Source organism: Schistocerca gregaria, chromosome 2 (assembly GCF_023897955.1).
Source record: "Schistocerca gregaria isolate iqSchGreg1 chromosome 2, iqSchGreg1.2, whole genome shotgun sequence".
Classification (NCBI taxonomy): Eukaryota; Metazoa; Arthropoda; class Insecta; order Orthoptera; family Acrididae; genus Schistocerca; species Schistocerca gregaria.
The window spans coordinates 977,023,074-977,311,431 of record NC_064921.1 but is presented as its reverse complement, the minus strand read 5'-3'; the positions used below and the strand labels follow the sequence as shown (position 1 = coordinate 977,311,431).

Sequence of the window (288,358 nt, the reverse complement as noted above, 5' to 3'; positions counted from 1 at the left end):
CAACAAATCATTACTACGTAAGAGTGTCTGGCTAAACCAGAAATAAATAAATTTGCTTAAATACAGTGTTCAACGCAGCTATCTTAACCAGCAATTCTTTAGTGTGACAATTAGCTGTACCGACTCGCGGTCGGAGTACAGCCACTAGAGGCAACTAAATTCCTCTACTATTCCGTAGATAGTACAGCGTCACATACGTGTAACTAGTCTTCTGAAACAAATAAGGTTATGTGAGTGTCTCAGCTCAAGATTATAATCACTGGCATCAATCCGGAAATAGTGAGTAATTTCTTACTAGCATGGCTTGCCCAAAATGTTCATTCAGTTACAACAAATAGTTCAAATGGCTCTGAGCACTATGGGACTTAACTTCTGAGCTCATCAGTCCCCTAGAACTTACAACTACTTAAACATAACTAACCTAAGGACATCACACGCATCCATGCCGGAGACAGGTTTCCAACCTGCGACCGTAGTGGTCGAGTCGTTCCTGACTGTAGCGCCTAGAACCGCTCGGCCACTTCGGCCGGTAATTACACCAACAACTTTGTACTAACACGTAGCAAAATTTCCCTTACAGTTCATGAAGAAAACTGGCCAGTAATCTTTAATTGCAGCTTACTAAGACACTTGTTGTTATTGTTCTTGTGATCTTCAGTCCTGAGACTGGTTGATGCAGCTCTCCATGCTACTCTATCCTGTGCAAGCTTCTTCATCTCCCAGTACCCACTGCAATTTACATGCCTCTGAATCTGCTTAGTGTATCCATCTCTTGGTCTCCCTCTACGATTTTTACCCTCCACGCTGCCCTCCAATACTAAATTTGTGATCTCTTGATGCCTCAGAACATGTCCTACCAACCGATCCCTTCTTCTGGTCAAGTTGTGCCACAAACTACTCTTCTCCCCAATTCTGTTCAATACCTCCTCATTAGTTATGTGATCTACCCATCTAATCTTCAGCATACTTCTGTAGCACCACATTTCGAAAGCTTCTATTCTCTTCTTGTCCAAACTATTTATCGTCCATGTTTCACTTCCATACATGGCTACACTCCATACAAATACTTTCAGAAATGACTCCCTGACATTTAAATCTATACTCGATGTTAACAAATTTCTCTTCTTCAGAAATTCTTTCCTTGCCATTGCCAGTCTACATTTTATATCCTCTCTACTTCGACCATAATCAGTTATTTTGCTCTCCAAATAGCAAAACTCCTTTACTACTTTAAGAGTCTCATTTCCTAATCTAATTCCCTCAGCATCACCCGACTTAATTTGACTACATTCCATTATCCTCGTTTTGCTTTTGTTGATGTTCATCTTATATCCTCCTTTCAAGACACTGTCCTTTCCATTCAACTGCTCTTCCAAGTCCTTTGCTGTCTCTGACAGAATTACAATGTCATCGGCGAACCTCAAAGTTTTTATTTCTTCTCCATGGATTTTAATACCAACTCCAAAATTTTCTTTTGTTTCCTTTACTGCTTGCTCAATATACAGATTGAATAACATCGGGGAGAGGCTGCAACCCTGTTTTACTCCCTTCCCAACCACTGCTTCCCCATCATGTCCCTCGACTCTTATAACTGCCATCTGGTTTCTGTACAAATTGTAAATAGCCTTTCGCTCCCTGTATTTTACCCCTGCCACGACTTAAACCTAACTAACCTAAGGACATCACACACACCCATGCCCATGGCTAGATCATAACACTAAGCGGACCATGACATCCCTATTAGAATCTCCCCGCTGCAGCCAGATCAAACATTAGAATTCCTAAATTGAAGTTAAATGCCGGATGTAATAGGGTCAATAACTGTCAACTAAAGCTGACATTACGTTAACGCACAGGCTATGTTGCAAATCACACTTAACATTGTTTTACAAGTTCCGAGTTTTGACTTGATGGTGTCAGTGGCCCAATTGTCGTAATGAATGAAAGTGTTTTAAATGATCTACAGAACGTAATTAGCAAATTCCCATTATGATCGGAATCCGGTTTAGGGAACTTACTTCAGTTAGTAACAAATGTAAGGCATGGTGCCCCAGATATGTTTAAACATGCCATTATTGGTATTTAAGAATGGACTGGGCAGTCGATTGGACAAAGTTCACGTCTCCATGAACCAAAAGGTAAAAAAAAAGCCAAGGTATTTCATGTCTAAATTATGAGCAGAGGAACTTGCTATTCTAGACCTTTCGTTGTCATTCTGATTCTAATATTAATCTTGTTTTGACCTAAGATTTGGTGCCTACTTTACTAGGCAACAAGCCGGCCGCTGTGGTCTAGCGGTTCTAGGCGCTCAGTCCGGAACCGCGCGACTGCTACGGTCGCAGATTCCAATACTGCCTCGGGCATGGACGTGTGTGATGTCCTTATGTTAGTTAGGTTTAAGTAGTTCTAAGTTCTACGGGATTGATGACCACAGATGTTGAGTCCCATAGTGCTCAGAGCCATTAGAACCATATTTTGAACTGGGCAACCAAATCTTTAAGGGTGATGATGGATTCTGATTGAGTTAAGCATTTGGTGGAGAACTTTGTTTACTGATACTGAAATGAATTGTGTGAACAACTTTCTAAGAGTGCCGGAGGGACTGATGTAGGCATACATGATGCCGCAAGTGTTGGCATCATGGGAAGAGACTTTCACCAGCGTCTACATGTGAAAAAAAGCACGAGACGGCAACCATTCTGACTGAGCAGTTGGGTCAGCATCTGTGCATTTTCCAGAAAACTCTTTGTGGACATTCTAGGCAGAGATTGTACTACCATTTGAATACCGATCAGCACGTTTTCTTTCGCTGAAGTATACGTCTGAGTCTTTTCTCCTGAGTAATGTGTTTATGCAGTTCCTGCGAGAAAAGTGGAAGCTGTAAAATCAGTAACGTTAAAGAGGCAGTTAACTCTGACGAGAAACAGTGCCGACGCTAAAGTAAACAACTGTCGAAAAAAAGCAGAAGTTAACTCATTAACTGAAGCAACGAGAGAAAATATTTCAGAATAAAACATTTACTGCACATAATTGAGCCATCCGTAAAATTTGTTTGTGATGCTAAGTAATTACTATGTTTTCCTACATTAAATGCATTTATTCAAACAGCCATAGGATAAACGAGAGCAAACGATGCAGAGTTTTCCATTTCGAAATTAACGGCGAGCAGTTTCATGTCTCTGTGATTAGTTTGTTTGGTTCTATGATAATTCGATTCTGTGATCGTTTTAAAGCAGATATCAATTTCCAGAAACGTATTTATATCACTGATGTTCGATGTACAGTGTGTAAGGTGCTTAGAAAACCTAAGACTGCGATCTTGAAGTCTTTAACATAATATGTACGAGGTGTGCGAGAAAAGTAATGAGACTTATTTCTTACCTACAAAAGTTTTTTTTTTTTTTTTAAACAACAATATTGTCCCCTTTAAAGTAGTTCCCTTCGGCAGCTATGCACCGGTGGACTCGTTGTTCCCGGTCTTGGTAGCAGCGCTGAAAGGCTTCGACTGGTAAGGCTTTGACTTGTTGGTCAGATTCTTTTGAACGTACTCCAGAGTTCCAAAATGACGTCCTTTTTAAGAGTCATAGGGACTCATATCATGTGAATAGGGGGCTATGGAACAACAGGAATTCATTTCCAGGTAAAAAATTCTATGGTGGAAGTGGCCCTGTGACATGATGCGTTGTTATGATGCAGAATCCAACTGTCTGCAATGTCAGATCTCAATCGATTCATCCTTCTCCTGAACCTTTCAAGGATAATTTTGTCAAACATTTGATTGACAGTTTGTCTTGGAGGAACAGTCTCACAACAGCACCCACACTATCGACTTTTTCGTCTGCTTTTGAAATTGACAGTCTCCCTCAACGAGCACACTATCGGCCTTCCAAAAATTATTTGTATGAGCCAAAGCATTGTGCTCTTGGTATGGAATGTTCCCCATAGTTGTCTCAACTTTTCAAATGTCATACTCTCATATTCCCCAAATTTAACATTAAACTTGATGGTATAACGTTGCTCTAAATTCCACTGTTGCATTTTCGTGACATACGACAATAATACAGCTTTACTGATTGTGCTCTGAGAATTACGTGATTGCTATACTGAGCATCTGGAAGCGATGAACACCCCGGTCTACACAAGGAGAACAACACAGAATTGCCAGATCTCTAGCAGTGTTGTCATTCTCAAACGCCTTGTAAATGATTCTGGACACATTCGTATACGTCGTCATTGACGATATAATATTCCGAATTACGATGCCGTGTCATAATTCTTTTCAAGCGTCTGGTGTCCGACGGAACGGTCCTTCACTTTGATCTGTTTCAAAGATGATTCAAATGGCTCTAAGCACTATGGTACTTAACTGCTGAGGTCATCAGTCCCCTACAACTTAGAACTACTTAAACCTAACTAACCTAATGACATCACACACATCCATGCCCGAGGCAGGATTCGAGCCTACGACCGTAGCGGTCGGGCGGTTCCAGATTGAAACCCCTAAAACCGCTCGGCCACCCCGGCTGGCGATCTGTTTCAGGGTTGCTCTGGTGTCCCTCGTTGGTTAATTGCAGTTGGAAGTGTCGCGTTCACTTATGAAGGCTATTTTCCCGCTCGTTAACGGAAGTGGATTTATTGAGTGAAAGTCTCCGGGATGCTGTTGGTGGACCATCGTCATTGGGCGATTACTGATGCTGGTACTGAATTACACAGGAAATGTGCAATATTTTGCTGTTGTGCCTCCCCAGTTCTTTCTTGGTAGTTCCTCGTTCATCTTGGTTGGGTGTTTACTTTTGTGGTTGCGGGTAGCCACGAAGATGGCAGCGTGTAGACGTGATTTCTATTCAAATGGTATTTACGCAAATGTACTTTGACTGATTCACGTACTTTCATTTTGTAAGTATGAATTTTTGTGGCTATCACGCGTAAGTTTTTAAAATCCATAACCAGGTCACGTTATCGTCGGTAACTCGCTACTGCTGATTTTATTCTTTTCTTAAACGTGTTTGGCGTTCGTGCTCTTCAACTCATTCTTTATTGCCCTTCCAGTTTCGCCGATATATACTTTGCCACAACTAAAATTCACCTCATATACTCCTGCAGTGTGGAAGAGGTCAGGCATGTTTGTTGCACGTCTAAAGTAGTCATTTATCGTGTGTTACCTGAAAAAATGTCGTGCTTACTCCATATTTCCCAAGAATTCTGTCGATTCCTACTGAATGTACAGGAAATTTCTCGTTTCTCTTGTGTGCATTATTATTATTTCCTCTCCGTCTGAAGGCGCTATTTAAGAGAGTGTTAGTAACTCCACTTCTCCGGAAGAGCACCGGAAAATAGCCTTTTGTAAGTGAATGAGACATTGTCTTTCGATAATTTTCAGCCAACGAGAGACACCAGTGGAGTTCTGAAGAACAGCACAGTAAGTGGATCGAAAGGTCGAACACTGAAGACGCTTGGAGAGAAATATGACCCAACATAAAAAGTGAGGACATTTTATCAACAACAGTATGTATTGTAATACTCGTATTTTATGAAATAATTCTAAATGCATTAGACATTTCGGTAGAGAAAGTTCTTTAATGAACACGTGGTGTTTAACAGATGTAGTATAAAAATTAATATATTAAATCTTAGAGTTTTGATGTAGATTGAAAATAACTATGACAGCAAGATCAGGCAATCTGCAGTGAACCGTTTTCATTTATTGTTATTAAGTTGAACGTAATTCTCGTACCAGTTTGTACTGTGATATACTATCGCCAGGTCAGGTACATATTCAGAATGCAATTCTAAATGCATTAGACTTTTCGGTTGAGAAAGTTTTTTAATGAACACGTGGTGTTTAACAGATGTAATATAAAAATTAATATATTAAATCTTAGAGTTTTGATGTAGATTGAAAATTACTATGACAGCAGGATCAGGCAATCTGCAGTGAATCGTTTTCATTTATTGTTATTAAGTTGAACGTAATTCTCATACCAGTTTGTACTGTGATATACTATCGCCAAGTCATGTACATATTCAGAACGTAATAAGGTCAAATTCAGAACATGCTAAATAAACGTAGATGTAATACATTAAGTACATGGACACATATGACATAAGGCAAGAATGAAGAAAAGTCACTAGAGGCGGAAAGCAAGTTATGACGACAGATGTGTAACGAAGGAACGTCGAATCTATTCTGGATGGTTGGATGCAAATTTGAGTCCTGCTTCTCCAGAATGAGGGGCAGAGTATTAACCATGGGTATCCCTCACCAGGTTCACCCAAGATGTGAATGTGAAGCATCATACTGGTTGGCTTAAAACCAGAGATGAACACACTGAATACATACAAAAAATTCGTTCAGTGAATATCGATGACGTCTGTCTGAAAATATCAGAGGAACTGTTGATACATTGTATGACAGTTCATAGGACATGCCTTCAGTTGGACAAGTGTTGACCACATTTATTTTACAGATTTAAATGTATATATGTACGGAGTCCGATGCAGTATGCCAAGCAGATTATTCCACGTTTGAAGGATGAACTGTTCTTTGACATGTTCTTATGAATCAACAACTCATTTTTCCTAAAACAGTCAACAAATATAATTCCACATGGATGATGGGCAGGTAAGGAACGATACTTTGTTGAATGTAGCATCTAGTATGAGTTAGGGTAGAATACATACTAGATACCATTAAATATTGCACACATGATAACTACTCAAGAAAAAGAATGTTATCAGTAGGTGTACAGGATTCAACACAGCTCATTCTTTGTGAAGAGTTTGTGATAATGCTGTTTCATTGTAAATTCATAACACTTATTCCAGGATAGAGAGTTTTGCGGAACATTTAGAGCTATTGACTGGAATTTCAGTTTTTTTTCCAACTGATGTTTTTTATTTCTTTTTATAGGTCCAAAGCCAAGTAAAATTTTCGAAAAAATATTTCCGCCATTTGACTGCATACAACTGAAACTCTAGAGAGTGAAATAAACACCGACGTTCCCCATAAAACAGTGTTAAACACATTTGCCTTTTTTATTTTATTGTCACAATGAAAGACAACCATCGAAATTAGCCGTCTTCGATATTGATAATACGAATTTCTCAGGACAGGGTTAATGTAGGGCGCAATGAATATGAAATTACACCGAGTTGCTACGTTACTTGCTTTGCGAATTTCTGCCTTTGCGAATACAACGCGGGGTTTTCATGGCCCCCATAAAAGAGGCACCTCTCGGCAGCGGCCCGAAATACTTAGCGGCGGCGTGGGGCGGGCGCATCCAGGCATTAAAACGCGACCCAGGCTGGTGTAGTACGGCCTACAGCAGTGATTGCCCGTAAAGTTCTTCGCTGGGACGGCACTGCCAAGATTCGGCGGTAAAGTCGAAACACTCAGTGTCAGGGTGGGTATCGTAAAGCTATGAGATGGGTGCTCGTCAAATAACGTGGGAAAGCAGCATGAATATCACGTCGGTGCTGCAACGTTCTAGTAACTTGGGGGAGAAGCCTTGTTTGATCGACAGGAAGAGAATATCTCTGAAGCGTTCTCTGGTTAATGAATAAACAAGCCTCCTTACTGCAGTCACCATCCACATTACAACAGTACTGTAGTACAGAGACGGCCAAGACTTCGGCTCGGGCGCCGTGCCATGACACCAGTGCCACAATGCAGAGCTCAGCTACACATTTACCACACCGGCCCGCCACGCTATCTGAGTGTGAGGAGGGTGCAGATGGGGAACTGCGAACGCGCCGCATTTAATTACCAGTGCAATCGTACTGCATACGATTTTGTCCGCATTTCTCAACAACACAGATCACAAAACAAATTTTCAATATTATTTATTTCCGGCGTAATGAAACATATTTTTTATCTGACACAAACTATCGGTATACGGGCAGATGCAGATAATTTCACAGATTTTCGCACTCAAGTTGCCACGTAATCGTGACTTATTTATTTTCGTAATGGAAAAAAAGGTCTTTGACACACGTATGTCGATCGAAATATTGTAGTACTTTTGCAACCTCGTTATGGAGACGTAGAAACTCTAGAACAGGGAAGAAAAGTAGGCGTCCTGGACTGTTTTGAAGTAAAATGATTTGTAATTAAAACGGGAATTCCATTTTGGGTCACTCAGCTACATCTGCAAATGTGCAGGAGCGCTTTCAACCGAAATGATAAACAGTCTCTGAAGCAGTTCCGTAACAGCTGTAAGATTGACAGTGCCCTCAAAATGTTTAAAAAATTAACCTTGTAATACTTCCAAGGCCACAATGAATTCTTCACACCTTGAGTTTTCGTTAACGGCAGTGACTGTTTACTTCCAAGTCACTTGAAAGTGGACTGTGTATGTCTGAATTTGTCACTTTTCTTTTCAAACGCGTTCACATCAAATTAGGAAGAATTTCTTCATCACCTTGGAATGTCCTACTGCGGGCAGTCTGCGGTCATATCCACGTAGAATATAAAGTCTGAACCCATTCCTGACGTTCTAACTTTTGCTCCTACACAGCTCTTTACTTCATAAATTCAACAACAGCAAGTTTCAAATCGAAAAATCGTTCTACGCTTGCCCCTTGACTTAACCAACGTAGTTTGCAGTGATACATAAGATATTTATACTCTTCGTTCAATTCCATTGAAAAAAGTGGCAAATGACAGTGCAATAATGCTTGCGACGTCAGAGATTTTACTGTTCATATCGCCAATATCTTCACGCACTGCGCACCTGCAAATTTCTCACAAAGTACTTATTGACGTAATGAACAATAAATTTCGTCTGTCGATCGTTGTAATTCTTTGCTCTCTCACTGTCTACTAAATCTTTAAATTCCTACTGCATGGTATTGTAATATAGTTCCCTAGCAAATCTGCACTACCCATCGCCTATGTGACTGCATAATATCTACTGAGAAGTCTCATCCCCCTCCTCTGTCATTTCCATACATTATTAAAAGTATATGATAATAGATAGCTGCACTGCCTCATTTTGTATAAACATCCTCTGGACCTGCGACTGTCCATACCATGAGCAAGTAGCAACGGTAAACAGCGCTGACAGCACGATTCTTCCGAATTGAAGATACTGATAATAAATAAAATGTCACGCTGTATCAAGTACTTCCGGGACGGAACTAGCAAAGGGGATACAGACGGAGTCTGGGCCCGCCCATGGCCCACAAATTCGGCCCTCGTGAAGTTTGGATCGCCGTGGGCGGCTCTGCTTTAGCAGGATGACATGCTTTATTTGTTAATTAGAAATTTGTGGCTGGTAAGCTACTGTTAGTTTGAATTAACAGTACCAAACTGTCTACTTGGATCTACATTCTGTACGTAAGTAAAGAGTACACATCAGGTTTCTCAATCAGAAATCTTACTTGAATGTTGTTTGTTTGTGAGAACACCATATTATGCAAAATGTAAGTAGCACAAATGTCTAATATCACTCGATAGTAGCAGGATTGTGGCCTATAGTGACCGCAGTTTATCAATCCATGATATTCTTGCTAGCACTGATTAGGAGCCTATGACTAATATAGAAAAACGTAGAATTGATGGATTCAGGAGGGCCAACTCAGTGCCATGCTGTATCTCAGCATCCCCGCACGACTAGCGCAGAAGAGGGTAGACATGTGGATCGTACAGCTAATCATTCCTGTTACTTCAAGAAAACTGTCTGCAAGGCTGGTAATCACACTCGCTGTCACACCGTCTGAAGCTGTTGTCTGCAGCATGGGGAACATAGTTGCAGCTTCTCCTAATATAGCAGCAGCGAGAACTGCGTCGATAGTGATGTCTATGAGATCACTGGTCGTAGTGGTGTAGTAGTTTCCAAACAGATGCCTGCCCTCCATGCAGCATCTCTATGAAAATACACATTTGTAAAAACTTCGGAGAGCATGAACGTTACCAGACTACATTAACCATCTACATACGGACGCAGCTGTTAATCTGGGTAGCAGACGTTAAATTTCAAACATGTTAAGGCCAGTGGCCCTGCCTTATCTTTGTGATATCCATGACGCTATCTTTCAACAAGGTAACTTAAGACGACATGTAACCCATGCTGTCACGACATATATTGATATACACGACGTTAGAATGTTGTCCTAACAAGCACTTCCTCGATAACTCTCACCCGCTAACAACATCTCTTATCACTGTGCAGCCGCTGCGATTGATGGACTCTGGTACAGAGCTCATTTAGCTTGGAATGATCTACCCGTACCTTTGATTAAAGTTCAGATCGACTTGATGCTCTCCTATGTTTCAGCCGCTGTTGGCGTCTGAGGTGCTAAATAGCGCATGCTGTGTACCGAAACATAACCAATTTAATCGTGTTTTCTTCCTACAATAATATAGACACTAACAAACAGAGCCTGTGTTTTTCTCCTTCCTTGATAACCTATGGGGTATAAAAATTGAGTGTCCTTGTCATGGACTATTATGTCTCTGATGAAGGCTAGAGTAGCAGAGTAACCTACTCTTTCTGGCAGTCAAATAATCTCCAACGTCATTCACTTAGAGGTGATACTCTACGTCTCAGAGTCTAACAAATAAGTCGACGTAACCACTACAGAGCTTAATCAAACCTTGCGTGATCTCCATTGTGGCAGATTATTCTGTGATGTTTCCCACAGAAACGACACGTTATTTTCTAAGTGTTTTGTTAAGTTACTGCAATGAGTCATGTCGCCTACAGCGCAAGCAAGCGACTTAGAAAGTAGCACACAAGATGAGCTACAGGTGTCCGTGTCGCAGGCAGCTACAGATGTTCTAGGTGGTAATGTATGTTGAGAGAAGCAATCACTGATCGTAACTTATGCCTTGTATCGTAACTTCAGCCTCCGAATGGTATTTATAAACGTTAGCAATTTAGGAACCCAAAAACTCAGGGAAGTCCCAGTAATCATAAAACGATGCCACAAAGTCATTAAATCCACAGCAAGTACAATTAGGAGGGCGAAATTTTCACTCTGCAGCGGAGTGGGCGCTATTGTGAAACTTCCTGTCAGTTTGAAACTGTTTGCTGGACAGAGACTCGAACTCGAGACCTTTGCCGTTTAGCGGCAAATGTTCTACCGACTGAGCTACCCGAGCACTACTCATGACCCGTCCTTACAGCTCTACTTCCGCACGTACCTCGTCTCCTACCTTCCTAACTTCACAGAAGCCCCCCTGCGAACTTTTCTTCCAAGAGTGCTAGTCTTGCATGGTTCGCAAGAGGGCTTCAGTGAAGTCTGGAAGGGAGGATACGAAGTAATGAAGGAAGTGAAGCTGTAAGGACGGGACGTGCGTCGTTCTCGGGTAGCTGAATTGGCAGTCTGCCTTTGGCAGGGCAGCAGTGCGGACTGCCCTCGGCCGTCCACGCCGCTGCGAGCGCGGAGTGTTTGTTTACTTCCACGTCACCGCGCTTCTCAGCCGAACAAGCTATAATGGCCAACTCTTACAGGAAGAACACTCGTAAGTTCCACCTTTTCAAATGAATACGCACGACCCTAGGTACTGGCAGTCGAACGCTTCCTATGTGAAGATCTACCATGACGATCTCATCGGCAAACACCTTTCGATCATTAGCATGGTCGTTTATGTTGACATCCGACGTTGCCTGTAAGAGATTATTCAACGGACGCGACATGGACTAAAATTTCGACACTCCGACGGGAACTTTGGGCCTGTAGATGTGGACAATTCAGGACTTGGCCTTCGAACGATCCTTTCGAGGTGAATGAAAATGTCGTCATTGCGGCGTCAAGCTTGTACGGAAAAGTCCAGTCACGTAGACATGGGCACAGTTTACGACGTATCCGGTGCTTAATGGTGTGAGACAATTCCGAATAGATCTCAAAGGCAAAGTCCCATTGCACACTTCTACAAGCGGCTGCCGTGGGTTGGTCATTCACTACGAACTATCTCGAACATGTTCCGGTTGTGGCAAAGAAAGTCACGTCCGTAATTAATACCTGCAACGGCGATTCGCACAACTACGGCACGACGATACGACCACTAACAGAAACGCAAACGCCCTTCCAGTCACCTATGCGGCGACACTGCACGCCCAGCCCTCTCAAGATGCAGTTCATGTGCGTCTCCAGGACCGATACACCCGGAGGCGTCACAGCACCTTGTTACCGGCAGTGCCGCCTGCCAACATGACTTACAGCCGGACACACCCACGCAAGAAGTTCACAACGATATCAGCCAGTGTTCTATGGAGACCGAAGTCCGCATCATAGCACCCGCGGCTTTTGTACTGAAACGACGCGAATCTCTTCCTCCCTCAGACACTATACACATTCGTGGAAGCAAACGCTGCCCAAACGACACATAAAAACACTCCCCAAGACATCAGATTTGGCCACTGAGCCACCACTGCAGGACGAGGAGGTGGCGCATGAATCTGACGGCGTACACGGTAACTCTTTTTCCTCTGAAACGGAGACGCGTCATCCAGTGGACGGTGAGCCGTCTAGCACAGACTGTAAGCAAGACCCGCGCCCAGAAGCCATGGGACACAGCACGCTCGTCGTCACCAAAGCAATTGAACCGACTCGGCCATGGCTGCCACCTCTCACCAATCTTGAGACTCACTGACATTTTTCATGGTGGATGACGGGAACTTACCACCTCCACCTGACGCGGAAAGGAGATCTGTTTCTCCATTAAACCAACACTAAAATGGGGGATATTTCTGAGACAACTCCTGCGACTTCTATGGACTTCAACAATCCACCACAGTAACCTTCACCAGCTACGAACTTATCGACAGCACTGTTCCCCCACCAGGCATACCGAATAGCTACCATTAACACCAATAATATCGGCTCGCGCATTAAACTTCAACTGCTCCTCGACGCACTAAGAGCAGCAGATATGGACATCGTCCCTCAACAAGAACTGAGGACAGCAACTTGGTCCGGGTGTTATGGATACGAGACGTACGCCGCCCCGTCGGCTTTGTTACACACAGGCGCAGCCATCCTCCTCCGAGAAGGGAATACAGTTTTTGATGTCGTATACCTCCCAACGGTGCGAGGGGTGGCCATAACAGTTGAGGGAATCAACATCATCAACCTCTACGCCCCATCGGGCACAGGTAAACAGAGGGATCGCTCCCAGTTCGACGCAGAAGGTATCACACCTTTATTCCTTGGCAGATGCGATCACTTCATCATAGGTGGAGATTTAGGCTGTGTTCTTGAGCCTACAGACCAATGCTCCCATTTCACCACAAATCCGGAACTTCGCTTCCTCGTCTTCCGCCTTCGTCTCCTCGATCACTTGGAGAGTGGTACACGGCAACCGCCCGAGGCATACATACCTCACGAGCCATCTTCTCGACACGGAACGCTGGCCGTCTGCCCCTTCGAATCATGAAATGTACATCTGTACCGTCAACCTACGTAGGCAATCTATATGGCGCAGTGCAAGGCCTTGGAAACTCAACGTCACGCTACTGTGGGAACCTGCATGTCGACCACAGATCACCGACATGAGACACGCTTGTGTTCAACGCATCATGTGTTATGGGACCACAAGACAATGGTGATTACTATGCGCCATACCGGCCATCCGACGCACCTTGCTCCACTATGGCAGAGCTAAGAACAGGTGGAGTCACCACACAACAGATTTCTACTATAGCACTCTGTGCGAGCTCACGGACCTTCCCCCGTACCCGGAGCATCTAAAGGACGCAAAGATAGGATTAACGGTGAAAATGTACGCTGATTCCGACGCCGACAGATCTTGATGACAACTTTCGACCTACCTGATGGAGAACGGCTGACTTCACAAGCTTCCATTACCAATGCCTTCAAAACTCACTACAGACTTCTCTAAGTACCTGCAGGTGCAGAGGCCATTGCTGATGTTGCCCAATAGATCCACTGTACACTAAATGCCGCGACTCCAACCCACCTCACTGAAGAAGTGACCAATGACGACGTCCTTGGCGCTGTGGCAAAAGGATCACTGAATCGGCCTCCGGGCCCGGATGGTTTGCCTCTCGAATCTTACAGAAAATTCCAAAACTTGATACTTCCTCGATGGAGAGACATGTACTGGGAACTTTTGTCCGGCCAGGACTTCCGTCACCAACGTTCATTGAAGGTTTACTCGTATGAGTCCCGAAACCTGCAGGAGGAAAGGACGAACACGTTACTCAATTCCGACTTCAAGATTTTCACACGTCTTCTAGCCGTGCGACTCAAAGACGTATAACGCTAAATTGTTTCCCACGAACAAACATCCTTTGGCGGCGATAATAACATACAGACTGCACTCAGTAGTATGGAGATGTGATCGCTCTGGCAACACACTCGCGACTGCCAGGCGCTTCAATCTCCAACGACTTCAATCAAGCGTTTGACCGTCTCAATCATGCATTCCTCAACGGAGTGATGGAACGGATTGCCCCGACGTTCAGGTAGGTGATGATGCCGCTCCCTTGAGTGGCAAGTCCAGACTTCTCGTCAGCGTCAGACTTACAGAACCCATACGGATCGAACTCTCAGTACGACAGCGTTGCCCATTGTCGGCGGTGCTTTACGCCATTGCGATGGAACCACTCATCTGCGGATTACGGCGACGCTTGACAGGTATTCCACTGCGGGGTCATGAGTTCCGGTGCCGTGCCTAAGAGGACGACTTGACACTCGTCGTACGTTCAGCTGCCGACGTACAAAATGCGATGCAATGGGTCACCGGTTACAGTGCAGGGGTAGGGAGCGCTATGAACGTCGCAAAGTCATGCGCCGGGCAGATCGGCCGTGGCCTTCCCACATACAGCATAGCCGCTTTTCAACTGGTGGACACCCTTCGCTGCCCCGGCTTGGTGTACACGCGAGATATTCGCCGCACCTCGGCAATCGGTTTTCGGGCTCTACTACAACGCATCCGGGCAAACAAGCAGAATCATTTACTACGCCCGCTGAATATGTGCCAGAGAGTCACCTTCGTCAATATCCATCTGGCAGCTCTGGTACATCAGATCGCGCAGATTCTACCCATCACTGCGACAGTGGCGGCCAGACTACAGGCGGCTTTCTGGTGTTTCATATGTTCGACACACATCTCAAAGTCAGTATGATGCCCTCGCCTTACCGAAACGGGATGGTGGCCTCGATCTGGTTAACGTGAGAGCACCAATACTATGCTCCGGTTACGGCAAAGCCCAAATGCTAGTTTTACAGGAATTTTGACCACCGAGTTCGCACCTGTTTCGAAACGCCCACCGACGTCTTTGGCACAAATTCCACTTCCGGTGTCACACATTGGCCGTTTCTTTTGGAATACAGCTACAAATTTACCGAGCTCCCCAGAACCAGAAGGCGACCACCTGCGACATCTAGCGCCTTCTACGAACGTATCCACCCCGAAACCCCATCAAAGCACTTCACCCCCTGGTTTCACGGCCTACAGTTTGGAAAACGATCCATCAACCATACTACATCACTGATAACACCGCGACGTAATACCTCACCGTCAACGGCAAAAATACTACAAGACCGAAACTGTATCAGTTCATGCTGCTCGACTCACCCCTGTGTCTCAAGTGCGACGTCGAAGATATAGATTTACACCGTTTTGAGTGTGTTTGCAACAGCAGCTGTCTAGATCCTCGCACAGAAGATTGTGGCTTTCTACATCGGAGTACCCCCGCATCACGTCTTTCCGCCATGCTGATCGTCTAAGTGGCACGCCATCACATGGATCAGTGTCATGGCTATCAGCTATCTCTTCCGGGACGACATCGTAGATCCGGCGGACTTCTGGACACGTCTCTAAGTAAGCCACCACACCCTTCGCCGACATATAAACTATCGGCCCACTTTCGCGAACTTTTTACAGAGTAATTTCGCCAGCCTCGGAACCGGAATCTAGACGAAACGTGCCAGCCAAGGCTAGACGATCCCATGTTCCCCTTCTATTGATCAACGATAGAATGGACGTTGTTTTGATGGCTTAACGAAGTGGAGCGTGGTGCAGCAAGTCTTCCTCATCTCTTTCACTTCTATTTTCTCTCCATCCTCAATTTTTTTCTCCTTACGCATGGTTATTCACGGATGGCTCTGTATCTGCAGCCTATTTGTTTTCTTCCCTAAAAAAAAGTGGTGTTGATGATGTTGAGAAAGTATACTTTTTTGTGTTTTCAAGAAATTATAGAACGTCGCCTTTTATTTTCAAACAATAGAGATTTTTTTTGTTTCCTCATAACCTGCAGCCTTTTGCTCATGCAGTAGGTGTTTATTTTTTGTTCACTACAAGGAAGGGGGAAAATGGTTAAGGAAAAAAGGTGATAGAGCATCAAAATATTTTTAAAAAGTCGGTAGGGGCACTTGACGGCGAAATAAAAGATCCCGACTTTGAATCTCGGTCCCACACAGAGTTTTAATCTACCATTAAGTTGCACAAGTACGAGAGTTTATGAGTAAACATATAGTTCGGTTCAAAGTTGTAACCACATGAGTCTCGTGTCAGTAGGGATGTGCTCTCCAAGTGAGAAAGTGGTCTCCAGAGGTATTTGACATAGGATGCAAGTTGATATTGGTGTGGAATTTACATGTAATGAAAGAGTTAATTAAACTGTTCAACACTTCGGTCTGTAATTCATTGAAAAGTAAAATCATGTGAAAGAAAATGAATTTTGTGATACAATGATGTCGAGTATGGACCATTTTTGAATTCCCATCAATACTGAACTTGTAACGACCGTATAATCCTCCTTCCTATTCTCAAAAATAGTTTTATCTTTGTTTCTGTATTATTGAGAGTCTCGTAGCTTCTGCGAAGTAGCGTGACCTTTCTACAATTTTAGCTGTCTTCAGTAGTGTCTAATTTCTGACTCACGAACTGAAGCAGCAATATTAGCTCTTTGAACGTCATGTAAATTCATCCCATATTTTTTTACTAATAGTTGACCGCGTGAATTTTAATTTGTTATCGAACGTCTTCTGGAGTATTTAGTAGATAGACTAGTGGGCCATTGTTACAAAAACAAGGTATTCATTGCACTTCACAGCTTACCTAGGATTTATCGTTCTGATACTTCACGTTCTCCAGCGCCTGCATTCACCACTACAGCTATACCTGTAGCTAACCTCACGTTGATTTACATCTACGTGGTTATTCTGCAATTCAGACTTAAGTACCTGGCAGAGGGTTCATCGAACCATTTTCATGCTACTTCTCTACCATTCCAGTCACGAATGGCGCTTGGGAAAAAGGAACACATAAATCCATCCGTTCGAGCTTTGATTTCTCTTATTTTATTATGATGATCATTCCTCCCTAAGCAGGTGGGCGTCAACAAAATACTTTCGTTTTCGGAAGGGAAAGTTGGTGACTGAAACTTCGTAAACAGATCTCGCCGCCAAGAAAACCCTCTTTGTTTCAGTGACTACCACCCCAATTCGCGTATCATATCAGTGACACTCTCACCCCTACTGCGCGATAACACGAAATGAGCTGCCCTTCTTTGCACTTTTTCGATGTCCTCCGTCAATCCTACCTGATAAGGATCCCACATCGCGCATCAATACTCCGGCAGAGGACGGACAAGTGTAATGTAGGCTGTCTCTTTAATGGGTTTGTCGCATCTTCTAAGTGTCCTGCCAACAAAGCGCAGTCTTTGTTTCGCCTTCTCCACAATATTATCTATGTGGTCTTTCCAATTTAAGTTGCCCGTGACTGTATTTCCTAGGAATGTAGTCGAATTGACAGCCCTTAGATTTGTGCGATTTATCATATACCCAAAATTTATCAGATTTCTTTTAGCACCCATGTGGATGACCGCACACTTTTCTTTGTTTAGTGCCAATTGCGACTTATTGCACCATACAGAAATTCTCTCTAGATCATTTACTAATTGGAATTGATTGTCTGATGATTTTACTCCCCGGCAAATTACAACGTCATCTGCAAGCAATCTAAGGGGGCTACTCAGATTACCAACTAGATCATTTATGTAAATCAGGAACAGCAGAGGGCATATGATACTACCTTGCGGAACGCCAGGTATCACTTCTGTTCTACTCGATGATTTACCGTCTATTTCTATGAACTGTGTCCTCTCTGAGACGAAATCACGAATCCAGTCACACAGCTGAGACGATACTCCACATGCACAGAACTTGATTAATAGTCGCTTGTGAGGATCGGTATCAAAAGCCTTCTGGAAATCTAGGAGTATGGAATCGATCTGAGATCCCTTGTCGACAGCACGCATTACTCCATGGGAATAAAGAGCTAGCTGTGCTGCACAAGCACAATATTTTCTGAATCCGTAAGTCATTTTCTTCAAGATGATTCATAGTATTGGAGGACAGTATTTGCCCCAAAATCCTACTGCAAATTGAGATCAGTGATATAGGTCTGTAATTCAATGGGTTACTCCTATTTCCTTTCTGGAATATTGGTGTCACCTGTGGTACTTTCCTGTCTTCAGGAACAGACCTTTCTCAAGTGAGCGGTTGTATATGATTGCTAAGAAAGGCGTTATTGTGTCTGCATACTCTGAAAGGAATCTGATTAGTATACTATCTGGACCGCAAGACTTGCCTTTCTTAAGCAATTTGAGTTGTTTCGCAACACCTAAGATATCTACTTTTATGTCACTCATGCTATCAGCTGTTCTGGTTTCGAATTCTGGAAAATTTACTTCGTCAAGAACTTCGTTGAGAACTTTTTCCTGAAATTTAACTTGACTGATCCCTATTTCGGTCGTCACGCTCGGAGGGAACGAATATTTAGAAAGTAAATTTGGTCAAATCAACTGGAAACAGTTATATACATTGTATTTTAATAAAATTAAAATTTTCTTTTTATAGCCAGAATGAAGCTGACAAAATCTTTATCGACTTCCTGTCGTTACTTTAATTTTACATGGAACCGTGGTAGTTAATAGTCATGTTTTAAATGAAGATATTGTACTCTTGAATCTTCCAACGGATGATCTTATGCAAATACATTTAATGTAAACAAATTTTACTGAATTACTGCAAGAAAGCGGCGTACCATGAAAGCATAGTACCATAGCTCATTAAAATGAATTAAAGCATTGCAGTTCTTGTAGGTGCTGTTACCCACAGCAATGGCCACTGTTAATATAGAAATTACGTAAAATGAAACACGTACCTGAAATTAAACAGTAATGAAATTTAGATATAAATGTCTCCACACCAGCGAAAAAATACACTTGCTTACAGTACGTGTTGAATTAAGTCTGGGTCTCCTTCTAGAAGAAAAAAAAAAATAGCCTACCTTATCATACGTAGTGCAGTAGAGGATGTATCAAAAACACTTCCGCAAATTCTACTCCTATATGATTAAACTTATAGGCCAATGGCGTCGTAATGTCTGCCAGTGTTAAAATCAGCCTGAAGCAAAGTAGTGCAATAGTTGTAACACCATAATTTAGCTTGGTAAGTCTTGTAACCACTGCCATTAGTTACCAGACACGACAACTTTACGCAGAAGTATTAACAAATGTGTTTTCCAATAATATATGTATATGTAAGCATAAAATAATAATACATTGCGGAGCACACATTAACAGAACCTCTCATTGATGGTAAAATCTTCTCGGGTTGACAGCCGAGTCAATACGTCTTTCACCTGCTTCTTATTGTAACTGTTGGCTCGCCGTTCTCCACTGATCTGTCTGTCTGTGAGAATTTTTTTCCACATAAAAGGTGTTCCCCACAACGGAACGCGACAGAGCCACTTGTTACTGCTGCCTCAACGCTGTCTACCGTGTCTGCCTATTGCGCCTTTTCTCTTGTAGAAGAGGCGTTCACCAAACGGAACAAATGCCATAGCTTTTCGTGGTCTAATGGCTTCCATCGTTCTTTACCAGAATTTTATACTTCTCGTAGAAATAAATATTAAACTAAGAAGGATCTCAGACCATACAGAAACAACTTGCTTCATGGTCTTAATTATAGAACAGATAAATAATTTCGTATTCCTCAATTTTTACAGAATCATTAAATGAACGAGTCAGATACCAACTACTCACTATGCGCGTGAAAATAATCACTTTTCCGTTACAAACTGCCTTCATTACTCGAAGCAAAGCTGAATTAAAGTGTGATAATAAACGGAAGTGTTAAATACTAAGAATGGTAGAATACCTGCTTATGCAACCAGAGCTATTATACTTTACCTGATGCGACATAGTCGCCTATATGAACAGTGATCCAATACTGTCAAATGTTTTTTTTTCCAGTCTTCGATCACAATATCAGTTCTTTTGGTGATAAGCGGTTTCAGTCAGTAACGACCATCCTCCGATCTACAATATAAAAATGTATACACTTAGTGAGCGGTGTGTCAACACAATATAGCATTACGTGTTATGGTACGTGTTTCTGTATTGTATTGAAAGACACACTGCTCACTGTTGTTGTTGCGGTCTTCAGTCTTGAGACTGGTTTGATGCAGCTCTCCATGCTACGCTAACCTGTGCTTCATATCCCAGTACTTACTGCAACCAATATCTTTTTGAATCTGCTTAGTGTATTCATATCTTGGTCTCCGATTTTTACCCTCCACGCTGCCCTCAAATGCTAAATTTGTGATCCCTTGATGCCTCAGAACATGTCCTGCCAACCGGTCCCTTGTTCTAGTCAGATTGTTCCACCAACCCCTCTTCTCCCCAATTCTATTCAATACCTCCTCATTAGTTATATGATCTACCTATCTAATCTTCGGCATACTTCTGTAGCGCCACATTTCGAAAGCTTCTATTCTCTTCTTGTCCAAACTATTTATCGTCCTTGTTTCACTTCCATACATGGCTACACTACTTTCAGAAACGACTTCCTAACACTTAAATCTATACTCGATGTTAACAAATTTCTCTTCTTCAGAAACGCTCTCCTTACCATTGCCAGCCTACATTTTATATCTTCTCTACTTCGACCATCATCAGTTATTTTGCTCCCCAAATAGCAAAACTCCTTTACTACTTTAAGTGTCTATTTTCTTAATCCAATTCCCTCACCATCACCCGATTTAATTCGACTACATTCCATTATCCTCGTTTTGCTTTTGTTGACGTTCATCTTATATCCTCCTTTCAAGACACTGTCCATTCCGTTCAACTGCTCTTCCAAGTCCTTTGCTGTCTCGGACAGAATTACAATGTCATCAGCGAACCTTAAAGTTTTTATTTCTTCTCCATGGCTTTTAATACTTTCTCCGAATTTTTCTTTTTCTTCCTTTACTGCTTGCTCAATATACAGATTGAATAACATCGGGGAGATGCTATAACCCTCTCTCACTCCCTTCCAAACCATTGCTTTCCTTTCATGCCCCTCGACTGTTATAACTGCGATTTGGTTCCTGTACAAACTGTAAATAGCCTTTCGCTCCCTCTATTTTACCCCTGCCACCTTTAGAATTTGAAAGAGAGCATTCCAGTCAAAAGTGGGAAAAGCTTTCTCTAAGTCTACAAATGCTAGAAACGTAGGTTTCCCTATACTTAATCTGTCTTCTAAGATATGTCGTAGGGCCAGTATTGCCTCACGTGTTCCAATATTTCTAACGAATCCAAACTGATCGTCTCCGAGGTCGGCCTCGACCAGTTTTTCCATTCGTCCTTAAAGAATTCGTGTTAGTATTTTGCAGTCGTGACTTATTAAACTGATAGTTCGTTAATTTTCACATCTGTCAACACCTGATTTCTTTGAGATTGGAATTATTATATTCTTCTTGAGATCTGAGGGTATTTCGCTTGTCTGATACATCTTGCTCACCAGGTGGGAGTTTTGCCACTAGGTGTATATATTTTTACACTCCTGGAAATGGAAAAAAGAACACATTGACACCGGTGTGTCAGACCCACCATACTTCATACTTGCTCCGGACACTGCGAGAGGGCTGTACAAGCAATGATCATACGCACGGCACAGCGGACACACCAGGAACCGCGGTGTTGGCCGTCGAATGGCGCTAGCTGCGCAGCATTTGTGCACCGCCGCCGTCAGTGTCAGCCAGTTTGCAGTGGCATACGGAGCTCCATCGCAGTCTTTAACACTGGTAGCATGCCGCGACAGCGTGGACGTGAACCGTATGTGCAGTTGACGGACTTTGAGCGAGGGCGTATAGTGGGCATGCGGGAGGCCGGGTGGACGTACCGCCGATTTGCTCAACATGTGGGGCGTGAGATCTCCACAGTACATCGATGTTGTCGCCAGTGGTCGGCGGAAGGTGCACGTGCCCGTCGACCTGGGACCGGACCGCAGCGACGCACGGATGCACGCCAAGACCGTAGGATCCTACGCAGTGCCGTAGGGGACCGCACCGCCACTTCCCAGCAAATTAGGGACACTGTTGCTCCTGGGGTATCGGCGAGGACTATTCGCAACCGTCTCCATGAAGCTGGGCTCCTGAAAGAGTGCTAGTTCTGCATGTTTCGCAGGAGAGCTTCTGTAAAGTTTGGAAGGTAGGAGACGAGGTACTGGCAGAAGTAAAGCTGTGAGTACCGAGCGTGAGTCGTGCTTCGGTAGCTCAGTTGGTAGAGCACTTGCCCGCGAAAGGCAAAGGTCCCGAGTTCGAGTCTCGGTCGGGCACACAGTTTTAATCTGCCAGGAAGTTTCATATCAGCGCACACTCCGCTGCAGAGTGAAAATCTCATTCTGGAAACATCCCCCAGGCTGTGGCTAAGCCATGTCTCCGCAATATCCTTTCTTTCAGGAGTGCTAGTTCTGCATGTTTCGCAGGAGAGCTTCTGTAAAGTTTGGAAGGTAGGAGACGAGGTACTGGCAGAAGTAAAGCTGTGAGTACCGGGCGTGAGTCGTGCTTCGGTAGCTCAGTTGGTAGAGCACTTGCCCGCGAAAGGCAAAGGTCCCGAGTTCGAGTCTCGGTCGGGCACACAGTTTTAATCTGCCAGGAAGTTTAATACAGAACGCTTTATTATTCCACATTTCGGTCTCTGGAGAAATAACGAAACATTGTCAGAGAGGGACTGTGCAGTAAGACATGACAGAAGCTGCGTGTAACCTTGCTAGAAACTAGACTCGTAGAGTATGGCATCCAAGAAATAGAGACAAAATTAACTTTTAGTGTTATACTTCGTGCTCACTTTATAGGTCTCACATCTATCCTATCCCATTCTTTTCGTCCGTTAGTGCTTTCGGCGTTCTGTTCTGTTTCAAAATTAAAAGTTATTTCTTAGGCGACGAGAACTGACGTGGTATTTCATACCGGTGGCACTTTTCAACAACTGGGCTGTGGCTTCTCGGATAGCCAGCATTCTTTCTATCGATTTGATTGCGGAACTATGGTGTTAGCTTGTCTGGTAACATTGCTCACAGTGTGTCGCGGGTTAGTCACCTCCTAGGGGTACGCTGCCAGGTGTCGCGTGCCTGTTGCTAACAGTTGCTCGCGACTTGTTCGTTATTCGGCAGAGCACCAGGCGCGCAGCCGCGAAAGGACGAACCGGAGGTCGTCGTCGGAGCAATTACGCTGAGAGCAATAATTACTGTGTTTTGTGCCCTGGAATGGTGATTATTGTGAATGAGCGAGGCGCTGTGCCGCACTGTTATTTATTTCTTGGGGATTTGGGGGGGGGGGGGGCGAGGGGAGAGGCGTCGTGGGTAGGTGGCAGAGCGAGCGAGACAGAGCAGCTAACTCTCTTTCCGGGCTCACAGGTCTAATCGAAAATCATTACCTCACACCACTTCCTAAATTACAATTTGGCTCTCGTTTGCCTTGCCGCCTCTTCTCAAAAACGCTACCGCCGATGACAAGTGAAGGTGATATAATTACATTAGCCGGCAATACCAGGAATCCAATATTCTGTCACGGCGCAGAATGAAATGGAATTAGGAGCCACGTAACCGAGCAGCATACCTGATAAGCTCAGAGTACGCTTTCAGATACTCTGTGTCGTATTCCATTAATTTTATGACATACTTAATGAATACTTTGCTCTTCGAAAGAAATACAAGCAGTTTCGTTTTTATTTCGGCTCGTACGTCGAGCTGAACATTACTCTTGACCACACGTTTCCCTGGAACTGGAAACTGCTATGTTTTACTCGTAGAGAGGATGGCTGATTAAAGTTGGAATTTCTTCCGAAACTGTCAGTATGTCACTAAACTGATGATGTTGTCTGCCTCCTCTAAAGCTGCAATACAATTATATCGAAATATTCCTTCTCTACTGGAATCATCCCTCCACAGTTTCTCCTTCTAATGAAAAATAAATGTGGAATCAGTGTGTTTCTCCTCCGGATAGAAGACTCCATACGCACATTTTATTACCATATTGTAATAATTCTGACTTAGTGTATTTTTCTAACCGCTTAAGGTTCACCATTCTTACGTAGCCCTAATATGGCATTATGGTATTATGTTTCCGTATCTTTTTGATTATTTACGTTTGTGTTTGTTTCAGTTCTACGTATACATACACTTCAAAAACATAACCCCAGAAATTACTTATCAGTGCAGTTCCTGGCATTAATACCATTACATACACAGGGTGAGCCGGCCGCTGTGGTCGAGTGGTTCCAGGCGCTTCAGTCCGGAACCACGCTGCTGCTACGGTCGCAGGTTCGAATTCTGCGTCGGGCATGGATGTGTGTGATGTCCTTAGGTTAGTTAGGTTGAAGTAGTTCTATGTCTAGGGGACTGATGACCTCAGATGTTCCGTCCGATGGTGCTTGGAGCCATTTGAACATAGAGTGAGTGAGTCGTAAGTGATAAAGCGTATTTTGCACATAGTTTCTCACAACGAGCTACAAACACCAAATGGTCTTTCCTAAGCACCTGTGTCGGACTCGGTAATGCAGATGAATTTTACACCATCAAGAACTGCGAAGGAAAGTTTGAACTGTCCCTGCGTGTATGGGTATGCCTGGAGAACATAGTGCCAAAACTGCAAAACTAATAAGAGTTGTAGTAGTCTATGTGGCTGACTGTGAGATGGGATTCAGTCTAAGTACATGCAAACAAAGACAATCCTAACTTATCAGTCTCCTTTTTTCCTTCCATTGACAGTATGAATAGCAGCTAGTTAGCTTAGGGTAAGGGAACTGAAAAAAAACTGTATTAACATGAATGCATTTTGTTAGTATATTTTTTGTCAGAGTTAGTTACCTAGAAACAGTTAAACAATTATAGGACACAATGTGAATATTGAGTTCCTGGGTAAAATACAAGCTATGTAGGAGAAGAGAAAAAATTGGAAATAACGTAAAAACACATGAACGTAAGCTGTATTAACGATTCATAAGTATTGATGGGAGTGGTGGCCTTTGCGTTTAGCAAACGTCGAGTTTTCGGGAAAAGAACAACTGAACACTAATCATCATGATTTAGTGCCTTCATATAGCGGTTGTATTAGGCATCATAGTTTGTTGATGTCAGAAATTAGCCCTTCATAACACTGATATTTCAGATGGCTTCATAAAAGGAAATCTAGCATTCAGTACAATAGGGCTTCCGCGACCAATCCACTTTGAAGGACAAGAATTGATAAAGTTGTTAAAATTCATATTAAAACATTCAGCTGAAGGTTTCACAATGAATTTTAACAACTGCCGACGTGCGTAAGTTGATAAAGTGACGTCGCAATATGGCGCAGCTCATCATACATGAACAACTTTTTTATGGAAGGTGTGACTTTTTCCACCAAATTTAATGAGAAGCCGTTCAGGAAAACCAAACGTCGCTCTCCTGTCTATTTTGCAGATAGGAAAAAGAAACACCGCGCGAACAGGCCTTGAGGGCCCAATAGTAACGACCGACCGTCGTGTCATCCTCAGCCCTAAGGTATCACCAGATGAGGATTCAGAGGGTCATGTGGTCAGCATTCTGCTCTCCTGTTCGTTGTCAGTTTTAGTGCCGGTGCCGCTACTTCTCAGTCCGTAGATTCTTAATTGGCCTCACAAAGGCTGAGTGCACCCCGCTTGCCAACAGCACTTTGCAGACCCGGACGGCGACCCTTCAAAGTGCTAGCCAAGCCCAGCAGGGCTTAACTTCGTAGATCTGACGAGGACAGTATTTTGGAAAAAAGACATTTTGTCTATGCAGTGCGTGGTTGATTCTTTTGTAAAATTTGTTTTGTTTATGACAGAGTCATAACCGGTTTCGGCCATACAGTGACCATCTTCAACTTTAAAGCAATACAAAGGAAAATTTATATTAAAACCTAAAAATAAGTGCAATACTTAACAACGTATATTAGTAATCTAAATGAATTTATGCGAAATACATATAGTTCATACACAATGGCGGCATACACTGAACACAGGTTCATGCGTTGTTAAACTAGCTATAAAATGTGAAACACCGGTCCTATAAAGATTATCAGATCCCGCACACTCCAATCACCCACTACGTCAGAAACATGCATATTTTTATTCAATGTTACACAGAACAGTAAAACTTCCATTATGTCAAATTGAAGTGAAAAAAGAACTTGACATATTATGACAGTTCGCCCTTCCAAATGATTATGACTCAGATATAGTTAACGCCATACATAGCAAAATTAAAAAGAAGGTAAAAAGGAGCGAGTAACGGTAGGTCAAACCGACATCCGAGAAGGATATTTACGCCACCATGAAATATATAGGCAAAACATCAAATGAAATCGAATATATATTGCGAAGAAACGGGGTTAAAATTGCATTTAGTACTTCCAATAATTTAAAAAGACTAGTGCGTCATAACTTGCCACGGAAAAGTAATAAATATAGTAAATCGGGGGTCTACAAAATATTATGTCATGAGTGTGAAAAAACCTATATCGGACAGACAGGCATGTCCTTTGATGTAAGCTTTAAAGAACACACGTATCCCAGTAATAAGACAGAGCTTGGCTTACATATGCAAAAGGAGGGTCATAATATTGGTAACATCGACGAACAGCTTCAAATTCTACATGAAGTTACAAAAAGTAAACGATCAGACATTTTAGAACAACTGGAGATTTATGTTACGAGACGCAGAGAACCTGACAAACTCCTCAATGAAGAGAATGAATTTGCAACAGACGCATCCTTCAACATTTACGACGATCTGTTCGTGTGAGCGAATCGTTTTTGCTACATACGTGCTTCAGATGAGGACGGAGCCTTCCGGCCCGGCGGTCGAGTATTGCACTGTCTAGTGCGGGCCGCAGCAGATGTCAACAGCCTCTAAGGCGCAGGAGCGAGCCATCCAACCGCAGCAGAGCACTACACTTGGCGTCCTACCCGTGTCGCCCCTGTCGTACCAATGGACAACGGCATAAACAGGCAACAGACGGAAATACAGCGCCGTCGGGGGTCAGAAATACACTCTACAAGTGTTACAACTATTTTCATCTACAGCAATATTTTCTCCTTGTTCTGAAACGTTATTTCAGTGATTTAATGGTCTGTTCTGTAATCTTAAATTTTATGTACATTTGACCCAAATATTAATAGTAAATTTGTATATTCTAGGCTTTTGAAAAATTAAGACTGTCTTATAGAGGACGCGAGCATCAAGAGGAAAGAGGGTGAACAAAATCTAACAAAACTTTTATAAGACCTGAGGTTTACATTTTATAGCTAGTTTGACAACGCATAGCCTGTGTTCAGTGTATGCCGCCTATACGTATGAACTACATGTGTTTAGCATAAATACAGTTAGATTGCTAATAAGCATTGTTAAATATTGCACTTATTTTTAGGTTTTCATGTAAATTTTCTTTTGTATTGTTTTAAAATCTGGAGATGGTTATTGTATGGCAGAGACCGGTTATGACTGTGTCATAAACAGGTGATTGCGTCTATAAATAAACAAAAAAAATATTTATAAGAGGACAGTGTTACTACTGCGGGAAGGTCGTTTACATTGCAGGTAGCACATGTGGGTGTATGGGATAGCGATCGATAGTGCCACATATGATATAGGCATCCTACTTTTGTTGGTACGCTCATACTTGTATGTTGTGGGCCATTTCTTCTGTCCACTTGAACATTTCTCCTCGTGAAACTCACTTCAATAGAGGAAAAGATTGCTCTTGAAAATTTATGACTTTGCAAAATCCATTTTTCGTCGGTAATCTTTATATAGCAAAGTTTAAAATGGTTCAAATGGCTCTGAGCACTATGGGACTCAACATCTTAGGTCATAAGTCACCTAGAAGTTAGAACTACTTAAACCTAACTAACCTAAGGACATCACACACACCCATGCCCGAGGCACGATTCGAACCTGCGACCGTAGCAGCCCCGTGGTTCCGGACTGCAGCGCCAGAGCCGCACGGCCACCACGGCCGGCTGCAAAGTTTACTCCTCCTGCATGATAAATGAGTATAAATAATTCATATGCAGTACTTACACACAAAGCCTTTTTGACATTTCTAATGACGTTTTGTGAGGCCTTGCAACAAATTATATTAGAAGGAAATGACACAATTTAAGAGACTTTACTGGTCTCATACAGATACGATATAATGTAGTTATACTGGAGCCGTGGCCAGAAACCGAAACCATGTCTCCTGCCAACTAGGTAGTTTGCGTTAGCCACTAAGCCAAGAGGGAGTAGAGTGGAGCGGCAGTGAGAATTTAGATCGAGAAGGGAGGCGTGCCAGGGTAATCCGAGCAGTTGTGTTAACCGCTGTGTCGAGGTGGTTTTCTGGCTAACACACCTGCCTGGTAAGCAGGAGACCTGGGTTCGATTCCCGGAATTGGGCCGGCCACAGTGGCCGAGTCGTTCTAGGCGCTTCAGCCTGTAGCCACGCGACCGCTACGATCGCCGGTTCGAATCCTGCCTCGGGCGTGGATGTGTGTGATGTCCTTAGGTTAGTTTGGTTTAAGTAGTTCTAAGTTCTAGTGGACTGATGACCTCAGATGTTGAGTCCCATAGTGCTCAGAGCCATTTGAACCATTTTTGTAGCCAGCATTGGTACAAATTATCTTCGTCACAAACTCTGTACTTAGACGAAAGGCGCTAGTTGCCAAATCGTAACGGTCCAACAAATGGATCGTACTCACTCGAGCGTCTAGCACCCAGTAAAATGTTTTTGGCGATGCTAGGCGCCTGTTGAGAATTCTCCTTGTTACAGTTTTCTCACAACTTTTGTATTCCATCTGATACCCAGTAGTGAGGCACATGTCATCGTATTACTGGTATGTGAAAGTGGTCGTGTAAGCATAGCAGTGCAATGTATCTGTTAGCAGATGTTGTTGCGGTGTGTATCGGCTAGAGGGAACAGTGCATTGTATTTGTACACAGGAGATGCACGTCTCATTCTTCCTTTAGTCGTCGGCTGACTTCTCGTCTATATTTATAACATCATCTCGATCAAGACTGCACTACGTCACTGTCTGAAACGTGTTTTCGATACCATCGAATTTGAATTCGTAATTTTTGTACCTATATTTCAGCTCATTATACAGAAATATTTTACAGATTTATTTGACTTATTTAAGTTAATTTTTTACATACACTCCTGGAAATTTAAATAAGAAAACCGTGAATTCATTGTCCCAGGAAGGGGAAACATTATTGACACATTCCTGGGGTCAGATACATCACATGATAACCCTGACAGAACCACAGGCACATAGACACAGGCAACAGAGCATGAACAATGTCGGCACTAGTACAGTGTATATCCACCTTTCGCAGCAATGCAGGCTGCTATTCTCCCATGGAGACGATCGTAGAGATGCTGGATATAGTCCTGTGGAACGGCTTGCCATGCCATTTCCACCTGGCGCCTCAGTTGGACCAGCGTTCGTGCTGGACGTGCAGACCGCGTGAGACGACGCTTCATCCAGTCCCAAACATGCTCAATGGGGGACAGATCCGGAGATCTTTCTGGCCAGGGTAGTTGACTTACACCTTCTAGAGCACGTTGGGTGGCACGGGATACATGCGGACGTGCATTGTCCTGTTGGAACAGCAAGTTCCCTTGCCGGTCTAGGAATGGTAGAACGATGGGTTCGATGACGGTTCGGATGTACCGTGCACTATTCAGTGTCCCCTCGACGATCACCAGAGGTGTACGGCCAGTGTAGGAGATCGCTCCCCACACCATGATGCCGGGTGTTGGCCCTGTGTGCCTCGGTCGTATGCAGTCCTGATTGTGGCGCTCACCTGCACGGCGCCAAACACGCATAGGACCATCATTGGCACCAAGGCAGAAGCGACTCTCATCGCTGAAGACGACACGTCTCCATTCGTCCCTCCATTCACGCCTCTCGCGACACCCACTGGAGGCGGGCTGCACGATGTTGGGGCGTGAGCGGAAGACGGCCTAACGGTGTGCGGGACCGTAGCCCAGCTTCATGGAGACGGTTGCGAATGGTCCTCGCCGATACCCCAGGAGCAACAGTGTCCCTAATTTGCTGGGAAGTGGCGGTGCGGTCCCCTACGGCACTGTGTAGGATCCTACGGTCTTAGCGTGCATCCGTGCGTCGCTGCGGTCCGGTCCCAGGTCGACGGGCACGTGCACCTTCCGCCGACCACTGGCGACAACATCGATGTACTGTGGAGACCTCACGCCCCACGTGTTGAGCAATTCGGCGATACGTCCACCCGGCCTCCCGCATGCCCACTATACGCCCTTGCTCAAAGTCCGTCAACTGCACATACGGTTCACGTCCACGCTGTCGCGGCATGCTACCAGTGTTAAAGGCTGCGATGGAGCTCCGTATGCCACGGCAAACTGGCTGACACTGACGGCGGCGGTGCACAAATGCTGCGCAGCTAGCGCCATTCGACGGCCAACACCGCGGTTCCTGGTGTGTCCGCTGTGCCGTGCGTGTGATCATTGCTTGTACAGCCCTCTCGCAGTGTCCGGAACAAGTATGAAGTATGGTGGGTCTGACACACCGGTGTCAATGTGTTCTTTTTTCCATTTCCAGTAGTGTATTTTATGTTATCCTTGAGTATCATATAGACATCAAAAAGAGATTAGTATCATGCGTAGCTTGCACCTGTCTTGATGTGATACTTCTTCTGATTTTCATGTTGGTTTGAGTGTCTGAATTTCCTTACAGTATCCAATGGTAACATTTATTTTTCCGTTAAGTTAAATTACTTAGGTAATAATGATGTTTCCGATCGCCGGTTCATATAGCATCCAAAATTACTATTCCAACGATGATAATCACAGGCCTCTTGCTTAATTAATTCACAAGCCGATAAAATTCAATCACCAATTTATTCATTATTATGCATTACTCCTAGTCATCGGAAATTACCGATGTGTTGTGTTGTCAAGATAAAAGACCATCGAATGGTGGGAGTGGATTATTTTTCATTTACGTGGATCAGTTAAATACAAAAAAAGATCGCAAGATGTCGATAATCATGAAATTTCGGAGCTGTTAATTTCAAATTTCGGCTGCAGATATGTCGTTGCTCCCTTTCTCGTTGACGTATTGCCACAACGGGTTACCCATCCGGAACGCGATGATGTCGTACCACTCCATGGCCGGAAGACAATACGAACCACCTTCGCTGCCTCCCCGCGGTGGGATTGTTTTTATTCGGAGGAGACCATACTAATGAGCTGCGTCAGAGTCTACGTAACGACGAAGAGACGTTCTACGATCCCCATTCGCTTTCGATCTTAGAAGATACCACTATGGTATTGGTCGCAGTGCGGAATTTTCTGCCTTTTTTATCCAGTCTCCAATCTCCTTTAAAGCAGCGCTGTGTAGACTCACTCCAGTTTCAGTGAAGATGCTTCGCGATAGTATGTTCGTGGCTACTTCTGTGGTTTATATTACGCTATTACGCCGCTCGCATCGCGAGCCTCCAGTACCATGATTATATCAGTGCTAACGTGTAAGCTTTGCTGCAATTGCCTAGTTTCCGCTGTCGTATCCGTAACTTATCATGGCCTTCTCAAACAGCTTATCTCGTTTCTCCACATACCGTTCTCTAGCGGATGGACGATTTACCCTTAGTATTTATTAGTTTTTTTCTCTGTGTGACAAGGCTACCACGCATTTATCTGATTTGATTTTTCCAAAATTACTGTCTGTTACTTTTCTGTATTTCTCCCCCCCCCCCTTCCCCCCTCCCCCTCCCTCCATCCCGTACTTCATTCTTTAAACAATTTGCTCTGGCAATCGAAACACTTGCAGTAAGAGAACAGATCTAAAGCCTCTTTGGTTGGCGGACAGAAGATTTGCAGACGACAATTGTTTTATCAAGTTACAGGATAGACGGTAACAGGCAGGACAGGTAATTCAATCATTCATTTCCTCCTAAAAACTAGTACAACTTGAACATACAGCAGGAGCACGTACCTAAGACCTAATATTCTCTATAACTCCATATACAGGTGACTGTGGGAATCACGATATGCTCACTGTTCTTTCCATGAAGAAACATTCAACGTATTATTGTTTGCTACTGAAGATGGATATCTGGCCGCAGGCCGATCTGGAGTACTTGTTAGTTAATGAAATTATGTGCAGCACTTGTCAATTTCCAATCGACAAGCTTCAGAGAAGCACATATGAAAACATAAAAGTGTGAGTTACGCTTCAGCATCATTTTAAAGAGAGTTTAGAACGTACTGAAAATTTAGAAGAAATGAAACATATCGGATTTGATGTCCCTTAGACACAGTGTTCATTAGAGGCAGACCAATGTTTCGAATAAATAACGATGGGTGCGGAGGGGAACAAACGGGAAACACCTGAAGTGATACAATGAAATATAAGGGATGACGTAACGGTGATTTGATTCTCGCTTCTCCCTAATTCGATTGTGGTTATTTAACAACAGCGCCATATCGCCTGCTAATTGAAAGTTGTCACACACGCTGATATCTACAGGCCTAAGTCGAAGGTTTTTGTCTTGGCACAGTGGTATTACGTGCTTTATTGTGACCAAAGAAATTGAAAGTAATTATATTCGTTGTGGAATAACGAATGAAGGAAAGAGCTTATCTAGGATGCACGTGCTCTATGAAAATGTGTGGCTTCATAAGTAGATACTAAAAATGATACAGATGATTAACGTCACTCAAACATAAGACATCTTGTACATATCCATTCGTGAAAATAAGTATCTCATATTTTTATATCTGACCTGATTATGCTTTTAATATTTTATACATATGCTTTACAGATCCAATGATGGCAATTCATATTCGCCGAAACCGGTCATCGTAAATAAAATTATCTAGTGATCTTGGCTGTTGAAGTTATTACTTCTGTACTTGATAATAACTTGACGTAGAAGTCGGAAGTTGTTTTACGGCTATTAGCGTGAATATGTGGATATGACTGATGTTAGTGTTATTAGTAAAGTATATTTAATTTATGAAATATTGTTCTCGGGATTTTTATCTGTTATCTTGTCCAGACATGGGTTTCGCTGATAAAAAATATAGTTTATGGCCTTCGTCTTCTCCATTACGCTAGTTTGTATTACGCCGCTTGCATCGTGAGCAGCCGGTATCATGATTACACCAATGCTGGCGTGTAAAATTTGCTGCGCTGCCCTAGTTTTCGCTATTGTATCCGTAACTTATCATGGTACTCAAAGAGCTTATCACCATACACATAAATATATTATCGTAATTATTGTTACCAGATATTGTTATCTGGTTTACTTTTAATTATTTTATTTACTTTTTGTTCTACGATTACAAGATAATATTAGAGAGTTCGTAGTGTGTGATACATCAAAATCTTCTTGGAAGATAACATGTTCATTGCATGGAACGTATTTTTTGATTCATCCTTATCGGTCACCAGCAAAACAATAAAATTAAGTTATTAAACACTATGAATGGTTTTTGGTGATTTGTGCCTCGTTATGACCAACTTATTTAAAATGAACTATTTTTATTTTGAAATTACGAATAAAGAAACAAGAAGATGTAGGATTCAAGTTTTCTTTAAAATTAGTCTGGCTGTGGACTCATAATTAAAAAATAAATCATCTTCAAAAAATCATTTTATGACAACTACTGGAAAAAAATATTTCTTGTGGCTAAAGCCTCATCCATCGTTGCCAAGCATAGCTTGCTGCTAGGGTAGACGGATGTTGCTGATCAATTCGGTCACGCGATCGGCGGACATATGATCCCTGCTTGCAGGCAATCACTTACGGGACACTAGCTGCCTAAACATGCCTGGGGAACAACCCTGAGGCGACGAAGGCGGTAGTCGACTTCAGGACGTCAAAGACACCGGGCCAAGGAATACATGTGAGTAGACGTGGGCACCTGGTCCGACCTGCACTCTGAGGTAGCTCTTTTGTGACTGCGGAAGTCTATTTCTATGTATTTTAAGTAGAAAAAGTCCAAGACAACTCCCATTCACATGTGCTCTGTGTTTCTAAGAAATAAATATGTCTGAATGCCAGAAGGTGGTATGAAGGGTGGTACTGTATAGGAAAGAATTAAAAAACTAAAGTACATCCTTAAGTGAAGACATTTTTTCCACCAGCTGTAAATCAAAATGAATGACATAACACAATCACTAGCCCATCTGCCTTTGTAGGCACAATAGTTACAGGACAAATAATGAAACTGCTGTTTTTATTTCATAGTTTTATTCAGTGTTCAGATGGTCGGTCACAGTTAATACATTCAATAAGATTTACGACCTAATATGGCAGTGAATTAGCTACACTGCTCAACATAAGCGAAAAATCATTTTTTCGGCACCCCCATTGTGACGCATAAGTTTGACACTTGGCACAAACTTGCTTACAACCTTCCTCTGTAGTGGTGGGAAAGCGTAGTGCTCTGCAACTCGCGCTTGGGCTCGTCGACGAATGGGAAAATACAGGCCACAGCTCAGAAATTCGAGTGAGCTGCAAGGTAGGTTAATGATGTCACGCTGGCACCGGATTGCACCTAAATTCTGCCCAAAATCACCGTGGCCGTGTCAAAAGATGGCAAGGTTGTCACACCATCTGTCACCCACATTTCACCAACTGTTATGACGCCTCTGCGATTGTTGTTGTTATGATCTTCAGTCCAGAGACTGTTTTGATGCAGCTCTCCATTCTACTCTTCTTCATCTCCCAGTACCTACTGCAACCTACATAGCTCTGAATCTGTTTAGTGTATTCGTCTCTTGGTCTCCCTCTACGATTTTTACCCTCCACAGCTCCCTCCAATACTAAACTGGTGATCCCTTGATTCCTCAGAATATGTCCTACTAACCGATCCCTTCTTCCAGTCAAGTTGTGCCACCAACTACTCTTCTCCCCGATTCTGTTCAGTACCTCCTCATTAGGGTATGTGATCTACCCATCTAATCTTCAGCTTTCTTCTGTAGCACCAAATTTCAAAAGCTTCTATTCTTTTCCTGTCTAAACTATGTATCGTCCAAGTTTCACTTCCATACATGGCTACACTCCATAAAAATGCTTTCAACTTCCTCACACATAAATCTATACTCGATGTTAACAAATTTCTCTTCCTCAGAAACACTTTCATTGCACTGTCAGTCTGCAGTTTATGTCCCCTCTCCTTGACCATCATCAATAATTTTGCTCCCGTAACAGCAAAACTCATTTACTGCTTTAAGCGTCTCATTTTATAATTCCCTCAGCATCACCCGATTTAATTCGACTACATTCCATTATCCTCGTTTTGCTTTTGTTGATGTACATCTTATATCCCCCTTTTGAGACACTGTTAATTCCGTTCAGCTGTTCTTCCAGGTCCTTTGCTGCCTCTGACAGAATTACATAGTCATCGGCGAACTTCAGAGTAATTATTTCTTCTCCATGGATTTTAATTCCTACTCCGAATTTTTCTTTTGTTTCCTTTACTGCTTGCTCAATATACAGACTGAATAACATCGGGGATAGGCTACAACCACGTCTCATTCCCTTCCCAACCACTGCTTTCCTTTCATGCCCTCGACTCTTGTAACTGCCATCTGGTTTCTCTACAAATTGTAAATAGCCTTTCGCTCCCTTTATTTTACCCCTGCTCCCATCAGAATTTGAAAGAGAATATTCCAGTCAACATTGTCAAAAGCTTTCTGTAAGTCTATAAATGCAAGAAACGCAAGTTTGCCTTTCGTTAAACTATTTTCTAAGATACGTCGTAGAGTCTGTATTGCCTCAGGTATCCCAACATTTCTACGGAATCCGATCTTCCCCAGGGTCGGCTTCTACCCGTTTTTCCATCCTTCTGTAAAGAATTCGCGTTAGCATTTTGCAGCTGTGACATATTAAACTGATAGATCGGAAATTTACACATCTGTCAACACCTGCTTTCTTTGGAATTGGAGTTATTATAATATTATTGAAGTGCGAGGGTATTTCGCCTGTCTCATACATCTTGATCACCAGATGGTAGAATTTTGTCTGGGCTGGCTCTCCCAAGTCTATCAGTAGTTCTATGGAATGTTGTCTATTCCCTGGGCCTTGTTTCGACTTAGGTCTTTCAGTGCTCGGTCAAACTCTTCACGCAGTATCATATCTCACGTTTCATCTTCATCTACATCCTCTTCCATTTCCATAATATTGTCCTCAACATCATCGATCTTGTATAGACCCTCTATATATTTCTTCCACCTTTATGCTTTCCCTTCTTTGCTTAGAAATGGGTTTCCATCTGAGCTGTTGATATTCATGCAAGTGTTTTTCTTTTCTACAAAGGTCTCTTTAATTTTCTTGTATGCAGTATCTAACTTACCCCTAGTGATATACGCCTCTACATCCTTACATTTGTACTCTAACCATCCCTACTTAGCGATTTTGCATTTCCTGTCGATCTCATTTTTGAGACGCTTGTATTCGTTTTTGTCTGCTTCATTTACTGTATTTTGGTATTTTCTCCTCTCATCAATTAAATTGAGTATCTCTTATGTTACCCAAGGATTTCTATTCGCCCTCGTCTTTTTACCTACTCCTCTGCTGCCTTCACTATTTCATCTCTCAAAGCTACCCATTCTTCTTCTACTGCATTTCTTTCCCTCATTCTTGTCAGTCGTTCCCTTATGCTCTCCCTGAAACTCTGTACAACCTCTGGTTTAGTCAGTTGATCCAGGTCCCATCTCCTTATATTCACACCTTTATGCAGTTTCTTCAGTTTTACTCTACAATTCATAACCACTAGATTGTGGTCAGTGTCCACACCTGCCCCTGGAACTGTCTTACAATTTAAAATCTGGTTCATAAATCGCTGTATTACCATTATATGATCAATCTGAAAACTTCAAGTATCCGCGGGCTTCTTCCATGTATTCAACCTTCTTTCATGATTCTTGAACCAAACGTTAGCTATGATTAAATTGTGCTCTGCGCGATAGGGGGTCGGAATCGCGACACTCATCGTTGAAGTGATACTTTTTCCTTGTTGGTGCCCGAGAACAACATTTCAGGCACCCCGCCGCTCAGAATCTACACGAAAAGGACTCAAGGTGTGTCGTAACCTGCGTCAATGAAACATCATCTTCCCTTGGGGCGACGATTCCCACAAATTTCACGGTAAAGAACGACAGTTCGCTGTGCGATGGCCAACAGGAAGACGTTCGTGACAACGACCTACACCGCTGCCATCCCCTGAGTATTTCGACGATAAACTGAGGACATCGGGGTGCTGCGACGCCGTTGAACGTAGTCTGATACCTTTGGTGTGCGACCACAATTATTGTTCTGGTACACGGGGTGGAATCATAAGGCGCAGTTCAAAACCATTCCAGGAAATACACACATCAAAAAAAGCTTTCCATCACCCCGTTTCCCAGAACTCCTGAAAACAGATTGTTTACAAATGTCACTAAACCCACCCTAAGATGTACAAAACCATGCATGATCAGCGTCTATTAGTAGGTGGTGGTCCGACAGTCGATCAGTTCCAGTCATTAATCCAGGAAGGAGGTACACGGCTCGGGTCGTCTGTAGTTCAACCTGCCGGCCGCGGTGGCCGAGCGGTTCTAGGCGCTTCTCTCCGGAACCGCTCGACTGCTACGATCGCAGATTCGAATCCTGCCTCGGGCATGGATGTGTGTGCAGTCCTTAGGTTAGTTAGGTTTAAGTATTTCAAAGTTTAATGGGACTGTGCTCAGAGCCATTTGAACCATTTTGTAGTTCAACCATGATTAGACAGTCAATATCGCCGTTCCATCGCGTCAACATTGCTACTTTGTGCCACGAAGGGCTCTCAACAAGGGAAGTGTCCAGGTGTCTGAGGATGAACCAAAGTGATGTTGTCCGGACATGGAGGAGATACAGAGAGACAGAAACCGTCGATGACATGCCTCGCTCAGGCCGCCTAAAGGCTACTACTGCAGTGGATGACCGCTACCTCCGGATTATGGCTCGAAGAAACCCTGACAGCAACGCCACCATATCGAATGATGCTTTTCGTGCAGCCACAGGACGTCATGTTACGACTCAAATTGCTCGCAATAGGCTGTATGATGTGCAACTTCACTCCCGACGTCCATGGCCACGTCCATCTTTTGCAACCACGACACGATGCAGTGCGGTGCAAATGGGCCCAACAACTTGCCGAATGGACCGCTCAGGATTGGCATCACGTTCTCGTTACCGATGAGTGTCTCATATGCCTTCAACCAGATAATCGTTGGAGATTTGTTTGGAGGCACCCCGGTCAGGCTGAAGGCCTTAAACAAACTGTCCAGCGAGTGCAGCAAGTTGAAGATTCCCTGCTGTTTTGTGGTGGCATTATGTGGGGCCGACGTACACCAATGGTGGTCATGGAAAGCGCCGTGAATGCCATCTTCTGACCAATAGTGCAACCATATCGGCAGCATACTGGCGAGAGATTGGTCTTCATGGATGACAATTTGCGTCCCATCTTGTGAATTACTTCCTTCAGGATAACGACATCGCTCGAGTAGAGTAGCCAGCATGTTCTCCAGACATGAACCCTATCGAACATGCCTGAGATAGACTGGAAAGGGCTGTTTATAGACAACGTGACCCATCAATCACTGTAAGGTATTCACGCCGAATCGCCGATCCATTTACGCCCTTTGTGCCATCTCCTGAGGCCTTTTTGTGTCTCATCTGGGCGGCGGTGTGTCCGAAATTTTTTCCTCGGCACCCATAAGAAAATTGCATGATTTCAACAATGGGTGTCCTAGTTCTGACCACCACCGCACGGGCGACGAAATAAGCTGCTAAACTTGGGTAAGAGCTGTGATAAACTTGCATCGTGTGATACATGCAGGACCTTGGGTAGAACTGTGATGCAATTTGGAGTCAATATGACATCATCAATCCACATTACACCTCACATTAATGTTTTCAGAGAGGTTCCAGAAACGTTAAAAGCTGTTACGGATATAATCAGAGTTCGAAGCTACAAGGATTCTTTCGCCAAGGAATAAAAAGTTCAATTGCACACTAATACTTTACGTTTGTCTCTAGGAGCAAGTGAATGTTAAAGGACTCTCTCCTGCCAAAAACTAGTTTACGGGAAACATAGCTTTTGCTTCAGTGGAAAGGGAAGAATGGAAGTAATTGAAGAAACTAATCCCAGCAGGGACCTCAAGATACTTTGATACACCAGGTCAACCCTAAAACAGGTTTCCAGTGCAGGGCTTTCAGTGTTGCTATTCTTGATAGTGAGGATAGTGTCAGCCACTGCTGCACCTCTTTCTGTATGCCCGTATCTTTTCAAAGACACTAACACAAGAAGAAATCTTATGATTTAAATCTTCATAGACAACGGCGCTTATTAAAGATGAAGCACTATCTCGTACTGGACAAAGATAGCTCAGAAAATTGGCTGTTGTTTTGTCCAATGAACGATCCCGATAGTCCTCATACAATGGATATGTAAACATGGGAGCCCTAATTAATGTATGGTCAAAAGAACGTATAAAAAGAGAGCACAACCGATCCTTGTTAGGCTAAATAATGACAATAATACATTGAATTCTCAGTAATGACCACTCCATCAAGCAAATGAAAAAGGCGTATGCGAACTGTGAGTCGAGTAGAAGAAAATACTGGGAACAAGTAACATTTGTAAGTCCAGAAGTAAAGCCGAAAATTTAAGGGAATTCCAAAACTAATAGGTAATACTGACGAGAGAAACTTGGACAAGGGATACTTGAGAACACTAAATAAATATAACTGTGAGTTGAAGTGAAGCTTTCAACTAAATGAGATGGCCGGTGTTAATATTGGAGGCGAAGACCAAAAATATTGCAGTGTCGAGGGAAGAAGGGATAGACGCAAATAAGGCACTGAAAGCAAAGCCAGGTGATACAGACGAACAGTTGTTCACAAGGTACATAAAAGGAAAAGAAAGAAAGCGAAAATATTCATCATTTTTCTCTCGTTAACGTCGACGTCAGTAGAGACGGAGCAGTAGGCGGGAGTTTAACTGCAGAGGAACAGCTCATTTGTTGATTGAGGTCATAGAACTGATTCGCAGAAACATGAAAGACCTGACTCTACCTCCACATCTTTATTTTACGCTGCGCATAACTATAAGTGTAGACAGATAAGACTTTTTTACTATGCGCTGAACTATGGATACACAGATTTCTGAAGTACTGTAATAATTTACATAATTAATTTGATTGTTAAAGTATTTCAAACAGATTGTTCTGAAATCTACAGTGTCGTTTTCCGAGTGTTGGACCGCCATGAATTTTTTGCGTTTTCTTGTACTCTCCCATTTGTGAGAGAAGTCTGCTGAGTCTCCAGCCACGCTTCTTTGTATATGTTCTATTTCCCTTATTAGTCACATCTCATATGAGTTCTGTCACGTGAGTAATATGCGAGTATGGCACGTAAAAGTGTGTTAAAAGCTGTCTATTTGGTAGACAATTCTATTGTTCAATCGAATTTAAGCCACTTAATTTATCTGCAAGTGTCTTTTCAAAGTTATGTGTCTACATATAGTTAAAAGTATTTACACGGGGTTTTAGAGATTTAAATGCTGGTATTTCTAGTGATAAATATGGCCTTTGCACTGAACAACGTTACGACAGTATTTACGTCACTTGCAGACTGATAATAATAGCTGTTACGAGTGGTATCTCGTAATTGTGGTTGGTTAGTAAGCGTGGCAGAAGCAAGCTATTAAAGATCATTTTCTCCTTGGCAGGAGGTTAGGTATTCAAGTGTGGATGCGTGGACGCAAAAGATAGTCTGTCATGACCGGTGTAGTCCAGCTTGCAGCGCAGTTCAGTTTACGGTACGGAAAACATCAAGAAATAAATTAAGTGATGTGTCTGTGGGAGGCTGTGAGACGAACAGAAAAATAAACAACTAAAACGCTGAGGTGGGTACACACTAAGGTACCAATGTCTTGATATCAGTACCTGTACCCCTACCACCCCGTACTACATATCTGAGTCTTTTCATCACCCTTTAAGGTTTTTTATGACGTTTCCGTAAGTCCTCAACTTTACATTTATCTACGTTAAGATCTATTTGCAAGACTTTGCAAATAGATCGAGATGTAATCGAATATTATTACTTTTGTTATTACAATTTCTACAGGATAACTCTTTCTCATAGACAACTCGTTCATCTACATCTACATCTACATGATTACTCTGCAATTCACATGTAAGTGCTTAGCAGAGGGTTCATCGAACCACAATCATAATATCACTCTACCATTCCACCCCCGAACAGCGCGCGGGAAAAACGAACACCTAAACCTTTCTGTTCGAGCTCTAATTTCTCTTATTTTGTTTGGATGATCGTTCCTACATATGTAGGTTGGGCTCAACAAAATATTTTCGCATTCGGAAGAGAACGCTGGTGACTTTAATTTCGTAAATAGATCTCGCCGCGACGAAAAACGTCTTTGCTTTAATGACTTCTGTCCCAACTCGCATACCATATCTGCCACACTCTTTCCCCTATTACGTGTTAATACAAAACGTTCTTAAAACGGTTGTTCACTATACTGATAAAGGTATCAGAGTTATTCCTAAGTGTCAGGTCTCTTCTGTAACCTGCAACCAGATCGGACAGATGATATACAGAGTCGCGATACAGCTCAGCTCCTGTCACAGTCACCATTCTCTCGGGTGCAATAATGCTTACAAGCAGGAAGGTTTCTCGGAGAGTGGTAGTATATGTTTATCGCTGAGCTATAGCTAGTTCATTTGTCGACAGGTCAGTTGTGATATGGGGCAAAGCATCCACCCTCGTTGGTGTGGTTTCAAATCTTCCTCGTAACATCTTGTAACAGAGAAATGTGTTATCATAAATTTAGTGGTTTGTAAAACTTTATGTATAAAGTAGTGCATCTTTATGCTTAAATAAATATTTTCATTACAGGTAAGAAGCAGGAGTTAACAGGCCATAGACAGACTTAGGACTCTTAGGTGCAAAAAATGTGACAAATATGTGCATAAATTTTGCCACATGTGAGAGGAAAAAGATCCTGTAGAGGTGCCAATTCGAAAGTTTATAATGGAATCAACGTATAGCTTATTAAATTACAAATGCAGTCACCTACTTCAGTCGCTGATTCAGATAGCTGTTTAAACAAATAACATTAAATATTTTAGTATTTCCTGAGTAAGAGTTTATCTACTGTTATTCAGTAGATATGGAATGACTGATACGTGAATATAATTTTTATCATCATTTCACGTTTTTTCTTTGTACCTTATTTCATTATTTTTATTTTCGGCTAGCAATAGTGCACTGCAGCAAATGTCAAAGCATTTTTTTACATCTACTGAAAAACCTTTCTTTGTAGGATTTTAAATGAGGTATACGACTAAGAGGGCTATCTGGGGCAGCAAATGTGCTTTTAGGTCTTTAATGGTGAAACAAGCTGAAGATCCCCGGTAGGGATGTGTGATTATTTCACGCTAATAAGCAGGCTTAACTTCAAGGGCATTACTGGAGGCATGGAGCCACGAATATTTTGAGAATTTGATCAAGGTACCGTACTCAAGTATAAAGCAACGCAGATGATGACCGGGCGTTTTGCAGTAATACATTGTACTAAAAAATGAAAATTAGGCGTGAAAGCCTGTTAATGAAATATCTCTTACATTTACAGTTTGTTTGCGGCGATTAAAGATACTTGTTTTCGATCAGGAAACGCCAAAATTCATTATAAGTCTTCCGCATAACTGCTCCTTTGAGGTCCAGTTGTAAATATGTGTCTCTTTAAAAAATTGTATACAGCTAAAACTTTCTTAACTCTCGTCTTCTATGAGAAACCCTTACAGGCCATAACCCAAACATTCAGTAGAGTATCACAAAAACAGGGCAAAGGAAAGTGTCCTGAAGAAGTCCCGTCTGTGAAACAAGAAAAATATTAATGCAAAAATGATGACGCCGAAGAAAGCTGCAACAAATTTACATGTTTGTTTATCGTTTTTTTAAAATGGAAAGTCGTTTAGAACCATTCAAATACGAAAATGGTTTGAGGTACCACATCTGAAATTCCTAAGTGTAGCCAGACGCCTTTACTTTCGTCAGCGATGTCGTCGGCACCCCCGTCCCCATAAAACACTTCAGATATAAGAAAGTCCGATAGACGTCGGTTGTTAAACATCTTACAAAAGCAGGCCTCAATGCTTTTGCTGTGATAATATCGCCATTTAGATACAGTCTGCCCACACTGGTTAGGACAGATCGATGGCGTCGTCAGGTGGCAGCAGGTCCAGATGGGCAAATATGGTTGATCAGAGGATCTATATGGTGCTGTGATGACGTATTTCGAGAAATCCGGCGAGGTCATTGTTGAGCATTGGGACTCATCTACACCTTTACTACGCAAGCAATCTTACAGTTTGTGGCGGAGGCTACATCTTGTAGCAACGTCTGTTCCTGTCCCCCTTCCCATTCCAATTAAAGTTTCTTATATCGGAAAAATGATTCTAGAGGACCGTCTGTAAGAGCTATAATTTTTCAGGTTTCTCGTCGAGTTTCTTTCACGATATGTAAGTGGTTTTTTGTTGTTGGGGTCTTCAGTCCTGAGACTGGTTTGATGCAGCTCTCCATTCTACCCTATCCTGTGCAAGCTTCTTCATCTCCCAGTACTTACTGCAGCCCGCATCCTTCTGAATCTGCTTAGTGTATTCATCTCTTCATCTCCCTCTACGATTTTTATCCTCCACGCTGCCATCTATTGCTAAATTTGTGATCCCTTGATGCCTCAGAACATGTCCTACTAACCGATCCCTTCTTTATGTCAACTTGTGCCACATACTCCTCTTCTCCCCAATTCTATTCATTACTTCATCATAAGTTACGTGATCTACCCATCTATTTTTCAGCATTCTCTTGTAGCATCACATTTCGAAAGCTTCTCTTCTCTTCTTGTACAAACTATTTATCGTCCATGTTTCACTTCCATACATGGCTACACTCCATACAAATACTTTCAGAAACGACTTCCTGACACTTAAATCTATACTCGATGTTAACAAATTTCTCTTCTTCAGAAACACTTTCCTTGCTATTGTCAGTCTACATTTTATATCTTCTCTACTTCGACCATCATCAGTTATTTTGCTCCCCAAATATCAAACTCCTTTACTACTTTAAGTGTCTCATTTCCTAATCTAATTCCCTCAGCATCACCTGACTTAATTCGGCTACATTTCATTATCCTCGTTTGGCTTAGAATTTCAAAGAGAGTATTCCAGTCAACATTGTCAAAAGCTTTCTCTAAGTCTACAAATGCAAGAAACGTAGGTTTGCCTTTCCTTAATCTTTCTTTTAAGATAAGTCGTAAGGTCAGTATTGCCTCACGGGTTCCAATATTTCTACGGAATCCCAACTGATCTTCCCCGAGGTCGGCTTCTACCCGGTTTTCCATTCGTCTCTAAAGAATTCGCGTTAGTATTTTGCAGCCGTGACTTATTAAACTGATAGTTCGGAAATTTACACATCAGTCAACACCTGATTTCTTTGGGATTTGATTTATTATATCCTTCTTGAAGTCTGAAGGTATTTCACCTGTCTCATACATCTTGCTCACCAGGTGGTAGAGTTTTGTCAGGACTGACTCTCCCAAGGCCATCAGTAGTTGTAATGGAATGTTGTCTATTCCCGGGGACCTGTTTCGACTCAGGTCTTTCAGTGCTCTGTCGAACTCTTCACGCAGTATCGTATCTCACATTTCATCTTCATTTACATCCTCTTCCATTTCCATAATATTGTCCTCAAATACATCGCCCTTGTATAGACCCTCTATATACTCCTTCCACCTTTCAGCTTTCCCTTCTTGGCTTAGAACTGGTTTTCATCTGAGCTCTTGATATTCATACAAGTAGATCTCTTTTCTCCAAAGGTCTCTTTAATTTTCCTGTAGGCAATAACTATCTTACCCCTTGTGAGATAAGCCTCTACATCCTTACATTTTTCCTCTAGCCATCCCTGCTTAGCCATTTTGCAATTCCTGTCGATCTCATTTTTGAGACGTTTGTATTCCCTTTTCCTGCTTCAGTTACTGCATTTTTATATTTTCTCCTTTCATCAATTAAATTCAATATTTCTTCTGTTACCCATTGATTCTCTGCTGCCTTCACTACTTCATCCCTCAGAGCTGCCCATTCTTTTTCTACTGTACTTCTTTTCCCCGTTCCTGTCATTTGTTCCCTTACGCTCTCCCTGAAACTCTGTACAACCTCTGGTTTAGTCAGTTTATTCAGGTCCTACTCCTTAAATTCCCACCTTTTTGCAGTTTCTTCAGTTCATAACCAATAGATTGTGGTCAGAGTCCACATCTGCCATGTAAGTGGCAGAAATGAATATATTTCAAGAGTTTAGGAAAAGAGGCACTCTCGAAATTTGAGCAACAAACAACACAGTGTCGTGCAATACCTCTCTTCTAGCGTCTGTCACTGTAGCCTCTTGAGCATCTCTACAACGCTCTGGCGGTGACTAAACGATCCCATGTCGAGCACGCGGCTCTTCGTTGGGTTTTACCTAGTCTTTGTTGTTTTAGTCATCTGGGTTCCATACTAAAGAAGGGTTCCCAGGAACCGGTCCAAGAAGTGTTTTATAAGGCACTTCTGTCGAGAATGAGCTACATTTCTTAATAGATCTCTCGCATGTAGGGGGGGGGGGGGGGTGAAGTGCGTGCGCAGCTTTATGTTTAATAATGTAACTCGTGGAATACCATTATAAGTGGCATTAGGAAGACTCCTTTAGTTATTGAGTTGCGACAGTTCTCAAACCATCCGTCTTCATAGGTGACGAATGCATTCATACAGTATGTATTGCATTTAGTTATGGTTCTCCCAATGAATGTAAGTGTGGCATCTGCTTTTCCCACTATCTGTTTAGGTTTTCCGAAATTTTTTCACCAAAGAACACGAAGCACATATTCCAGAATTCGAATCAAGAGCAACTACTTAAAAGTAGACATCGGTGTCGCGAAACAACTTAAATGACTTGATAAATGAAAGGCCTCAGGTCCAGATTATAAACTAGTCAGATTCCTTTTAGAGTGTGGTGATGCAATCTTTCCATACTTGGCATTCATATACAATACCTCGCTCGTCGAAAGATTCGTATCTAAAGACAGGAAAGTTGCACCAAGAACGGAAATAGGAGTAATCCGCTAAATCACAGACCCACATCACTACTGTGTATTTGCAGAAGGGGGTTGGAACATATACTGTTCTCGAACAGTGTGAATTACCTCGAAGGAAACGGTTTATTGACAGATAATCAACAGGGAGTCGGAGAATAGCGTCCTTCTCAAACACACCTCCCTCTTTATTCTCATGAAGCAATGAGTGCTATCGACAGGGGATGTCGAACTGATTCCATATATTTACATTTACAGAAGGATTGCGTGCCTTTGGAGTGTCGTTTCAGTTGTGCAACTGACATCTTGCTTTTCTGTCAGGAAGTCAGGAAAGTCACAGTTCATAGTAACTGACGTAAAGTCAGTAAAACACATTTAATATCATTCGTTCCCAAAAGAAGCGTTACAGTCAAATTGCTGTTCCTGATCTGCATGAAGAATTTAGGTGACAATCTGATCAACGCTCTTACATTTTTAACACATCATGTTGACTTGTAAGGTTATCAGATAATCGAAATCAAATGCATAATTATTTAGACATCTGTAACGTACAAAACGTGGCAATTGACTCTTGTTAAAGAAAAGCTTGAGTGCTAAAAAGAATCAGTTAAATTTCGGTTACACGATAAATCACACAAATCCAAAGACTGTGAATTCATTTACATACTTACGGATTACAATTACGAATAACTTAATTAAGAGCAATAGCACAGGTAATGTTTTGGGGAAAGGAAATCAAAGACTGCGATACGGTTTATTGGCAAAACACTCAGAAAATGCAACAGACGTACTGGAAAGACAGCTTCACTAAGCTTGTCCGCCTTCCTCTGCAGTACAGCTGCGCGGTACGGGATCTGCATCAGGTGGTAATGACGGTGAATGTCCAAAAAGTTCAAAAAAGTACAGGTCGTTTTGTATCATTGCGAAATAGAGGAGAGAGTGCCACGGGTATGATATGCTACTTGCGGTGGCGATCATTAAAACAAGGGCGTTTATCGTTGCAGTAGGCTCTTCATATGAAATTTGTTACCAACTATATGCTCAGACTGTAAAAATATTTTGTTGGTGCCCATCTACATAGGGAGAAGTGATCATCGGAATAAAATATGAGAAATAAAAGCCCACACATAAAGAATTAAGTATACTTTTCTCCCGCGCGCTGTTCAAGAGTGGAATGGCAGAGAAATAGTTTCAAGGTTATTCGATGCATCCTCTGCTAGGCATTTAATTGTGAATTTCAGAGTCGTCATGTGGATGTAGATGTAATGTAGGTTCCTACAGATGGTTATTTATAGATACTAATCGAATGGTATCGGATATCTTCGCCTATTTTATGCGTAATATATTTCACCTATTTGCATTGAGGCCAACTACCAGTTCCGTTATCACTCTTCACTCTACCGCTCATCGTACATTTCGCTACAATCTTTCAGCATTGCAAACTTCCCACCGAAAACAGCATTAGCCAAGAGTATCCCGTAGAATCTCCAACATTATCCCTTGACCTGCATTTCGACTTCTTCATTATTCTAGACTTCATGGGCTGACGACGTAGTAATTCGAATGTTGGCTGCTACACTGCTGCAGAGCATAATGGGAACATGGTTTAGCGATCGAAACACATCCTTAGAATCAAAACAGACCTCTGACTATCTTACTTTCTTCGAGGTATGTTCACACACTGCCGTAATAATTGTATATAGGTCAGTAAATTGAAAACAGCTGCAAACTGTAATTACAAGTGGGAGAAACATGGTAAATCCAGTATCTTAGCTCTGCAACTTTAAATACAAGTGATTATGGAGTACATGTTCCCTCATATCAGATGCTGCCAGATGAACTGTTATCATTTGCAATCCTCCCAAATGGAACGCAATGGTTACAGCGTAAGTGTGACTAACAAGGGAGAGTACTGTACCTCTACGAGGCCATTTAACAATTTCACTCGGAACTGCATGTATATAGAAACCTATTTCAGCCAGTTTCGATGACTGTATTAGGAGGTTCCCTGGGATACCTTGATTTGCTCTGATTGCCACAACGTTCAGAAATGCTAGTGTCTTTCCCCGCTGTTGCAGGTCTGCCACGTACCTGAGGGCGCAGCTGGAGGCTTTGGCCCAGCAGGAGAAGGCCTGTCACTCAAGAGCTGCCCAGTATGAGGCGGGAGGTAACATGTAGTTCTGCTGCTACAACCACTTCCAACCATATCACGAACTTGTGTATTTGCACCATCCATCTCTGGTCCGTTTCTTCCATAGCTGAATACATTACTAAAAACTGTAAACATTTCCTTACTCTAAGAAGGTTATTAGAGGTGACGATTGTTATGTGACAAGTGAAAATAGTGTGCCAGACTTTCATTGAAGACTTGGCCTTTTCCAAACAAGAGCAGTACGCTACCGATATGCCACAGATGCATCCCCGGACTGATTCACAGCTTCAGTTTCTCAGTTGCACCTCCTCCTTCCTTCGCAAACTCGCAGTGGCTCTTCCATGATATTACGAAGCACTCCCAACAAAACTAATTATTTTCAAATGAATCTATGCAGTTCCAGAGACCTTTTCAAGTCTCAAACATCTATGATATGTTTATGCAGACTGAAGTCACAAATCTAACTTTGTACCAAGGCAGTGATTCGAACTCGGGTCTCCCACTCACGAGGCAGATGTTCTAACCACTACGTCACACTGGCCACAGAGGCTATACACGCCTGCACGGACTACCCTGGCACGTTCCCCTCCTCAATCCAAATTCCCAATCACTCCCCAGCCTATTCGGGCTCGAATCCTGGTCTTGATACAAATTTTTTCACTCTGCATACATACATAATTAATTCTTGTTCTGTAAACAAAATATTTTCTGCGAAAATTGCACGTGTCAAGTTAATGGGATAATCGCTAGCGCATTGCCACTGAAGGCAGAGATCTAGGTTCCAATGAAAGTCTAGCATACAGTTTTCTTTCCACAAATATAATATTTAAATAAATTTGTTTTAAGCCACGGCACGATCATCTATTAAAAGGAATTACCATTACAAAACGCTTGTTTTTACTCGCTAATTTGCAGGCTGCTTCAATGTATTGACGTCACAAAAGGCAGAAGAGGCCGACAGAATTTTAATTATTATCATGAAATATTCTAGCTGCAACCACGAAATAGAATATTAGAAGTCCTTGAAACATTCAGTACATTTTTCCCAGCGACAGACGACTAACCGGAGACACTGGTTGTAAGTCAGTATTTCGGCTGTTCAGGACGCTTTCCATCAATCCGTCGTCATTATGAAAATGTCTTCTGTACAATGTTTTTTTCAGGCGGCGAGAGAAGAAATAGTCACAAGGTCCTTGTCAGAATACAGAACTGTGGTAACATTTTGTACCCTGTGTCCTATGCAGGTTGATCTAGGACTTACTAGTGGACAGCTCCCTGCAAAACTTCCACTTGACAGCCTTTCATAACCACGTCAGGAGATTTCAGTATTCTACTCCTGTGAAGAATTACCTATTACAAACGTAATCATTTAGTAAAATTTGCATCAAACCAAGGTACTTCCATTTAACAAGACGAGTATCGCTTTACTCGTTGAAGGTAGGATCTTCGTCTCTTTCGGCCGTGTAGCACCCACTTTCAGCCTAGATTTCTTCCTATTCTACACGCATATAGAACTTGGAAAGAATGATTGCCTGAGTGATTCTCAGGATGATAAATTTTTGTCCACGGTATCATATCTACCATAAATTAAGGATGAGAATGTAAAATAAGTACCACCGTTTTCAGCAAACCCATAGCTTCTATACTCGGTTTTATTGGTCCCACTTTTATATTCCACTATCAACTAAAACATTCACAGTTATCAGCAAGTCTACTGGCAATTCCTTCATGATAAGTACAACTTAAAAAAGGATGATCATAGTTGTAACCACAAGACCACTTATTACCAGTATTATCACTTTCACCAACTGGAATCAACCAACTATCATAATTTGGCCAATTCTTAGGAACACAACAAAGAAGAGGAGCAAGCATCATTATTTCTGTCACCCTCCATGCAATATTTGTCATACCAGTTCCTTTTGCAACATCAGTTATTTTCGTCGGACTTTTTGCAGATGAATTATGCGATACAACTTCATGAACTACGGATAAATTAAAAAGAGAACCAAGGAATATCTGTAGATCCGGCCAAAGTAATTGCTGTTCTAAATGAAGCTTCAGCTCTGACAGGATTACCATTTAATTCAATGTTTTTCACATAACAACACTTATGAGAACTTTCAGAGTGACCAAGAGATAAAACATGTTCTAAATGATTATAATACCACTGAGCTCCGGATATACTACATCGTTTTGCTCCAACAATACTTTTATTTGTCATTTTATCATCATCTCAACAGTAAAGAGAACCACAAATTTGAAATAAATGAGTTTTATAAAATCTATTTCACAATTTTAATTTGATTGACAGACTTTCACGTAAAAAATTTATCTTGATGGCTTAAAGTACCACCACTAAAAGTACCACTACTAAAATGCATAACACCTCTTCGATCACCAGCTGTTGTATTTTCAGTATCGTTCACTTCCATTTGATCTTCTATTATATTAGCCTCTTTTTGGGATAAGGATTATATCCAGAAGTTCATTCTCCAGGGTGTTGGTATTACCTCGAATATTTATTTATTTTTGTTTCCAATTCTTGCACTGCTTCAGACAAACCTTAAACATAATCATCTTAAAAAATGTGTTATTAAGACAATCATCAAATGTTTTATTTCTGTCTTCTTGCTGTTTACTTTTATTTCCTTCTCTTTTATATTTATTACTTTTACTGCAGGCCACGAAACAGTTTAATCTTCAGCAGCTTGAACTCTACAGCTGATTACTTTAAATATTAATGACAACCATCTCACCTGCATCGATACACATTTAATTTGTCATGATCGGTTTTTTCAAAAGAAAATCATCAGGCTCCACTGTCAACAGTCATTATAAATCTTAATATCATCAGGCTACTCTGTCAACAGTCATTATAAATCCTCATCGAGTCTTTATATTAGCACAATGAGGATTTTTTTTTTTTTTTGAAGCGTTAACTGATGTTCTTTTGGAAGAACCGGTCGTGACATAAGGTGTATCGATACAGCTGTGGTGGTTAAAATTCTTTCATGTCTCCGTGGCGATGCTTAGAGAGTTGTAGTTCATTCCTAGACTGTTCAATACTGTTTCTTGAAACTTTGTAAGTAGATTCTCGCGATTTCGTTGGCGTCTCAAAAAATCTCGCAATTCCGTTTCTTCAGTATATCAGTGACTCACTCTCGATCATCAAACAAACCTGTGACATTTGTGGTGCCCTTCTTGGTCTCCGTTCAACAACTCCTGTTTATATGATTTTGGCATACTTGAGCACTATTCTAGTATGAGTAACATGAATGTTTCGTACGATATCTCCTTTCTACACCAGCTATACTTTCTCGGTATTCTGCCAATGAACCGATATGTACCACCTGTATTACCCACAACTCAGCCCATACGATCATTCCATATCGTAACATCAGAAACTGATACAAACAGCTATTAGTATGAGTTGTGACTTCTTGATATTTTAGTCGCAAGACAGTACATTTCCACGTTTTGAAAAATGAAAAACTTTGCATTTCTGAACATTTAAAGCAAGTTGTTGATTTTTTCTCCACTTTGAAATGTTATACACAGCTGAATGAATACCAGTTCAGCTACTTTCTTTCAGTGTGTCACAATAGTTAACTTGAACAGCTGGTAGAATTCCGACATTGTACTTAATACTGTCTGCGAGGCCCATAATAGATGCACTGACGGAAAAAAATCACGAGAACAAGAAGGTGTTGTGCGACATGATCGAAATTTGGTAGGCATATTTCTAAATCCAAAAGATGATGTCTATTCAAATACCGCACTGTCGTTTAATAGTGGCTCTAGTAGCGCCACTATGAGGATGCAAATCAAGTTTGCCTTAAACACACGCTGTAACGGTCGTGAGCGTTGGGTGCCTTTGAGATTGGTGTTTGTGAGTTGATGTCAGTCAAGAACACCTTTAAGGTGACAAGGACACTGTGAACCAACATCCCAAAGATGTTCGTGCTCACATGCGGTTCCTCTTCGTCGAAATGCCTCAGCTCAAACTCGTCTAGGGGTTGAACCGTACTTGTCGCATTACACGTATTAAATTGGACACTTGTTACCCTTTGGTGAAATTGTCTCGCTGATGGCAAGTTTGTGAAATACAAAATTAATATAACATATAATAACAGTAATGGGAGAAATATTAACGACCCATAAGTGATGTAGGCCACACAGATACGATTTGGCTAGAATAATGCTTATTCAGAAAGAAAACTAATAGCGAAACTGATCGTCTTTAGAGCTACAATCGAGCGCATATCCATTTGACAAAGTTCTATCATTCACAATCTCATCGTGAATTACAAGTCCACCTCGTTATCTATACGAAAAGTTAGAGTTCACACCAGGCGCGCGGCTCCTCACCGCTCAGAGACTGAGTCCTGGCATACCACACAACGCGAAATTTTCTCAGTCGTTTCACTTCCTAGCTATCTAAAAACCGACTGTTCGCTTTCGCGTCTCAATCTGAACGGTCCCCTTTTGGTGTCTCGACCAGCACTGCTCTCTGCCCGTCTCCGACCGCGTTCGCCGCGCGCCGAACGCCTTCGCTCAACTGAATAGCGCAGTTCCCTTTCCTGAAGCCGTCCATCTGATTGGCTACAGCTTATTCTACATTACTTTACATTTTATCATATTTAAATAATCAAAACTTGACCACATTCACGTTCTAAATAAAGTAACAATAATATCCATTGCATAATAAACGTTAAATTCTTTTACATAAAACCAACACAGTTTCCTTCTTAACTTTAAATTTCACGGCCAGTATCCTTGCACCAACTTGGATTCTGATAAATAAATAAAGATCAAAAGTAACTATTATGCACCAAACTTTTACAACAAATATTCTGGTACCTAATGATTCAATAAGGTGACATGCTGTCATCTTTTAAACAAATAAAGTTACAGAGTTGATATTTACAACTTTTGTCATTTTAATGATGCTCTTCTATATGAAAAGTCGATTGTTAAGATCGACCAAAGCGTTCAGATTTTAGCTTTCAGATCTTTGTTACAAGACTTAATAGTTTCACTCTAACAGAAAATCCTAAACTATTATAAATATGATCAATATTCAAGTTTTATTGGGATCACCATGGAAATTTATGGAGGATGGCAGATTAAAAATACAGTAGCTTAATTCCCTGCACTACTACAGAATTAAATAGTTTTCATAAATGTTTCCCTTTATGGCCGATCATAGGTCCTCCACATTTAACACCGCTACGTCACCTTGGCCACAAAAGCCTTCTACTGGGTTTCCCTATGACGTAGGTTCTCGTCTGTCTCACTCGTACGCTACAGTGCTTGTGCCTCAATTGACAATCGACGTCTGTGAGTTTCCCCATCTCGTGGTGAATCTACGCCCTTTGTGGCATCCGGTCCTGGAAACAGAGTTCGTTTCACAATTCCTGAAGCCTCACTCTTTCGGCTATAGACTTAAATGAGAGCACAATGCTCGTTAACTCACAACACCATTACCAGTATGTCACTGGGTTTAAACGAGGTCGTTTAAAGGAACTACCATGCGTTGGACGTACCTTCTGTGATAGCGCAGTGTGCCACTGTAGATGATTTCTAGCAGCAGTTGTCATGGGAATGTACGATCGCAAGGATATCGGGCTCCGGACTGCCAAGTGCCGCTACCGAGTAGAAAGCTCATCGTTTTCGGCGTATGGTTCTGGCGCATCTTACTGCATCTGGAGCAGCAATTTGAGCAGCAGTTGGCACCACAGTGACACAACGAGTTGTTAAAAATCGATTGCATTAATGACACCTCCGAGCCGGGCACCCTGTGGTGTGCAGTTGACTGACCCTAAACCACCACCATCTGCGACTTAAATAATGTCAAGTGAGAATTCATTGGAGGGCAGGGCGGAGGTCTTGAGTCTTCTGTTGAGAGCTGCTTCTGCCTCGCTACCAGTGATGCCCGTGTATTCGTTTCAAGGAGGTCTGCAGCTAACCTGTCTGTGTGCTACACACATTGGACCTACACCTAGAGTTTGAGGTGCGATTTCGTATGACAGCGGCAGCACTCTCCTGATTATCCGAAACACCTTCCCAGCAAATCTGTACGTCAGTCCGGCGATTCGACCTCTTACGCTGCCATTTATTAACAACATTGCAGAGGGTGCTTTCCAACAGGATAAAGCTCGCCCACATACCTCCTGTTGTAGCCTGTCGTGCTCTACAGAATGTCGACGTACTGCCTTAGCTTTCTCGGTCAAAAGATCTGTCTCCAATTGAGCACTTATGGGGAATCTTTGGACAACTCCTGCTTCATCCGCAGCTAACACTAACTGCCCCTTTAATGGCCAGTGCAACAGGCCTGTAACTCGATCCGACAGACTGACATCTAGCACCTGTTCAACACAATGAATTCACATCGGCATTCTTGCATTCAACATTGTAGCGGTTACACCGATTATTATTAAAGTACCAACCTTCCACATTTACAATATGTTATCTTGCGCTTAGGTTAACCTGTGACCTTGGAATGTTAATAAATTAACTATGTGACTTTGAGAAAAGTATTCCAGAAATTTCAAACTATACATTAGCTATTTTTTGGTATTGCAATTTTCTTCCATCGGAGTAACTCTGCGTCCAAGGAGACATACTGAGTCCTCCATATCAGGAAAAGCTCAAATCTTTGAAATTTCGAAACTCGTTTCAAAGCAGTAAAGTCAAAATGGTTGTTGCTGTAAATCTACTACGAAAAGAGGTCTCCCTATTGTATCTCTGCACGTTGTAGTACAGAAGTGAATACTATAGCGTCCTGCTAGAGTGTGTGACATGCTGCGCTTTCCCTATTATAGACCTCTGCCTGCGCAGCCTCTGCTCAGTGTGGCTTAGTAACTTAAAAGTCAAACTAGCGCAATACTCTTAGCAACCATACCTGGGTTCGATGCTTACACGTTCCATCCCACTGAAGGAGACGCGCGTGATAACAGAAGCTGAGAAGAACGCTAGTTACGGATCGAGGGCAGCCGTGAATAAGAAGCTAGCAGCTGTCTGTTTCGTCTGCGACACCGCCAGCCGAGCACCACAGAAAATGTTTCCGGTGAGAGTCAAAAAAAGTAAAAAGAAATCACTTTAGCTTTCCAGTCCACCACGGCACAGTGATATGAATATTCTCATGCATGGTAGTGGCCAAACGAACTTTGGCTAACTTCGCTTAGCTTACCAAGCCTTATTTACTCCTTGAGAGTCGTGCAAGTGCGGTCTGGCTCTGGTTGTGTTCATGCGCGTGGGGCCTAGCGCTGGATGTGTTTTCCGTTTGTAAAAATAGTAGCTCCGCTGTTAGAGTGTTACTGACATTGTCAGTCACTCTGAGGGCTTCAAAAAATGTTTTTATACACTGAAGAGCCAAAGAAAGTGGTACACCTGCCTAAAATCTTGTAGGACTCCAACGAGCAATCAGAAGTGCCACGAGTGGCGTGGATTCGACTAATGTCTGAGATAGTGCTGAAAGGGACTGACACCGTGAATCATGAATCTGCACGGCTGTCCATAAATCCGTAAGAATACAGGTGCGTGGGTGGGGGGTGGGGGGTGGGGGGAGCTCCTCTGAACAGTACGTTGCAAGGCAATCCAGATAAGGTCATGTCTGGGGAGTTTGGTGGCCAGCGGAAGTATTTAAACTCAGAAAAGTGTTCCTGGAGCCACTCTGCAACAATTCTAGGGGGCCTTTTGTCACGTTATCCAGCTGGAATTGCCCAAGTCCGTCGGAAGCTGCGCGGGGTAGCCACGCGGTCTGAGGCGCCTTACCATGGTTCTAGCGACTCTCCCCGCAGGAGGTTGGAGCCATCCCTTGGGCGTGGGTGTGTGTGTTGTCCTTGGTGTAAGTTAGTTTAAAGTAGATTAAGTACTGTGTAAGACTAGAAACCGATGACCTCAGCACTTTTGGTCCATTACGAACCTAGCACAAACTACCTACTGTCGGAAGGCACAGTGGACATTATTGCATGCAGGTGATCAGACAGGATGCCGACGTACGTATCACCTGTCAGAGTAGTATCTAGATGTATCACGCGTCCCGTATCATTCCAAAAGCACACGCCCCACAGCATTGCATAGCCTCCAACAGCTTGAACAGTCCTCTGCTGACATGCAGGGTCCATGGATTAATGTGGTTGTCTCCATACCAGTACACGTCCCTCCGCTCGATACAATTTGAAACGAGACTCGTCCGACCGGGCAACATGTTTCTAGTCATCACCAGTCCAGTGTCGGTGATGGCGGCTCGAGGCGAGGAGTTTAGCATTATGTCGTACGGTCATCAAGGGTACACGAGTGGGCCTTCGGCTCCGATAGCCCATATCGATCACGTTTCGGTAAATGATTTGCACATGGACACTTATTGTAAGCGCAGCACTGAAATCTGCAGCAATTAGCAGAAGGGTTTTACTTCTGTCACTTTGAACAATTCTATTCAGTCGTCGTTGGTCCCGTTCTTGCATTATCTTTTTCCGGTCTCAGCGATGTCGAAGATTTGACGGTTCGCCTGATCCCTGATATTAACGGTACACTTGTCAAACGATCGTACGGGATAGTCTCCACTTCATCGCTACCTCGGAGATGCTGTGTCCCATCGTTCGTACGCCGATTATAAGACAGCGTTCAAACTCACTTAAACCTGGATAACCTGGAGTAGTAACCGATCTAACAACTGCTCCATACACTTGTTGTCTTACATAGGCGTTGCCGACCGCAACGCCGTATTCGACCTGTTTACATTGCTCTTTATTTGAATAAGCATGCCTGTACCAGTTTCTTAGGCGCTCCAGTGGATATGTATGTGTATCCGCGTACATACACAGTCGGTTATGTATTATTGTAGTTCTGTTTTGGTACTGGCATAAACTGTGACTTGTTCTTTTCACACGTTAATTGTTCTTTTATTTAATATCATCAGATTGTCATAAATATTTATTCAGAAGTATGAAAGTTTTTCTAGTTTTTATTTTTACATGCTTTATGTGTAACATACAATTATCTGTTTTCATACGTTTATTATTACGTTTAAGCCATTTTCATGTTTGATGACAGTTTTTAAAATGGCTTAAGACGTACACAAACTCTGTTAATTAATGCTTGCATAAGGGCCAGAGGAGTACGAACGCTTCATTGACTTTGATGAATTAGGAAATTCTTTTTTTGAAGAAACCACATAATTTTTTCTTAAATTTCAGCCATTTCTTTGCCTGTACATGTGCGTCATATGTATCGATTTCCGTGTCGTTCTTATAATTCCTTCGTAGTGCGTATTTTTGTCTTGTAGTGTATGTACCAATTGAAATCACATGTCTGGTGAAGAAATTTCACCTTAGTCTCACGTAAACGTTCGGAAAATTGCTTATTGTTGGTTTTTTTTATTGACACGATTTTATTCAGGTGCTTTCTTGCCTGTTTTTCTGTCCGCTTGAAATTTTGCAGTTAATTTTAAACTGACCCGCCGATGAGATAGAGACTTGAAACATCCGCCGTAGATCAGATATAGGTGACAATGTAGTGCTGACTCTGTTTCTTGTCTGGTGTGTGGCGGGTGTATTTTGTTTGCCTGTTTCTCCGCTCGGTACAAATTATACAATCGATTTTAAACTAACTTATCGATGAGTTAGAGCGCCTAACCTTTCAAATAATTCGAAACCCGATGATATTGCTACATTAATTCGTTTTATTTTGTGTGGCATTTAGCGGAGGGTCTTTGCATGGTACAGCTATTCCCATTTTTCCTGTTACAGTAGCGAATGTTTCGCGGTACTAACAATTGCTGTCAAGCCACCGAGTTAATTCTAACCTCTCTAATTTTACCATCACGGTCTTTTCGCCAGATCTGCGTGGGAGGAAGCAATATAGTGGTTGACTCACATGAAGAGAAACTGAAATAAATGTAAAATTAGTAATTTGTAATACAACGCATTGAAACACTGAACATCTGGACTTGTACATTCTTAACATCAGTGGAACTACCTGTAAGAATTAAAATGAGGGATATGGGGGGGGGGGGGGGGGGGCATGGGAAAGATAATAATACTGAATGCAGAGAGTAGCCGTTTTTGAACAAAATCACATAATAGTTCTTATCATTTGCAATGCAATAATACTGATTAGTTGAAATATTCATTATCAGTTATCTATAGCATGGTCCTCACGTTTTTCGTTTTAAATTTTTCAAGTATTGTCAGAGCTATTGAACACTCACAAGCACGAATTTTCAGGAGTTTCTGTGTAGGGTTAGGAAGTTGTATGGGGCTGGGAGACACTATTTTGTACCTTTTCGTCCGTTTTAAAAACTTGTCATATTAAAAAGCTTTTTTACTTAGATAATTATTGGTATTCGTTCTGCATAACTGACGTAACAGAGTTGCAAATATAGTTCTGTTTTGTCTGTCTCTAATACATAGTGCGGCTAAATAAAAGATAAGGACAAATGGTTCAAATGGCACTGAGCACTATGGGACTTAACATATGAGGTCATCAGTCCCCTAGAACTTAGTACTACTTAAACCTAACTAACCTAAGGACATCACACACATCCATGCCCTAAGCAGGATTCGAACCTGCGACCGTAGCACCCACGCGGTTCCGGACTGAAACGCCTAGAACCGCACGGCGGCCACGTCCGGCCAGGAGATAAGGACAGTTGGTCCCAACGACTCGCAGTCCAGATGCCGCTACAGCCTTACAATATGTTCCAAATTCTCACTTCCCCTACAGCTTTTGCTCTCTGCAGCTCTTAAAACGTGTGCTATTAGCCTGTCCCTTCTTCTAGTCTGTGTTTATCCACACATCACATTGCTCATCGGTTCTCAGAATCTCATTACTTATTGTCAGCACACTTAATTTTCAGAACGCGTCTCTATTATCACTCACCATGGTGACTTAACCAGAATGTGAAGTATCTGATAGTGTGCCTAGACATGTTGCTTAGTTATTGTAAGACTTTAATTGGATTATGTCATTTTCGTGTACAATACATCATTGCCACGGTAATCCGGATAATGTTACTGAGTTGTGGCGTTTCTGTTCAAAAATGGTTCAAGTGGCTCTGAGCACTATGGGAATTAGCTGCTGTGTTCATCAGTCCTATAGAACTTAGAACTACTTAAATCTAACTAACCTAAGGACATCACGCACATCCATGCCCGAAGCAGGATTCGAACCTGCGACCGTAGCGGTCGCGCGGTTCCAGACTGTAGCGCCTAGAACCGCTCGGCCACTCCGGCTGGCCTGTGGCATTTTTCTTGAGACTGGATACATGTTCGGGAGTTGAGAAAGCATAATTCCAACATTTCTGTAAATCACATCAGGAGAATTCAAGCATGGTTAGTTCAGCCAATCCATGGCTGGTATCCTCACACATCCTGGTCTAACTAAGATAGTGCTCCACCGCTGACTGATGTCGATGGGATATAAAACTTTAATACTTCTTTTTCCGAAACGTTAAACCCATGATCATGGTCAGATTGCGTGCTTAACTTCAGTACCGTAAGGCACGTGCACTCACGACACCATTTGTTATCAGCAAAACAAACACCAGCCACGCAACTTAAAGAGCCCTACAAGCGCTTTCTCATAATTAAATTTTCCTTGCGTTACGGAATCCAGCCGCAATGCTTATCGTTTGTCAGTATAAGCATAAAAGAATTATTCTTTTGAACTTGTGACATATTTATTTGTTTATTTCTTGAGCCTGATATGATTATGTCCATCAGGTCGTCTCTTGCATCGGACCAGGATTTCACATATATAGTACCTTTGTTGTATCACTGTTTACTGAGACATAATAATTTTAATATGAGAAATAGTATTAAAATGATTGAGTGTCTGAAGTGGCAATGCGAGTAAATAATACTGAATGCAGATTAGCAAAGTTAATACTGACATATTTGTGCTGGTGCCACTAACATTGATAATAATAATAATAATAATAATAATAATAATAATAATAATAATAATAATAAATACAATAATAATAGCAATAATAACAATAATGATAGTGACACCTTTAGAAGGAATTAATAGGTGTTTTCTGATACAGAGGGTTCTGGGGAGTTTGCACTAACAAAAAATCCTAGAAGAAGAGGATGATCTGTTTGGGCAGGATGGCTTATAAGGGTAACGAGTAAGTGCAGAAACATAGGTAGTTCTTATTGTTGCTATAGTAGATATGCCATTAATAGTCTTCTGAAGCTGGAGAAGTTATTTAGTTCTATAATAGAATGTGAGAGGTTATTAGACCTTGGTATTGACAAGGACTTCCAGAAAGTAGCTGAACTATGGAATTGGACAGAGGGGATTTTTCTCTGACGGGTGTTCCTGCCATTTTATTAGGATAAAATAGTTAAGGTCAGAGAGAGACATGAGCGACAGTGTTAGTTGACAAGAAAGTAGAGAAAACAACGAGTATGGAAACATCTGCACTTGTCTCAACACGTCCAGGATACCTGTGCGTATGATGGTGGCCGGCCGCGGTGGTCTCGCGGTTCTAGGCGCGCAGTCCGGAACCGTGCGACTGCTACGGTCGCAGGTTCGAATCCTGCCTCGGGCATGGATGTGTGTGATGTCCTTAGGTTAGTTAGGTTTAAGTAGTTCTAAGTTCTAGGGGACTGATGACCACAGCAGTTGAGTCCCATAGTGCTCAGAGCCATTTGAACCATTTGAACCATTTTTATGATGGTGAAATATGATCAAAGAATTGTACATCACACTATAACGAACACACTCATAACTGCTTTCAGGTGCGGTAAACTTTTTTTGAGAAAGGCCTTGCAGGAGAAAATCGCTGTAACTAATAACTAGAAGTATAAGTTCTTGTACAATTTCTTTTTCAGGTCAAGCGGAAATAGCTTTTTATGTTTCTGTAGGACATGGAGTGATGATGACGCGTTCCTGCACATCCCATTTAAGAGCTGAGTTCAGTTTATTTTTCATCTGTTATTACTCCTAGGCCCTTTGCTGAACCAGAGAAATCAATATTGGTACCATTTAGGGTTGAGGATGTTAGGGATTGCCGATATTACGGGCTAATGAGGGTAGAATGACCAACCAGTACCACTTTAGTTTTGGATGCGATGAGCTTTAACCCTGTTTCCTGAGCCCATTTTGATAGTGAACTCAAGTCGGTACTGAGGGTCTCGACAACTGTCTCTAGGTTTATTTGTTTTGCAGTTAGGTACAGCTGGAGGGCATCAGCGTACATGTCGTATTTGCAATAGAACAAAACTGCTCACACGTTATTAACGTACAATGAAAAGAGAAAGTACCTAATACCAAATCCTGCGGGACTCCTGATACTACCTGCTCTCCAATGTGACTTTTTCGCACTTGGCGAGATATTTAGACTGTTAAGATTGGCAAGTAAAATGTAGAAGTCATCAGTGTCAAAGGGTTTGCTGAAGTCAGAGAAACTCACCTATCCATGGAAAATTTCATGTCATCTACTACATTTACTAAGGCACAAAACATCCTGTGATGTTTACGGAAATCTGATTTGTATTCGTATAGCAGATTGTTTGTAGTTAGGCGGTTTGTTAGGTGTTAGTGGACTATATGTATATTCTAAGTCCTTGGATAGAGCAAGAAGAATGCAAATAGGTCGTTAATGAGATAATACTGTGGCTTAACAAGTCCCGCTTTCCAGGACCCAGGGAAAACACTTGTGTTTATGATGTGGTTGAAGATTTATAGTGGCCAGTAGTGGGTCAATGATAAGCTTCATCATTTGGACAGTGAGGCAGCCACATCTAGTAGTTGCTGATCTGATACACATAATGACTTTTGACGGTGTTGCAAGTAACGCACATTAGATAAAAAATGTTTTGGCTAGCCATTTACTCCCATGAAGTAATCAGTGAGTCTCTGTTTCGTTTCTACTATGATCAGTTTTACTTTTCGTTGATATTTAAGGTTCTATTTACACTCATTCAACAAAATTACCTCCTTTCAATTGTTATTAATGGTAGCTATCAGTAAGTACATTAGCAGACTGACACGGGCATAGCAGACCAAGACCATTAACACAAAAGGACTAATGTAATGCCTGCGGTGGTAAGAAAAATCTTAAAAGCTGATTAACAAACCTATCAGTTCCTTATAATTGCGTTAATCGGAAATGTTCTTGGAATGGTGTTCCTCTACAGTGGAGAACCTTGATAAAAGAAACAATGTAATTCTGTTTGCCCGGTAGGAGAGTTTCAAGACCAGTTTATAAAATCAGTACCTCGAATTTCCATAACAATTAGATGGACATCAGGAAATAAAATAACTTTCTTTAACATAAAATATGCAGCTACCCAGTAGCATTTTTGTAACGTGGTACTATATTTCCATGTAAAAAATCAAATGAAACTATTCCACCTTTGCTGCTTTTGGATGACCCTCTCTAACAGATCCATGGTTCTGTACGCACCATGCGATACTGTACCCCGAAATTCGAGTATTCACTCTCCACTCTCAGAGTCATTCGAAATTCTTAAACATCCATATTTACTCATGCGGGATGAATTAACGTGATGATTGACTCTTGTTTCAATGTACCTTCTTAGATATTTAAAAGCAGTCCCCTCCATGATGGACAATACCTATCCAGTAGCGTATGCCAGTGGACATTGATGAGCATTTCGTTTATTGGAAGAAACTGTGGTCGCCTTTCTTTGGATCTTCTCTGTTTAATCTGCTAAGCCTATTAGTACTCAATGGTCTTTCGTAGAGCCTGAGGGGAATTCGCTGACGTTCTTGTGCATAAATTTCTATTAATGCACCTTTCAGCCTCTGGTCGCACAGATAAAGTTTCGACTTAATTAGCAAGTCATTAGGTGACTCTCTAAAAAGAAATGGGAAAGGAGTCTGTAATATACTATGAACTAAATTACAAGACCACACTAACATAAATATACAAAAGAAGCATCATAATATGTTGCATAGTAGCTCGTCGAAGTACATTCGAAATGATTGTAACGTATCGTGTCCTCGCTACGCCTGTTTCCCGGTCCGGCAGATATTGCCTGAGCCAGGGTCAGTTTCCAGTTTCCAGGGAAGGAAGGTTCTGTCCTGACAGGTTTCGCCTTAAAACCGTTAGATGGCTGGTGGTCTCAGCCGACTGTGCTGTTTTTAGGGGATAGCAATTCCCCAGGATGGCCTGCGTTTTTTAGCATATGTTATACTTTGAATAGCCGTGGCAGAAAGCAGCTACTTGCTACGTGCTATTAGTGGATAATGGAAACAAGCATGGATATGTTGAATTCTGTTTCCGATGCTGACTGGCCGGAAGGTCTGATTCTTAAAATACAGTATTACTATAAATGATTCATTCGTTTTCAGAGCTCTATATTTTCCAGAGTATTACATGCACAAATATGACAGATGCACGAACACAACAATAAACTCACGTAGGTTGTATTTTACTCTCTACAAATGTTCTATGAATGCCCGTCTGGTCGTAAGACACACGTCCAAGCGGTAATCGAGTCTTTCCACACCTAATGTAGCAAAGTTCTGTTAATTATCTTCGCAATAGCATTGATAAGTTCTTTGAGCTGTTACAGTGTTGTTGACAGTGGGGGGGGGGGGGGGGGGGTACGTACAAGGGTCCTTATGTATTCCTAACGGAAAATTTCACAAGCTTTAAGGGCAGGCGATCAATGGGGCCAAGGGAGGAGCCACATGATTCTCAGCACTACACCCAAGTCGATGCACTAATGAGAGGATGCCCCGTTTTGCTGGAAAATTAAATTCTCGGAATCAGCAGTCAGTTGGAAAACACTAATAAGAGTACAAGCTGCGACATCGTCACGAAAAAACACAGCGACCCGTATATGTAATAAGTTTCCTTTAATTTACGTCTATGATCACAATCCTTTCTGTTTAACAGATTACCGGTTTCGGTCTTTAATGACCATCATCAGATCTGTCTCATAAAATCGAAGTCCTAATGCACTACAGCCATAGTGGCATAGTCAGCTGTTAAATGCGGAATCAGCACCAGTTTTAAACAACATGACTCGTGCGTGTGATGTGATTTATATGTATTTGACGAAGCTGGTGCTGATTCCGCATTTAACAGTTGACTATGCCACTATGGCTGCAGTGCATTAGAACTTTGATTTTATGAGACAGATCTGATGATGGTCACTAAAGACCGAAACCGGTAATCTGTTAAACAGAAAAGATTGTGACCATAGACGTAAATTAATGGAAACTTATTAATAATAAGTGCAATATTTCATGGTAAGAAGTAGGCCTGTCCGTCAGTCTTCTGACAGAAGAAAAAATGACCATACGTCTTCTATGACATTCCACACTACAATGATATTCAGGTACTGGCACCGTAAGGAGATGCGAATAATGTGAATTATTTCGAGGCGTGGGGCTGAAGGATAGTTTCACTAGCAGCAATTCGCAACTCCACAGTCTCTCGTTATGATTGCCCTTGTAACAGTCTAAATTAATTGATATATTAACTCTCCTTTGAACAGAGAGATAGTTTTCTCTTCTGTCTTGAAGAAGAAGTTGTATGTCCAACTCCGTGCTGAAGAATGCTTTGGAATAGAATCATAAATAACGTCGCTGTGTATTCCGAACTTTGCAGATTACAGTGTATTCAGGTATCATTTTTAGGATGAAGCAATTTAGAATTGAAAGAAACTGCCTCCCTTTCGAGAAGATATATTGTAAAAACTTTTCCACAAATACGCAAACTGTTGTCTCAATACACGCCATACGTCCACCCAGAATCACGGACGGGAAGATAGATATAAACTATGTGATCGAAAGTATCGGGACACCCCCAAAAACATACGTTTTTCGTATTAGGTTCATTGTGCTGCCATCTACTGCCAGGTACTCCATATCAGCGATCTCAGTAGTCCTTAGACATCATGAGAGAGCAGAATGGGGCGCTTCGCGAAACTCTCGGACTTCGACCGCGTCAGGTGATTGTGTTTCACTTGCATCATACGTCTATACGGGAGTTTCCCAGACTCCTAAGCATCCCTAGGTCCATCGTTTCCGATGTGGTAGTGAAGTGGAAACGTGAAGGGACACGTCCAGCACAAAAACATACAGGCCGACCTCGTCTATTGTCTAACAGAGACCGACAATGTGTGTTGCAATGCGTAATATGCAGACATCTACCCAGACCATCACACAGGAATTCCAAGTTGCATCAGCATCCATTGAAAGTACTATGACAGTTGGGCGGAAGGTGAGAAAACTTGGATTTCGTGGTCGAACGGCCACTCGTAAGCCACACATCACGCCCGCAAATGCCAAACGACGTCTCGCGACGACCTTTAACATTGGACGTTCGAACAGTGGAAAAATGTTGTGGTGAGTGACGAATCACGGTACACAACGTGGCGAGGCTGTGGCAGGTTGTGGACATGGCGAATACCTAGTCAATATCATCTGCCAGCGTGTGTAGTGGCAACAGTAAAATTCGGAGGCGGTGGTGTTATGATGGGGGCTTGCACCCCTTGTTGTTTTGCGTACCACTATCACAAAAAATGTCTATATTAATGTTTTAAACACGTTCTTGCTTCCCACAGATGAAGAGCAATTCGGGGATGGCGACTGCATCTTTCAACACGATCGAGCACCTATTAGAATGCACGGCCTCTGCCAGAGTGGTTACACGGCAATAATGGACTGGCCTGCACAGAGTCCTGATCTGAATGCCATAGAACACCTTTGGGATGTTTTGGAACGTCGACTTCGTGCCAGGCCCTACCGACCGACATCGATACTTCTCCTCAGTGCAGTACTCCTTGAAGAATGGGCTGCCATTCCCCGAGGAACCTTCCAGCAACTGAACATATATATACTAAGATGGTACCTGTTCTTTCGGACATGTCCGAAAGAACAGATACCATCGGTGACCATGCACCTCGTTAGAATCAAATTACAATGAAATGAACATCCTTAGCTGCTTACAGGCGTTGACATACGTCAATAGGGACAGATGAAAATGTGTGCCCCGACCGAGACTCGAACCCGGGATCTTCTGCTTACATGGCAGATGGGTATCTGGGGTATCTGAGCCACCTAGGACACAGACGATAGCGCGACTGAAGGTATTTATCTCTGGCACGGCTCCCCACATTCTCAACGTATTGTCCCGCACTAAATTCGTAGTGCCCCCGTCCCTTATACTCATTACTCGAGGCGCGTTGCAGATTCCCATAAGAGTTTGGGCCCTGTTTGTGCATTCGGATAGAAGAAGAAGATGGTCAAGTGGCCGGTGAGCCTTAACTATTTATATATACTAAGATGGTATCTGTTCTTTCGGACAGAGGGGGGGGGGGGGGGGGGACACCATACTGAATTCCAGCATTACCGATGAATGCCGCCACGAACTTGTAAGTCATTTTCTGCCAGGTGTCCGAATACTTTCGACCACAAGGTGTAGTTGAACAGAGACAAATTTAATATCGGCTCAAGGAAACATCACAATACAGATATATGTTCATCTCTCTTTTTCGTACATATTTCTTTTTGGCGCGGCCGTGTTTGTACTGCATCTTTCTCCGGCACATTTCTCCGATACTTATTAAATGACATGTACTTCATGGCTTAAGCAAAATAAGATTTACCAGAACATCTTCAGCTAATTTTCATGCACCACAATTTCACAAGGTTTTCCAATGCCCTACACTCTCACATTGTGGCGGCTAACCGCCTAGGACAAATGGAAGGCTGTTTCGTAACTAAAAATTAAATTTTCTGGTTTTAATTTTTGTTTTTTGGACTGCGTACGAAACTTTCCCACAACTTCTCTACGTGTCATTGGTCGATCGGTACTTCCCCGGTTTACAGACACACATAGTATCCCTAAATCTTCGATACCAACGCACAGTGCTGCGTTTGTGTGGACATTCTTTTCGTTTTCTTAATGGATTATTATAAAGATAAGTATCTCATATATTTAAAGACACACAAAATCCCTCATCTAGCAGTGTCGCCTTTTTGTTGAGGCACTGCGCTCGTAACGCTAGCTAGTGGTCACAATGCAAAGTCGGTGAAGTTACGGTTTTTTTCATGCACCAATCATATTTGTTCTAGTAACGTTTTACAAAATATAGAGTTCACTCCATGGAACCACTAATTCCAACTAAACGTGTCTCCTTTGTACCGCATCGCGATACATTTACACAAGGTACCACCAAGTGCCAACAAGAAGACGTTTAGACAAAGAGGTTTAAGTGATTTGCCGTTTCAAAGACACTGTTTCGATTAATTGATATGTAATTTAGCAAACTTTAAAAAAAATTAAATTGACAGATTTTCATTTTAAAGTTGCAGTATTGTCACAGTTACACAATATATAGATGGTTAAGGGTGAAATAATGTATTCTGGAGAATGAAAGTCGACGGGAAAAAAAATATCTCAACACCAAGAAGAAGTTGTGCAGCACAAACGAATGTTGGTAGGCGTGTTTCTACATCTCAAAGATGATATCTATTCAAATTTCGTACCAGTCGCGTAAGAGTAGTGAACGTTAGCTATCTTTGAGATTGGACGTGATGAGTTGACGTCACTTAAGAATGCCTTTAAGGTGACAAAGGCGCTGTCATCAACATATCACTGAGATTGAAAGAGGTTGGGTACTAGGGTTACGATAAGATGGACGTTCTTTCTGCAGTATTGCAGAAAGCCTTTGCAGGAATGTAACAACTGTAGTTAATTGATAGCTGACAGCTCTCACGTGATTTATGATAATATAAAGTATTTTTCTATTTCTTTTTAGATGAATGTCGTTATTAAGTGGTGGGCTTTCTTCAAAATTAATTATTAATTTGGTTATTAGTTTAAGTTTGGTTTTTTCTATGATTTGAATTAAGTTGCGTTTTTGTAAGACGATTTGATCAATGAAAGTTAATCCATAGTAAAATCATTAATCATGTTAATAATTGTAAGACACATTGATCTGTACATTGCAAGACACATTGGTCTCTCCCACATACCGCAGTTGTAACACAACGTTCCCTATACAGTTGTCACGTTGCCTTGGCCTGCTGGATCACTACATCTGACTCCAATGGGACAGGTTTGGCACATCATCGGACGCCAACTCCAGCGTCATCCGCAAGCAGCATTAGAAGTCCCCGTATTGACCCACCAAGTGCAAAAATGGCTTAAATGACTCTGAGCACTATGGGACTTAACATCTGAGGTCATCAGTCCCCTAGAACTTAGAATTATTAAAGCCAATTAACCTAAGGACATCACACACATCCATGCCCGAGGCAGGATTCGAACCTGCGACCGTAGCAGTTCCGCGGTTCCGGATTGAAGCGCCTAGAACCACTCGGCCACAGCGGCCGGCGACCAAGTACAAGTGGCGTAGAAAGCCATCCCACAAGCGGACATCCAACACCTGTACAACACAATGCATGCACGTTTGTATGATACCACTTATGTAATTTTGTGGTAAGTTTCTATGGGACCAAGATGTTGACGTCATCGGTCCCTAGGCTTACATACTACTTAATCTAACGTAAACCAACTTACCCTAAGGACAACACACACACCCATGCCTGAGGGAGGACTCGAACCTCCGACGGGGGGAGCCGCGAGAACTGTGTCAAGGCGCCCCAGACCACGCGCCTACACCGTTCGGCCATGATTGCTTTCTACGTTCTGGTGGTTACGCCGTTTAATATGTATCATCATTTCACATTTGTAATGGCCATCTCGGGCTTACATTAACTTGTCTTATCACAATGTTATCTAGACGTATTCCTGAAATTTCATTACTCTTCACGTATAACTTTTTTGTGTTGCGCTATTTTTTCCTGTCAGTGTACTTTTATACAAACTTTTGTACTAATAAATTAAATTAACGATATCCATTGGTGTCAGTGTTTCCAGAATGTGTATAAAGCTTGATTTCATTACGCTGCGGTGGAAGTTGTGTTGCAGAGTGTTCTTCGGTGGTACGTAAAGTTGTTCCGATTCTGGTGAGAGCTTGAGAAGAATTCACAAACGCTTTCCCGTATGTGGTCGAGAAAATGGCCTTAACCATTGGCCGCTGTTGGTTTTCCAGTCCATTCGTCAAAACTGCAATCTTCTCATAATAGCTGTATCGTCACAGAGTACTTGTCAGTGGTATATGAGATGTGAAAGTTTGAAGCCTGTTTCGCGGTCAACGAGAGCATGGCTACCCTTGGATAGTTGTGAATGAAGTAGTACAAAAATTATTTCGCGTTCCCCAATAAAGTTACCGATCAAATCAGACGAAAGGTACATCGCATAATTTATCTCGCACGCCGCCCAACATAGTTTCTGTGGACACTAGCCTCGATCGCGATTTGGACTTGGGCCGGCGTCGTAGAAGCTCTGAGGCAGGGGCTAGAAGGTACGTTTCAATGCCAGCAGAGGCGTCGACAGTTTAAGCGCATTTGCGCTCTTAGTTGTTGGAACTGGAGGCCATAGGTAAATAATTAGTGTGATACGGTAACTTAAAATAGTGACGATAAAACGTGGTTGTCATAAATAACCTCCTCTGAAAGAAACACTAGAAGTGGGTTAGACCACGTCTACTGACATACACGATCCGCGGTTGGCAAAAGTGTCTCCGGCGTTTGCATGGAAACGCTAATCAAGCAGCGTGAAGCAGTTGTCAAGTCAAGAACCTACTAAACAACTTCTAACTGGAAGCCCAACTAAGAAAAAACACAAAAAAACTGGGAGAAGAGACATAATACATGAGAACGCGTTAATATAGCAGGTGGTTTGAATATTTGTTTTAAATCAGTAAGCACTTCAAGATGTTCAGATGTATCCTTCAGGAATATAATTTCATATGACGAGAAGTTAATCGGTACCTCTTACGATATGTTCACTTTATTTATTTGTTTATGCCGTAAAGATGAGAAGCAATATTCCTATTGCTGCCACCTATAATATCCTCCACACGTGACATCATAAGATTTGTCCGTTTTGCCATTGTAAGATTTGAGACAGGGTCCTTGATTTTGCTTAACACGTAAGACTATATTTATTATGAGCTACTCTTTTCTTATCCTGTTGTATTTTTTGTCATGGTTGGTTACCATCGAGGAAGAGTAGTCTCATTTTATTCATAGGAAAAGAAGGGACAGTTTGTGGAGACGTTTAATAGAGTTCATCAGTTCCTTTCTTTTATTTTTCAGTTACGCATGTATCATCTATACTATCTGTACTGTTCTTAATTTCTGTTGTTGTGCAAGTTAGGTACATCCTTTGTTTCACGACCGTTATTCCTAGCTACTTATTTTAATACTCTTGTACCAAGTTCATGATTGGATAAGTTTGCTAAGGAGTAGAAGGACAGGTAATTTATGCCCGACGTATATAAAAGCAATGGCCTGTACATACACAGAAGATAAGATCCATTTCTCTTCGGTTACACTACATGACATCATCTGAGTGATCCAATGCTGAAAAATACAATTAATAAATTTACTTTACTGAAGTATCTCTCGAATGAATGCATTATAAGCCTCTTCGTTCTTCAATGATCTACATTTGCTTAGGGTTCTTCCAATGAATATCAGCCTAGCATCTTATCCTACAAAAGCTTTTTCATGATCTTTCCTGTCTGTTACTCCCAGCTGTCTGTCATAGTTACTAATCCCAGCGATTCATCGCTAGTAGTGTAACCAAAGGGAAATGGATCTTATCTTCTGTGTATGTACAGGTCCTTGCTTTTATATACGTCGGGCATAAATTACCTGTCCTACTTGATGTCGATCGGCTGCAGATCTGTCTGCACTTCGTTACAGTTTTATGGCGTTTCGACGAGAGGGAGAGGGTGGTGGCACGGTGGTAACTTTCGGGAGGAGTGTAATTCATGGCAGACGAAGGTACATCCCAAAATTCCCTTTTTCTATCGTTTTACTGTGTTACTAATCTCCCGTACAGTAGAGAATTATCCGTGAACGACATCACGGAATAGCTGGTGCCTCAACATCCACACCCAAAACGAATTTTATAAAGGAGATAATCTTTCTCCCGATGACCTGGTGCTGATAACGCACAGAAGCTACTTTTCTTTAAATTTAAAGGGCAAATTATGATGACACCAAGGCCTTCTTAACAACCATGTCCATTATTTTTATGTTTACGGAGTGACGGCCCCTTATAGAAAGACCATCATAAGTTTGTAAGGATTTGAAAATAAATGCTGTGTTAATTTCATCCAAGAAGTGTATTAAAAAGAACATTAATTTGATTCACACATCTTAAACTTTGCTTTTAAACGAAGTGTTTCTGCCTTGTGAATTAGAATATAAGAATACCTCTCGGAGTCTGAAAGAGTTAACTTTTTCAATCCAAGCTAAAACATGTTTTCTCCAAGCACATTTCATGCAACACTTGAACGACACATAATATATTGCAGATAAGACTCTGCTGTACTATCCTTGGGATTAAATACAATTGCGCACATAGGCTATTTTGATCATAGAATACTTCCCAAAAATATATTAGCATATAGTACACAGCTACTGCAAGATCATACTGCAATGAAAGCCAAAGTATAATAGATACCAGTTGACTGGGATGCACGGGTTTGCACAAAAAAGAAACCTCTAACAGCTTATTAGTAGTCTGTGGAAAGTCTTCCTCGAAACGTGAAATGTGGACAAACCGGCGGTGTCGAGAAGAGCATTGTTATGCCCTGGAGAGACGTTACTATGAAAGGATTACTATTGACAGAGCGGACTCTTCGTCAGCCGGCTCTTTGCACTGGGAAAACGCATTCCTTTGCTAAACCTACGTCTTTACGGGAATCATAGTGCAATACCTAAGTTTTCTGCAAATGGACCGCACCCAGACGTCACATGAAGACTCCTCAAGGCGGTGAGCTTGTTTGCGGCAGGATCTGACATCCTGCTTATGAAAACGCTTGCTGAACGTGTGTATTGAAAGCCGTTCCACGATTATAGACCACAAATGAAATATATACATCAAAAAAAGTTTGGCATCACCTCGGTTCCAAGAGTTCCGGAACCTGTACAAAAAATTGGAACAGAGATCAACATAAACATCATTTCCACCCATTATATTGCTCATGAAAACCACGCATTGCATGCTGTAGCACCATACTGCGGGATCTTCAGAGGCGGTGGTCCAGATTGGTGCACACATCGGTACCTCTAATACCGCCTACATTGTTGTATGTCTGTATTCATCGTGGCATACTATCCACAGGTTCATCAAGGCACTGTTGGTACAGATCGTCCCATTCCTCAACGGCGATTCGGGGTAGATCCCTCAGAGTGGTTGGCGGATCAAGTCGTCCATAAACAGCCCTTTTTAATCTATACCAAGCATTTTCGATGCGGTTCAAGCCTGGAGAACATGCTGGCCACTCTAGTCGAGCGATGTCGTTATCCTGATGGAAGTCATTCACAAGATAGACATGATGGGGTCTCAAATTTTCGTCCATGAACAGGATTGCGTTGTCAATATGCTGCCGATATAGTTGCACTATCGGTCGGAGGATGGAATTTACGTATCGTACAGCCATTATGGCAACTTCCATGAGTACCAGCGGCGTACGTTGGCCGCACGTAATGCCACCCCAAACGAGCAGGGAACTTCCACCTTGCTGCACTAGCTGGACAGTGTGTCTAAGGCGTCCGGCCTGACCGTGTTGCGTCTAAACACGTCTCCGACAATTGTATGGTTCAAAGCATGTGTGACACTCATCGGTGAAGAGAACCTGATGCCAATCTTGTGCGGTCCATTCGGTGCCTTGTTGCGCGCATGTGTACTGCGCTGCGTGGCGTCGTGGTTGCAAAGTTGGATCTCGCCATGAATGTCGGCAGTGAAGTTGCGTATCACGTAGCCTATTGCGCAGAGTTTGAGCACTGAAGCATTATTCAACGTGGTCCGAGCCACAATCCGTAGGTATCGGTCATCCACTGCAATAGTAGCCCTTGGGCGGCCTGAGCGAGGCATGTCATCGACATTTCCTGTCTATCTCCTCCATGTCCGAACAACATCGCTTCGATTCACTCCGAGACGCCTGGACACTTCCCTTGTTGAAAGACCTTCCTGCATAATGCGGATGCGACCGAACCTCGGTATTGACCGTCTAGGCATGGTTCAACTACAGACAACACGAGCCGTGTACCTCCTTACTACTGGAATGACTGGAACTGTTCCGCCGTCTAATAGACGCTGCTCATCCATGGTTGTGTATACCTCTGGACAGGTTTAGTGATATTTCTGAACAGTCAAAGGAACTGTGTCTGTGAAAAGATATCCCCAGTCAACATCTTTTTCAGGAGTTATGGGAACCGGGAAGGGGATGCAAATTTTTTGTATGTGTTTATATTAGAAATATGTTCAAGAGCTCAATTGAAAGCTGACGCCCTGGAGCCATGGGTCAAGAACTGCGCTGGAGGAATGGTCAACTGGCTTACACTGATATATCATTAACCAGCAATAGGATGTGTTGAAAAAATGTCAGCGCTTAACAAACGCAAGAGTAGGATCAAAACCAGCAAGCAGCAGTGTGGGGAGACTTTCCAGTAGAATTATGAGATTCAGTGATCACTTTCATCCAGGCATGAGTGGTAGTACAAGAAGATGTTTTTGAGAAACTTCGTGTTATGATTTGGTGCGTACTTGCACTTGGTTCTAATCCAATCCTCTGATGACTTGAGTCTCCTCCTTGTTACGCTGATCCCTCTTCCAGTCTAGAGAATTTATTTCCACACCGATGCGTATTGCAACGCTAATGAAGCTTTTGCAGTCTTATTCCAAACTCTGCTGTCATCGAGCAGACCTCATCATCACCGTCATCTAGTTCAAATCTGGTTACTTGGGCGCTACATCTGTAATTAGGCAGCGTGTGAAACTTCACCCAGGTCAGCAAGATGCCCCTTGTAATGTGACTACCTGAGAAGCAATCGCGCCTGTAGTGCAGTCCTTGGCAGTGGACTGCAACACTGCCAGTTCTCTTGTGGCACAGAAAAGATAAAAACCATCCAACCACTAACTGATGCCAGTCATCTGCCACACACTGTCTGCTCACAGCTGAAGCACAAGACAGTTGTCCAACACACTACCACAGATCTACACTGCCGACAGCCAACTCTGAACTGCTGAGGGCCGATCCGATTCAGGACTTTGGTTGGATGCGACTGACAAGCCAGCTCTTCGTAGTCCATGTGTCGTCAGACACTTTACGCTGTGAATAAAATTCGAGCATTCGGACTTCGATGCGCGATTCCCCACATATTAGCAATATAAAAACGTCTGAAACAAAATTTCGTCCAGCGCATATTTCCGGTAATAAATGGATGTTAAAGTTTCGCAGTCTGAAAACACTGAAATCACATGTACGGTAACTACCTCTGCCAGCAGTTAGCATGAGTGCAGTGAAGTTGGTGCAGGTGGGTAGCATTTTTTGTTTCCATGCAGGAGGCCGAGGGTTCAAATGGCTCTGAGCTCTATGGGACTCAACATCTTAGGTTATAAGTTCCCTAGAACTTAGAACTACTTAAACCTAACTAACCTAAGGACATCACACACACGCATGCCCGAGGCAGGATTCGAATCTGCGACCGTAGCGGTCCCACGGTTCCGGACTGTAGCGCCAGAACCGCACGGCCACCGCGGCCGGCAGGAGGCCGAGGGATAGATTCTGAATGAGGCGTGTTGTTTTTATTTACCAGTTCTATTCTTCCACATAATACCGTAGCATACAATGTTTCTTGAGCCACACGCACCCGAAATGTACCAAGCACAGTGTTTTGTACGTTAAACATAACACAAATTCGGTCAGACAAATGAGAGATAGACAGTTGATGCAAATGACCTGTCATATGACAGAACAACTACAAAATCAATATCAATTTCGTGGTGATAGCTCAGTTTAATAACTAAACATATACTAGTCATTTGTACTACATGCAGTACGTCCATCGCTCAAATGGTTCAAATGGCTCTGAGCACTCCTGAAGCCATCAGTCCCCTGGAGCTTAGAACTACTTAAACCTAACTAACCTAAGGACATCACACACATCCATGCCCGCGGCAGGATTCGAACCAGCCACCCTAGCGGCCGAGCGGTTTTAGGCGCTACTCCGGCCGGCTCCGCCGCTCAGAAGTAACACAGTAGCAACCAGTGACGATAATACACTCCTGGAAATGGAGTGTCAGACCCACCATACTTGCTCCGGACACTGCGAGAGGACTGTACAAGCAATGATCACACGCACGGCACAGCGGACACACCAGGAACCGCGGTGTTGGCCGTCGAATGGCGCTAGCTGCGCAGCATTTGTGCACCGCCGCCGTCAGTGTCAGCCAGTTTGCCGTGGCATACGGAGCTCCATCGCAGTCTTTAACACTGGTAGCATTCCGCGACAGCGTGGACGTGAACTGTATGTGCAGTTGACGGACTTTGAGTGAGGGCGTATAGTGGGCATGCGGGAGGCCGGGTGGACGTACCGCCGAATTGCTCAACACGTGGGGCGTGAGGTCTCCACAGTACATCGATGTTGTCGCCAGTGGTCGGCGGAAGGTGCACGTGCCCGTCGACCTTGGACCGGACCGCAGCGACGCACGGATGCACGCCAAGACCGTAGGATCCTACACAGTGCCATAGGGGTCCGCACCGCCACTTCCCAGCAAATTAGGGACACTGTTGCTCATGGAGTATCGGCGAGGACCATTCGCAACCGTCTCCATGAAGCTGGCCTACGGTCCCGCACACCGTTAGGCCGTCTTCCGCTCACGCCCCAACATCGTGCAGCCCGCCTCCAGTGGTGTCGCGACAGGCATGAATGGAGGGACGAATGGAGACGTGTCGTCTTCAGCGATGAGAGTCGCTTCTGCCTTGGTGCCAATGATGGTCGTATGCGTGTTTGGCGCCGTGCAGGTGAGCGCCACAATCAGAACTGCATACGACCGAGGCACACAGGGCCAACCCCCTGCATCATGGTGTGGGGAGCGATCTCCTACACTGGCCGTACACCTGTGGTGATCGTGGAGGGGACACTGAATAGTGCACGGTACATCCAAACCGTCATCGAACGAATCGTTCTACCATTCCTAGACCGGCAAAGGAACTAGCTGTTGCAACAGGACAATGCACGTCCGCATGTATCCCGTGCTACCCAACGTGCTCTGGAAGGTGTAAGTCAACTACCCTGGCCAGCAAGATCTCCGGATCTGTCCCCCATTGAGCATGTTTGGGACTGGATGAAGCGTCGTCTCACGCGGTCTGCACGTCCAGCACGAACGCTCGTCCAACTGAGGCGCCAGGTGGAAATGGCATGGCAAGCCGTTCCACAGGACTACATCCAGCATCTCTACGATCGTCTGCATGGGAGAATAGCAGCCTGCATTGCTGCGAAAGGTGGATATACACTGTACTAGTGCCGACATTGTGCATGCTCTGTTGCCTGTGCCTGTGGTTCTGTCAGTGTGATCATGTGATGTATCTGACCCAGGAATGTGTCAATAAAGTTTCCACTTCCTGGGATAATGAATTCACGGTATTCTTATTTCAATTTCCAGGAGTGTAGTTTCCGTATGAATGACCACATGACGTTAACGAAGAATAAGCTGTCCTCAGAGCAGATGTTCAATGCGACCCCCTGCAACTCCAAACACTGCAGGACCAGCTGGATCACACAGCTCTGGACTCTTCGCACCATGGCTGAATCCAAAGATCCAACCGCAGCATGAACACACACTATCACTTCTTCCACATGCATCGACGGGGTAGAATACACGTGCTCATTCAAGTGTCCCCACACGCAGAAATCCAAAGGATGTAGGTCATGTGAACGGGATGGCCATACAATTGGGCCTCACCGTCTGAGCCATTTTCCTGGAACCGTTTTGCCTAAATACCGTCGCACATTAATTCCAAATTGTGAAGTTGCACCATCATGTTGTACCCATAACCTCCGCCGAACATGAAGAGGAATATCTTCCTCTGCATCAGGCCAGTAGGTTGAGAGGAATGCATGATATCTTCTTACAGTCCACATGTCAGGTAACACATAGGGACCCAAACTCCTGTCTCCCAATATTCCAGCCCTCATTAGTGAACGCTGCTTCATCCGACCATATGACAGTGTTTATGAAGTCCTCACTGGCTTCCTATTGTTCCAGGAACATTCACAGAATTACATCCGCAGACGAAGGTCCACAGGATGCAGGTGTTGCGTTAAGAATAATCATAGGGGTGCAGCTCATCCTCGTGCAGCACGTCAGCTACCCTGCGTTGTGAGACACGCAGACGCTCTGTCTACTTCCCTGGGGTTATTGGTGTTTATGACCTCCAGCTCCCTCAGTACTTGGAGTACACCGAGTATGTGGACTACCTCTGTCACGCGACGGCGGAAGTAAAGAATCTGTCTCCCAATTGTGAAGCTCCAGATCACGAAACACTTTTTTATCTGCATGACGTCGGCCAGGATGTCCAGCAGCATATTCACGAATGGCAACACCAGCCTGGTTATCAGATGCGCCAAGGAGCACATTCACAACCACATATTCATCGTTTGTGTGTGCCATACATCTGCCACATTGTTTTAGTAATACACAAGAGGAAAATACGAAGTAAGTGCAGTATGTCACGGGCACATTAACCCTCTAGCAAGTGGTCCCTGTCTGGTGAACATCGCATACAATATAAACACGTCATTAGTCGAAGCGGGCTGTTCCGCCTAACGCGCATCACCTCTCTTACAGCTTTCGTCCCTCATGTTTCCTGCAGACACTGACAATTGTGAAATGTTCGTTTTCGAATCACTCTGTTTCCCATACAAATGGTAATCGATTCGAAAATTATTTGCAAATCACGTTAATTACTGGTGACGTAAGACCTTAACGAAATGTAGTGGACCTACAGGTGGCAAGAATAATAACTGGTACTAGTCGATGAGAGCATTTGGAGGGGGGAGGGAGGATACACAGAAAATTGGTTTGGAATCTAGTAGATGCAGTGGTGCGAAACCATTTGCGTCCACCACGTGGAAGAGGGTTCTTTAAAAGCTGACTCAACTCTGTCTTCGAAGAACTTTAGTCCAAATGTTCTTAGAAGATACAGTTTAATCACTTTATGACTGTTAAGAAGACAGCTGCCATACTACGCAGGCTACATTTAACAAATACAAACAAATATGCTTCTCGCTCAAGAATCGATCCCTCAACCTTCTGCATCCTAACCCAAGACGCTACCTACTGCACCAACTTCACATCTCTGCTGCTACCTGCCGACAGAGGTAGCTACTGTGCATGTGATTACAGTGTTGCCAGATCGCCAATCTTTAACGTCCATTTATATGCACAGGACGAAACTCTCTCTCTCTCTCTCTCTCTCTCTCTATATATATATATATATATATATATATATATATATATATATATATATGTGTGTGTTCTTTCAATAAATTGCTTTTGTAATACTATCTGTGTTTACCTCTCAGTCATCCAATGTTCTGCACACTTCTCGTGATGAGTTGTCTTTTCTTTTAATTAATGATGATCTAACCTGTATTCCAGCAAACATGAAATCGACTAATTTTTCGTCTAAGAGTTGCCATTCACCACACTCTAGTGTCCAGGGTGGGTTCGATATTATGCGATATACCACAATATGAATTTCAATAGCGATATCTGAGCATTGACGGTGAAATGATTTTAATTTTTTATCCTTTATTTACATTTTTGTCTATCTCCATTGTTTATGTGCGATGTCAGTAATTGTCTGTTTAATCAAGACGCATGTGTTCAAATTGTAGCAAAGGGTGACATTAATAACTTAAGAGAAATTAGATAGAAGCCTTTAGGCATTTTTGTACATTCATTCACTCACTATCTCTCTCTCTCTCTCTCTGTCCCTGTGTCTCATACACACAAACAAACACACACACACACACACACACACAAATTTACATATACGTAAATAAACAGGATGAGTCTTTCCCTTAGTAGTGGTGTGCGCACTGAAGTGGAACAGTATTAACCTGGTAACAAAATTAGAGTGAAATATTGTTTCTTTAAAAGCTTCTTGGTAAAAATAATTGTTACTGCAATATTGATTCAGTAACTATCAAGAGGCGTGCGTTGAAAAAAAATCTGGTAACAAATCATGTTTATTATACTCAACTTTCGACTTAGCGTTTCGGTGGCTTAAGCGTGTGTCAATTAGTAGGACGTGGAAGTTCTGTATGTACGACGTTTCCGTAACCAAGGGCGTTGTCTAACAACAGAAGACAAAGTTATTTTACTACAACGCTCAAAATAATGTACATATTTTTACTATATACCTTGTGACACTATATCACAGTATGTAATACTATAATACAGCTTTACTACGCTTTACTACTGAAATATTAAATTTAATTCGTTTCCAGGAATGTGAGGTTTTGTTCATGTATGATCAGTTTCAGTATTGGGTAAACGTTGTAAAGGAAAATTGGGAAATTAATTTGTAACAGACGGAATGTCAACTAAAACCATCAAAGGAATTGCGGAATTTGTACAATCCAGTGGAAATGTCTGGGGCTTAGTGTTATATCGAATCACTGAAAGTATCTGAGCATTACACAGTGACGTCGTTTAATTATCTTGGAGTAACGTTACAGAGCACGTAAGGACTAGTAGTTAAGGCGAATGGTTGATTTCAGTTTATTGGGCACACATCTACAAGGGAAACAATGCATAGAACATTAGAGCGACCCATTCTTGAGTACTGTTCAGTGTTTGACATCCTACGAGTTCAGATTAAAGGAGAACACGAAGCAGTTCAGAGGCGTTCTTCTGTATTTATTATCGGTAAGTTCGATGAACTCGTGTTAAGGGGATGCTTCGTAAAATCGAGTGGGACTCCTTGGTGGGAAGATAACACACTTTTGGCAAAACTGTACTGAGGAACTTCAGTGATCGCAGAACGATTCTACTGCTGCCGACGAACGTTACACCATGGAGATGACTTAGGAGAAATTAACGCCGCTGTGTGGCATACAGACAAACGTTTTTCCATCGCTTTGTTTGAGAGTGGAACAAGAAAGGAAATGACTTGTACAATGTACTCTCCACGGGACACCTTACGGAGGCTTGCAAAATTTGTGGGTAGAAGTAGGTGTACATGTAGATAGTTACAAGTTGCCTGAGTACTGTGGGGCTTGGAACTTGAGTTGTACCTCGGAACCACAAGAAATTGCTCGACACGTATCCACTTCATCCTTTTTCACTCGTAGCTAATCCACTATTCTTTAGCGTTCGCCTGTTCTCTCTACAAACATTTTCTTGACCATATCAGATACTTCCAGTGACTCGATAAAACACTAAGACCCTGACATTTCCACTGGATCGTGTTCTAACATTAGAGGAAAGTGTTTCTTACTCATCTGCATCGACTTACATTTTTCTACACGTAGAGAAAGCTGTCATACATCATATCATCGAAACATTTTGTGTCAGTCGTGATGTACGCTACATTCGTTCAACGATGGCACCTTCTGTACATCACAGTATCATCAGCAAACAACTGCAGATTACCGCTCACCCTGTCTGTCAGATTATTTACGTTGATATAGAGTATGAGGCGCTTCTCATGATGCCCTTTTCTGTGATGAGTTCCCCATCGAGGACAACGCACTGGATGTAACTACATAATAGGCCTTTAAGGTCTGACGTACCTGGAAACGTAATCCGCATGCTCGGCTTTTCGTTAACAATCTACGGGTGGGCACGATGTCAAACCTTTTCCGGAAATCCAAATGTCACAAACTAAGGCACGTATTTCCTTCGCAGCGTCCGAAGTGTAAGTTTCTATGTCAGTGAAAGCAACAGAAAGGGCATTTATGTAACATATTTTGATCGCAATCTCATCTAAACATGTGGGGTACCCTATGTGCTAGAATCGTGAAATTTTGCATGAAATAAGGTTTCACTGGGCAGGCGAAGGAAAAAATTTAAAAAATTCTTAATCTGTAACTATATAATACAAAAAAAATTTTTTCATCGGTTATCCGAATGTCTGTGTGTCCATCCGGCTGCTGAGACCCCTTTTTCTCAGGGTACTCACGTAAAGTTAAAGTTAATGTGGCGTACTGAAGGCTATATTTCTTTGGAAGTGTAATAAATTTAAGCTTCTAAGTCAATGAATTTCGAATGATACGGCCCTTTACGACTCGTATTTTGATAACCACAAACTCACTTATAAAAATTTATAGGGTACTTCCCGTTCATTTAGAATCACGATTTTTAGCAAGAAGCAAGATATCACAGTGATGTACAATTACAGAAAAAACACAAAAATTGTTAATTTGTAATTGTGTAACACAAAAAAATTTATTTTGTCCTTTGTTGAACGACTTCAAATTGAACAACAGCCGAAATTCTCCATGTTGAATGAAACATCTTTCACTCATACCGTTAAAGTCAGGACCAGTTTCGCATCATCAGATTAAATAATTTTTTAAACTGGCAGAACAATTAACGGCCCAATCACTTTAACTTGGACTATCGTTTTATTAGAGGTTACTTGTTATTACTGCTTTGACGATGAAGAATCGGACTTGACTAGAGCTGATTTTTCTGTGTTCTACAATGATTTAAAAGATAATATCACCTAATGGTGCATTTTAAAATGCGACACAGGTCGTGACCTTTTGATAAAAGGACTTTAACAGCATGAGCTGGAGAGTTTTTATTCAACACGTAAAATTATAACATTCTCGAAGGTCTTGGAATTTTCGGGACCTATATCTTGCCAGAATCAACGTCAATAAAAGGCAAAATCGGTCGAAATAGACAATTCCAGGGGTTAATAAACTGTCTATACTCATTATTATGTTTGGGACCCTTAGAACACGGGTTCTTTTTGCCCCTTGCTATTTTTTTTGTTTTACACAGGAGACACCTGCGCTTTTTTTCAAGTCGCTTGGGACGTCGAGCTCGTCGAAAGTTTCGTGATAAATGCGAGCCAAGTAAGGGGCCAATGCCGCAGAGCAGTCTCTGTAAGACTGAACTGAGATTTGTTCCGGGCCTGGCGACGCATTTGGTTTGAACGCTTTCAGGGATAAGTCGGTATACTCAGTGATAAAACAAAGCAGGAGGCTTTTACCTGAAATATCGACCCTTAGACAATGTGTCTAATAGTCTATTTTAAGTACGACAGTACGCCATCTTAGGCACTGTATAACATTAAAACATTAGATAATTGCACTTTAAAGCAGAAATCATGATCGTGTAAATGTAACACTGCAGATAAAAAAAAAATAGTCTAATGGCGGTACTGACTTTAAAGAAATAGACTAACGTTGTGAATATTACTATGTGAATTTAGTCGTATTACAACCAACTGGCTTCAGAAATAAAATGTTCGCGTTGTAACTGACGATCGTGTTACATTATTCCATGATTGTAATTTCACTTCTAATTCGTCTAACCATTCGAAATAGATGTTTTTAATTATCCTTGTTTGTACTCAGTCTGTATTAAAGCAATGCATTCCCTCTCCACAGCTGGTCGGAGTGGCCGAGTGGTTCTAGGCGCTACAGTCTGGAACCGCGCGCCCGCTACGGTCGCAGGTTCGAATCATGCCTCGGGCATGGGCGTGTGTGATGCCCTTCTGTTAGTTAGGTTTAAGTAGCTCTAAGTTCTAGGAGACTGATGACCTCAGATGTTAAGTCCGATAGTGCTCAGAGCCATTTGAACCATTTTGAACCCTCTCCATATGGATGATCAGTTTTAGAGTTTTTCACATCGTTTTGGTCAACTTACTTGGGAAACGATACTTTTTCAGATCGGTGCATGTCATCATGGGAGGGCTGTAGAAGGAACAGCAATATAAGGGTGAGTAAAAAGTTTCCTTTGCGGTCGTTGCTGAAGATTATATGCAGTGTAGCGAGACCTCGATGTAGGTATGTAAGTGCCGACTAATAGGCAAGGGATTTGTGTGGCACATTCGTACTTTTTTATGTTATATTTTTTTCGCCAAAGGGCAAACAACAATCACCGATTGACATCCATGGGAGAAAGAACTAAGCATGTGTATGGGGTAGTGTACCTACCGGAAACCACCGTTGTGGAGGGGTGCGCCACGTTCAGTGCCGGTCGCGGCTCGACACAAGATGACGGTCAATCTGGGAGGCCAGCCTTGGAGAAGTTGTGCCAAGTGGGAGGTTCTCGAGTATGTGTAGTCCATTCCGGTCCCGATGTTATTGTAATGCCGTTCTACATCTACATGACTACTCTGCAGTTCACATTTAAGTGCTTGGCAGAGGGTTCATCGAACCACAATCATACTATCTCTCTACTATTTCACTCCCGAACAGCGAGCGGGAAAAACGAACACCTAAACCTTTCTGTTCGAGCTCTGATTTCTCTTATTTTATTTTGATGATCATTCCTACCTATGTAGGTTGGGCTCAACAAAATATTTTCGCATTCGGAAGAGAAAGTTGGTGACTGAAATTTCGTAAAAAGGTCTCGCCGCGACGAAAAACGTCTATGCTGTAATGACTTCCATCCCAACTCGTGTATCATATCTGCCACACTCTCTCCCCTATAACGCGATAATACAAAACGAGCTGCCCTTTTTTGCACCCTTTCGATGTCCTCCGTCAATCCCACCTGGTAAGGATCCCACACCGCGCAGCAATATTCTAACAGAGGACGAACGAGTGTAGTGTAAGCTGTCTCTTTAGTGGACTTGTTGCATCTTCTAAGTGTCCTGCCAATGAAACGCAACCTTTGGCTCGCCTTCCCGACAATATTATCTATGTGGTCCTTCCAACTGAAGTTGTTCGTAATTTTAACACCCAGGTACTTAGTTGAATTGACAGCCTTGAGAATTGTACTATTTATCGAGTAATCGAATTCCAACGGATTTCTTTTGGAACTCATGTGGATCATCTCACACTTTTCGCTATTTAGCGTCAACTGCCACCTGACACACCATACAGCAATCTTTTCTAAATCGCTTTGCAACTGATACTGGTCTTCGGATGACCTTAATAGACGGTAAATTACAGCATCATCTGCGAACAACCTAAGAGAACTGCTCAGATTGTCACCCAGGTCATTTATATAGATCAGGAACAGTAGAGGTACCAGGACGCTTCCCTGGGGAACACCTGATATCACTTCAGTTTTACTCGATGATTTGCCGTCTATTACTACGAACTGCGACCTTCCTGACAGGAAATCACGAATCCAGTCGCACAACTGAGACGATACCCCATAGCTCCGCAGCTTGATTAGAAGTCGCTTGTGAGGAATCTATTAAAAAAGGCCGTGAAGTCTAGACGATTTCTGACGGACGAGGACGCGCAGCAGACAATTACGGATTTCTTCACGGTGCATGGCCTGGAGTTGTACCAAACGGGCATTCTCAACCTGGTGCGCCGGTGGGATGGTTGCCCCAATGGCCATGGCGATTTTGCTTGTTTGGCATACGGATTATGGATTGCAAGGCCTTCGAACTGAACTTTATCAGCGTCCCTTATGTAAATATAGAGACTTATCAGTGGTCACAGGTTCCTTTTCCAATCGCATTTACATCAAATACTATATAATGGACTAAGCAAAGATGGCGCATTAGCAGGTTACATGTCTTGTATTGTATTGTTTTGTATGGTAATCCGTTGACCTAGAAACGACGGAGAGGCTCCGTCCTCGCCGCAGCCGCAGTGGACCGCAGCGACACGACGGCTACGGCAGTCCACTTCACCCCTCCGCCGTCCCACGCCAAACCCAGGGTTATTGTGCGTTTCGGCCCCCGGTGGACCCCCCAGGGAACGTCTCACACCAGACGAGTGTAACCCCTATGTTTGCGTGGTTAAGTAATGGTAGTTTACGCGTGCGTGGAGAACTTGTTTGCGCAGAAGTCGCCGACGTAGTGCGAGGCGGAATAATGGGAACCAGCCCGCATTCGCCGAGGCAGATGGAAAACCGCCTAAAAACAATCCACAGACTGGCCGGTTCACCGGTCTTCGACACAAATCCGCCAGGCGGATTCGTGCCGGGGACCAGGCGCTCCTTCCCGCTCGGAAAGCCGTGCGTTAGACCGCACGGCCAACCGGGCGGCCGAGGTAACATGTGGAATGAAAATACAAAAATTTCCTGTTTGTTTACTGCGTTGAGTTCACAGCAGATGGAGCCTTTACGGGAATAACCGCGCAGCTTGTGTCGGCAGCAGCGGCAGGAGCGGCAGCAGTAGCAGGAGAGCCATCCGCCGGCCGGTGTGGGGTGGAGTGGGACGGCATCGCCTGCTGGGGCCCGGCGGGGGCGGGGGCGCTGGCCAGGCAGCCCTGCCCCTCCTACGTGGTCGGCTTCCGCGCCCAGGTGAGGGACTAAATGCTGCACAACACAGACGCGAACAATATTCGTGTTAGTAGCCTTTTACAACAGAAGTTTCTGCTAAAAGACCGTCTTTCAAGTATCATGTGGAAATTACAGCGGCAGTCCCCAGTAACATACCTAGCTTGTAAAACTATCGCATAAACATTACTCTACGTTCTATAATGCTAACGTCTTTTTGAACACTCACTATGAATGGATGCTCGTTCAGTTCGTAAAGCAAGGAAATGTTAGTTGTTGCTGAATACACTACTGGCCTTTAAAATTGCTACACCACCAGAATGAAATGCTACAGACACGAAATTTAACCGACAGGTAGAAGATGCTGTGATATGCAAACTATTAGCTTTTCAGAGCATTCACACAAGGTTGCCGCCGGTGGCGACACCTACAACGTGCTCAAATGAGGAAAGTTTCCAACCGATTTCTCATACACAAACAGCAGTTGACTGGCGCTGCCTGGTGAAAGGTTGTAGTGATGCCTCGTGTAAGGAGGCGGATTGCGTACCATCGCGTTTCCGACTTTGATAAAGGTCGGATTGTAGCCTACCGCGATTGCAGATTATCGTATCGCGACATTGCTGTTCGTGTTGGTCGAGATCCAATGACTGTTAGCTGAATATGGAATCGGTGGGTTCAGGAGGGTAATACGGAACGCCGTGCTAGATCCCAACGGCCTCGTATCACTAGCAGTCGAGATGACAGGCATCTTATCCTCATGGCTGTAACGGATCGTGCAGCCACGTCTCGATCCCTGACTCAACAGATGGGGACGTTTGCAAGACAACAACCATCTGCTCTAACAGTTCGACGACGTTTGCAGCAGCATGGCCTATCAGCTCGGAGACTATGCCTGCGGTTACCCTTGACGCTGCATTACAGGCAGGAGCTCCTGCGATGGTGTACTCAACGACGAACATGGGTGCACCAATGGCAAAACGTCATTTTTTCGGATTAATCCAGGTTCTGTTTACCGCATCGTGATGGTCACATCCATGTTTGGAAGCGTCTATTCGTCATCGCCATTCTGGTGTATCACCTGGCGTGATGGTATGGGGTGCTTTTGTTACACGTCTCGGTCACCTGTTGTTTACATTGACGGCATTTCAACTGTGGACGTTACATATCAGATGTGCTACGACCCGTGGCTCTACCCTTCATTCGATCGCTGTGAAACCCTACATTTCAGCAGGACAGTGCACGAACGCGTGTTGCAGGTCCTGTACGGGCCTTTATGGAAACAGAAAACGCTCGACTGCTGCCCTGGCCAGCACATTCTCCAGATCTCTCACAAATTGAAAACGTCTGGTCAACGGTGGCCGAGCTAGTGGCTCGTCACAATACGCTAGTCACTACTCCTGATGAACTGTGGTATCGTGTTGAAGCTGCATGGGCAGCTGTACCTGTACACGCCATCCAAGCTCTGTTTGACTCAATTCCCAGGCGTATCAAGACCTTTATTACGGCCAGAGGTGGTTGTTCTGGGTACTGATTTCTCAGGATCAATGCACCCAAATTGCGTGAAAATGTAATCACATGTCATTTCTAATATGTTTGTCCAATGTATAGCAGTTTATCATCTGCATTTCTTGTTGGTGTAGCAATTTTAACGGCTAGTAGTGCAAATTCGAAATCAAACATAATTTTTTGTATGTCCATCCTTTTAGCAGAACGTCTCTCGGGCGACTGCCGTTTACTATCGTGACAAAAAATAAAAACACCTACAGCCGTCCATAAGATTTTATTTTGTATGTCGCTACCACTTTCGACGCTTCATTGCGTCATCTTTAGGTTGTTTTGATGCGGTACAGGTTGATACGATCCCTTTGTATAACCCATCAGTTGCCAGCATTCCTGACATTACCGGCAGATTATCTGCGAATCCAGTACTGCTGGCCACTGTTGCTTTACCGTAGCGTGTCCAGCATTTGGTGTTGAGAGATGAGCCATGTAGGACTATTTCTTGACTTTCAGAAATACTTTATTTGTGAGATCCAGTAAGTAAGACTGTATTTTTAAATCGAATGAGCTTGCACTCTTTCAGACAGACTAGCCTTGTATTATGGAGGCAGAGGTCTCTAATATCCATCCGGTCATCCTGAGTTATGTTTTGTGTGATGTCACTAATTGAGTTCTACAAGCGAATGCTGCGATGGCTCCTGTTGCAACGTCATGGGCGACTACCGTATCAAGAGTGTGCCGAGTTTACCATAGTTCAGGCGTTATCTCTCGCCACGGACACTTCACTTAACGGCCGAGAGCAGCAGCATAAGCGTCAGTTGTCAGTGATCACAGGCAAGCAACACTGCATGAAATAACAGCTGAAAACAATGTGGGAAGCACAAATAACGTATCCGTAGGACAGTGGGGTGAAATTTGGCGTTAATGGGCTATAACAGCAGGCAACTGACGTGCCTTTGCTAACAGCATATCATCGCCTGCAATGCCTCTCTTGGGCTTGTGACCTTATCGGTAGGACCCTAGACGCCCGACAAGCGACTCAGTTGGTAAGAGCTTATGGAATGGTTCGAGCGTGGCGCAGGTTCCAATCCACGGACCCAAGTTGTCATCAAGGCACTGTGCCTGCTGGCTGGTGCAGGTTCTGCGAAGCTGCTGGCTGAACCCGTCATTGACTGGAAATGGTTATGTTCGGTTGCATGGAGACCATTTGCGGAGAATCGTGGTCTTCATGCTCCCACACAAAGAGGGCATTTTTATAATTATCAATGCGCCACGTCGCCGGGCCACAGTTCTTCACTACTGGTTTGAACATTCTGGACAATTATAGCGAACAATTTGGTCTCACATCGAACGTTTAAGGCACATAGGCCGGTGTGGCAGAGCAGTTCTAGGCGCTTCAGTATGGAACCGCGCGACCGCAACGGTCGCAGGTTCGAATCCTGCTTCGGGCATGTATGTGTGTGATGTCCTTAAGTTAGTTAGGTTTCAGTAGTTCTAAGTTCTTGGGGACTGAAGAACTCAGATTTTAAGTCCCATAGTGCTCAGAGCCACTTGAACCATTAAGGCACATAATCAAGATTTAAATTCGTGAATGACATCCTGCTCTGCACCTCTTTCGCAGTTGTGGACGGCTATAGACGCCGCGTGATTCAGTATTTATGGAGGGGACTTCCAGAAAATTGTTGAGTCCATGCTACGTCGAGTTGCTTCAGTACGTCGCGAAAAAGGAGGTGCGATACAGTATTAGGAGGATCAGGTGACTTTTGTCTCCTCAGTGTACATCGTGGCATCTGTAACTTCTACAGGAGAAACATTTCGTTATGTGCATTTACACAGGTGATAACAGTCGATTAATGACAAGTGTGGAATATTGTGCAACAGGAAGGTTCAAATGGCTCTAAGCACTATGGGACAACATCTGAGGTCATCAGTCCCCTAGAACTTAGACCCACTTAAACTTAACTAACCTAAGGACATCACACACCCATGCAAGAGGCATGATTCGAACCTGCGACCGTAGCTGTCACCCGGTTCCATACTGAAGCGCCTAGAACCGCTCAGCCACTACGGCCGGCCCAAGAAGAAGAACAGTATATATTCCAACTAATATAGGTTTACATATAACGTGCTATTAAACCTACATGTTAGAGACTCGGAGATTATTTCGCTACATTATGGAGGGACCCCAGAGTGAATCTACAACTGAATCATGCTACCAATGTTGTTATCAGTCACGCTCCCAAATAAATGCATGGGAAGCTAGTATCGGTGCCTGTCTCACTGTGTTGCATGAAGTGCAACCCTGTCTGTATTTAGCCGTCCACTCACAGTTAAGTTTTGAAAGTTGTGCTTTCTACGCAGAGATGCTACTAACCAGTTAACCACAAAGCCTTGTGCTACGCAGTGGGTTGGAAGAGCATGATCTCTTTACTTGACCTTCTACAATTCCTGATTTGATTCCATAGACCTACTCCTTTGGGATGACTTGAAGCACCAGGAGTTCCGAAACTGTCTGAAGAAGTTCTGTACCTGTGAACACTGTAGCAATTCTGCGTTCCCTTTGTCACAAGCCGCTGAGTAAATAGTGAACTGTAGTAAGCGTTATTTTCTGAGGCGCATTGATGCTACGGTTGTCATTAGTAATGAAGAGATGAAAGGAGATGCAGGTGGAAGGCTCACTGTGGACTATGGCGGTGGCATGGTACCAGGCAAGTAACGTGGTGAGCAGCATGCTTCCACAGTTCATTTTGGCATTCGACAATAGAGTCCAGCATGCCGTCAAAGGGGAGCACGCAGCACAACATACCTGTTTATGACAAGCAATAACTAACACAGGTGCACGTCATGCAATATATCTATCATAGTAGGAAATGAAGTCTGACAACTCACCAGTTGAATCTTGCCGACGATGTCACCTGGAGACAGCATGCTGGCCTACGTGGTCGAAAGCCGGGATTGAATTGTGGCAGCCTGATGAAGAATCCGCTGCGCACCAGTCTCTTTCCTCATATCATGCTACCACCACAGTGATCCATTTGCCTCTATCTCCCTTCATCTTCCCATTACTAATGACAACCGTAGCATTCCTTCCTCCACGCCTTCCTCGCCAAGAAATGCACCCATTTAATATTTTAACCCCTTCCCTGGGTCCCTACACATTTATAGCTTAGCATCTTTTGTAAATAAGTACCATGTCCCACGTCTTCAGTCTTAAATATCACCTCATAAGGAGTCATTACCTGCTACAGAAATGTAAGAATTGAATTTGCCTTGCTACCTCTCCACAAATAAAAGGCTTATTACTTGTTGCCACGGACTTTCAGCTGTCGCTGCCTTGGTTCACGATGCAAAAGCTACGACTGCGTCCATCTTCAGTCTCCTGATTTTGTATTTAGTAAATTTTAAGAAAACTTTTTCCTAGCCATGCCGTTATATTGCTCCCAAATTCCTTCATATTATTATGAAAGAATGGAGAGAGGAAAAGTATTTAAGCTCAGTAGCTAGCTTTGTTCAACACGATTTTCCAGACAATGCACCTTTTCAAAATTACTATATTTTTGAATACTGTAAATATTTACGCAGTTTTACGCAAAAATTATTGAAATAAATGAGTTAATTAAATTCAAGAAGGAAACTGTAATTGAGCACTAATTAAGCTCAGTAAACACATTTGGGTAGTAATTAGATCGACAAAATGAAGGTACGCTTGGGCATGGATTAATCACAGAAAACACTTTTGGATATTAACTAGCCCCAAAAAATGAAAGAAAGATGATAATGAATAAAATGCAAAAACGACTATTGGCACTTATTATGCCCAACAATTACGAGTATAGAATACACAAAATGAAAAAAACTTTCTCCTGTTGATCTGGAGTTACTCACAACATAGATATACAACAATCAGGATTCCCCAGTTTTCTGTACGTCCAGACCGTTACCTACATACGCATCGGTATTATTAAACTGCCACCGTCAATGTCACTTTCTACATATTTATAATCTTCAATGTGGGAAAGTTACTTCCGTAGTCATTGACCAACATAACGTAACATAGCCTCTCATGCTGTTTGGCTGCGTCACCATCTAAATTAATTTTTTATTATCAGTTACACCTGAAGTGCAGCCTACACCTTCATTTCTGCAAGCATATGAATTAGTTCTTTGCTCTTGCCAACGATTGTAATCCAACAGGAAATATTAATAATGTCTCCTTGATTCGTGATTAAGAACCCCGTAGTGGAAAAATGTGGAGGCATTGTAGCCTACCAGTCAGTGATTTGACTATCATGACAGCGATGAGATGACAGCGATAAGATTAAGCCTCAAGTGCCTATTCTAATTACTCCATATGGGCTACGCGTATATATACAAGACTCTCTTTTCCACGTATCGAACCAGCCAGTACCTTCTTAGGACCAATGTCGATTTCGATTATCTATTTTGCTCCCGTTCTCAAGTTCGAGTAGACGCAGTCCTTTCTATCTAGTTTCTATAAAATCACCTTATTTCTTGATCCTTACATTATATTATTTGAAATCCACCATATTCCAATTTTTTATCTTTGACAAACCAAATGTTTGCGTGCGGAATTCTTGTGATCTTTTGCAGCCGTTGATAGATGTTAAAAGACTTTGATATTTCCGAATTAATCTTTCTAGGTGTTTCATGTGTCTATACCAGAAACAAGTCTTCTGACCCCATTAACACATCATATCACTCTATATATATCCTTATTTTTTCCTCACTATTCGTCACAAATTTTCTGTTCTTTTCTATATTCAGATCTTTTGTGGAGTTCGCAACTCGTGGTCTCGCGGTCGCATTCTCAATTCCCGAGCACGGCGTCCCGGGTCCGATTTCAGGCGGGGTCAGTGATTTTCACCTGCCCCGAGATGACTGGGTGTTTGTGTTGTCCTCATCATTTCATCATCATACATTAAAGTGGCGAGACTGGACTGAGAAATGGTTGGTAATTTGTAAGGGCGCTGATAACCGCGCCGTTTAGCGGCCCACACACGAAACATCATGATCATCATCATCTTTTGTGGAAGAAAAATTCACTATTTCCTCTGTTGAATTAGGAATTATAGCTCTAATCATAGACCCTTGAGGTGTGGAATGAGTGCTTTCTTATACTGCGTTGTTCAATACATTTTCTATTTACATCATGAATGTTGCCCAAGCACTAAGTTTGGAACAACAGAAAACGCCCAATCTCTCTTAGACAGCATCCTACAAGGGTAGCAGCCAGATGGAAATTGGAAGTTTGTGGTAAGTTCCTGTGTACCAAACTGCTGAGGACCCTTGTAAGGCGCCCCTGGCCGCGCGGCTATCCCATGTGACTTGAAGCAGGATGCTATGGCAATATATATACTGCTTCAACGTTAGAGCTCCGTTTCCTGCTACCGAAATGAACACACACTACGGCTTCCCATAATCACTGAAACATCCCTTCCTGAATTTAATGAATACCACTACGATTTTGCCCTCTTTAGTGGAAACTGCTTGATAAAATTGGGTAACACTTCCTGTACCACAAAAGTGTGGCAATGTCCACCCTTATATCTGAGCTAGGGTGCATGTAGTTCCGCTGCTAGGACCTCCATAAAAACCACTGGACTTATTCTTTGGTAAGGCAACCGTCTAATCGTTTTGCTCAATTTTGCCACTGGCATATTTCACACATTTTTTGAGATTATGGACAAATTTATATTTGTGTTCTCAGAGTTCACACCCCCATGTGATGTGTCTACAAACTTTTCTGGCCCAAACTGCAGCTAACGTAAAATGTATTTCATTTATTAAATCTTCGATGTAATTCTTAGGACACCGTACTATAACCAGTGTTCAGATCCTTCTCTAAAACAAAAGTCACTGTGAATTTTGTAGATTTTTCCTTGCGTTCACCTCCTTTCTCTTACCGAATCATGTTTTTATGAACTTCCACACATCATCTTGTCTTTTTCTTACATCTGAGATTTTTACAAACTTCTTCTACCTTTTTCTCTCAACCACGTCTGTAACCTTAAAGATTTTTAGACACCTGTTACTGCACTCACTAGTTTCTTTCCATTCTCAGAAGCAATCTTGTCAGAACATCTGGTACTTGACTTTGTTTCATAGGAACGTACATCACTGTTTCCTGATATTATTGCAGAAATAATGACCACCATGTGAACCAAATATGCAATAATCAATACCCTCTCAAAAATGTCAGCACCTTGTGGTTGGTGAACGCTATAGTTTTCTCCTTTGCTTCTCCTGGTGTATACAAAGTTCAAATACCTTACGGGTATGCAGCCGGGTAACGACGTCAACAAGAGCCAGTTTTCGACGGGAGCACACCCTGCCATTTTAAAGACAAAACTGTAGAAATTAAGCGCTAGTCAAGCGAATTTAAAACTCTGTTTCCAAAGAAACTCTGTAAAGATAACTCACAGGCACACACACACACACACACACACACACACACACACACACATACACACATACACATACACACACTCACATGAATGCTGTAAACACTAGCGCCATCACATATTAAAGATGACCAATATCATAAATTGTGTGTAGTGAAATAAATGATCAACGTATGAGGTAATCAAAATATCCACGGGTGTACTGCCGGTCTATAGTGTCCAACGGGCACAATATTTCGTGATCTGAGGGAACGCTCTGAAATTGTTGTCTTACCGGCTGACAAAGGCAATGCTACAGTTGTTGTCTCCCGTAAGGACTACACTGATAAGATGCAGAGCCTGCTAAATGACGATTCCTACCGGAAGATCAGCGTTGACCCTACAAAGAAGGTGGAGAACAAGACGAGGGTTCTTCTCAAGGGCCGGCCGCGGTGGTCTCGCGGTTAAGGCGCTCAGTCCGGAACCGCGCGACTGCTACGGTCGCAGGTTCGAATCCTGCCTCGGGCATGGATGTGTGTGATGTCCTTAGGTTAGTTAGGTTTAAGTAGTTCTAAGTTCTAGGGGACTGATGACCATAGATGTTAAGTCCCATAGTGCTCAGAGCCATTTGAATCTTCTCAAGGACGCAGATTTACCGGAGGGTGACGCTAAGAAATTGTTACCCCAAGGTCCGGTACCGCCTAGAATATATGGACTCCCGAAGGTTCACAAAGAGGGGGTACCATTACGCCCCATTGTCAGCAACATCAGGGCACCTACATATTTGTTGGCCAAATACCTGACGGGAATATTAAGTCCTTATGTGGGTAAATGCCCTCATCACATCCGTAATTCCGTGGATTTTGTTAAACGCCTTGATAGCTTCAGGTTGGATGAGACAGATATCATGGTGAGTTTTGACGTCGTTTCCTTGTTTACGAGGGTACCCCTGCGAGAGTCGCTGGAGTTGATTGGTCAGAGGTTTGAAGAGAATACCACTGAACTTTTTAGGCATGTCTTGACTTCCACGTATTTTCTTTTTAGTGGAGAATACTACGAACAAACGGAGGGAGTCGCCATGGGTAGCACACTCTCACCGGTGGTGGCGAATTTGTACATGGAGAACTTCGAGGAGGAAGCCCTGTCGTCATCCGAATGGAAACCTTCTTGCTTTTTCCGTTACGTGGACGACACGTTCGTCATCTGGCCACATGGTATGGATAAACTCCTTGACTTCCTTACACATCTAAACTCCATACGCCCAACATCAAATTCACTATGGAGACTGAAAAGGAGGGTAAATTACCTTTCCTTGACGTCTTGGTCAGGAGAAGGGCTGACGGCACCCTAGGTCATGGGGTGTATCGAAAGACAACACACACTGATCTGTATTTGCACGCAGACAGCTGCCACCACCCTTCACAGAGGAATGGGGTACTTAAAACTCTAGTACATAGGGCGCGCACTATCTCTGACACAGAGAGTCTACCCCAGGAATTGGAACATCTGAGAACTGTGTTTCGAAAAAATGGGTACTCAGAGTGGCAGATCCAACGTGTTCTCCGCCCAACCACTGTAGCACAACCTGTTGATATGGATGAAGTCACGAGGGAGGAGGTAGGCACTGCATTTATTCCATACACAGGCGCACTCTCGGGGAAAATCGCCCGCATTCTGAAGAAACACCGTGTCAGAACTGTGTTTTGTCCTCCGAATAAAACTCGTGCACTGGTGGGGAGCGCCAAAGATGACCTCGGTTTGAGGAAGGCTGGCGTGTACCAGATTCCGTGTCAATGTGGCAAGTCGTATATTGGTCAGATGATGCGTACTGTCGAGGATCGATGCCGTGAACACCAGAGGCACACTCGACTAATGTATCCGAGCAAGTCGGCGGTCGCTGAACATTGTTTGTCGGAAAATCACGCTATGGAGTATGACCGCACGAGGATTCTGGTACAGGCGTCGAGATACTGGGACAGCGTTGTTAGAGAGGCCATCGAAATTCGGACCAATGACGACCTCATAAACCGTGACTGTGTAATCTTAGCAAGGCTTGGGAACCAGCGATTGGGTTAATCAAGAGTAAATTGAACAAACACATAGTTGTGACGACCACGGCGGACAGAGCCATCACACCGACGTCATCTCAGACGCCGTCGCAATCTGTTCCACCGCGAGACCGTGGCGCGGGGCGCGGACGGCGGAGGGAGCGCGCCGCGGGCGGAGGGTATTTAAATCGGCCGCCGCCGCGACCGAACCCAGTTCCCCCTGAGCAGCCATAGCGTACGGATCTCCGTGCCGGCACGTTCACAGGAGCTCAGTCCGTCAGTTCACCTGATGATGGCGACATGTTTGATCGCCGAAATATTGTGCCCGTTGGACACTATAGACCGGCAGTACACCCTTGGATATTTTGATTATCAAATACGCCGGGAGAAACTCAAGAATCACAACGTATGAGGTAGTATAAACTCTGCTCCTCTGTTTATTGACGAGTGAGAGAACAGGATTCCGTACCGAATTCCAACAAAAACCACATTCCCTATTTATAACGTTGCTTGCTAATTTAATCTGAGCAGCTTCCTCAATAACATTACCCCAATAGCTGGAATTGTATGCCAGAACCTCCGTGTTGTCATATTCCATCGATGACTGGTGTCAAGACAATGTTCTGGAGTGGAGGATTTGCTCTGCTATTGTAAGTGCACGTACTTCTTATGCTCAGTACACCTGTCCTCCACAGTTCTGATAGTCTGACCAATATATGAAATGCCATAACTGCAAGGAATACGATCGACACTCGCCTTACACCAACCAAGATCCCTCTTAATGGAACCTACAAGGACACTGATTTTGAACAGTGGTCGAAAAACACACTTCACATCATATATCCCCAAAATACGACCACTCCTGTTCGAAACGGTCCTTGTTTACACAAGCATAAAGGCCATAGAGTTTGGTGCCAACTCGGTGTTATCATCACAGACCTGGTGCACAGTTTGTCATTAGCACAACGCACGTGTAATGTCTTTCACCATAACCATTTGGATGAAAGGTGTCTTCGAGATCAACTGACAACCTCTTCGAGTCTGAGATGAAGTGGGACCTGTGAACTAAGGTACGAAGTAACCCTTCACGTTGAGTCAGATGGTGACTCTATCTCTCTCTCTCTCTCTCTCTCTCTCTCTCTCTATAATACATCCTGTGTTGCCCTCTTTCCTTTGCTTCCACTAACTGGGAGAGTTCGGCAGTGGTCCCACATCTACTACACTCCACTCTCATACTAAATGGTAAGCTCAAAGTAGAATGATACAATTTATTTTTGTAATATTCGTCTTTGCAGTTTGATAGCTTCCTGCGAAAATAAATAACAATCCGTATCAAAAGTTTTGAAAAAGACAGCACCTTGAACGCTTGATCTGAAACAGCTTGTCGACAGTCTGGCGAGGCCTACATTACCTTTAATTCTTCTGTCATTCTGACCTTCTGGACATTTTTGAATTACTAGTATTTTCTCCCCGCTACTAAATTATATCTCTTAAAAAGTAATTATTTCTCCATAAATTCTAACTTCTTTAATTTGAAAATCATGCCCCTTCTCATTAATGCTCAAAACACCAGGAACTCTGTGGTCATTTCTGTATTTCTGTTACAGTCAGTATATTATCCATATCTAGTAGAATTATAGAGCGCAACTCTCTACCTATCACTTGATCTAATGCCTTAATAAACTCAAATAATGATAAATTAACCGAAATGGTACTACTTGGAATTTTCCCCTAAAAATGAATGCTGTACATTTTCTGTCTCCTTTGCCCAATGGTATTTACCAATGAGTGATTGTCACATTTAAGTGGTTCATACATTTTGTGCCCTCAAATTTCTGTATACTCATACAGATATTCTCTGGCCTAATATTCTCTTAGTGTACAATGATATTTAGAGTCCTAGCATCAATTACCAGCCAAAGACTTCTGTCACCAATAAATTAGTAAACTTGCTTAAACTTCGGTTTCTTACATCTTATTTCTCTATATTTTCTAACTCTTTAACTATAGCCTCTGTCTTAACAATAAGGCTATGATAGGACTTAACACTAAATGGTTCATGTTGTTTGGCACTGAGTTTGCTATCTTATTTCATTACTTGTCTTGCTTCTCAGAAATTACTTTAATTACTTTTGTATTTCTGCTGACAACGTTAAGTAAGTCTCTCTTCAGTTATTCCTGCAAGCTTCCTGATTATTTGTCAAACTTCTCCTTCTCTATTACACTGAGCAAGTTTACACTTTTTCATTTGCAACTCATCGACTTCTTCATTTTCCGAAGTTGTGCACAGTAATTTCAGTAACAGCACTCCTTTTTCCTCTCCATTCTTCTTCTTCTTGTTTCTAATGGGCCTAATTTGGACCACGTTTGTTTCCTCTCCATTATTTATTATCATTTCTTTAAAATCTGCCATAGCTTCTCCTTCTTCCATGTTACTCTGTAAACATTATATATCACAATTAATTTGTAATTTGGCCTTCAGTATCCAGTCCATTCCTAAAACTGCATTCATACTAAGATCAGAAACAACGAACACCTTGTACTTGAGTCTCAGTTCTCCTACACCATACTCTAGAAATGTTTGTTTCTAATGGGATTACTTAATTTGCCTGTCACCCATACGATGTTCGTATGTATCACTGACCTCTGTCTTAACTTTTGTTGGTGTTTTAGAACTTCATACATAGATTGTGAGAATGTCTATATTCCACTTTCGAAGTTGAATAATGTGTGCTCTGCCTTGCGATATGCCTTTATGTTAATTTTGAGCTGACATGCACTCAGCTCTTCCCCCATAATTTACTCTTTTAGCAGGTCTTTTTCTGATACCTTATACTGATTTCTTTCCACCTTACCCCTGGTCAAGCGATATTTTCTTCTCTCTCCCTATGTCTCTTAAGTTTTTCTTACCCTTTTGGGATAACCCTTTATCACGTGGCTTTTTCCTTCTTGGCTTCTCGAAATCTGTCTTGGTTCTCCCGTCTGCCTTCATATTTTCATACAACTAACGTTACTGCTCATCATCTAGGCCATTTATGATATCCACCACTTTCTCCTTCCTTATGTAAAATAGTCTAATTTCAATAATTCGTTATTTGTGGTCCCATCATTTAGTATCTGGTTCCTTTATCCCTCTTCATTTTGATGATTACTTTGTGTCATATCTTCATCCCTGTTGCCCCTTAAGTTAGCTCACTCCTTCAATCTCTTGTATCTGCTTTTATGCCTTTCATCATTTTCCTACTGATATTGAACAAGTCCTGCCCCCTATCAGGCATCTAATTCTCTGATTTTTCCATGACTTCCTCTTGGGAAAGCTGAGTTCAACCGTATTCTCTTCATGAATTCTTTTCTCAACACACCGTTTACAGACCACTGACTGACTTCCCTCTCCTCGTTTCCCACTGGCAAATTTAATTGCAATAATGCCGCCTCTCTTCTTTTATTAAGCGGATCAGACACCTCCTACTACTCCTTTTTAGATGAGTCTCCTCATGCTTTTTTTCAATTTCCTTGATTTGTTCATTACTGCTCAAGCTACCTTATAGAAACCTCTCTTCAGCTATCAGAATGAAATTTGCACTCTGCAGCGGGGTGTTGTACTGATATGATATTTTCTGGTAGATTAAAACTGTGTGCCAGACCAAGACTTGCAATCTGGGTCTTTACATTTTGCTGGCAAGTGTTCTACCGACTGGGATACTGAAGCACAACTCAGGACTCTTTCCTAGAGCTTTGCTTGCGCCACTACCGCATCCCCTACCTACCATATTTCACAGAAACTCTACTGCAAAAATTGCAAGAATAACAATCATGGAATGTAAAGCTGCAAGGGTGGATCATGAGTCATGCTTGAGTGGCTCAGTTTGTAGACCACTGTGAAAGACAAAGGTCTCGAGTTGGAGTCTTGGTCCAACCCACAGTTTTAATCTGCCAGGAAGTTTCTTCTCAATTGCTTTAATACACGTCAACAATGAGCCGTTTACTTCGCTCTGATTAACTCTTGTTCCTTACTCTCGAAAATTCCCTGAACGAAATGTTTGCAAACATGAATTACTCTCGCCTGACCCACAATAATTCAACTTACACTAATCCTGAATTTTCCCTTCTCTATTTGATCTCGACCTCCTTATTTTCCTTATCAGTACACATTGTCTGTAAACGTCATAGGTTCCCTGCTCGTTTCCTGCCACAGTTGAGCCCGTTATTAATCTGCAGATCATCTTTCCTGTCACTCGGATTATATCCACCTAGATAATATCGTCGATGTCTTCCTCCTCTCGTACCTATAAGACGTCATCTATTCATCATAGGTAATCTTATTACAAAATCATATCCGGTCTCTTATCTGGGGGCCTGATTCCTTCCGTACAATACTAACGTTTCTCTCTATTATGCACATCCGCTCCGTTTATTCGAGCCAAAAGTAGATAAGAATCAATACACATTACAGAAATGTTCTCTTGCACTTCGCTTGGAAACTTCCGCTTTGTGGAATAACTTCAGTCTTCCCCACACATTGCCGGTTCAATGTTACCCACAGTTTTGGGCAACCTTCCTCAACTTTTCTACACGGAATCGTGTGAATATCGTTAATACTTTGCGAATTCTTGGAATTATATTCGTTGCTATCGTTGCCGATGTTTCGACCAGGATTTATCTCTGAACGGTTTAATGAACTTTCCGTATGTATCGCATACTTCCAGTGCTGTAACTGCCCATCCAAGAGGCTCTCCAGCAAGACTCTTCCCCACGAAGGACCCATTGACAACAGTTTTTGATTATTATGGTAAATCTCTGTCCCTTATTACTTTATCTAGTGAATTAATTTTTTACTGTATTCCAAAAAAATCTTCATATTATCAACTTCCCCAATCAATTCTGAAATGCCTTTTGCAACATTTTCTTTCGTTTCTTCGTTAAAATTCTTGATTTCGATGTTTACTTTCAAATCTGCTCTCTTGCCTGTACCATTATTTTCAATTAAATCGTCTCTATGGGCTCCTCAAACAGCCGTTTAACTTATAGGACTTCCTTCCCCACAACCTCGATTGTTCACTTCAAAATAGGTAGCAAATCCTTCGCAAATGACTCTTAGTCTGTATTCATAGATTCCACAATCTCTAATCCCACGGCCTTGTTGTCTGATTGCATTTCACTGGCTAATGCCCGTATTTTTAAAAGAAACGGCCTTCTAGATCCATTTGTTTGCTTTTAGGAACTTAGTACTAACTTGCCTATTGAATCTGAACCCCCACTAACCTCAGTGACACTTTCATGTAAACAATATGATTCAGTGTTGACTTCTGCTGTATGTCTATTAGTCCTCGGCTAACCCTCTTGGTTACCAGTTTACGAAACACGGAACGATTTACCGCACCGCACATCCTACTAAAATCTAGTCAAGTAATCTGCCTATATAATGGCGAGTACACTCAGATAATCTGTAATCTAAGGGAAGAATGAAGAATTCTGTGGATGTCCTTCCATGGTCATGAGAAGATAAGTGAAACGTGCAGAGAGCGTTGGTGGGGGAGGGATTAAGAGCTGAGTGTTTGCGACAGACGAGGACAAAACCGTAAATGACATAAAATGATTATCCAGGAACCTCATTCAGAGGAAGAGGAGCTAAAATACGCCAACAGTGTTGCGGCTTATCCGTAGATACTCGACCGTTTCTGATAAAACGACTGTCAAAGTTTTCGGTGCACTTTAGATGCCTTTTAGCGACCTTTACGTTCAGCCCTGCTGGTGGCATAATGGTTAGCATCAGGATATCTCACTTTTGCGTCCTGTGTTCGATACTCGATTGGCGTTTCCATTTTTTTTTTTCATTTATCAACCCGTGTTCATAGAAGGTTAGTACACGAATGTTTCTTATCAAGTTAGACGATACAACAGCGTGTTTCACAACAAGTGCTTCGCACTTTCATACATTGTGTGTGTATGTGTATGTGTGTGTGTGTTTGCTTTTGTGTGTGTGTGTGTGTGTGTGTGTGTGTGTGTGTGTGTGTGTGTGTGTATGTATGTGTGGGTGTGGTATTTTAAGCTGGTTACATTTTTTTAAACGAGCGCGTTCCTAACTCTTATATGTTATTTATACTTTTATTCTCCAGGAAGATTTGTTCCATTCCCTTGTGTGGTACAGGTCGTAGAAACATTCGAAACACAAATTCCGGCCACCACGAGCATCGCGCGCCGGCAGCTTTGTCAAAGCGACGTTTCTTCACATGAGTTCACTTGGAAAAGAAACGTCTTAAACACATTGCTAAAGATTTCACTCTTTGGCACAATAACCACGTGTAATAGATAAATTTTTTCGAAAACTGGCGTTTGCAATTGATTATCAACCAAGATACACTACAGGAATTTCAACAAAAAACATTTATGATAGGTTTTCATTCATTTATTTTCGTTAGGTTTCCGTACCTTAATCAGTAAAGAAGGGGCCCTTATAAAATCACTTTATTGGCTGTCTGACCGTCTGTCTTTCGGACTGTTCAAAATTCTCTCTTCTCAAGAAGAGGTACACGTATCATGTCTATGGTCCCTTTGCGGCATAATAAACGTTAACATCTAAGTCAATGTAGTCATAATACACACATCAAAAAAAAAAATTTTGTATCACCTCTGTTCCGAGAGTTCCGCAACCTGTACAGGAAATTGGAACAGAGACCAACATAAACATCATTTCCGCCCTTTTTATTGCTCATGAAAACCACACATTGCATGTTGTACCGCAAGAGAGCGAGACCTTCAGAGGTGATCGACCAGATTGCTGTACACACCGGTCCTTTAATTTCCAATAGAACATCCTCTTGCATTGATGCATGGCTGTATTTGTCGTGGCATATCATCCACAAGTTCAGCAACGCACTGTTGGTCCAGATTGTCCCACTCACCGTCGGCGATTCTGCGTAGATCCCTGAGAGTGGTTGGTGGGTCACGTCGTCCATAAACAACCCTTTTCAATCTATCCCAGGCATGTTCGATAGGGTTCATGTCTGGAGAACATGCTGGCCACTCTAGTCGAGCGATGTCGATATCCTTAAGGAAGTCACTCACAAGATGTGTGTGTAGTATGGGGTCGCGAGTTGTCGTCCATGAAGACGAATGCCTCGCCAATATACTGCCGATATAGTTGCGCTATTGGTCGGAGGATGGCATTCACATATCGAAGAGCCTTCCGTGACCACCAGCGGCGTACATCGGCCTCACATAATGCCACCCCGCAGCAGCAGGGAACCTCCACCTTGCTGCAATGGCTGGACAGTGTGTCTAAGTTGTTCAGCCTGACGGGGTTTGCTCCAAACACGTCTCCGACGCTTGTCTGGTTGAAGATATATGCGACGGTCATCGGTGAATAGGACGTGATGCCAATCCTGAGAGGTTCATCCGGCATGTTGTTGGGCCCAACTGTACCGCGCAGCTTGGTGTCGTGGTTGCAAAGATAGACCTCTCCATATACGTCGGTAGTTGAGTTGCGCATCATCCAGCATATTGTGCACAATTTGAGTCGCAACACGACGTCCTTTGGCTGCACGAAGAGCATTATTCAACATGGTGGCGTTGCTGTTACGGTTCCTCGGAGCCATAATCCATAGGTAGCGGTAAACCACTGCAGTAGCAGGCCTTGGGCGGCCTGAACGAGGCACGTCATCGACAATTCCTGTCTCTCAGTATCTCCTACGTGTTCGAACAACATCGCTTTGGCTCACTCCGAGACACCTGGACACCTCCCTTTTTGAGAGCTCTTTCTTGCACAAAGTAACAATGTGGACGCCATCAAACCGCGGTATTGACCGTCTAGGCATGGTTGAACTACAGACAACACGAGCCATGTACTTCATTCCTGATGGAACGACTGCAACTGATCGGCTGTCAGACGCCATACGTCTAATAGGCGCTGCTGCTGCGTGGTTGTTTGCATCTTTAGTCAAAGGACTCTGTCTGCGATACAATATCCACAGTCAACGTCCATCTTCAGGAGTTATGGGAATCGGGATGATGCAAAACTTTTTTTCTTCTACGCATAAGCGAAGATAAATAATAAAAATTAGAAACAATAATCATGTTTCGAACATGGGACGCAAAAATGCGAAGCCGCAACGTTAGCCGCTGTAACACTATTCGTGCTGAACTAGTTACTCGCTAAAAGGCATGTAACGTACCTTCCAAATTAAGACCGTCGTTTTCTCAGAAACGGTCGAATATCTACGTACAAGCCAAGACAAGTGTTCGCATAGTTTGCAACCTCCTCCCTGAACAAAGTTTCTAGGAAATCTGGTAATCGCATTTGTCGTGTTTTCTTTGTGTCGATGTTCCGGACTGGCAAATTTATAATTTAAAAAAATTCCTTTCTTGTTTATTTCTGAAAAAGAATCAACGGTCTGCTGAATACAGAGGTTGTTCAGAAGCCGATATCCGTTCAGTGACCCAAGTGCCGGAAGTGAGGACCCTTGCCAGCAGTATTGTATGATTATATGATAGCGGAACAAACACTGGTAGCAGTTACTTCTGTTAAATATCTGGGACTATGCGTGCGGAACGATTTGAAGTGGAATGATCATATAAAATTAATTGTTGGTAAGGAGGGTACCACGTTGAGATTCATTGGGAGAGTCCTTAGAAAATGTAGTCCATCAACAAAGGAGGTGGCTTACAAAACACTCGTTAGACCTATACTTGAGTAATGCTCATCAGTATGGGATCCGTACCAGATTGGGTTGACGGAGGAGATAGAGAAGATCCAAAGAAGAGCGGCGCGTTTCGTCACAGGGTTATTTGGTAACCGTGATAGCGTTACGGAGATGTTTAGCAAACTCAAGTGGCAGACTCTGCAAGAGAGGCGCTCTGCATCGCGGTGTAGCTTGCTCGCCAGGTTTCGAGAGGGTGCGTTTCTGGATGAGGTATCGAATATACTGCTTCCCCCTACTTATACCTTCCGTGGAGATCACGAATGTAAAATTAGAGAGATTAGAGCGCGCACGGAGGCTTTCAGACAGTCGTTCTTCCCGCGAACCATACGCGACTGGAACAGAAAAGGGAGGTAATGGCAGTGGCACGTAAAGTGCCCTCCGCACACACCGTTGGGTGGCTTGCGGAGTATGAATGTAGATGTAGATGTACCGGCTGGGATGGCTGACATCAATATCATTCACCGCATCACCTGTCAAAAGAGTAAAACGCAGTTAAGTGGGACATTTGCTTTGTAAAAGAGAACTCCATAAGTGACTATGTCAGGCGGAAAAGCACAGCACCACTGTACTATAACGTTTTTTTTTAAAAAAAACAAAGCTAAGGAGCAATACATTTCTTAAGCGTTGCCATAACACTAAATCGCAGAACCTTAAAAAGATTTCGTATTTAATATGGATCAATCCGTTACGCAGTGCCACAAACTCAAACCGGAAATACGTTAATGAAAATCTGGTCACACCAAATTTTGAATATTAAAAAAAAACATGCGGAATGGGCACAATCGAGCATTAGCTATCAAGTTGTAACATTTCTCTCTGTCCCAAGCTAGTAGTCCAAACTAGTGCACATCAACAAACAGCGTGGGCTCTAAGTCACACCAGGGATTGTTCAAACTACTCAAATCACAGTTTCTACCTTAATTAGCTTTGTGCCACATAGTACTCTGTCAATAGTCCCTCATAACAAGCGATGACTGCTCATACACGCATTAGCCGTAGCTTAAGCTTGGCTTCAGTTCAAGGTGGGGACCCACTTAAAACTAAACAGGCACTAACCATAACTTAAAATTAGACGTGCTATAATACTAACGTGCGCCTTAGGGTACTCGATCACCACCAAGTGAGAATCATTTTTGATGTAGGGCGTTACAAAGCAAACGTGAGGACCACCATTGAGAGAAGTCGACGACGACGAGAAACTCTCGTCCGTTGTTGCTAGAGTACTATATGAGTAACTGAGGAAACCCCCATAACAAATCACTTAGATGACCATACAACATGTCCAAATAAGGAACTAGATGGCCCTCGCATTTTTAAAGGCACTTAAAATCACGACAGTAATTCTGGGACCACACATCAACTATAGATAAATCATCCCCAGATTACAACTGGAACACACGAAATCAATACAAGGAAACAGGGGGCGACGCCATTAAATTGACCAATGTACGTACAATCAGGAAGAACAATATAACAGCAAATTAAATACTACCAGAAAATATCACACAACAAGATAATAGCAAATTCAAATACAATCAAATAAATACAATGATGGGCCTAAAAATTATGACCACCTGCTTAATAGTTTGTTTCTGCATTTTTGGAACGAAATACATCACTGATTCTGCGTATCAGGTATCCGACAGTTTGTTGGTACTTTAGAGGGGGTGCGTGACAATACATTCTACGCACAAGCCATGTAACTATCGTAAATAACTGGCAGCCGATTTGCATACACGGTGATGGCGCCCGATAACGACCCGAATGTATTCCACAGGATTTACATCAGGCGAATTTCGCCGGGACATCAACGTGAGTACGCTGTAACGCTCCTCCAGCGACTGCAGTACAGTTCTACCTCAGAGACAAGGACCGTTATACTGTTGAAAGGTGACATGGCCGTCAGGGAAGACATCAAGCATGAAGGGTTACAGGTGGTTCTCAGCTATCAGCGTGACTTCGATTCCTGCCACAGGTACCATGTAAGCGCAAGAGAATGTCTCCCCTAGCGTAATATTGCTCCCACCAGTCTGTGTCCGGGGCGCGGTGCATATTTCGAACCGCGTTTGCGGAGACGACCACCCGAAGAGCCATATATCGACGCTCGAGTCCCAGTGGTCCCGTGGTCATTGCAATCGTAATTGACGATGTCGATGGGTCAACAGTGAACATAAACGGGAGGTCTGCTCCAGAGTTCCATGTTAGACAATGTACGATGAGTGGTGCGATACGAAACGTGCGTGTGCAAGCATTGTGCTCATTCGGCAGAGATGGCGTTGCGGGCATGTGACGCGGAAACAAAGGAGTGTCAGCGGAGCAGTCACTAACTGGAGATAACCCTAGCGAATAATTTTTTCACAATCAGGGGCACAGTCATAATATATTTCTTTAAAGTCAGTACCGCCATTAGACTGTTTACTTACAGTGTTCAAATGGCTCTGAGCACTATGGGACTTAACATCTGTGGTCATCAGTCACATAGAACTTAGAAGTAATTGAACCTAACTAACCTAAGGACATCACACACATCCATGCCCGAGGCAAGATTCGAACCTGCGACCGTAGCAGTCGCGCGATTCCGGATTACGCGCCTAGAACCGCTAGACCACCGCGGCCGGCCACTTACAGTGTTACATTTACACTTACACAGTCATGATTTCGACTTCAAAGTGCCATTATCAAGTGTTAAGTGTTACACATTGCCTAAGATGACATACTGTCGTATTAAAATACACTATTAGGCACGTCACTGAGTATACCATCTTGAGTATACCATGTTGAGTCGAGATGGTATACTCAGTGAAGAAACAAAGCAGTAGGCTCTGCCAGAAATATAGACTCTTAGACAATGTGTGTAATAGTGTATTTTAATACGACAGTATGCGGTGGTGGTGGTGGTTAGTGTTTAACGTCCCGTCAACAACGAGGTCATTAGAGACGGAGCAGAAGCTCTGGTTAGGGAAGGATTGGGAAGGAAATCGGCCGTGCATTTGCCTGAAACGACTTAGGGAAATCACGGAAAACCTAAATCAGGATGGCCGGAGACAGGATTGAACCGTCGTCCTCCCGAATGCGAGTCCAGTGTGCTAACCACTGCGCCACCTCGCTCGGTCGACAGTATGCCATATTAGACAATGTATAACACTTAAAACACTTGATAATAGCACATTGAACCCGAAATAATGTTTGTGTAAGTGTAAATGTAACACTGTAAATAAACAACAGCCTATTGGCGGTACTGACTTTAAAGAAACCCTAGTGAACATAAGGGCTGCAAATGGCGAAATGCACTGAGATAAGCGACTTTGACAAAGAGCATATTATTATTACTCAGAGCAAGGTAAACAAATATCGCCCCCCTCGCTGACGATGTCAGACGTGTATATAGTAGCTACACGGTCATAACGCAAGCTGATACAACGCAGCCGGCCGGAGTGGCCGAGCGGTTCTAGGCGCTTCAGTCTGGAACCGAGTGACCGCTAGGGTCGCAGGTTCGAATCCTACCTCGGGCGTGGATGTGTGGGATGTCCTTAGGTTAGTTAGGTTTACGTAGTTCTAAGTTCTAGGGGACTGATGACCTCAGATGTTATGTCCCATAGGGCTCAGAGCCATTTGAACAATTTTTTTTAAATACAACACAACAGACAGTCAAATTATACATCACTATATTTAAGGTGATTCACCTAAAAAACACACATAGCACAAGTGTGCACAAACATCACTTCCACCCTTCTTATTATTCATGGAAACCACACATTGCATGTTGTACCACCATATAGCCAGAAGTTCACAGGTGGTAGTCCAGAGTGCTGCATACACCGGGACCTCTCATACCCAGTAGCATGTCGTCTTTCGTTGATGCATGCCTGTATTCGTTGTGGCATACTATCCACAAATGCATCAAGGCACTGTTGGTCCAAATTGTCCCACTTCTCAACAGTGATTCGGCGTAGATCCCTCAGACTGGTTGGTGGGAAACGTCGTCGATAAACAACTTTTTTCAATCTATCCTAGGCATGTTCGATAGGGTTAATGTGTGGAGAACGTGCTGGCCACTCTAGTAGAGCGATGTCGGTATCCTGAAGGAAGTCACTCACAAGATGTGCACGATGGGGGAGTGGATTGTTCTCCATGAACACTAATTCCTCACAATATGCTGCCGATCTGGTAGCACTATCGGTCGGAGGATGGCATTCATGTATCGTACAGCTCTAACGGCGACTCCTACGACCACCAGCGGCGTAAGTCGGCCTCACATAATGCCACCACATAACAGCAGGGAACCTCCACCTAGCTGCACTCGCTGCACAGTGTGTCTAAGGCGTTCAGCCTGTCCGGGTTGCCTCCAAACACGACGATTGTCTGGTTGAAGATATATGCGAAAGTCATCGGTGAACAGGACGTGATGCCAATCCTGAGCTGTCCATCCGGCATGTTCTTGGGCCCATCTGTACCGCGCTGTGTGGTGTAGAGGTTGCAAAGATGGACCTCGCCATGGACGTCGCGAGTGAAGTTGCGCATCATGCAGCCTATGACGCACAGTTTGAGTCGTAACACGACGTCCTTTGGCTGCACGAAAAGCATTATTCAACATGGTGGCGTTGTTGACACGGTTCCTCCGAGCGATAATCCGCAGGTAGCGGTCATTCACTGCAGTAATAGCCGTTGGGCAGCATGAGCGAGGCATGTCATTGACAGTTCCTCTGTATTTCCCCCATGTCCGAACAACATCGATTTTGTTCATTTCGAGACGCCTGGACACTTCCCTTTTTGAGAGCTCTTCCTGGCACAAAGTAACAATGCGGACGCGATCGATCCGCATGCTTCAACTACAAAAAATGGTTCAAATGGTTCTGAGCACTATGGGACTCAACTTCTAAGGTCTTTGTGCCCTAGAACTAGTTAAACATAACTAAACTTAGGACATCACACACATCCATGCCCGAGGCAGGATTCGAACCTGCGACCGTAGCTGTCTCGCGGTTCCAGACTGTCCCTAGAACCACAAGGGCCACTTCGGCCGGCGCTTCAACTACAGACAACACGAGCCGTGTACCTCCTTCCTGGTGGAATGACTGGAACTGATCGGCTGTAGGACCCCCTCCGTCTAATAGACGCTGCTCATGCATGGTTGTTTACAACTTTGGGCGGGTTTAGTGACATCTCTGAACAGTCAAAGGGACTGTGTCTGAGATACAATATCCACAGTCAACATCTATCTTTAGGAGTTATGGGAACCGGGCTGATGCAAAACTTTATTTGATGTGTGTATAAGGTACTAATTATTTATCACTGATTTCTGAGAGCCAAACACTCGTTCTTCTGAGGAATCATTGTGTAGTGACAACAATGCCCCAGCGCTAGGGATGAATCTCCGCCTTGGAATGGGGCGAAGAGCCGGTGTTGAGTTTCCGTACAGAGCGCACCGTTGCGCCGTGGATACGTAATGAGCAGACACTGGCAGGAAATGGAATTAATAGTTCAAAGTGTTACGTCGCTTTGTAGAAGAAAAGTATTTCAGTTATTCACGGGAATGCACGATTGATTAATTAATAGATTTATGGCTGATATAGTGTCGTGTTTGCGAATCTGTAATTGTCTTGGAGAAATATACTAAGAGTAGAGAGTAAATGAAAAGGCTTCCATGATCGGTGATTAAGTGCTTAATTAATCTGGAGACGCAACGTAGCACTGGTTGTTTCAGTGTGAATGTGAAACGAACGTAACTCTTTGAGAGGACGTTGAGCGTAGGCATTGTCAGCGAGGTCTATTATGCGCAAAAGGATAAATAAACCAAAGTAATGTGGCTGCCGGATGTCTGCTACTTGGTCCACGATATTTCAGCGGAGATTCGTCTGGCCATCTTCAGGTGAATACTGACAAGAAATGCACTAAGCTCATGTATTTAAGAAGCCACCTGCACATACCGGGTGATCAAAAAGTCAGCATAAATTTGAAAAGTTAATAAACCACGGAATAATGTAGATAGAGAGGTAAAAATTGGCACACATTCTTGAAATGACATGGGGTTTTATTAGAAAAAAAAAGTTCACAAAATGTCTACAGATGGCGCTGGACAGCAAAACGTCAATGACTGCGCATGACAATCGTGTATAAGAAGGACATGTAATGAGAGAGAATCAGATGCGCCAGCAGTCGCAGCCTTTTCACGTTACCTGAAAAGGTGCTTTCAGTGAAGCTGTATAATCAGAATGGGGAATGTGCTAGTTCAGCGTTACGATCCTATCGCCATAGGACGGGGATTCTAACGGCTAAAGGTCCGTTGACAAATGCAGCTGTGGCGAGAATGATTTCGAAGCTCGAAGCCACTGGTTGTTTAGACGATAGACCCCTTAGTGGCTGACCGAGCACAAAGCGTAATGCTGCTGAGACAGTTCAGGAAGATATGGAAACTGTAGCGGATTCGACTATGCACGCGGAAGTCAGCGCTTTTGCACTCGCACGTCGCACCAGCATTCAATACACTACTGTTTGGTTGGCACTGAGGCGTACCCTCCGATGCTATCCGTACAAAATCCATCGGCATCATGAACTGTTACCTGGTGATTTAGTGAAGCGGATGGCATTTTCGGTGTGGGCGTTTCAAAAGATGGCGAAAGATGACGATTAGTTGAGTAACATGTTGTGGACCGACGAAGCTCATTTCACGCTCCGAGGGTCTGTCAACGCCCGCAACTGCAGAATTTGGGTTACCGAAAATCCTAGAACTGTCGTGGAAACTACACTGCACGACGAGAAAGTCACGGTATGGGTTAGATTTACCACATCTACCGTTATCGGGCCTTTTTTCTTTGAGGAAAAGCGTGATTCTGGTTCTGTAACTGCTACCATGACGGGTGAGAGGTACGCCGATATGTTACAGAATCGCATCATCCCCAGCCTGGCTGATAAACACCTGCTGAAACGTACTATGTTGATGCAGGATGGCCCTCCACCCCATATTGCTAAACGCGTGAAAAATCTCTTGCCCGCGTCGTTTGGTGACGATCGTGTGCTCAGCCGCCACTTTCGTCATGCTTGGCTCCCATGTCCGCAGACCTCAGTCCATGCGATTATTGGTTTTGGGGTTACCTGAAGTCGCAAGTGTAGCGTGATCGACCGACATCTCTAGGGATGCTGAAAGACAACATCCGACGCCAATGCCTCACCACATCTCCGGACATGCTTTACAGTGCTGTTCACAACATTATTCCTCGACTACAGCTATTGTTGAGGACTGATGGTGGACATAGTGAGCATTTCCTGTAAAGGATATGATCTTTGCTTTGTCTTACTTTGTTATGCTAATCATTGAACTTTTGTATTTTTTGGTTCTAGTAAAACGGTATGTCATTCCAAGCATGGGTGTCAATTTGTACCTCTCTGTCTACATTATTCCGTGATTTATTCAGTTTTCAAATTTATACTGTCTTTTTGATCACTCAGTATGTGATGTGTCCAATTGGCGTTGCGCACGCTCTGTTTGTCCGGAAGTATGTGCGCTGCGTAGCGCACACAAACAGCGCGTGAGCAACGCCAATTGGACACACCGCGCATGTGCCAGCGGGATCTTAAATGCGAGATCTCACTCCCTTTCCTATCAGTATTCACCTGAAGATGGCCAGAAGATTCTGTTCCAAAATATCGTAGCAACAAGTTGCAAACATCTACATCTACATCTACATTTATACTCCGCAAGCCACTCAACGGTGTGTGGCGGAGGGCATTTTACGTGCCTCTGTCATTACCTCTCTTTCCTGTTCCCGTCTCGTATGGTTCGCGGGAAGAAAGACTGTCTGAAAGCCCCCGTGCGCGCTCTAATCTCTATAATTTTACATTCGTGATCTCTTCGGGAGGTATAAGTAAGGGGAAGCAATATATTCGATACCTCATCCAGAAACGCACCCTCTCGAAACCTGGCGAGCAAGCTACACCGCGATGCAGAGCGCCTCTCTTGCAGAGTTTTCCACTTGAGTTTGTTATAAATCTCCGTAACGCTATCACGGTTACCAAATAACCCTGTGACGAAACGCGCCGCTCTTCTTTGGATCTTCTCTATCTCCTCCGTCAACCCGATCTGGTACGGATCCCATACTGATGAGCAATACTCAAGTATAGGTCGAACGAGTGTTTTGTAAGCCACCTCCTTTGTTTATGGACTACATTTTCTAAGGACTCTCCCAATGAATCTCAACATGGTACCCGCCTTACCAACAATTAATTTTATATGATCATTCCAATTCAAATCGTTCCGTACTCATACTCCCAGATATTTAACAGAAGTAACTGCTACCAGTGTTTGTTCCGCTATCATATAATCATACAATAAAGGATCCTTCTTTCTATGTATTCGCAATACATTACATTTGTCTATGTTAAGGGTCAGTTGCCACTCCCTGCACCAAGATCGTATCCGCTGCAGGTCTTCCTGCATTTCGCTACAATTTTCTAATGCTGCAACTTCTCTGTATACTACAGCATCATCCGCGAAAAGCCGCATGGAACTTCCGTCACTATCTTCTAGGTCATTTATATATATTGTGAAAAGCGATGGTCCCATAACACTCCCCTGTGGCACACCAGAGATTACTTTAACGTCTGTAGACGTCTCTCCATTGGTAACAACATGCTGTGTTCTGTTTGCTAAAAACTCTTCAATCGAGCCACACAGCTGGTCTGATATTCCGTAGGCTCTTACTTTGTTTATCAGGCGACAGTGAGGAACTGTATCGAACGCCTTCCGGAAGTCAAGAAAAAAAGCATGTACCTGGGAGGCTGTACCTAATATTTTCTGGGTTTCATGAACAAATAAAGCGAGTTTGGTCTCACACGATCGCTGTTTCCGGAATCCATGTTGATTCCTACAGAGTAGATTCTGGGTTTCCAAAAACGACATGATACTCGAGCAAAAAACATGTTCTAAAATTCTACAATAGATCGATGTCAGAAACATAGTCTATAGTTTTGCGCATCTGCTCGACGACCCTTCTTGAAGACTGGGACTACCTGTGCTCTTTTTCCAATCATTTGGATCCTTCCGTTCCTGTAGAGACATGCGGTACACGGCTGTTAGAAGGGGGGCAAGTTCTTTCGCGTACTCTGTGTAGAATCGAATTGGTATCCCGTCAGGTCCAGTGGACTTTCCTCTATCGAGTGATTCCAGTTGCTTTTCTATTCCTTGGACACTTATTTCGATGTCAGCCATTTTTTCGTTTGTGCGAAGATTTAGAGAAGAAACTGCAGTGCTGTCTTCCTCTGTGAAACAGCTTTTGAAAAAGGAATTTAGTATGTCAGCTTTACGCGTGTCATCCTCTGTTTCAATGCCATCATCATCCCGGAGTGTCTGGATATGCTGTTTCGAGCTACTTATTGATTTAACGTAAGACCAGAACTTCCTAGGATTTTCTGTCAAGTCGGTGCATAGAATTTTACTTTCGAATTCACTGGATGCTTCACGCATAGCCATCCTTACGCTAACTTTGACATCGTTTAGCTTCTGAGAGGTTTTGGCTGCGTTTAAACTTCGAGTGAAACTCTCTTTGCTTTCGCAGTAGTTTCCTAACTTTGTTGTTGTGCCACGTTGGGTTTATCCCGTCCCTCACCCTTTTACTCGGCACGTATCTGTCTAAAACGCATTTTACGATTGCCTTGAACTTTGTCCATAAACGCTCAACATTGTCAGTGTCGGAACAGAAATTTTCGTTTTGATCTGTTAGGTAGTCTGAAATCTGCCTTCTATTACTCTTGCTAAACAGATAAACATTCCTCCTTTTTTTTATATTCCTATTAACTTCCATATTCCGGGATGCTGCAACGGCCTTATGATCACTGATTCCCTGTTCTGCACATACAGAGTCGAAAAGTTCGGGTCTGTTTGTTATCAGTAGGTCCAAGATGTTATCTTCACGAGTCGGTTCTCTGTTTAATTGTTCGAGGTAATTTTCGAATAGTACACTCAGTATAATGTCACTCGATGTTCTGTCCCTACCTCCCGTCCTAAACATCTGAGTGTCCCAGTCTATATCTGGTAAATTGAGATCTCCACCTAAGACTATAACATGCTGAGAAAATGTGTGTGAAATGTATTCCAAATTTTCTCTCAGTTGTTCTGCCACTAATGCTGCTGAGTCGGGAGGTCGGTAAAAGGAGCCAATTATTAACCTAGTTCAGTTGTTGAGTGTAACCTCCACCCATAATAATTCACAGGAACTATCCACTTCTACTTCACTACAGGATAAACTACTACTAACAGCGACGAACACTCCACTACCGGTTGCATGCAATCCATCCTTTCTAAACACCTTCTGTACCTTTGTAAAAATTTAGGCAGAATTTATCTCTGGCTTCAGCCAGCTTTCTGTACCTATAACGATTTCAGCTTCGGTGCTTTCTATCAGCGCTGGAAGTTCCGGTACTTTACCAACGCAGCTTCGACAGTTTACAATTACAATACCGATTGCTGTTTGGTCCCCACATGTCCTGACTTTGCCCCGCACCCTTTGAGGCTGTTGCCCTCTCTGTACTTGCCCGAGGCCATCTAACCTAAAAAATGCCCAGCCCACGCCAGACAACCCCTGCTACCTGTGTAGCCGCTTGTTGCGTGTAGTGGACTCCTGACCTATCCAGCGGAACCCGAAACCCCACCACCCTACGGCGCAAGTCGAGGAATATGCAGCCCACATGGTCACAGAACAGTCTCAGCCTCTGATTCAGACCCTCCAATCGGCTCTGTACCATAGGTCTGCAGTCAGTCCTGTCGACGATGCTGCAGATGGTGAGCTCTGCTTTCATCCCGCTAGCGAGACTGGCAGTCTTCACCAAATCAGATAGCCGCCGGAAGCCAGAGAGGATTTCCTCCGACCCATAGCGACACACATCATTGGTGCCGACATGAGCGACCACCTGCAGATGGGTGCACCCTGTACCCTTCATGGCATCCGGAAGGACCCTTTCCACATCTGGAATGACTCCCCCCGGTATGCACACGGAGTGCACATTGGTTTTCTTCCCCTCTCTTGCTGCCATATCCCTAAGGGGCCCCATTACGCGCCTGACGTTGGAGCTCCCAACTACCAGTAAGCCTACCCTCTGCGACTGCCCGGATCTTGCAGACTGAGGGGCAACCTCTGGAATAGGACAAGCAGCCATGTCAGGCTGAAGATCAGTATCAGCCTGAGACAGAGCCTAAAACCGGTTCGTCAGACAAACCGCAGAGGCCTTCCATTCAGCCCTCCGGAATGTCTTTCGCCCCCTGCCGCACCTCGAGACGACCTCCCACTCTACCACAAGTGAGGGATCAGCCTGAATGCGGGCAGTATCCCGAGCAGCCACAGTCGTAGTCCGATCGGGGGATGCGTGGGACGAGCTGGCCGTCCCCGACTATCCCCCATCCGGACCCCCACAGTTATGCCCATTGGCAACAGCCTCAAGCTGTGTGACCGAAGCCAACACTGCCTGAAGCTGGGAGCGAAGGGATGCCAACTACGCCTGCATCCTAACACAGCAGTTGCAGTCCATGCTAAAAACTGTTGTGCAAAGAACGTCTGAGCTAATCTATAGAGAGCGCAAACAAATCAACACGAAATTTAAGCGTTTATTAAAATACAAGACTGCCTATTAAATGCAGTAATGCTGCTACTTGCGCACTGCTGACACACTGCTCGGCGGCGGAAGGAGACTACGCGATTTTACACTATTCAGGTACTAAAACGCGATGCTACAACTCTCAAATACTATAATACGCCAGAAATTTATGAATTAAACAATGCAGGTACCAAAAACACGCAAAGAAATTAAGAATTAAAATGTGTAACAAATGAGTGAAGTAGGAGTAGACGACTTGCTGCTGCAGCTACTTATCCAACGGCGGCACTTCGCTCGAACTTTTATGGAACATTTGTACGCCGGAAAAGTTTTTAATCTCACACAAGATAATATGACTTGTATTGCCGTAATTTTAAAGCGCCATTTTTCATTCTTTGTTCAAATGTGTGTGAAATCGTATGGGACTTAACTGCTAAGGTCATCAATCCCTAAGCTTACACACTACTTAACCTAAATTATCCAAAGGACAAACACACACACCCACGCCCGAGGGAGGACTCGAACCTCCGCCGGGACCAGCCGCACAGTCCATGACTGCAGCGCCTAATACGGCTCGGCTAATCCCGCGCGACTTTCATTCTTTGATTAAATAAATGCTTACAACGTATAACAGAAACGTATTTGAACGATGGATTTACTTTCAAAACCTTTTCTTAAGGATTTATTTACTAGCGATTCATGAAGAACATAAACACATTTAATCACACTATGTGAGAGTGGAAATAGTTGCCAGTGGGTAACTGATGAGCCGGCCGCGGCAGACCGACAGATAGATAGACACTAACTGTCTTACAAATGCGGACGAGAGACAAGTGAGCAAGCTGGAGACGAGAGACTGATCAAGAAAACAAGTAGAATTTAGCAAGTAACTGAACAACGTATCAAGGATCACTTAACTTCTCATAACTGCGATTTCTGGCTAGGACCTGGCGCAGCACCCCCAAAACGGTCTCCCGAACCGTCCGCTGCCAGCCGCTTCAGCGGACGCAGGAAGGCGCCCGATCTCCCGTCTCAAGGGATCGCAGCTCGCCCCGGCCAGACCGACGTCGTGGGTTGACTCCTGTTGCTCTCGTGTTGGCCGCGATGTCACTACCCCTCGATATACGGCGCGGCCCACCGGACTGACGAGGCGACCTCACATGCGCCGACGCTCAAGGCGGACAAGTCATCTTGTGTCTCAGTGCGTGACCGACCAACCGATCGATCCAACCGCCAATGACCATTTCCTGAACAAAGTCGAGCAGACTGACGGCCCAACACATATTAGCACTCCGGACGTCAGACACACTGACTTCCCCACAGTGACCCGGCTGACCAACTGACCAGACTCTCCGAGACTGACAGGCTGAACCAGACTCACTCCGACTGACCAACCGCCGAGCTTATAACCTCCCCTTAAATGCACGTGAACAGGCAACCTTTCCCCTTCTTCCACCAGAGGGAGACACCAAAGCTGCGATTGCCACAGCGACGCCACCGTAAGATACGGCGGGCGACTGCTTCACACTACGCGCTGTAGCGCGCTCTTCAAAAAAAGCAAATTTTACCACGGCTCAGTATTCATTTTCGGCACATGGTTAGGTTATTTTCGTGAGGCAGTGTGATCTCTACGTGAAGCTCAAATACTTTAGTCCTATAGCCCGATAGCTACAAAAATAAACTCGAAAAGACATTTCATGAGGAGGTTATGATTGGGATGTACATATGCTTTGCGGGTTCCTGTGTGTTTCATGTATTTTTCATATGCGATGTCACGCAGGATGGATCTCGGCTAGTCTATATAATCCGACGTGTTATGTTAGACTTGGAGCGAGGTGGCGCAGTGGTTGACACTCTGGACTCGTATTCTGGAGAACGACGGTTAAAACCCGCGACCGGCAATCCTTATTTATGTTTTCTGTAATTTCCCAAAACCACTTCAGGCAAATGCCAGGATGGTTCCCATGAAAGGGCACGGCCGACTTCCTTCCCCATCCTTCCCTCATTCCTTCGCATTCGGGAGAACGACCGTTCAATCCCGCGTCCGGCCATCTTGATTCAGGTTTTCCGTGATTTCCCTTCAGGCTAATGCCGGGATGGTTCCTTTGAAAGGACACGGCTGATGAGACCGATAATCTCGCAGTTTGGTCTCCTCCCCTAAATCAACCCCCAACGTCATCCGATGGGACTGATGACATCACTGTTTGATCCCATCCCCCGAATTAACCATCCTTCACTGCTAAATCACATCAATGCTTTGTTCGCAGGAGTACGCCAGTAAGCTGTGTACCTGGTCAGGTACGTGGTACCGCAACGAGCAGAACGCCACGTGGGCCAACTACACGCTGTGTGGTGCGGTCACCAGCGAACAGCCGCCTGAGGATGCGTCCCTGTACGAGGTACCTAGTTCCCGCTCCGCTCTCTTCCCTAGATGTTTAGCAAAAACACACAATTGTTTATCAGCTGTGCACGTAGTCCTTTGTTCTAAACAGTATTCGGCAGAGTAAACGTAAACTATGTGATCAAGAGTATTCGAACACCGCCCAAAAAACGTACGATTTTCGTATTACGTGCATTGTGCTGCCACCTACTGCCAGGTACTCCACATCAGTGACCTCAGTAGCTATTAGACGTCGTGAGAGAGCAGAATGGGGCGCTCCGCAGACCTCACGGTCTTCAAATGTGGTCAGGTGATTGAGTGTCGCTTGAGTCATACGTCTGTACGCGAGATTTCCTCACTCCTCAGCATCTCTAGGTGCACTGTTTCCGATGTGATAGTGAAGTGGAAACGCGAAGGGACACGTACAGCTGAAAAGCGTAAAGGCCGACCTTCGTCTGTTGTCTGACAGAGACGATGGACAGTTGAAGAGGGTCGTAATGTGTAACAGGCAGACATCTATCCAGACCATCACACAGGAATTCCAAACTGCATCAGGATCCACTGCATGTACTATGACAGTTTGGCGGAAGGTGAGAAAAAATGGATTTCATGGTCTTGCGGCTGCACATAAGCCACACATCGCGCCGGTAAATGCCAAACGACGCCTCGCTTGGTGTACGGAGCGTAAAAATTGGGAGAACGTTGTGTGGAGTGATGGATGACGGTACACAATGTGGTGATCCGACAGCAGGGTGTGGGTATGGCGAACGCCCGGGGAATGTCACCTGCCAGCGTGAGTAGTGCCAACGGTAAAATTCGGAGGCGGTCGTGTTAAGGAGTGATCGTGTTTCTCATGGAGGGGGCTTGCCCCCTTTGTTGTTTTGCGCGGCACTAAGACAGCATAAGCCTACATTGATATTCTAAGCAGCTTCTGCCTTCCCACTGTTGAAGAGCAATTCGTGGATGGCGATTGCTTCTTTCAACGTGATAGAGCACCTGTTCATAATATACGGCCTGTGGCGGAGTGGTTACTCGACGATAACATCCCTGTAGTAGACTGGACAGCACAGGGTCATGACCTGAATCCTATAGAACACCTTTGGGATGTTTTGGAACGCCGAGTTCGTGCTAGTCCTCACCCACCGACATCGATACCTCTCCTCAGCGCAGCACTTCGTGGAGAATGGGCTATCTTCCCATAGAAACCTTTCAGCACCTGATTGAACGTATGCCTGCGAGAGTGAAAGCTGTTATCATGGGTGGGCCAACACCATACTGAATTCCAGAATTACCAATGGAGGGCGCCCCGAACTTGTAAGTCATTTGCAGAAAGGTGTCCACTTTTGATCACATAGTATATGGTGGACTATGTATACAATATACAGATAGGATTGATGCCAACTCTTTTATTTTATTTTATTTTATTTTATTTTTTTTTTTTGGTCATCAGTCTACTGACTGGTTTGATGCGGCCCGACACGAATTCCTTTCCTGTGCTAACCTCTTCATCTCAGAGTAGCACTTGCAACCTACGTCCTCAATTATTTGCTTGACGTATTCCAATCTCTGTTTTCCTCTACAGTTTTTACCCTCTACAGTTCCCTCTAGTACCATGGAAGTCATTCCCTCATGTCTTAGCAGATGTCCTATCATCCTGTCCCTTCTCCTTATCAGTGTTTTCCACATATTCCTTTCCTCTCCGATTCTGCGTAGAACCTCCTCATTCCTTACCTTATCAGTCCATCTAATTTTCAACATTCGTCTGTAGCACCACATCTCAAATGCTTCGATTCTCTTCTGTTCCGGTTTTCCCACAGTCCATGTTTCACTACCATACAATACTGTATTCCAGACGTACATCCTCAGAAATTTCTTCCTCAAACTAAGGCCGGTATTTGATATTAGTAGACTTCTCTTGGCCAAAAATGCCTCTTTTGCCATAGCGAGTCTGCTTTTGATGTCTTCCTTGCTCCGTCCGTCATTGGTTATTTTACTGCCTAGGTAGCAGAATTCCTTAACGTCATTGACTTCGTGACCATTAATCCTGATGTTAAGTTTCTCGCTGTTCTCATTTCTACTACTTCTCATTACCTTCGTCTTTCTCCGATTTACTCTCAAACCATACTGTGTACTCATTAGACTGTTCATTCCGTTCAGAAGATCATTTAATTCTTCTTCACTTTCACTCAGGATAGCAATGTCATCAGCGAATCGTATCATTGATATCCTTTCACCTTGTATTTTAATTCCACTCCTGAACCTTTCTTTTATTTCCATCATTGCTTCCTCGATGTACAGATTGAAGAGTAGGGGCGAAAGGTTACAGCCTTGTATTACACCCTTCTTAATACGAGCACTTCGTTCTTGATCGTCCACTCTCATTATTCCCTCTTGGTTGTTGTACATATTGTATATGACCCGTCTCTCCCTATAGCTTACCCCTACTGTTTTCAGTATCTCGAACAGCTTGCACCATTTTATATTGTCGAACGCTTTTTCCAGGTCGACAAATCCTATGAATGTGTCTTGATTTCTCTTTAGCCTTGCTTCCATTATTAGCCGTAACGTCAGACTTGCCTCTCTCGTGCCTTTACTTTTCCTAAAGCCAAACTGATCGTCACCTAGCGCATTCTCGATTTTCTTTTCCATTCTTCTGTATATTAGTCTTGTAAGCAGCTTCCATGCATGAGCTGTTAAGCTGATTGTGCGATAATTCTCGCACTTGTCAGCTCTTGCCGTCTTCGGAATTGTGTGGATGATGCTTTTCCTAAAGTCAGATGGTATGTCGCCAGACTCATATATTCTACACACCAAAGTGAATAGTCGTTTTGTTGCCTCTTCTCCTAATGATTTTAGAAATTCTGATGGAATGTTATCTATCCCTTCTGCCTTATTTGACCTTAAGTCCTCCAAAGCTCTTTTAAATTCCGATTCTAATAAGGGATCCCCTATCTCTTCTAAATCGACTCCTGTTTCTTCTTCATTCACATCAGACAAATCTTCACCCTCATAGAGGCTTTCAATGTATTCTTTCCACCTATCTACCCTCTCCTCTGCATTTAACAATGGAATTCCCGTTGCACTCTTAATGTTACCACTGTTGCTTTTAATGTCCCCAAAGGTTGTTTGACTTTCCTGTATGCTGAGTCTGTCCTTCCGACAATCATATCGTTTTCGATATCCTCACATTTTTCCTGCAGCCATTTCGTCTTAGCTTCCCTGCACTTCCTATTTATTTCATTCCTCAGCGACTTGTATTTCTGTATTCCTGATTTTCCCGGAACATGTTTGTACTTCCTCCTTTCATCAATCAACTGAAGTGTTTCTTCTGTTACCCATGGTTTCTTCGCAGCTACCTTCTTTGTGCCTATGTTTTCCTTCCCAACTTCTGTGATGGCCCTTTTTAGAGATGTCCATTCCTCTTCAACTGTACTGCCTACTGCGCTATTCCTTATTGCTGTATCTATAGAGTTAGAGAACTTCAAACGTATGTCGTCATTCCTTAGAATTTCCATATCCCACTTCTTTGCGTATTGATTCTTCCTGACTAATGTCTTGAACTTCAGCCTTCTCTTCATCACTACTATATTGTGATCTGAGTCTATATCTGCTCCTGGGTACGCCTTACAATCCAGTATGTGATTTCGGAATCTCTGTCTGACCATGATGTAATCTAATTGAAATCTTCCCCTAGCTCCCGTTTTCCAACTATACCTCCTCCTCTGTGATTCTTGAGCAGGGTATTCGCTATTACTAGCTGAAACCTGTTACAGAACTGAATTAGTCTTTCTCCTCTTTCATTCCTTGCCCCAAGCCCATATTCTCTTGTAACCTTTTCTTCTACTGCTTCCCCTATAACTGCATTCCAGTCGCGCATGACTATTAGATTTTCGTCCCCCTTTACTTACTGCATTACCCTTTCAATATCCTCATACACTTTCTCTATCTGTTCATCTTCAGCTTACGACGTCGGCATGTATACCTGAACTATCGTTGTCGGTGTTGGTCCGCTGTCGATTCTGATTAGAACAACCCGGTCACTGAACTGTTCACAGTAACACACCCTTTGCTCTACCTTCCTATTCATAACGAATCCTACACCTGTTATACCATTTTCTGCTGCTGTTGATATTACCCGATACTCATCTGACCAGAAATCCTTGTCTTCTTTCCACTTCACTTCACTGACCCCTACTATATCTAGATTGAGCCTTTGCATTTCCCTTTTCAGATTTGGTAGTTTACATACCACGTTCAAGCTACTGACATTCCTCGCCCCAAGTCGTAGAACGTTATCCTTTCGTTGATTATTCAATCTTTTTCTCCTGGCAACCTCCCCCTTGACAGTCCCCTCCTGGAGATCCGAATGGGGAACTATTCCGGAATCTTTTTCCAATGGAGAGATCATCATGACACTTCTTCAACTACAACCCACATGTCCTGTGGATACACGTTACGTGTCTTTAATGCAGTGGTTTCCATTGCCTTCTGCATCCTCATGTCGTTGATCATTGCTGATTCTTCCGCCTTTAGGGGCAATTTCCCACCCCTAGGACAAGAGAGTGCCCTGAACCTCTATCCGCTCTTCCGCCCTCTTTGACAAGGCCGTTGGCAGAATGAGGCTGACTTCTTATGCCGCAAGTCTTCGGCCACCATTGCTGATTATTTATCAAAATTTAGGCAGGGGCGGGGATCGAACCCGGGACCGAAGACGTTTTGATTATGAATCAAGGACACCACCCTTTTTTTTTTTCAATCTCATTTTGTTCGCTATTGCTCGTTCCATTTGCTCGGGGCGGACGTCGTAAGACATCCGTTTTTAAGTTTGTCGTTGATCGATTAACTCAGTTTTTTTATTACAGAGGGCAGGTAACCCTCTGACCGAACACGCTGAGCTATCATGCCGGCATCCCTAGACCAGGGGTGTTCCTTAGTGAATGTAATATCAACTGGTCGTTGAATGTTCTGCAACGTCGAGTTATAGGTTGCTAAGTGTAAAGAGGTGTTGATGCATACCGCAGGATATTTGTATGCATTGACAAATAGCGATAAATCTGATATAGGAATAAATCATTTGAACTCCTTCGTCTGTTTGCATTTCAAATGCATCTACAATACGGAGTGTCGAAGGTCTAAGAAAAGGAGATGAGTCATATGTTAATGGATTAGAAATGTTTGATAATTACATTCTATATTTATTAAAATAATTAGGTTTACACCCACATTAGAATCTTCCTGAAGGAGATTTCAAACAGCCAACAAAGGTAGTCGAAACGGTGCTCTAAATTTGTTATGAAAATAGAGATCTGAATAGAGTAGTTGGCGTTTTCAGTACGAACTTTGATACAATTCTCCACCATAGTCCGTCCTGTGCAAGCTTCATCATCTATGCAGAAGTACTGCAACCTATGGTCGGGGTGCGATTTCCAGGGGTTGTTTTCGAATCGATTAACGCTCGTCCACATACCGCAGTTTTAACTCACCATGCTCTACATATAATCGATCATCAGATCTATCTCGAATCGAGCACATAGAAGACATCATCGGACTACAATTCCAGTGTGTTCCACTACCAGCCTTAACTGTCCCTGTTTTCACCGACCAAGCGCAACAGGCATGCAACGCTATCCGACAAACTGACACCGTCACGTGTACAACACAATGAATGCACGTTAGCACGATTGCATTCAACATTCTGACGGTGCCAGCATTTCACATTTGCAATGGCTTATCGAGCGCTTACATTAACCTGTGATCCTACAATGTTAATCACTTGCAGGGTGACAATTACTGAACCATATTCAATAAAATGGTCAGAACTTTTGACAATCATCATTTTATTACGACAGCCTTCCGGTTGCGTCTGACTCTTAACGTGGGTAACTAGCCAAGTTCTAGGACTCCGTAACTGTCCATCTACATTTTGAAAATGTAATCATTGTGAAGCTGAAGTTCGATATACGAGGCGTGTTTTTTTAAGTAAGTATCGTTTTAAATTTAGAAAAAGACGTGCTATGATATCTCAATAATTTAATTTTACATGAAAGCCTGTACTGTAATCTAAACACTGACGCAATTACAGTCTGATTCTTGCTTTTTTACGTTGCGTACTGAGTGTTTAAGATGCCTTCGATAATCACGAGTCCCGCCGACTGTGAAGTACGGGCTGTTATAAGATTTCTTACTGCTAAATCCCTACAAGCGATCGATATTCATCGTGAGATATGTGCAGTTTACGGAGAAAACATTATGAGTGATGGAATAGTTAGAAAGTGGGTGAGAGCATTTAAAGATGGCCGCACAAATGTGCACGATGAACAACGGAGTGGGCGTCCTTCGGTCGTTAATGAAAGTTTTTGCAGGAAGTGGACAATAACGTGAGAGAAAACAGGAGCTTTACGATTTCCTCCTTACGGGATGACTTTCCTAATGTTTCTTTTAGTGTTTTGTATGGCATTTTGAACGAGCACTTAAATTACCGAAAATTGTGCGCACGTTGGGTACTGAAAATGTTGACGGGTGTGTGCAAAACCAAACGTTTAGACTGCGCATTGACTTTACTTGAGCGGTACCACACGACGGTGATGATTTCTTAGGCCAAATTGTTACGGCCGCTGAAACATGGGTGGCCTACGTCACACCAGAATCAAAGCAACAGTCCATGGAAGTTGAGCAAGGGCATCGTTTTGCTGCAAGACAATGCCCGTCTGCATGTGGCGAATTAGACCATAGATCTCATCACGTATTTTCGGTGGGAAACTCTGGATCATCCTCCGTACAGCCCCGATCTTGCGCCCAGTGACTACCGTCTGTTCCTGCACTTGAAGAAACACCTGGGCGGTCAGCGTCTTCAAGACGATGACGAAGTCAAAACAGTCGTGATGCAGTGGTTAATAAGTCAGGCGGCAGACTTCAATGAGGAGGGTATTCAAAAACTTATACAACGTTATGACAAGTGCCTCAATATTGGCGGAAATTTTGTAGAAAAGTAGATTAAGGTACAGGATATCATGTAAAAATAAAATTATTGAGATATCTTAGCACATCTTTTTTTTAATTTCAAAACGGTACTTACTTAAAAAACACGCCATGTATACTGACCTGAAACCGGTATGTGCGAATAAAATGATCTTTGTATAGCTACGCAGCATTGGATGCATCTCATCAATCTTGACGTTTTTATTGTTATAATTTTTATGATAATTTAAATCGTCATTGAGCTGTGCCAGCTCGTTCGTGTTTGAATTGTCCGTCTTATCATTCCGAACTGGCGGCTTCGAGTTGAGTTTCGTAGAGGGCGCTGGCGGGGTAGGAGGCGCTGCGACGGCCTGGTGGTCTGAGGAGGGACGGAAGCGGTAGTGGAGTGCCGGGAACGCCGGTGTTTCGACGGAAGCCGTCTGAGGTCCGGGCGGGAAGTGGAGACGTGATCCCGATGCGTCTTGCACTGAATTTTCCACCATTACCGGGCGCGCGGACTGCTTCGTGTGCGCTTCAGCTTAGATTTTCTTATGGCGACTGAATTACTGGGTTTGCCTGGCATTTATTTATCGCCCAGCGTCAAGCGAATGTGAGACCTTAGTAGTGTCAGACCGGAACCAATGGTTTCGTGGAAGAGTCGGCTGATATCACCTAGTAGTGGAAACAGTCTTATTCGGTGCATAGGCTTATCGTATTCCTCCCCTCTTGTCATCCAAACTTCGCGTTTTGGCGATCTTGGATGAAGACGATGGTTACTTTTTGGAAATTTGTGGTAATTTCCTGTGGGACCAAATTGCTAAGGTCATCAGTCCCTAGGCTCACACACTACTTAATCTAAGTTAAACTAACTTACACAAATGACAAAACACACACCCATGCTCCAGGAAGGACAGGAACCTTCGGTGAGGGAAGCCCCACGAACCGATGCAAGGCGCCCCAGACCGCACGGTTACCCCACGAGGCACGTTGGTTAATTGCTCTCCATATTTCGACCTTTTCTCAGCAGCTTTCATGGAATTTTCGTGAACCTGTGTTTTCTCTTCACTTTTCTTTAATGACTGTTACAGACTGTAATGCAGCTATTGTGAGTGCGTGAGTGTGGTACCGGCTAATAGTACTCCCAAACTTAGACTCACTTTTAGTGTGTTTCAGTGTCACGAGTGAGGCAGTTAAATTGCATGTTTTGGTCTTACTGGAGCCAAAATTGGACACTGATGCGGGGCCCCTCCGCAGAGCTGCTGTTCGGTTCTGAGAGTTATGTATTTTTAAATTATACTCTGTATCCACTGTTTTCTTGAAGGTTGTTATTCGGCCACATAGTCGGGCTAATTGCTAAATCTCAAGCTCACCTAGAGTTAATTCTAACGGTTACTTGCTTAAAACTGTACAGGGTGTAACTTGTAAATTAGAACTGTTCCTCTATTTGTAATTTAAGACTGGTATCTGCCGTGGCGTTAGAGTTGTTCACTTGTTTCCTGAAGTGGCTCTTAGTGTAGCGTGGCTGCCTTAAGTCAACGGCCACCGCTCAGATTTAATCCAAAAATTAGAACTGTTGCTCTGCTTATAATTTAAGCGTGGCGTGTTCTAAGGCTTTAGAAGTGTTGACTTATTAGTAGAGCGTGGCTTCTTAACTAAACGACTAAACGGCCACTGCGCTGATTTAACCCAAATACTATAACTGTTCAAAATGGCTTTGAGCACTATGGGACTCAACTGCTGTGGTCATTAGTCCCCTACAACTTAGAACTACTTAAACCTAACTAACCTAAGGACATCACACACATCCATGCCCGAGGCAGGATTCGAACCTGCGACCGTAGCACTATAACTGTTGCTCTAATTATAATTTAATGAGATATCCCATGAGTCTTTACGAGGTTCTACTTGTTTTTGGCTTGATTCTGTTAATCGATCCCCGTTTTAAAGTATTACATGTTTCCATTTGACCTTGTTGTAATTTTCTATTCAACCCAATGGCCCAAGTACCGACCGCAGCTATAAATCTTGGTCTCCCTTTCTAAATTTAATCGGCCACTGTGCTGCACCCTCTACAATATTGTCATTTAAGGTCTATAGCCAACCTTTCGTCAGGATTTGTGATATCTCTAAATGTTTCGTTGCAACAAAATAAAAAAAAGAAACAACCACTTGGCTAAATATTTATGACCCTGAAATCACGTAGATTCCGAAATTACCGCCAGACTAATTTTAAATCTAAAACTGTTCTAGGGTAAATATTTAGCGGCCCATGGTGTCGTATCTTTTTTAAACGTTTGTACATTGCTGTTACCTTTTAAACGATTTTTGCATTTTTCCATTTAATCGGCCACCGAGTCGAATTTAAGCTTAAATCTCAGTCTATCATTTTATTGTAATTTACTGAGGGAACTTTGACGTATTTTGTAACTGGTCTTAGTAAAAGATTTTATATTTATTGAGCTGTTATTTTATTTAATTTTTGTGAGGGCCCATGTGGTCGTAAAATTCAGCACTTTAAATGGTACCAGAACCGATCGCTTTGAGTACGGAATTACCGTATCTAGATAATTGAATGCACCTAAGCCGATACTTACAAGCTGCAGAGGCTATGTATACCAAAGAATTTGAATAAATTGCACAGAGTCGGCACCGTTTGAGTTTTGAGTGTTTCTTATTGATATCAACAACGTCTCTGGGCTATTGGTGTCCTCCTCAAACAGTTGTTTGGTCTTGTTCCCAGTCGGCAGTTGCGCTCACGGGCTCAGCACATTTAGGTGCCAAATCCGAAAAATTGAAAAATGTGGTAACAAGTCGCAGCATTGCTTAGAACCTTCACCTACATATATTATAAGATCTATTATGTACTCCGAAACGTACCAATCCGTTATATATTTCCCCTTAAGACTTGTGGTTCTTGGCGAAGAGTACCAAATCGAGTCTTATTTTGCTTCCAAGAAGTACGAAATCTTGGGAGTCAATCGCTGCCCTTCTTGCTAATGACGTCACAAACATGGCCGACATTTATTTAAATGACGTTGTACGTTGTAAGGACGTGTGTAACTTTTCTTTCACTGTGAGGTTTAATTAAATTATGGAGACTGATGGATGAATACTGTGAATCGCCAATAAAAACTGAAAATCCAAGGACAAGGGTTTGTAGACTGGAAAAACTAGAAGAAAAATCTTGCGAAACAAACTAAGCAAGAAAAAATGCTAGTGTTAGGCCTCAAATTACCTGTGAATGTCAGCGGCTTCTGCAGTGCTGCACATTTATTAGCAAGTGAATTTCAGGAATTGATAACAGTTTCTATGAGAATAAAGATTCTATTTCACAAAAGGAGTTCATTTCGGCATACACTGGTGTAGTTTCACCAGAGAGGTGCGGACCCACTCAGGGAGGTGGTAAAGGTACCAAGAAGACAATTCCTGTAAAATATAAAGCAAATTCTCAGACTGGGGTGGTAAATCTATGTCCAGATACATTTCTATGTGTTTTGAACATAGGTAGTGAATGGTTAAAAATGTTGCAAACGCAAAATATGAAACATGTGTTAATGGTCTTCCCACATTTAGTTATTCACGTGCAGAGAAAAGCATTAGGCAGAGGTGCAGCAGCAGGGAGATAATATCTTACTGTAGACCTGAATATTCGCGAACTGTGAACAACGTGGAACTTCTTATGTATCTCCTTCTGCTCCTACGCATCGTATTACAAGACAATTTGCTTTCTTCTCTCATTTCAAATTACCTAAACCTTACTACATTGCTAATTTAAAGGCTAGGAAAACACAGTTATTTTGATCAATGTTCATTTCATATATTTTGGTTGAGAACTGAAAAAACTATTTTGTAGGGTACTTTGCTAGAAAGCGTACTCTCATATTCCTAACCATGCACTTGTATTTCTGTACTGGGAGTTCTTATGATTCATTGCAACATTTAAATAATTTAGTTCAAATGTAAATATTTAATCGTCATAACAGGTTATTTTCTTTTACATATGTGTTGTTGTTGTGATCTTCAGTCCTGAGACTGGTTTGATGCAGCTCTCCATGCTACTGTATCCTGTGCAAGTTTCTTCATCTCCCAGTACCTACTGCAACCTACATCCTTCTGAACCTTTTTAGTGTATTCAACTCTTGGTCTCCCTGTACGATTTTTACCCTCCACACTGTCCTCCAATACTAATTTGGTGATCCCTTGGAGCCTCTGAACATGTCCTACCAACAGATCCCTTCTTCTAGTCAGGTTGTGCCACAAGCTCCTCTTCTCCCCAATTCTATTCAATACCTCCACATTAGTTATGTGATCTACCCATCTAATCTTCAGCATTCTTCTGTAGCACCACATTTCGAAAGCTTCTATTCTCTTCTTGGCCAAACTATTTCACTTCCATACTTGGCTACACTCCATACAAATACACTCCTGGAAGTTGAAATAAGAACACCGTGAATTCATTGTCCCAGGAAGGGGAAACTTTATTGACACATTCCTGGGGTCAGATACATCACATGATCACATTGACAGAACCACAGGCACATAGACACAGGCAACAGAGAATGCACAATGTCGGCACTAGTACAGTGTATATCCACCTTTCGCAGCAATGCAGGCTGCTATTCTCCCATGGAGACGATCGTAGAGATGCTGGATGTAGTCCTGTGGAACGGCTTGCCATGCCATTTCCACCTGGCGCCTCAATTGGACCAGCGTTCGTGCTGGATGTGCAGACCGCGTGAGACGACGCTTCATCCAGTCCCAAACATGCTCAATGGGGGACAGATCCGGAGATCTTGCTGGCCAGGGTAGTTGACTTACACCTTCTAGAGCACGTTGGGTGGCACGGGATACATGCGGACGTGCATTGTCCTGTTGGAACAGCAAGTTCCCTTGCCGGTCTAGGAATGGTAGAACGATGGGTTCGATGACGGTTTGGATGTACCGTGCACTATTCAGTGTCCCCTCGACGATCACCAGAGGTGTACGGTCAGTGTAGGAGATCGCTCCCCACACCATGATGCCGAGTGTTGGCCCTGTGTGCCTCGGTCGTATGCAGTCCTGATTGTGGCGCTCACCTGCACGGCGCCAAACACGCATACGACCATCTTTGGCACCAAGGCAGAAGCGACTCTCATCGCTGAAGACGACACGTCTCCATTCGTCCCTCCATTCACGCCTGTCGCGACACCACTGGAGGCGGGCTGCACTATGTTGGGGCGTGAGCGGAAGACGGCCTAACGGTGTGCGGTACCGTAGCCCAGCTTCATGGAGACGGTTGCGAATGGTCCTCGCCGATACCCCAGGAGCAACAGTGTCCCTAATTTGCTGGGAAGTGGCGGTGCGGTCCCCTACGGCACTGCGTAGGATCCTACGGTCTTGGCGTGAATCCGTGCGTCGCTGCGGTCTGGTCCCAGGTCGACGGGCACGTGTACCTTCCGCCGTCCATTGGCGACAACATCGATGTACTGTGGAGACCTCACGCCCCACGTGTTGAGCAATTCGGCGGTACGTCCACCCGGCCTCCCGCATGCCCACTATACGCCCTGGCTCAAAGTCCGTCAACTGCACATACGGTTCACGTCCACGCTGTCGCGGCATGCTACCAGTGTTAAAGACTGCGATGGAGCTCCGTATGCCACGGCAAACTGGCTGACACTGACGGCGGCGGTGCACAAATGCTGCGCAGCTAGCGCCATTCGACGGCCAACACCGCGGTTCCTGGTGTGTCCGCTGTGCCGTGCGTGTGATCAATGCTTGTACAGCCCTCTCGCAGTTTCCGGAGAAAGTATGGTGGGTCTGACACACCGGTGTCAATGTGTTCTTTTTTCCATTTCCAGGAGTGTACTTTCAGAAATGACTTCTTGACACTTAAATCTATACTCGATGTTAACAAATTTCTCTTCTTCAGAAACGCTTTCTTTCCCATTGTCAGTCTACATTTTATATTCTCTCTACTTCGACCATCATCAGTTATTTTGCTCCCCAAGTAGCAAGACTCCTTTACTACTTTAAGTGACTCATTTCCTAACCTAATTCCCTCAGCAGCACCCGACTTATTTCAACTACGTTCCATTATCCTCGTTTTGCTTTTGTTGATGTTCATCTTATATCCTCCTTTCAAGACACTATCCATTCCATTCAACTGCTGTTCCAAGTCCTTTGCTGTCTCTGACAGCATTACGATGTCATCAGCGAACCTCAAAGATTTTATTTCTTCTCCATGGATTTTAATACCTACCCCGAATTTTTCTTTTGTTTCCTTTACTGCTTGCTCAATACACAGATTGAAAAACATCGGGGAGAGGCTACAACCTGTCTTACTCCCTTCCCAACAACTGCTTCCCTTTCATGTAAATCGACTCTTATAACTGCCATCTGGTTTCTGTACAAATTGTAAATAACCTTTAGAATTTGAAATAGAGTATTCCAGTCAACATCGGCAATAGCTTTCTCTAAGTCTACGAATGCTAGAAACGTAGGTTTGCCTTACCTTAATCTTTCTTCCAAGGTAAGTCGTAAGGTCAGTATTGCGTCACGTGTTCCAATATTTCTACGGAATCCAAACTGATCTTCCCCGAGGTCGGCTTCTACCAGTTTTTCCATTCGTCTGTAAAGAATTAGCGTTAGTATTTTGCAGCTGTGACTTATTAAACTGATAGTTCGGTAATTTTCACATCTCTCAACACCTGCTTTCTTTGGGATTGGAATTATTGTATTCCTCTTGAAGTCTGAGGGTATTTCGCCCGTCTCATACATCTTGCTCACCAGATGGTAGAGTTTTGTCATGACTGGCTCTCTCAAAGCCGTCAGTAGTTCTAATGGAATGTTGTCTACTCCGGGGGCCTTGTTTCGACTCAGGTCTTTCAGTGCTTTGTCAAACTCTTCACGCAGTATCGTATCTCCCATTTCATCTTCATCCACATCCTCTTCCATTTCCATAATATTGTCCTCAAGTACATCGCCCTTGTATAGACCCTCTATATACTCCTTCCACCTTTCTGCTTACCCTTCTTTGCTTACAACTGGGTTTCCATCTGAGCTCTTGATGTTCATACAAGTGGTTCTCTTATCTCCAAAGGTCTGTTTAATTTTCCTGTAGGCAGTATCTCTCTTACCCCTAGTGAGATAAGCCTCTACATCCTTAGATTTGTCCTCTAGACATCCCTGCTTAGCCATTTTGCACTTCTTGTCGATCTCATTTTTGAGACGTTTGAATTCCTTTTTGCCTGCTTCATTTATTGTATTTTTATATTTTCTCCTTTCATCAATTAAATTCAATATTTCTTCTGTTACCCAAGAATTTCTATTAGCCCTCGTCTTTTTACCTACTTGATCATCTACTGCCTTCACTGCTTCATAACTCAGATCTACCCATTCTTTTTCTACTGTATTTCTTTCCTCCATTACTGTCAATTGTTCCCTTAAGCTCTCTCTGAAACTCTCTACAACCTCTGGTTTAGTCAGTTTATCCAGGTCCATTCTCCTTTGTAGCTTCTTCAGTTTTAATCTACAGTTCATGACCAATAGATTGTGGTCAGAGCCCATATTTGCCCGTGGGAATGTCTTACAATTTTAAATCTGGTTCCTAAATCTCTGGCTTACCATTATATAATCTATCTGATACCTTTTATTATCTCCAGGGTTCTTCCATGTATACGACCTTCTTTTATGATTCTTGAACCAAGTGTTAGCTATAATTAAGTTATGCTCTGTGCAAAATTCTACCAGACGTCTACCTCTTTCATTTCTTACTCCCAATCCATATTCACCTTCTCTCCCTTTTCCTCCTTCCGAATTCCAGTCACCCATGACTATTAAATTTTCATCACCCTTTACTATCTGTTGTTACGAAATTCAATTTAGGGTTTGAAATTAGGAAATAGGACACTTGCAGCTAATGCCTGATATACGAGCCGGCCGGAGTGGCCGAGCGGTGGTATTATGGTGTTCTCTTGTGTTTCATGGAGGGGGCACGCACCCCTTGTTGTTTTTTGTGACACTATCACAGCACAGGCCTACATTGATGTTTTAGGCACCTTATTGTTTGCCACTGTTGAAGAGCAATTCTGGGATGGCGATTGCATCTTTCGGCACTATGGTGCACCTGTTGATAAGGCACGGCCCGTGTCGGAGTAGTTACACGGCAATAACATCTCTGTAATTGACTGGCCTGCACAGAGTCCTAACTTGAATCCTATAGAACTTCTTTTGGATGGTTTGGAACGCCGACTTTTGGCCACGCCTCATCGACCGCCATCGGTACCTCTCCTCAGTGCAGCAATACGTGAAGAATCGGCTGCCATTCCCCAAGAAACCTTCCAGCACCTGATTGAACGTATGCCTGGAGTGGAAGCTGTCATCAAGGCTATGGGTGGGCCAACACCATATTGAATTTCAGGATTACCGATGGATGGCTCCACGGACTTGTAAGTCATTTGCAGCCAGGTGTCCGGATACTTTTGATCACAAAGTGTATTGTTCTAGGTGCAAGACCGTGTCTGGCTTGTCTGCAGTCTATGGCTGCCCATCTTTATGTGCGCTTTGCGTTTCTTCAGCTCAACTGGATCTGTTTTCTTTCTTACTCAGAATCAGGAACAACCGACACTTGCTTATATGGAAATGTGGTGTGTATGTGTCGCTACCACCTCAAGTTATTTCCATCCATCACACAGACACAAGGGAACAGATTGTTATCTTATGAGGTAGTATCGCGTGACCCACCAGGCTGCAATAGAAGACACCATCACTTTCGTCGTTATTATCTTATACGTTCGAGAAAATGCATATATGAACCATAGTGGAGAGAGAAAAATATAAACTCACGAAATGTTGGATTACATTGTGGCTAGATTCGTTACTTTCGAATAGATAAAACACAAAAACTTGTTCTTAACAGAATGAATCATTAAATGTCGCACTAACTTCGGAAATGTCTCTACGCTGTGTTAGGACATTATACATTCCAGGCGAGACCTGGGCAAGTTATTATACGTGGCGGCTTTTTGCATGCGGATACTAATTAATCAGTTGTAGTAACGCAAATTCCTTCCAGTCGATGGTAGCACCTGATAGTACATTTCTCCTGCTGATCGCTGGAGTATTAGAGGGACGTTTCTCCACTTGTTTGTAATTTTCCCTTCTTCAAGTGATTTTTAGCAGCAATGTAGCCTTCTGTATTTAAGTGTCAGTGTTGTATCATATGGGAGTCTTAACTTCAGGTTGATGATGAAATGTTTAAAATACCCCTGCTACTGAAAAATGATACTTATCTGTAACAGAATATAGAAATGGCAAATACGTGGCAGTTTGTTACAGTTTGATTGGGGATAGTTGCTATAGGCTACTAACCTGTCCCATGTTATGTGACTTTTATTACTATGTATTCCCGTGTGAAGACAACTTGAGAAATTAGGAATAGAAGGTAAACAGAGAAACATGTAGTTAATCAGCAGCAAAAGGATAAGTCAGTTTACCAGTAATCTGTAACAGAATAGACTTTTGTGTAATATTGGTAATATATTAAATTAAAGAAGGATAAAAATAGGTAATACAAAACTGCAGCACATTTGATCAACGATTATAACGTTTAACTGTATGTAATACATTACCCTAACCTACTGAGAGGCTAGTGGCACGGAAAAGCATTAGATTCAAGAAATGCTATCAAATTTAGGTATGTTAGAGGGATCCGATGGCTCTCTTTTTACTTTCAAAAACATCAAAAGGAAGCATTACACCACTCTTTGTCAGTTAACTGACTCCCATTCAGCACCTTTAAGCATTCCGGTGGCAGCTATCATGTATTTTTTCAAAAGAGATGGTGGGGACGTAATGTAACCACTTACCAGTCGGCCAAGCTAGACCCACACAAAATTCAGCTAACGCAGAAGTTATGCCTCACAATGTAGGATGCTTCCATCGATAACCCAACTTTTCCCTTCATATCAAATATCCAATTTGTCTACTGCGAGAATAATTCCATAACATTATTTCTTTTCAAAGTTCTCCTCTTACAACCTCTCCGCAAATTCTCAATAACGCCTTACTCAACTGTAAGTGCTCCCCCTACGTAACATTTTATATCTTCAGCCTTCTGCTTGAAACTTCTGTATTAATTCTCTAAAACATCTCCTTCCACACACTTATCACGCTTTAAATTCTGCCAGATTACCAACCAGTTTATGTCACCGACCATGAGGATGATCTCTCCATGCATCAGATTCCATTCTTAGGAAATATCACTGAAAAAACACTAAACTTAACGCCGCACGAATTCAACGAGAATCAGCCCACAAACATGTTCTCAGTTTACTTCCAAAGCTATTCTCTATGAATCCGACACATTTATTACAACTCTTTTGTATCACAATGTTACAATACTGCCAGAGCTTAGTGCATTTCGCAGCTCTTCCTTGCTTATACGCTAAAGCTTCAGAATTTTTCCTGGATCACGCATGGTGTCTACCCTCTCTTCTCAACGATAGGGCAACTAAAAACTACCAATCACCAATCTGAGCAACGGACAGCCAGTGACCTCTTCTTCTTTCTCTTCTGCTAATAAAAATCTTGTATTTCTCCTAACCTTTTTTATAGTGATTCGAGCAGCCATTCATTATTTACCGGGTCCACGTATCTCTAATGACTTGTCAGAGGTTACTGCAGTGGCCATGTTCTGCACGTTAGTTTGTGGGCTAGGTATCCACATTTCTATGATTTCTACAGGACCGACATGATTCTAAGAACTGTCATTGCGATCAAAGTTGTGCCTATTATTGAATTATTTCTTGAAGCTTCTTGAAGCTCTATACTTGGGACCTGAGTTCCACCTGCCATTGCTTCGAATTGGTTACTTGGTTCAAATGGCTCTGAGCACTATGGGACGTAACATCTATGGTCGTCAGTCTCCTAGAACTTAGAACTACTAAAACCTAACTAACCTAAGGACAACACACAACACCCAGCCATCACGAGGCAGAGAAAATCCCTGACCCCGCCGGGAATCGAACCCGGGAACCCGGGCGCGGGAAGCGAGAACGCTACCGCACGACCACGAGATGCGGGCAATTGGTTAGTAACGTGACTGCCATCCTCTCCACTCCTCTGACGTGCGATTTCAAGGGAGGTATGTTTCTTGGCTGTTGGATCTGTACTCTCATCTCACTCCCCTGTCGTAAGTTGGCACTTGGAGAAGAGACTGGAATTCTCATATGTCTTTCCTAGGTCGTCTGGCTGTGACCATTTTACATTACAGTCTATATGGCAACTTGGTTAGTCATATCCTCACCAACTTTGCCATCTCATATGGTACACTGTGATATTGATTCCTCCTCATCATTTCTATGAAAACCTGTTTCGGATTTCCATAATCTGAGTAATTGTATTTTTCCGTCATTCATATGCACAGTTTAGTTTGGTCCTAGGTGCTCTTCAAACACAATTCGTCCAAAAATGCCTGTTTTAACTCCTGGTACCTTTTACAACCACGCATCAACCACATTCTTGCAAAGCGTCCTCTTTCAAGAGTCCACAGAAAATTTCGCTTTTTATATCAGATTCCACGACTTGGATAAAGGTCCCTCAAATGGTTCAAGCCCAAGTGAGGATTGTTTGGGGGATCAGGAAAAAGCGCCTACTATTGTTCTCAAATGAAGTGTCATCTCGTCTCGCCCTCATCATAGTTAACGTTTTTGGCTTGCTTTGTATTGGATACGTTTATGTGTCACGGATACAGCACAGCTTTTCCTCAAAATCGCGGAATTCTCCTCATACAGAACGCAAGTGTTTATTTTCAGCAGTGCTACCATCAGTCATACCTGTTCTCAGCACAGATCTATTGTGACTCACAGGGTACTGAAATTCACATAACAAGAGAATGGTTCAAATGGCTCTGAGCACTATGGGAGTCAACATCTGAGGTCGTCAGTCCCCTAGAACTTAGAACTACTAAAACCTAACTAACCTAAGGACATCACGCACATCCGTGCCCGAGGCAGGATTCAAACATGCGACCGTAGCGGTCGCGCTGTTCCAGACTGTTGCGCCTAGAACCGCATGGCCACTGCGGCCGGCAATTTCAGATAACACTTCTCTGTTTCTTTTATTTCTTTTAGTGTGAACCTCCCTGATGCGTAATAGCGACTTCAAAATTAAAGCGGTTTCTGGTTGTTCGTTATGGTTAGTTGTATTTTGTCGTAGCGGACGTCACATGACAATCGTTGAAGTTCGTTGTTGATCTTTTCATTCAGTTTTTTTATTACAGAGGCAAGTCAACTCTAGAACCGAACACGCTGGTCTACCATGTCGGCAAACTACACTCCTGGAAATTGAAATATGAACACCGTGAATTCATTGTCCCAGGAAGGGGAAACTTTATTGACACATTCCTGGGGTCAGATACATCACATGATCACACTGACAGAACCACAGGCTAATAGACACAGGCAACAGAGCATGCACAATGTCGGCACTAGTACAGTGTATATCCACCTTTCGCAGCAATGCAGGCTGCTATTCTCCCATGGAGACGATCGTAGAGATGCTGGATGTAGTCCTGTGGAACGGCTTGCCATTCCATTTCCACCTGGCGCCTCAGTTGGGCCAGCGTTCGTGCTGGACGTGCAGACCACGTGAGACGACGCTTCATCCAGTTCCAAACATGCTCAATGGGAGACAGATCCGGAGATCTTGCTGGCCAGGGTAGTTGACTTACACCTTCTAGAGCACGTTGGGTGGCACGGGATACATGCGGACGTGCATTGTCCTGTTGGAACAGCAAGTTCCCTTGCCGGTCTAGGAATGGTAGAACGATGGGTTCGATGACGGTTTGGATGTTCCGTGCACTATTCAGTGTCCCCTCGACGATCACCAGAGGTGTACGGCCAGTGTAGGAGATCGCTCCCCACACCATGATGCCGGGTGTAGGCCCTGTGTGCCTCGGTCGTATGCAGTCCTGATTGTGGCGCTCACGTGCACGGCGCCAAACACGCATACGACCATCGTTGGTACCAAGGCAGAAGCGACTCTCATCGCTGAAGACGACATGTCTCCATTCGTCCCTCCATTCACGCCTGTCGCGACACCACTGGAGGCGGGCTGCACTATATTGGGGCGTGAGCGGAAGACGGCCTAACGGTGTGCGGTACCGTAGCCCAGCTTCATGGAGACGGTTGCGAATGGTCCTCGCCGATACCCCAGGAGCAACAGTGTCCCTAATTTGCTGGGAAGTGGCGGTGTGGTCCCCTACGGCACTGCGTAGGATCCTACGGTCTTGGCGAGCATCTGTGCGTCGCTGCGGTCCGGTCCCAGGTCGACGGGCACGTGCACCTTCCGCCGACCACTGGCGACAACATCGATGTACTGTGGAGACCTCACGCCCCACGTGTTGAGCAATTCGGCGGTACGTCCACCCGGCCTGCCGCATGCCCACTATACGCCCTGGCTCAAAGTCCGTCAACTGCACATACGGTTCACGTCCACGCTGTCGGGGCATGCTACCAGTGTTAAAGACTGCGATGGAGCTCCGTATGCCACGGCAAACTGGCTGACACTGACGGCGGCGGTGCACAAATGCTGCGCAGCTAGCGCCATTCGACGGCCAACACCGCGGTTCCTGGTGTGTCCGCTGTGCCGTGCGTGTGATCAATGCTTGTACAGCCCTCTCGCAGTGTCCGGAGCAAGTATGGTGGGTCTGACACACCGGTGTCAATGTGTTCTTTTTTCCATTTCCAGGAGTGTATATCCACTGTACTAAGTACACACAACATAGACCACGGTTACATAATTGGAATCTATATCCTTTAGTAACATATAAATGAAAGATGCAACGAATTTTTGCAGTTTTATCACCTTATGATAGTATACAGTTATCGTCAAGACCATTGTGAATTGACAATATTCATTGCAAAAGCACAAAAAACAAGGCCTTTTCCCCCAGTTAGGAAAACGTTTGAAGGCTGTCGGCGGACCTCCTCACGCAGCAGCGAATTTCAGCAGGTGCTGGTAAACATCACGCTATCCAGCACGGGCGGCTGCAGCGTTGTTTTAGCGACGAGATAACGCGATTTGCGGCGCTGATTTTGGGATAATACGCTGCGTTTGAGACAATTAGCCGCGGGCGACGCCTGCGGCCGGCGCTCGCTACAGACTTAGCACAATCCACTGAAGCGCACGACTCTGCAGCTTTCTGGCCGAGCGTCGGAGACAAGGCAGCAGCATCAAAACTGTGGGAACTTGTGCACTAGCAACGGATCAACCTGCGCAACGGCCACACGTAGGGGGTGAACGAATTCGAAAACTGAATAACAAAGAAATGTCCCTATCCCAGTTCTGATTTTCCCAACAAATACACTGCTGGCTTTTAAAATTGCTACCTCACGAAGGTGAAGTGCTACAGTAGCGAAATTTAACTGACAGGAAGAAGATGCTGTGATATGCAAATTATTAGCTTTTCAGAGCATTAACACGAGGTTGGCACTGGTGGCGACACCTACAACGTGCTGACATGAGGAAATTTTCCAACCGATTTCTTATACACAAACGGCAGTTGACCGGCGTTGCCTGGTGAACCGTTGTTGTGATACCTCGTGTGAGGAGGAGAAATGCGTACCATCACGTTTCCGACTTTGATAAAGGTTGGATTGTAACCTATCGCGATTCCGGTTTATCGTATGCCTACATTTCTGCTCGCGTTGGTCTAGATCCAATGACTGTCAGCAGAATATGGAATCGGTGGGTTCAGGAGGGTAATACGGAACGCCGTGCTGGATCCCAACAGCGTCGTATCACAAGAAGTCGAGATGACAGGCTTCTTATCCGCATGGCTGTAACGGATCGTGCATCCACGTTTCGATCCCTGAATCAACAGATGGGGATGTTTGCAAGACAACAACCATTTTTACGAACAGTTCGACGACGTTTGCAGCAGCATGGACAATCAGCTAGGAGACCATGGCTGCGGTTACCCTTGACGCTGCATCACAGACAGGAGCGCCTGCGATGGTGTACTCAACGACGAACTTGGGTGTACGAATAGCAAAACGGATGAATTCAGGTTCTGTTTACAGCATCATGATGGTCGCATCCGTGTTTGGCGACATCTCAGGATCTATGCACCCAAATTGTGTGAAACTGTAATCACATGTCAGTTCTAGTATAATATATTTGTCCAATGAATACCCGTTTATCATCTACATTTCTTCTTGGTGTAGCAATTTTAATAGCCAGTGGTGTACTTTTGAAGCAATCGATGTCGCACAGCGCTTCTGTTCTAAGTTTCCGAGCACTCACGAGATGCAAAATGTCTTTCGCAACAAGATTTATCTACAACATAAAGATCTTCGACCACTTTTTTGGATACTAGCCACATTATATGCAGGTCAGTAACAAATAGGAGAAACATTTCTATATATTACTTATCGAACCGAAAAGACATTAAAGCAAGCAAATACTGTATGTTTTACTTGATGGACTGAGATATTTCAGTAGACCTATGGAATTTCTGATCAACATTATCAATTTGATACGTGCATGTTGTAACGGAAGATTATAAAAAAGAGATGTTCATTCCCTAACGCTTATTTTCACCATTACCTCATTAGCAAATCCCAATTTTCTCATGAATAAAGGTAGCGTTAGTGGTCATATACTTTTGACGCATCCCTTAATAGGTTTTTAGGCACATGTTGATTACAGTTTCAAATAAATACAGACCGGTCTGGCTGCAGTATTTCAATGCGTTGCACTTATACCCTCAAAAGTCATTCATCCACAGAAATCACGAAGGACACCTGTTTGTGAGCTATAAGGTACACACCACGTACACATTGTATTGTGTACTCGGACTACCACAGAATAAGGGGATAAAATAAGGTGTATTCAATGCATTGGGGACCTTAACCTGTCAAGTTGTAGAAGGAATTCAGTGGCTTTCAAACCAAAACGCAAAAGATGACGGGTGCGACCTGCATCGCATCCATGTTCATGACTGTACCGAAATGGGTTCAAAATGGCTCGAAGCACTAAGCGACTTAACTTCTGAGGTCATCAGTCTCCTACAACTTAGGACTAATTAAATCTAACTAACCTATGGACATCACACACATCCATGCCCGAGGCAGGATTCGAACCTGCGACCGTAGCGGTCGCTGGGTTCCAGATTGTAGCGCCTAGAACCGCACGGCGATTCCGGCCGGCGTGCCGAAATGGGGATTAGATTTCCAAGCACTAAAAATGTTACCCAAAACTGGGAAACAGTAGTTACCAATTAATTTCCTTTAGAAAGAGGCTATGACCGAAACTAAAGCTGTGACTAACCAAACGGATGAAAGGCATAGATGGAAGATGTACTGCAGTTCGATGCTGAAGTTTCAGCAAATATCTACACTCAATCGTGAAAACCATAATAATTAAAGAAGTAAGGTAGCTTCTTGGGGAAAACAGAATCCCCTGATTGACCAGTTCATACAGCCTTTCTCAGGAAACTGAGGACTGATTCAACCGGCAATAGCGATCACTTGGCTAGCTGATGAGGTGGGAGAACAACGTGTTTGGGACGGAGGAAGTAAGTGAATAGTATAGGGTCTAAGTTAATTTAGGTTTTGTAGCGAAACCATTCTCTCATGCGAGTATTAAAAATTTACAACTCAGAATGCCAAACAGAGGTGCAGTTTCGCTCCAACAGGCAGCGAGCATACATGGCGCTGCTCGTGGTGTAGACAGCAAACAATGCACGATGAATACCATTTCAACAAATCGGAAATCAAAGATAATTTGTGTAGCACAACAACAGTCACAATTGAAGTTTATAAAAGAGACACAGTCACTCAGAGACAAGACTGACTAACAGTACTTGGAAAACTTCTCTTAGCACTTACTTCTGGATTTGAGAAGCTCATTTCCGAAAGGTACAAAATCTATAATATCTAATTTAAGAGGAGAGGCAAAAAACATTTTACAATCAGAGTAGCATCAGAATACATTTCGTAGCTCTGTTACTGAGACGCATTACACCAAGTATCGCTGATAGTTTTTCTATTTGTTTAATTGTTATTGGGTAAAAACAAATGTATTTGGAACCTTTTGGCAGAAAACTGTGTTGAATTTGATAACTGTTATTTTGTAGTTAAATTATACCACTATAAGCATTAAATGTAGTTACTTGATTCATCTGCAGTGTTTTGTACGGCAGTTTACACTTTTCCTTAGTTATTTTGAACTGTTATTAACTTAAAGATTTAGAAATATTGCAGAAAAATTTTATTTCATTAAATACTTTATTCATTATTATCATTTTCACACAACCTGAACAATGAACTAAATGGCCTTCCCTGACACTTTCTCCAGTACTGTTATAGCCATGCACAACAATGTTAAAGACCTACCGTACAACAAAGTCTACAGGTCACATGGAGGTAATCCACGAATAGCTACCATCACACTATCCTCTTCCAGGATGTGTGGTACATGACTTCGTTCCTACGTCAATTAAAAAGTATCCTTTTGCTACAGCCGGCCGCGGTGGTCTAGAGGTTCTAGGAGCTCAGTCCGGAACCGCGCGACTGCTACGTTCGCAGGTTCGAATCCTGCCTCGGGCATGGATGTGTGTGATGTCCTTAGGTTAGTTAGGTTTAAGTAGTTCTAAGTTTTAGGGGACTGATGACCACAGATGTTAAGTCCCATAGTGCTCAGAGCCATTTGAAACATTTTTTGCTACAGATTAGTCACTAACGTCACTGGAAGATTCAGTATTGTTATCTTCATCAGTGCTTTTTTATAAAGGGGCGCTTCTTTTACTGAATACCCCGTCCACAAGAAGGTGAAACATATCTTTTTTTGCAGGCTGTACACGGCTTTTTAGAATTAAGTTTCGAATCCTTACCATAATATTCTCATATTTTACTGTTTATCTTTGAGTTCTGTGTTCGCAATGAGGTGATTTCACATAGAACGGTTAGCTGTTGTAAACCAAAGAGATCTCCTCGTGCGTGCAAACTAATCTTCTTCACTTCCATTTTCTTTATGCATTTTGAAGACGGCGTACGGACTTTGGACAGTTCTTGAAGTTGACCCAGTTAAAATCACCACCTAACACATGCAATTTTTGAGTGCCTTTAAAAAGGATGTCGTACACTTCTGGCAAAAGGATACAACTTTTTCACCTTTTTCTTGAATCAGCCCAAAAGTTCTATCTGTAGGCATCTGGGAATGGCCTCTAAAGGTAAAGAAACACTCAAATTGCAGATTGACTTGGTGTGCAGTTACTGATAACATGAGAAGACTAAAATAACTTTTGTTCTGTAATGAAAAGCTGTCACAATACACTCTTACTACATCATTGTGCTCCTTCTTGTAAATGGGAAAGAATATTATAAAGAAAAAATCACACAAACAATGAGGCGTGGCCCAAAGTCGGCGTTCCAAAGTATCCAAAAGAAGTTATATAGGATTCAAGTTAGGACTCTGTGCAGGCCAGTCAATTACAGAGATGTTATTGCCGTGTAACCACTCGGCCACGGGCCGTGCATTATGAACAGGTGCATCATAGTGCCGAAAGATGCAGTCGCCATCCCAGAATTGCTCTTCAACAGTGGCAAACAAGAAGGTGCTTAAAACATTAATGTAGGCCTGTGCTGTGATAGTGTCACACAAAACAACAAGGGGTGTGTGCCCCATCCATGAAACACAGGACCACACCATAACACCACCGCCTCCGAATTTTACTGCTGGCACTACACAGGCCGGTAGATGACATACACCGGGCATTCGCCATACCCACACCCTGCCATCGGATAGCTAAATTGTGCACCGTTATTCGTCCCTCCATACAACGCTTTTCCACAGTTCAATCGTCCAATGTTTACGTTCCTTACACAAAGCGAGGCGTCGTTTGGCATTTACCGGCGTGATGTGTGGCTTACGAGCAGCCGCTTGACCGTGAAATCCAAGTTTTCTCACCTCACGCCTAACTGTCCTAGTTCTAGCAGTGGCTTCTGATGCAGTTTGGAATTCCTGTGTGATGGTCTGGATAGATTTCTGTCTATTACACATTACTACCCTCTTCAACTGCTGGCGGTCTCTGTCAGTCAAAAGACGAGGGCGGTCTGTACGCTTTTGTGCTGTACGTTTCCCTTCACGTTTCCACTTCACTATCACATCGGAAACAGTGGACCTATGGAGATTTAGGAGTGTGGAAATTTCGCGTACAGACGTATGACAAAAGTGACACCCAATCACCTGACCACGTTCGAAGTCCGTGAGAACCGCTGAGACCTCCATTCTGCTCCCTCACGATGTCTAATGATTACTGAGGTCACTAATATGGAGTGCCTGGCAGGTGGTGGTAGCAAAATGCACCTGATATTGAAAACGGTAGTTTCTTGGAGCTTCCGGATATTTTTCTTCACATAGTGTATGTATTACTGTACATAGGGGTATTCATATTTGTGTAAGAAATCTTCGGTGAATGATGTGACAGAAAACGTCAGGATATTAGTGAATGGTTTTGTTAATTTTACAAGCTATGCGGCATACTGTTGTACACATTAAAAAATCTCATGGCATCCGAAATCTGACAGTCAAAAAATTTTGACAACTGCTTTATGATCCAAATCTTCGTAGCAATCACGTAGTGTTAATACTGAGCTATCAATGAAACCGGTATCAAGCCGTGAGTAACGGGATTACAGAGAGTGTATGTGTGTGTGTGTGTGTGTGTGTGTGTGTGTGTGTGTGTGTGTGTGTGTGCGCAGTGCTTCGCGTTGTGTGTGTGTGGTCTTGAGTCCAGAGACTGGTTTGATGGAAGTCTCCATGCTGCTCTATCCTGTGCAAGCTTTTTCATCTCCCAGTACCTACTGCAACCTACATCCTTCTGACTCTGTTTAGTGTATCCATCTCTTGGCCTCCCTCTACGATTTTTACCCTCCGCGCTGCCCTCCAAGACTAAATAGGTGATCCCTTGATGCCTCAGAATATGTCCTACCAACCGATCCCTTCGAGTCAAGTTGTGCCACAAATTTCTCTACTCCCCAATTATCCTACTGCATGCTGAACTCAGTACATTTAAAAAAAAATAAGCTTTTTCAATTACTGTGATTTGTGTGACATGTGATAAGTTATCTATGAAAGAGTAAACAACTAACTAACAAAATAAAAAACTTTGCAAAATAAATGGCATTTTCTAACAAAAAATTGTCGCTGCAGAGCTTTTTCTGTGAAAGTGTCTTAAGTGGTGTGATACTGGAGCTGATAACCTGCCTGAGAAACCCGGATGAACCGTCCTGTGTGGCGTGCTGTTTGTTGCAGCGCTGGCTGCCCATGGTGAAGGCGGCCTCTCAGGCGGGGTACGCCGTCTCACTGGTTGCCCTGCTCGTTGCCGTGGGGGCGCTGTCCGCCACCAGGTGAGCCAGGAGGACTAAGAGCAGGTGTCTGGCGTGGCGTACTCCAACTGTGTCTGGCCTACTCCAACTGGCGGACGGATTCTTTTGTGCACTTGTGAACACTTGAGACCGCTCTAAACCCCGTAAGCGGTCATGGAAAAAGTTTTGTGCAACTGAGCTGCCAGCCAATAACAGTATTTTATCATTAAAATCAAAAATATGTGTATTTCTTCGAGGGTAGAATGTTTTGCTGCTTCTGGGAGTTTTGGAAAAATCATAGTTCGCAGCATTCGTATTGTTACATTACTAAATAACCAGTTTCAGTCGCAGACGGAATATCCTCAGGTGTCTATATACCATCGGGTCTCTTAAACTGACGTACGGCAGAGAGAGCTGTGTGATGACCACGTGCCCCTCCAGTGACGCCTGTGGTCTGAAGAAAACACGGCGGACAGTCGGTACCGTTGGGCCTTCATGGCCTGTTCGGGCAGTTTCAGTTTCTATCTCTATACCATGAGAAATAAAATGGTTCAAATGGCTCTGAGCACTATGGAATTTAACATCTGAGGTCATCAGTCCCTTAGTCCTAGAACTACTGAAACCTAACTAACCTAAGGACATCACACACATCCATGCCCGAGGCAGGATTCGAAATTGCGACCGCAGCAGCAGCATGGCTCCAGACTGAAGCGCCTAAAACCACTCAGCCACAGTGGCTGGCTATACCATGAGAAAGACGGAAAAGTGGCTGTTGTTGTTGTGGTCTTCAGTCCTGAGACTGGTTTGATGCAGCTCTCCATGCTACCCTATCCTGTGCAAGGTTCTTCATCTCCCAGTACTTACTACAACCCACATCCTTCTGAATCTGTTTACTGTATTCATCTCTTGGTCTCACTCTACCATTTTTACCCTCCAAGCTGCCCTCCAATTCTAAATTGGTGATCCCTTGAAGCCTCAGAACATGTCCTACCAACCGATCCCTTCTTCTAGTCAAGTAGTGCCACAAGCTCCTCTTCTCCCCAATTCTATTCAATACCTCCTCATTAGTTATGTGATCTACCGATCTAATCTTCAGCATTCTTCTGTAACACCACATTTCGAAAGCTTCTATTCTCTTCTTGTCCAAACTATTTATCGTCCATGTTTCACTTCCGTACATGGCTACACTCCAAACCAATACTTTCAGAAATGTCTTCTTGACACTTAAATCTGTACTCGTTGTTAACAAATTTCTCATCTTCAGAAACGCTTTCCTTGCCATTGCCAGTCTACATTTTATATCCTCTCTACTTCGACCATCATCAGTTATTTTGCTCCCCAAATAGCAAATCTCCATTACTACTTTAAGTGTCTCATTTCCTAATCTAATTCCCTCAGCATCACCCGACTTAATCCGACAACATTCCATTATCCTCGTTTTGCTTTTGTTGATGTTCTTCTTATAACCTCCTTTCAAGACATTGTCCATATCGTTCAACTGCTCTTCCAAGTCCTTTGCTGTCTCTGACAAAATTACAGTGTCATCGGCGAACCTCAAAGTTTTTATTTCTTCTCCATGGATTTTAATACCTACTCCGAATTTTTCTTTTGTTTCCTTTACTGCTTGCTCAATATACAGATTGAATAACATCGGGGAGAGGTTACATCCCTGTCTCACTCCCTTCCCAACCACTGCCTCCCTTTCATGCCCCTCGACTCTTATAACTGCTATTTGGTTCCTGTACAAACGGTGAACAGCTTTCGCTCCCTCTATTTTACCGCTGCCACCTTTAGAATTTGAAAGAGAGTATTCCAGTCAATATTGGGAAAAGCTTTTTCAAAGTCTATAAATGCTAGAAACGTAGGTTCGCCTTTACTTAATCTGTTTTCTAAGATAAGTCTTCGGGTCAGTATTGCCTCACGTGTTCCAGTGTTTCTACGGAATCCAAACTGATCTTCCCCGAGGCCGGCTTCTACTAGTTTTTCCATTCGTCTGTAAAGAATTCGTGTTAGTATTTTGCAGCTGTGGCTGCACAGATGGTAATTACAAAAATCTTCTACAGCACACAGAGGTATTGCGGCGAAGTTGCATGTGACACTCAGTGTAACATAAAACGTTCAGGAGACTCAACATACCATCTTCTCAAATCATTAAATTACATAAATTACTTCTTATATAGCTATTCTCAATATTTGATGTATACAGTTTATTTAAACGCAAGGTAAATGTTATCATAGTGTCTTCACACCAGTAACAATTACTGTACATTTAAATGAAACATTCATAGTGGATAACGAAGAGGTCGTGATTTTTGTAATGTTGTACGTCCATGACTGAGTATTGTCTTCAATTTTCCGACCGTTGTGCACCTCGCATTTTATTAAAATGGCATCCTCATGACTCAGTATCACAATTTCGAACTTGCCATGTGCTTGGCCGCATTTCGTAGTCTGTGCTGTATGAACTCTGGGTCAAGAATGATAATCAGTGCATTAAGACTGCTTTTGTAATTAGTAACTGTGGCAAACCTTTCGTCTGTTCCTGGTATTTAGAGACCCGAGAATGCTCTGTATATTTCTATACTAGACAGTTCTTCGGAGAACCTCCTAATTCCTTACTGATCAGCCCATCTATTTTCTACATTCTCATGTAGCGCCAAATCGCAAAGGCTTCGATTCTGTTCTGTTCGGGTTTTCCAACAGTCCATGTTTCACTAACATGCGATGCCGTGGCCCAAACTTACATTCTCAGAAATTTCTTCCTGAAATTAAGGCCTGTATTTGATACCAGTAGATTTCTCTTTGCCTGTGCTTGTCTGCTTTTTATATCGTACTTGCTCCGTCCGTCTTAGGTTATTTTGCTGCCAAGGTAGCAGAAATCCTTACCTTCAATTACTTCGTGAACACCAATTACGATGTTACGTTACTTGCTGTTCTAATTACTGCTACTTCTCACTACTTTCGTCTTTCTTCTATTTACTTTCCATCTGTATCTGTACACTTTAAATTTTGCATTCCAGTCAAAACTTGGCGTAAATCTTCATCACTTTCAGTGGGGATAGCAATGTCATAAGCGAATATTTATCCAACTTTTGAACCTTTCTTCAACTTCCGACATCGTTGAGCGCTAAGGGCGAAAAATTACATCTCTGTCTTATAGTCTTTTCAATCCGAACACTTCGTTCCTGGTTTCGCACTCACTCTTATTCTCTCTTGCATCTTGTACATATTCTATGATACCCACCTTTTCCTATACCTTATCCCTGCTTTTTTCAACAGAATTTAGAACATCTTACGGAAACTTTACACTGTCGATTGCTTTTTCCATGTAGACAAATCCTATGAACGTGACTTGAATTTCCTTCACTCCTGCTTTCATCATCAAACGTAACGTCAGAACTGCTTTCTGGTGCCTTATCTTTCCTAAAACCAAACTGATCGTCATCTAACAAATCCTGAATTCTCTTTTCCGTTCGTCTCTGCCTTTTTCTTGTCAGCAACGTGGATGCTTGAACACTTAAGCAGATTGTGCGATAATTCTTGCATTTGTTTGCTCTTGCAGTCTTTGGAATTGTCTGGATGGTGTTTCACCGAAAGTCTGGCAGTGTATCGGTAGTCTCATACGATCTACATACCAATGTCAATAGTCGTTTAGGTGCCACTTCTCCCAGTGATTTTAGAAATTCCGATGGAATGTTATGTACCCCTTCTGCATTATCTGATTTTACGTCCTCCAAACTTCTCTTAAATTATGATTCTAATGATGGATCCCATATCTCTTCAAAATCAACTTCTTTTTCTTCTCTTACCACGTTATGAGACAGTTCCTCTTCCTCGCAGAGGCCTTAGGTGTACTCTTTCCACCTATCAGCCCAGTCTTCGGCATTTAAATGTGGGATTCCCGTTGCACTCTTAATGTTACTGCCATTGCTTTTAATGTGAACGAAGGCGGTATTGATTTTCGAAAACGCTGAGTCAGTCTTTCCAACAATCATTCATTGCTCTATTTTTTTCACATTTTACCCGTGGTCATTTCGCCTTAGGTAGCTGCACTTCCTATTTATTTCATTTCGGTGACTAGTATGAAAGGGTATTGATGACATTTTTGTACTTCCTTCTTTCGTCAACTGAATCATTTTTTTTTTATTACACATGGTTTCATTTCAGTCACCTTCGATGTACCTCTGTTTTTCTTTCCAACTTCTATGATTATCCTTTTTAGAGATGTCCATGTCCTTTCGTAACTTAAAATTGCACTGTCGCTTCCGGTTTTATTTGGTGACCGGCCTTGTGGCCAAGCGGTCCAAAGCTCATTTTTAAATTCTGATTCTAATACTGGATCCCCTATCTCTTCTAAATCGAATAATGTTTCTTCCTCTATCACATCAGACAAATATTCCCTCACATGGAAGCCTTCAGTGTACTCTTTCCCCATGCCTGCTGTTTCCTTTGTATTTAATAGTGGAATTCAGTTGCACTCTTAATGTTACCAACCTTGCTTTAAATTTCCCCGAAGATTGTTTTGACTTTTCTATACGCTGAGTCAGTCTTTCCTACAATCGATTCTCTTTCGATTTCTTCACATTTTTCATGCAGGAATTTTGTCTTAGCTTCCCTGCACTTCCTATTCACTTCCTTCCTCAGCTGCTTGTATTTTTCTATCCCTAAGTTTCCTGGAACATTTTTGTACTTCCTCCTTCCATCGATCAACTGCAGTATTTTTTCTATTACCCCTTGTTTCTTCGTAGTTACCTTCTTCGTACTAATGTTTTAATTTCCAGTTTCTGTGATTGCTCTTTTTAGAGATGTCCATTCCTCTTCAACTGTACTGCCTACTGAGCGAACCCTCATTGCCGTACTATAGCCTTAGAGAACTTCACGTGTATGTCGTCATTCCTTAGTACTTCCGTATCCCACTTCTTTGCGTATTGGTTCTTTCTGACTAATGTCTTAAACTTCAGCCTACTCTTTATCACTACTATATTATGATCTGAGTATATATCTGCTCCTGGGTATGTCTTACAATCTAGTATCTGATTTCCGAATCTCTGTCTGACCATGATGTAATCTAGTTGAAATTTTATCGTATCACCTGGCCTTTTCCAAGTATACCTCTCCCTCTTGTGATTCTTGAACAGAGTATTCGCTATTACTCGCTGAAATTTATTACAGAGCTCAATTAGTCTTTCTCCTCTCTCATTCTTTGTCTCAAGCCAATATTCTCCTGTAACCTTTTCTTCCACTCCTTCCGCTACAACTGCATTCCAATTCCCCATGACTATTAGGTTTTCAGCTCCCTGTATTGCCCTCTCAGCAGCCCCATAAACTTCCTCTATCTACTCATCTTCAGCTTCCGAAGTAGGCATGTATAACTAAGCTTTAGTTGCCGCCGTTGATTTGCAAGAGATTCTGATTAGAACAACCCTTTCACTGACCTGTTGACGGCAACAAACTATCTGCGCTGCCTTCCTATTCATAGCGAATCGTACTCCTGCTATACTCTGTTCTGTTGCTGTTGGTATTACCCTATACTCTTCTGACCGGAAAGCCTTGACTTCTTTCCATATTAATTCACTGCCCCCTAATATACCTAAATTGACCCTATGAATTTAAATTTTCAAATTTTCAAGCTTCCCTGCCACATTGGAGTTTCCGACATTCCACGCTCCGGCTCGTATGACGTTATCCTTTAGTTAGTTATTCAACTCGTTTCTCATGGTCACCTCCTACTTGGCAGTCCCCTCCCGGAGATTCGAATAAGGAGCTGGAATCTTTTGCCAATGGAGAAATTATCATCTATCGCTTATATCCCCTCATTAGTCCGAAGTAGACAGACTTACTCGTATAGCATAACACGCAGTGTGCCAGCTTGTGTGACAGCGAGGTGAGCCAGACCCTGAGTGAATTAGACTGGCTTATTACCGACCGTGGGCTGGTACACGGGGCTGCCGAATGTAATTTTTAGACGGTTTTCCGCGTTCGTTTAGGCAAATGCTCTGCTGATCCCCAAATTCCTCGTCAGACCATACGATACACAAACTGTTGAACTACGATAACATCCAAAAAAGTACAACTGTCTTCAGAGAAATGGCGCACACGATTTCTCTCGCTTAGGTTACCTTGACGACTGTGGCATTACGAAGGGCTTTCTACCACATTCGTAAAATTTGAAATAAAATTTGGCAAATCCTGAAGAAACGGGTCAGTACTAGGGGGGATGAAGGCTAGGGGAAAGAAGAGTTAGACTGAAATAGCTTTTTACGTTAGTACATTCGTCACCACTGCTGTACAATGTTGTCCTTGGCATATCGCTTGTTTTATTACGAAATCAAACGTTAATATTTCTTGTACTACCCAGTAAGCATCTTGGTGTTCTTATTCATCTTCGAGTAAGTCAGTGTCATATCCAAGTGTCGTTAGTATTTCTCCACCACACATATGATTTAAAATCACATCCAAATAGAGCTTGGTTCGTTCGTTTTATCCGGTGTTATTACTAACGTTATATTTCATTCAGACAGATACGTCGCAGTATGTTGAGCTGCTTATTTAAGCCACTTAAAACGTCTATACTATAATAATTCCAATTCGGGAACACATACGGAAAATAATCGTGCCAAAATATTACGGGACTTCCGTAAATAAAATTATAATGATAGTAATATAGATGAGGTTAATAGCAGTATTAATGGAAATTTCGGAATTTACGACTAGAATAAGGTGTTGTTAGTATAACACCTCTGCATTTATATATAATCAAAAATATGACATGCAGTAACTTTCTACTACCAAATGGTTCAAAACATTGCTGGTTTAGTACAATGCTGATTGAAAAGTTAGTGAATAATACGTATGCTGAAATGAAAAGTAATCATTCACCAATTCCTTCGTGTGAGAACATACACTGAAGAGCCAAAGAAACTGGTACACCTGCCTAATATAGTGAAGAGCCCCCACCAGCACGCAGAAGTATCGTAACACGACGTGGCATGAAGGGACTAATGTATGAAGTAGTGCTGGAAGGAACGGACACCATGAATCCTGCAGGGCTGTCCATAAATCCGTAAGAGCCCGAGAGGCTGGAGATCTCTTCTGAACACCGAGATGGCACCTTAGATATACTGAATAACGTTCAGGTCTGGGGAGTTTGATGGTCAGCGGAATGTTTAAACTCAGAAGAGTGTTTCAAAATGTTCAAATGTGTGTGAAATCTTATGGGACTTAACTCCTAACGTCATCAGTCCCTAAGCTTACACACTGCTTAACCTAAACTATCCTAAGGACAAACACACACACCCATGCCCGCCCGAGGCAGGACTCGAACCTCCGCCCAGACCAGCCGCACGGTCCATAAGAAGAGTGTTTCTGGAGCCACTCTGTAGCAATTCTGGACGATTGGGGCGACGCATTGTCCTGCTGGAATTGCGAAAGTCCGTTGGAATGCACAGACACTTTGTGTTTGTAACACTAATCCAACAGAATTTATCATAAATATTTTCAGTAAACAATAATGATTAGGCCACTACTGGATGCAAATGATCAGACAGGATGCTTACGTGCGTGTCACCTGTCAGACCTGTATCTAGACGTATCAGGGATCTCATATACTCCAAATGTACAGGCCCTACACCATTACAGAGCGTCCACCAGCTTGAACAGACCCCTGCTGACATGCAAGGTCCATGGATTCATAAGGTTGTCTCCACACCCGTACACGACCATCCGCTCGACACAAATTGAAACGAGACTCGTCCGGGCAGGCAACGTTTTTTGCCATCAACAGTTCAGTGTCTGTGTTGACGGCCCAGGCGAGGCGTAAACCTTTGTGCCATGCAGTCATCAAGGTACAGGAGTGGGCCTTCGGCTCCGAAAGCCCATATCGATGATGTATCGTCGGACGGTTGGCACGCTGACACTTGTTGATGGCCAAGCAATGAAATCTGCAGCAATTTGCGGAAGGATTGCACTTCTGTCACGCTGAATGATTCCCTTCTGTCGTCGTTGACCCCATTCTTGCAGTATCTTTTCCTGGTATCAGCGATGTTTGAGATTTGACGTTTTACTGGATTCCTGATATTCACAATACACTCGTGAAATGGTCGCACGGGAAATTCCCCACTTCATCGCTACCTCGGCGATACTGTGTCCCATTGCACGTACGCCAACTGTAGCACCTCGTTCAAACTGACTTAAATCATGATACCTAACAATTGTAGCAGCAGTAACAGATGTAACAACTGCGCCAGGTAATTGTCTTATATAGGCGTTGCCGACGGCAGCGCCTTATTCTGGCTGTTTACATATCTCTGTATTTGAATACGCATGCCTGTACCAGTTTGTTCGGCTCTTCTTTGTACATTTCACGCACTATTGAAGAATATACGGAGGGTAATGGGTGTAAGTGCCGATATTTTTGTATGTGGTGCCTAAATATTTATATACATCGGTGTGTTGATTGTTTTCCTCTCCGTCAAAAAGTCATCCGACAAACACATCACAATTGTGGGTGCTGATGGTTCCCGCACTGTCGTATCTGCTCCACTAAAAGTGAGTGGGTCGTGTTCATATTGCTCATTGTCCACGAATGGCAGGGTTCTGGGTTCGACTGCCAGTATAGACTAACAATTCTGCGTCGGTGTCTTCAAACTTTAACATCTGACCTGCTGTCCAGGGGAAGAGAAGCAATAGTGATTTGCTCTTGCCACATATCGTGGGAGATATTACCCAGTCTAAATACATGCAGCTTGTAATAGCTACAATTATTGGTGCGTAAATGTTGCTCAATACTCCGTCCTCAGTCACCAACAGAAATATCTTCACTTATACCCATTACAGTGTGTGTTTGTATTACTAATGCAACAGAATTTACCTCAAATATTTTCAGTAAAAAATAATAAGCAGACGACTACTGTCATTAAGGATGTACCTAATAAAATGAAAGTGTATAAGCAACATTTTCAAGTGAAATATATTTTCTTTTGAATGTATTGATAGTACAGGGGCTGCAGTTAAGCAACTTTTCGGAAAAACCTCTGTTTCTAGCAGTACTAGTGCCGCATGGTGTGCAGAAGAGCTCCTCTGGAAAGTAGGAGAGAGTTACTGAGAGATGCAAAGTTATGAGTCCGCGGCGTGAGTCGTGCTTAGATTGGTCATTGTCCACAAATGGCAAGGTTCAGGGTTGTACTGCCAGTCTGACATACAGTTTTATTCTACCAGGTAGTGTAAAAGAACGCACACTCCACTACCGGCTTCAGAAAACATCGCTCTTGTGCAACGCAGCTAGCTCTTTATTCGCACGAAGTAATGGCCGCTATCGACAGGGGATCTCAAGTTGATTCCGTATTTCTAGATTTCCGGAAAGCTTTTGACACCGTTCCTCACAAGCGACTTCTAATCAAGCTGCTGAGCTATGGGGTATCGTCTCAGTTGTGCGACTGTATTCGTGATTTCCTGTCAGGAAGGTCGCAGTTTGTAGTAATAGACGGCAAATCATCGAGTAAAACTGAAGTGATATCAGGTGTTCCCTAGGGAAGCGTCCTGGTACCTCTACTGTTCCTGATCTATATAAATGACCTGGGTGACAATCTGAGCAGTTCTCTTAGACTGTTCGCAGATGATGCTGTAATTTACCGTCTAGTAAGGTCATCCGAAGACCAGTATCAGTTGCAAAGCGATTTAGAAAAGATTGCTGTATGGTGTGTCAGGTGGCAGTTGACGCTAAATAACGAAAAGTGTGAGATGATCCACATGAGTTCCAAAAGAAATCCGTTGGAATTCGATTACTCGATAAATAGTACAATTCTCAAGGCTGTCAATTCAACTAAATACCTGGGTGTTAAAATTACGAACAACTTCAGTTGGAAGGACCACATAGATAGTATTGTCGGGAAGGCGAGCCAAAGGTTGCGTTTCATTGGCAGGACACTTAGAAGATGCAACAAGTCCACTAAAGAGACAGCTTACACTACACTCGTTCGTCCTCTGTTAGAATATTGCTGCGCGGTGTGGGATCCTTGCCAGGTGGTATTGACGGAGGACATCGAAAGGGTGCAAAAAAGGGCAGCTCGTTTTGTATTATCACGTTATAGGGGAGAGAGTGTGGCAGATATGATACACGAGTTGGGATGGAAGTCATTACAGCATAGACCCTTTCGTCACGGCGAGACCTTTTCACGAAATTTCAGTCACCAACTTTCTCTTCCGAATGCGAAAATATTTTGTTGAGCCCAACCTACATAGGTAGGAATGATCATCAAAATAAAATAAGAGAAATCAGAGCTCGAACAGAAAGGTTTAGGTGTTCGTTTTTCCCGCTCGCTGTTCGGGAGTGGAATAGTAGAGAGCTAGTATGATTGTGGTTCGATGAACCCTCTGCCAAGCACTTAAATGTGAATTGCAGAGTAGTGATGTAGATGTAGATGTAGATGTAGATTTACTGTGGAAGAAGAGTCATTGTCACCTATATATGTGTGAGTTGTTACATTATGTATTGTGTGTATTAAACTGGAGACATAGAAACGACGGAGAGGCTTCATCCCGCAATAGCCCTCAGTGGTTCACGGCCCCGCCATTGCCCACAACAAACCACCCACTTCATCACCACCCCACACCGAACTCAGTGTTATTGTGCTGTTGGTCCCACAGTGGTCCACACGGTAACCTCTCATACCACAGAAGTGTAACCCCAAATGTTGGCTTGGTAGAGTAATTATGGCGTACGCGTACCTGGATATGGCGTTTGCGCAGCAATCGCCGACACATTGTAACTGAGGCCGAATAAGGGGAACCAGCCAGCATGCGCCGAGAAAGATGGAAAACCGCCTTAAAAATGACAGACTGGCAATCACAGCGGACCTCGTGCCCTGGGGAAGCAGCGCGATGGACCGCGTGGCTAGACGGGGGGGGGGGGGGGGGGGGGGGGGGGGGTTGTCACATTAGATTTTTCTTGCTCAATCCACAGTGACCAGTATTTCCGAACATGCCAGCCGAGGGACACGCAGTTATAAACTGAGGAGGTAATGCCAGCTCACCTAAACGCTAATTGCAAATACTCACTGCAAAGTGTCTTTGTCTCGCCTATGACCCGTGCCCGTGGCTTCAGGCGACTGCGCTGCCCGCGGTACCGGCTGTACATGCACCTGTTCGCCTCGTTCATCTTCCGCTCCCTGATGGGGCTGCTCAAGGACGCGCTATTCGTCGACGGCGTCGGTCTCGCGTCAGACGTCGCTTACAACGAAGACGGACACATCGTCTTCCTTACTAACAGCACCGTAAGTACTTGTTAACGGTTACTTCCACTATGAGCACAGCTCAGTACTACTAATTAGTGTTACAGAGCTACTAAAACTGCTTCCTGTCTCCGGAAAATAGTAGTCTCACTTTGCTCTTAACATTTCACTTTACAAAAATAAAAGGAAGGGGACATAGCAAGGAAAAGGGGGTAGCACAACGTTACGTGCCGTCCAGTGAGGTGTACGACTCCTCAGTGGAGCGCTACCTGTAGCTCAGCAGTGCCGCGTGTTGTTGTGCTGCCGCAGCACTGGCGCTGCAAGCTGGTGACGAGCCTGTGGCAGCTGTCGATCGCGGCCAACTTCTCGTGGATCCTGGCGCAGGGTCTCTACCTGCACAACCTGGTGGTGTTCGCGCTGCCCGCCCACGCCGGGCGCGTCGCCAGCTACGTCGCTCTGGGTTGGGGTAAGTACTGCAGAGCGTCCCACTGCACGAGCCTGCCTCTGCCACCAACTCTAGTCGAACGCTTTTCGCCCTTACGAAATTGATAACGTCCCACGTCAGTTAGAGATTCAGTTACATAACTACACTATTGGCCATTAAAATTGCTACCCCACTAAGGTGACGTGCTACAGACGCGAAATTTAACCGACAGGAAGAAGATGCTGTGATATGCAAATGATTAGCTTTTCAGAGCATTCACACAAGGTCGGCGCCGGTGGCGACAGCACAACGTGCTGACATGAGGACAATTTCTAACCGATTCCTCAAACACAAACAGCAGTTGACTGGCGTTGCCTGGTGAAGCGTTGTTGTGATGCCTCGTGTAAGGAGGAGAAATGCGTACCATCACGTTTCCGACTTTGATAAAGGTCCGATTGTAGCCTATCGCGATTGCGGTTTATCGTATCGCGACATGGCTGCTCGCATTGGTCGAGATCCAACGACTGTTAGCAGAATATGGAATCTGTGGGTTCAGGAGGGTAATACTGAAAGCCATGCTCGATCCCAATGACCTCGTATCACTAGTAGTCGAGATGACATGCATCTTATTCGCATGGCTGTAAAGGTTCGTGCAGCCACATCTCGATCTCTGAGTCGACAGATGGAGACGTCTGCAAGACAACAACCATTTTTACGAACAGTTCGACGACGTTTGCAGCAGCATGGACTATCAGCTCGGAGATCATGGCTGCGGTTACCCTTGACGCTGCGTCACAGAAAGGAGCGCCTGCGATGGTGTACTCAACGACGTACTTGGTGCATGAATGGCAAAACGTCATTTCTTCGGACGAATCCAGGTTCTGTTTACAGCACCATGATGGTCGCATTTGTGTTTGACGACATGCGGTGAACGGACATTGGAAGCGTGTATTCGCCATACTGGCATATTATCCGGCGTGATGGTATGGGGTACCATTGTTCACACGGCTCGGTCACATCTTGTTCGCTTTGAAGTCCTTTTGAACAGTGGACGTTACATTTGAGATGTGTTATGACCCGTGGCTCTATCCTTCATTCGATCCCTGCGAAACCCTACATTTCAGCAGGATAACGCACGGCCGCATGTTGCAGGTCCTGTACGGGGCTTTCTGGATACAGAAAATGTCAGACTGCTGCCCTGGCCAGCACATTGTCCAGATCTCTCACTAACTGAAAACGTCTTGTCAATGGTGGCCTAGCAACTGGCTCGTCACAACACCCCAGTCACTACTCTTGACGAACTGTGGTATCGTGTTGAAGCTGCATAGGCAGCTCTACCTGTATACGCCATCCAAGCTCTGTTTGACTCAATGACCAGGCGTATCAAGGCGGTTATTACGGCCACAGGTGGTTGTTCTGGGTACTGATTTGTCAGGATCTATGCATCCAAACTGCGTGAAAATGTGATTACATGTCAGTTCTAGTACAATATATATGTCCAATGAATATCCGTTTATCATTTGCATTTTTTCTTGGTGTAGCAATTTTAATGACCAGTAGTGTATTTGTTAGGGTGTTAACTCCAAAGGAAGCGTCCCTTATCGAGCCAGAAGGAAACGTTCTGTGTAAGGAGATTTATGCTCATGAACCACGAAAACGACATTGTCTTGTTTTAAGGCAAGACAGCCCACTAGGTTATAGCACAATATGGTGACAAACTAACAACAATTTAACTGTTTAAATAATAAATGTGTCGTAACTTCACTTTTCATTTATTTACTTTTGGAAACTACAGAAATCTCGACTCTATAGCTATTTTACAGTGAATCGTTATCATCCTATAGTAATGAGTCAGACTGCATGCCATTACTAGAGGATGATTCTGAATGACTTACAGCGAAATTCCAATAGTTTCCAAAAGAAAGTAAAATGACAGTGAAATGTCTAAACTGGTATCATGTCGCCCTGCTAGTACCACTGGGGTCTATGTGACTCCATAAGAACATTGTAAATGTACGGGGTGTTCAAAAAGTCTCTCCGCAGTGCAGTATGTTTGCTAGCGGCGCGTGCCGTATGATTGTTCGCCTGCCTGGGTTTATCCCCTTCAAGTAGATTCTCTCAACATTCCACTGTTTCGTTCATCTCAGCCAGCGTCAGGAGTATCGTCGGTGTGTCTCATTATGTGTTGAAGTGAATGTTTAAGTTAAGTTCCTTTGTTCGTTTGCTTCGTTTTTGTCACTGGTAAAATGGTAACCATTGAAGAACGTGTTTATAGTCGAACAACGGACACAACATTCCCACATCGCGATACTGTGCGAGATTTGATTAATAAATTTCGAACTGCTGGTTAAGTGACAGATGCGCCGAGAAGTGGTCATCCTAGCATTTTGTCTGAGGATAAACTACTCGATATTTCCGATAAAGTTGTCCATGAGTCCCTAGAAACCAGTAAGAAAACTTGCCCAGGAAATCTATGTTAGTGTGGGAATGGCCCACACAGCTGTAAGGAAAAGATTAGAACTTTTCCCATACAAAGTGACAATCGTGCAAGAACTGAAAATACTGATGATAGTAACAGACTGCACTATTGTCAACTGTTCAAAAATTTCGTTCAACAAAATGAAGGGATATTCTTAACGAAAATTTTTTCACTGATGAGGCGTGGTTTCATTTATCCTGGTGCACGAACTCGCACATATGTGAAGTACTGCAAATCTATTGTGTTTTCATGAGGTACCAATTCAATCTGTGAAAACACGACTTTGGATTGCAAGTTCTAGACGTCGGATTGTGGGTCCCATCTTTTCAAACGAAACAATAAACGCACACTGATACTGCAGTGATATTCTGTACCCATTCATAGGAGAACTTGTGTTAAGTGAGATACTGAACGGTTATTTTCAACAAGATGGTGCAACCGCACATACAGCTCGCGTTTCAATGTCACTACATGTTGATGTTTTTGGTTATTGCATAATTTCACAGGGTCTTTGGCCTCCACGATCGCCTGACCTAACGCCACATGACTTTCTCTTCTGGGGTGCAGCGAAAGTAACTCCATATGAAAACCATCCAAAATCCATAGATGAATTGAAAACTGCAATATCCACTTTCACTGCTTCTGTTGCAGAAGAAATGTTACAGCTTGTGTTTGGAAACATGATTAGACGAATTGAATTGTGTATTCAACAACAGGGTGGACATTTTCAACACAGAATGTGAAAATTTGTAAGTAAAAATGAATATTCAATAAATTAATAACTTGTATTTCACTGCGTTTCATTTCGGTATGTTCACTGCGGCATATGGCACGCGCGGCTAAAAATCTTACGGCACTGCGGAGAGACTTTTTGAACACCCCGTATTTCTCCCTTATTTACAAAACTGTTAATTTTAAAATATGTCACTTTCTGCCTTTGAGTCACATGTACCCAATCATGGTTTCCTCAGTTTCATATTTGTTAAAAATTACAATTTATTTATGTTTTTGTCCACTGAATATCACTGGGTTAGTAGATCCCAGTTTTTTTCTTTTGTTTCCTGGATGTAACATCTATAAGAACTGAATGATATCTGTCACAATGAGCAGCTGTAATGTATGATTTTATTTTAATTCATTAAAATAACGCCAATATATCCTGTGGAAATTGCTTGGGGTCATGACCCAAGTGGTACGAAGTGAAACAAAAAAGTCTTCTTAGCCGGAGAGTTAAACAATTATAAACCCCGTGACTCCCAAGAATAATGAAATTATGAAGCCAATTTAATTATTTAGGATTGATCTGCAACATGATGAGTCCCTATCAGGGAAACGAATATGTAGTCAATGGTTGTTAAAGCAAATCGAAGGATATGTATAATTGGTCCAAATATCTCTGCACTGCCCTCCCTCTGCTTCTCTCGGAGTTCCGATGCTGAATGACCTATTGAAGATTTATTCCAGACTTTTGCTGATATTTTTCTCAGGAGCGCCCGTCGCGGTGGTGGCGACGTGGGCCGTAGCCCGCCTGGAGCTGGAGGACACACTGTGCTGGACCACCAACCAGCAGTCGCGCGTCTTCCTGCTGCTGCAGCTGCCCATGGCCTGCTCCGTGCTGGTAACCCAGTCTCACTCACTGATATTGCTACAATGTGTGTTAAGAATAGTATCCAGAAGCACGTGTGACTGCAAAGTGAATATTAACTCCACTGTGTAGTTTGAGTACTGAATCGTAATAACATCATTTCTGAATCACGTAAGTGTAGTTCCAAATCATGACTGCATTCAGGTACTTTAAATTCGGGTGTAGCATGACCCTGTCATTGTAAAAGAACTCATCCCGATATCAGTGATAAGAAGTTTTAGGAAACCGTAAATCTGATGTACACGGACGATCAAGAGGGAAAGGAACCCCAGATACCAAGAATGCTCTCCTATTATCTTAACCATTACAGTAACTAACTTGATCATTTTAGATAAAGTGCTTAAAATAACATGGACAGTCGTCTAACCATCAAATTCGAGTCAAGAACACTGGACGAGAAAAGACGTTAGGCGTTCAGAAAAGAAAAACAGCATGCAAACTGTGTTTACCAGTGAAAAAAGTGCATTTTGAAGACATATATCCGCGCGGGATTCACCGAGTGGTCTCAGGCGCTGCAGTCATGGACTGTGCGGCTGGTCCCGGCTGAGGTTCAAGTCCTCCCTTGGGCATGGGTGTATGTGTTTGTCCTTAGGATAATTCAGAGTAAGTAGTGTGTAATCTTAGGGACTGATGACCTCAGCAGTTAAGTCCCATAAGATTTCACACACATTTGAACAAAGTCATGTAGCCGGCCGTTGTGGTCTCGCTGTTCTAGGCGCGCAGTCCGGAACCGTGCGACTGCTACGGTCGCAGGTTCGAATCCTGCCTCGGGCATGGATGTGTGTGATGTCCTTAGGTTAGTTAGGTTTAAGTAGTTCTAAGTTCTAGGGGACTGATGACCACAGCAGTTGAGTCCCATAGAGCTCAGAGCCATTTGAATTTGAACACTCAGATGTTATGTCCCTTAGTGCTCAGAACCATTTGAACCATTTTGAAAGACATTTACCAGACCGAGATTCTCATCTTCCGACAATCCAAGGAATCAGAGAGATAATTCAGTCACTAATAAATAACAAAGCACCTGGAAACGGCGGCGTTATTGCAGACTGTGAAAAATGGATGTGGTCATAAGAAGAATGCATGCATTTTCTGAAGATAACACGGAAAACGGGAACAATTCCACAGGACTGGAAGAAAACCATTACATATCTGTTGCATATTCAAGCTTCTATGCAAAGCTCTCTTAAACATAACTGAACAACAAATAGATCATTTGACTGGTGAATACCAAGCAGGCTCCAGGAAAGGTATATCGTGTGTTATGCAGATTTGGTGTCTGGAGGCAATATTATTAATAAGTCGAAACCAACACCTATGTCTCCTTTGTGGATATAGAAGGGGAGGCGTGTGACTTTGTTGACAGACAAACCGGTTTGGACATTTTAGAACATCTGAGAGGAGAGAGACAGACTTGAGAACTAGTCTACCGGACCTTCAAAGACAACGTTACGTGGCAGTCTTGGGGCCCCAAAACGACCAATAACGTATAACACTATACTCTGCACCGTTTGTGTACTGACACTATATTTATAACCAATTATGGTATTTAGATGCAGTTTAATGTTACCCTCAGTGAGAATTTTTGCAGAATTGACCCATAAATGCCTAAAGGGTTTTGCTTATCGGACATGAAATTGAAGTTAAGTAATCAGAAGAAAAAAAAAATCAGATAATATCTTATTATGGTGTTACAATGGGTTTTGAAGAAAGGACTGGACCCCTGGATTGGAATCGTCATTCACCATTTATTGCACAGAATGTGATTTATTGATAAAATATTTCCGAATTAAGACAAGCAATAAAATTTACATGGAAATGTAAAGGTTCTTTAAACTGAATCAGATTTACGATTTTAAAACAACAATTCAACAACATAAGGCTTTCAGATAGAAAAAATACAATAATTTAATTTAAAGGAACTTCAAAATTTGTTTGGATGACGTCAAAACAACCCCTTAGAGGGGAAGAGATCAGTAAGTAAATACCTCATTTCACATGAACCAATTAATGACAGTTTTAGCAATTAATAAACTGTCGAACGAATAATGAAAATCCCAAAAATGTATTTGCAAGAAATAACAAGCCCCATGGGGCACAATCAGGCTGATAATAATTCGCCCATAGAAGTAAAACGTTAATGGCAATAAAAGGCAAGAACTCGAGCCAGGAATACAAGGGGATATCTGCTATTAGCAGCACTCTTAGTGAGTACCATAGGCGAAATTCTTCACGCCGATCAGCATTTTTAGGAAACAGTTAACATATGAACCTTTCTTTCTTCCTTTCATAAATATAAAAACACAACAACAGTAAAATATATACCGATCTCAATATACAACCCGAAGGTACGATAATATAGAAAATCTAAACCCTTTTCTTTAACATAAACTTTGGTGACGCTTGGAGCGCACACGCTTAAAAGCAAACACTCGAAATCTGTGTCAAACACCTTGAGGGTTGATACAAAACAAATACAGCTTATCTTGTATATGAAGTGACAAAATTTCGACAAAGTGTACAAAATATAAATTACAGACGCGTGTGGGGCTAAAGCCAAATCATGTGAACAACCCAAGGAAATTTAAAATGTATGGGTCCAATCTACATTAAAATTTGTCACAAATCTAATTAACAAAATATCTAGTTGTAAATCTGCCTTACGGTTATTGCTTATATAGCTCAGAGGCAACACCCGAAACTCCCTAGAAAATATCTGGCGGAATAACAAGGCTGTCGAATCCGACCTCTGCTCGGCAATACACAGTGCTGCCTGGAACAGACTAAATACCAGTACTGAGAGACGGTCAAACAACAAATACCCACAATGAACACAGATTGTCAAGATAACAATATAAGTGAAATAACTCAAACCATGGCGCGGAGAACCTGAATTACTATTCAGCACAAGAGCCTCCTCCCCCCCCCCCCCCGCCCCCCGCCTGAACTAGACGGATCTTGAAATCAAACTGCGCAATAAATGATGAATATGAATTCAGATTATACGAGAAAACAGGAAACTGCACTTAAACCAACTTCGGCGTAATCAGACCGGCAGATATGGAGGCCAGGAAACATGTCGAAATAAACCGACGTAAGCGCAGGACAATCACCTTAACGCAGTTCGAAGAGTCCACATCCGACAGCATAAATTCTTCAGTTACCAGATGAGTGAACCAGGTCCACACGGGAACAGCCATCAAGGCCCCAAAGCGCCTAGAATCCCCGCCTAGTCCGCAACGCACCACGAGTGCTGCCGACGCCAAATCGGGGACCACTGCTCGAGTCACTTGCTGGGCTTGTACTGCTCTCACTTTCCTCCAGCGACCCCCTTTTTCTGTCCGCCTTAGAGAGCCACTTGGAGAACCGAGGCACAACCGACTTCCGAAGATCAAAGGAGAGGGCAAGGATCGATATACAGTGATACGCCAAGGCTCAGAACACAACATCTCAGGCAATGTTTCTTGGCGAAAAATCTGATCCTTTTGAAGACCGTACAGGAATTCGACAAGCATATGGCCTCTCACCGAATCTGTGTCGGACAAAGTCATCAGAGAAAGGGGAAAAGAAATTCAGGGTACGAACAGCAGGCCGGTCGGAGTGGCCGAGCAGTTCTAGGCGCTACAGTCTGGAACCGCGCGACCGCTACGGTCGCAGGTTTGAACCCTGCCTCGAGCATGGATGTTTGTGATGTCCTTAGGTAAGATAGGTTTAAGTAGTTCTAAATTCTAGGGGACTGATGAACTCAGCAGTTATGTCCCATAGTGCTCAGAGGCGTTTGAACGAACATCGGAACGGAGAATCAAAGTGATGTTTGCATATTTTACTGACGATCTAGTTGCCTTCACTATCTCTAGTGAGGAAACCAAATACACCATGCAGAAGGTAAACGAGATAACATCAAAGACAGGATTCAAAAAATCATACGAAAAGATGGAAAATTTAGGAAAAGTACATCAGAAGATTCCTACCAAAATGCGAAATTTGGGAAAATTTCATTCACGTCTTCTTTAAGAGAAATAGTTTCATCACAGGGACACAACACTAGAGCCAATTTAAAGAGAGCCCCTAGCTTCATTAAGTACGCAGAATATCACAGAATCACTAAAATAAACGAGAAATATACCGTAATGCGAAACTTCCGCATTACTAGACAGCTGTCTTGGCTTAATCACTATATGCCTGAGAAGTAATCCATAGCAGACACTTCATAAATTAATTAAAATAAACGGATGAGAGAAAAGTCTAAGACAAATTTATAGTTCCAATAAGATCAATATATGGATTAAAAGAAAAACTGCAGACCCAAACAAAGCAATAAACAATTTCACTGATGCAGTACATGGAAGACGCTTGATGTTCTTTGGTCACATCTGGCAGAATGGAGACCACTAATTTAAAAAAATGCTACTTAAGACAATGTATGATAAAAAAGAGGTAAAAATCGTTTTCTTAGAAGAAATGAAGCAGGAATTTCAAGATATCAGTGCCTCAGAATACACCAACAGAGAACGCAAACCCTTTGGAATCCTAGTAGCAAACCACACATTCGCAGAGAAAGTTGAAACAGCCATTGCAAAACTGTGGACAGTGGTGCACAAGAAAAACACATAAAATTCATGATTTTGGGGAACGTAGAAGAAAAGGAAGCTGTCAGGCCAAGTTAACAAGCTCAGGAACGTCTTCTGACTGGGCATAAGGAACAAAGAATAAAATAACCATGAAAACTCTGTAGTGAAAGCAGAGGAAGTAGAAAAACGGAAAAGAAGAAACCAGAGGTTTCTGGTCATGTACATTTTGAGGAGGTAAGCGAATAAGGAATTTTATATGAAGATACTAAAAAGGGAGTAAAAAATCATTATTCGGAAGAAGTGACACATTAGTATGACTGCAGAAATCAATCTGATAAGACGGTAAGTACAAAAGTGCGCAACGGCATCTTTATTCAGAAAAAATATGATGCCAGACAACTATTAAGCAACAATTCTGCACTGTTTTGTTACTTTTATTAAGATGGTTGTGTGTCCTTAAAACACCATATGATGGTAGAGAGTGTAAGACGATTATTTACATGCATATTAAGACAAAGGACAAGGGAGAAAGCAAAAATCAAAGATGAATGAAAAAGGGGAAAAAAAGGAGATATCTGTTAACCAAAGCTGCGTTGTGATAATAAGCCTGAAACAACGTTCTCCCCCCCCCCCCCCCCCCCCAGTGTTTAACGCTGAACCTATGGCATACAGTTAAAAACGATCGGCAACTGCTTCGGACGCTTTCCACGAAACCGAAAAGAAGGTCTATCATAATCTGATTCACTTTATACTTCGACTCATAATGCGAGCCGCAAATACTTCAAGATTGCGCCACACACAGATCATGTTGTTGCTGGAGTCTTCAGTCCGAAGATTGGTTTGATGCAGCTCTCCATGCTACTGTATCCTGTACAAGGCTTATTATCTCCTAATAACTATTTTCACTTACATCCTCCTCAATCTGCTAGCTGTAATCATACTTAAACTAACTTATGCTAGAACAACGCACACACTCACGCCAATGGGAGGACACGAACCCAGGTACAAGGGGCAGCGTAATTCGTGACATGGCACATCAAACGGCGAGGCCTCTCCGCGGGGTTGTGTTCTACCAACCGAGACCCTCTTTACTCAGATTGTGCAACAAATTTATTTTGGCCAAAATTATGTTCAGTACCTCTTCATTAATTAAGTGGTCATCCCTTTAACGTCCAGCACCACATTGGGGTTCAATTCTCTTCTTGTCTAATCGGCTCATCGTTCATGTTTCACTTCCATACATGGCTACACTCCATTCAAATTCTTTCAGAAAAATCTTCCTAACAATTAAATCAATATTCGATGTTAAAAAATTTCTCTTCTTCAAAAACGCTTTTTTTTGCTATTACCAGACTCCATTTTATATCCTACTTCACCATCATCAGCTATTTTGCTGCCCAAACAGCAAAATCATCTACTACTTTAAACCACCAAGCTGCCTTCCATTAAAATTGTGGAATGCTCTCAACGACTGTGATACGTCTTTCAAAGTGATGGAGCATAACAGTCAATCGCCCTTTCCTTTCAAGCTTTATCAATGGAAATCTAAATTTCAGCTAGTGACTAGCCATTAACAATGTCAAAAAATACAAGGAATACATAGTCAGGTAATAGTAAAACAAAGTTATAATCTATATCGTTTGGACATTAGTTTACTAGTTTAAATGTCTCGCTTCTTAATCTAATTTACACAGCATCACCTAATTTAATTTGACTACATTCCAAAAATCTTGTTTTGTGGTGATGTGCATTTGTATCTTTCAAACCACTGTCCATTCCATTCAAATGCCTCCAACTCCACTGCTGTCTCTGACCGAGCGGGGTGGCGCAGTGGTTACTACACTGGACTCGTATTCGGGAGGACCACGGTTCAAATCCGTCTCCGGCCATCCTGATTTAGGTTTCCCGGGATTTCCCTTCATCGTTTCAGGAAAATGCCAGGATGGTTCCTTCGAATGCGCATGACCTATTTCTTTCCCAATCCTTCCCTAATCCGAGCTTGTACTCCGCCTATAATGACCTCGTTGTCGACGGGACGTTAAACACTAATCTCCTCCTCCTCCTCTGCTGTCTCTGACAGAATTACAATGCGACCACAGATGTACGATGTCGTAAGAATTAGTTTTCTAGCTATGTGAATATTCTTTATATTTATGATATCTGCCGGCCATTTACGGGTTTCAAAGTAGCACAGTGCTGAGATTTAATAACAAAATCAAAATATTAGTATTTGTCACTACTAGAGTGCCAAGTGAGACAAACATTTAACCAAAACAGGAAACATGTCGGCCTATTACACAACAAATGCGTTCACAGTTAATTAGATAATCCTTTATAGATAAGAGGAAACAGTGCAGTTAAAATAATTTCAGATTTTATTTAAAATTTGGTAAGGAACCTGTCACATACTGTATTTTACAACCCTGAATAATAAAAGATGGATAATAGACGGTACGTAAGTATTATGTGCCCTGAAAACTGCAGCAGTTGCTGTAACACCCGACATCTGACTGATCAACTGCTGCACATGTTTAGTATTTTAACTGTACCTTGTACCCTATTAAAGAGTTGAGTGTGGTATCTTTCTGAAAACATTAAAATATGCTGGTGCAGACTGGAAGTACAAAGATCTGATAAAGGAACTACACTCAAGACAAACAGCGGTAGTAAGAACCGATAACGAGGAAATAGACTAGATGGGTCCTGGGAGAGATTCGACAAGGTTGCTGTTTGACACCAAGTTTTTTCGATACTTGTGTAGGAAAATCAAGAGATGAAACACCATCTCTTTAAGTGAAAAATGTTTCTTTCTAGCATTACAATAAGTGATGTCATTATTTTAATGTTATCCGTTTCTATCGGTGTTTCTTCCGTGAATGTATTACTTTCTTAAAATAAAGAACAACCGCCTTCAGTCATAATCGTGATTTTATTTCAATACACAGTGCATTTCGAGCCCTGGGTGCTTAACTTCAGCCGCTTTCACAGTCGACACAGGTTATTTTTCAGGTTTATCTTAATTCTGGTCCTGGTAACATTATAATGGTATGTTAAAAATGGGGACACTGTGAACCTAACACAAATGGAAGAGTTACTCCCTCTATTCAGTGGTGGATAAATGGTTTTTGAAGCATAGTGTGAGTAAACATGTTCGTGTACATCCACGTTTCGTTCTAGAGCACATTTTGTAAACACAAATCACAACTACTCAAATGATTTCAAGTACAAAGATGGCACACTCCTAAAAATACGAAAGTGTTATTGCTTGAAAGCAGGTACGAAGCCATTACATTATTAGTTATGCAGGATATCATTTACAAAATTAATACTTGTGAGCATTTCAAATGTGGGTTACGTTATCATACGGCAGCACTATTAAATAATTGTTTCCTTAGGTTCAAAAATGGCTCTGAGCACTATGGGACTTAACATCTATGGTCATCAGTCCCCTAGAACTTAGAACTACTTAAACCTAACTAACCTAAGAATATCACACAACACCCGTTTCCTTAGGATAAAATAAACTTTTAAAATTACCGAAATAACTGTGAGTGCTATACTCTGTTTGTTAATTCAACATATTTTTTCTGATGATTTTGCTTAACGTAAACCATTATTTTATATTAGAAGTAGTTCCACAGACGATGACTTAATTTTACATCTCGAAAAAGTAATTTGCTATAATGTTAGGTGGTAGTTCAAGCCATAGTGTACACAAGAACGGTACTATGTTAGTGTGTAGCTGACTCTTCCACGGTTTTCAAGTCAAAACATTTTTGGTTTAATAACATGGAATACAATTAAGCATTTTGTAAAAATGGATACTAAGATAGTGATTTTTTCCCATTAATAGCAGTTTAAACTGTAGTTAATTTGTTTATTCACCAAAGCCAGAAGTTAACGAAACAATTTCGTGGAATTATGTGATAGGATACTTGGAGGAACAAAGGATGTTGAAACAAAGTTCATTAAATAATTCTTTTGAAAAACAAATTATTTTGATCAAACAGTTGCAATTCAGTACACAGGATGTTACACAACAGTAGTGGCTGTTTTTAATGCTATTTAGAATGTGCCTTAAGGAACAAAGTGAGAATAGAAACACATGTGCTGAAATGTCTTCCAACGGCACTACAGAACATGGAAAATATAGGTTCTAACAACTGTTGCTAGGCCACCTTTTTATTCACAAACGAGGGATTGTATAGTGATACGCAAATGGAGCTGTTAGAGGTTCAGAACACAATAATAATCATATAATCACGATTTTCTTAGCTGTTAACATTCAAAAATCTATCCACAATAAAGTAATGAATATTCTGTTTCTGAACTCAGAGTTAGTTTATCCGAGTGTTCAAACTTTATAGCTTTGAGAAAAATATGGAAGATAAGGATGTGTATGATAGTGCATTTTTTTTACCAGATTGTTTACAGCCGTTTCAGCAATATGGATAAGTGACAGAAGCCATCAGTGTTTTGCAGAACAGCTAGAAGCTACATCACTCAAAGATGATCAACATTAGATCTAGAACAGAAATCTCACCCTATAGGTCCAAGGATAATTGGTTGGTTGGTTGATTTTGGTAGGGGGGACCAAACAGCGAGATCATCAGTCCCATCGGATTAGGGAAGAATGGGGAAGGAAGTCGGCCGTGTCCTTGTAAGGGAACCATCGTGGCATTTGCCTGGAACGATTTAGGGAAAACGGAAAACCTAAATAAGGATGACCGGATGCGGGTTTGAACTGTCGTCCTCCCGAATACGAGGCCGGTGCGCAAACCACTGCGCCGCCTCGGTTGGTCAAGGATATTTAACTGCAGAACTTTCTGATTTCTCCTATGCCTCTAACAAACTGTGTACTGAGTGTATATCGTATCTCACTGGAAAGATTTTGTTTGTAAACCACTTACCCAAATTATTTTTAGAAAGGAAGATGTCATATTTGGTGACACTACACTCAATCGAAAACATATTTTCTACTAAGAGTAGCCTGTATGACATTCACTTTGCTAACACATTTTCCTTCGATCAGCATGATTCCACATGTCTTGTGGACTGTGAGGTCTGAGGTTTACAGCCTCGTCCTATTGTCCATGGTCGTTGCTTCTCGCTCATGACACAACTGTGTTCACCTGCTAGTCCTTTTCCTCAGATAAGCTAGGGTTGTTGACAAAAACAGACCAGTTTACCCAGCCAAATGCCTCTATCATTATCCTACAAGATATACAGGATGAGTAATGATTTAATGGTAAATTGCATTACGTTTATTCTACTTAGATTTTGTTATGACAGAACATACGACTACTAAGTCATTCAAAAAATCTTCCTATATAAATACTCCCACATCAGTGCTTGTTATATCTCCTTCTACTAATGCTAATCTGTGCCATAGCTGCAAACATGCAGCACTACAGAGTCTGTAATATGTGGGACTGGTGATTACTTTCCCCCGTACAGATAAAATTGCACAACACACTTGCACACATTAAGAACAAACACATAAGGCACACCGCCTTGACGCAGTGTTAACATCGCTTACCGTCGAATCACCGAAGTTAAGCACTGTCGGGCTAGGCTAGCACTTGTATGGGTGACCGTCTAGGTCTCCAGAGAGCTGTTGGAAAGAGGGTGCACTCATCTCTCATGAGGCCATTTGAGGAGCTCTTGACTGGGAAGTTGTGGCTCTGGTCATGAAAACTGACAACAACCGGGAAAGTGATGTGCTGCCCACGCCCGTGCAGGGACGCCTATTGGCTAACGATGAGATGGCGGTCGGTCGGTACGGTTGCCTTCGTAGTTTATTCGGGCAGAGTTCAACTAATGCAGCAAGAAATAGCAAGATACCTTCATTAGAGCACTGCAGCCGCGTGGTGAATCCACGTGAGTATCGTTCGTTTTTGTTACTGGCTATGTATGGACACACGGAATCACACTGCTGGTAATTCACTCACTCGGTATCACGCAGTGGTCACTCACCAAGTGATGTTCAACAGACACGTGGCCCTGCCACTCGTGTAAGGAAACAGAAACACTACCTATGCAGCTTCATCACAAGGAAGTGGCAGTAATGGGACCGGTGCAACGGCCTTGCCACAGCGGATACACCGGTTCCCGTCAGATCATCGAAGTTAGGCGTTGTCGGCCGTGGCCGGCACTTGGATGGGTGAGCTAATAGTAGCGGCTCCCGTCAAAGAAAACGATCGTAACGACTAGGAGAGCGGTGTTCACACCACACGCCCCTCCTATCCTCAACTGAGGATAACACGGCGGTCCGATGGTCCCGATGGGCCAATTGTGGCCTGATGACAAAGTGCTTAATGGGACTGGCAACCAAACGAATGCATTTGAATTCGAATTTCCCTTTAACTGCCGGTTTTCCACGTTCTCTATCGACAAAGTGTGTGGTGCCTACCCGAGATTCACCAAGTTTGGCCACAATATAACGAAAATTAAAGTGGTAAACACATACTTAATGTTTCTGAAGGTCGTTCTTTTAGCTATGGAAATATATATTAGTCCGAAAGAATAGCTGATGAAATAATTGTTCAAATGGCTCTGAGCACTATGGGACTTAACTTCTGAGGTCATCGGTCCCCTAGAACTTAGAGCTACTTAAACCTAACTAACCTAAGGACATCACACACATCCATGCCCAAGGCAGGATTCGAACCTGCGACCGTAGCGGTCGCGCGGTTCCAGACTAGCGCCTAGAACCGCTCGGCCACTAAGGCCGGCCGATGAAATAATGCTCGCTTTCAGTCGCCTGCTGAAACTGCACTGACACTGAAACGCATTTTGAAGAGAACAAATTAAAAATTTATGTTGAGGAGCGTGACAACAGATTATAACTCTCAGCTGTATAATTAACAATAAAACTTTAATGTAGCTACGTTGTCGGCTTTCGGGAGTAAATCGAGCAAATGAACTAACAGGGCTCATTGTAGTTGGTAACATAAACCGAAAGAGAAAGGAAGCGTATGGTATAGTGGTCGGAAGAGATGGGTATCATTCGAATAAATTCCTATTCGAATAAATAGTTCATTCAAACGAATTTATTCGTCAAGAAATTATTTGCAACTTAAATAACGAATAACATATAATGCTATTGCATTTTCTTTATTTATTTACTGTACAGAATTAGTATTTGTTCCCTTGGACCAGAGCAGGTCCTGTCTGGTAAATAACTTATTAATGGTATCTCTAGAAATCTGCCTTCGTGTCTAAGTGGCTTAAATTCCAGACTACAAAGCTAAATAAAGCTCTAGGGTTCGGTTCCATGCACCATTGGTTCTATGATTTCCCCTGTTAATTACTTGTTCTTTTGGCTACAACAATGACTATAACACTAAGTCAAGTTGCACCTTAATACGGAGTACGTGTTGAAGTATAGATCACCCTCAGATTGGCGATATAAGTCTCTTCGGGTGTGGGAGGAGCACCGCAGTGCACAAACAAACAATGCTTAGGGTGAAGGGCTACATCGTACTTGATAACTGACGTCAGTCACTTGCAGGTACCGTATTGCCACACGGCGCTGGCTATCACTCGGTTACAGGTTATTTGCGAACACGGCAACTCACTTCACAAATGCTGTCAATGTGTAACTCGCAGCAAAGTTAGAAGTGCCCGCCGCGAGTTATGTCGGAAATGCGAGATGATTTGTGGACAGCTGATTTTAATGAGGAAAGACTGAACTGCAGCAGGAGATGCGTTTTGTAGCCCTGAATTTAAACTCGCGCCCTAACCACAACCTCGTGATGTGGAACGTATCCGAGAAAGCGGTACTCAACAATCTGCAGCAGAACTAAAATCGCCATAGCTTTGTTTACACTTGTTAAAGATAATTTATTGGAGCATATTCAGGACAGAAAAAGTTCAGTTTCAGCGCTTAAAGCAAACTGTAATATCTCGCCGTCATTAGTTACCTGAAAGTATCCTCTCACTGGCCACACGAGCTGCCGCGTTACCAACATATCAGCAGTCCTCGTTTGCACTTGATTGCAGATTATAGACAACAAAGGCAGATTCCAGACGAAAAAAGAATGATAGGTAGAAAAATAAGAGCAAATAAAAAAAGAGAATCAAGAATTAAAATACTTTTAAACCAATTAATTGAATAAATTTGATAGTCAGACTGTTTTGATTAGATTTCGAAATAAATAAAAAATATTTGCGGTATTTGACGAGATTCACAATGATGAATTGTAGTGTCGAAAAAATCGGTTTCACATAATCTACAGTGATGCTTATCTAATTTAAACCGATGTCAGTGCCCACGATAACCGCATATGTGAAGCTGAGTCATGTGTGGACCTATCCAGTAGTGTTTAGGTAGTGCTGTGTGTGAAACGGGTCTATTTCATGAGCATCGTGTGTGTGTGTGTGTTGTTTATTACGTTGCGTTGTTATTATGCAAGGCGAAATATGAAATAAAAGTGCCATGCCCATTATTCGGGATCCAAAACCAAGAAAGACTGTCGGATAAGGAACTGGAAGAGAGCTGACCAGTTATGGCAGTCTGGCAACGACGAACGGTTTGGACGTGACGTTGAGCGCTCTGATTGGAGAAAACTAGCTGCAACACGTGAAGTATAAACTATCATGTAAGTTTAATCAGACTATAGGCAGCCTGAGTAAAGTAGCCGCAATGCTGAGCAGCCAGCTGACCTGAAGTTGTGACTGATCACCAGAGTCAGATGGACAACGATTATGTTCTGACTGTTTGCTCATAACAAAGGCAAAGCCACGTTATTGAGGTCCACTTTACTGTAATTATAAAAATAATCTTTCCGTCTTTCATGTGCTTTGTTCAATGCTTACTGTAAGTTCACGTACACACTGTAGATGTCAGAGCAGAAGGAAAATATAGTGGTTCATCTAGTTTTAAGCATTTAATTTTGCCAGAAAAATTGCTTGCGAATATCGGAGAAAATCCTCTCATCAAACAATGCAGTACCGATGCTGGGCGTCATTGTAAGGGACGAGGCATTTGGTTTATCTGAAAATTTAATGCTTGCTTCTGAGGAAGAGATGTATACTCGAGAAGAATTTTTAATTGCCATTGCGACGGGTCGCGGTTTAATTTCTCGTGTCACTATTCGCCGTTGTCATCGTGCAGACTGCAAATTAAAATTCACCTACCCCCCTAAAGGTGGCAGGGGTAAAATACAGGGAGCGAAAGGCTATTTACAATTTGTACAGAAACCATATGGCAGTTATAAGAGTCGAGGGACATGAAAGGGAAGCAGTTGTTGGGAAGGGAGTAAGACAGGGTTGTAGCCTCTCCCCGATGTTATTCAGTCTGTATATTGAACAAGCAGTAAAGGAAACAAAAGAAAAATTCGGAGTAGGTATTAAAATCCATGGAGAAGAAATAAAAACTTTGAGGTTTGCCGATGGCATTGTAATTCTGTCAGAGATAGCAAAGTACTTGGAAGAGCAGTTGAATGGAATGGATAGCGTCTTGAAAGGAGGATATAAGATGAACATCAACAAAAGCAAATCGAGGATAATGGAATGTAGTCGAATTAAGTCGGGTGATGCAGAGGGAATTAGATTATAAAATGAGACATTTAAAGTAGTACAGGAGTTTTGCTATTTGGGGAGCAAAATAACTGATGATGGTCGAAGTAGGGAGGATATTAAATGTAGACTGGCAATGGCAAGGAAAGCGTTTCTGAAGAAGAGAAATTTGTTGACATCGAGTATAGATTTAAGCGTCAGGAAGTCATTTCTGAAAGTATTTGTATGGAGTGTAGCCATGTATGGAAGTGAAACATGGACGATAAATAGTTTGGACAAGAAGAGAATAGAAGCTTTCGAAATGGGGTGCTACAGAAGAATGCTTTAGATTAGATGGGTAGATCACATAACTAATGAGGAGGTATTGAATAGGGTTGAGGAGAAGAGAAGTTTGTGGCACAACTTGGCCATAAGAAGGGATCAGTTGGTAGGACATGTTCTGAGGCATCAAGGGATCACCAATTTAGTACTGGAGGGCAGCGTGGAGGGTAAAAATCTTAGAGGGAGACCAAGAGATGAATACACTAAGCAGATTCAGAAGGATGTAGGTTGCAGTAGGTACTGGGAAATGAAGAAGCTTGCACAGGATAGAGTAGCATGGAGAGCTGCATCAAACCAGTCTCAAGACTGAAGACCACACCAATAACAACGTCAGAACGGCGTCTGCTCAATGTCCTTTCACTCGGCAATGTAGATACTTACAAGGTGATGTAAAAGCAGAGTTGATAAAAAACACCACCTAATATATTCAATTACTGAGCCCGCGCAACTCTAGTTATGAAAGAAAGTTCTGTAGAAATACTGTCATCCAATTTTACTGAGCAGTAAGAAAATGGATTGGCTTCTGAAAAATTGTGACCGAAATTTCCACACAATAATGTTTATTTTATCCTTGATAACCTAAGAAAAGGTACTACTCAGTCCACATTTGAACTATTGGCTATTTCCTTCCTGTTCACGATTCATACACACATTTCACACACACCCATCAGACAGAAATCAGTCCAGACCCGACCCAAATTAATCAACGTTTCCACAGACATTAATTTCATCACTAATATGAATTATTACATTCGGTCATTCTTGTGGATTTCTAAAAAAGAAACTGATAGCCAAAAATGCTCAGTACTTGAATACTGAAACATGCCACGCGGATTCTATGAAGGCCAATGTTTCACATTCGAATATGTTTCCATCTCGTGGTCGTGCGGTAGCGTTCTCGCTTCCCACGCCCGGGTTCCCGGGTTCGATTCCCAGCGGGGTCAGGAATTTTCTCTGCCTCGTGGTAGCTGGGTGTTGTGTGATGTCCTTAGGTTAGTTAGGTTTAAGTAGTTCTACGTTCTAGGGGACTGATGACCATAGATGTTAATTCCCATAGTGCTCATAGCCATTTGAACCATTTGAATATATGTCCATCAGATTTAGTCAAAACATCTGAAATTTCGCCAATCAGTCCTTAACAACAGCTGTATCGACTTAGCTCACCAATAACTCAAACACTAAGTAATTCTTCATCTTACACTTTATTTATACTGGCACTAGTAATATGACCGTGCGCGTTCGAAGCTAGCGAGCGACTTCCTTCCTCCAGCCTCACTCCCAGTATAACTATCAGGTAAAGTGCGGGAACCGTCTCAATTCTGATTGGCTGACCATACTGACTGCCAGTCACAATACTTGCTCGTGATCATACTGGCACCAAAACTGCTCTGCACCAATTGTTATACACAGACGCTTTTGCGTCCATCTGACATACAAATATTCTGGTAATGTTTAATAAACGAAAACGAAAAGACAATAATTCTGGAAATATTCTTGAGATACAGATTTTATTCCAGCTGACTTTCTGGCTGCTCTGTTACAATAGCAATCAAACCTACACATATGTCATCAACAAAGTGGGTAAATCCCCCTAGGATCATTTTCCCATGACAGGTTTGTGTAACACTTGCAACTTACTTAAGACGGTATGTAATGCAATACTGAATTTTGACAAATTTCCCACATACACACCCATTTATTCACAGGCTCACATAACACATAATAAAATAAATATTGTTTTTAATAGTTCTTTCTGAAGTTGTTCTAGAGTTCAAACTACGAACATTGTAAGGTATTTGAAATTTTTAAATTAAATTTCAATTAAATAATTCTATACCCTAATACTGCAGGCGAGTTCAAAATGGTTCAAATGGCTCTGAGCACTATGGGACTCAACTGCTGTGGTCATTAGTCCCCTAGAACTTAGAACTACTTAAACCTAACTAACCTAAGGACATCACACACATCCATGCCCGAGGCAGGATTCGAACCTGCAGGCGAGTATTTAAATTGACAACCAAATACAAGTCATTAATGTTCCTCGGTGAATTTCCTTTCTTAATTGTAGTTTTTATAACTTTAAAGTAAATTTTTTTCTCTCCGAAAATATGCCCGCTAGAAAGCTGAGGTTTTCACACCGCCTTTCTATTAATAACTGAGTGCAGTATACAAATTTCGAAAGCGATAACACAAAAACTACTATCCTTTATTTAGAGTCTTATAGGTGGTGAATGTACGCATTCAGTAAGGCCAGTATTACACTATCAAATTTCTTTGTCAAAGATTTGATCAAAGATGTGATCAAATATTCCGTCAAATATATTTGACAAATATTTTTGACGTAGTGCTAGAAGGGGTATTACACTGTCATCATATTTTTTGTCAAAGTTCAAGATGGCTGACAACGACTTGTTATTAACCGCAGCAGCAGCATGTACCACAATTGCACTGTTTGCACATGCGGAAGACAAGCAGGGAAAAAGAAAGGAAACATACCTGGGTGAAGCCGTGGGTTTTACGACGACACGACAAAAGCTTATAGTGGAGGATATCAAGTCGTACATCAGTTACTTAAGAATGGATGAGCATACATTTCTGTATATGCTCAATGAAGTGTATCCTCATATCACAAAGCACAATAGTCACCTAAGAATTGCAACATCTGCAGAAGAGAGGCTCACTGTAACACTCCGATTCCTTGCTACAGGAGACGGTTAGGTTAGGTTAGGTAACGTCAGGTCAGGTCAGGTCTCCTATCTTCTTAATCTACACTCCTGGAAATTGAAATACGAACACCGTGAATTCATTGTCCCAGGAAGGGGAAACTTTATTGACACATTCCTGGGGTCAGATACATCACATGATCACACTGACAGAACCACAGGCACATAGACACAGACAACAGAGCATGCACAATGTCGGCACTAGTACAGTCTATATCCACCTTTCGCAGCAATGCAGGCTGCTATTCTCCCATGGAGACGATCGTAGAGATGCTGGATGTGGTCCTGTGGAACGGCTTGCCATGCCATTTCCACCTGGCGCCTCAGCTGGACCAGCGTTCGTGCTGGACGTGCAGACCGCGTAAGACGACGCTTCATCCAGTCCCAAACATGCTCAATGGGGGACAGATCCGGAGAGCTTGTTGGCCAGGGTAGTTGACTTACACCTTCTAGAGCACGTTGGGTGGCACGGGATACATGCGGATGTGCATTGTCCTGTTGGAACAGCAAGTTCCCTTGCCGGTCTAGGAATGGTAGAACGATGGGTTCGATGACGGTTTGTATGTACCGTGCACTATTCAGTGTCCCCTCGACGACCACCAGAGGTGTACGGCCAGTGTAGGAGATCGCTCCCCACACCATGATGCCGGGTGTTGGGCCTGTGTGCCTCGGTCGTATGCAGTCCTGATTGTGGCGCTCACCTGCACGGCGCCAAACATTCATACGACCATCATTGGCACCAAGGCAGAAGCGACTCTCATCGCTGAAGACGACACGTCTCCATTCGTCCCTCCATTCACGCCTGTCGCGACACCACTGGAGGCGGGCTGCACGATGTTGGGGCGTGAGCGGAAGACGGCCTAACGGTGTGCGGGACCGTAGCCGAGCTTCGTGGAGACGGTTGCGAATGGTCCTCGCCGATACCCCAGGAGCAACAGTGTCCCTAATTTGCTGGGAAGTGGCGGTGCGGTCCCCTACGGCACTGCGTAGGATCCTACGGTCTTGGCGTGCATCCGTGCGTCGCTGCGGTCCGGTCCCAGGTCGACGGGCACGTGCACCTTCCGCCGACCACTGGCGACAACATCGATGTACTGTGGAGACCTCACGCCCCACGTGTTGAGCAATTCGGCGGTACGTCCACCCGGCCTCCCGCATGCCCACTATATGCCCTCGCTCAAAGTCCGTCAACTGCACATACGGTTCACGTCCACGCTGTCGCGGCCTGCTACCAATGTTAAAGACTGCGATGGAGCTCCGCATGCCACGGCAAACTGGCTGACACTGACGGCGGCGGTGCACAAATGCTGTGCAGCTAGCGCCATTCGACGGCCAACACCGCGGTTCCTGGTGTGTCCACTGTGCCGTGCGTGTGATCATTGCTTGTACAGCCCTCTCGCAGTGTCCGGAGCAAGTATGGTGGGTCTGACACACCGGTGTCAATGTGTTCTTTTTTCCATTTCCAGGAGTGTATTTTTGTATTCAGCGTGCTTGACATTGTAAAGCCCCTCATCAGCTTCATAAATTTCAATTAATTTTGTAGTTGTCGGCACACACCAATTGTATTTACCGGCAATGTTCATAAAAACACTACAGACGGCAGAATGCTACAGCGATGCTTGCGCTCCATGTGGTAACATGTCACACTGCAGTGAACAGAAGACAAGCGACTTCTTTGATCAAATCTACAGCGAGGACCCAGATTTGATCAAATGTTGGACGACATTAGACAAAGTTCCCTATTACACTATCAAATATCTTTGGCAAAGATATTCTCTAAAGATATTTGACAAAGACATTTGATAATGTAATACCGGCCCAAGATACATTGAATAGCTTTCCCACGGCAGGCAGTGACAGATGCACGTTTGTCTCCCGGGTAGGCAGCTAAATGTCAGCCCCCGAAGATACATACAGCAAGCCATCCTGAAACAAACGTTCACTTGGAACAAAAACATGCTGTCTTTTACAAACTTGTGTGCCTGAAAGAATCGCTACAAATCTGATGACATCCTGTACGTGTCCCTACACTACTGTAAATTCCTATAGGCCCTACAAGCTGTCAACGTCTGTCTGCTTCGAGAAGTGCACAGGCACTAACGGCAGCCACTTGCGTTCTCCGCGAGACCCAATGTTCACAGCTTACTGCGCAGAGCTAGTTGGCTGCCGTGCAGCCCGACACGTTCCAATGGCCGATGCATCCAGGAAACCGTAGCTGCCCAGCGCGCGAGTTGCAGTGCTGCGCCATTGTTTTATTGGCCACTGCGGCCTGAGTGTCGCATCCCTACTACACTACAGGCTCGGCTCTGTTCAACTGTTCTGCTCCTGGCAGTACGTCTCCCCCTCCTACCGCTGACAGGCGCAAGAAATCTACGTAAGCAGCAAACGATGAGAACACAGCACACAAAGACTCTTACTCTTCAATACCTTTCTCAGATTGCTAACGCTACCGGAATGCGTATCTCCTTCATGTAATTCGCTTTCCGTTTATGGTTGTAGTGCTACAAAATGAGTGAAACAAGGAAAAACTAAGTGGTTCCTATCGACTAACACCACCAGACTTTCAATAAATCTCCTAAAGCGTTTCTGAAATGCTACTGGACGCCCAAAGTAATCCAAAGAGTTTCACGATAAACTCTGAGTAAGCTTGGCCTTAGAATATGGAGTAGATACGTAGAGAAGTTACATAGAGCTTTGAGATTCACAAATTTCTGAAGAGACACTGGGCTCAAGTTAATAAATGAGCTCATAATATTAGAGTGTACTTGCAACTTTTGTAGAGTTCAAAAATGGTTCAAATGGCTCTGAGCACTATGGGACTTAACATATGAGGTCACCAGTCCCCTAGAACTTGAGGTGCTTAAACCTAACTAACCTAAGGACATCACACACATCTATGCCCGAGGCAGGATTCGAACCTGCGACGGTAGCAGTCACGCGGTTCCGGACTGAAGCGCCTAGAACCGCTCGGTCACCTCGGCCGGCTTTTGTAGAGTGCAATTGTCGAGAGAGACGGTTGGATGACGACTCTCTCCTTTCTTTAGAAACTGAAATATCTCAAAAACAAATACCGTATTTCACCGGTATTAATGTCCACAAACAAGGGAGGCGTAAAGGAAATTACAGACATAAAATATCCGAGAAAATGTCAAAGAAAACGGGTCACGAGTTTCAAATGATGTTCTAGCAGATTAAGATTTCATTTGGAATAGGATTTGTCAAGTGAAGTTTAAGTGCAATCACAACGAATTATTAGCCAAAAGCTACTGTAGAATTAATCATTTCTCAGCTTTTTCTGAAGAAGGTTGTGAGTTGGAAGTCATATATCAGATCACGATTAAAGACGAATTCGGAAGTGTATTGCATTTACATCTGTAAAGCGTGTTTTATTTAGTGTCACAACGATAAATCTCCGAAAATCAAAGAAAGTTTCTGATGAGAGTTCTGAAAAAAAAGTTGTTCTGAAAACTGATTTAAAAGAAACAAAAAGTACATTCGTATAATAAATGACAAATAATTTGAGCAGTAAAAGACATCGGATTCTTAACATTACTAATCCACAGATGAATATTTGTTATTCACAAATAACCAATAATAGTTTATATCTATATCCGTTGTTCGCCATTCACCCCAAGTTCGTCCTTGTTTAGAAGTAAGTGAAGGGCATCACATGTGTGCACACTGCAGATTCGCAGCCGGCATGGAAGTGGTTGCAGACGCATGAAACTCGCAAAGCTGTGAACAAGTTCTTACGCGGCTGTGCCACACGCGTGGCCGGGTGTACATCCGCTCATACGGCTACTTCCGCCAACGTTCACGAATCGTATCCACGCAATCAGCTGCACACTGCAGACGCGTGCAGGCCACAGGGATAGACCACGTACTTGATGGGCTCCAACCTCCATACGATTTTCTGACCAAGAAAGAGTGTTAAGACAACCTAAAATGGTAAAAGATATTTGAAATTCCCAGGAAAATAAATATAAGCTGTAGAGAAAAACTGGTAATATACAATAAGTACAAGAACTAAGATGGAACTGTAAGAACAGAAGCTTAACTGAGAAGTTTTCGTGTTTAAAGTGGTTTAAGGCAAGGTTTCAGTATTTCTCTGCTACTGTTCAACAAGTACTTTGAAGAAGCAAACAACATAAAGATTCAAGAGTGGGATTAATATCAGAGTGGAAGGATATAAGATCAACTGATGACATTACTATCCACAGTGGTAGCAAGGACGAATTAATCCGTTGAATGGAATAAAGCCTACTGACCAAAGGATGTGGATTTAGAGTGAAAAAAAGAAAGACGAAAGTAATTAGAATTAGCATAAACGAGACTCATATGGACATAACACCAAATTTGGCGACAAGGTAAAAGAAGGTTTCCACGAATTTTGATACTTCGGAAGCAAAATAACGCATGACGGACAAAGCAACGACATCGATTTGTAGTAGAAGTTTGAAAGATATACGATGTTCCAACGTTATAAAATATCTCGTGGGAAGCGATCTATCTACACGAATATCATTCTTGTGTAACACAATTGGCTCTTAATTCACGCAGATGGATGTTATCAACACAAGATGTCAAGTTGGTTCGGTATATCTAGAGTTACTTTACTTTTCACACCATTCCACACAAGTTACTACTAATCAAACTGCGTGCCTACGGAATATCGTCTTATTTGTGAGATTTAATTTACTATTTGCTGTCAGGAAGGTCATATTTCGTAGTAACTGATTGAAAGTAATTGAATGAAATAGATATGATATGTGGGGATCTCCAAGGAAGTGCTATAGGCACTGCCCTGTTCTCCGTCTATATACACGATTCGGGAGAGAGTAGCCCTATTAGATTTTTTGCAGATTGTGCTGTCGTTTATCGTCCAAAATGTCATCAGAAGACGAATACCAATTCTATGCACCGTCCTACGTTCCAGCGTCTATTTCCGACGGTTTTCCTGCTGACCCATCACCGTTCTAGCAGTATTAGTTATCTTTTTATATGCGGGAGCCTCAACGGCAAAACATAATGGAAGAAACTTCCTTCTTAGAAAAATTGTGCTGAAATGTCTCCTTCCGGTCAACATTGCAATAAGGCACGATAAATTTGTAGCTATTTCAGTCATTTATAATTTTAAAATAATGGTGTGGTAGGACCTGTGTCTTTCCTCTCTTGAAACACAGTATCAGCAGTTACTCTTGCAACCTTATCTTGCTGCTTCTGTGCTTTTATCGGCCAGACAATCACGGCCACTTGTGCAGAAACTGTTAGTTGAGAAACCATAATTGGTCACAGTACGCACACGTTTTCCAAAATAGATCGTAAGAAACTGAATAAATCCATCTGGCATTCCAGTCTATGATTGCTACCCGATATATTTTACCTTAATTTGTTCTATGAACGTTTTAAAAAATAATTCCGAGCCTCTCGATTGAAATCATCTGGATACTTAGATTATTTACAGTCTTCACAAGGAATTTACTCAAAATCGATTCCTTTTTTCACATAGCCACTGTCAGATCTCACACAAAAACACATATTTAAGTATGCCTGTATCCAGAAATATCTACCTTTGCAAATCCCTCTGGAGTCGGCACCATTTAAAGTTACAAAATTGTACATGTTGTGGCCTTAATCGTGGCCTAGTAACCACTTGGGACATCTTTGTTTTAAACGGAACGATGCCTGTTTCAAAAAGTCGTCAATAAGGGGAGCGATTCTGATCGTTGAGAATTTGATGGTTTACAGTACATCCGTCTGAGAAAAACCATTTCTTGCCCTCAGATATTCCATTTGGGTCCCACGTTTGCTTGCTGACTCATTGGTTTAAAATGGACGTAATATATGCAAGGGTAATATAAAGAGATCACAATCGGAACTTCAGCAAAGTTTCTTCTGGATGTCGGTAAGTGGTCAATAATATGCTATCTATAGAACATGATTACGTAAAATTTAATGCCATAAATGTTAAACTGGAAACTATATAGCATAAATGATACCAGTGCTTTCCTTCTCACCTTGTAAACAATGGTTCCTTTCTCAATTTGTAACCGGTTGCTTGTGTGGTTGGAAGCATTATAGAAACAAAAGGATTTCGATCTTCGTAGCCACAAAGTTTCGGTGAGCTCTAAATGCTCTCATAGACTGCTGACAAGTTTCTGTTGCGACAAATTACTAGCACTGAAGACTGAAGTCTTAGAAATGACCATAAATTAGCTTTAATTTGGTACGATCCATGTGAATTCAGCCGTCCAGTCAAAAATCTCAATATTCACACACTATAGGGCTTGTAATTGCGGCAAAATTTGCAATATCTGAAAAACTAGAAAATATAAATAAGAATGTGCATCTGTTCACTTCATGTAATCCACTTCCTGAGGAAGAGTATATTTACATGATGTAGTGCAGCAACAGGAGCGTCACATAGAACAATAAACGTATGTTTAATACAGACACTGACTCATAGAGGTTTCCAAAAAAATTGAAATAGTACGAAGTTGCAATCAATCAAGTTGGAAGACATCTCTATGTTCGGATAAGTATTTTCCTTTCATGGGAAAGGATTCAGATGCAACGATGGCTGCTTTCGGAACTATCTGCAAACTATCAACTTAAAAAGGTTTTGCATCACCCCGGTTCGCAGAACTCCTGAAGACAGACATTGACTGTGGATATTGTATCACACACACAGTCCCTTTGAGTCAGAGATGTCACTAAACCCGCCTATAGATGTAAACAACCATGCAGGAGCAGCGCCTATTAGATGGAGGGGGTCCGACAGTCGATCAGTTCCAGTCATTCAACCAGGAAGTAGGTACACGGCTCGTCTGTAGCACAACCATGCCTTGACGGTCAATACCGCGGTTCGATCGCGTCCGTATTGTTACTTTGTGCCAGGAAGGACTCTCAATAAGGAAAGTACCCTGGCGCCTCGGAGTGAACCAAAGCGATGTTGTTCGGACATGGAGGAGATACAGAGAGACAGGGTCGATGGTATGACTCGCTCAGGCCGCTCAAGGGCTACTACTGCAGTTGATGACCACTACCTAAGGATTACAACTCGGAGGAACCCTGACAACAACGCCACCACGTTGAATTATGCTTTTCTTGCAGTCACAGGACGTCGTGTTACGTCTCATACTGTGCGCAGTAGGCTGCATGACGCGCAACTTCATTCCCGACGTCCATGGCGAGGTCCATCTTTGCAACCACGACACCATGCAGCGCGGTACAGATGGGCGCAACAACCTGCCGAATGGACTGCTCAGGTTCGGCATCACTTTCTCTTCACCGATGAGTGTCGCATATGCCTCTAACCAGACAATCGTCGGAGACGTGTCTGGAAGCAACCCGGTCAGGCTGAACGCCTTAGACACACTGTCCAGAAAGTGCAACAATGTGGAGATTCCTTGCTGTTTTGGGGTACCATTATGTGGGGCCGACGTACGACGCTGGTGGTCATGGAATGCTATCCTCGAATCGATAGTGCAACCACTTAAGCAGCATATTGGCGAGGCATTCGTCTTCATGGACAACAATCATAAACATCTTGTGAATGATTACCTTCAGGATAATGAGATCGCTCGACTAGAGTGGCCAGCATGTTCTCCAGACATAACCCCTATCGAACATGTCTGGGATTTATTGAAAAGGGCTATTTATGGACGATGTGACCCATCAATCACTCTGAGGAAACTATGCCGAATCGCCGTTGGGGTGTGGGACAATCTGGACCAACAGTGGCTTGATAAACTTGTGGATAGTATGTCACTACGAATACAGGCATGCATCAAGGCAAGAGGATGTGCTACTGGGAAATTATAGGTAGCGGTGTGCACAGCAATCTGTACCACCACCTCTGAAGGTCTCACTGTGGGGTGGTATAACATGTAATGTGTGGTTTTCATGAGCAATAAAAATCGCGGAAATGATGTTTATGTTGATCTCTATTCCAATTTTCTGTACTGGTTCCGGAACCCTCAGAGCCGAGGTGGTGCAAAACATTTTTTGATGTGTGCATATAAGTGACCACTGCTTTGCTTTTGTAGCAAATACACACTGAAACTTTAACTTTCTCAATGTTAACAAGTATTCGAGACGTCCAGAAAATGTTTAAATGTGTGTGAAATCTTATGGGACTTAACTGCTAAGGTCATCAGTCAATAAGCTTACACACTACTTAACCTAAATTATCCTAAGGACAAACACACACACACACACCCATGCCCGAGGGAGGACTCGAACCTCCGCCGGGACCAGCCGCACAGTCCATGACTGCAGCGCCTTAGACCGCTCCGCTCATCCTATTCGAGAGCTTAAGTGCTGCTCTGGTGTGTATTCTTCTGAACTCGTATGAGGTTCAGAATGGTTCAAATGACTAAGCAGTATGGGACTTAACATCTAACCGAGCGAGGTGGCGCAGTGGTTAGCACACTGGACTCGCACTCGGGAGGACGACGGTTCAATCCCGTCTCCGGCCATCCTGATTTAGGTTTTCCGTGATTTCCCTAAATCGTTTCAGGCAAATGCCGGGATGGTTCCTTTGAAAGGGCACGGCCGATTTCCTTCCCAATCCTTCCCTAACCGGAGCTTGCACTCCGTCTCTAATGACCTCGTTGTCGACGGGACATTAAACACTAACAACCACCACCACCACTTAACATCTGAGGTCATCAAAACCCCAACTAATCTAAGGACATCACACACATCCATGCCCGACGCAGGATTCGAGCCTGTGAGCGTAGCAGCAGCGCGGTTCCGGACTGAAACGCCTAGAACCCCTCTGCCACAGTGGCCGGTTCGTTATGAGGTATCATCAGCTATACTACCACTTTGTCGATGTTTGTGTTCAGTGACAGTTTTTTGAAACGCAGGAAGGAATGTGCAGAAGAGACTGCCATTGGTAGTTTCTGGAATTTTCTACTGTTTTTGAGCTTATGAGGCGTGATGTTGGGTTGTGCTGCGTTTGTAAACATGATGAGCGCTACATATTTAACTGTTGCATAACAAAGCTATAGGGAGATATTATTAACACGGGGATATTGTTAATACTGTAAGTAGGCTGTTTAGGTTTTTATGTTGGTAACGTCACGTAGCGCTCTGTATGAAAATCACTGACTGTGATGTCTGCAGTCTGTGACTGGTTTGTATTGTTGGAATTTGGTATTGTAGTGTTGTAGTGTTGGGCAGTTGACTGTTAACACCGCGTAGCGTTGCGCATTTGGAGGTGGGCCGCCAGCAGTGGTGGATGTGGGGAGAGAGATGGCGGAGTTTTGAGAGTGGATGATCTGGATGTGTTTCCATCAGACAGTAAATTTGTAAGACTGCATGTCGTGTACTGATATATATATATATATATATATATATATATATATATATATATATATATATATATATATATATATATAATGACTTTTGAACACCATTAAGGTAACTACATGGTTTGTTCTCTATCGAAATCTTTCATTTGCTAACGATGCCTATCAGTAGTTAGTGACTTCAGTTGTTAGAATCTTTTATTTAGCTGGCATTATTGGCGCTCGCTGTATTGCAGTAGTTCGAGTAATGAAGATTATTGTGAGGTAAGTGATTCATGAAAGGTATAGGTTATTGTTAGTCAGGGCCATGCTTTTGTAGGGATTATTTAGTCAGATTGCGTTGGGCTAAAAATATATTGTGTGTCAGTTTGATGATGATCAGAATAAGTAAAGAGAGAAATGTCTGAGTACGTTCAGTTTTGCTCAGCTGTTTGAAAATCAAATAACTTAAGGGGTTTACCAGCACAATCATTCATAAATTTTGCTAAGGGGATGTTTCAATACTTCAGTTACAGCGTCTTATTGCGAGTAAAGTTCTAGGGATTTCAAAACTACTTGCGTGACGTGTGGATAGTTACGCCACTCTTCATCAGTCGTGCTCCACCTTGTACTTTGGAACGAAATATCTTCTGCATGGAACACGTGATATTTTCAAATTAACTGAAAGTTCAAATAATTTTTCCCTGTATTGAAAATTGAAAAAAATGTGTTAACTGCCGATAATTTGTGTTTCAAAACCTTGTAACTGGTTTTTCACAATCTGTCGTCTAAATTTGGATTCATTTACTGATTTTTGGTGTATAGTAGAGTAATAATGAAACTCATGGAGTATTAAATACAGTATTGACAAAATTTTCTTTGTTGCAATGATTTTATATTCGTTTGGTGTACTTACTTCTAAGTATCTTACCGTGTCGTACATTGAAACAGTTTTCACAAAACTTAACTTTCCTGAAGTAATTCTTGTAATGTCAGAATAAGTGTGATATACACAAAAGTGAATGCTATCATTTCAAAATGGGATGATAAAGGAAATAAACTTGGATTGCAGGGCTGGCTACGCGCACAAGTCTAAAAAATGTCTCAAGGATCCACACTCACCTCCACTCTCTACCCGTATCGAACTATTTCTAATCGGTGCCCCTTCGACGAAACATTCACACTAAATTGTTATCTAGAGAGATATCATCCAAAAGAGTGGAAAAATGAGAACTCAAATTGTTGGAATTGACTGAACTTTGTTTAGGTTCATGATCCTCTTTGCTTACGATTGTTGCACCTTTCAAATTATTTATTGCAGGGGCTGTCTACAAAGCTCGGTGCCTCATTTCCGTAACTTGGCTGACCATTCTAATTTAAAAGTGGGTCAAGTTATCTGGGGATTAATCGCGTACACTACCTCTAGCACTGAGATGCACTGAAGTACAGTTTAGCTATATTACTATGCCAAACGATTAGTTGCCATTTGCACTGTGTACAAATGTGGTTGTTTTCGTGGTTACTGTGGTAGATGTCTGTGAGAGTCTGTGGGTGGGCTTACTCCGTGCCAACGGTTGCAGGTGAGCTTCGCGCTGTTCCTCAACCTGGTGCGCCTGCTGCTGCTCAAAGTGCGCGCTTCGGCTACGCTGCAGCGCCGGAGGGCGCGTTACATGTGAGTAGACTTCAGTCTTGTTCACCGATTCCGCTTGCTTTTACGTCTGCATCTAAAGGGGTGTTTTGTGTACCTACATAGTTACTGTCGCAAATGGTGCACGGGGAGAATGATTGTTGCTAAGCCTCCTATGAGCTCGAATGTCTCCAATTACACATGAATTCCTTTTTCGTGAGCTATACTTGTACTTAGGAATAATCAATACATTTGTTGTGTCGCGCTTTTGAAACAACCAGAAAAGGAGATTTTACTCTTCGCTAGCCTCAACTGTTTGTGGTGTACTGAGGAAAACACAATGAGAGCAGAAGGAGTAGAACGCTGAAGCACTAATGGTGATAAGTGACAAGAACACACACACTCATTGACGAATACTCAACTTCGTACAAATCGGCTCAGGCAGCAGATCCCGAAGTTCAACTGCTATTGCAGAAGGTAAGGCAGGATAGTAAACAGTTCTTGTTCACCGATTCCGCTTGCTTTTACGTCTGCATCTAAAGGGGTGTTTTGTGTACCTACATAGTTACTGTCGCAAATGGTGCACGGGGAGAATGATTGTTGCTAAGCCTCCTATGAGCTCGAATGTCTCCAATTTCACATTAATTCCTTTTTCGTGAGCTATACTTGTACTTAGGAATAATCAATACATTTGTTGTGTCGTGCATTTGAAACAACCAGGAAAGGAGATTTTACTCTTCGCTAGCCTCAACTGTTTGTAGTGTACTGAGGAAAACACAATGAGAGCAGAAGGAGTAGAACGCTGAAGCACTAATGGTGACAAGTGACAAGAACACACACACTCATTGACGAATACTCAACTTCGTACAAATCGGCTCAGGCAGCAGATCCCGAAGTTCAACCGCTATTGCAGAAGGTAAGGCAGGATAGTAAACAGTTCTTGTCCCAATAGGACGTTGACTGAAGACGGGCTGGTGTGGGCTCGCTAGAACCAGACGACGGGTTGCGAAGTACACAAGTAGAAATCTGTCATGTCGGTAGTCGAGCTGAGCTGTAACTGCCCGCTCTGCTGTGGCGCTAGCTCATTGTACTTTTCTGGCGGCGCCACCGCCACGACTCTTTGTTGCTGTAACTGGGCTATACGCTGTCTTAATGTATTAATGAACCACTCCCTGACACACAACGCTTGCCTCGTGCCGTTCACCACAGTCTCTGTGACTCTTATATGCTCCTTAAATGAACCTGTGACGAAACGCCCTGTTCCTCTTCGGACTTTCTGTATTTCCAATATCAATCGTATCTGGCAACTGTCTCAGGCGAATAATGCTCAAAAGTCGGCCTAATAACTATGTAAATTATGTAAGTGGGGGACCACACTTCCTCAAGATACTTCTAAAGAGTTTCAGTGTGGCACCTGCATTTCCTATTGTTGATTTTAAAAGGACTTTCTACTGTAAACCGACCCATACGCATACTCCCAGACATACAATGGATTTGATTAGTCCAGTGCTTGTTCATACATTGTAGAATCATAGTTTATAAATCCATCCCCCTTTTAATGCGCAGTACATTACGTTCAAAAGCTAAAACTGTACCACGAGTCGATCCTCTGTAAGTCTCATTTCGCTTTTATTTTCAAGCCTTGTGACTTCTTTAAATACAACAGAATCATTCGCAGACAGCGTCATCAAGCTTCCGATGTTCTCTGCCGGATAGTTTTAATTAAAGAGCATCTTTCCACAGACATCCGGTGTAGGCTGTAATTATCGTATGGCAGCGAAACTTGATAGATATGCTAATGCGTTAATGTGAAATCGATTTACGTTGGAAAACAAATTGGTTCCATTTGTGAGCACCTGATAAAAAGCTGGCGCTGTACACTGTTTTTATGACGATCTGACGTTCTTGCTCTCATCTGACGTGAGTGGACAGTATAGCTGCTGCGAAACGAGAGAGTGCGGTGTTAGTGAAACTGTTTTATGTGAGCGACTGATATGTCTGAGGAGACGTCCGAACTCATTAAATGGTTTAAAGAGGATAATAAAGAAATTCGAACACAAGAGTTATAACGGTAGTTTCGCGGTGTAAGTGCTGTTCTGTCACCTTGTAAAGACCGCTTACAACACCCACGGTTTCTGCTCTTGAAGTTACGTTTAGTATTTCAGATGTTATTCTAGCTTCGGTAACTGAAGCACTTAACCAGAACTACCTCCTTAACAACCGCTAGTGACCTCAGATGACACATAATGGATAAAGCTCGGTCAAATGTAAAGTTATGGTATAGTCTTGCTTGCAGCTTTTCTATTCCGTCAAACTACTTCTTGCGATTGATAATAATACTGAAAAACACGTCGCTAGCCAAAATGATGAATCGATTGACGTTATTCAGCACATTCAACAAATTTGGTGTTTTCTATATTTTGGTTCTTACTAAAACATTCTCTCTTTTAATAATTTCGATCTGAAGGAAAAGGCTAATGCACGTAGATAGCTGAATAATGACTGCTTTCAGAATAGGTCACACGCACAGACTTAGAAAGTTTTGGTCCATGAAAACAACGCCGGAACGACAATAATACCTCGTTACGTTTCTGAAGGTGAGATCAGCAACACTGCCTCTGAAAACATGTATTATGCACAACAAATATTTTACGATACTTCTGTAAGTATCCAAATGATTTCAAAAGGTTTTATACTTGGTTTTTCTCAGTTTTATTAAATATTTACTTTACGTAATTTCTTGGATAGATGGTCCCAATAACCATGTTCACACACTAGGTAGAACTGTTATTTACTTTACGTACTTTCAATGTAATCTGCAATCATGCACGTTTACTTTAATTGCTGTACTTGAGTGATGATTTGAATTTACATTGAAAGAAAACACTCAGTTGCGCAATAATGTTTCACGCCAGTGGATTCTAGGTTTCTTTCTCTTGAGTATAGGAAAAGATCCTTACTTGTAACGCTTTAGGTTAAATGAGACGTTTGGCGTTTGAAAAACAATTAATGATTATTGAATAAAACACACAAATACGTGTCAACACAGCTCGTGTACAGAACTATGGACAGTTCTACATCTACATGACTATTCTGCAATTCACATTTAAGTGCCTGGCAGAGGGTTCATCGAACCACAATCATACTATCTCTCTACTATTCCACTCCCGAACAGCGCGCGGGAAAAACGAACAAATAAACCTTTCTGTTCGAGCTCTGATTTCTCTTATTTTATTTTGATGATCATTCCTACCTATGTAGGTTGGGCTCAACAAAATATTTTCGCATTCGGAAGAGAATTTTGTAAAAAGGTCTCGCCGCGACGAAAACCATCTTTGCTGTAATGACTTCCATCCCAACTCGTGTACCATATCTGCCACACTCTCTCCCCTGTTACGTGATAATACAAAACGAGCTGCCCTTTTTTGCACCCTTTCGATGTCCTCCGTCAATCCCACGTGGTAAGGATCCCACACCGCGCAGCAATATTCTAACAGAGGACGAGCGAGTGTATTGTAAGCTGTCTCTTTAGTGGACTTGTTGCATCTTCTAAGTGTCCTGCCAATGAAACCCAACCCTTGGCTCGCCTTCCCCACAATATTATCTATGTGGTCCATCCAACTGAAGTTGTTCGTAATTTTAACACCCAGGTACTTAGTTGAATTGACAGCCTTGAGAATTGTACTATTTATCGAGTAATCGAATTCCAACGGATTTCTTTTGGAACTCATGTGGATCATCTCACACTTTTCGTTATTTAGCGTCAACTGCCACCTGCCACACCATACAGCAATCTTTTCTAAATCGCTTTGCAGTTAGTTTCAGTATTGTCGTCATGAGCACAGGTGCTGGAGATTTAGGAGCTTAGAAGGCAGGTACCGTTTCGCAGTGACGGAGATTATTACTTGTCTCCGTTGCGTCGAATTATGTGACTTACACCAGCGTAATTATGAGTTTGGCTTTCCTGGGGATCTACGTCGGTCCAAGTAACGGAAGCCTTATACCTTTCCCACCCAGGAACCAACAGTCGTTGCAGCCGTAATCTTATATCTTCTCTAAAGCGTTACAAATATGTACCTTAGCACTTCCCCTTCACTCAGGTGTATTAAGCAGTTAAACGTTTTATTTGTTTAAACATTACTGGGCAGTACAGCGCGCACCAGCTTTCGTCACCTGCCTCCACAATGTCTTGCACCTGGCTGACCCGTTCTGCTCCTCCCCTCTCCTACCTCCTTCCGTTTGCGGCAAAACTATCCACCTTCTCTGATCTTGGAGAACGTCAGTAGATCCTTACTGGTTTTCACCTATATTTAACTTTAGCCCTACGCTGGTGCTGACTTCACTTTACAAACAATTATACATAGTTAAATACAGCATAGCTATTGTTACATACATAGCACTATAAATATTTGTTATTTACGTATAAACATTAAACTTCACATAGTCCAAGAATATTGTCTTCTGCACACACTCTTATACACTACATACTGTACAAATCTCATTCTTTGCTTCATTAGTACAAAGTCTCTCGACTCTCAAAAGATCTGTAGTGTTGCAGAGTGTGCTTGGTGTGGCACCTGAAAGAGGAAGGCGTCCTATCCTGGTGGAAGCTATTAACGAGATTTCTGTTGCTGTAACTGAGCGTGCAGCATGTAACCCGGGTAGTGTTAGTGCTCATGCGGTGTCCTGAGAATTGCTCGTCCCATTGACAACAGTAAGGAGAACTTGCAATTTATTTTACACTGAAATGAAATGAAATGTCGTGTGACGAGGGCCTCCCACGGGTTAGACCGTTCGCCTGGTGCAAGTCTTTCGATTTGACGCCACTTCGGCGACTTGGACGTCGATGGGGATGAAACAATGATGATTAGGACAACACAACACCCAGTCCCTGAACGGAGAAAATCTCCGACCCAGCCGGGAATCGAACCCGGGCCCTTTCGATTGACAGTCTGTCGCGCTGACCACTCAGCTACCGAGGGCGGACATTTTACACTAGTACCCGTACAAGATCCAGACGGTGCAGCAGCTGAAACCTCACGATTCGTAGCAACGTTCCGAATTTGCTCTTCGGTTTCTGGCACGCATCGTAGTTGATGACATGTGGCCCGGTAGTATTCTATGTAGTGACGAGGTGCACTTTACGCAACACTGTGCAGTGTATACATAGAAGTGCCGAATCTTGGATATGGTTAAGCAGAGTGTTTCGCAAGCTGAGTCTTTGCACTCACCGTATGTGTCTGTGTGGTGTACTTTCACAAGCTCCTTCATTCTCTGTTCACTCCTCTTCAAATGGTTCAAATGGCTCTGAGCACTATGGCACTTAACTTCTGAGGTCATCAGTCCCCTAGAACGTAGAACTACTTAAACCTAACTAACCTAAGGACATCACACACATCCATGCCCGAGGCAGGATTCGAACCTTCGACGGGAGAGGTAGCGCGGTTTCAGACTGTAGCACCTAGAATCGCTCGGCCTCCCCGGCCAGCCGCTCCTCTTCGAAGAGAATACAGATTACATATGGGATGGGCAAATTGCTGTTATCTTAAGCAATACGATTGATTAAATGAAATTCGATAAACTGTTTGGTTCTGAAACAATTTCTGTGGCGTTGTCCTGTAAAGGTTTCCAGAGTTAATGAATTTTCTCCATTCCTGGTGAGCTTCAACGAACTGTTTGGTTCAGAAACAATCCCTACGACGTTGTCTTGTACAGGTGCATCATAGTTCCGAGAGTTAATTAATTTACTTCGCTCCTCGCGATTACAGGGTTTGAACACTTCCTCCGTGGCCTCCCTAAAGAAACCCAGACACTACAGCTGCAGTCATTGCGATATTGAGGCCCAGTCAGATGAGGCAAGGCCGCACGTATCATGTGCTGAAAGCCACTTTCTCCGTTTCTCAGGCGTCTGGCGCGCTCGACGCTGGTCTTGGTGCCGCTGTTCGGGGCGCACTACGCCTTGCTGCTGGGCCTGTCGTACAGCGAGGACCGACGCGTGGAAATAACGTGGCTCTTCGCCGACCAGCTCTTCGCCTCCTTCCAGGTAATGTCCAGAGGGCGCTGACTGGTAGCGTGCGACCAAGCTACCATTACGCGGTTGCCGTGGACTCCATAAATAACCTCATCTGAATAATGTGACGTCTCCGACATTTCTTCGGTCGAATGGAAGGCATTTCGTGGAACCATCCCTTCCTTTCGAAGATTTAATGATTATTTTTTATTTATGTTAGAGATACAAAACCCATGAAGTCAAGATCCGGTGTTGTTTTCAATCCCTAATATAAATGAAAAATCTACAAGAGACCGCATACTTTCTGCTTGACAGTATCAGCAAACTTTATTTAACAATAAAATAAATGTGCTGTCATTTCAGTTATTCGCCAACATACATTTCAAAGCTCATCTTCATTATAAGGGTTTCACGACGATGAAGATGATGATGGTGAAGATTCCAATCTTCTGTTAGTTCATCCCCTTCCCCCTCTGTCTCTGTCCATCTCTCCCACCCCTCTCTCTATCCACCTTCTCTATTCCCTACATTCTGTCCATCTTCTCCTCCTCGTATATCTGTCCATCTACTCCCCCACCCCCTTCGGTCTGTCAATCTGCTGATCATCTCTCTGTCCATCTGCTTCTTCCTCCTCTCTCCATCTCCTCCTCCTACTCTCTTTGTCAATTCCCTCCCCCCACTCCCTCACTCTTTGTCCATCTCCTCCTTCCCTTTAGCTTTCTATCTCTCCCTCCTACCTTCTTGTCTCTCCACGATATCACACTTATTCCCACAGGAGCCTGGTGGTTCTTACCTCCACAGTATTTCTTTCCAGACTGCGACTAGAATCTCTTCCAAATTCGACTGAAATTGTTCTAGGGGTTTTTGATGAGCTTTATACACGTGGCGTTGCCCATAAGCACGTACCAAATATATTTCACATATACTTAAAATAATTCAAAATGGTTCTAAGCACTATGGGACTTAACATCTGAGGTCATCAGTAGCCTAGACTTAAAACTATTTAAACGTAACTAACTTTAGGACATCACACACATCCATGCCCAAGGCAGAATTCCAACCAGCGACCGCAGCAGCAAGCGCGGTTCCGGATTGAAGTGCCTAGAACCGGTCGGCCACAGCGGCTGGCTGAGATTATAATGGCTTAAAATTACTAATACGTAAATTGAAGTTGAAGGGGAGGAGAAAAGAAAGGGAAGGGAGAACTGTTGTCAGCTGCATCGGGGCATTATGCGGAATCAGCAGTGACGAGCGATATGTGTACCATACCGGGATTCTAACTCGGGATCTGCTGCTTACTAGGCAGGTATGTTAACCACTGCTCCGTCCGGGACACTTTCTTATCGCGACTGTGCGATCCATCTCGACGCGCCTCATGGCCGATCCACATAACCATCGAGCGCCATGTCTGTGCAGTCTTACCAATTTCTTCCATGCTCGCTCCCCTGAGGTTCCCACAGAGGTCGGTCGTACCACTGCATCCACAATGAAGAAGCTGGCTCCATCGTCCATCTAGGAGAATCATTTATATGAATGCGTGATGTCTGAATGCGAAAGAACAGGCAACACGTGCAATCCGCAGCTGTGATACATTGTAAGTGAACTGATGGTGGATGAGGGGGAAAGGAAATGGAATGGATTACTAAGTCACTGCATCGGGATATTACTCGGCGACGAGCGAAAATGTGTACCACATCAGAATACGAACCTGAGTCTCCTGGTTACTAGACATCTCTGAAACAACAGACATCACGAATTCACATACGTGAATCCACGTGGATCCACCTTCATCAGTCCGGACATAGAAGTACATCCGACCTCCTGCGGGAACACGGAGGGAATGGACAGGGAGTTCGGGCAGATGACCCTCAGTGGATCGGTCGTGAGGGCGTGCCCAGATAGACCGGTGGGTGCAGCAGTACTGTGTCCCAGATAGCGCAAAGGTTAACACACCTGCCTAGCAAGCAGCAGATCCCAGGTTCGAATCCTGGTCTGGTACACATATTGCTCGACGTCACTGATTCCATGTAATGTCCCGATGCACCTGACATCAGTAATCCCTTATCTTTCATTCAATTCTGCCCTCCCCCTTCCACCTTCAATTTACAAATAATGTATCACATCTGCGGATTGTATGTGGTGTCTGTTCTCTCTGACTTGTCCCAAAGGACAAAAACCACGCACTCATATAAATACGTTTCGTAAAAAATTAAAAAATATAGGAGTATTTGTTAGAATTAAAGTAGGTTTTTCTTACAACGTATAGCATACTTGTGATTTATGATGCATTTACCATTGCAGCGAAGTAACTTCCATGTACTGCTTACGTTATTATATGAACATACATGTTATTAAGAATTATGAATTAGTGAAACCATTAAAGAACTTGGAAAATTGCATTGATATCCCAGTAGTACAAAGGTAATATATGACATATTCATTATTTCTTTCTTTTGTATTTTTAGGCTTGTAATACTGATTTTCAGGTTTAGTTTCTTCAAGTGAGAAGCAAGTGCGAATTTATTACCTCGTCCATAGAATATTTAGGTAAATGATTAGTTTAAAGTGTAAGTCATTTCGTTTAACATGCCAATCATTTAATATATTTTTACCTCTAAAATATCCATGGAATCTGGATTCTTTCATGTTTGGAATGCCATTCTCAAAACTGTGTATGTTCAGATAATAGTGCAAACAACATATGGAAATTACGTCACTTCGAGGTATACTATAGGTTTTACCAAAAGTATGCATATTTTAAGAACCTTCAACATTGCAGTGAGTCAGCAATCGTTGGTTAATATATTAAAAAACTAGAAATCCGCCTCGACTGCGAAAAAAGCACCTAGTGTTTACCTAGATTTCAGCCTAGATAACTACACCTTCTTCAGAACAATAAAACCCACAAGTGCCTAAGAATACCTTTGTAAATGATTAAAAGAACACCATAGCTATACATTTATGAACGAAAAAAGGAAACACAAACAGTACATATGTACAGAGTCTAAACCGTTACTTAACTTAATGGTGTAACCTCCACCTCACACCGGCCTATTTTCGATGGGCCATGGCCCGCCATGAACTGCATATTTTCTTTGACATTTCTGTATACTTTACACTCAACTTCGCAAATTACTATTGAGGATTAACTACGACCTCCCACAGTTAGACGTTCCTGACTTGTTACCAGCACAGTGAAGATCCTTCGACAACCAGTTCTACCACTGTTGATGATAAACTTCCAAATGTATCATGGTGAAGCAAATACGCTATTAAAAAGATAGTAGAAAGATTTTATTATTAAGTTCTTCATTCATGTAACAGTCTAGCTTTTTCCTATGGCTACAATGAAATTCGTTCCTTTCTCTGAAGCGACAGGTTGTGCTCTGTTTCACACGTGAGTCAACTTTAGCCATTTAATGTCACTACTAGATAGAAGCCTCTTACGGACTTCTCCATGAGTTCATCCTTCAGCTATACGCTTCCATGTCATACCTGTGTGTCATTACTGATGTCACTTAACTAACTTCTATTTGATTGTCGACTCCTTTCCATAATGTATCGCTTCCAAGTACTATATCGATACATCACCACCCATTCGCTAAGAGCCCCCACATTAATTAAGTCTTTCATGCCAGTCTCTTCACTGATCCATTACACTGATCTCAGTTTTTGAACGGTTTTTACATTCAGAAGTCCATTTCTCACAGTAATAAGACAAAAATCTAGTAGCATGCATCGATAAATAATATTCACATTCAGACTCAAAGGAATCACATTTTGTTTCTTTTACGAAAAAAAGCTCAGTTAATGTTACTGTGTCGTTTTCTCCATCCTGTCCATCCAGTCGTTCTTTCAGTAACCCCAAATAAATAGAAACTCATTTAGTGGTATTATGAATTCGTTTTAATTGTTTTACGTTCTTTCCTATATTATTCTATAAGCACTGTAATTTTAGTCTTATGATATTTTAATCTTTCCAAAATTATATTTTAGTCGACTTTAAAGAAGTAGTAGCTTTATCTGTTTTAGTGTAAAAACTTGTCTGTACTAACTGACGAATGATTAAAGTGAAGCTTAAACGGTCACGTTGAAAGTTCATATTACAATACTCTTTGGGAAACTCTCACGAATATGTAAGTTCATAAACACAATTAAATGAAGTAAACAAGGAATCCGAATTCAACATCTTAATTGGCTTTATCATCAGATAGATACATGACAGTTACACCACACTAAAACTTGCCAAATCAGCTAAGAAACAGAGAATAACTACCTATTTATTGTAAATGAATCGTGTCAATGAAATAATGACACTTATAAATAAGTAATTTATTGGTGTAATGCAACTTTAATATATATCAATATAAATCATAAAACTTACAGTTATCTGTATACTCATTTACCTCCAAATACAAAACGGTCTTCCCCTACTAATAGATTTATTTTTATATGTTTCATAACGAAGCGAGATAAAAAAGCAAGCTGACATGAATCGATAGGAAAAAAGAAGGCTGACGAAGATTCAAAACATGTACGCAGAGCATCTTTCGATTATTAGTATAGCTATGGGACAGTTTGCAACTGAAGCAAGCAAGTGTAACACTTGTGCCATTCCTGAACCATTCGACGTTCGCAGAGAGTTGACCAACTGGTATCTTTCTTGACTGATGCAGAGCATCAAGCGGAATAACCGCGAGAGACGTGAAGGCACATATTACGCGACGTGCTGGGATCACAGCCCTACTGTTCGCTGAAAGAACAACGTCCGCACAGAGTTGTTCCATGGCTGTCTATCCTGACAGTGGGAATGCGTCACATAAGGATGACTTGTAAACGAAGCGACGTTCGCACAGAGCTGCAGCACAATAGATCTTTCTGAGTGCCGCAGCGCATGTGAGGGTAACTGTGCTGCACTGCATGTATCTTCCACGACCTGCTGGTGTCCCTGCTGTATTACCTCTTGACTGAGGTGGGTTAAGCTTACGGGTAGGTTCACTAACCTCGAATATAAGTTAACCGCGGTAAACTCGGAATTTCACGCTGTTCATCGCAAAATTTCGGTGCATCAACCTCAATCAAAGTTAACAAAGGCGTTGGCCATAATTAGATCTGGTTTTCTTGAGCTGACCAATGTTTCAAAAGCGTAGGTTATGAACATGGCAGCGCAGTGAAATAGGCAGAAGGTATCGTATACCGTACCCTATACGTAAGATGAACCCAGAGAGTTTATTAATTTATGAATCAAACTTATCAGATGTAAAATTAAATTGCACCTTTGTATGTGACCACATTATCTGTTTTTTCTGTGACAACGAGACCTTACGACAATTTTTTATGTTTATTGGTAAACTGAAACTCTCGAAAATTGCCGCGAAAATCGTGTCCTACTTTTTCTGAGCGTATTTAGTATTCCAGAATAAGGTAAACATCTTCTCGACAGCAGTATGACGTTGTGGTAGCTCGCCTGCGTACTAAGTGGTCAGCTTGGGTTCGATTCGATGGGGATTAAAATTTTAAAACAAAGTAGCAAGTTTTAGGGACATTTACGTGAAGAGTAAATCACGAGAATATGGAAAAATATCATTTGTAATTTTTTAATCGCACAGTCTTCATCAAAAATCTTTTATAAAAGGTCTGCAGTTAAGAATGCTTCTTTGCAGTGAAAAGTGGATTTTTGTATGCACTACATAGTCATAAATAACACCACATGCCTTTTTCATCAAAGTGACAATTAGCTATGTTAATTAGCATATATGCAATGAATTATGTATTTAAATGACGTAGGTATTCGAAATGAACGATAGAAAGAAACAAATAATGACAGAAACGATACAATCCAACTATCCCATTTCTGCTTTTATACCACAGCCAGTTTTTGTTTTCAAGAACCAATGATTTCGCACCTATCAGTTCGAGAGGTATATCGAACGCGTACTAGGAAAAAAACTGACTTACTTTTTCTCTGAGTCGCTTCTTCTAACTGGTTTGATGCGGCCTGTCTTCTCCTGTGCCAACCTCTTCATCTCAGAGTAGCAATTGTAACCTACGTCCTCAATTATCTGCTGGATGTATCTAATCTCTGTCGTTCCGGTAGAATGAAAGTTATTCCCTGATGTTCAAACAGATGTCCTATCATCCTGTTTCTTCTTCTCGTCAGTGTTTTGCATATATTCCTTTTCTATTCCTTTTCTCACTGTTTCTGCCGAAAATCAGTGAGCCTTGAGCAGCCGCTGGTGAAGTATCAGTGCAGCAGCAGTACAGTAGCGAGTCGCATATTTAGCTTTGATATTTGTTTTGTAGCTTGGTTCTTAATTTCTTTCCGAGTGTTTGTGCACTTGCATACTTAATTATATAAAATCCTTGCATATTCTCGTATTTGAGAGGAGTAATATTGCTTATTGATGGCTGTGAGGTATAAATTCGCAGAGTCGTTAGTCAGTTGTTTGTTTTGGACAGCCAGTGCTTTCTGTTTATTTCATAGAGTCAGTTCTCAGCAGACAGAGGCCAGTGCAGTTTCATCTGTGCTTGCAGAGTGACGTGTGCGAGCAGCAGTAGCAGAAACTAGTCGTATATTCAGTTTTTCGTATTAGTTCAGCAGGTTTAATTCAAATTACTTTGTGTGTCTGTGTGCTTGCGTGGTGAATTTTTTCGGATCTTTGCGTGTTTTCGAATTAGAAAGGGGTAGTATCAAATTTTAATAACGGTAGAGTGTAACATCGCGTAGGCGGTTGTCATTTGTATTAAGGCAGGGGTAGGATCGCATTGTAATATCTGTATAGTGGCGTAGTCGTAAGTAATTGTTCATATATCGCAGCTCAATCTGGCGCTGGTGACGCAATTGTGCAGCCGCATATTGCTGTTTTATTTGTCGCAACTCTATACGTCTAGATATTAGCATTAGGATGGATAGGGTGTGTGCGTGCTGTGTGCGGTCGTAGGAGGAGCTGACTGCGGTTCGCGAGCAGCTGAGCTAGCTGTTGGCCACTGTCAGCCCCCTTCAGGCTGCTGCCTCGAGGTGCAGCGACGGCGGAGGGTCTGGCGCGTAGCTTGAGACACCCCAGGTGTCGCTTGCTGCTTCCGCTGACTCAGCCGTCAAGGCTCTACTGTACCCGGCGCGTTGGGGCCGCCCTCACCTCAGGGTGAGTGGCGGACTGCAACGCGTTCGCGTCGCTCGAGGCGGAGGGCCAATGTGGAGGCTGGCCGGCTGGCCTCACCCGTTCGTCCTGTTAGTGGGCAGGTGGCCGCTCCTTCAGCAGAGCCCGAGCAGGTACACGGGAGCAAAGGCTTGTTGGTTATTGGTAGCTCCAACGTTAGGCGGGTGATGGAGCCTCTAAGGGAAATAGCGTACAGGGCTGGAGAGAATTCCAACGTGCACTCGGTTTGTCTACCGGGTGGGCCTCTTCCAAGATGTGGAGGGGGCCTTGCCTGCGGCTATCGACCGTATGGGGTGCAGTCGTCTGCAAGCACCAATGATGCCTGTCGCTTGGGTTCTGAGGCGATCCTCAGTTCGTACAGGCGGCTGGCGGGTTTGGTGAAGACCGCTAACCTCGCACGCGAGGTGCAAGCAGAGCTCTCTATTTACAGCATCGTTCCCAGAGTGGATCGGGGTCCTTTGATTTGGAGGCGAGTGGAGAGTGTCAACCAGAAGCTTCGTTGACTCTGTGACGGTCTTGGCTGCAGATTTCTAGACTTGCGCTATTGGGTGAGGAATTGTAGGACTCCCCTAGATAGGTCAGGGGTGCACTACACAAAGGAAGGGGCTACTCGGGTAGCAGAGTACTTGTGGCGTGCACATGGGTTTTTTTTAGGCTACGCAATAGTGCGAGGTGTCCTGATGAACACTCACCAGTCGACGTGCAGGCAGGGAAATCAGGACGCGTTCAGTGCAAAGAAACTTCAGCTATCAAGATATTAGCAGTAAATTTTCAGAGTGTTCGGAATAAACTTCCTGCTTTTACTGCCCTCCAGGAAGCGTGTGGCGCGCAAATTATTGTCGGGACTGAGACCTGACTGAACCCTCAAATAGGAAGTTTTGAAATATTTAGTGAGGGTTGGAACATGTATCGGAAAGACAGATTAGACACTATAGGAGGTGGTGTGTTCATTGCAGTTGACAAAAATATTGTGTCTATTGAGGTCGAAGTAGAGTGTGATTGTGAAGTTATAGGGACACGTTTAACAGGGCTAGGAGAAATAAAGGTAATTGTTGGGTGTTATTATCGGTCACCAGGTTCCACCGTGACAGTTCTACAATCATTCAAAGGGAGTCTACACTCTGTATCGCAGAAGTACCCGGATCATGCTATATTAGTCGGAGGCGACTTCAACCTATCTAGACTGGGATGTCTATGGATTCATTACAGGTGGTACAGACAAGCCGCCGTGTGAATTACTTTTCAACACATTATCCGAAAACTGTCTTGAGCAGCTAAATCGACAACCAATGCGTAATGGAAATATTTTAGATCTGATAGCCACGGTCAGACCAGACCTCATCGACGGTTTCAGTGTTGAGACAGGGATTAGTGATGTTGTCATTACAACTATGGTTACGAAAGTTAAGATGTCGGTCAAGAAGGCTAGGAGAGAATTCTTACTAGAAAGAGGAGACGAGCAGTTGTTAGCATCCCACTTAGTAAATGAATCGCCAGCCGCAGTGGCCACGCGGTTCTAGGCGCTACAGTCTGGGACCGAGCCACCGCTACGGTCACAGGTTCGAATCCTGCCTCGGGCATGGATTTGTGTGATGTCCTTAGGTTAGTTATGGTTAAATAGTTCTAAGTTCTGGGTGACTAATGACCTAAAGAAGTTAAGTGGCATGGTGCTTAGAGCCATTTGAACGAAGTAAATGAATCGACTTCACTTACTTCCGGTACTATGGACGTGGAAGAATTATGGGCAAATTTTAAACACATTGTAAATCACGCATTGGACAAGTATGTGCTGAAAAAGTGGGTTACGGACGGAAAAGACCCACCTTGGTTTAACGGCGCAATTCGGAGAATGCTCAGGAAGCAAAAACAGTTGGACTCGCGGCACAAGAAAGATCGGGAGAATGAGGACAGGCAAAAGTGAGTAAAGATTCGTGCCACTGTAAAAAGAGCGATGCGCAAAGCGTACAACCACTACCACAGTCACACCTTAGCAAAAGATCTTACTGAAAACCCAAGGAAATTCTGGTATTACGTAAAATCGGTAAGCGGGTCGAAGGCTTCCATCCAGTCACTCACTGATCAGTCTGACCTGGCAACGGAAGACAGCAAAACGAAGGCTGAAATTTTAAATTTAGCATTTGAGACATCTTTCACGCAGGAGTATCGTACAAACATACCGCCCTTTGACTCTCGTACAGATTCCCGTATGGAGGACATAGTGATAGACATCCCTGGGGTTGTGAAGCAGCTGAATGGGTTGAAAATAAATAAATCGCCAGGACCCGATGGGATTCCAATTCGGTTTTACAGAGAGTACTCTACTGCATTCTCTTCTTACTTAGCTTGCATTTATCGCCAATTTCTTGCCCAACGTAAAGTCCAGAGCGACTGGAAAGAAGCGCAGGTGACGCCTGTATATAAGAAGGGTAGAAGGACGGAACCTCAAAATTACAGACCAATATCCTTAACATAGGTTTGTTGCAGGATTCTCTAACATATTCTCAGATCGAATATAATGAATTTCCTTGAGACAGAGAAGTTTCTGTCCATGCATCAGCACAGCTTTAGAAAGCATCGCTCCTGCGAAACGCAACTCACATATCTTGCCAACCATGGATGAAAGGTATCAGATGGGTGCCATATTCCTTAACTTCCGGAAAGCGTTAGACTCGGTGCCCCACTGCAGACTCCTAACTAAGGTACGAGCATAGGAAATTTGTTCCCAGATATGTTAGTGCCTCGAAGACTTTAAGTAATAGAACCCAGTACGCTGTCCTCGATGGTGAGTGTTCATCGGAGGTGAGGGTATCATCTGGAGTGCACCAGGGAAGTGTGGTAGGTCCGCTGTTGTTTTCTGTCAACATAAATGATCTTTAGGATAAGGTGGATAGCAATGTGCGACAGTTTGCTGACGATGATGTAGTGTACGGGAAGGTGTCATCGTTGAGTGACTGTAGGAGAATACGAGATGACTTGGACAGGGTTTGTGATTGGTGTGCCGGCTGCGGTGGTCATGCGGTTCTAGGCGCTGTAGTCGAGAACCGTGCGACTGCTACGGTCGCAGGTTCGAATCCTGCCTCGGGCATGGATGTGTGTGATGTCCTTAGGTTAGTTAGGTTTAAGTAGTTCTAAGTTATAGGGGACTGATGACCTCAGATGTTAAGTCCCATCGTGCTCAGAGCCATGCGAATAATTTTTTGTGATTGGTGTTAAGAATGGCAGCTAACTCTAAATATAGATAAATGTAAATTAATGCAGATGAATAGGAAAAAGCATCCTGTAATGTTTGAACACTCCTTTAGTAGTGTAGCGCTTGACACGTCGATTAATTATTTGGGCGTAGCTTTGCAGAGCGATATGAAGTAGGACAAGCCTGTAATGGCAGTTGTGGGGAAGGCGGATAGTCGTCTTCGGTTCATTGGTAGAATTTAGGGAAAATGTGGTTCATCTGTAAAGGAGACCACTTATAAAACACTAATGCGTCCTATTCTTGAGTACTGCACGAGCGTTTGGGATCCCTATCAGGTCGAATTGAGGGAGGATATAGAAGCAATTCAGAGGCGGGCTGCTAGATTTGTTACTGGTAGGTTTGATCACTACGCGAGTGTTACGGAAATGCTTCAGGAAGTGGGGTGGGAGTCTCTAGAGAAAAGGAGGCGTTCTATTCGTGAATCGCTACGGAGGAAATTTGGAGAACCAGCATTTCAGGCTGACTGCAGTACAATTTTACTGCCGCCAACTTACATTTCGCGGAATGACCACAAAGATAAGATAAGAGGGATTAGGGCCCGTACAGAGGCTAGTTGTGGTACGAGGTACCCTCCGCCACGCACCGTTTGGTGGATTGCGGAGTAAGTATGTAGATGTAGATCTTGCCTTATAAGTCAACAAAATTTTCAGTAATTATCTGTTGCCCCACATCTCAAATTCTTCGATTCTTTTTTGTTTTTGTTTTTTTTCAAGTTTTTGCACATTTCATGTCTCACAGCATTATCATGCTGTGCTCCATACATACAGTGTCAGAAATTTCTTCCTCAAATTAAGTTGTTAGGACTAGTAGATTTCTCTGGGCCAGGAATGCCATTTCAGCCAGTGCATCTCTGCTTTTTATGTCCTACTTGCTCCGTCAATCACTGGTAATTTTGCACCCTAGGTGGCAGAATTCCTTAACACAGCTACTTCGTGATCACCAATTATGACGTTCTTATTTCTGCTGCTTCTCATTCTTTCGTTGGGGGACTGATGACCTTAGCTGTTTAGTCCCCCTTAAAGATCCCAACAAACACCACCACCATTCTTTCGTCTTCATTCAGTTTGCTCTCAATCCACAGTCAGTTACATGTTTCGCTCCATTCAGCAGATGCTGTAATTCTTCTTTACTTTATCATCATCGAATCTTAATGATATACTTTCACTTCGAACTTGAATTCCATTCTTGAGCCTTTCTTTTATTTTCGTCATTACTTTTTTTTGTATAGGGTGAAGAGTAGGGACGAAATGCTACATCCATGTCTTACGTCAGTTGTAATCCGAACATTACGTTCTTGGTCTTCCACCCCTACTGTTCCTTCTTGACTCCGAACATATTATATATTACCCGTCATTCCCTATAAATGACCCCAAAATTTCTCAGAGTTTTGATCATTCTGCACAATTTTGGTGATCGAACGCTTTCTACAGGTCGACAAATCTTATGGATGTGTGTTGATTTTTCTTTAGTCCTGCTTCCACTACCAACCACAACGTCAAAACTGTCTGGTGCCTTTATCTATACTAAAGCCAAACTGATCGTTATCTAGTACCTCCTCAGTCCTCTTATCCATTCTTCTATATATTATTCTTGTCACCAACTTGGATGCATGAGCTGTTACGCTGATTGTGAAATAATTGCCGCAGTTGTCGGCTGTTGCTATCTTCGAAATTGTGTGCATGATGTTTTTCTGCACTCATTCCGCCTTAGCTCCCTGTTCGTCCTATTTTCATTCCTGTTGTTGTTGTTGTGGTCTTCAGTCCTGAGACTGGTTTGATTCAGCTCTCCATGCTACTCTATCCTGTGCACGTTTCTTCATCTCCCAGTACTTACTGCGACCCACATCCTTCTGAATCTGCTTAGTGTATTCATCTCTTGGTCTCCCTCCACGCTGCCCTCCAATGCTAAATTTATAATCCCTTAATGCCTCAAAACATGTCCTACCAACCGGTCCCTACTTTTTCTCAAGTTGTGACACAAACTCCTCTTCTCATCAATTCTATTCAATACCTCCTCATTAGTTCTGTGAACTACGCATCTAATCTTCCGCATTCTTCTGTAGCTCCACATTTCGATAGCTTCTATTCTCTTCTTGTCCAAACTATTTATCGTCCATGTTTCACTTCCATATATGGCTACACTCCACACAAATACTTTCAGAAATGATTTCCTGACACTTAAATCTATAGTCGATGTTAACAACTTTCTCTTCTTCAGAAACGCTTTCCTTGCCATTCCCAGTCTACATTTTATATCCTCTCTACTTCGACCATCATCAGTTATTTTACTCCCTAGATAGCAAAACCCTTCCACTACTTTAAGTGTCTCATTTCCTAATCTAATTCCCTCAGCATCACCCGATTTAATTCGACTACATTCCATTATACTCGTTTTGCTTTTGTTGATGTTCATCTTATATCCTCCTTTCAAGACACTGTCCATTCCATTCAACTGCTCTTCCAAGTCCTTTGCTGTCTCTGACAGAATTACAATGTCATCGGCGAACCTCAAAATTTTAATTTCTTCTCCATGTATTTTAATACCTACTCCGAATTTTTCTTTTGTTTCTTTACTGCTTGCTCAATATACAGATTAAATAACATCGGCGATAGGCTGCACCCCTGTATCACTCCCTTCCCTACCACTGCTTCCCTTTCATGTCCCTCGACTCCTATAACTGCCACCTGCTTTCTGTACAAATTGTAAATAGCTTTTTGCTCCCTGTATTTTTCCCCTGCCACCTTCAGAATTTGAAAGAGAGTATTCCAGTTAACATTGTAAAAAGCTTTCTCTATGTCTGCAAATGCTAGAAACGTACGTTTGCGTTTTCTTGATCTTTCTTCTAAGATAAGTCAGTATTGCCTCACGTGTTCCAACATTTCTACGGAATCCAAACTGATCCTCCCCGAGGTCCACTTCTACCAGTTTTTCCATTCGTCTGTAAAGAATTCGCGTTAGTATTTTGCAGCTGTGACTTATTAAACTGATAGTTCAGTAATTTTCGCATCTGTCAACACCTGCTTTCTCTGAGATTGGAATTATTATATTCTTCTTGAAGTCTGAGGGTATTTCGCCTGACTCATACATCTTGCTCACCAGATGGTAGAGTTTTGTCATGACTGGCTCTCCCAAGGCCGTCAGTAGTTTTAATGGAATGTTGTCTACCCCCGGGGCCTTGTTTCGACTCAGATCTTTCAGTTTTCTGTCAAACTCTTCACCGCAGTATCGTATCTCCCATTTCATCTTCATCCTCCTCCATTTCTATAATATTGTCCTTAAGTACATCGCCCTTGTATAGACCCTCTATATACACTCCTTCTACCTTTCTGCTTTCCCTTCTTTGGTTAGAACTGGGTTTGCATCTGAGCTCTTGATATTCATACAAGTGGTTCTCTGTTCTCCAAAGGTCTCTTTAATTTTCCTGTAGGCAGTATCTATCTTACCGCTAGTGATATATGTCTCTACATCCTTAAATTTGTCCTCTAACCATCCGTGCTTGGCCATTTTTCACTTCCTGTCGATCTCATTTTTGAGACGTTTGTATTCCCTTTTGCCTGCTTCATTTACTGCATTTTTATATTATCTCCTTTCATCAATTAAATTCAATATTTCTTCTGTTACCCAAGAATTTATATTAGCCCTCGTCGTTTTACCTACTTGATCATCTGCTGCCTTCACTACTTTATTCCTCAGAGCTACCCATTCTCTTCTACTGTATTTCTTTCCTCCATTCCTGTCAATTGTTCCCTTATGCTCTCCCTGAAACTCTCTACAACCTCTAGTTTAGTCAGTTTATCCAGGTCCATTCTCCTTAAATTCCCACCTTTTTGTAGCTTCTTCAGTTTTAATCTATAGTTCATGACTAATAGATTGTGGTCAGAGCCCACATCTGCCCCTGGAAATGTCTTACAATTTTAAATCTGGTTCCTAAATCTCTGGCTTGCCATTATATAATCTATCTGATACCTTTTATTATCTCCAGGGTTCTACCATGTATACAACCATCTTTTATGATTCTTGAACCAAGTGTTAGCTATGATTAAGTTATGCTCTGTGCAAAATTCTACCAGACGTCTACCTCTTCCATTTCTTACTCCCAATCAATATTCACCTACTATGTTTCCTTCTCTCCCTTTTCCTACTCTCGAATTCACCCAGGACTTTTCATTCCTAAATGACATTTATTTCTGTATTCCTGAATTTCCCTGAACATTTTTGAACTTCCTGTTACATTTATCAACCGAAGTGTTTCCTCAGTTACCCATCGTTTGTTCAGAGTTAATCTTCTTTGTACCTATGTTTCTCTTTCCAACTTCGGTGATTGCCCTTTTAAGAGATGTTCTTTCCTATGCACCTAAACTGCCTGCTCAGCAATTCCTTATCGCATTGTCGATATCCTCAGAGAACTTCAGTCGTATCTCTTCAACCTTTAGTACTTCTATGTTCCATTTCTTTCGGCACTGATTCTTCTAAACATGTCTCTTAAACTTCAGCCCACTGTTCATCAGAACTAAATACTGATATGAGTCTATATCTCCCTACGATCCAGTATCTCATTTCGGAGTCGCTCATGACCGTGATGTAAACTAACCGAAACCTCGAGTGTCTCCCGGCCATTTCGAGGTATACCTTCCCCTCTTGTCATTATTGAACAGAGTATTCGCTATTACTAGCTGAAACGTTTTGCAGAACTCAGTTGGTCTTTCCCTTCTCTCATTCCTAATACCAAATCCATATTCTCCGTTAACCCTTTCCTGTCCTCCTTCCCCTACAACTGCATTCCAGTCCCCGATGACCGTTAGGTTCTCATGTCTCTTTACGCACTGAATTACCTGTTCAGTATCCTGATACATTACTGGCAATTAAAATTGCCAAACCAAGAAGAAATGCAGATGATAAACTCGTATTCAGTGGACAAATGTATTACACTAGAACTGACATGTGATTATATTTTCACGCAATTTGGGTGCATAGATCCTGAGAAATCGGTACCCAGAACAACCACCTCTGGTCGTAATAACGGCCTTTATACGCCTGGGCATTGCGTCAAACACAGCGTCGATGGCGTGTACAGGTACAGCTACCTGTGCAGCTTCAACACGATACCACAGTTCATCAAGAGTAGTGATTGGCGTATTGTGACGAGCCAGTTACTCGGTCACCATTGACCAGACGTTTTCAATTTGTGAGAGATCTGGAGAATGTGCTGGCCAGGGCAACAGCCGAACATTTTCTGTATCCAGAAAGGCCCGTATAGGACCTGCAACATGCGGTCGTGCATTATCCTGCTGAAATGTAGTGTTTCGCAGGAATCGAATGAAGGGTAGAACCACGGGTCGTAACACATCTGAAATGTAACGTCCACTGTTCGAAGTGTCGCCAATGCGAACGAATGGTGACCGGGACGTGTAACCAATGGCACGCCATACCATCACGCCGGGTGGTATGCCAGTATGGCGATGACGAATACACGCTTCCAATGTGCGTTCACCGCGATGTCGCCAAACACGGATGCGACCATCATGATGCTGTAAACATAATCTGAATCCCTCCGAAAAAATGACGTTTTGCCATTCGTGCACCCGTGTTCGTCATTGAGTACACCATCGCAGGCGCTCTTGTCTGTGATGCAGCGTCAAGGGCAACCGCACCCATGGTCTCCGGACTGATAGTCCATGCTGCTGCAAACGTCGTCGAACTGTTCGTGCAGATGGTTGTTGTCTTGCAAACGTCTCCATCTGTTGACTCAGAGATTGAGACGTGGCTGCACGATCCGCTACAGCCATGACGATAAGATGCCTGTCATCTCGATTGCTAGTGATACGAGGCCGTTGCGATCAAGCACGGTGTTCCGTATTACCCTCCTGAACTCACCGATTCCATATTCTGCTAACGGTCATTGGATTTCAACCAACGCGAGCAGCAGTGTCGCGATACGGTGAACCGCGATAGGCTACAATCCGACCTTCATCAAAATCGGAAACGTAATGGTACACATTTCTCCTTCTAACGCGAGGCATCACAATAACGTTTCACCAGACAACGCCGGTCAACTGTTGTTTGTGTATGAGAAATCGTTTGGAAGCTGTCCTCATGTCAGCACGTTGTAGGTGTCGACACCGGCGCCAACCTTGTGTGAATGCTGTGTAAAGCTAATTATTTGCATATCATAGCATCTTATTTCAGTTGGTTAAATTTCTCGTCCGTAGCACGTCATCTTCGTGGTGTAGCAATTTCGATTGCCAGTAGTGTATCATTTTCTCCTGCTGTTGATTTTATCCTTTTCTCATCTGACCAGAAATCCTTGTCTTCTTTCCATTTCACTTCACTGACACTATATCTCGATTGAGCGGTACCATTTCCCTTTTCATATTTTCTATCGTCCGTACCACGTTCAAACTTCTGGCATTCCAAACCCTGGTTCGTAGAACTTTATCCTTACTTACTACCTTGTGGAAGATACGGCGTCCGCTGAGAGTTGTCCCACACTGGTTCTTGCTGTCTGCAGCAGAGCGTCACATAACAGTAACTATACAGACCTTTATGTTCCACAACTTTCTTGCGTGTCTACTCTATTACTTCCTCACTAGGTCTATATCAACACACAGTTGTTCCGGTAGTGGCTACGCTGTCAGTAGGAGTGCCTAAATGAGTGTAACTGCGACAGATACGGCTGTGTGTATTGCAGGGTCTGCTGGTAGCGGTCCTGTACTGTCTGCTGAACGGTGAGGTTCGTGCAGAGGTTTCCCGCAGCTGGATGTCGTGGCACCAGCAGCGCCTCACGCGGGCCCAGCTGGCTGCAGCAGCCGCCCACGAGCCCTTCAAGGTAACGCAACTCCAAAGCCGCTCTCTGACTTGATTGACAGATTTGTTTGTACTCATTCCGCGTAGAGGAGTTTCCTGTATAGTGGTGCTGGGCTGGAAGATAGCCGGTCGGAATCTTGGCAGTCGAAGGAATTTTCATCGACTTCAAGGGGAGGGAAAATGGTGGAATACATTTAAAAATTTTCCCGGAGAACTGACGTTTCTATTTCTATGGTAAACTGGATGTTGTTACGAACGGAGACGAGGTGATGTGGAAACTCCATTAATTTGTCTTCTCCATGAGGCCACACTACGAAAGTATCATCCACATGCCACCAAGAACCTGTTGGTTTCAAAGCAGCTGACTGAAATGTTCTTTCCTCAAGATCCTCCATAAAAACGTTGGCCACCAAGGGAGACAGGGGCTACCCGTGGTGACACCGTCAGCCTTTCCAAAATATTCATGATTAAACATAAAATAAGTTGAGGAGAGAGCGTGCCTAAGCTAAGCAGCGTTTGTCTTTTTTGGATGTCCTGGTTCGAAGGAAGAATGATGGTTCTCTAGGGCATTGAGTTTATCGGAAGTCCAGTCATACTGATTTGTACCGGCAAGCTTCTAGTTGGCATCACCCGTCTCAAACGATGAGTGTGCTTAAAACACTTGTTCATAGAGCTCATACTGTCTCAGATTTAGATAGCTTACCTCAAGAACTCGCCCATCTAAAGACAGTGTTCAGCGAAAATGGGTATTCTAGCCGGCAGATTAACAGGGCACTGACAGTTACAACTAAGAAGCAGGAAGTGGATAAAGAGGAGAACATGCCAGAACAATCTTTAGCTTTTTTCCTTGCGTTGGGAACACTTCGCCTAAAATAGCAAGAAACCTCCGAAAATTTCAGGTGAAAGTGGTTTTCCGCCCACCATCGAAGATTGAGGACCTTCTGGGATCAGTAAAGGACAATCTGTTACTATTAAAGCCCGGAGTTTGCAAGATACCGTACCAATGTGGTATGGTTTATATAGATCAACCCACACGCACCGTGAAAGAACGCTGCACTGAACATCAACGTTACACCCGCCTTTTGAAGCCAAGCAAGTCCGCTATTGCTGAACATTGGATATCTACTGGACGTTCAATGGAGTATGAGAAAACAATAATTTGGTCCACAGCAACATCTTTCTGGGACTCCATTATTAAAGAATCCGTAGAAATACGACTGGCGGAAAATCTGTTGAACCGTGACAGCGGCTACCAGGTGGACAGTGCATGAAATCCTATCTCTCCACAATTTGCTCAAATCGAAGACGACAGAGTGCGCCGACGGCCGCGGCAAACAGCAACGCAGAGGGCGTCTAAGTTCCGCTATTCCACCAGATAGGGCGCTGCCGGTGGTCGGTGCGGTTCATCTATCACGTTTTCGACGCATGGGCGGAATTTTTTCTTTATTGTTATTTTAATACCTTTACAACAAAGGTAGGCCGCCAGAGGCCTATTTATGCCGCTTTTCGGCCACAGTGAACGCATAGAGTAAACAGAAAGACAGAAAAACACACAAACATGGTGAACAAAAATGGGAGACAGACACAGCAAAATAAATGAAGCCGTTCACAGGCGCACTGTTTGAATAAAAAACGTTCATCACTAAACACAGTGGGGAAGAAAGAGTTTACACACGTAAACAGAGGAGCACTAACGGAGAGACACTGAAGCACTGACACGAGGACACACACGAGTACTGGCGAAGACCTCCAGCACACGAAGATGCACTGTTCACACACAAAGCTGCGGACCTGCCAAAGGGAAGAGGGAGAGAAGGTAGAGAGGATGCCCTGGAGTAAAGACACAGGGGAAGGAGGAAGGGGAGGATCAAATTTGATAGGAGGGGTAGATGGAGGGGATGAGGGCATTATCAGGGAAGTGGAGTTGGCGGAAGCCACATTGAGCAAGGTTATGGAGTGTGGAGAGATGGAGAGCAGGTGGGGAGTACAGGCGTGGCAGCAGACGGGGTGGGAAAGGATCGGAGAGACAAATGGGTGAGGGGGATCAAGTTTGCAGAAGGTGTAAAGGATTGGTATCCATTCGAGGAAAAATAGGAGGTGTGGGAACGGAATTAAATCATAGATGATCTGCGTAGGGGTGGGGAGGCGGTTGCGAGAGGCGAGGCAGAGCGCATTGCGTTCCAGGATTTGAAAGGATTTGTAGAAGGTAGGAGGGGTGGCAATCCAGGTGGGATGGGCATAGCAGAAGATAGGGCAGATGAGGATTTTAGGTGTGGATGACAGTGGAGACGTCCAGGCCCCATGTGCAGCCAGAAAGGAGCTTCAGGAGGCAGAGTCAGGAGCATGCCTTGGCTTGGATCGTTTGGAGATGGGGCGTCCAGGAGAGCAGACGGTCGAGGGTGACACCAAGGTATTTGAGGGTGGGGGTGGGATTGATTTGGACGCTGTAGATAGATAGAAATCGAGGAGACGTAAAGAAGGGGTGGTTTTGCCTACAATAATCGCCTGGGTCTTGGAATGATTGACCTTGAGTAGCCACTGGCTATACCAAGTGGTGAACTGATCAACAAGGGATTGGAGAAGGTGTTGGGAGCGTTTCAGGGTGAGTGCGAGGGCAAGGAAGGCGGTGTCATTGGCGTACTGGAGAAGGTGTAAGGGAGGTGAAGAAGGTAGAGAATGGGGGAGAGGACGGAACCTTGGGGCACACTGGAGAAGGGGTAGGAGGTGTCAGAATCCGTGTTATGGATGGTGACATAGGAAGGATGGTGGGGAAGAAATGAGGTGATCAGACGGACGTAGCTGATAGCAAGGGCGAAGGTTTGGAGCTTGAAGAGGAGATCGGAATGCCAAACACGGTCATAGGCAAGTTCAAGGTTAAGGGAGAGGAAGATGGCGGAGCGACGGGAGGTGAGCTGTTCGGAGAGGAGGTGAGTGAGTTGAAGGAGAAGGTCATCGGCAGAGAAGGATGGGGTAGCGAGAATGAGGCGGTGCTGGTGGAGATGCTGGTGGATGCGTTGGGTGAGGATGGAGTGCGCATAATTGTTACAGCGCGCCATATGTTGTGGAACGGTCTGCGACGACTCACCTGTAGATACCTGGCAGGTGCCCAGTAGAAATAATGTGCTAAGTATGGAAAGACGGCCGGCTGCAAATCCGAAATTTGTTTGAAGTGGTGGAATACGGTTCCTAATCACATATCTTTAAGTCACTGTCCTTGTTTAAATTCAAAATACCTCCTTAGTGTCTCATGGCCTGAGGGAATGTGACACTGTTGATGTCGATCCGTGCATCAGATGTTAACGTTAACCTTGGAATTCCCCTTGGGAGAAGAACACAGCAAGAGCCATAACCTGATTATCCACAAACTACGAACAGTGGAAGAGGCATCGAAATAAGTGAACACGTGTCTCCGCTTATTCGAAGATATTCGAACATTTCTAAGTTCAGCGGTGCACGATTATTGTTTTTACTTACTTTATTTTATTTATTTTTTCCATTTGTCTACCAATTTCCGTAGAGTGTTTCTAAACTATTTTTCTTATCAGGTTAGGTAGCACAACAATGGCGTTATAATAACTAATGTATTACAACTCGGTTTCACAATAAGTGTCGTACATTTTTATATGCTATATATATATTATGGTATTTTTAAGTGCCATAATCCTTCTAAATTCTCGTATTCCTGCTTTTCATACTCATATCAGTTCTTAATTCTTATATTTTATCCTCATGTCCATCCGTGATGGAGATTTGGTACATTCCTCTGGATGATATCGATCGCAGAAACATCCGAAACATAAAAATGCCGAACAATAAGAGCATCGCTAGAAAACAGGTTTGTCACTGCCACTTTTCTTCGTATGATGCCCACTCGGTAGAGAAACGTTGTTTATATTGCTGCAGATTTCAAGCATTGGCAATAACTTCGGAACATACAACGTATAATGGATTTTCCGAAAACTGGAACTTGCAATTGATTTTCTATCAATTGTTTCACCATAGATAATTTTAATTAATTTTTTCATTCATTTACTGTATTTTCTTCTTCTTAATTCATTCTATATAAAATTAGAACATGAATAAGGACGACATTATTTCAGTACACATTCGAAAACATTCGTGCAGTAATCTCCTATGGGCATGGGAAGATAAGAAAAATAAGAGAAATTTTAAAAAAGCAGGTTTCGAAGGTGGGGCAAAAAATCGTGAAGCCGTGACAATAACCTCTGCGCCATCGCTTCGCTTAAATTACTTCTTGTGTGAAAGGAGCATAAACTATCTACGGAAGTTTGACCACCATTTTCTCACATACGGTCAAGTATCTACGGATAAGCCGGGACACGTGTTCGCTTATTCTGGGCCCTCTTCCACTGAGAGAAGTTTCTGCGAAATCGGATTAATGCTTTTACCGTGTTCTCCTCGTTATTGCTGTTCGAGAATAGGCTTTATTCGGGAGCCAAGTTCCACATCCTATCTTCCCTTCATCCGTAACAACGCAGACACGACATTACACTGTACAAGCACTCATCACAGCCACGCGACACAGACGCGCACATGAGACTTCATACATGTATAAGAACAACTACTATCACAATCTGTAAATAAAACAAAGCGTTGTACATAATGAGGTAGTAATTGTTTAGAGCTTTACATAGTAGGTGTGTAGGAGTTCCGGACTGGAAATGCTTATACATGCAAAGTACAAGTACAAAAGGAACAAAAGGATAGCTTAATATGTGAAGCAAATTCAGATGATTACACATGTAAAAGCTGGGTCGTTTTATTTTCACAAGTCCGTCTTCATCACAAGGATTTCTTACACTTTATAACCGGTTTCGGCATATTACCATCCTCAGATATTTGTAGTAGATCTGAGGATGACAGTATGCCGAAACCGGCAATAAAGTGTAAGAAATCCATGTGATCAAGACGGACTTGTCAAAATGAAGTGTCCAAAATGATAGCGGACTCATTTACAGACTCTATGTCTTCAATTAAAAAACTGGGTTGATTTAAAAGTGTTGGGCCAAATAATACCGCAGGATATATATATATATATATTGACTTGTAGGTGGCCAAACATAAATATTAAATTATGTTTCAAATGAGCGCCAGGCTACCTACAAATTATTTCAAATATTTTCGGCGAAATGTAATGCAGGCTAAGTTCACTGGTTCACTGACCTAGAATAAATCATATCTTTTAAAGTATGCATTTTTTGACGAAATAAAATTAGTGAAGCTTTGCACTTTAGTTAATTGAATAACTTGAAATGATTCTTACTGCTCCGGCTGTGGTGATATGTTACAGAAAAGTAAATTTAAATAAGCCGCATAATGGCGGCCAATTGTTGCCAGTCAAAGATCACCGCTGCTCGCTTCGCAGGGACTGAAAAAATGCTACTTAACTTTTTGCAATTAGTAATTCAGGAACAATTGTTTGCATGGGTTCTTTAAGTAACACAATGTCCTCACATTTTGTAAATATATTCCCACAAGGCACAGAATACACACTTTAATTATTAGCTACGTACGAGAACAAAAAGAACAAAAGCTACCGCAAGCGTACCTTACATACAGCAGAAGAAAATGATCTGACTCGAAGTGATTTTAAATATCTTTTTTCTCTTATATATAATGAGAAAGATAATAATGTTAGTTTCGAGAATGTTATGCACTACGATCTCATATAATATAAATAATGTCTTTTTATAACATTGGAATCGATATAGTCCTTCTTCGAAGCTAATTTAATACATTTTAATAATTAATTTGTCGTTTATGTCCACATAACATTATCCAGACTCCTTTTAATATTTACCTGAAATATATCGTCATGAATATTTCAAAACGGGCACTACACATGCCACCTCAAAATACTGCAATACTCCGGACTAAAGGTCAGGCACAATATTAAGAGGTATCCCATGACTTATGTAACTCAGCGTATTAGTCCTTTACCACGGTTTCGAAAAATTTCTTCTTCAGAAGTATACTGATCATAAAATTATTATAAAATAGTGACAAATATCAAATAGAGAAACAACCAATTCGAAACACAACAAATTAAAATGTTGAGAAGAGCTTACTCATTCATAGAATTAGATATTGGCGAAAATGGATGTTGGAGCCAAAAGGCTTTTGTCTATCACACTGTGCATGTTAACCACAAATATCAACAGTCAAAGTGCATAATTGAAGATAGTAGCAAAATACTGCAGGGCTTTGTAGTAAACACTTTTAAAGTAAAAAAACACTTGACACTGGATCCAGTAGACATTTAGTATTGCTCATACAAGGCTAGTAACTTAATCCGACTGACTAAGGCATGCAACCACTGGTGTTCGGTAAACCACGGTAAGTGGCGCTTACTGCGAACGTGTGTGCGCACAGCCGTACTGAGCAGCCAATGCCTAATTCAGCAAATAAAATGGTCAACAGATATAATTAAAACAGAATAAAACTAATAAAAATAGGAAAAAGGAAAGAGGAGGGCTGGGAAGAGTGGCGTTAAAATCATATGACATGGAAAGAGCTAGCAGGCTCAGTAAAATGTGCTAATTGTTTGAATATATATGCGAAAAGCAGAATGAGATAACTTGCAAATTAACAACGGAACGTATCAAGTAACGGCATACAAAGCAAATACATTTCGTAAAATTTTAACATAATGTACAACAAGGTATAAATACTACTTGTTGTTGTTGTCTTCAGTACTGAGACTGGTTTGATGCAGCTCTCCATGCTACTCTATCCTGTGCAAGCTGCTTCATCTCCCAGTACCTACTGCAACCTACATCCTACTGAATCTGTTTAGTGTACTCATCTCTCGGTCTCCCTCTACGATTTTTACCCTCCACGCTGCCCTCCAATGCTAAATTTGTGATCCCTTGATGCCTCAAAACATGTCCTACCAACCGATCCCTTCTTCTAGTCAAGTTGTGCCACAAACTTCTCTTCTCCCCAATCCTATTCAATACCTCCTCATTAGTTACGTGATCTATCTACCTTATCTTCAGTATTCTTCTGTAGCACCACATTTCGAAAGCTTCTATTCTCTTCTTGTCCAAACTAGTTATCGTCCATGTTTCACTTCCATACATGGCTACACTCCAAACAAATACTTTCAGAAACGACTTCCTGATACATAAATCTATATTCGATGTTAACAAATTTCTCTTCTTCAGAAACGCTTTCCTTGCCATTGCCAGTCTACATTTTATATCCTCTCTACTTCGACCATCATCAGTTATTTTACTTCCTAAATAGCAAAACTCCTTTACTACTTTAAGTGTCTCATTTCTTAATCTAATTCCCTCAGAATCACCCGATTTAATTTGACTACATTCCATTATCCTCGTTTTGATTTTGTTAATGTTCGTCTTATATCCTCCTTTCAAGACACTGTCCATTCCGTTCAACTGCTCATCCAAGTCCTTTGCCGTCTCTGACAGAATTACAATGTCATCGGCGAACCTCAAAGTTTTTACTTCGTCTCCATGAATTTTAATACCTACTCCGAATTTTTCTTTTGTTTCCTTTACTGCTTGCTCAATATACAGATTGAATAACATCGGGGAGAGGCTACAACCCTGTCTCACTCCTTTCCCAACCACTGCTTCCCTTTCATACCCCTCGACTCTTATGACTGCCATCTGGTTTCTGTACAAATTATAAATAGCCTTTCGCTCCCTGTATTTTACCCTTGCCACCATTAGAATTTGAAAAAGAGTATTCCAGTCAACATTGTCAAAAGCTTTCTCTAAGTCTACAAATGATAGAAACGTAGGTTTGCCTTTTCTTAATCTTTCTTCTAAGATAAGTCGTAAGGTCAGTATTGCCTCACGTGCTCCAACATTTCGACGGAATCCAAACTGATCCTCCCCGAGGTCTGCATCTACCAGTTTTTCCATTCGTCTGTAAAGAATTCGCGTTAGTATTTTGCAGCCGTGGCTTATTAAACTGATAGTTCGGTAATTTTCACATCTGTCAGCACCTGCTTTCTTTGGGATTGGAATTATTATATTCTTCTGGAAGTCTGAGGGTATTTCGCCTGTCTCATACATCTTGCTCACCAGCTGGTAGAGTTTTGTCAGGACTGGTTGTCCCAAGGCCGTCAGTAGTTCTAATGGAATGTTGTCTACTCCGGGGGCCTTGTTTCGACTCAGGTCTTTCAGTGCTCTGTCAAACTCTTCACACAGTATCGTATCTCCCATTTCGTCTTCATCTACATCCTCTTCCATTTCCACAATATTGTCCTCAAGTACATCACCCTTGTATAAACCTTCTATATACTCCTTCCACCTTTCTGCCTTCCCTTCTTTGCTTAGAACTGGGCTGCCATCTGAGCTCTTGATATTCATAGACGTGGTTCTCTTCTCTCCAAAGGTCTCTTTAATTTTCCTGTAGGCAGTATCTATCTTACCCCTAGTGAGATAAGCTTCTACATCCTTACATTTGTCCTCTAGCCATCCCTGTTTAGCCATTTTGCACTTCCTGTCGATCTCATTTTTGAGACGTTTGTATTCCTTTTTGCCTGCTTCATTTACTGCATTTTTATATTTTCTCCTTTCATCAATTAAATTCAATATTTCTTCTGTTACCCAAGGATTTCTAGCAGCCCTCGTCTTTTTACCTACTTTATCCTCTGCTGCCTTCACTACTACATCCCTCAGAGCTACCTATTCTTCTTCTACTGTATTTCTTTCCCCTATTCCTGTCAATTGTTCCCTTATGCTCTCCCTGAAACTCTGTACAACCTCTGGTTCTTTCAGTTTATCCAGGTCCCATCTCGTTAATTTCCCACATTTTTGCAGTTTCTTCAGTTTTAATCTACAGGTCATAACCAATAGATTGTGGTCAGAGTCCACATCTGCCCCTGGAAATGTCTTACAACTTAAAACCTGGTTCCTAAATCTCTGTATTACCATTATATAATCTATCTGATACCTTTTAGTATCTCCAGGGTTCTTCCACGTATACAGCCTTCTTTCATGATCCTTAAACCAAGTGTTAGCTATGATTAAGTTGTGCTCTGTACAAAATTCTACTAGGCGGCTTCCTCTTTCATTTCTTATCCCCAATCCATATTCCCCTACTATGTTTCCTTCTCTCCCTTTTCCTACACTCGAATTCCAGTCACCCATTACTATTAAATTTTCGTCTCCCTTCACTATCTGAATAATTTCTTTTATTTCATCGTACATTTCTTCAATTTCTTCATCATCTGCAGAGCTAGTTGGCATAAATACTTAGAGCCGTCTTAATCAGCAAGTAACTAATATGAAAGAAAATATACGTACAAGAAGGAATGTAACAAATTAAAATACAAGCGAAGAAGACAAGGTGGTGGGGATAGTTATTACTCATGAAGTAACATATTAGGGTAAGTAGCCGAGAGTCGTAAAACATATAACGTACGCAAATTACAAGCGAACTGAAGTAGCATACTGAGGAAAGAAAAGCCAAATTCAGCGTTAACTGTTGAAACAGGAAATAAAATGCCTAAAACCGCCCTGAGCAGTAGCTAGATAACGTGGAAGAACAAATACTTAAAAGAGATATAACCAGATTAAAATACGACAAATGGGAAATGGGTGTGGGAAATGGAACGGAATCAAGAGGATACATTATACACTGGAGGAAAAAAATGCAGTTCTGGACAATATACGCTGGTCGAAAAAAATCCTCAAAACCAAGGAGGAGTTGTGCGACATAAACGAAAGTTGGTAGGCGTGTTTATGCACCTGAACGATGATATCTGTTCAAATTCACCGCCAGTCCTATACGAGTGGAACTAGTACCTCCACTATGAGGATGCAAATCAGATTTGCTTTGCATACACGCTGTAACGGTCGTGAGTGTCAGTTAACTTTGACACTGGGCGTGGTGAGTTGATGTTAGACAAGAATGCCTTTAAGGCGACAAAGACGCCATTATCAACTCCAGTGGTGACAAGTGAGAACTTATTGGAGGGCAGCATGCAGGTCTGTTGTGTTTTATGATGTAATCTGGTTCTGCTTCGGTGTCAGAGATAGCCCTGTGTTGGTTAGAAAGAGGCCAGTTGAGGGCCTCCAGCGAACCTGCACGTGTGCTGAACACACTGATCCTCTACGTGGAGTTATGGTGTGGGCTGCGATTCTGTATGACAGCAGGAGTATCCCACGCACCCTAACTGCAGAATCGTAAGTCAGTTTGGTGATTCGACCTATCGTGTTGCCATTCATGAACAGCATTCCAGGGAGTCATTTCCAGCAGCGTAACGCTCGCTAACATACTGCTCTTGTAACCCAACATGCTCTACAGTGTGTCGACATGTTACCTTGGCATGCACCATAACAAACTCCTGTGTCAAGCTCTTTATCTCAGAGTAGCATTTGCAACCTTCGTCCTCGATTATTTGCTGAATGTATTCCAATCTCTGTCTTCCTCTATAGTTTTTGCCCTCTACAACTTCCTCTAGTAGCGTCTAAATCATTGCCTGATGTACATCGAACGTCCTATTATCCCGTCCCTTCTCCTTGTCAGTATTTTCCAAATAGTCCGTACCTCTCCGATTTTCGCAGAACTTCCCCATTCCTTACCTTAACAGACCATCTAATTTTCAACATTTATCTGTAGCATCACGTCTCAGAGGCTTCGATTCTCTTTTGTTCCGCTTCTCCCACAATCCATGTTTCACTGCCGTACAACGATGTGCCCCAAACGTACATTCTCAGAAATATCTCCTAGGGTCTACGTTTGATACTAGTAGACTTCTCTCTTGGCCAGGAATGCCCTTTTTGCCAGTACTAGTCTATTTTTGATGTCCTCCTTGCTCCTTCTGTCGTTGATTTCCTAGGTAAAGGAATTCCTTAACTTCCTGTACTTCATGACCATCAATTCCGATGTTAAGTTTCTCTCTGTTCTCATTTCTGCTACTTCTCATTACCTTCGTCTTTCTTTGAATTACTCTTAATCTATATTACGTACTCAATAGACTGTTCATTTCATTCAGCAGATCATACAGTTCATCTTCACTTTCACTCAGGATGGCACTGTCGTCAGCGAATCTTATCATTGGCATCCTTTCCCTTGAATTTTAATTTCGCTCCTGAACCTTTCTTTTATTTCCATCATTGCTTCTTCGATGTACAGATTTAACATCAGACGCGAAAGACTACAGCCCTATCTTACACGCTTTTTAATCCAAGCACTTCATTCTTGGTCGTCCATTCTTATTACTCCCTTTTGGCTCTTCCACATATTACCCCTCTCTTCCTACAGATTTCCCCAATTTTTCTCATAACTTCGAACATCTTGAACATTTCAGATTGTCAAATGCTTTTTCCAGGTCCACAAATCCTACGGGCAAGTCATGAGTTTTCTTTAGTCTTGCTGTCCGCAGCGACAGAATTGCCTCTCTGGTGACTTTACCTTTCCCAAAGCCAAACTGATCATCATGTAACACATCCTCAATTTCTTTTCCGTTCTGTTGTATATTATTCTTCTCAGAGGCTTGGATGTATGAACCGTTCTGCTGATTGTACGATAATTCTCGCACTTGTCAGCATTTGCAGTCTTCGGAACTGTGTGGATGACATTTTTCCGAAAGTCAGATGATAGGTCGCCAGCCTCGTACATTCTATACACCATAGTAAATAGTCGTTTTTTCCCACTTCCCCCAATGATTTTAGAAATTCTGATGGAATGTTATCTGTCCATTCTGCCCCCAAAGACGTTTAAATTCTGAGTCGAATACTGGATCCCCTACTTCTTTCCTATTGACTCCTGTTTTTTCTACTATCACATGAGACAAATCTTCCTCATCACAGAGGCCTTCAATGTGCTCTTTCCACCTATCGGCTCTCTCCTCTGAATTTAATAGTGAAACCCCGTTGTCCTCTTAATTTTACCACCATTGTTTTCAATTTCATTTCCGTCAGTCCCACCGACAGCCATTTCTCTTTCGATTTCTTTAAATTTTTCATGTAACCATTTCGTCTTAGCTTCCCTGCACTTTCTACTTATTTCATTCCTAAGTGACACATATTTCTACACACATCAAAAAAAGTTTTGCATTACTCCACTTCTCGGAAGTCCTGAAGATAGACGTTAACGGGGGATATTGTATCACAAACACATTTCCTTTGAGTGTTGAGAGATGTCACTAAACCCACCCGAAGATGTAAACAGCCATGCATGAGCAACGTCTATTAGACGGAGACGGTCCGATGACATGCCTCGCTCAGGCCGCCCAAGAACTACTAATGCAGTGGACGACCGCTACCTACGGATTTACAGTTCGGAGGAACCCTGAAGACAACGCCACCATGTTGAATAATGCTTTTCGTGCAGCCACAGGACGTCGTGTTTCGACGCAAACTGTGCGCAATACGCTCCATGATGTGCATTTTCACTCCCGACAAACATGGCGAGGTCCATCTTTGCAACCACGACACTTAGCAGCGCGGTACAGATGGGCACAATAACATCCCGAATGAACCGCTCAGGATTGGCATCACGTTCTCTTCAACGTTGAGTGTCGCGTATGCCATCAACCAGACAATCGTCGGAGACGTGTTTGGAGGCAACCCGGTCAGGCTAAAAGCCTTAGACACATTGTCCAGCGAGTGCAGCAAGGTGGAGGTTCCCTGCTGTTTTGGGGTGGCATTATGTGGGGCCGACGTGTGCCGCAGGTGGTCAAGGAAGGCGCCGTAAAGGCTGTACGATACGTGAATGCCATCCTCCTCCATAGTGCAACCATATCGGCGGGGCATTCGTCTTCATGGACGACAATTCGCGCCCCCATCGTGCACATCTTGTGAATGACTTCCTTCAGGATAACGGCATCGCTCGACTAGAGTCGTTAGCATGTTCTCCAGACATGAACCCTAACGAACATGCCTGGAATATACTGAAAAGGGCTGTTTATGGACGAAGTGACCCACTAACCACCCTGTAGGATCTACGCCGAATCGCCGTTGAGGAGTGGGACAATCTGAACCAACAGTACCTTGATAAACTTGTGGATACGATGCCACGACGAATACAGGCATGCATCAGTGAAAGAGGACGTGCTTCTGGGTATTAGAGGTGCCGGTGTGTACAGAAAACGGAAGCACCACCTCTGAAGGTCTCGCTGTATGGTGGTACAACATGCAATGTGCGGTTTACATGAGCAATAAAAAGGGCGGAAACGATGTTTATGTTGATCTCTATGCCAATTTTCTGTACAGTTTCCGGAACTCTCGGATCCGAGGTGATGCAAAACTTTTTTGATATGTATTTATATTCCTGAATTTCCTCGAACATTTTTGTACTTCCCTCTTTCTTCTGTACTGAGCGACAAAGTGCAACAGAAGTCCAACCCACAAACTGGTATCCGTCACGTAACACAAAGCATGCATGTTAGCAACAGTGTAGCCGTTACACTGGTTGTTAATGTACAACATTTCACATTTTTCAATGGCTTTTCTCGCTCCTACATTAATCTGTGATCTGGAAATGTAAATCACTTAAGTAAGTTACTTAGATAAATGCATTCCCAAAATTTCATTATTCTACATTAACTAGCTTTTGGTATTGCGACTTTTTGACCTCAGTGTGTGTGAAATAATAATACAAAGAAAGTAATTGTGATTGACAAAGTGTTCTACAGCAAATGCAAAACTGAAAGTAGGAGTCATAGATGTGAATAGGTTACTAAGGAAAACAAATATTACTCAGCTGCCAACAGCGACCAGTGAACTTGGCTACGCGGGCAGAAGTACCAGCTTAAAGCCTCCAACAAAATGTCTACGTGCAAGCTTGAACTGGTTGTTTAAAACTTTGCCGTCCTTGTTCGCTAAGTGTTTGAAAATTTCAAGTTCTTCCCATAAATCTAATCTACACCCTTTCTTCTGATTGGATAGAATTACGGTATCCTCTAACTTTCGAGGGGAATAATCGGCAATGTTCTGAGAAGGTGTAATTGTATAGATTAGCATCTTCGTTTCGCAACAGATGTTCTTTGTACCTTACGCTGACATCTCTACATCTCTATCTGTTTTTCTGTATATAAAAATTATAAAGGTCGTTGTTTACATTTCATGAAATTTTAAAATAACCGCAGGGGAAGCGTGCGTTTACGTGACACGTAAATTTACGTTCTGTTGCGTGAGCGGTCAAAAGTTAGAGGGAACTGCAGAGGAGTTTGGCGTTTCATGGATACAACATGGACTGCTTACGAAATGTGAATATTTTTACTAACATTTGAGCGCATCTATGAAATTGCGGACTTCCTTGACAGAAATCTATGAGTAACGTAGCAGCATATAACCACGAACTGTTTCTTACACGTGCACTGTTCATCGAGCGTCTTTTCCCGTGGATTTTTTCAGGTGGGCATAAATTTCTGTTTCTTCTTATACGCCCATAAATTACAAGGTTATTTTGTATATCGTGTGGGTATCTTTTATCAGAAGAACTGGGAAGTTGTAACTACTTCCGATCATTTTCTTCTAACATTTTGTGCGTTCCTAATGTCGTATTCCAAAATTCATTCGAGGTAGTTAATCATTCGTCCAGAGCAGTACACTTTGTATATTTAACAGTTTTTGTGTTAGTCTTGTGCGTTAAAAGTTGGAGTAGTGAAACATATTTATACGCGGCGTGTACTCTGAGCTTTTTCTACTTTCTTCCTTTTTTTTAAAAAAAAAAAAAAGCTGAGTTTATATGAAACCCGGCCTTAGAAGTAAATCTATGGAAGCTGTTTATTCAGGTTGTCGTTTTGTGGAGACTGATTTCATTAACACTTAGTGAAATTCTAAGTTTCGTCAAATACCATAGTGTGACCGCCGCTGTTCTCGGCTATATTTCTCTAACGAGAAAATTCCTTTCTACTTTATCTACAGGTAGGGGTAGTTCAAGAAGTCTGTTTACTGTAGATCGAAAGAGGGTATTTTTGTATTGTGCGGTAAGTCATGATTAGACGGAAGTAGTAACCTCGGAAGACGTACGTTTATGGTAAATTCCAAAAGCAGTCTGTATTGATTCTTGGCAACAGTAAGCTTTAAGAATGTAGTGCTGTTACACCGCTGGTGTTCAACTCCAAAACTAGTGCTACTGTGCATTTTACTAACAGCATACTGTAGATGCGTAAACTTAAGGTTTCCCATGCCGAACTCCTCCATACCTGTTAGGGAAAATTTCTAATGTTCATTCTATCACTATGCACATTTTTGTTTGTATTTACAATGTCAGCGAAAGTGACTTCAGTGCTAGAGAGAAATCAGTACGTGGAGTAAGACACAAAACTTTTCAGCAACTGGAGAGGATAATCATCTGTTCAGTTCACTGTAGCGGAGATGAAGCGATCACTCAAGTTCGGAGAAAATAAAGTCATAAAAGGGCGGAACAAGGCAACGGTAATCCACCTCTTCTAAGACCTTGCCCATATTGACAGTGAGGAGGCACTGCGTCTGGTCCCCATCACTCAGTGAGTGAGGACTGATTTCGACTTTTGAAAAAAAAAAAAAAAAAAAATGTGAAAAATAACCACATTCTAATGGCGACGAAAAATTAATTCATAACTGAAATATTTATAGAGTAAATTTTAATAACATGAAATGACTATCTAATGAAATGAAATATGTATGAAATTTAAAACAAAAGTGGAAGTGTCATTTATTTGGGCAATAAAATGACATAGTGTGCATGACATGGATGTTGCCCTCGAGCGATCATATATTGCATTTTTATAAATCGCTGCACAGTGCTAGGAAAATTTCCTCTCTCTGTCTATCGGCACTAAGAGTTATAAAACTAAAATGGTCTTCATGATGTGTCGCTGCCAAGTGACAAAGCTCGATAAAACTAGGACCTTACACTGAAAGCAGTGGTGTAGTATAGTATAGCACAGCACAGAAGGTAACTGAGAGAAATGCTCAGTGAGACAATTAGAAATGAAACTTTTATTCAGAAACAGTAATTACCATCCGCGCGATTTGCGGTGGTTCGTTAAACATAACAAAAGATGGGACATGATTATCAGTCGTTGCATTATAACTGCAGTGTGCTCCCAGGGTGGCCCAAGGTTGGTGAGAAGTTCTTGTGGTAGAGAGTATCGTCCCTCCACCAACGCGGTCGGTAACTGGTGAGTTGTCACTGGCGCATGTGAACGTTGTAGCCGCCCTCCGTCGATCTGCTATCGTCGGCTTCTGTGACATAAGATATGGATGTTATCTGCTTTATATACCCCACTTTTCGTTATATCTCACATCAGAAGAAGCACTCACAACCATCTTCACTGTAACGGCGACTAAATTTCGGGTTTTCATAATAACTGATGTTAACTTTTTGTTCAGTCGATCACCCTTTATTTGTTGCTGCGTTGCCGAAGACAAGATAGTTAATAACGTCTTTGAATGTTAGTTATTATTTACTAATACACACGCTATTGTGGGAATCACTTTAGTTTTTTTATCAACAACATTTCATAATAATTAAATCATGAATAATTGCATTTTGGATATAGAGAAAAGGAGGGTTGTTCCTACAATTACTCTCAGCAACTATGGCAAATAAAATGTCCGCGATTTTTATAGTTCATCACCCAAAGATATTACAGCAAGGACTGTGTTCCATTACTATCCTTCGATACAGTTATTTAAACTTCGTACGCTTGTACTTTCACTAATCTAAGTGTCCAATTCCGTTCTTATATTCAACTTCTGTACCATGTAAATAGCTGTACGTACTGTTTATTTTATATTTTATGCGAATCTTTTGCCCTTCAGTGCGTTCTGTATTAGTATTGGACCATGCCTCTTTAGGCAGTTTGTAGTTTTAGTGTGTTCCGAAGAAGATGTGGTTATCCGCGCCGAAACCTAGGTCAACATCCGGTTTCTGTTTGCAGTCGAGGCGGATTCTTTATAATCATTAAATTGTTCACGTTTGCTGACGTGTTGCAATGTTAAAAGTTCTCAATTTAACGTCCCATCGTTTAGTCTATAGATCCTACTGTCGGCTATTCGGCATCTAACAGGATTTAATACGGAGTGGTATTTCTTCTCCCGGACATAATTCCTCAGATATTCTTAGTGCGTGACCTCACGGCAGAAGTCAGTCTCGTATAAATTAGCTATACTCAATTTTCTTACCGTTTAGAAAAGTGTCCTGATCCGTTCCGTAACGTATCACACGGAAATGCCAGCCATATCGCATGCCGCAGCTACGTAGAATTATTCAGAGAGCAGAAAACAAGAGAAGAGAGATAACATTATCCGCACATGGCTTATACATTAGAATTTAGCAACAAAAGTTAAACCCTCTTTGATTTCCCTGAGGCCCCATTTGTTGTAGGCGTTATTCTGATGAGACATTATATATCGATAAATTTAATGAAAACTTTTTCAATGCTATTAATTACGAGAGCTATTCGGAAAGTAAGGAACGATAGGTCGTGAAATGGAAACCACAGTGAAAATCAAAACTGTTTAATTTGCAAAACAATTAGCTACAACTTACAGCTACTTATCTCCATAGTCGCCGATCTGACTTTGACGTTTGTCCTAGCGTTGTACCAACTTTCCAGTACCGTCGTTATTGAAGGCAGCCGCCAGCGCTTTCCTCCAATTCTCTACGCTGGCCTGCAGCTCGTTGTCTGTGCCAAAATGTTGTCTTCATAGCCGACGGTTCATGTGAGCAGAGATGAAACTCAGAGGGAGACAATTACGCGCTGTATTGTGGGTAATAAAACATTTCCAATTGAAAACGATGCAGGAGCATCGTCATTGCCGCTGTAGAAGTCGGCTGAGAATTATCTTGAAGAAAAAAACGCACGACAGTTATGTAATGTTGGCTGCATAGCTTCCGGCGAAATTTCTCACCAGGCCCTCGTACTTGGCGGGAGACACTATTGTTCTAGGTATCTTGATGTGCTCCCTGTGTGCTCAGAACTAAAAAGACTTAACGCGATCGACGGGCGTAATAGAGACGCGACCCAACACACCTGTGCAAAACTTCATCTGATTTTCACTGTGGTTTGCATTTCACGAACGATCGTTCCTTACTTTCCGAATAACTCTCGTATTTCCGGTATTATCTCCTCTCTCCTCTACTAGAATAAGCCCGATAATATTGCCCTCAATTAAAAGAGCGGCTGAAACGTGCTGCAGTACGAATCCCCAACAGATACCGCACGTGATCGATGGAATGTAAGTGGGAAGAACTGGCAGATTAGTCCATTCGCCGAATAGCCTCTCGTTCCAAGAACTCTCCCGGCTGTGCCGTGCTCTACTGGCGCGCATCGTCTTTCGTAATCAAGGATGTCAGGACAGGAAACACTCGGCAGAGTATCACGTTCAAAGATTTCGAGATCAACATTTTACCTCCCAGCGACATGACTCCTGGGCCATGAAACCGATGTTATTCGGCAGTGATCCTGGTTGCCTTAGGCACCGTCATATATCGAGAGGTGGTAACAAGTAATGCAGGCGGAACAACGTCGAATGTAATGTGTTGATGATCCAGGTGTTATGGTGTGGGTTGGCATAATGTTACGTGGGGGTTAAATCTTTGAAGACGCAGCACTCACGGTCTACCTTATTGTGATATGCGAGTCTTATCAGAGATATATTCGGCCCTAACTCCATATTTGTGGATGACAATGCACACCGCACCGGCCTGCACAGAGCGAGAAGCTGTTGGAACGTGAGGGTATTGGGCGAATGGAACGGCCTGCCCCTTACCTCGACTTAAATTCCATATAAGACATGCGGGATGCATTGGGGAAACGTACTGCTGCACGTTCACGTATACAGACGACCATCCAGTAATAGTCAGCAGCACAGGTGGAGGAATGGAATGCACTACCACAAAAAATTATTACTAATCTTGTGGTCAGTATGGGAGCACACTGCTCAACAAGCATTGCCACCCGCGATGATCACACATCCAGCTGAGAAGCACGTCCCGCCGTTTTCTATGTCCAGTGGACCACCATAAACCGTGGGAACATCGGTTTTCGCTGGCTCTGTTATTATTTGCTTTGTTTTATTATTACTCGCGTAACAACTAATATATGAAATAAAATATGTTACTACGAAAAGAGCCCCGAAATACCTTTTAGTGATGCTGTGCTGTGACTTTCTTTGGATCATTAATTTTCAACAAAACAAAAGATATTATGTTCTTATTCTTCTGGATATGACTTTCTATTAAGGGAACATTTTTTCGTTACTGTAACTGGCTATAAAGTTCAACATATCTTCCTTACTTTATAGTTATTGAAAAGCTCAATGAAAATTACTTCGTTATCAATACTGATGTTACAGTACGCAATGATTGTTCAACATCAAAATTTTGCAGTGGATTTTTGCTAACAGTAAAACACCAATAAGTACCACGACTAACACGAGAACATGAGACTATTATCGGAGAAAAAGATGTTTTTACTGTAAGGTTTGCCAGACCAGAACTACGCACAGCAAGATTTATTTTATGTTATGGAGGTAAATTATCTTTTTGCACTGTTAATAATATATTATTGGCAGCCCGCGTCAACCTGTAAAACACATAATACAATCTGTTGCTCTGCTATTCCGAAAGCTGAAAGAAATAAGTTTACTTCACTATTACCTGCCCGCTTCTTTGCGGTATGATTGATTTCATTTAATGCACTTTGAATGTGCAGCGGCAGCGCCTCGTTCGTTCGTAGCGCAGCTCTGCACCACGAATAATATTTAAATAACTGAAAATGTCTTAAAGGACTGGGATAAAATACCAGGCAAGCTTATTACAAATCATAATGCAAGGTTTCACTAAGTAACTCTATTCAAAACATTTAAACAAATCAATTAATTACACACCTTTCCAAGGCTGTGTCTAATGGCGTCCCTCTCACATCTTGACAAAAGAATGCTACGCAAGCGTACAATATAACGCCACAGGCTCTTTCTACTCACGTAACTCCAAGAAGACGACAGAGAAATTAATGTTCTTTTTTTACTATTTCTACCAGTCACCTATTGTCATATTTGTTTGATATTTAATAAGTATCGTCTGTGGTGGTTTCAGTACTCGCCGACACAGATATTGTTGTTGTTGTTGTGGTCTTCAGTCCTGAGACTGGTTTGATGCAGCTCTCCATGCTACTCTATCCTGTGCAAGCTTCTTCATCTCCCAGTACCTACTGCAACCTACATCCTTCTGAATCTGCTTAGTGTACTCATCTCTCGGTCTCCCTCTACGATTTTTACCCTCCACACTGCCCTCCAATGCTAAATTTGTGATCCCTTGATGCCTCAAAACATGTCCTACCAACCGATCCCTTCTTCTAGTCAAGTTGTGCCACAAACTTCTCTTCTCCCCAATCCTATTCAATACCTCCTCATTAGTTACGTGATCTATCCACCTTATCTTCAGTATTCTTCTGTAGCACCACATTTCGAAAGCTTCTATTCTCTTCTTGTCCAAACTAGTTATCGTCCATGTTTCACTTCCATACATGGCTACACTCCAAACAAATACTTTCAGAAACGACTTCCTGATACATAAATCTATATTCGATGTTAACAAACTTCTCTTCTTCAGAAACGCTTTCCTTGCCATTGCCAGTCTACATTTTATATCCTCTCTACTTCGACCATCATCAGTTATTTTACTTCCTAAATAGCAAAACTCCTTTACTACTTTAAGTGTCTCATTTCCCAATCTAATTCCCTCAGCATCACCCGATTTAATTGGACTACATTCCATTATCCTCGTTTTGCTTTTGTTGATGTTCATCTTATATCCTCCTTTCAAGACACTGTCCATTCCGTTCAACTGCTCTTCCAAGTCCTTTGCCGTCTGTGACAGAATTACAATGTCATCGGCGAACCTCAAAGTTTTTACTTCGTCTCCATGAATTTTAATACCTACTCCAAATTTTTCTTTTGTTTCCTTTACTGCTTGCTCAATATACAGATTGAATAACATCGGGGAGAGGCTACAACCCTGTCTCACTCCTTTCCCAACCACTGCTTCCCTTTCATGCCCCTCGACTCTTATGACTGCCATCTGGTTTCTGTACAAATTATAAATAGCCTTTCGCTCCCTGTATTTCACCCCTGCCACCTTTAGAATTTGAAAAAGAGTATTCCAGTCAACATTGTCAAAAGCTTTCTCTAAGTCTACAAATGATAGAAACGTAGGTTTGCCTTTTCTTAATCTTTCTTCTAAGATAAGTCGTAAGGTCAGTGTTGCCTCACGTGTTCCAACATTTCGACGGAATCCAAACTGATCCTCCCCGAGGTCCGCATCTATCAGTTTTTCCATTCGTCTGTAAAGAATTCGCGTTAGTATTTTGCAGCTGTGACTTATTAAACTGATAGTTCGGTAATTTTCACACCTGTCAGCACCAGCTTTCTTTGGGATTGGAATTATTATATTCTTCTTGAAGTCTGAGGGTATTTGGCCTGTCTCATACATCTTGCTCACCAGCTGGTAGAGTTTTGTCATGACTGGCTCTCCCAAGGCCGTCAGTAGTTCTAATGGAATGTTGTCTACTCCGGGGGCCTTGTTCCGACTCAGGTCTTTCAGTGCTCTGTCAAACTCTTCACGCAATATCGTATCACCCATTTCGTCTTCATCTACATCCTCTTCCATTTCCATAATATTGTCCTCAAGTACATCACCCTTGTATAAACCTTCTATATACTCCTTCCACCTTTCTGCCTTCCCTTCTTTGCTTAGAACTGGGTTGCCATCTGAGCTCTTGATATTCATACACGTGGTTCTCTTCTCTCCAAAGGTCTCTTTAATTTTCCTGTAGGCAGTATCTATCTTACCCCTAGTGAGATAAGTCTCTACATCCTTACATTTATCCTCTAGCCATCCCTGTTTAGCCATTTTGCACTTCCTGTCGATCTCATTTTTGAGACGTTTGTATTCCTTTTTGCCTGCTTCATTTACTGCATTTTTATATTTTCTCCTTTCATCAATTAAATTCAATATTTCTTCTGTTACCCAAGGATTTCTAGCAGCCCTCGTCTTTTTACCTACTTTATCCTCTGCTGCCTTCACTACTTCATCCCTCAGAGCTACCCATTCTTCTTCTACTGTATTTCTTTCCTCTATTCCTGTCAATTGTTCCCTTATGCTCTCCCTGAAACTCTGTACAACCTCTGGTTCTTTCAGTTTATCCAGGTCCCATCTCCTTAATTTCCCACATTTTTGCAGTTTCTTCAGTTTTAATCTACAGGTCATAACCAATAGATTGTGGTCAGAGTCCACATCTGCCCCTGGAAATGTCTTACAATTTAAAACCTGGTTTCTAAATCTCTGTCTTACCATTATATAATCTATCTGATACCTTTTAGTATCTCCAGGGTTCTTCCACGTATACAACCTTCTTTCATGATTCTTAAACCAAGTGTTACCTATGACTAAGTTGTGCTCTGTACAAAATTCTACTAGGCGGCTTCCTCTTTCATTTCTTAGCCCCAATCCATATTCACCTACTATGTTTCCTTCTCTCCCTTTTCCTACACTCGAATTCCAGTCACCCATTACTATTAAATTTTCGTCTCCCTTCACTATCTGAATAATTTCTTTTATTTCATCGTACATTTCTTCAATTTCTTCGTCATCTGCAGAGCTAGTTGGCATATAAACTTGTACTACTGTAGTGGGTATGGGCTTCGTATCTATCTTGGCCACAATAATGCGTTCACTATGCTGTTTGTAGTAGCTTACCCGCATTCCTATTTTCCTATTCATTATTAAACCTACTCCTGCATTACCCCTATTTGATTTTGTGTTTATAACCCTGTAATCACCTGACCAGAAGTCTTGTTCCTCCTGCCACCGAACTTCACTAATTCCCACTATATCTAACTTTAACCTATTCATTTCCCTTTTTAAATTTTCTAACCTACCTGCCCGATTAAGGGATCTGACATTCCACGCTCCGATCCGTAGAACGCCAGTTTTCTTTCTCCTGATAACGACATCCTCCTGAGTAGTCCCCGCCCGGAGATCCGAATGGGGGACTATTTTACCTCCGGAATATTTTACCCAAGAGGATGCCATCATCATTTAATCATACAGTGAAGCTGCATGTCCTCGGGAAAAATTACGGCTGTAGTTTCCCCTTGCTTTCAGCCGTTCGCAGTACCAGCACAGCAACGCCGTTTTGGTTAATGTTGCAAGGCCAGATCAGTCAATCATCCAGACTGTTGCCCTTGCAACTACTGAAAAGGCTGCTGCCCCTCTTCAGGAACCACACGTTTGTCTGGCCTCTCAACAGATACCCCTCCGTTGTGGTTGCACCTACGGTACGGCCATCTGTATCGCTGAGGCACGCAAGCCTCCCCACCAACGGCAAGGTCCATGGTTCATGGTGGGGACACAGATATTATCTAAATAAAAAAATCAGTACATAATTCCATACAAGAACAAAACATGACACACAATGTTTTCTCTTTATTACATAATATGTCTTTTGCTAAGAGACGTTACACGGTGTAGTTTTCTTTGAATTAATGTGTCATTTCTGATTGTTTCATTACGTATTGCTTTCAGTTACTTTCTGTACTGTACTCTACTGTACTGTAACAGTTATTTCTGTGTACGGCCCAAGTTTCACGGTACTATGTTACTAGTTAGCGGCACCTCTTAGTAAAACTACCTTTGCCCTTAATTTTTGCACACTTCTCTATGTTTTGTTCATAAATGAACGATGTAGTTGTGTTGTCTGATATGTACGAGGGTCAGTCAAAAAGTAATGCCTCCTATTTTTTTTTCTACGTTTAATTGTCAAGAAATTTAAATGCAATTACATAGGTTGAAAACCACAACATTGAGGATCATTTTGTCATTTTTCAATGTAATCTCCGCCCATCTCTACAGTTTTGGTCCGTCTTTGAACAAGGGCATGTATCCCAGCACGGTAAAAATCACAGCTCTGCTTCCTAAGCCATTGATGCACGGATGTTTTGACGGCCTCCTCATCTTCAAAATGAATCCCAAGATGAGCTTCTTTTAGTGGCCCGAACAGATGGAAGTCTGATGGTGCCAGGTCAGGGCTGTATGGGGGATGAGACAAAAACTTCCCATCCAATTTTGACAATCTCGTCAGAGGTGTGACGACTGGTGTGTGGTCTTGCATTGTCATGCAAAAGAAGAACATCTGCCATTGATTTTGTTGGGCGAACTCGCTGAAGATGTGCTTTAAGTTTTTTGAGGGTTGTGACGTATTGAACAGAATTTATTGTGCATCCCTGCTCCAAAAAATCAACCAGAATCACACCCTCTGTATCCCAGAAAACTGTTGCCATAACTTTCCCTGCCGATCGCACAGTTTTGAATTTTTTCTTCCTCGGCGAGCTTGTGTGACGCCACTCCATTGACTGCCTCTTTGATTCGGGTTCAAAAAAATGCACCCATGTTTCGTCCCCGGTCACAATTTTTTTCAGAAACTCATCTCCCTCCAAACGGAAGCGCTGAAAGTGTTGGGAGGCTATTGTTTTCCTTGCCTCTTTATTCTGATCGGTTAACATTCTTGGAACCCACCGTGCACAAACTTTTGAGTACCCCAATTGTTTAATAATCGTGATCACACTGCCTTTACTAAGAGAAATAATGCGACACACTTCATCTGTAGTCACCTGACGGTCACCACGAATGATGTCATCAACTTGCTGAATGTTGTGTGGAGTCACTGCACTCACCGGCCCGCCGCTCCGCTTTTCGTCAGTCAACGGTGTTTGCCCTTCAGCTTCCTTACAACGACGAACCCATCGTCTAACAGTGCTGACATCCACTGTCACAACACCATACACCTTCTTCAGTCTTTCATGAATGCGTATGGGCGTTTCACCTTCTGCATTCAAGAATTCAATCACACAACGCTGTCTCAAACGAACATCGATGTCGGCCATCTTACAAACTTCTGCTGTGCTGCCACCTGTTGACACAGAAAGTTACTACTGCAGTGGATTGCAGAAGAAGGTTTGAGGAATGGCGCCAAATTCAAATTTTTCACTTAACTTAATTTTTTTAAGTAGAAAAAAAATGGGAGGCATTACTTTTTGACCGACCCTCGTAGGATGTGGTCGGTTGTTTTATCACTGATGCAAAATTTAGTTAAAGTGAATCCATTTGGCTATGAAGTAAAATGATGCAACGGTACTGCCTGTGTACATGCGAGTGTTTCTGTGTGTGTGTGTGTGTGTGTGTGTGTGTGTGTGTGTGTGTGTGTGTGTGCGTGTGTGTGTTCGCGAGCATTTGTGAAGAGAACGGAAGAGTATTATATGCTGTACTGGGCGACAAAGGATGTCACCATCTCTTGAAGGGGATAGAATGTACAACTTTACACAAATGATCGTCATTAGTTGCAGCGAGAGCGCCAACTCAGTAGGAAAGTCCAAATACCTAACTATACATATAACTCTGTTTTCAAAAGCCTCTTCAAAACTGACAGCACCGTATTTGTCACGGAATTAATGTTTTTACCTCTCGTGGACTAGGTGTTGTGTTGTCCTTATCATCATTTCATCATCTTCGACACCCATGCTGCCGAAGGAGCGTCAAATAAAAAGACTTGCACCAGGAAGTCGAATAACCCCAGACTGGATCTCTCGGCGAACAATGCCATAGTATCATTTTATTTCAGTTTCTCACACAGAGAGGTAAGCTTTTTGAATATTCAATGTTTTATTGTGCACAAACACAATAATGATGAATAATCTGCTGACTATCTCGCCAGTTGGTCATTTTTCGGAGTCTCCCTCAGCCCTTCCACAACCCGAGTACAAAAAAAAAAAAAAAAAAGATTCAAATGGATCTTAGCACTATGGGATTTAACTTCTGAGGTCATCAGTCCCCTGGAACTTACAACTACTTGAACCTAACTAACCTAAGGACTTCACACACATCCATGCCCGAGGCAGGATTCGAACCTGCGACCGCAGCAGTCACGCGGTTCTAGACTGTAGAGCCTAGAACCGCTCGGCCACCCCGGCCGGCTACTTAATCACAGTACAACGCCATCCGCATTATGTTAGAATTAGTCTATTTATTTCGTTCTCTATGTGATATCAGAAAAAATTCTAATTCTGTTATCCTGCCCGGCGACATTCATACTGTCTATACTGCAATGAAGGATTTGTTCTTTAGAAGGAGCTAAGAAGACTCAAAGACGTATTTCAGTTGGGTCAAATCACCACTGTCATTATAGTGTGCTTCTCAACAGGCAATCAATGTACACACTATACTACTTGCCTAAGACCTCTTTCAACTTTCAGGTGTTCAGTCTTCTGATATTTCTTAAAGATAAAGATCAAATAAGTGAGACCATTTTTTCCCTATACCATTAACTGAATTTAAATGTGATATATTTAATACTCCTGTTGTGTTTAGTCTGCTGACTATCTCGTCAGTACGTCATTTTCTGAGCTCTCCCTCAAGCCTCCCCAACCCCAAAGACTTCATTGCAGTACAACGCCATTACACACCTTTATTTATGAGTTTTTTTATAATAACGAGGCGTCGTTCATAATAATTTCCCTTCTAGATTTTTAAATTGCGCCTGCAAGACAAAGGATCTGCCTCTAGGAAACTAATTGAGATTGTTAAGGGTTTGGCACGATGACCAATTTTTATTTTCCCTCTAAATTTGAGCATCACGACGGAAGTACAACAATTTTTGTATCAAAAGGTGCGGTCCACGCATATACAAGGTGTATCAAAATAATGTATATATTCTTTGAAACGGCGCACCACTTTTAGTAAACGAGTCACAAATACAGTACAGTGTTTGTGGAGTACTTTAAGGTTTAATTAAAGGTGGTAAATGTTCAAAACGGCTTCCTTCCGCCGCAGTGCACCGGCGACAACGACTTATAACAGAGGGACCTGCCTACTTTATTCTTCCTGGTGGATCAGCATCATAGGCTTGCTCCATTCGCTCTTTAAGATCCTGCTGTGTTTTTGGTCTTGCAGTATAAACTGTGTTCTCGAGAGTACCCGAGAGACAGAAGTTCAGAGAAGTTAAATCAGGCGACCGAGCTGGAAACTCCACAATGCCTCATCATCTTATCCATCTGCCAGTGAATGTTCGATTGAGAAATGTCCTCACATCAACGTGTGATTGAGGCGGCGCCCCATTTTGTTGAAAGTAATAATCTTCATTTTCAAAAAAATGTCTTTAAGACCAGGAGTTATCACATGCAACATTTCCAAATAAGAGTCATGACTAATGCTCCTGGTAGATTAACAAGCCTTTCCTCTGTTATGCCATCGACAGTTTCATTGTCTGTTAAACGTCACTTTCTTCCGCTACGTCCCTTCTTCATGTCATGCACGTTACTTCGACTCCAGACTTTCCTTGGGTTCTTGTAATCGTTATGCTTGTTGGTGGCGGTGTTCCAAATTCAATTCTCCAACGTCGTCTCACTCACATTCTATGTTTTCCAGTAACATTTTGAGCATCCATTTCTGTTGATCCAACCAAACTCCATGTTTGTTTATAATCCTGAAACAAAAGAAAGCATTGCTATATTTTCCATCACCTTCTTACACGCGTAATTATATTTCTATCTCCTTTAATTAAAGAGATTCAGTTTCAAAGCGTGCATACTTTATTTTGGGACGCCTTGTAGTTTCCGTCATTTTCTCTTATTTGGTTTTCTTTAACAGCGTCATACAGAATTCACCACTTGTTTGATAACAGTTTCGAAATATTCAAATCATCTTTTGACGTGGCACTACTGCCCTCATCTTTAGATGTCGTGCCAATCATATTCCACTTCATACTTTCGAACCTGCCGGGCTTTATCATCTCCAGAAAGTTTTTCTCTCGACCTGTAACCTCCGTTCAAAAAAGCGTGAGGTCTCCAGAGTACGTCGATGTTGTCCCCAGTGGTCGGCGGATGGTGCACGTGCCCGTCGACCTGGGACCGGACCGCAGCAACGCACGGATGCACGCCAAGACCGTAGGATCCTACGCAGTGCCGTAGGGGACCGCACCGCCACTTCCCAGCAAATTACGGACACTGTTGCCCCTGGGGTATCGGCGAGGACCATTCGCAACCGTCTCCATGAAGCTGGGCTACGGTCCCGCACACCGTTAGGCCGTCTTCCGCTCACGCCCCAACATCGTGCAGCGCGCCTCTAGTGGTGTCGCGACCGGCGTGAATGGAGGGACGATGAGAGTCGCTTCTGCCTTGGTGGCAATGATGATCGTATGCGTGTTTGGCGTCGTGCAGGTGAGCGCCACAATCAGGACTGCATACAACCGAGGCACATAGGGCCAACACCCGGCATCATGGTGTGGGGAGCGATCTCCTACATTGGCCGTACACCTCTGGTGATCGTCGAGGGGACACTGAATAGTGCACGGTACATCCAAACCGTCATCGAACCCATCGTTCTACCATTCCTACACCGGCAAGGGAACTTGCTGTTCCAACAGGACAATGCACGTCCGCATGTATCCCGTGCCACCCAACGTGCTCTAGAAGGTGTAAGTCAACTACCCTGGCCAGCAAGATCTCCGGATCTGTCCCCAATTGAGCATATTTGGGACTGGATGAAGCGTCGTCTCACGCGGTCTGCACGTCCAGCACGAACGCTGGTCCAACTGAGGCGCCAGGTGGAAATGGCATGGCAAGCCGTTCCACAGGACTACATCCAGCATCTCTACGCTCGTCTCCATGGGAGAATAGCAGCCTGCATTGCTGCGAAAGGTGGATATACACTGTACTAGTGCCGACATTGTGCATGCTCTGTTGCCTGTGTCTATGTGCCTGTGGTTCTGTCAGTGTGATCATGTGATGTATCTGACGCCAGGAATGTGTCAATAAAGTTTCCCCTTTCTGGGACAATGAATTCACGGTGTTCTTATTTCAACTTCCCGGAGTGTAGTTTTCTATTTAGATTGATTTCTTGTCCAAGCTAGGACTGTGTTTGTATAGCACTGATGACACTGCACTCGACAACAAATGTGGATGGTATGCGCCATGTGTCTTGTTTCAGTTTGCTGTAGGTACTTGCCATTCACGAACGTAATGTTCTTCTTACTCATTTCCCTCAGGTTAGGTTCTGTCTAGGGTTTAGTTTTCCTACAGTGTTAGTTGTGCCTTAACAGTGGTAAATATCGGAACTGTGGACAGATCTAGTGATGAAGAGCTTGCCGATATGCATCTCGCGTATGGGTCCACTGGCTGCAATGGGAGAGCGCATAACGCTTCTAAGCTGAGATGTTGAGCTGTTCCGGCACCGACGAGAACGACATCACAGTGCTTTTGCGTCTGTACGTAGGCGCCTACGACTGTTTATCCTTCCGTATTAGAATGGAAGATACTGGCTATGTAAGGTATGTCACCCGATACTGAAGACAATTTGTTACACACTTTTCCTACAATCCTGCCTCTAGGAGTCGACACGTTGCAGGACTACTGAACACAAGCCAGTCTCTTTCAACTGCCTCCAATGAACAAGAATTGCATCAGTACCATCCACAGAAAGTGCAATCATTGCATCCATCGGACTTTTAATTTTCCTCCTTTCGTTCTGTTACAGACGTTTACATGAGAGGGCATCTTGAACAGTAGGAATAGCCATGTAGGGTATGGAAAAAATCCACACGCACTAGTGTGTCGATCCAATCAACAGACGTTTGCCTCCCACAGTTCCCTGAAGATGTGGCTCCGAGAATTCGTCAGTTAATGTAGTTTCAATATGACGGAGCACCGGCAAGCTGCACTCGGTGTTTGGAAGCCATTGGAGCATAGTTTGGACGACAATGAATTCGTCGCCGTTGCATGGTCAGTTCGGCGAACAGACATGACACTGGTGGATTTACTCTTCTGAGGGTATGTGAAGAGAGTAGTCAACTGTTCTGAGATTCTTCAATGGTCGACAACTGCATCCGTGCCAACCACAGAATGTGCAGTCATTAGAGCCAGTGGACTTATCTCGAGTGGTGAATGCATATTGATTCTTACAGCAATGAACAGAAAATGTTTGTGCTTTCGTTTTGTTTACAGACGAGGCCACTCTTACAAGCGAGGGCATCTTCAACACTAGGAGTAGTCATGTACGAGATGACAAAAACCCACACCTATTCATATTCCGATGCTACCAACAGATGTTTGCCTCCAACAGTCCCTAGAAGATGCTCTGAGACCAGATGTAACACCAATGGGCTTCTTCGTCTTCTTCTTCTGAGGGCATGTCAAAAGCCTAGTTTACGACACTCCGGTCGATGATTGTTCGGAACCGGTTTCTAGGATTCGAGCAGTTGCGGAAATAATGTGGCAAACTTCTGCAATTCTTTAGCGTGAAAGACAACTGCTGTACCGTCCGCCCTCATCATGCCGTTCGAAATTTTGAATGATACCTGTAAGGGAACGGTTCTGTATTTGTTATGTGATGTACTGTACACTGACAGAACAGAAGGAACACTCTGTGATATGTTTACGTGTTTCGCCTGTTGCATGACTCAATGTTGTGTGTTTAAAGTTTGGTTATTGCATATTACAGTTTTCTTCGCTGTTGTGAATGTATTTTCATAGGAACAAGGCTGATGGTGCTAACATACTGAATAAATCTAATTACATTAATACTCTAACGATCCGACGGAGACCGTGCGTCCCTTATACCAAATTAGGTATAAGGTATCTGAGCAATATCTGAAAGTTTGTCACCTTAGTTATCTTGTTCATCCTGTAAATAGATCCGGTATATTTTGAACTTCCGTTGGTCTTCACATTTAAAATCTTGTGTTCGATACGTTGTTCCAGAGCGGCTTTCCATAAAATAATTAAAATGTTATCTTCTTCATTTCTATGTGTCTGAAAATGCTAATGCGCAGAGTTAAAACTTTGAAAATTTGTTCTTGTATTCTACGAACACGCTTGCGTTGTTATGAGCGCGAACTTTTCCGTAATCTGGATTCACAATTATTTCGTGCACGATAATGCACACTAGGGTAATTGTGGAAGCAATCTGTCATAGTGAAATGCCTGCCTACTTTCGAGAAGCAATTAACTTTTTATGTGCTGCCTTCGGGGGTAACGGTTTGCAGGGCACCGTGGTGAGGCCTATCTTCAACGTTCGTGTTGACTCAGTTCATTACGGTACCAGCCCCCACGCTCGTAATTTGTTATCCACAATGAAGATCGCAGAGAATATCTGAACCGAGAATCCCGCACGAACAGGGAATGCTGTGACAGCACTGTGCAAACGATATACTATTCTCATCGACGTTTCTTGCTAGCGAAATAGAAATGTGTACTGATATGGAACACAAACACGGACATTCTGTTGACGGCACTCTACCATTTGATCTCTTCAAGCGTATTTCAGCTACCTATTCACTATGAACTACCGATTAGGTTGTAGTACGTTTCAGTCTTCCTATAATTTAGCAAACTGGAGTGTGCTGTTCCAGCAAACTCCTTTCCCACGAATCTTGGACCTAGCCTGTTAATTTTCTCGTCGATACAGAGTGACCAACTGTAGGTGCAATCCCATCGGAGTCCTATACGTGGAGAACCAAAAATGTTCAAATGTATGTGAAATCTTATCATAAGTCCCTAAGCGTACACACTACTTAACCTGAAGTATCTTAAGGACAAACACACACACACACCCATGCCCATGGGAGGACTCGAACCTCCGCTGGAATCTGCCGCACAGTCCACGACTGCAGCGCCCAAGACCGCTCGGCTAATCCCGCGAGGCCGTGGAGAACCCAGATAAGTGTATGATTCTTTATGAGGGGAGGTAGTCTTGTCAGTAGTTGCCGTGGCAGCAGTGTGGACGACAGATCTATTCCAACTTAAATAGAAAATTATGAAAGACGAAATACCCTCAGACGTCCAGAAAAATGTAATAAACTTAAAAAAAAAGGAACATGGAGACAGTTTAGAATATTACCTATCTACAACTCGAACATAAACTTTACTGCAGTTGTAAGAGTCGAAGGACATGAATGAGAAGCAACAATTGAGAAGGAAATGGGAAAGAGTTGTAACCTATCCACCATACAGGACAGTCTGTGCCTTGCGGAAGGAGAAAATAACATTAATGAGAAATCTGGAAAGAAATTACAGTTCAGGATGAAGAAATACAAAACTTTGAGGATTACCAACGACAACGTAATTTTGTGACTGACGGTGAAAGAATTCGGAAAATTGGTTGAACGCATTGGATATTGTCTTGAAAAAGGCTTGTCAGATGGATATCAACAGCAATAAAAAGTAATGAAGTGAATTGAAATAATATCAGGTGATATTGAGACTATTAGATTATGAAAAGAGACACTTAATAAAATAGACGAGATATACTACTTGTACAGTAAAATAGCTAGATTTCACCCAAAACTGCCTACAAGTTTCTTCTGTAATGGTGAGAAAAATGCGGTGCCCAGTGACGTCACCTCGGGTTCGGCGACATTTCAAACATCAAGGTGTCGACACATTCAGAAAGCAGGACGATGTTCAGAAGTCCATGTAAGGCGTAAGGTGGGTTAATGATGTCACATTGGCACGAAATTTCATCACAATTTTGCCCATCGCCACCATGGACGTAACACACGATGGAAAGACCGTGGCACCCCCTCTTAGCCACATCTCTTCCTTCTCTTCATGTCTCTGTGATGGAGATCCCTTTATCCTTTTTCTCGCTGTAATTGAAGTGGAGCCTTTTGCAGAAGTGAAACCATAAAAAAAGGAAAGAGCAGAAGCTTATGTAGTTTCGTGCTGCAGAAAAATGCTTCAAATTAGACTGGTAGATTGAACAACTGATAACTAGGCTGTATCGAATAAGCTGGAAAAGATATTTATGGTACAACGTCATGTGGATGGGACCAGTCCAGACGTGTCAAGTAATAGTGAATTTGGTGGAAGTGGAGAAGAAAAATACTGTGGAAGGAGAAGAAGGCTTTGACTACAATCGGAAGGAGAAGCTAAATGCAACTTATAGTAGTCATGCAAAGAAAGAGCTGCATAACGTTACGAACTGCACAAAACCAGTCTGAAAGTCACAGAAACAACTACACCATCAATAATTTGCTAATCAAATGGCTCTGAGCACTATGGCACTTAACATCTGAGTTCGTCAGTCCCCTAGAACTTACAACTACTTAAACCTAACTAACCTAAGGAAATCACACGAATCCATGCTCGAGGCAGGTTTCGAACTTGCGAACGAAACGGTCGCGCGGTTCCAGACGATTTGCTAATAATTAAATAGTTTTTAGAATGTGATATGAGAATCATTGGTAAAACCGAAAAGTTACATGTTCACAGTATTACAAACAGGGTACTGAGTAGCATAAACTCATTGCCAACTGCGAGTGTACTTTCTCCCAACTGTACAATATAGTGTATATGATTTGTGAGCATAGTATGACAAATGCCGCTCTTTAAAGTGGCTTTATCGTAAAGTGATCAAATAATCAGTTATGCGCGAATACCGAATTTTTAACACTGATGGTGTGTGAAAGATTTTCCGGGAAATATAACATTCAGGATGCGACGTAGTCAAAGAATGCCGACATCAATACAAACTCCATGATTTGTGACAGCGATGGCCTCATACATACTGTTGATGTAATCACATTGTAATTCTCTGTGGTGACATATTTCCCACAAACCGCCAAACGCAAAGGGTTTTCGTAACCGAATATTTTTCTTCTTTACTCCAAGTTCTGTCAGCAGTTAGAACGTTCCACCAATTTTTTTTTTGTTTCCATTAAGTTAGTATGTATAGGACTTTGAAAAATCCACTGCCCAGGATGACACATATTATAACGGTGTCAACAAGAAATTAATCATTTCAAGCAACGAGCTTTTGGAAATGCATGTTGAGAGCGCTGAGCATCCTCCGAAGGCGTATGTGATTGTCATAGCATGCAAGTATGGGTGGACGAAAACTCGTGCAACAGATATGTCACATCATCAGACACAATTTGCGGTGAACTAGTGTGCCAGTATTGTGTACGACTACTAACTTGGAGCAGTCAAGTTGCCTCCATGACTTAATCAATGTACAGACTATTCTTGCCTACTGATTCTATGTTGGAGGGATGCTGTTGTTCAAGGATCACCTGTTCCGAGCGCACTTTTTACATCTAATATGGGTAGTATTAGCCCTTACTTTCGGCAACCGATGAATGTTGGTCTACATAACCCCAGGACCTCACCCCACTAGACTTCTCTCTACAGATTAAATGAAAGCTGAAATACACTCCTGGAAATGGAAAAAAGAACACATTGATACCGGTCTGTCAGATGCACCATACTTGCTCCGGACACTGCGAGAGGGCTGTACAAGCAATGATCACACGCACGGCACAGCGGACACACCAGGAACCGCGGTGTTGGCCGTCGAATGGCGCTAGCTGCGCAGCATTTGTGCACCGCCGCCGTCAGTGTCAGCCAGTTTGCCGTGGCATACGGAGCTCCATCGCAGTCTTTAACACTGGTAGCATGCCGCGACAGCGTGGACGTGAACCGTATGTGCAGTTGACGGACTTTGAGCGAGGGCGTATAGTGGGCATGCGGGAGGCCGGCTGGACGTACCGCCGAATTGCTCAACACGTGGGGCGTGAGGTCTCCACAGTACATCGATGTTGTCGCCAGCGGAAGGTGCACGTGCCCGTCGACCTGGGACTGGACCGCAGCGACGCACGGATGCACGCCAAGACCGTAGGATCCTACGCAGGGCCGTAGGGGACCGCACCGCCACTTCCCAGCAAATTAGGGGCACTGTTGCTCCTGGGGTATCGACGAGGACCATTCGCAACCGTCTCCATGAAGCTGGGCTACGGTCCCGCACACCGTTAGGCCGTCTTCCGCTCACGCCCCAACATCGTGCAGCCCGCCTCCAGTGGTGTCGCGACAGGCGTGAATGGAGGGACGAATGGAGACGTGTCGTCTTCAGCGATGAGAGCCCCTTCTGCCTTGGTGCCAATGATGGTAGTATGCGTGTTTGGCGCCGTGCAGGTGAGCGCCACAATCAGGACTGCATACGACCGAGGCACACAGGGCCAACACCCGGCATCATGGTGTGGGGTGCGATCTCCTACACTGGCCGTACACCTCTGGTGATCGTCGAGGGGACACTGAATAGTGCACGGTACATCCAAACCGTCATCGAACCCATCGTTCTACCATTCCTACACCGGCAAGGGAACTTGCTGTTCCAACAGGACAATGCACGTCCGCATGTATCCCGTGCCACCCAACGTGCTCTAGAAGGTGTAAGTCAACTACCCTGGCCAGCAAGATCTCCGGATCTGTCCCCCATTGAGCATGTTTGGGACTGGATGAAGCGTCGTCTCACGCGGTCTGCACGTCCAGCACGAACGCTGGTCCAACTGAGGCGCCAGGTGGAAATGGCATGGCAAGCCGTTCCACAGGACTACATCCAGCATCTCTACGATCGTCTCCATGGGAGAACAGCAGCCTGCAATGCTGCGAAAGGTGGATATACACTATACTAGTGCCGACATTGTGCATGCTCTGTTGCCTGTGTCTATGTGCCTGTGGTTCTGTCAGTGTGATCATGTGATGTATCTGACCCCAGGAATGTGTCAATAAAGTTTCCCCTTCCTGGGACAATGAATTCACGGTGTTCTTTTTTTCAATTTCCAGGAGTGTTTATTGAACCTCTGTGGACTCAGAGGAGAAATTAGTTGCAACAAACCTTGCAGTGTCCTAACACGTATAGAGCAAGTGACACAATTTCCATCGAACTCAGGTCACTCTACTACGTCTATACCGAAGCTCAATAGAAGTTAGCGGTGCAACATTTTTTATAATACTAGCCTTTTTCGTGCAGCTTCGCCTGTGTATGCTTTCAGTACATGTATCGAACCCACCTGCCCCTCCCTGTGTCCACTTATTTCTCCCTCTGTCTGTCTACCTCGTCCTAAACTCTAGTTCCTCCTCCCACTGTCTCTGTCTCTTCATGTTCTCCTCCTCCTCTCTGCCTCCACACCCTCTTTCAGACCATATCTTCCTCCCCTCCCTCAGACCACCTCCATCCTTTCTTTTTCGCTTCCTCTTTTTCACCTGCCAACTACCCCTCTACGTCTTCCATCTCCCTCATTCCCTCTGCCCCTCCTCTGCACTCTCTCTTCACTTTCTCCTCCACCTTGCTGTGTACATTCCATCCTAAGTCCATCTCAATCTGTTCTCACCCATCCTCAGTGGCATGTGTAGCTTCCATGCAAGACGCCTGTCGTACAGAGCAGCCTACATTCCAGGAGGAGGGAATTAGAGCTGGGTGATTATAAATCGCACAGTGCTAATATTCGTCGGGCCTGCTGTTTTTGTGCCAAATTTGGTCAAATCCATCCAGGGTTTCGGAGGAGTTCGCAGCCATACACACATACACATGTTCATGTATACATGATGAAGAAAAAATTGCTGGCCAATGTGGCCGAGCGGTTCTAGGCGCTTCAGTCCGGAACCGCGCTGATTATACGGTCTGGATGTGTGTGATGTCCTTACGTGGTTAGGTTTAAGTAGTTCTAAATCTAGGGGACTGATGACCTCAGCTGTTAAGTACCATAGTGCTTAGAGCCATTTGAACCATTTGAAGGAAAATGCTGAACTTGACAGTTGGCATGTGATTCCTCGTCTCAGCTCAAACAAAAGAATCTCTGGCAGAACGTAGTTAATAGAATCACGGTATCACAAAACAAAGCTCTACTAACACTGTAACTGTGTGCAGCACGTTCACAACAGGTAGCATGAACTCTGCACTGTGCTGGAGCTGTGCCATTAGCTTAGCGAGACGAGGCGATGCTGTAGGAAACAGATGCCCAGACTCGTACATGTACGAATTGTGATCACACAAAAGATGTTTTTTTCTTTCAGTTAAAGCATCAAGTTGTATCCAGTTTCCATCCTCAGATTGCAGTATCTTACATATTTCTTTCTGTTACTCTTAGTTAAACATTAAAACGTAACGAGAACCTCTTGCAGGCATAAACGACCTCTTTGTTTCGTTCATGACACGAACAAAGCCTAGAGAAAATAATAGTATATATATAGTAACATTGTATTCCGTGAAGTACATAAAATACAATGGGTAGGATACTTTAGACTGCATATTGAGCTGTGCATAATTCCGCTCTGTACGTTTGATGTCCAGGCTTATATTCACAGCCCCAATTCGTACACAACGAGCAACGTTCACCCTAGAGATGATCAGAGCGAACATCTTGCATTTGCAAACACTTCGCCACTCACTGGATGATACTTTGCTGGACCCTGCGCAACACACCTGTGCCTACCATTGCCGAACAGCATGCACACGAGCTGTTAGGTCGTGTACATCCATGGGTGAAGTACTATAAACTTGTTTCATTAAGCTTCCCAACAAATAAAAATCTTGTGGATTAAGGTCGGGAGAACGTGGAGCCCAGAACATCGGACCTTCACGACCAATGCACATCCCTGTAACCGTTTCTTCCCAAAGTGTGAAGGTAATGATGATGATGTTCGGTTTTTGGCGCGCTCAACTGTGCGGTCATCAGAGCCTGTACAAATTCCAAATTTTTACTCAGTCCAGTTTTTACACCGTCCAATCTAGCCAATGTCACGAATGACGATGATGATGAAATGATGAGGACAATACAAACACCCAGTCTCCCCGGCAGAGAAAATCCCCTATCTGGGCGGGAATCGAACCCGGAACCCCGTGATCCATAGGCAACAACTCTAGTCACTAGACCACGAGCTGCGAACAAAGTGCGAAGGTGAAACGATAGCTGTCACCGGACACCAAGTTGAACGTTCTCCGATGTGCCACGCAAAGTGTCGCAAAGGAACCTACGATACAGGGGTGCATTCAGCTTGTCCATCAATATGTAAGGATCCAAAAGCACTCCTCCCACGATTTTAAACCAGATTGTGCCTGAAAGCCATTTTATTCAAAATATTACTGGTCGTAAAAGTCTACGAACTTGTGTCACTACTAATACTATTACTATTTCAAAAGTAATCGCCATAACTGTTAATATATTTACTCTAATATGAGACAAGACTTGAAGTATGTTTGCGGTTACCTACGGGACCATGTTTTAGTACATGTTACCATGGTTGTTTCGACTACGCTGCAGAAGTTTCACTGGAAAGCTCTTACATATCCTTTACACAGTCCCGATCTCTCCTTATGCGATTTCCGCATATGGAGCCCTAAAGATAGACATTCGTGGTCGTCGATTTACCTCGGACGAGGTGGTGCTCGCCTGGGTAAAATCACGTAACCGTAGGCAACCGGCAACATTTTTCCTTGAAGGTGTTGACTGTCTTCTCTCACAATGGATAAATGTATTAACAGTTACGTCGATTACTTTTGAGGTAATAAGTGGTTCACTTACTTTTTTCTATTTGTCACTTTTTCATTTGACTGCCCCTTACAGTATCGACTAGGTTAGCTCCTACACTTTCTGCCGAGTAGATTAATTCAGTTTGAAGCTCAAAGGTATCTACTGCATCGATATTTAACGTCATCCCACAAATTTCGAAGGGCATGGTAAAATACTTGTAATACTAGAACGAGCTAGATGGAAAATAACATTACCTTTCTCTCCGTGGAAAACGAAATACTTATTTCACGATACCCGTTAACACGAATGATAATACGTGTTTAATTCTAAACATGCAGTACTATTCTGCTACAGTCGACGAAACAAAACTGTTCACGTGTATTAATAAGCCCGGATACCTCCGGTTGCGTACAGCACACACGTGGGAATGCAGCATACTATAACAAGGCGTCAGGGACATATGTAACACACTTTTAGCAATGTACTTGTTCCCTTCTTATTTACCTCTAGACCTTACAGACATTTTTAATTTTATATGACAGGGTATAATTACCCCATATTATTTTGTATTTACTTTTATCTTTTCGAAACTTCAAGATACTTCTGTGTCGAGCATGCTCGTACAGATAAGAGCAGACCTGTAGGAGTTACGTGGTAGCCTTCCCAGGAAGGTTATTGCCCCCTCGATACTGCTTTTTTTTACACTGTATTGTTTATTTGTGTGGTGCAAGCGTAACACTAATATAGCCCGGGGATGTCGAACGTGATAACGCACTAGACCACAGACGAGCGTGTGAGAAACAGTGATTTTCTGACAGGATATCTAGCGGGCTACGGGATATAGTGTGCTGACACTCGCCCCGTATGACGGTTTCACTGAGATATCCCACTGAAGTGATCTAGTTCCAGCGAGACCACTCACTGGTTCACACCGGTTGAATCATTCAGCAAAGGTTTATGCAGCAGGATGACAATGACGTAATCGACTGGTCTGCACGAGCGCAGGTCTTGACTCCTGTTGATAATTTGGGGGCCACATTGAAGCTTCACAAGAGCTTTCACTGGCCGATACCGGCACCCGGTCCTGGTCTTGAATACAAAGGAGAGTTTCGAGGACCATGATGCATGTTTCCAAAGGTTAACTGCCTCCATGCCTCGTTGACTTCGGCACGACGAATCTAATCCAGGGTTATTAGACGGTCACACTCACCAAATCATGGAGAAAACCGGTGTGTGTATATTCTTGAGGTGAACAGACATATCGCACAATAGTAAACAATAACTGCGGTATGCATTCCTTTCGCTACTAGAGCGAGTCGAGTACTGATCTATTGCGAGGGAACAGCTGATTGCAAGCACCTGTTAATGGCGCGAGTTGTGCCTGCTATGTGTCCACATTTACGTAATGAAAGTTAATCAAAAACAATGGTAGAAGATAGTGCTAGAAGTACACAGTTGAAAATCAAAAGAACGTGCCCATGTGGTGGGCAAGAAATGGCAATCCCGCAGGTGATTAGTTAGTCATAGACGATTCGGCTCGTGAAATTTTTATGTAGTTATCATTACAATGCCAAAAAAATTGCTCTTAGCAAAAAGCTGCTCATTGAGACTCAGATCTTCCTAAAACATGAAAGCTATTGTTAATTCAGATTGCTCTAGTACAGTTCACTTTTTATCCTAAGCTGCCACGGGAAGGATTTGTAAAGAAGCTATTGGTGATTCGGCGTGCCCGCTGATCGTTAGATGCTCCGCAAATGGAGAATTCTATCCAACAGCCTCCTTCCCATCAGCAAGTGCTCACGTGTTCTAACCTCACGTCCCCTCCGAACGCTCGACGCACTAAGTCACCGGGCGCCTGTCTTTTCGTAGACCTCAGAACTGGCAAAGTGGCCTCTATTACGTAGTTCGTTGTGATTAATCTGATACTGAATCTGACTCCGCGACGAATAAGAGATTCTAACAGCACCCTTCTTAAGCAGGCCTACAAGCTGTATGGTAATGTTACCCATAAATGGTAAAATGACCTAAATATACTCAGACATGCCATGACAACTGTCTACGATGTTATACATATTGGCGAATTTCGAGCAGTGCATCCTATCTGTGAGACGGGGTTTATGGCCATTAGAGTGTGGGATATATTACGAATTACCCATCTGAAGTTGTAAAGGTTCGTAACTTAGCGGAGTACTTAGTCGCTCGACCAAATATAGACATAAAGGAACTGTGCTTATGAGTTACAGGGTGGCACGAGGATGCATGGTTGACAGTATAACTTGCTGTAGGTTTGTGATAAAAATCATACTTCATGCGCCCTTCTACTAACTGAAGGTTTAAATTCAAATAATTCAGTGTTTGACTTGCCATTATTAGTTAGTGCGTAAAAGATAGTATAGGATGAAAGCCATAAAATTCTTCCGCGAATGTACTTACATCTTCTTTCGGACCGTTAAAATGATAAATATATCATCAACATGCATACAACAGTACAATACTCTTGTGTAAGAGGGGACTAGCGCTTAAAAGAATTGCATTAGAGACTGTTGACCAACATGTTCTCTAGCTACCTCGATAAAGAATTCCCTATGGCTAACCCGTCGTTTAGCATATACATGTATATGCGGTTGTTAAAGGAGAATTAGTAACAGGACATTAGGATCCTGAGGAAAGCTGTTAGCTCACGGATTTCATTTTGTATGAGATAACTTTTCTTAGTTGTTATCGACAATAATTTTAAAAACTTCCTCCACTGACATATTCGTGTATATTGGTTGATAGTAGGAATGTTCTAACTTGAAGATCGACAATAAGGGTTTCCCTGCTTTTAATCCTGCTTTTAATGGAAAATTATTTGTAGTTTTCTATTTTAGAACGAATTTTTATAAAATGTATTTCCCTTTCCAGCTTACTGGTTTTATATTTGACAATCGCAACTCCATTCTGTTCAGTGTTTTCTTCGTGACTAGTGCGGTTCATGCTGTTTAAGGCAAGTTCTATTATAAGTAACTTAAGTCAATAGTGACTATGCATGGGTTGGATAGGCTCGTGGGCAGAAAATTATGTAATACACACGTTACTATTAATTAAAAGAAATTCTGAAGATGCGCCTTCGAGAAATGCGCCAGTTTCAAAATAAATGCCTGTAACATAGATTCTATTTTTATTTGAAAATGGAGTGCAGAAATATATTCATTGTACTTTAAATTTTCTTTATTGCATTTTGTTAACACTTAATAGATGTAAATTTTCATAATGCACAACCAATGCAATTTGATTAGAAATGTAAGTGATATCCTAATACGAGACAGTCTTGCTAGCATGGCTAGGATGTGTGCTTGCTGTGTGCGGACGCAGTTCGCTAAGGGGTGAATGCGCTTTTGACGACGGTAAGCCGCCTTCATGCTGCTGCCTCAGGTTGCTGTGATAGCGGATAATCTGGCGCATTGCATGGTACACCTCAGGTACCGCTTGTTTGACGCAAGGGCTCTGCTGCCCAGGCACCTCATAGTATACAGAAAGCGGTGGATCTAGCCGCACAACAGGGGGAGTGCAGGTGGTAAGGTGTTCGCGTCGCTGGAGACGGGGGCCGATGTGAAGGCTGGCAGGCTGGCCTCTCCTATTCGCTCGAAGAGCCAACAGGTGGCCGCCGCTATAGCAGGGTCCGAGCAAGCACACGTGGTAGATGTTTGCTAGCTATCAGGAGCTCCAATGTTAGGCGCGTTATACAGCCCCTTACGAAAACAGCATTGAAGTTGCATGTGAAGTCGTATGCACGTTGTTGCGCACACCTATCGCATGGGTTCTGAGGCCATCCTCAGTTCATACAGGCGGCTGGCCGAGATGGTGACGGCTGCTGGCTTCGAGTGCGGGGTGGAAACAGAGCTCGCAAAGTTCCTTTGGTTTGTAGACGAGTGGAAGCTCCCAAGAAAAGCCTTCGCCGACTCTGTGACAGTCCTCGCTGCCGATTTCAAGACCTGTGTGATCGAATGGCGATTTGTAGGACACCCACTGATAGGTCAGTGGCACACTACACAAAGGAAGTACTCGGGTATTCATGAGGATTTTTAGGCTACGGTCGTTTATGGTCCTCTGTCGAACACTCGCCAGTCGATAAAAAGAAGGGGATGTCAGACTGCGTTCAGACAACAGACACTTCGACTGTCAAAATTTTATCAGTACGTATTCGTAACAAAATTCCTGAATTTACTGTCCTCCAATAAAGTACTCGCAATCAAATTATTCTTGAGACATAGAGATGACTAAAACCTGAAGTGGGAAATCCTGAGATATTTAGCGAGTCATTGAATGAATAACGGAAATATAGCTTAGACGCCTTAGCAGGGGGAGTTTTCATTGCAGTTGACAAAAATATTATCTCTATTGAGGTCGTAGTGAAGTGTGACAGTGAAGCTATGCCGTCGCGTATAAGAGGTGTAGGTGAAACCAAATTTATTCTTGGATGTTGTTACCGGCCACCCGAATCCGCGGCGAAAGTTCTAAAGTTATTCGAACACTGTCTACGGTCAGTACCACTAAATACCCAGTTCGGGCAACGCTAGTTACGGACGCCTTTAACTTTCCGACTATAGGCTGCGATCTTGTCAGTGTCAATAAAATTCACCAATAGCCCTGTAACTTAAGATATTATTTTGTTTTTAAGGCTATCAGTTTGAGCATTTCATTATGCCATCGTCCCCCCTGGTAGATGAGTGGTCAGGCCTACAGAATGTCATACCTAACGGCCCGGTTTCGATTCCCGGCTGGGTTGGAGATTTTCCTGGGCTGGGTGTTGTGTTGTCCTTAGCCTCATCACTTCATCTCCATCGACAAGAACGTCACAAAAGTGGCGTCAGCTCGAAAAGCTTGCATCACACCCGACGGAGGCCCTAGCCACACGGCATTTCCATTTCCATTACGCTATCTTCAGGTCTCGACATAATAAAAGAGTATACGTGTAGTCTATATCAGGGTGTACAAAGCAAGCTTACAGAAAGTGACAGGTAATCATAATATCGCTTAAAGCTTAACAAAGAAAGTAGTGGCTTTAAAACAAATCTTTGTGTACACCCAGCACAATGAACTAAAGCATGATCACATATTTGTTAGTATCGTTAAACCAAGTTTTTGTGTACATCCGACAGAATAGACTAAAACGATTGTACATATTTGCTAGTCACAAACCTATTTAATATCGCAGATTTACAAGAGAACATGCAAAATCATTAAAAAAAATCAGAACTGGACAGCATACAATCAGTAGCTCCGTTGAAACAAAGCTTGTCCTTTTTTTAATATAAAATTCTTATAGATGAGGAAACCCTTATGATGACCTATATTCATTTAAAGTAAAACGTTACACAGTAATCTATGAAGTACAATAGTATTCGTATTTACGGCCTAGGTACTATCACAATAGGTGATATAATTAGTTTTCATAACATCAAAGAACAGCTTGACGCAAGACCCAATGGCAGTCGACATGTTTATAGAAAAACGGCATGAAAAGATCACGCTAAGAATATTCACAAATGCCTTGTGGGCCTAGGTTATGCGGCAAATGGAAAGAAAAAGATAGGATTTGGTTGCCTTTATATCACTTAATAGGTCGGCATTACCACATTGAAAAACCAACAGGGATCTCCAATTCTTCTTAACCAAGTTCTCAGCGACAATGTCATACTATTTTCCTGGGGGTATAAGGTAATACCCTAACGACATATCTATAGATGACGAACCGATCTAAATAATAAGACATAGCAAATTGCGTCGCGACAGGTAACGTTGGTATGGAAACAATTAAAAGGTAAATGAAGGTGCGAAGACCACTATATCGTCAGTTGAAGCCCACAAAGTGAGAAACTTCATCAAACTCCATGAATACCAAAACAAATTTCCACCAAGAACATTATAACATCCCCCTAAACTGTATGGAAAAGTAAGAATAACGCTGCCATCATGATAAACTATGCGTGTCCTAATCTTACTCATAAGATCCAGCCAAGACGAACCGAATTCCCACGACTGAACTAGTGATTGTGTTAATCTGGGTGCAGAAATGCAACTGGCTATAAGGTGGTAGCTGACAATAGATGACACCAATTCTCACCATAATAAAAAAGTAAAGCACTTTATTGTCCTAAGTATAAAAGTAGCGTATAAGATAAGAAGAAACCGAAAACATGGCCACTTATGAAAACATGCTGCCTACCAAGAGAGCAGACTGCTATAAAGCGGGATACAAAGAGATGCAGAAAGAAAAAGATCTACTAACTGACATGAAGGTGACATATTGCATGCCTTAGTGAAGCAAATCACTCTGTTCCAGAAAGGTAAAAATCAAATCTCTGACATCGCTGCTGCCGGAAAAAGATCCTGCAAGAACGGGAGCGACAACGACCGAAGAGAACCATTCGACGTGTCAGAAGTGGAAGCCTTCCGCAAATTTCTGCAGGTTTTAATGGTGCGTGGTCGGACGAGTCTCCTTTCAAATTGTATTGAGTTCATGGACGTGTACGGGCATGAGGGCAACCTCATGAATCCATCTACCCTGCATGTCAGCAGGGTACTGTTCAAGCTTTTGGAGGCTTTGTAATGGTGTGGGGCGTATGCTGTTGGAGTGACATGCGACCCCTGATTTGTCTAGATACGAATGCGACAGGTGACATGTATGTAAGCATCCACTCTGATCACCTGCATTTATTCTTGTCCTTTGTGATTTCCGGCGGACTTGGGAAATTCTAGCAGGATAATGCGATGCCCAAAACGACCAGAATTGCTACAGAGTCGCTCCAGCAACACTCTTCTGAGTTTAAAAACTTCCGCTGGCCACGAAACTCCCCAGACATGAACACTATTGAGTCATCCACGTGCTGCTCAGAAGAGCTCTCCAGCCCCTCGTACTCTTGTGGATTTATGTGCAGCCCTGTAGGATTCATGGTGTCAGTTCACTCATTACTGCAGACAGTAGTCGAGTGCATGCCACGTCGTGTTGGGCCACTTATGCATGCTGGCGGGGGCCCTACACGATACTTGGCAGGCGTACCGGTTTCTTTGGCTCTTCACCGTACATCGGGAACTTAAATGGGAGTCCTTGGAGGAAAGGAGAAGTTCTTTTCGAGGAACAGTATTGACGAAAGTTAGAGAACTGCCATTTGAAGCTGACTGTGGAACTATTTTATTGCCGCTAATATACATTTCGCTGAAGGACCAGAAAGATAAGATACGAGAAATTAGGGCTCATACGGACTCTTATAGACAATCTATTTTCTCTCGCTGTGTTTGCGAGTGGAACAGGGAAGGAAATGACGAGTGCTGGTGGTTGGTACCTTTCGCCACGCACCGTAATGTGGCTTGCGGAGTACGTATTTAGATGCAGATGTAGACTCCTGTTACATGAGAAGAGTCACGTTTCTTTTGGCCGTTTGTACCTTCCTCCATTGCTACTGGTCTCAAGTAGGACTTCCTCCTTGGCAGCTTAATTGCGACCTGATTTGTTTTTGGAACTGAGAGTGATAGTGAATTTTAATGTTACAAGGATTGTTGTTTAGCATGGTGCTTAAATTTGGGTATGTAATCTGATAAAACGCATAACATGGCCAGTTTCTTTCGTGCCAAAGTATTGAATAATTATTGATTAGTTACTCTGTCGTGCATTTGCAAGACGAGCATCATAAAACATAAAATGTTGCTGGAAGTCAGACGGAACTAAATCAACACAGCAATCCTTAACGTGATAATATTATCTCACTCCAATGAAACGAACGCCCTTAAAATAATTTGGAAAAATTTTGCTTGGAATTTTAAGGGTTTTGTGGTACAATTTTTTAGATCGTACTACAACAGTTCTCTTAAAGACTAAAAGTAATATTCACCTGTGAAGTACTCATGAAACAGAGAAGCTACCACAGAAAGGCCGTTGGCCCCTACCACGACGGGGTTATAAATAAATATTGGCCAGATGATGGATATGGATACTGGTTTAACGAATGACGACCAGGCACTTTGACTCTGAGCCATTAGTACACTGACGCTACTACGTCCTTTGGACCGCCTCTAGCACTGCCGATCAATTCACTATACAGTAGTGGAAATCATTATAAAGGCATGCGTATTTTTAGGAAAGCTAACATTGTTGGTTGGAATAGTTGCGCACGGTGTATATGCAGCAGTATGTGTTCCCATATACCGCCAAATGCACTCGAACGGTATTCTATTTGATGTTAGTAGCACAGTGTATGTCAAGGTATCGACTATTCAGGTGGTAGAGGGCCCCTCTGAACGGGATTGGTGTAGTGTTATATGTGTGTGTGTGTGTGTGTGTGTGTGTGTGAGTGTACACATTTCCCTTCACTGCAGATAGGAAACAGACACCATTAGTTACAGTGCGTGCTGTGTACATGAACCAAAATGATGACAATTCCACGCCGAAAACTTATCATTTGATGAACAAATAAAATTCGGTATGTACAAGAAAATGGGATCCTTTAATTATCAAATCGCCAAGAAGTTGAACCGCTCAAGTACAGTGACTAATAATTTCTTTAGGTTGCGTGCATGATATTGACCGAACGGAAAGTACACGCAAAGTAGAAAATTATCTGAGACATCGAAACGATTACTTTTACGCAGAGCAAGAACCACCAATCGTTATGCTTCACATTTGTTGCTGATTTATAGCTGTCAGTAACTGCCAACGTGTATAACAAATTTTGTCATATGACGAACACCCTGCATTCAAGAAACGACGGCAGAAAAATGCTCTAACGTCCAACATAAACAGCCTAGATTGGAGTTTGCTGAAAAATATACCTGAAAAATATACGTCATGGACTTCAAAGTGGGACAAAGTGAACTTCAGTGATGAGAAGAAGTCTAATTTAGATGGGCTTGATGGATTTCAGTATTGTTGGCATGATCTAAGAACCGAGCAGCAAGTAAGAATGAGCAGAAATTTTGATGGTGGAGGTGCTTGATTTGTGCAGCCTTCTGTGCTAAAAGTGAATCACACATTGCTTGGTTGAACGCCAGAATGAACTCTAACATTTACACCCAGATGGTAGAGACAGAATGGATTAGAATGTATGAGGACCGAAGGGACGAAAGTCTAGTGTTTCAACTAGATAATAAATTCGTGCATGTTTCTGCTGCAACCAAAAAGGAGTTTGCAGGTGAAGATATCGCCGTCTTGTCCTGGCCTACACGCAGCCCGGATATGAACCACGTGGAAAACATTCGGGTAGTCCTTTCAGGTTGAGTTTACCGCAATGAAAGGCAGTTTGAGGCCATATGTGAGCTGAAAAGAACGATACGAGAAGAGTGGCGCCCATTTCTCTTCAATAAGTATAAACCCTAACAAAATCACCAGCAAAGAAATTTTTTTCCTGTAATTAAAGGGAAGGGAGGTAGGACAAAGTAATAACCGCTCATCAACACAACAGGACAGTGACTTCCTTGGTACCAACTTCCATCCAGGAGATGCAAACGCCTTATTCTGTTACTCGTATTCAGAAAGAAACAATGTAATTCCGTCATGATTTATGTATATCTAATGCTTTCATAATAAATTCGGTACATGTATGTTTCAGCCATTGTGCGGCTACCTTTATAAGAATGCTGCCTCTATTGTGATTTCCACTATTGTATATTTCGGATCGCTGTTGTTATCCTATGGTTCCATGTATAACGGTTAATTGATATTAATTTCCAGTGTTGTCTACAGCATGCCTTGCTTGTATAATAATATGTTGCGCTATAGCTTTAAAGGTGTGAAAGTGTTGCCACAAATTGTCACGCTGAGAATTCCCGAAGTGGAACTTAGGCATTTTCCGCCTAACAGTTTTGTTTTGTCGACTGTACATGAAAATGTAGTGGTTACAGTTATCTTTTTGTTAACGTGCATCCCCAAAACTCTAGAGACGAGCGGTTGGATGTCGCGCGATATGTTGTGAGATGGGACTTGCCGAATTTTTTGGCTGTCTTGGACGGCAAAAATAAGCAGTACCCCTGCCACAGTGGAAGCAGCTGTTTCAGTTATCAACATCTGCATGTATAGGGAGCACGATTACTTTGCAGTTCACAGCTAACTGCCTAGCAGAGGCTTCATCGAACCACTTCCATGCTATTTTTCTACAGTTCCACTCTCGTACAAAGAGCGAAAAACGAACACTTAATCGTCCCATTACTTTATTATGATTATCATTTCTCCTTATGTAGGTGGGCGCCAACAAAATATTTTCATTCTCTGAGAATAAAGTAGGTGACTGAAATTTAATGGAAAGATCCTACCGCAATGAAAAACGCCTGTTTTATCGACTGCCACCTTAATTCGCTATCACATTGGTAGCACACTCTCCCCTATTTTGCGATAATACTAAGCAAACTGCCTTTCTTTGACCTTTTCCGATGTCCCCTCCCGTCTGATGTGGATCCCACAGCACATGGAAATACTCCGGAGAAGACGGACAAGCATAGTAGACGTCTCTTCACTAGACCTGCTGATTTTTCAAAGTTCTCTTTAGTAGACTTGATGCGTTTTCTAAGTGTTCTGCCAATAGTCCGCAGCCTTTTGTTTGTTTTACCCAGAACATTATCTACGTGATTGCTCCAATTGAAATTATTCGTAATTGTTGTGACTGAGGAAGTCGGGATGAGGGGTACACTTAGCATGGAAAGTCAAGGACCCTATAATGTAACTCCTTAAACACAACAACTACCAGATCAAAAAATTAACAATTTATTCAAAGACAATATTTATAAAACAGCTAAGAGACAATCAACACGAGGATGTCTTCAAGTCAGTACCAAACTATCCCGGATAGCTTGCTTCTCAAGCAAGGCAGCAAATTACAATTACGAAAACTGTCTTAATGATATGAGCCTGAAAGCATACAGTACCGACAGCCATTGAAAATAGGTACAACATTCTTCGTTATTCTTGTCAGTACAAAATATTTTTTCTAATAATAACTCAATTTCAAATAATACAGTGAAGCCGGATACCAGTGTGGGAAAGAATGGCAATTTATTTATTTAATTGATCACATGTGCACTCCCACAAAATAAATCCCTACATCCAGTTTGGTGAGATCTGTGAAATGAATGAATGTATGGTCGTCTGCTAACCGCAGATAGTGAATGTGAATATATGATCATCTTTGAGATGATCTTTTGGCCACCTTTGGTGGAACCGAAGAGATGAAATTTACCGGAGCTTTGAGCGCCTGAAATATAGCTGACCAATACAATAGCAAGGTGCTCCCCCACTTCGGCAGAGGTGTGAGAGGACCTGAAGAACGGCCATGTTTCAGCACTCTGCCACTGGATCTATTGTTGGTAAGACCTGTCTTAGGTGTGCTCTGTAAAGACAAAAGAGTGGAGACATGGTATGCATGTGAAATACCTAAAAGTAGTTTGGAATAATAATTTCTCTATTTCAGGAACTTTTGTGGGGGGAATTAAATGTCAGGCAGGTAAATTAAGGGGATCATAGTAATCTTCAGAAGTGACCAACGGTCACAATGAAACCACGTGTAGCAATAAGTTGAAATACTTCCAAGTGCTTAAGGTAAGCTGAATTACTAGCGTGTGTACTATAAGTTGGAAATGTTTAAGAAATGGCGTGTGCAGGACTTGAAATTAGAAACGAGTACTTCCACGTGGTGAGTACTGTGTGAGTCTCAATCTGTGTATGAGACAAAGGATAAAGAGAAGTACTCGTCCATGGTATCAGTTGAGAACTCGCGTGTGTGATAAATATGTTCTTAATATTACTTTGCTTGTTATGTTTCCGTGTGATGCATGATTCAAACTATAATACTCTGAGCGTGAAGCAAGGTGAGTCAGCCGTCTATCCAGCAACGCCACTTGGCTTGCATTGCACAGGAAGACGTGCATATGTCCTCCAGAGTTCGTAGTAGGAAAGAAAAGTTACGATGTGGGGCAATGTCGTATGAAACTGGGATGAATACTAATTGAAGTGGGAAAGCTGATAGTGATGTGATTATAATGTTGTGACTATTCCTTGTGTTGTATTCCATGTTGCAGTGTGGTGTATGTCATGTAATTTAAGTATGTGTGGTTTGCATGGGAGAGTAGCAAGGTAGTTTCAGAGGTAGTGGGTTATGCATGTTCCTTTTGTACCGCTCGGTCTGGAGGAAAGTTTCGTGATGATGGTTGTGAGAGTCGAAGTGTGAGATATAACAAAAGATCCACCATCCTATCCAGAAAGTGCACTGTAGCATTATATAATTACGAGACAATAAGATAGAGATTCACCAATGTAAAGTAATGCCCACTGGGCGGAATTTCTCATGTGTTATTGTTGTAGGTTATAGAATTTGTGTGTTTTGGTCATAGAATTTATCGGAATACATAGTGAAAAGAAAAAGATTGGTGGCCTGTTCCTTCGAATAGTATGTTGTCATGATACCCAGGATTTACAATGTGTGCGCCATTCATATTCAGTGCGATGGCCACGTGTTGATCAAAGCAGTTAAATAAGAAAGAAACTGTGGTATTGCCAATGCATAGTGAACAGTGAGAGTTGTGTAAATTACTAATAGATGTGCGTTTCCGTATCCGTTGCGTAATATTCAAACAGGAGAATAATTTGTAACTTAACTGTGAGCACTAGAGTGCATGTTACTCGATAAATAAGAATGAATCCACTCGCTTGGCAGACCACTCATCTTGCAGGCCTGACTGCTTGATGCCACAGTATGAGCAAGGCATGTGGGTGCCTCTGAAGCCATAGGGATTTCAGTACTTAAAGGAACAATAAATTACAATCAGAAAGTGATTGAAATAAATGTGGCACAGATAATTTATTTAAAGAGCAATAATTTGCAATACGAAAGTGATTTGTGAAATGCACACCAGTTCTTTAAGAACCAAAATAACACTAGCAGCACAAGAAGTTACAGTTTAATACAATTCATTCCAAAGCCAAAAAAAAATATATTTTTTTAAATATACATGAAACACGTTAAATGCTTACCAAACGGGCAGTGACGCCAGGCTGCCATGGAGAAAAAGTGGTTTAACTTAAAATGCCGGAAGCAGCAGACCAGCCGGCGAGCCAGCCGGAGTGGCCGTGCGGTTCTAGGCGCTACAGTGTCGATGCGAGCGACCACTACGGTCGCAGGTTCGATCCTGCCTCGGGCATGGGTGTGTGACATGCCCTTAGGTTAGTTATGTTTAATTAGTTCTAAGTTCTAGGCGACTGATGACCTCAGAAGTCGCATAGTGCTCAGAGACATTTGAACCAGCCGTCCAAAACAACACTTAAACACCGGGGTCCAAACGGGAGTTACTTCTCATTAGATGGCACGTCACAGCTACTGCTCACCGAATCGGAACGTGGCACCGCTCGCACACACCCCAACCCACAGAAAACTGGAACACAAGCAGACCGCAGAAGACACGACAATCACCAACCATCGATTAATATAATTTAAGAGATCAATAAACCTCAAAATATATGAAGAACCAATTGATCTTCTACTAATACTGAGTTAGTGGATTCAAATAAACGCACGCGTATCAAACTATACGTAAAAATGATTGCCTTTTTCAGAATAAGAGCGTTTTCTAGTAACTGAATGAGTGCTTTCAAATACACTCTTGGAAATGGAAAAAAGAACACATTGACACCGGTGTGTCAGACCCACCATACTTGCTCCGGACACTGCGAGAGGGCTGTACAAGCAATGATCACACGCACGGCACAGCGGACACACCAGGAACCGCGGTGTTGGCCGTCGAATGGCGCTAGCTGCGCAGCATTTGTGCACCGCTGCCGTCAGTGTCAGCCAATTTGCCGTGGCATACGGAGCTCCATCGCAGTCTTTAACACTGGTAGCATGCCGCGACAGCGTGGACGTGAACCGTATGTGCAGTTGACGGACTTTGAGCGAGGGCGTATAGTGGGCATGCGGGAGGCCGGCTGGACGTACCGCCGAATTGCTCAACACGTGGGGCGTGAGGTCTCCACAGTACATCGATGTTGTCGCCAGTGGTCGGCGGAAGGTGCACGTGCCCGTCGACCTGGGACCGGACCGCAGCGACGCACGGATGCACGCCAAGACCGTAGGATCCTACGCAGTGCCGTAGGGGACCGCACCGCCACTTCCCAGCAAATTAGGAACACTGTTGCTCCTGGGGTATCGGCGAGGACCATTCGCAACCGTCTCCATGAAACTGGGCTACGGTCCCGCACACCGTTAGGCCGTCTTCCGCTCACGCCCCAACATCGTGCAGCCCGCCTCCAGTGGTGTCGCGACAGGCGTGAATGGAGGGACGAATGGAGACGTGTCGTCTTCAGCGATGAGAGTCGCTTCTGCCTTGGTGCCAATGATGGTAGAAAATCCGAAGAAATTCTGGTCGTTTGTAAAGTACACAAGCGGCAAGACGCAGTCAATACCTTCGCTGCGCAGTGCCGATGGTACTGTTATCGACGACTGCGCCGCTAAAGCGGAGTTATTGAACGTAGTTTTCCGAAATTCCTTCACCAGGGAAGACGAATGGAATATTCCAGAATTTGAAACACGAACATCTGCTAGCATGAGTTTCTTAGAAGTAGATACCTTAGGGGTTGCGAAGCAACTCAAATCACTTGATACGGGCAAGTCTTCAGGTCCAGATTGTATACCGATTAGGTTCCTTTCAGATTACGCTGATACTATAGCTCCCTACTTAGCACTCATATACAACCGCTCGCTCACCGATAGATCTGTACCTACAGATTGGAAAATTGCGCAGGTCGCACCAGTGTTCAAGAAGGGTAGTAGGAGTAATCCATTTAACTACAGACCTATATCATTGACGTCGGTTTGCAGTAGGGTTTTGGAGCATATACTGTATTCAAACATTATGAATCACCTCGAAGGGAACGATCTATTGACACGTAATCAGCATGGCTTCAGAAAACATCGCTCTTGTGCAACGCAGCTAGCTCTTTATTCGCACGAAGTAATGGCCGCTATCGACAGGGGATCTCAAGTTGATTCCGTATTTCTAGATTTCCGGAAAGCTTTTGACACCGTTCCTCACAAGCGACTTCTAATCAAGCTGCGGAGCTATGGGGTATCGTCTCAGTTGTGCGACTGGATTCGTGATTTCCTGTCAGGAAGGTCGCAGTTCGTAGTAATAGACGGCAAATCATCGAGTAAAACTGAAGTGATATCAGGTGTTCCCCAGGGAAGCGTCCTGGGACCTCTACTGTTCCTGATCTATATAAATGACCTGGGTGACAATCTGAGCAGTTCTCTTAGGTTGGTCGCAGATGATGCTGTAATTTACCGTCTAGTAAGGTCATCCGAAGACCAGTATCAGCTGCAAAGCGATTTAGAAAAGATTGCTGTATGGTGTGTCAGGTGGCAGTTGACGCTAAATAACGAAAAGTGTGAGATGATCCACATGAGTTCCAAAAGAAATCCGTTGGAATTCGATTACTCGATAAATAGTACAATTCTCAAGGCTGTCAATTCAACTAAGTACCTGGGTGTTAAAATTACAAACAACTTCAGTTGGAAGGACCACATAGATAATATTGTCGGGAAGGCGAGCCAAAGGTTGCGTTTCATTGGCAGGACACTTAGAAGATGCAACAAGTCCACTAAAGAGACAGCTTACACTACACTCGTTCGTCCTCTGTTAGAATATTGCTGCGCGGTGTGGGATCCTTACCAGGTGGGATTGACGGAGGACATCGAGAGGGTGCAAAGAAGGGCAGCTCGTTTTGTATTATCGCGTTATAGGGGAGAGAGTGTGGCAGATATGATACACGAGTTGGGATGGAAGTCATTACAGCATAGACGTTTTTCGTCGCGGCGAGACCTTTTTACGAAATTTCAGTCACCAACTTTCTCTTCCGAATGCGAAAATATTTTGTTGAGCCCAACCTACATAGGTAGGAATGATCATCAAAATAAAATAAGAGAAATCAGAGCTCGAACAGAAAGGTTTAGGTGTTCGTTTTTCCCGCTCGCTGTTCGGGAGTGGAATAGTAGAGAGATAGTATGATTGTGATTCGATGAACCCTCTGCCAAGCACTTAAATGTGAATTGCAGAGTAGTCATGTAGATGCGTGTGTGGCGCCGTGCAGGTGAGCGCCACAATCAGGACTGCATACGACCGAGGCACACAGGGCCAACACCCGGCATCATGGTGTGGGGAGCGATCTCCTACACTAGCCGTACACCTCTGGTGATCGTCGAGGGGACACTGAATAGTGCACGGTACATCCAAACCGTCATCGAACCCATCGTTCTACCATTCCTAGAGCGGCAAGGGAACTTGCTGTTCCAACAGGATAATGCACATCCGCATGTATCCCGAGCCACCCAACGTGCTCTAGAAGGTGTAAGTCAACTACCCTGGCCAGCAAGATCTCCGGATCTGTCCCCCATTGAGCATGTTTGGGACTGGATGAAGCGTCGTCTCACGCGGTCTGCACGTCCAGCACGAACGCTGGTCCAACTGAGGCGCCAGGTGGAAATGGCATGGCAAGCCGTTCCACAGGACTACATCCAGCGTCTCTACGATCGTCTCCATGGGAGAATAGCAGCCTGCATTGCTGCGAAAGGTGGATATACACTGTACTAGTGCCGACATTTTGCATGCTCTGTTGCCTGTGACAACAAAGGAAGTAGGTTACAGTACGCTTGTTCGCCCAATGCTTGAATACTGCTCAGCAGTGTGGGATCCGCACCAGGTAGGGTTGATAGAAGAGATAGAGAAGATCCAACGGAGAGCAGCGCGCTTCGTTACAGGATCATTTAGTAATTGCTAAAGCGTTACGGAGATGATAGATAAACTCCAGTGGAAGACTCTGCAGGAGAGACGCTCAGTAGCTCGGTTTCGAGAACATACCTTCACCGAAGAGTCAAGCAGTATATTGCTCCCTCCTACGTATATCTCGCGAAGAGACCATGAGGATAAAATCAGAGAGATTAGAGCCCACACAGAAGCATACCGACAATCCTTCTTTCCACGTACAATACGAGACTGGAATAGAATGAAGAACCGATAGAGGTACTCAGGGTACCCTCCGCCACACACCGTCAGGTGGCTTGCGGAGTATGGATGTAGATGTAGATGTATGTGCCTGTGGTTCTGTCAGTGTGATCATGTGATGTATCTGACCCCAGGAATGTGTCAATAAAGTTTCCCCTTCATGGGACAATGAATTCACGGTGTTCTTATTTCAATTTCCAGGAGTGTAAATGCAAGTACATAAAGGAACTACGTACAATATCTTTACAGACTACGACTCTTTACTAATTAAGAAGTGCTTTCAGTAGAAGTGACCCAAATTTTACAGCAATATACAAGGGACGTTGATTTGATGGCAATCAAAATACACTGACAATCTCATACAGACAATACATAAACTTCTGGATACTGTCCCAGAAAAACCAAAATATAAGACACACACCTACGAGCTAATGAGCTTCAAAATGGTTCATATGGTTCTGAGCACTATGGGATTTAACATCTGAGGTCATCAGTCCCCTAGAACTTGTAACTACTTAAACCAAACTAACCTAAGGACATCACACACATCCATGCCCGAGGCAGGATTCGAAACTGCGGCCGTAATGGTCTCCCGGTTCCAGATTGAAGCGCCTACAACCGCTCGTCCACAACGGCCGGCTAATCAGCTTCCTAATAGTAATCCAACCAGTGGATTTTTAAAACGAAATAGTAACTGCTGGTCACCATCAGTTACTTACTCTGCTGACTGCTCTTAGTTCAACAACACGTACATTAGGGCAACTAAGCAACAAGTACACTCGCTGCAACGCAAATCATTCAACGAAATAAAGGCACCAAAATGGCTTACACCTTCGAAGGAGAGCGTTGTTCGAGATGGTCTCCAGGGATGGGTCTCTCCGAGAAAACACGCACCAAAGCAATGCGACGAACAGCGCCCGGAGTTGCCATCAGGCAGGCCCATCGAAACTAGCGACCGCTTTACGAGGAACACATGCCGTGCCGCTGCTGGCCGAGCTTGCGTATTTCCATTTTTCGTCCACGCAAGCACGTCCTTGCACTTCGTAGCAACACCAACTGCCCCGAGCGCCAAGCACCTGCGAGATCACAACAGGGGAAAAGGTCCTAGTACAGCCGTGTAATCGATAGCGTCGCGCCAAAGAACTGGTGTGCCAGAAAAGGCGCATCACGCTTCAACCTCCCCCGCTCAGACCTGATCAGCCCCTCCCCAACCCCCCCCCCCCTCCTCTTTCGTCTTTCCACCACTGAAAGAAGGGAGAGAGACTTAACTAACAGGCTTGATTTGACTTCTGAGTCGGAGTTCGGTAAAAGGAACCAGTTACTAACTTCTTCCGGTTGTCAAGCATAACCCCTACCCATTCTAGCTCCCAGGGACTATCTACCTCAATTTTGCTACAAGGTAAACTACTTTTTGTAGCAATAAACACTCTACTAACAACTATATTTATCTATCCATTTTTACCACTGTTAAGTCCTTTATAAAAACTTACATCCGCACAATAAGCACTGTTCCAGTGTTGTGATACTGGTTCTTGATGAAGCAAACTATACACGAATCGAAGTCCCTCTTGCAAGGACAAGGTCGGCTGCGGCACATAAAAGGCCCCAGAACCACTCCTGTTCTTCTACGTGTAGACGCCGGGAGTATGAACGAGGACTATATTGTTCAGATTTGCCTTTGTTATTTGAATGTTGTTATTTGCCAGGAAATGTAGACAGTCGTTCCATCTCACTCCGTCTCTATAATTTGCGGAACTGACCAGCCACAAAAAAGGATATACGTGATAAAACTACTCAATTTACATTTATTTCTCGGTAGACCACTCGGGCTTAGAGTTAATTCAAATGCAACTTTGAATGAGTGCTAAAAATTGAATCTTTTAAGCGTGAGACGCGGTAAATAACAGCTCCAAAGGAACAGAACTAAGGACAGGCGGACTACAGTCGCACCTGCCAGCGTTGGCGAGATCCTTTCTCAAGCGCGCGGTGGTCCCTCAGCACAACCAAAGGCATGCATGTCTTTGCAAAGTTGTATGCACCCCCTGGCGTGCAACGAGCGCTTGTACCTAGGGATCTCGGGAAACCGCAGAGTCTTAAGCGGACTTTAAACATATCCCGGTTACGCAGTGCAAGTTTGGAATATGCCACTTGTACATGAACTCTTGTACACTTAAGAGACTGCAAGAGGCTTCGTCGAACCACTTTCATTGTATTTCTCTTCCGTTCCACTCTCGAACTCAGTGCAGGAAACACGAACAAATATTTCCGTGGAACTCTAATTTCTCTTGTTTTATTAAGACGTTCATTTCTCTCTCTGTGTAGGTTGGTACCATAAAATATTCAGGAGAGAAAGATGGTGACTAAAATTTTGTGAAAAGACCTCAACGAAAAACCTCCATGTTGTTATGACTGTCAGCCCATCGCAGGTATCGTACCTGTGACGCAGTCCTCTGTTTCACGATAGTATAAAACGGACTGCCCTCTCTGAACTTTTTCTATATTCTCCGCCAGTCTTGATAAGGATCCCATACGGCGCAGCAGTAATCTAGTAGAAGAGCATGTAGTAGTAGAGCACTTGCCCGTGAAAGGCAAAGGTCCCGAGTTCGAGTCTCGGTCCGGCACATAGTTTTTATCTGCCAAGAAGTTTCATACCAGCGCACACTCCGCTGCAGAGTGAAAACCTCATTCTGGAAACACCGCCCAGGCTGTGGCTAAGCCAAGTCTCCGCAATATCCTTTCTTTCAGGAGTACTAGTTCTACTACGTACGCAGGAGAGCTTCTGTAAAGTTTGGAAGGTAGGAGGCGAGGTACTGGCTGAAGTAAATCTGTGAGGACAGGGCGTGAGTCGTGCTTGGCTCGCTCAGATGGTAGAGCACTTGCCCGTGAAAGGCAAAGGTCCCAAGTTCGAGTCTCGGTCCGGCACACAGTTTTAATCTGCCAAGAAGTTTCATACCAGCGCACACTCCACTGCAGAGTGAAAATCTCATTCTGGAAACACCGCCCAGGCTGTGGCTAAGCCAAGTCTCCGCAATATCCTTTCTTTCAGCAGTACTAGTTCTGCTAGGTTCGCAGGAGAGCTTCTGTAAAGTTTGGAAGGTAGGAGACGAGGTACTGGCTGAAGTAAATCTGTGAGGACAGGGCGTGAGTCGTGCTTGGCTCGCTCAGATGGTAGAGCACTTGCCCGTGAAAGGCAAAGGTCCCAAGTTCGAGTCTCGGTCCGGCACACAGTTTTAATCTGCCAAGAAGTTTCATACCAGCGCACACTCCACTGCAGAGTGAAAATCTCATTCTGGAAACACTGCCCAGGCTGTGGCTAAGCCAAGTCTCCGCAATATCCTTTCTTTTAGCAGTACTAGTTCTGCTAGGTTCGCCTGAGAGCTTCTGTAAAGTTTGGAAGGTAGGAGACGAGGTACTGGCAGAAGTAAATCTGTGAGGACAGGGCGTGAGTCGTGCTTGGGTCGCTCAGATGGTAGAGCACTTGCCCGTGAAAGGCAAAGGTCCCGAGTTCGAGTCTCGGTCCGGCACACAGTTTTTATCTGCCAAGAAGTTTCATAGTAGAAGAAGCTCAAGCAGGGTAAAGGCATTCTCTTTAGTGGATTTGTTACATGTTGTAAGTGTACTGCGAATAAAGTACACCCTTGGTTCGCTTTCTCCGCAACACAATACACATTCTCGTTCGAATGTAAGTTGTTCGTAATTGTTATCCCCAGATATTTAGTTGTACTGACAGCCATTGGTTACTATGGTTTACCGTGTAATCAAAATTTAACAGATTCCTTTAAGTACACATGGGGATGAGCTCACGCTTTTCATTATTTAGTGTCAATTGCCTCTTTTCGCACCACACAGGTATTCTATCTAAATCACATTGCAATTGGTTTTGATTTTGTGATGACTTTACTTGACGGTAAAGGACAGCATCATCTGCAAGAAGCGAAGATGGCTACTCATATTGTCTCCAAAATCAGTTAGATACATTATGAACATCTGAGGACTTACAGAACTTCCTTGGTTTAAGCCGGATACACTTCTAGTTTTTTCGATAACTCTCGGTCGCTTCCTATGAATTGTGACCTTTCTCACAGGAAATTACGACTCCAAATGGTTCAAATCGCTCTAAGCACTATGGGACAACATCTGAGGTCATCAGTCCCCTAGACCTTAGAACTACTTAAACCTAACTAACCTAAGGACATCACACACATCCATGCCCCAGGCAGGATTCGAAACTGCGACCGTAGCAGGCGCGCGATTCCAGGCTGAAGCGCCTAGAACCGCGCGGCCACAGCGGCCGCCAAATCACGACTCCAATCGTTCAACTGAGACACGCAGTTTCGTTAGAAGAGATTTGTGAGAAAAAGTATCAGAATCCTTTTGGAAATTAGAAATATGGAATCAATTTGAGATTCCCTGTCAGTAGCCCGCATTAGTTTATAAGAATGAAGAACTAGTTGTGACAATTGACATACATTGACTGTTTTGAACGGTACAATTTTTTCCTGTGCTTGTTTCCTACTTTGATTTGTACATTCCTAAAGAGAGCAGTGTGTGATGGAGGGCTCTCTGTCTGCAGATTTTCGGCTCGCGGCGCGGCTCGGCGCTCACCGTCATATCCCGGCTGCGGACGCTGTCCGGCTCTGAAGACGAACGCTGAGTGCAGGCCGAAACGAGCACCTCCTGTCCAGGCAACGCTCGCCAAAGCCTCTGCCACTCGCCTGACACCAGAACTTCACACTCTGCTCAGCTCGCATTGCTTAAATGTTTGTGGGGAATGTCATACTCAAAAAGCACCAGGAGTCACTAGCAAATAAATGTAATTACCAATTCACATTATAAAAGTATTTACAACATCTGGCAGCTTACCACCCTGTTCACTGCCTCATTAGTCTTGTAGAGGTTCTTCTTCGCCGGACTTCTACTGATGTATATTCCATGCTATAAATATTTGTTAAATTATTGTATTCACCGCAATGAGTTTAATTTTCACTTTATTCATATTTACTGTTCTTAAACACCCGTGATAATTAGCTTATTTGCAGTAAATTACTTACATTCAATAAGAGAACTCCGGAAACTTTGTAGACTTTAAGCAGCCGAACAAATGTTCACAAATGTTCATTCATAATTACACGGATTGTGTGGCTGGTAAGCAAGTAAATAAAGGTATAACGCGCTGAAAATATAACTGAATTACTCTGTTTGACTATCGTAGTGATAATACGTCTTGATGACACTGTTTAAAGACGTGCCTAGGACAAATAATTACAAAATATTAAAATATGTATTACGATAATATAATTTAAATATTAACATAAAACTCAGAAAAAGCAACATACAGATAGACAGACACATTATTTAGATTAAGTAGAGTGTGGATGCTCTTAAGTCAGTACAAATGATGGCTCTACTTCATGTAGTAAAAGTTACCGCACACATTTGTATCTACAAAACACACTCAACAATTTTAATGAAAATTAGATGTTCTACATTTCATGTTATCTTAGTAAAAATACACATTTTGAGAACATTTTGGGCTACAAGACAACAGCACAGAAATCTGAATTTTAAGATTCGAACATTGTAGAATATAATACTTTTCATAGGAATAACTTTTGAATTACAAAGTTTTCGGCAAAAGTGAAACGTTTTTTGAAAGAGGAGAACGAGGGCTTTCAAATATGCTAAGTCAGTCCCTAGGTACACAATTATTTAAATATGAGTATATCTGCTGGCTAGGTGGGATAACAAGTCATACAGCAGTCATTCCTCACATGATGAATGGCTCCTTATGCAACCAGGTCAGCCTAGGTACTGATCTACGCCTATTTATTATAATAGTCGTTAGCCCGCTACACGAAATAGTAAATCATTAATACTTTATCACATAATTAATAGCGAGACACAATTGTGAAGTGCGTATGGTTTTAGTGAACCGTACATATAGATACTACTTGTACACGAAAATCCACGAGCTTTTGACACACCAAGCTACCTCTTGAATACAGCCAATGAGCAGTTGGTCGATAGGTCGTGGATTTTAGCCCACTTGACGCTTCTGGAAGTCAGAAAGTTTGATTTGTATATATGGCCGCAAAACCATGCAATCGATGAAAAAGATTTATACTTCAATCTTTATCCGCTGCTGAATATGTAGCTAATATAATTATTCACATTTCTGTTCAGAGGTCATTTACTGGCGTGTTTTGGGTTCTGAAAATCATAATAAATAAATTCCAAGGAAGAATGCAAAATCGTCACCGCATATGTAATCAACAAGACGCCACACAAAGTCAGTTTTACAGGATGTCTTACATAAAGTACAGGAGTGGACATAACAAAATCAAGAACAAAGTTTTCATACAGAATACAGAACTATGAGTATCACTCATCAGTATCGGAACTTAACATAGCACATCACTTGCCGCCAGATGGCGTGAATGTACCTCACTTGCCTGAAATGAAATGAGTTGTAACTGAAACCAAAAACTAGTCAAAAACTGGCCGACAGAAGGCGCTGGACAGCAACACGTCAGTGACGTGGAAAGAGAATCGCGTATAACATGAGCTGTTGTGAGAGAGGAAGTCATCACAGCCTGGCTGATAAACACCCGCTGGAAGGTACTACCTATATGCAGAATGGTGATCCAGCCCATATTGCTACATATGTGAAATACCTCTTGCGCACATCGTTTGGAGAGAACCGAATGCTGAGCCGCCAAGTCCATCATTCTTGGCCTCTCAGATCCCCAGACCTCAATCTTAGAGGTTATTTGTTGTGAGGATTACTTGAATTGAAAGTGTACCGCTATCGTGCGACCTTCTATTTCTTTTTAAGTCATCAGTTCTCTGACTGTTTTTTGCAGCCAATCTCTTCCTGTCAGTATAGCACTTTTAGCCTACGTTCTCAATTTTTTGCTGAATGTATTCCAATCTCTGTCTTCATCTACAGTTTTAACTCCCTACAGCTCTTCTAGTACCGTGGAAGTTATTACTCTGATGTCGCAACAGATGTTCTACCATCCTGTCCGTCAGTCTTGTCAGTTTTTTACCGTATGTTCCTCTTCTCGCTGATTCTCCAGAGAACCTTCTCATTACTTACCTTATCACTCCACCTAATTTCCAACATCCTTCTGTAGCATTAAATCTCAGATGATTCGAATCTCTTCTTTTCCGTTTTTCGAGCAATCCATGTTCCACTACCATACAATGCTGTGCTCCAAACGTACGTTCTCAGAAATTTCTTTCTCAAATTGAGGTCTATTTCTGATATTAGTAGACTCCTCTCGGCCAGGATCGCCCTTTTTACCAGTGCTAGTATGTTTTCTAAGTTCTTCCTTTCTCCTTCGTAGCGGATTATTTTCCTGCCCAGGTAGCAGAATTCTTTAACTTCATCTACTTCGTGGTCATTTAGATCACGTAACTAATGAGGAGGTATTGAATAGGATTGGGGAGAAGAGAAGTTTGTGGCACAACTTGACTAGAAGAAGGGATCAGTTGGTAGGACATGTTTTGAGGCATCAAGGGATTACAAATTTAGCATTGGAGGGCAGTGTGGAGGGTAAAAATCGTAGAGGGAGACCGAGAGATGATTACACTAAGCAGATTCAGAAGGATGTAGGTTGCAGTAGGTACTGGGAGATGAAGAAGCTTGCACAGGATAGAGTAGCATGGAGAGCTGCATCAAACCAGTCTCAGGACTGAAGACCACAACAACAACAACAACAACAACTTCGTGGTCATAAATCCTGATATTAAGTTTCTCGTTTTTCTCATTTCTGGTACTTTTCTCTACTGTCGTCTTTCTTTTATTTATCAATCCATTATCCGTACTCATGACTGCTCATTCCATACGGCAGATCCTGTAATTCTTATTTATTTTCAGCGAGGATAGCAGTATCATCACCTAATCTTACCATTGATATTTTTCACCTTGATTTTTAATTCAACTCTTAAACCTTTCTTTTATTTTTGTCATTGCTTCTTCGCTGTATAGACTGAACAGTAAGAACAAGAGAATAGTGTTGTGGTAGGGAGGAGAGCCAACACAGGGTTAATAAAGGAGGCCAAAATGCACGCGTTTTAGATCACGCAGGCTGGCGTGAGGTCTGGAACATGACAAGGGAATTAGAATTGAGAAAAACGGACGTAGCTGGTGGAATACTTAACTTTAATCCATTAATGAAGACCGTCGCTCTTTATGGTTCATGATTCACAATATCAATAGTACGGATACTGGCGCCTTGCTAGGTCGTAGCAATTAACGTAGCTGAAGGCTATGCTAACTATCGTCTCGGCAAATGAGAGCGTAGAAGTCAGTGAACCATCGCTAGCAAAGTCGGCTGTACAACTGGGGCGAGTACTAGGAAATCTCTCTAGACATGCCGTGTGGCGGCGCTCGGTCTGCAATCACTGATAGTGGCGATACACCTGTCCGACGTGTACTACCGGACCGCGGCCGATTTAAAGGCTACTACCTAGCAAGTGTGGTGTCTGGCGGTGACACCACAAATACATTCCTGTCTTAGACCCTTTTTCATTGGAGCCCTTCGTTCCAGGTATTCCACTTGTTGTTCCCTCTTCATTCTTGTACATACTTTATATTACCTGTCTTTCCCAATAGCTTACCCCTGTTTTTGCAGAATTTCAAACATTTTGCATCATTTGACACTGTCGAAAACTTTTCCCACATCGACAAATTCTATGAACAGGCTTTATTTACCTTTAGGCTTGCTTCCATTATCAACTGCAGCGTCAGAGCTGCCTCTCTGTTGCCTTTACCTTTCCTAAAGCCAAACTGATCGTCATCTAACAGTTCACCAGTTGTTTTTTCATTCTTATGTCACCAACTTGGCTGCAGCTTAAGAGCTGATTGTGCACTAATTTAGACACTTGTCTGCTCTTGTAATCTTCGGAATTATGTAGTTGATGTTTTTCCGAAAGTCAGGTGGTATGTCAACACGTACATTCTACAGACCAACATGAATAATCGTTTTGTTGCCACTTCCCCCAATGATTTTAAAAATTCTCATGTATAATTATCTATCTCTTCTGCCTAATTTGATCTTAAATCTTCCAAAGCATTTCCAAATTTGGATTCCAATACTGGATCCCCTCTCTTTTATATATCGACTCTTATTTCTTCTTCTGTCACGTCACGAAACAAGTCTCTCCCTCATAGATGCCCTCGACGTACTCTTTCCACCTATCCTCTCTCTCTTCTCCATTTAGCAGTGGGATTCCCATGCACCTTCAGTGTAAACATTCTCACTTTTAATTTTACCGAAAGTTGTTTTCACTTTCCTATACTATGAGTCATTCCTTCTGCCCATCATTTCATTTCGATTTCTTCACATTTTTCATGTAGCCATTTCGCCTTATCTTCCCTGCATATCCTATTTACTGCATTCCTAAGTGACTTGTATTTCAGTATTTTTCTCTCCAACTTCTGTGACTGCTCGTTTTAGAGATGTCCATTCCTATTCAACCGAACTACCTATTGAACTATTCCTTTTCACAATATCTATACCCTAAGATAACTTCAAGCGTACCTCTTCATTACTTTGTACTTCCCTATTCCATTTCTTTGCGCACTGCTTCTTCCTGAGTAGTGTCCTAAACATCAGCCTACTCTTCACCAATATTAAGTTGTGATGTGAGTCTGCGTCTGCTCATGGGTACGGCTTACAATGCAGTATCTGGATTTCGAAGTATTTCCCCGGCTACGTAATCTAACTGAAATCTTTCTATATCTAATGGCCTTTTCCAAGTATACCTCCTCTTCTTATGACCTCCTATCACGATTCTGAAACACAGTATTCGCTATTACTAGTTGAAATTTATTGCAGAACTCAATTAGTCTTTCTCCGCTCTCATTCCTAGTACCAACTCCATATTCTCCCGAAACCCTTTCTTCTACTTCTTCCCCTACAACCGCATTCCAATCCCCTATGGATGTTAGATATTCATCTCCCTGTACGCACTGAAAAATATCCGTTCACAATCCTCATATACTTTCTTTATATCTTCATGTTCGGCTTGCCATCTCGGCACGTATGCGTGAACTAGCGTTGTCGTTGTTGATTTGCTGTCGATTCTGATGATAAAAACCCTATCAATGAACTGTTCACAGAAACTCACTCTCTGCCCTACTCCCGTTATACCATTTTATGCTGATACAGATATCAACCTATACTCATCGGACCAGAAATTCTTGTCTTCTTTCCATTTCACTTCACTGATTCCCAGTGTATCTAGTTTTAACCTTGACATTTCCGTTTTCAGGTTTTATGGCTCTCTTACCAATTTCAAAGTTCTGCCATGCCACGTCCCAACTCGCAGAACGCCATCCTTTCGTTGCTTATTCATTATTTCTCTCATGGTCATCTTCTCTTTGGCTGTCCCTTACAGGAGTTCCGAATGGGGAACTAGTCCAGAATCTTTTACCATTGGCGAGAATCATCATGACACTTTTTCAGTTACAGGGCACGTGTCCTGTGAATACACGTTATGTGTATCTGATGCCTTCTACATTATCGTGCCATTAATCACTGCTGAGTTTTCCTGATGTATAGACAGTTTCCCACCTCGAGTGCAAGAGAGTACTCTGAACCTCTGCCGGAAGTCTTTGATGAGGTCGTTGGCTGAATAAGCGTGATTTCTTACGCTGGAAGCGTTGCTGATGATTTTTGTTCAAAATCTAAGCATTGACGGGGTTTGAAATTGGGACCAGAGGCGTTCTGATAAGTAGTCAAAGTCGCTACCCCTAGACCATAGGTGTCCCCGTTACGGATACTAAAGAACAACATCAGAGGAAAATTTCTCATCATATCTACTGTACAGTGCTATTCACAAAATTTTCCGTTGATAAATGATGATTGACACATTGAATACTAAAATATTTGAATACTAATTAGTTTTTTTTTACACTTTCCCTTGTTTCAGTAATACCCAATGTCATTTCAAGCATGGGGCGACTTGGAGCAGGAGAGGCACCACAGGACGTATTAATTTACACTGTCTATACTTCTGCAAATAAATTCATACCAGCATGACCAGGAAGGATTGAGGATTCACCCTCACAGCAGTGGAAGTTCAAAAACGCAATAAAATATTTTTTTTTTGCGTATGAAGTATCATCATATTTTCCCTCACTATTGGCTGCATTTGTTGCTATAGGTACACTTCTCTTCATAAGTAAGAGAGATTCTTGGATGAATTTTGCACAGCATACAAACCATACTTACAAGTGTATGAAACTCTAGAATTTTCCAAATCTTGGGAGAGCCAGGCCGAACAAAAATCTACCATCTAGTGAGCAATATGTATGAGACAGGCGAAATACCCTCAGACTTCAAGAAGAATCTAATACTTCCAATCCCAAAGAAAGCAGGTGCTGAAAGATGTGAAAACTACCGAACTGTCAGTTTAATAAGCCACGGCTGCAAAATATTAACACGAATTCTATACAGATGAATGGAAAAACCGGTAGAAACCGACCTCGGGGAAGATCAGTTTGGATTCCGTAGAACTGATGGAACACGTGAGGCAATACTAACCCTACAACTTACCTTAGAAAATAGATTAACGAAAGACAAACCTACGTCTGTAGCTAGCATTTGTAGACTTAGAGAAGGCTTTTGACAATGTTGACTGGAATACGCTCTTTCAAATTCTAAAGGTGGCAGGGGTAAAGTACAGGGAGCGAAAGGCTATTTACAATTTGTACAGAAACTAGATGGCAGTTATAAGAGTCGAGGGACATGAAAGAGAAGCAGTGGTTGGGAAGGGAGTGCGGCAGGGTTGTAGCCTCTCCCTGATGATATTCAATCTATATATTGAGCAAGTAGTAAAGGAAACAAAAGAAAAATTTGGATCAGGAATTAATGACATTGTAATTCTGTCAGAGACAGCAAAGAACTTGGATGAACAGCTGAACTGAATGGACAGAGTCTTGAAAGGAGGATATAATATGAACATCGACAAAAGGGAAAAGAGAACAGTGGAATGTAGTTGAATTAAATCGGATGATGCTGCGGGAATTATGTTAGGAAATGAGAGGCTTAAAGTAGAAATGAGTTTTTCTATTTGGGGAGCAAAATAACTGATGATGGTCGAAGTAGAGAGCATATAAAATGTAGACTGACAATAATAAGGAAAGCGTTTCTAAAGAAGAGAAATTTGTCAACACCTGGTATAGATTTAAGTGTCAGTAAGTCGATTCTAAAAATATTTGTATGGGATGTAGCCATGTATGGAGTGAAACGTGGACGATAAATAGTTTGGACAAGAAGAGAATAGAAGCTTTCGAAATGTGATGTTACAGAAGGATGCTGAAGATTAGATGGGTAGATCACGTAACTAATGAGGAGGTATTGAATAGAATTGGAGAGAAGAGAAATTTGTGGTACAACTCGACTAGGAGAAGGGATCGGTTGGTGGGGCATATTCTGAGGCATCAATTTTACTATTGGAGGTCAGCGTGGAAAGTAAAATATCGTAGAGGGAGACCAATAAATGAATACACTAAACAGATTCAGAAGAACGTAGGTTGCAGTAGGTACTGGGAGATGAAGAACCTTGCACAGGATAGAGTAGCATGGAGAGCTGCATCACACCAATCTCAGGAGTGAATACCACAACAAAAACATTAAAAGTGTGGTAAAATTTGAGATAATTAACTATAAAATTTGAATGTTTTCTAAACGTGAAGTTTAAAATGTAACAGCTCAAACATTTCTCATGAATTAAATAATTTCTAGAGTTTCATAGACCTGTAAGAACGGTTTGTGTGCTGTGCAAAATTCTTCGAAGAATCTAACTTAAGAAGAGAAGTGTACCTATAGCAACAAATACAGCTAATAGTAGGTAAAAAAGGATGAAACTTCAAATGTAGAAAAAATTATTTAGTTATGTTTCTGAACTTCCACTGCTATCAGTGTCAATCCTGGTAATGCTGAAAACGTTTTATGAATTTATTTCTAAAAGTATAGACAATGCAAATGAAAATGCCTGTGGTGCCCCTCCTGTTTCAAGTCGGCCAGTTTGACGTTCTACCCCCTTAATTCGAAATTTTACTTCGTCTGTCAGATATTTTATATCACTGGATAAGTGAACATAAAGTATGATTGTTGCATTGGGCACTCCTTCTTGTACTAAAAACAATCTTAATACGGAGTAAGGAACGTCATTTTCTTCTGATATTGTAATTAACTTCATCAAACTTTAGACATACTGCGAAGCAGTATTCAAAATGCCTACTTCATTAAATAGACGTCTACAAATTGGTCGTCGACGAGCATCACGTATTACAGGGCGTTTCTGAGGAATGAAGACATGCTTGAAGATGAGTTGCACCAGAACATCTTTCTATATCACGCTATTGAATGAAAAAATGCAAAATACGTCCACTTATTGACTTACCTCTCCCCAAGATTTGAAATGATTCAAATGTGTCTGAACTAAGTTGTTTTAGAAGTTCCAAAACATGCTTTTTCCAGGTTAACTTCCCATCAGTATGGTCACCTAAGAATTTTGAAATTTCCACCTTCGTTGTTATTTACTCACGTGTAGCATTTATCATTGTTGAAGTACTCATATATATATATGCAGCAATGTACATGCAGTCTCCTTTAAAAGTAAGGGTGACTCTAGATGTAGAAACACTCTTCGCAGAAAATCAGTCAACGATACTTTTAAGAACATTGTTTATCGTTTCTTCGGTTGCTGTGTGTATTCTTAATTTGATTACAATACCAGTGTCACTCGCTGAAACAACTAATTCTGATTATTCTGTATTATAAAGAACATCGTTTACATACAGAATATGAAGAACAATAGCAGACCTTAGATTGAGCCTTGGAGAACTCCATATGCGATTTCTCCCTATACAGAGAGTGTCGCCAGACTAGAAGGGTTGAGTTACTAAGTACAGTTTTCTGTATTGTTCTGGTTAGAAGTGACATTATTAATTGTTTGGCTGTACCATCAATTCTGTAAACCCTCAAATGACCTAGGAGAATTCCCACAGTCGAACGCCTTTGACAGGTCACAGAAAATACCAACCGCTGCCATTTGGTTCGTAAATTAGGTGAGTAAACATGTAAACGGCGTTCTCAGTAGAGTACCTCTTCTGAAATCCAAACTGTGATTTACTGACGATATTGTTGTTGCTCAGGTGAGATACTATTCTAGAATGCAATATTTTCTCAAAAATTTTGGACAATGATCTCAGTAGTGAAACAGATCGGTAGCTATTTACATCTTTCCTATCACGTTTGTTAAAGAAGGGTTTAACAACAACACATTTCAGTCTCCCTGGGAAAACGCCTTGCGTTAGTGATGTATTACATATTTCAAATAAGAAAGGACGCATTATATGAAGATAAATCCTTAGTTCTCTGTCGGCAACATCATAAAGTCCAGGTAATCTTTTATTTTTGAGAGAATCTCTATTTTTCTTAATTTTAGAAGCAGAAGTTGGTGAAATATTCATATGACTGAATTTTATAAGAGTTGGTTTTTCAACATGATGCTTAGATTTTCCTCATGAACTGTTTGTCCCTGTACTTTCCTCTGTATTCAGCAAATGATTATTAAATGTTTTACTACCTGTGGCTCATCATTCATAGCCCTTCCTTTCAGTTCAGTTGTAGTGTTACCCTGTGACTTTTGTTACTAATATCGAGTAGTTTTTGTATTTGATTTTGTTGTTGCCTGACAGATACACCTCCCTTCCCCTTTAACAAGATACTTTAATCGCTCTAGTGAGCTTTCATTTTTACGTAGCTGTTTAAAGCCCTTTTTGACTAGACTATGCGGAAACCTATTTTCCGTAAATGGTACGAATTTATCATGCATCAGAATAAATTTTATGTGAGCAGTTGATTTATTATAAATTTCATGTCTTGTAAAGTATTCTTTAAAACGTTTCTTTTAGAGTATCTAGATATAGTAACTGATTTCAACTGAGGAGTAACGGTATCATAAAGCATTATAATATTTATCCTAAGAACTGTGGATCATGATGAAAGAGGGTATCTGTTATTGGGTGTACAGAAATTTTCTCACTTTGAGCTGCACCAAAGGAAACATTATCACTTAAGGTTCTACTGTCTTTATCCACCCCTAATGGAAAGTTAATTACTGAGATCAAATTTTAGGATACAAATAAGATTTCCAGAACATATTTCCTATGAGAATCTTGTAGAAAACTTATACTGAAATCTCCACGGTTATGGACTGCTTGCTGCTGCTTCTCAGACAATGTCTACAACTACAGAAAAAATAGGAAGGCAGATAATGTTAGAGCTAATGAACTGATGTACTCGCTGTTGTTGCCCTGAAGACGTTACATGTCACTGTACTAACAGGATGGCAGCTGTCCACTATTGTGGGAATATCTGTAAGCCCAACGGCTGTCATGTGTCGTCTGGACTTTTGATACCACGGCCGAGCATTCAATGCCGTATAGACAGCAAAGAGGGAAGTGTGATAGTGGCCGCAGGAGGATATTCAGAAAGACATCGAAGCGCCATGTAGCCCATCAGACTGTTATATTAGCAGATTCTGTTTACTGAGGTGTGCATACACCAGAATCCTACGAAGTAAAAGCAGTACGTCGACTGATCAAAAGAGATAACGTTTGCGGCACAGGACGGCAATCTGTACATGATAGTGAGGTCGATCCGTAACTGTTCTTTTTTATGGTGAGACATGGCTACATTTATCGGACACGTGACATGGCAGAGTAGTCCATGCTGGAGTTCTGAAAGTCCCCAACATGAGTTACTGGACCAATTTTTTCCACCAACAGCTGCAACGTTTCTCGTAGCTTCAACAGCTAATGTAGGACAGTTGAAAAGAACAAATAAATAGTTTTCAAAAGGGAAAAATTATTAACTTTGGAGAACACAAGTTAACATGAGAGGAACATTTTGAAATTACAGAGGCTAAAATTATTAATCGCTTCAGATCATTTTATGACTCTGTTTCCCTGCAAGAACAGAGAACAAGTAATGACCAAAATTATGTTTTGACAGAATGGCGCATAATTTCGCCTTTCAACGATATCAAAAGTTATTTTCTTTCTTCGCAACTTGCATTAAGAGAGAAAGCTAAACTGCTCTGTAAATTTGGTTTAATTCACCTCGCACATAATAACGTTGGTTTTTGTTTGTTAATTCATTAGCTCTAGCAATGTACCACTCAATTATTTCGTCGCGTATCTATATCCACGCTACTTAAGCTTCAAGGCAACTTCTAAAATTGAGATTGAGATACATATAAAACGTGCTGAGGTCAACCCGTCGGCTTGCAAACTCTGCCACGTGACATCTTCGGTAATTAGTATTTGTAAAGAAAAGTTCCCGAACGTATTGAATGTTATAAGAGAGTGATGCCAAGAGATTGGCAGGTTTTGCATGAATATTCTATGTTAGCGTGCAGAAAACTAAGAGGTTTCTGATCCTGGTGTCCTTCTTGCTCTCCTCTTGAATCAAACTTTTGTAATTACTGCATCCCAGACACTGCGATGCCCCAAAGGGGAAGAACAAGAACAAGGATATAAAAAAAAGAAAAACTGTTGCTTCCCCTCGACATTCTCTCTGTACGAGGAGAGTAATTGGAGAAATTCTTTCCCTGAGGATCCCTGCTCATTCAACGGACGATAATTTTGTTTCAAAGTTTTCTCGTCTGTGTTATAATACAAGACAAGTTTCTTGGTAGTGATCTGGCTCAAAGTAGCCGATTTATTGTACCTGTTAACGTCTGACTACCTTCATGGTAGCCAGTTGTGACACGCCACGATGATATGGTAGAGAGCAAGTTTGCTACTGAATTGAGCAAGCGAGAGAAAAACAGCAGTGTCTTCTACCCTAATTAAATTATACAGAAATCAAGTTAATCTTCGGAATTTTATACTATTATTGTGACGGGATTTGCCAGGAAGTTTTACATATCGAGCTGTGTTTACATAAGGCATAAGACATTTTACGACACGAGCACAATTATCATCACAGATATCCGGTTTCGACAGCCTCAAACGAAAATGAAAAATTATAATGCTTCTATATTAATATGAGGTGTCACATGTAAAATGCATTTAATTTAATGAAATAATGAATCAAAAGACCGGTCGCTGTGCAGTGTGCAGGAAGTCCGTTTATTGTCGCTGACGTAGAAGTATTCTGCTACATTTTATGTAGTACAATCGAAAAATAAAAACTTTCCACTCTTGACGTCTATTGGTGGTTACAAAGCAATAAGAATGACTGTGTGTGTTAAACTGTATTCTTAAAATGTGAACCCAAATCTTCTATTTATGATTTAATTGCTTTATTGTTACAGAGATGGCTCGTAATTATTTATACAATTTAAAAATCGTGAAAAAATGGTTTAAATGGCTCTGAGCACTATGGGGCTTACCTGCTCAGCTCATCAGTCCCATAGAACTCCGAACTATTTGACCCTAACTAACCTAAGGACATCACACATACCCATGCCTGAGGCAGGATTCGAAGCTAAGAGCGTAGCAGCAGAGCGGTTCCAGACTGTAGCGTCGAGAACCGCTCGGCCACTGCGGCAGACAAAATCGTGAAAATTAGTGGTATGTTGAGGCAGAGTTGTATACACGTGCCAAGGTGATTTCTGATCTGGATGGACAAGTATGTATGTGATATTGCAGTGCCTATGCTATGCAGAAATACGATACAACGTTCCGTCGGATATGCATGCCCGTCTGAAGGAACGGGTACTACAGCGACTTACAGCAGTTCTGAAATAAATGAAATGTATTCACAATTTGCGAATATGGACAATCATTAGATACATAGTGGAATAACGACAGTGAGAATTTTTCCCGACTGGTACTCGAACCCGGATGTCCCGCTTATCGCGAGCTGTCGCTTTGCCTTTCGGCTACCCGAGCACGGCTCACCGCAAGATCCAAACTTCTGTATGTTGTCGAGCATGTCCCTACATCCTGCACCAGTGTATATTCCTGTACCGGAGACTGCAGTGGGACGCCTCTGTCAGCTACTATCCGCGATAAATAAGAGCAATGTTCGCTATCATTATGACAACATGTACTTCATCAAAACCCAACGATCTGTGGGAAAAATACATAGAGGATTTCAACGAAGATATTTTGCACCATATTCGTACTGTTAGGAATGATAACACCATTATATTACATATTATCTCTCACAGAAACTGAAGACATATGCTTAACCACCAACAAGCACTTATTCAACTTAGCGTGACTGCATTACAGTGTTCTACGTACGCCCACAATGTTCGAGATTCATTGACAGCACAACTAGTAGTGATGAAGTAGCGTGCATTTGTCGTAACAAACGAACAATTCTTAAAACTGTAGAGTCGACACAAATGGCATGTGACTTTATTTTACATGTTTCACTCGACCAACGCGAAGTTCTTCAAAACTGTGGAAAACAGATAAATTACAACATGACAACTTACATTACGTGGCCGAGAACCACTCGTTACAAATCTCTGGCTGCGTATAGCGCCCCAGTTATACATAAAACAGAGAAAATTGGTCGCATACGGTTAAAGTAAACTCTTAGTTCAGGTGCTTTCAAAGCAAGACATACCACTAATTGCTAGGCAGGTCAAAACCCTATCGATAGGCGATTTCGTTGAAACTACCTCATGAAGCCTTACGTAAAGGTATGTAACACAAAACATACTAATATCACTGAACTACGACAAATATCTGACACTTTCTTCGGGCGTTCCCACGTAAAAATATAAAAAACGTATCCCTTTCTTTTAATGCGCCCAGCGACACGGGAAAAAGTTCCTGATCAGCCGGCTCTCAAAATAAAATTTCTTTGTCTCTTGTGTTAGCCGGCCAGGGTGGCCGAGCGGTTCTTAGCGCTTCAGATAGGAACCGCACGACCGCTACGGTCGCAGGTTCCAATCCTACCTCGGACGTGGATGTGTGTGATAACCTTAGGGTGGTTAGGTTTAAGTAGTGCTAAATTATAGGGGACTGATGACCTCAGATGTTAAATACCATTGTGCTCAGAGCCATTTGAACCATTTTTTCTCTTGTGTCATCGGGTATTGGAGGTACATTACTGGAAGGTGGCTGGATAGTGCATATGCCGTTCAAATCACCTTTGAATATATATTCTTCAGATGATCAAATTTGTAATATTTCAAAAGTTCTGGCAGAGGGAAAGCATTGCAAATTTGCGAACTGATTGCTTGGGATGAACGCACTATGACACTTACGAAGCCGCCTGAAGCTCTTGATCGAAATCTTCGCGATTTACGAGATAACTGCACAACGGTTTAGCGAATCTCTCATTTCATTAGCTGATTGTATCAGTTCTGCCAAACCCAACACCGGCTGACGAACTCCACGCTTGCCTCCATGCGTCACACATTTGGCGACACGTGTATGAATTCACACTAAAGGCCATTACTCGTATACAGGTAGCCATAATTACAAAACTTATTGGGCACTGGTAACAGTTGATGCCGTCAGAAAATATATTTCATTTACGTTGTTTCGCCGGTCGATGAGTTTATTAAGAAAATTTCCTAGAAATTGCTACAAATTACCGAAATCATCGATGCCTCTGTGAATGTGGATAATTAGCAGCAAAAAATACCATCGACAGTGCAATCATATACGACATCCATGGCTAAATTCCCGGAGAGCCTGTCTCCTTTAAATTGATTCATACAGGGTGTTTCAAAAATGACCGGTATATTTGAAACGGCAATAAAAACTAAACGAGCAGCGATAGAAATACACCGTTTGTTGCAATATGCTTGGGACAACTGTACATTTTCAGGCGGACAAACTTTCGAAATTACAGTAGTTACAATTTTCAACAACAGATGGCGCTGCAAGTGATGTGAAAGATATAGAAGACAACGCAGTCTGTCGGTGCGCCATTCTGTACGTCGTCTTTCTCCTGTAAGCGTGTGCTGTTCACAACGTGCAAGTGTGCTGTGGACAACATGGTTTATTCCTTAGAACAGAGGCTTTTTCTGGTGTTGGAATTCCACCGCCTAGAAGACGGTGTTGTTGCAACAAGTCGAAGTTTTGAACGGAGGTTTAATGTAACCAAAGGACCGAAAAGCGATACAATAAAGGATCTGTTTGAAAAATTTCATCGGACTGGGAACGTGACGGATGAACGTGCTGG

General features: G+C 42.8%; 1 protein-coding gene across 1 annotated transcript; it reads left to right on the top strand.

Annotated features, from left to right (window-relative positions):
* The first annotated feature begins 83,385 nt into the window (after positions 1 to 83,385).
* On the top strand, positions 83,386 to 272,829 carry LOC126336075 (secretin receptor-like). Its single transcript, XM_049999554.1, has 11 exons — positions 83,386 to 83,427; positions 85,759 to 85,920; positions 118,395 to 118,526; positions 145,661 to 145,857; positions 156,917 to 157,085; positions 157,353 to 157,509; positions 161,434 to 161,564; positions 189,599 to 189,690; positions 195,550 to 195,688; positions 212,751 to 212,888; positions 272,749 to 272,829. The coding sequence occupies exons 1-11, from the start codon at positions 83,386 to 83,388 to the stop codon at positions 272,827 to 272,829; spliced, it is 1,440 nt and encodes a 479-aa protein (XP_049855511.1).
* The last annotated feature ends 15,529 nt before the right edge of the window (positions 272,830 to 288,358 follow it).

Excerpts from the sequence above, each read along its gene's own strand:
- LOC126336075 (XM_049999554.1), top strand. The coding sequence starts at position 83,386 with ATGTCATCATGGGAGGGCTGTAGAAGGAACAGCAATATAAGG. Across the intron at positions 157,510-161,433 it reads CTACGTCGCTCTGGGTTGGG|GAGCGCCCGTCGCGGTGGTG; the intron begins GTAAGTACTGCA and ends TATTTTTCTCAG. Across the intron at positions 212,889-272,748 it reads CCGCCCACGAGCCCTTCAAG|ATTTTCGGCTCGCGGCGCGG; the intron begins GTAACGCAACTC and ends CTCTGTCTGCAG.